The following is a 248,785-nucleotide window of genomic DNA, read 5'->3' as shown; positions in this document are numbered from 1 at the left end:
AATTACGACTTGTATTTTCAACCATAAAATGACGTGTTTGCTATTATTACACTGCCACTTTAAGAAAATTGCTTGGAAAAGACAATAAACAATACTAATGGCAAGATGAATTTGGTGTAAATTACTATTATTATGGTTATTTCTTAAAATATTGGTACTGTTTAAAGGAAAACACCACAGTTTTTCAATATTTTACCATGTTCTTACCTCAACTTAGACAAATTAATACATCTATCTGTTTTCAATGTGGCCTTTTTAATCTTTGTACAGTGCCTCGTGAAAGTGTTAGCATTTAGCCTAGCTCCATTCATTCCTATGGCTCCAAACAGGGATGAATTTAGAAGCCACCAAACACTTCAGAAGCGCTGTACAAAGATTAAAAGTACACACAAATTGAAAAAAAGAAATGTATTAATTTATCTAAGTTGAGGTAAGAACATAGTGAAATAAGGAAAACTGTGGTGTTTTCCTTTAAAAACATCAACATGGTTAAATCAAAGGCCAAAATGCTCGGTGGGCAAGAAAAATAATTTAGTTCAAGGGTAAGAAAAAAGAGAATTTCCATTTTGGTCGTTTGAAATAGAAACATCACAAAACTATTATATAAATGCTTTTATAAGTAAATATATCTTATAATTATATACATAAAAAAACAGACAAAATGAGAAAGACAATGACTGGTGTGGTTTTCTGGGGTCAGTTATGCTTACTAACTCTATTGCTTGCAGTCTGTTGCCTGAGAGCTGCCCAGGAATGAAAGTCAGTCCCCAAACCTCAGATATCCACCCTCCTCCCTAAAACCTCATTCTGCCCTCCCTTTACCCCTCTCTCACCCTTGAGCAGACGTTTGTATTTTACCCAGGGCTGTATGAAACGTATTGACTTGGTGTGGCCCCTAAAGAAGGTATATGTTGCTGTAAACAATTGTTTTCATTAGAAATGTATTTATTTTGATGCTTTCAATACAATAAATGATTTACAGTTTACAAATGAAACATAAGCATCAAGCAAGTGCATAAATAGCATTGAGGACAGATAATGCATTTAATTACGGTAACCAAAGTGTTAATTTTAATCAGTCTATGATGTTCATTTTTATGAGGAAAGGAAGGCTGTGTGTGTTTGTTTGGTGTGTGTGTGTTAGAGAAACTGAGTTGGCACCACTCGTATATGACTAAAAGGGCAAAAATGAAGTTTTCGGCCACAAATAGCAGGGTATGGATGAACCAAATGTCACTCAGAGGTAGCATGCTACTGCGCTGACATTTTCTTCGTCCAAAACAGAATCTGGCGAAGGGCTATATTAGACCGCTAGATTTTTAGATTTTGGGCCTGGTGTGAAAACAAAAAGTGGTGCAAAATAAGGTGGTGATTACACCGTGAAATAGAATCAGATGAATATGGGACAGGAAGTGCGTGGAAGTCCCCCCTAAAAAATTTGCAAAGGAATAACTACGCTTCTGGGAAATCTAGTGTGATTTTTAACGTAATAAAAATATGATGGATGCCTAACCATAATTCAAGATCCACCATTCAGAGAAGTCAAGTCACTAACACCATGGAAACTATAAATCACGGCAATGGGGCTTCCCAGCAACCACCCACTCCCATGAAGCATTGCATATGACGTAACCAAAAGTCTTTGTACGTTTTTGCTCAATCCATAGCAAACATTTGAAATTATATTAATCTCCGAGCTAATTTGCATATGGTTCTCTCAATGTTGTATTATCTATTGTCTCGTATATTGTATGTGTCAATCTTTTTCTCTTTATGGGTCTTTCTTTGTTACTTTTGTATCCTGTAACACTTAGATGACGTGACATTTCTTATGTATTTTTGATGATCTTTGTGTCTTAAACGTTCCCCTATTTGAGTAACAACAGGATTGTGTTTGCCCTCTCCATGCAGAGTTTGTGTAGTTTGTACCTACAGGGCATTGCAGCAGGAACGTTTCTGGCTCCCGACCAGGCCATTAAACCCTCTGTGGGGATGCCGGAAAGGAAAATGGGAGGGGAAAGACAGACTAGATTGGTGGGTTTGGTAATTGCTTGCCCTGGTTTTGCAAATATGCTTTCCTTTGCACTTTTTCTACACACAGAATAAAGCAGCCTGCCCCTAGAGAACAAACTTCCCTACAAAACTGTATACATACTTAGTCTTTGAGACCATCAGTTGCTGTATACAAACTTAATGTGGTTATTTTGCTCCCTAAGGATTTAGAAGTAGGCAGGAGCTAAATACGATTTAATCTGTCTGATCTCAAATATCTGAGTCGAATGCATACTAGTTTAAACCTTGTGGATTTCAGCTTATGTAAAGTACAGTCTCATGCAGTATTACATTCTGTCTCTGATTGTCTCCTATTTACAGTCTATACACTGTAAAACTCTTCATAAGAAAACCAATAAGGCATTTGAATAATAAAATATTATAAAACATAAAAATAATAAAAAATAGTAAAAAAAACATTGATGAAATCAGTGATCCATATGTATATACATTTGATAGAACTGCAAAGATTTTCTATTCAGAGACAAAGTAATAAAAACATTTGTACATATTTTAATAACTCAACTGCCATGTGCTTCTCTGCATCAGAGAAACTGTATTAAAATGACAATGATTTATGCTATATGCATTGCTATGATGCATTGGTAAATTAGATTTGGATGATATTTTGCATCTTTGCAAAGTAAGGGCCACAGCAGCCCAAATAAATGTGCAATTTAGCTAACAACATCTTATGCATAATTCAATAAGTATGTAAAGTGAACTCAATAGAAATGAATCTGAATATCTTATTAGTATCTCTCAGCACTTGACCGTTTTCTTTTCTGGCCCTAAATAGCTAGGAGTCAATTCACAGTTTGTCAGGAAGTAATAATGCTTGAGAGTTTCCTATTGCAAAGGCATTTGTGTTGCATTTACATTTTAAATGCAAGACACGCCCCCTAGTGGAAGTGTAGTGGTCTTGATTTACTTTATGCATTTTCCAGACAAATTTATTTAAAGTTTTAAGGTTTACATTTTATTAGTGTTTCTTGTGTTCCCTAAAAATTTAACCTATATCATATGAAGAAAACTTACTTTGCAATTTGCATTAATATTTTGCATGTCATATCATGGTCATTGTTTGTGCCAATTGATTATAATTTGCTTATTTTAAAATATAATCTGTGTATTTTTGGAAGATTCTTCTGTTTCACCACAATTAAAAAGGACACCCACATTCTCCAATAACCATGAAATATATGCATCTGCTTCTCTTTAAAAACACCAAAAGCCTTTTATGAGCCGCTTAAAGCTCTCACAGTGTGTAAAGCAAATCTGGAAGATAAAAATCAAACAGTGGGAGAAGTGCTGAAGTGAACACTGTTGTGTTTATGGATTCTTTCTATTTAACATCCCCTGCACAATATTGGCAATGTCTGCAGTTAAAATGATCAATAATTTCCATAATGATATTAAGTAAAGATTTTCTCAAGTGTGCTTGAGTTGCATAGTGGACCATAGCCATTCTCAAGCATGCTACAAAAGATGACAATACAGACTGTTGCAATATGTTGGGATGTCTGGTTTGCTAGAACTTTGTTAGTTGAGATACAAAAGTGAGGTATTTTTTATTTAATGTAACATTGCATGTGAAATACATATTTGATCATATTTACAAATACAATAGAGGAAGATAAACCTTTATATTCAGAAAGGGGTTGGGGTGTGAAAGTTTAGATGTTCAGAAAAGGTGTTTGAAAAAAAAAAGGTGAAGACATTGTGAAGCTTGTTGGATACAAGAAAAATGGTCAAAAAATGTGTGGTACCCATTAAAAAAGTCATAATAAGTACCATTTAGGTACAGATATGTATACATTTGGTACGGAATCGGATATACCTTTTAGGTACCAATTTTCAAAAAGGATTATTGTATTATATTGTTGTAAGTAGTCAAGCCCATTTTTAAATTGATGCACATCTGAAGCAGTGTGGAAGCCCAAGACTCTACAGAGATGTGTGTTTATTTTTGTTCTTCTGAATTGTGTTGTTCTAGGAAACCATTTGTTTAGTAAATATGAATATGAGTATTAGGCCTATTATTTGTGTTTAGGCAACCTCTATGGCCCAAATGCAGCGTTTATTAACCCGTTTACTTTCACAATCAGCAAAAACATAGATCATGATGTTTGAATGAATCATTGTTTTGAAGCGAGTCGTTTAAAATGATTCTATGAATCGATTCGCGCAGACATTCAAAATACTGCAAGAGCGAACTTTGTTGCTAAAACAACAAACAACAGTTCGACACAATATTTTTTTTTAATATTTAATTTTTTTGTTATAGTTAATTTATTTAATTTGATTGTTAGAGTCACAACCTCAATATGGAGGTTATGTTTAGATTAAGACATGAAGGTGGAACCTAGAAAGTAAGCATATAGTGAAAACAGCATCATCTAATACTGAATTACCAAATATCGATTTTGAAAACCAAGAGTGACGTCTAAACTAAGGAAAAGAATCAGTGACTCAAATGAATCGAATCTGGTTCATTGAAATTAAAGGCTTGTTCGACTTCATACGGCGCCACAAGAATCGACAGCCGGATGACGTCAAAGTACCGCGAGAGCGATTTGCGAAATCATACGGAGGAGTCTGCTTTCAAATCGTTCTCGCGGAACTTTGACGTCATCCGTCTGTCGGTTCTCAGCGATGCTGCCTGCCCCAAACGCCCATTTGTCGGTCATGTGAGAACGCCCACCAATCTACTCACGCGCTCTTCTAAAATCTCCTCACCCCTATGAGACTCCTCTTGGCTTTGACGTCATCACGCGCTCCCTCCGGTTGCCACGGCAACCCATCTCCTTCACCCCCCCTTATCATCCCTACGCTGGTAGGATCCATAATGGAACAAGCAGCATCCTGCAGCACAATGGTCGCAGGACGGTGAGCGCGCAGTGATTCAGCATCGCAAAACAGGCTTTAACCTTTCTCTTTTACTTCGTCTGCTTTATTTCTTTGCAACCGTTTGTTTCGTCCTTGACTTGATCTTTAAAATCGTCGCTTGCCGGAATGTTTTGAACAGGACTTGACTGTCACCGGACAGGGATCGGCGGGCATCTGGCACGGAATGGTAGGTCGCTCACTGGTAGATGTTGATGCGGGGAACCTGAAGGGTGGGGTGATGCATATTGATCGCTGCGAAGGTTAATGAAGTCGATGCCGTTGTGGCAAAGAAAAATAAGTGATCGGTCACGATTGTCGCTCGGCACGCGAACGTTCGGAGCCAAAACGCCGGAGACCGGCCGGATTTCTCCGGTGTTTACCCGATCCGAGCGCGCGAGCGCGTATCCATCCATGTTTTTCTCTTGCATCACTTGCAGACCTGCATCATACGGAATGTCCTGTTTGCAGGCCTTTGTTAGAATATGGACATATGTCATCTGTATTCATATGATCTGGCGTCAAACAGTATAAAAAAGAAAATACGCATTCGTATGTCAGTTTTGTATCCAGAAAAGGTGCTGTTGTAATTATAAAGATACTTATTTATTTTTTGCACTGTGGTTCAACACTACAAACTTTACATCTACAGTATGACTATGTCATATTGATATGTTTTGAACCCTCTCTTGGAGTCTGGGGTCTGAGATAAGGGGTAATGGTTGATGTTAGCCTATTTCATGTGAGTACCAAACATAAGGGACTGATATATCACTTTTTAATTTTATACATTTATGCATTTGGCAGACACTTTAAGTGACTTATCAATGCATTTAAGATATAATTTTTTATCAGAATGTTTGATCCCTTGGATTCAAATTCATGACCTTTGCAGTGCACGCTAATAGAGCTAGGAACACAGAATACACATTAATATTGATTTACTTGCTATTTTTATGCAGTTACATCATTCATTCTCACTAATCATTATTCAATTACAGTTAAGAATCTGTGGCATTGTTTGGATGCAGTGGTGCAATGTGGCTTCCAAGTGTCCTATTTAATTTTTAGAGTGTTTAAGGGAAAAATACACAGGCTAATTCGTGCAGTGTTTGGAGAAGAGTAATACATTATGCTGAGGTGCATCCATGCACCAATAACACACGTCCCCTCCATAGCTCCCCAAAAAGACCCATATGAGCAATTAAGCTTTTCCATTTTGCCTGTATATTATTTAATCACATACCAGTTGGTGCACTGGTTAGACTTGGCTCGACTCATGGTTCTGTGTCAAAGGTCCCGATTATCCGAGTCCTTATATTCTCAGCATGTGCTGACATTTTGAAAGATAAGAGAGGGAGAATGAATGAATTATTAAAGGACAGCCTTGAGAAATTGGCATTAGGCTGCATGTGACTTGGATGGTTCGGCAAACGTTTTCTCTCTGCAAATTGACCTCAGTCCTTGCGGACAGCCGCTGTTATTTCAAGGATCTGCCTCTTAGTAGTCATCAATTGACTGATCTTGTACTGTAGGCATAAGAGAAACATTTGTAGATTTGGATCTTTTAAAATGTCTGTAATTGTGATTAAGGCCTTGCAATTAGCTATTTCATGTACATTGCTTTGAATTATTATCAAGTTTGTTTGCTTATTTTGTAATGTAGCTTTTGTTTGCTAAATTTTGGATTAGTTGCTACCACATACTTATATAAAATTTATCGTAGTATGGCAATATAAGTTAGCGTATTTTATTAATGCACTTGGATGGTCATACTCTCTCAAAGCACATATTGTAAAGGTCATAGCTGTTGAAAAGCTTGTTGGGGTTGCAAAATCATAATTTTTATAACCATTTTCTCACTGTTATGCAGTTAGGGGCAGACTTACTTAATATTTTATGTGTTGGAGCTGGTTTGGTCTCTGGTTGATTGTGGTTGGGATTAGTGAGCAGAGGTTAAGCCATCTCAGTGTTGTAACGTGTTTCAATTTTAAAGAATCTGAGTTCTCAATTGGTTGTCCGTGAATCTTTGGGGCTTATTGTTAGCATGTGTCCAGACGTGTGATGGATGATGTCATTTGTTGGTGGCCATGTGGAGTGGTGGGATGCTCATTGGGCATGTAATTATGCAAGACGAGGGGCGTGGCTTGTGACGAAGCTCCACCTGCCTTCTATATTGAACACTTGAGTGACTATCTTCTATATGTCAGTATTCCTGTCTCTTTCTCATCCGCTTTTCATTATATGTTGTTATAATATGTCCTTGATTCCTTCATATTGTACATTAATAACTATCCCACGCAAGTTTAACATTTTTCATTCATACGACTGGCAAACAGGATGCATTGAATATATTTCTGTACATGGTTAATGTTATTATTTCAAGTGCTGTGATATTCAGCAATTTCAGCCCTTGAGGAAATTTTTCGAGCTAATGGTTTTGAGATACTTTAAACAAAGGCTAGTGGGATTGGGTTTGATATTACTGAACAGAGCAGCCAGTGGCGAGCATAAAATCTATTAGTCTATACCACCTGCTTTTCACTTTTATGTTTGACCTCCCTGGTCCGCTTCAAAGAGGAAATATCGGGACTTTTATCAACTAAGGCCTTGAGCAGTGATGAACTACAGTTCCCATAATCCTTTACTCCAGGTACTCTTTAGGCCTCCATATTTCAGGTATTGATTTGACAGATGGTGCTGTTATTGGTTTGGTTTTTGTTTATATAATTACAAAGTTGTGATCATCTAAGGAATCCTTATATAACCGTTTGTCTCTCAATTGTGGTAAATCCAACAGCACTGCACCATCAAAACAACCTGAACATGTTGTTCATTGTTTATCTGCGTTGTGTTGTCATAGATTTTTCAAGCACCGAGGACCCTATTGTTTTTAGGGAGTTATTATTATTATAAATAAAAATATTTCTGTACTAATAATAATAATAATATGACATACTTTGTAATGTATAGTCAGGGTTTCCCGCAGACAATTTGTTAGTTAAGGTGGTAGGGTTGGGCGGGTGGACGGGCAAAGGGCGTGGCAATCAAAGGGGCGGGGTGTATGCGTCATGATGAAAATTAAAATATTTTAATAAAATAAATTAATAAATATATAAAACTTATTTTGAAGAAACTATGACAAAAAATGAACATATACTATATTATTAATGAATTAAATGTTTTTACTTCTAACGGGAATAGCTGCGTGATGAAGTGAAACTAAAGGGTTAATAAACACAAACTAAAGCAGATGTTGTAGAACATCAGACGAACGATGATAGATGGCGCAAAGATTGTAAAAACTGATTATTTATCACTGTTAATTACATTAATTAATTACTGGCTAGTTATCCTCCAGACAGTGACGGTCCGGACCACGTCTTTCTCATTTCGGCCGTGCGGCACATGTCCCCGCATGCGGTGTGATGCGCGTATACGCGCAATTCTCCGAGATGAACTTGACGGCCTTTTGTGAAGCGTTTTGCTGATAGTATATTTTGATTTACTAAGTGACGCCTGGTCTTTGTGTTTTTTTATCTTATTGCATTGTGATCTACAATTTTATTTAAAGCCTATTTTAAAGTATTTTAAATCATATAGCGAATAGTGAATAGTGAATATAGCGTCAAATTTGCGTCTACCGTGTCTAGCTTGAAAATTTTTTATGCATTCGCTCGTATACAGCAAAATAGATGCGCGTGAAAAGCTAGCATTTAAAGCCAAATCGTCGCGAAATATTAGTTGTTCCTCCATGTTCAATGACTGACTCGGGGCGGGCCTGCCGCCACAGCAGCAAGCAGGCTCCTGATTGGTTAACGCGGCGTGAATTGACACCAAAGTTCTCGGATGTCAGACGGTAATTCGAGACCTCCAGACGCGTGTAAACGCGTTTTTACATTGACTTAACATTGTAATCATACGTGCCAGACACACTATTCACACTCTATGGTGTGAACGCAGCATTAAGCTGTCATCATAAATGAATTAATTTAAGTTAAAATCTCAAATAGATTTACAGTAAATTGGTTATTTAGTAATAGTGACATTGAGATTTGTGATTCTGCATATGTTTGCATGCGTATGTATGAAAGGATTTGTATGCATTTTCAAATACACACACATAAGTATTTGTGAATCCTCAGGTCTGAGTCTTTTAGGATAGAGTTCAGATTAAAGCCGGTAAAACTGTGACTGCCAGCATAGGATTTATCTGATAGTATTTGTAGATGAGAATTGTGAGATGTCAAACCAGACAGATCTGTTTTGTGTACCTCACTGTGTTCGTGAACATAATCATTAATCACTAGTATAGGTATACTAAAGATCCCATTATTGTTTCATGTTCTTACAAATGGAAATGCTTTTTCAGGGTTGACTTACTTTCATTTGGCGTGAGAGAGAGAGAAAATGAGATAGAATTTACATTTAAGCGTTTGACAGATGCTTTTTCCTAAAGCGACTTACGATGCAAGCAAGCTATACTGTAGATTTTATCAGTATGTGTGTTGAGTGAGAATGGTACCCATGACCTTTGCTCCCCCAACGCAGGGCTCTATAATCTACAGGAATGAGATTCAAGAGCACTGGTATGTTTCAGGAAAAATCAAGAAAGTGGTTTGGAACTGGAGATGTGGAAAACTGAAGATGTCAGGGTTGGAGGAGTGAGGTGGTCCCTGACGTCGATTGCGATTTCGCCTCTTGCTGATCAGGGAGGAGAGAGAAATGATTGAACAAGTGACGTACTGCCTGAGGGAAAACAATAGACTCAGCATACTGCCATCACGCCACACTGGAAAGAGATAGATGGTGTAAGATAGATACTGTAGATAGATAGATAGATAAGATAGATAGGTGACTGAATTATGTATCCATGTTTTTAGGGTCCACATCCGTTGGTCAGACTGTTTGCCGAAGGAATGTGAATAATTGAGATGTTTTCGCAGTGGCCCTTTGTGTGTCACAGAATGTTATGCAAGGGACGACTTTAATTGCTTAACCACACTAATGAGATGCTATTATCTCTCTGCTTTGTTTGTGCTCTTCTAAATACAAGTGTTTGGACAAATGTCATTTTTGTTGATGTGTGCACACTGCTTTCTGTCTGTTACGGTTACTGACTTTTAGTGCGCAGGATGTGTGTGTTTCAGGACTTTACATAGTGAGGAGAAACAGAGGAGAGAGATAAGTGGATTGGTAAAGAAAATATATGACCCAATCTGTAAAAACCCAGCCAAAGTCATCTTTTTTCCAGATTTATGGTTTTCTACATAAATCAGTTGGTCCAGATGGGTTGGATAGATCATATCCAGTACTCAAATCTAGTTGAGCCTCTCTTCAAATGTTTCTCAATGGTTATAAGGGCTGGTTTTAAAATTCAGATCTGGATTTACTGTTGTCATTCAAAATATTTCACAGAAGCGCATGCAAGTCATCTCATTTCATGCCATTGCGAGCTGTGATGTTAAGTTTTTGTTTTTTTTTTGAATGGAGAGTTTATGATTACAGGATTTTTTAGCTTCTTACAGAAACATGGACAGAAAAAGAGAGAGAGAGCGAAAGAGTGAGTAGGATGAGGAGAGGCATATTTATGTGATGCTTGTAAACCGACTTAAAGTTTGCCCCTGGTGCACTACAAAAACATAAATAAATATATAAACAACAAAAGTATAAACACAACAAGCACATAAACACACACCACACATACACAAAACAAAAACAGCTTTATATAATTTGTACATGTATGCCACTTTGCCTTTTTTTTCAAACAGTGGGGAGCTAAATGAGACAGATTTTGATCTTAAGTTTGACTATTAGTTTTGTTATACTTGAGGAACCAAACAATATATATATATATTTTAAATTAATATATATATATATATATATATATATATATATATATATATATATATATATATATATATATATATAGATATAGATATAGATATATATATATTAGGGCTGCACGGTTTGGGTAATTACATATATATATATATTAGTGCTGTATATATGTGTGCTGTATGTATATATGTGTGTATATATACGATTTCATATATATACGATTTCAGCAGTAACAACATAGACAAGCGGCTGCCGTGGTCATCACATAACTTCCCGTAAACTCCGCTAAGAAAAAAAAACAACAAAGTTCTTTAAACGTAGTTTATTTATGTAATAAGTAAAAAAAAACACATAGATTACCAAGGAAACCAAAACATTTGTTATTTTCGACGCATTTGTTCAAGAGATCAGTTTAGCAACTAGTCAGACCATAAAAAAACGAAATCGGAAGTAAAGTTCAGATCCAGACGTGTATCGCGTCACCGCACGTGCGTCCGATGAAACCGCCTATAAGCGCTTTAAAAATCATAACAATGTTTAAATGTTGTTAATGCAATGTAGCCAGAATATAAAACTAAATCTTGTGATTGTTTATTACTGTATTGAGGTTTTAACTAGGCTTCAATACTTCAATACTCTGAAGGGAAGGAACAGAAACGTATCTTTTCTGCAGAGTGACATACTATACAGAGGGGTCATTTAAAATAGCCTTCCCGAGAGAATATATAACACTGGCTAAAACAGATCTCACTAGTTCCCTCGCTTTCTGAGCATGTGCTCAGACTAAAAGCAGGATAGACAGACAGATACATAGATAGACAGACAGACACATGAATAGATGGATGGATTAAAAGATTGATAAATAGATAGACAGACACATAACTAGATAGTTGGATTGACAGACAGACAGACAGATACATATGGATGGATGGACTGATAAATTCATACATTGATAGGCTGAGAGACAAACAGACACAAAACTGGATGAATAGATAGATAGATAGATAAATAGATAGATAGATAGACAGGCAGATTTTTGAATGGATGGATGGATTGATAGATTCATAGACAGACAGACAGTCAGTCAGACAGACATATACATTAATGGATGGATGAATTGATGGATGAATTGATGAAAGAAAATTGATAAATGGATAGACAGACAGTCAAATGCATAAATTAATGGATGGATAGATTAATGAAATAATAGATTGGTAAATAGATAGACAGACAAACAGACACATAACTGGATAGATGGATGATTGATTGGAAGATAAAAACAAACAGACAGACACATAAATGGATGAATGGATTGATAGATTAATAAATTGGTAAATAGATAGACAGACACATAAATTAATGGATGGATGGATGGATTCATAGATTAATATATTGGTAGATAGATAAACAGACAAACAGACACATAACTGGATGAATGGATTTGTAGATAGATAGACAGAAAGGCAGATTTAAAAATGGATGGATAAATAAATTTATGGATAAATTAATAGATGGATGGATGGATGGATGGACGGACGGACAGATACATAAGTGGATTTATGGTTTTGTATAAAGACAGGCAGATTTATAAATGAATGGATAGATTAATAGATAGTCAGTCAGTCAGACACATACATTGGATGGATGGGTGGATAGATAGATATAAAATACACATAACTGGATGGATGGATGCATGGATTGGTAGATAGATAGACAGACAGACATACACAGAAATGGACTGATAGATTGATAGATAAACATACATATAACTGGATGGATAAATGGACCAATAGATTGGTAAATAGATAGACAGACACATAACTGGATAGATAGATGATGGATTGGTAAAGAGATAGACACATAAATGGTTGGATGGATTAATAGATTGGTAGACAGATAGACAGACAAACAGACACATAACTAGATGGATGGATTGGTAGATAATTAATTACCAGATAAACAGACATATAACTGGATGGATGGATGGACTAATAAATTGACAGACACGTAAATTAATGTATGGATGGATTGATAGATAGATAGATAGAGAGACAGACAGACAGATAGAAAAGTAGTAGGACACTGGCCAACCTTTGTGCTGTAACACAAAGTTGAAAGTTAAAGTTAACATTATGTGTAACGTTGGTACCGTATGGTAAAGTTATGTACCACATGTACACTCCTGATTGGCTGAGTGGCCTTCAGGGATGCTGTGCTGTGATTGCCAGAGTCTGGAAAGAACAAGCTGTTGCCACAGAAAGAGGATTTGATGTTCACAGAACAGCCAGTGACATTTACTTTAAACACTTAAGGCATCTGCCATTGTGAGCTAAATATGAGTTTTCAGTTTTTCTTCTATTGTCATTTGGATCAAGACAGTAGAGATAGACAGATGACTGACAAGATAATCTAAACATTAGTCATGGTGGCGGAGAACATGAAGCTGACTTCTTGAGCTTTTTGGTCGTTGCTAAGAAACTCGTTGAGTCACGGCTGATAGTTTCTGAAAGTGTTGAAGCTGGGATTGTGAGGGGAACTGTTTGGGTCGGCGTATGTTTATTTACTCTGCCCACCCAATGACGGAGGCACTCAGAAGTTTAGTGTTTGACTCAAAGAGAAAGACAAAAAGCATTTGTTTTATGTTTGTACCACATTAGCTTTGTTAAAAATGATAGGGAATAGCCTTCATAGACTGTAATTTTAGGAATAGTAAGCACACTCCTGATACGAAGGCCGCTTTAAACTATAGGACCTAATTTTAACCAAATTCAAGGATGCATTGCATGTATTTTTGTAAGGATTGCTGTCAATGAATGCCTCCTTTGAAAGTAGTGTTCAGCTCAGCAGATTTTGAAACCAACCCATTTTATTTTGTATTTAAGGTTTAGTCAAAATATTAAATCGATTTTAAGGCGACTGTTGGTTGACAGCACCATGTACTTGTAAATGAAAATGCAACGCTGTCCAAGTGTGCTCAGTCAAAAGTGCTTTATGAATAATGTAGTTAGTGGATTTCCATTTGTTCCAGGGATTAACGCTCCTTTCTTTGAAGAAAAAAAATCATGCTGTGATATTCATGAACCCTGTCTCATTATAGGAAAAAAGTAAATAAAAGTAATTTTATGTTAAATGTGCTGTAAATTCAAAACGAAAAAAATGATTGCTTATTGGATTGATTCTTAGTTGCGTTTCATTTATTTAGTCTCAGATTTCTCTAAAAATAGCTTAAAATGGTACCAATAAAATGTTGGTTGTAATTAGGAAAAAAAATATATAGTTTTGGATTAATTTGTTGAGAATTTAGTTCATACTGATATCTATCCTCCAACCCATACCATTCTCTAAAATACGACCCAGTGTTTACTAAATTAGCACTGGCATCTCTACTGGCATCAGTTGGAACTTAAAGGAATAGTCTACCCTTTTGCCATATTAAACTATGTTATTACCTCAACTTAGACGAATGAATACATATCTATCTTTTTTCAATGCGTGCACTGTACAGCACGTCGTGAATGTGTTAGCATTTAGCCTAGACCCATTCATTCCTATGGTACCAAACAGGGAAGCCACCAAACACTTCCGTGTTTTCCCTATTTAATGAGGAGTTATATCAGTAAGTATGGTGCCACAAAAGAAAACTTTTTTTGGTACCATAGGAATGAATGGGGCTAGGCTAAATGCTAACACATTCACAACGCGCTGTACTGTGCACGCATTGAAAAAAGATAGGTATGTATTCCTCTAGGTTGAGGTAATAACATAGTTTAATATGGCAAAAGGGTAGACTATTCCTTTAATATATTGCGGTATGAAATTGTATATTGGGCTATATTTTGCAATGATTACATGTATTGGGAGTGATTTTCAATTTAAACCACCAGGATTAATTGTATTTATAATAAACCTTACTATTTAAGCAATTAGGGCAAATAATGTACCCATTCATTTATTTTATAACATATATAACACAGCATACAAAACAGTCTATTGAAAGTTACAAGGGGGACTTTTTTGGGCGCAGCGTAATATCATTGCGCCTGCCACAGCCATGGTACTGCATGGCAGCAAAGTCCTTGATTATTACGCCAGAATAAGAGTATCGTTTCTATATCGGCCTAGAAAATCACAACTTTAAATTTTTCGTCGGTCTTAGTACACGATGTAACTACAAAAGAGTCAAGTTTTAAATCGAAAAATATCGAAAGTCTTTGGTCATTTTTGAGCGCGATGCTAATGGTCTAATCAGAGGCTGTTTCTCAATTCCAAGAACGTAAAGAACGGACTTGCGTTCTCGTGGAGATCGCTCTTGCCAGGCGACCTTGCTCATGGAAAATAAGCCTCATTTCAAAATAGTGGAATGTCACTTTTAAAAAAAAGTACAAATATTCCAAATATTTTATGCGCATTTTGAAGTATCACATCAAAAACGAGTGATGGAAATGCCAAATTTCGATAAAAATCCCTTTAATTCAAAAAAAGTTTTTATGCTCGCTTGGTTTTTGATTTACAGTATGCGAAAAAGAGTAAATGCGAATAATGGCAAATAGAAACGCATTTGCCGAATGAATTCTGATGTAGCTTACATTAAACCCACGGGAGTGCCCGTCTAGCTATTTCCGCTGTCGTTGTTTTTACCATTTATGGGGCTCGATGTCGTCGCAATGTCCTTGCTGCTAGTGCATTCATCAAAAATGCTGCACTCCTCCTTCTGTGCACAGCATTCAGTTTGGCAATTACAAGCTGCGCTGCTAATAAATTATTAACTTGCCCCATCGTGACTACATGCAGTCCTGTGTTCCGGTTATATTTGAATGAGATCTGACTGTGTGTTTTTCATATAAAGTGACTGTATTCCTTCAGATCACAAGGTTTGCAATGCAAGTTATTTGTAATAATTTTATACTGTTGTATATTGCTCAATTTATGCATAAAAACCTGTGACTGTACTTTTACTTGCGTCTTGAATAGTGTTTTATCTGGTTGATAACTGGTTGGGTTTAGGGTAGGGGTGGGGTTAGATGCTCTAAAATATCTTTAAAACCATAAATGATTATGAAACCATTTTTACTTTAAAAGCTATGGTCTACAATTTCAAAGATTGTTCATTATTAATAACCTCGTTTAGATGCTGGTTCTACAGTAAAATCCTAACAATATGAAGAGAAAAAAGAATGAAAAAAATCCATTCACTCTATTGCGTGTAAAGCGGCAGAGAAGTTGACCAATGTAAGCTGTCCGGCCGGACAGCTTACATTGGTCGACTGCTCTCATCCAATCCCCGCTCCACTTGAAACTCCACCTTGCGCTCGCGTCTCCACCCCATCGCACCCCGCCCCCCTCCTGCGACATGACATTTCTGAAAGTGTATGGTAGCTAGCGAAGTAGCAACAGCTCACAAATGAAGAAAAAACAAACCGACCGCAGCAAGCGGCCCCTGCTTGTCCCTACAGTCAAGGTTGGAAGAAAGAGAAAGTCTGTAGAGGAAAGAGCAGAGATAAAAACGGAGACTCAAACGCCGGACTCAAAATTGAATTAATATAAGGTCCGCCATTGACCGTTGGAGGAAGCTTCAGGGAGATATGGGACTGAAAACCGATGCTGACATGGCTGACTTTTTGTTGAGCAGGTTAGCATTTATTTATACGTTTATGGTGTGAGGTGTTACGTAAATATCTTTATATCAGTCTGACAACATGCTCTTGCTGCCGTCAGCATTGGAATGTTAGCCGTTTAGCATCGCGTATCACAGGTCAAAGTAGTTATATTTCTTGAAGTGCTTGAATTTCAATAGGCCTAGCGGGTTTCTGTTCGAGCTGATCGGAATTTGAACAAGATGCGCTGTGTGCTGCTATAATAATTACTCAAAACCTTAGCAATACTAACTAATAATTATTGTGCAATTAATATGCACTAGGTATCACTTTTGACCAGGGTAAACGAGGCTCAGGAGGGGAAACGTATGCCAAACATTGTTTTGAAAGTAAATAACGTCAATCAGTCATACTTGAAAGTGTTCATTCCTTCAAGGCTTCATGTGTTTAGTTTACTGCTCTGTAAATCTTTGTTCCGATGTTTACTACCGGTGATCACAGCTTGACTGAGTGACGTTGTTCAGGTCTTTCCCGGTGGGAGGGATCAGGTAGCACAGAGGGGCGGGATGAGTTTTTTAAAACTTTTTCCCTAAAAAAAAATCCCGTCCACACATGCTCGGTTTAAATTAAATATCCATCCACACGATAAAGCAAAAGCACGCTATCAAGCGCTGTCAAGAGCATGCAACACCAGCAGGCGGGGATATAACCCAAATCGTGTTCCGCAATATAGTGAGATAACTGAGCATCTGTCTGTATACATGTTAGAAGCCCTGTTGGCACAGTTATTATTAGCAAGATATGTCCGCCAGTGCACAGAATCATCAACAAAGCAGTCGCGGCGCACAATCTTGACGTCAAACACAGTGGATAACGGCGCACACTCTGACGTTGCAAGGCGAAACCCCCGGTTTTACTCTCTACACGACACCACTGTAACCGGGGTTTCTTAAAAAGTTCACCCTGGCCGGGGTTTTCAAATATGCTCGGTTTCAGTGCCCTGATACTGCGGTTTCGTGTGGACGAACGACCGAACTGCGTGAAAAAACTCACGGTTATAAAAATACCCGTGTCCGTGTGGACTGGCCTCAGGCTTTCTCGACCGATTTCCAACATCGTAGACTACCGCTTTAATTGATCTTATGCATGAACAACTTAAAATGTAACCGCAGGGTGTAATAAGCTGCTGGCCACTAGAGGGCGATTACCCCTAAAACGTAAATGTACGTCGTAATAAACTGTCGTTATTTTTGGAGGACAGCCTCAATCTTTTATAAAATTAACTTCATTGCAGACTCTACAAACCTGAGCTCAGTTTGTGATCTTTTCTGAAACTGTAGTGCATATAAATGTATTCCCTAAGCAGACACTTTTATCCAAAGCGACTTACAAATGAGGGAGAATTTAACATTGTTTTTGCTGGCTTTCGTAGTAGCCAGGCCGAGATGTTTCCATTTTCTCTCTATTGTATTGCAAGGAAAACAACTGAGATATATAACACATCATTAACGATGTTTTTGTCTTATCTGAACCTTACTAACATTGCTTTAATATGAATTAAATTGACCTGAACAACGAGAAAGAGAAAAGTAGAGCACCTTTCTGCAGCTGTGGGATAAGGATTTGTTTAGCCCTCTGGTATCTAGAGATGCACTCGATTCAGTCATATTAATAGCTTCTTTGTCTTTTGCCACATTCATTTAATTAATTTCTTTTTCTTTTATAACAGAATGTTGCTGCATTATTACCGATAGCCAATGTGAAATGACTAAAGGATATTAAAGATGATCACCCTGCCGGAATGCCAAAATAGAGAGAAATTACCAGACTACAAAAAACAAGACTATGCACCTTTATTCCTTTACAAGAAATGTGCTGCATTATGTTCATTATTATAATCTGATATGATCGGGCGGTCATATTTTCCATGCACAAATACGTTATCAGATTATTGTTGAAAGCCCAGGTCAAAATCCCAAGACTAATCCAGATCTAATCGGGATTGGCAATGGATTATACAGGCTGGGATTTTGATGTTTGAGGAGCACTAGGAAATATTTGGATTTGGGCACTGATACAGTTAAAATCCAGCTGATATATTAACAACCAGAGCTGCAGAAAGACAGCCCAGGAACTTTTTTGACTCAGCAAATAAAATTTCTAAATTTCTGCAGACAAATTTGAAAGATTTTAATGTAAGCGCAACAAATTCTTTTTCATTTATGTCTATTGTAAAAACATGCGCCCACACATACATACACATGCAAGCAAAGACAAAAATGGACACAGCTAAGAAAGCAAGTATACATAGGATGAGAAAGAGAGAGATAAACATTCCTGCAGCGTTTGCACTGATTTACTGCTCCAGTCAATGATGCGCCTCGACTCCTGCAATGCATTTGTGCAGCCAACTGCAAAATATTCAAGCACTCTGTAATTAGTGAGTGATGTCTGCCATTGATTTAACAGTAAACAAAGCACATGATGGCCAGTAAGAGCTCAGACTCCAGTGAATCCAGACTATGCATGCAGGCTAAATTTGAAAATAGCATACTAAAACTACATTTTTCTGTGGTGTTTAGTATGTATACGTTGCATTGTATGGTAATTTTCTTATGCAGGAATATTTCTCTTATACCTTTTTACTAATCAGCAGGTTTGGAAATTAATGTCAAGTAAAAATGTTTGTGTGGACTGTGAAGTTCGACTGCAGAACTGCTGAAAAATCCTTAGGCAGGTTGGAAGTCAGACGTGAGGTGTTTAATAACACTGTCAGCATTCGAATCTGACTCACTCGCAGTAGCAGCCCGAATTTTACTTCTTAACACAGTATATTTACAAATGTGACCCTGAACCACAGAACCAGCCATAAGGGTCAATTTTTATTGATGTAGGTTTGTTAGGATAGGACAATATTTGGTCGAGAGACAACTATTTGAAAACCTGGAATCTGAGGGTGCAAAAAATCTAAATATTAAAGAGCTCCTATGATCCGATTTACGATTTTACATTTGCTTTAGTGTGCAAAGTTTATTAGTACATGTTAACGATATGAAAAGGTACAAACCTCAAGGGAAGCGATGACGCGAGTTATCGTCTCCAACGTAATTTTCTTTTCTTCGACTACAACAAACACACAAATTGTAGGCAACAGTTTAATTTACTCATTGCAGCATTGCATTGTGAGTGAATCTTTTAAACATGGTAAGGAGCATCATGTTTCCGGCTGATGTCAGAGGCATTCAGGCCAATCACAACGTGACAACAGATTAGCTGCCCAATCAGGGACACAACGCTTTTCAAATCGATGAGTTTGGTACAAAATCAGTGCGTTTCAGCAAGAGAGGAAAATCTGGAGCTACAAAAATGTACAGTATGTGGAAAATAATTAGTTTTTTGAATCATAAACTGTGTATTTTACCAAATACACAAAATAACGTTGTGTTTTTTAGCAATTAAATAAGTTGTCCAGATGATGTCTTTATCATGTTCCATGAAGATATTTTGTAAATTTTCAACCATAAATATCAAAAATGTATTTATCATTAGTAATATGTGTCATATTACTAATGATAAATACATTTTTGATATTTATGGTAGGAAATTTACAAAATATCTTCATGGAACATGATCTTTACTTAATATCCTAATAATTTTTGGCAAAAAAATATATAAATTTGACCTATACAATATATTGTTGACTATTGCTACAAATATACTTGCGCGACTTATGACTGCTTTTGTGTTCCAGGGTCACAAATTAGAAAAACACACTTTTAAAAAAAATGCTGTAGTTATGCAGCTGTTTGCCAGTAACTTACTGTAGATTTAAATATATGTTATTTACTGGGAACCAGAAATCCTCATCAACCTTTTTTTCTGTTTTTTTTTTCCCTGTAGATTTTGCTTTCCAGAATGCTTTGCATGAGGCTTTTTTATTTTATAGTTTTATTCTGTAAAGATAAAGACTTGTTAAAGGAATAGTCTACTCATTTTCAATATTAAAATATGTTATTACCTTAACTAAGAACTGTTGATACATCCCTCTATCATCTGTGTGCGTGCACGTAAGCGATTGGAGCGCGCTGCGATGCTTCCATAGCATTTAGCTTAGCCCCATTCATTCAATGGTACCATTTAGAGATAAAGTTAGAAGTGACCAAACACATCAATGTTTTTCCTATTTAAGACAAGTAGTTATACGAGCAAGTTTGGTGGTACAAAATAAAACGTAGCGCTTTTCTAAGCTGATTTAAAAGAGGAACTATATTTTATGGCGTAATAGCACTTTTGGGAGTCTTCGACTCGCCTGAAAAGTCCGCTCCCCTTCTCACTCTCATAATGGGAGAGGGAGGGTGTTACTGCGCCCAGTCGAAGTACTCCCAAAAGTGCTATTACGCCATAAAATATAGTTCCTCTTTTAAATCCGCTTAGAAAAGTGCTACGTTTTATTTTGTACCACCAAACTTGCTCGTATAACTACTCGTCTTAAATAGGAAAAACGTTGATGTGTTTGGTCACTTCTAACTTTATCTCTAAATGGTACCATTGAATGAATGGGGCTAAGCTAAATGCTATCGAAGTGTCGCAGCGTGCTCCAGCGCTTACGTGCACACACACAGATGCAGATGATAGAGGGATGTATCAACAATTCTTAGTTAAGGTAATAACATATTTTAATATTGAAAATGAGTAGACTATTCCTTTAATGTTTATTGTTCATTTAAATTTGAACAAACTTTTGCCAGTAAATATCATAAAATGAAATCTACAGTAAGTTACTGGCAAACAGAAAATATAAACTTGATCTTTAAAGGCAGGGTAGGCAGGAATTATCCAAAAAACCTTTCTACAAATCTGTTCAAACTGTCCTTATATACAAATACATAATTCAAATGTAAGTACTCTGAAAAAGAGAGTATAAAACTCGAGTGTCTGCAGACCTCTCACGACTGTTTTAAACACAGTTAACTATTTCCATTCGGGATGAAACAAATGATTAGCTTGCGCGAATATCACTCTCTCTCTCGCGACCATGTCACCACCCGTTGCTATGGGATCTGCCCAGACATGCGCACACCCGATTGATTTGAATGTGAACGAGGCACTCTAGGAGGAGCAAAAGTACGGCAGAGAAAGTGCTTTCACAACTCACAGTACCTGCATATCCAGTCAGCGAAGGCAAACAAGGCAAAAAAAGGAATAAACAAAGCAATCAAACGAGAGTAAATATCATGTGGCTTTTCCTCGAGTCGATGATGCGGTAGCGATCTTGTCTCCGGAGTGTAGTCCTCATCAGAGTCAACAATGCTTTCATCACGGAAAATCTTCCATGCAAAACACTGGCTTAATAGTTAGTACTAAAAGCCATCCTATCTGTTTATATTCCTAGTGATGAAGTTAGGTGTATTATTACATGTGATTGTGACATGATGTTACTACATGCACCGTGCTCCTTCCTCTCCGCTCGTCTGAGGTAAATCCTTCTCCCAGCAAAGCTGTCGCTGTCCGCGCGTTCATGTGTTTTGGGGGCGTGGCTTTAGAAGAAACCCAGAAGGGAGGGGGTGGAGTAAATAGAAAAATTAGCTGTGTTTAAAACAGTCGCGAGAGGTCCACAGACACTCGATTTTTATACACTCTTTTTCAGAGTACTTACATTTTACTTATGTATTGATATATAAAGACAGTTAACAAATTTGTAAAAAAAAGTTTTTTTTTTAGATAATTCCTGCCTATCCTGACTTTAATATTGACTTAGTAAGGCCACGTCAAAGATTAAAATCAGTGATTGAAATCGAACTTTGATGCTCTTAATCTCATAGTTCGATTATGAGACTTTAACTTGGGATTTCATCGGATCACATTTTTGATTAAATATGCTACCAAATGTGGTTCAAATAGTTTATTAATGCAATTTCTCCTTTTAACAACTTCTAATGTTAGTCTGTTATTTTATTATTGTTTCTTGTTTAACAATAAAAAATAAAAAAAGTCCAAAATTGCTACCAAACAGTGGTATTTAATTTATAAATTTAATAGAAATGTAAGCCGCTACATAGAGATGGTTAATTTAAGCAGAAACCATGCATTTGCAACATGTTATGTAAGGAGTATATAAAAGTAGAAAAAAATATTTTAGGATACCATTATGCCCACCTATGCTTCAGTGTCAACATGGCCGCCATGTATCATTATGCAGATGTGTACACATCACATCCAGAGCACAGACACAGGCAGGTGAGCTGTTTTTCCTTTTCAAGCCGATCTTGTTTTACTGTATCCACCGCCTCCACTCGCTACACCTGCCAGCGGTGTCACAGTAAAGACGGCTCCCAGAACCACCAGCAGGGCTCAGATTGGCTCCCAGTGAGAGGAAATGTCGCATGACCTGCTGTTGTTCACCAGTAAACCAGCCATACTGTTGCTGACAGCGTCTCTGTCCTCAACACAAACACACGATGTAGGACAGAATTGGAAAAACATAAGCCACCCTGGTTTTTGTTATGAAACAGATTTGATTAGGGGTTGTGTGGGTCACAACAGTCAAATACACAACTGGTATTTTTGTGTTAGTAGTCGATAAACAAAAAGCAAGTAATTGGCAGTTTAGATTTATTCATTGTAAAACGAATGGCTATAATGAACCCAATTAAATTAGATCAGATTAGAAAGAAGTAATTTGCGATTCTCTCTTTTTTTGGGGGGTTGTAATATTTTCTCTATTTTGTTACATTTTCTGTTATATTTATGTCTAAATTTAGCTTCATCCAGACAAAGCTTCTGTAGATTGACAGATGAAATGAAGAACCATATTAAAGTCCCAGACGTGATGTGTGTGACAGCGGAGGGAAGAGGTTGAGTGTCTGTCTTTTTTCTTTGTTATGAACATATCCAGCTTTCAATTTCACGCATAATTTCTGTGCTCTGTCTACCTTTTTGCATTCGTTATTCGCATATCGTCATAATCTAAGAATTGGGGTATGAATGAGAGTCATTAACAGACTGTAGTGAGGAACTCTTGCGGTTTGAGGACGGCTGTAACCAATCAGACGTGGTGAAGATGTTGATGATGTAATTATGGCTGTTTTGTGTCTGGTTCTCTGTGTTTCATTGAACCATTAATGACCTGAGGTCTTTTGTTCTCATGGATTGTCTCAACATGAATCAGAAAGCTGAGGCATGTTTCTGAAAAATGAGGGCTGATGACTCGCCTTGAATTCTGTCTGTTGTTTCGGCAGACAGTAAATGTTTTAATTTTTTATTCATGCCTTTATCGTCACCAATGACTTTTAGTGGAATGTATTAAAGGAATATTCCATTTTCTTAAAAGAAAAATCCAGATAATTTACTCACCACAATGTCATCCAAAATGTTGATGTCTTTCTTTGTTCAGTCGAGAAGAAATTATGTTTTTTGAGGAAAACATTGCAGGATTTTTCTCATTTTAATGGATTTAATAGACACCAACAATTAATACTTAACTCAACACTTAACAGTTTTTTTCAACGGAGTTTCAAAGGACTATAAACAATCCCAAACGAGGCATAAGGGTCTTATCTAGCAAAACGATTGTCATTTTTGACAATAAAAATAACAAATAGCACAACTTCTCATTTAGATCCGGTCATCATGCGCTAGCGTGACCCGACGCAATACGTCATGACGTCAAGAGGTCACAGAGGACGAACGCGAAACTCTGGTGTTTACAAGTGTGTTGAAAGAGGACCGTTCCTGCGTTGTTGTATGTCAACTGATACTAATTAAAGCAACACCAAAGAGGTTTTTTTACCTTAAAATAACGTTTCCAAAAAAGTTTCAGTGGTTCATCCACACAAAACAGGGTGAATGGCACTTTCACATTCGCTTTGCAGCCCTCTATCGGCCAAAACCGCACTAAAGAAGTTTCCAACCGTCGGGTAGCGGTCCTGTAGTTCGAGTGAAAACTACAAAAACTTGCTTTACGGCAGACCTACAATCCAATCAGAGCCAGCTATGCTGCAGTATTTACGACAGTGGTAATGAACAATTACGCTTCTAACCTGTAGGGGGAGCAAAGAGCCAGAGTTCTTTAGTGTTGCTTTAGGGGGTTTTCACACCTGCCTTGTTTAGTTCGATTGAATCGTACCAGAGTTCGATTGCTCAGTTGGTGCAGTTCGTTTGGGCAGGTGAGAATGCAGCAATCGAACTCTGGTGCGCACCAAAAGTGGACCAAACAAGCGGACCGAGACCAGCTTGCAGAGGTGGTCTCGGTACGCTTTCAAACGAACTCTAGAGCGGTTCGTCTGTGGTGAGAACACGATCTGAGATCGAACCGACCTAACTGCAAAAGTACTGCGCATTTTGGACTAAACCAGCTGCCGTAGTCAACTGCGCAGTGCATTATCGGATGAGGAAGTGTTTGTTTAAGTGTTGTGTGTTGAGTTAAGTATTAAATGTTGGTGTCTATTAAAGTCCATTAAAATGAGAAAAATCCTGCAATGTTTTCCTCAAAAAACATAATTTCTTCTCGACTGAACAAAGAAAGACATCAACATTTTGGATGACATTGTGGTGAGTAAATTATCTGGATTTTTCTTTTAAGAAAATGGAATATTCCTTTAATTGGGAGACAAAGAGATATGCTGTAATTACAGAGATGCCCAAAATAATGAAGACATCATCCAATATTCAGTATGGAGAGCTTTATTTGATGGTGACAAAAAGTCATAATTTAAAAATATGTGTATAATGTATTGTATTGCAGATAATCTACTGAATATCTTTTTAAACAAGGATATATTACAACAGATGTTATGGTGCCCTGCTCCATATAAGCAGGACATTTTAGCATTTGATCCAATAGGAAAACTGTTTATTGGCTTAAAACCTGCAGACACATTAGACTAATGAACTGGAACATTCTCTTTTTACAGAACTAAGCTTTATGAGAGAGAGAGAGAGAGAGAGAGAGAGAGAGAGAGAGAGAGAGAGAGAGAGAGAGAGAGAGAGAGAGAGAGAGAGAGAGAGAGAGAGAGAGAGAGAGAGAGAGAGAGAGAGATGTGTGGTGCTCTATGGTGATGTATACTTCCCATCTGTCAGGTCTCAGGGGTGATGATTCATTGTAACTCTGGATTCACCTGTCTGTTCTTCAGTACAGGTCCCATGTGCCGAATGTTTCACCTACAGTCTAAACATATACACACATATCATGTCATGTAGCCAAATCCAAACATAGATAGAAAGAGCCATGGCAAAGTTTTTTTTTTTTGCTATTGTATGTGCTTTTTGTTATACGAAGCATACCACAGTAACAAACCTGTAAGAAAAATGTGTACATGGGAGCTCTGTCAATGTGTGCAGAGATTACACAATAAAATAACAAAAAATATGAAAACACTACAGTACACTTAAAACATGTGTTTTTTCTAACTGAGATGAAGAGAAATCCGCGAATCGACTGGTTAAGTCTGACATCACACTCCACAGCGTTCATGTCTATGCGCTCCATCAGATGATATAAAGCGATAGTTCGGCCAAAAATGAAAATTACCTCATGATTTACTTACCTTCAAGCCATCTGAGTTACACATGTCCATCCTTTGTCATACGAAACCATATTCAGATATTTTTGAAAATGTCCCTCAATCTTTATAACAGATGAATATAGCAGTGGCGGCAAATTCAAAATATGAGTGTCACGTGTTTTGCTTGTGTTTTCAAAATATGTATTTGTTGCATCATGTGAACCATGTGCATTACGTGTTTTGTCAAAATAAGTGCCTGCTGCACACGCGTCAAAACCGTTTATGATAAAAGAGACGCTCAAATTCACAAAATACACGCAAGACACTCCCTTAATAGTAAACTCTTGATTACGCATGAGATTATGCGAGTATCTGGCAAACACGAGCGTCTCTTTATCATAAACCCTTTAGACGCGTCTGCAGCAGGCACTTATTTTGACAAGACACGTGATGCACATAGGATCACTCGACACGCAGAACACATATTTTGAAAAAAGGAACCACACACATGACGGGCTACATACATGTTGTGACGAACTTCGCATCGAGCACCCTTGAAAAATAAGTAACCGGCCGCCACTGGAATATAGGGTTCAGCTTCTTCAATTTTACCACAGTTTACTACAGTAAATACTAAGTCATACTACAGTGTATTTTTATGTGGACATGTATTGCACATAATGTATTATAAAAACTTTCATAAAAAACACCCCCATGCCATCCAAGTTGTTTATGTGTTTCTTTATTTAGTCGAGAAGAAATTACGTTTTTTGAAGAAAACATTCCAGGATTTTTCTCTTTTAATAGACTTCATTGTACCACAACAGTTCAAAGTTTCAATGCAGTTTAAAATTGCAGTTTCAATGCAGCATCAAAGGACTCTAAATGATCCCAAACGAGGCATAAGTGTCTTAACTAGCGAAATGATTGTCATTTTCGTCAAAAATAAGCACTTATTAACCACAATGTCTTGTCTTACACTAGCCGTGTGGCGCGACGGTACAACCTTGCGTATTGCACGTGGAAAGGTCACGTGTAACATATGTGAAACGCACACTTGTGGACCATTTTAAACAATAAACGGACACAAATACATTAATTGGTATCATTCCACATACAACAACGTCAAAACGGTCCTCTTTCTCCACTCTTGTAAACACTGGGGTGGTAATTTCACATACGTCATACCTGACCTTTCGACGTACTAACGTAAGGTCGCTTTGGTGCATCAAATAACTAGTGCAAGACGAAAAGTTGTGGTTTGAAAATTTGCATATTTTTTATTTTTCTTCCAGAAAATTACAATCTAATAGACTTTATTTCACCCAAACAGTTTACAGTCTCAATGCAGTTTAAAATTGCAGTTTCAACGCAGTTTCAGAAGGCTCTTAAAGATGCAATTTGTATTTATGCGCCTCTAGATGGCACCAGATCAAATCAATAACAATGATGTTGTTTAATGACGCTCTGAAGCAGCGTGGAATTATGGGATTTGTAGTCTTTAACTCAACCCCTGATGGCCATCAATCAGACGCGAACGAGAAATCACGTTGACGGATAAGGTAATCAAGTCTTATAAATGTTGCTTTTGATGACATCGTTTATTTCATTATGTAAGTTTATATGTGATGTTCAAAACGAAATTTTAGTCATAGATGTTATACTATTAGTCCAAATTCGATGGTTAACACAGCACAGAATTAAGTTTTCAACTTAGAATCTACAATCATTTTTCACATAATGTATTGACAGTACAAATCTTATTTTTAAGTGTCTTAAAATGACCATTTATATTGCTGTACAATGCCTCTTGATGTGCATATCGTCCGCGGGAAGACGCGCTGATTCCAATCTACACAATAATGTTGTGATCAATATAATACCATACGTTTTTTGAAGGGTTATGAATCAAAACAACTCACCCATCGCGTAAAACACAAGCAGGATCAGAATCTCGGTCTAGTTAAATGTTGTCGTGAAGCTCTCTCCATCCAGATAATGCAACAACAAATTGATCCTCTCTCGTTTTGTTCCAAACTCTTCTTGGGTCGTTTGGTTGGCCCGTACGCTTACAGGAGCTGACACAACCAGCGGCAGACGGTAAAGAGTTATCCATAAGTTCATAAGCAAGCGCGTAGCCCGACAGGCGCTATCGCATAGTTCCGCATTTGTCCACGACACTGGCTGCGTCCGAAAACTCAAGGCAGTGATGACTTGTTGCCTCGCTGCCTCATGAGGAAATGACTTCGGATGCATGAAGGCAGCTCAGAGAAAGGCTTTCCAACGGACTTCAGAGGCAGCGTGTTTGAAATATAAACAGAGAGCGCCTTTGTGATAACTAATCACATATTTGAAAACAACAATACCAATTTCTCGCTAGAAATGCAATTAAAATGTGTAAAAAGTGAAAATATACGTTTATTTACACTAAATTTGTGCTCCAGTCGCTTCCTTGGCCGCCATTTTATTTTTTCGAACTCGACCACTGTTGTCATGTGGTTTTTACGTCAGTAAAGGCGGTGACAAAGGGTCACATGGATATTAACGTCATTGACAGGAGACTGCACTGCCCCGTGTCAATGCTTTGAATGGAAATTTTCTCACGATTTACAAGTAGTTGAAAACATTACAGATATTGATATATTGATATATTAATCAGCTGGACAAAATATATAACACTGGCCTAGTGGTTTTTGGACATTTTACTGCAAATATCTTACAAATTGCACCTTTAATGATCCCAAACGAGGCATATGAGTCTTATCTAGCAAAACGATTGTCATTGTTGTCAAGAAAAATAAAAAAATAAGCACTTATAAACCACAACGTCAACTAGCCGTGTGACTCACCGGCACAACCTTGCGTATTGCGGAAGCATGCGTCATGCGTTACATATGTAAAAAGCACACTTGTGGACCATTTTAAACAATTAACTGACACAAAGACAATAATTTGTATCAATCCAGATATAACAACGTCAAAACGGTCCTCTTTCTCCACTCTTGTGAACACTGGGGCAGTAGTTTCACATACGTCATGCGTGACCTTTCGACGTGCTTACGTCGAAAGGTCGATCTTGCGCATCAAACGGCTATTGCAAGACGAGAAGTTGTTGTTTAAAAGTGCATATTTTTTATTTTTCTTGCAGAAAATGACAATCGTTTTGTTAGAAAAGACCCTTATGCCTCGTTTGGGATCCCATTTGAAGCTGCGTTGAAACTGGTGTCCAAAAAAGTGTATTAAATTGAGAAAAATCCTGGAATGTTTTCCTCCAAAAAATGTATTTCTTCTCAACTTAACAAAGAAAGACATCAACATGTTGAATGACATGGGGTGAGTAAATTATCTGGATTTTAAGTAAAGTGCAATATTCCTTTAACAAGCAAATTAGACCTTTGGACACAAGACCAGCATTTATTTCAATTATATTATGTGCGCGCAGACAGTGATCTGGATGTCTACAGGCATGCAGTCAGAAACTGAGACTACCTAATGATGGGTGTGAAGGTCAAATTTATTAAATATCGTGTTCACCCTAGCTGCCTCTACAGTTTTGTCAATACCATACCACATAAAGCCTCTTTTCTTTCTCTTTAATTACCCACAATCCTCTTCTTCAGTATCACTAGATACACTGACGTGCATTATTTTTAAGTTGGATGTTTTACCCACAATCCCTATCTACATTTGTGCACCACTGCTTCTTATCTCCTGGGATCATTTTATTATTATAGCTGTGTTTTTTGAAACCTCTGTAAGTCAGAGTTCAGTTCCCTACTTGCGTCTTGTTGTCTGTTAATGGCCTTTTTTGCACTCAGTACTTCATCACTTCTTTATCGAGGTTCTTTATCTATTCTGGATTTCATTTATCAGTCTTGCCGCTGCTGACCTCGCTGCACACTCCTCTTTATTGATAATAATTCTGCACGGCTCGTCCGTAATGTCAAATATTTACTGAATATCAGGGCTCCAGGGTGTATGATGATGTTTATCTGAACAGTCATGATGTCTAATTTCAATATGATGAGGTACAATACTGTACTGTATGTTACTATGGAAACCAGTAACCTTGTTGATTGGACGCCTGCAAGCATCCCTACTATGATTTCTTCTTCATCTTTATAGTGTATATGGGTGATTCTCACGAAATCCAGATTTAGAAGGTCCAGCATCAGAATTTTTAAAAAGCCCTTGAAGCCAAATTTTTGTACATATGAGATTAAGGTCTGAACTTCCTATAACCATTTTTTAGAGGATTTAAAAAACATTTCCTATAGAATTATTTACATTTTTTAGAATATCATTATAAAAAATTATCATTACCGCAACATGATATTACATTAAATATATGCATTTACAAACTCATGTTTCGGCATGAGAACTAAAAAGTAACTTTTATCTGAAGAGAAAAAATAAGAACTGCTTATCTGATAGCCATTTGAGTGTCACAGTCAATAATGTCCCTTCCAACATTTTTTTAAAAATGTTAGTTTCTTGAGGGCTTAAACAATGATAGAAAATTGTTGCGGAGGATGAGAAAATTTTTCTTGGACACATTTATATTCCTTATTGTTCTCTCTACATTTACCAATGATCACCAAATACCACATCTTTCTTTACTGTAAATGTTTATAGTATAACATGCACTGAAGCTTTTTATTTTTTAGATTTTTTAATTATAAATATTTCCATGTCAAAGAACGCAAATCCAGTCATAGACACATTGCGGTAATGTTGAAAAAACAACAAAATTGGTTTGTATGATGTCATTTGAAATCATGTGCAAAATAGTACATGAAGAGATGTTTGTAACTGTATGCTTCTGATTTTGATACTCTTACTTTGCATTTATTTTATTTATCAAAATGTTTCATGACACCTCATAAGTCTAATTTCGCGAGAATCACACATACGTATTTAAACAATATTAGGCTACATTTTATGTTTATTTTTACTTCCATACACAAGTTGTCAATGAGGCAGTAACCTTTAAAAACGTCCTAATATGCACAATTTAGGTACATATATATACATTAGGTATCAATATGAGGTACTAATATGAACTCTTAGGTTCAAAGATGTACATTTTGAAAGGTGACAGCTAGAGACCATTTTTTCAGACAGTGTGAATTTACCAGAAAAGAAAGTCTCAGACTTTGTGTGATAATATGTGTGTGTTCAGAAACATGAAATCTGTTCAAGCTTATTCTCACAGAGAGCTGTCCTAAGGGATATTAGCGTCCCTGAGACCACTTCTGTTTGTGTTAAATGAGTTTTGAGACAGTGCTGTACAGGTATTGCGTTTGTTACCATGGTAACAGACGGTTAGAACATTGTGATCTCTTACATCTCAACATGAGCAACAAATGAGGGCACGATTCTTAAATCATGAGGTTATGAAATGTTTAGACACAACATCTCACACTGTATAAAATACACATTACATCTTTTGTAATGTATGATTAACTTAAAACTAAATCTCTAGCCAGAAGTTTTTTTTTAGTTTTTTTAAAACAAATGTAAATCTTGTGTAATGTCAGGCTGCTGTAAGGTTTTATTGTAATCAATCATTGAGACCCCACGTATATTGTACGTTTAGGTTGCGCATGCGCCTATAGTTTCAGCAGTAACAACATAAACGAACGGCTTTCGTGGTCAACACGTAACTTCCTGTAAACTCTGCTAAGAATAAATAACAACAAAGTACTTTAAACGTAGTTTATTCAACAAGCAAAATAAACATCACGTAGATTACCTAGGAAACCATTTTCGACAAGGTTTTTGTTCAAGAGTTCAGTTTAGCAACTAGTCAGACCATTAAAAAAAACCTGAAACCGGAAGTAAAGTTCGGACCAGACGCGTATCGTATCACCGCACTTGCGTCCGAAGAAACCATCTATAGGAGAATGTAGTATGTAGCCCGGTAGATGCATTGCATTTTGTCGCCATGCACATGCATTGAACGTTTATGTACAAGAATGAGTCAAATAAACTTTATAAGGCTGTGCGTTTGACTGTGTGCATACGTTTGTGTACACGTAAAAACCTAGACTTCACTATTACTATAAAAGACTATACTCTAGGAACTGTTCAATACGGACAAATAGGAATTTTAACTCATTCACCGCCATTGACGAGTTATCTCGTCATTTATGAGTTCATATTTAACTAATAAATATGCCTTTCTGGACGAATTTCAAAGTGAAAGTGTAATACCGCTTTTATCCAATAGATGGCGCCAAACCAAATTTATCAAAAACAGAAGTTAAAAAGATTTAATGATTAATTTTAACTGCCTTTATGTTTGATAGTCATTCTGAGTCTGATCTCTAACCTAAATTCCTTAACAAAAACGCAATTTTTTAAGCTATTTGCTCAAAATGTTGTTTTTTTGAAGAGAAATATCCATATTTCAGTGGTTAAATTAAGTAGAAAAAGTAAATATATAATGAAACTTTTTTCCCCATTTTGTTTGTTTGTTTATTGTTTGTTTGAAAGCAGAGGGTGTGTTCTTTAATTTGATATAATTTGTATGTTTATATATTTATAGAAGATAATTTTTCCTCCAAGGAATTTGGTGAAAATTTTGTTAAAATCACAAAAATGCAGGTGGGCAACTTTTCTCAAAAAGGCTGGCGGTGAATGAGTTAAAAGCTGCTTGCTATATACCGTATTTTCCAGACTATAAGTCGCACTTTTTTATAGTTTGGCGGGTCCTGGAACTTATAGTCAGGTGTGACTTATACGTCAAAATTATTTCATATGAACCAAAAGAAACCGTTATCGTCTACAGCCGCGAGAGTCGGCCCTATGCTGCTCCTGTATTTATGTAATTCAATTGATTCAGTGATGTGGAATGACTTCAGGACCTTTTTGAACTTGATTTGGCTTGTGGGGTTAATTTAGCCTATTCAGCCTCTCAGGTATGTTCTGTATGCGATTGTTTATCATGTAAATAACGGTTAATGTTACTTTTACATGTACAGACACCTATTCAGCCTGCTGTTCTGTGCTATTGTTTAGTTGAATAACTTGCCTTTACAGATTAAATGTCTGTTCTTCGGCTTGGATTTTATGAAATCATTTTCTAAATAAAAGCAACGTATAGCAACTTATATATGTTTTTTCCTCTTCAAAACGCATTTTTGACTCATGCGACTTATACTCCGGAGCGACTTAAGGGGGTTGCACCGCAGCGCCGCACCGTTCCAAAAAAACCGAACACATTGTTTCTATGAGTTTACGCACATGCCTGTCCGCGCCGCCCAGCTTTGACTCAGGAAGTTGCTCAAATCCCATCACGCAACACAGCGCCACTCACATAGTTTAACATTAAATAACATCATATTTGTTCCAAATCATTAACGATTAACATTGGCTGCTAACGTATATTTTGCCTTTTGAAGTGCACTTTCGGTTTACGATACCTCCAAATTGTCCTAGAAGCAACGCGGCACGACGCTGAGCTGCGGGGCCGGTGTGTGATCCCCTTTATAGTCCCGAAAATACGGTAAATAAAATTGTACTGAATCATTGTGAATCATTTGTAGCACACAATAAAAACAAGACTACAAATGACAAAGGAAATTAGTTATGTATCAAGACCCACACATAAGTGTACCAGGAGATACTTTGTGTTTCTCTCTTTCTCTCTCTAACATGAGGGATGTCATACATCTGCATCATTTCCCATAATGCTCTCTGTCTGATAGTGTTTTAGCAGTGGTGCACTGCTGGTCTCTCTGTCTCATGATTGTTGGAGAGGAAGTGTAGTAGCTCTGTTAATGTCATGCAGTTCACAAACAAACAAACTGTTGGCAGTGCTTATGCTGTTTACATGCACAGCTGTGAGCTTCCACTCAGACTTACCAAAATTTAAGATTTCATCATATCCATCATCTGCACACTTCTGTTGAAAGCATAACTAGTTACCATGGATGATATTTAGGTTAGTCAACCACTTTTGTTTTTTGTAATAATAACATACAGTATAAAAGGCAGAGTGGCTGTATTATATCACAACATACTAAAATATGATACATAATATGCAAAATACTAAAATAAATATTAGAAAATATTCCACACTTCTATTGAATCAACCATTCAAAAAAATTTTACTGTTTTACTGTATTTTTACAGTAAAAAGCAAATCCTGTGTATGATGATAAATGTGTATACTGGATGTATACATACAGTACTTTGTACATATTAACCAGGAATTTAAACAAAAATGTGTAAGTATAAACCTACAAAAAGTATATAAAGAATTATATTTAAAAAGTTTGTTTGTTTTGATTACTAATCTTAACGTATGCAACCTTACTGTAAAGCGTTTCTCGGTACTGTACATTAATACTGAGTACTGAGTGCCAATTGGTCCAGTTGGAAAGCTCTTTTTTACCGCTGGCTGAGATGAAGTCTGGGAAACACTAATGAATATTTAACGTTTATCCGCAGGATTTCGGTAGGCTAGCAGGGTGCACCAAAGTCCTCTCTTCTCAGGGGAAAAATACAGGAAACAGATCAGACCGAAGCATTAATCACAAATTAGCATACTGCCTTTGACTTTTCAATGTCACTGCATATTCTTAGACTGTCTGTCATATACAGACACATACACATAGTTGATGCATAGATTCTCAATGTGCCTGGAGCTGTTATGTGCTCAGATCTGGGCTTTAACACAGGCACGAAGATGATGACATGAAGAAAATATGTGTTGTTTATCCCAGGTTTCGGCACAGGGGACCATTATATGCCAAAATACTCAAGAAAGTGACATCTGGGCACATGGTTGTCTATAGAGATAAAATCATTTTTATGGGATACACAGCACCTTGCCTTACATACAGTATAATGATGTCTTAAAGGGGACATTTCACAAGACTTTTTTAAGATGTCAATTAAATCTTTGGTGTTCCCAGATAAATTACACGTGGATTAAGGGGTGGTATTATCCCCTTCTGACATCACAAAGGGAGCCAAATTTCAATGACCTATTTTTTACATGCTTGCAGAGAATGATTTAGTAAAACTAAGTTACTGGGTTGATCTTTTTTTACATTTTGTAGGTTGCTAGAAGCACTGGGGACCCAATTATAGCACTTAAACATGGAAAAAATCTGATTTTCATGATATGTCCCCTTCATTATATTAAAAGTGCATTATATCTAAGACTGTCATTACGAGTCACTGCTAGGGCTTTGCTGTGAGTTTGCTAAGAGTTTTTTTTGTAGTTTTCATGCAGTTACTGTCTGGTGAATGCTCACTGGCCTGTGCCTCCTTTATATTCTGGTGCTAAGATATGAGCTCCTTGTGTGATATTTTAATTTGTGTGTCTCTTAAAACGTCTACTTAAATTCTGGTTGTTCACCCTTTTTTATGTGCACATCATGGGTTATTTTATTCACCTACTTTGGATCGTCATTCGTAACCATTTCTTCTTTGTCTGTCACTGTGTTTCAGGTATTTATGAACAGACATTTCTTATATAACTGCAGTGCTCCAGTCCTGGATGTGAAGATAGCCTTTTGTCAGGTGTGTGTTCCATACAGGTAAATTAAAAGGTAGAGTATTCATTCACTTCCATTCTTCAGTCCATTCTTATGAATGTTACTGTCTGAAACAAATAATCTGGCGACTGCATGTCTGGACCTTTAAGGGAGATACAGGATGTCGGATTAATTCCTTCAGCATTCCAAACCATGCAGGGTCAAATTTCCTAAAATGCATTACGAGCACCTTAAGATCGCTTTAAATGTGTTTAAGAAAATCAATGCAATCTTTTAGTAAATTATTCAAATTCAAACATTTGGGAGCAAAGCCTGGTCTAGTCCCTAACTAGTTTTACCCTAAGTATTAATACATTTATTCATTTTAATTTATTTATTATTTATTGTGTACGATACTTCAGTAAACTCTATTTCAAATATTTTGTATTCCATAAAGGTTTTCCATTTATTTTATTCATAGTTAGTCTACATTTCCATCAATTTTATTCAACGGATAGCATTTCGTTATTTTAATTTATTGTAACATTATAGAAAATTACTTCATGGTGCAAAATAAAAACCTATATTTCAGTGTGATTTCATGCTGTCAAGTGTGTTACATGATGAAATTTTCACTATTCACTATTGTAGTGTGTACACCAGGGGTAGGCAGCGTTGGTCCTGGAGTGCCGATGTCCTGCAGATTTTAGCTCCAACCCTGATTAAACCTCGCCTACCTGTAGTTTTTAGGTGACTATTTGATTAGTTGTTCAGGTGTGCTTGATTAGAGCTGGAGCTAAACTCTGCAGGACATCGGCACTTGAGAATGACATTGCCTACACTGTAAAAAATTGCTGTAATTATGCATCTTGTTGTCAGTAACTCACTGTAGAAGATAAAGACTGAAAAGGTTTTATGTACATTTAACTTTGAACAAACTGTTGCCAGTAAATAACATAAATGTAAAATCTACAGTAAGTTACTGGCAACCAGCTGCCAGTAGTAACTTTTTACAGTGTACCTCTGGTGTACACTTTAAACTCTTCACTATATGAAGTAATTACACTAAATTCTGGGTTGTTCCAATCCATGGTTATGTAAAATATAGACAAACCCCATCATTGGTTTAAATTAACTTAGAAAATGTCAGCTGTCCATATTTGGCCCAACAATGGGTTGAAGCAACCCAGTAGACGTCAATAGGTGGTGTGACCTTTTGTAAAATCTGACTTGGTAACCTCAAGGTTGCAGGTTCAAATCCCAGAAGAGTTGATCTATTATCACTGAGCCCAAAACACTTAACGCTGGTTTATTTGAAGAGTGCTGACCTCTACTAATATTGTGTTGTGTTATTGGATAAATGTGCTGCTATTGCTTTCTTAAAACAGTAAGTTACTGGCAACCAGCTGCCTCTGTAATTATGCAGCTTGTTGCCAGTAACTTACTGTAGAAGATAAAGACTGATAATGTTTCATGTTCATTTAACTTTGAGCAAACGGTTGCCAGTAAATAACATAAATGTAAAATCTACAGTAAGTTACTGGGAACCAGCTGCCAGTAGTAAGTTTTTACAGTGTACCCCTGGTGTACACTTTATACTCTTCACTATTTAAATATGAAGTAATTACACTAAATTCTGGGTTGTTTCAATCCATGGTTATGTAAAATATAGATTACCCGACCATTGGATTAAATTAACCTAGTAGTATAGTAATGCAAAGTCGGCGACACCAAAGCTCCAAAAGTATCAAAAATATTTATTCTAGTATTTAATATTTTTGATACTTTTGATACTTATTTAATATTTTTGATACTTTTGGAGCTTTGGTGTCGCCGACTTTGCATTACTATACTACTACGTTTTTTTGGTCGAGCACCCAATTTAAATTGATGTGCATGCTTTAGTCTGCTTATTGTCTATTAAATTAACCTAGAAAATGTCAGGTGTCCATATTTGACCCAACAATGGGTTGAAGCAACCCAGTAGAGGTCAATAGGTGGTGTGACCTTTTGTAAAATCTGTTTTGGTAACGTCAATGTTGCAGGTTCAAATCCCAGAAGAGTTGATCTATTATCACTGAGCCCAAAACACTTAACGCTGGTTTATTTGAAGAGTGCTGACCTCTACTAATATTGTGTTGTGGGTCACTATAGATAAATGTGCTGCTATTGCTTTTGTAAAACACTCGATAAAAAGATATTGTAGTGGTTTCCCGAAACAGGACTTATCCTTGTCCCAGACTAAAATGCTCATTTGAGTTGCCTTAATTTAAAACAACTTACTCTAACACATCTTAACATATCAGTGCCATTGTTGTGTTTCAAGATGCCAACCTATTCTCCAACCCATCCGATTGCTTTGGTCATTTGTCCATTTTACCCAATATGACTAATAGATGCATTTACTGAATTAGGACATCTACCGGCAGCAGGTGAAACTTAATATATTAGGGTGTAAAATTATATTTTGGGGTATAATTTTGCAATGATGACATGTACTGGGATAAGATTTTCGATTTAAATTGAAAATGGATTAATTGTATTTTATTACACATTACACTATTCAGGCATTTACAGTGCCTTAAAAACCGTAATGTGATCCCAACCTTGAGTTTTGTGATTAGTCACAAATCGATTTATTTGAAGAAAAGATGCAAAAGTGATGACAATCCGCTGTAAATATCAGATCCGGTGTACACTGATTCACTGCCGCCAGAAGAAATGATGATACATCATATATGATTGCGAAAAGACATTGGCTCTCGTGTGTCTCGTGATCGATTGGATCATTAAGTTAGCTAAGAATGTGATGCGCTATTGGCTCTTGTGAGCGAATACATCAGCTGGTATATGTTTGAATGAGATCTGACTGTGCGTTTTGATCACAGAGTTCTTCATATAAAGTAATCGTATGGCTTCAGTTCGCAAGGTTTGCAACGCAAATGGTTTGTAATACTTTTATACTGTTTTATGCAATAAATACCTGTGACTGTACTTTTACTTGCGTGTTGTATTTTATATGGTGGTTGGGTTTAGGGTAAGGGTGGGTTTAGATGCTCCAAAATATCTTTAAAACCATAAATGTTTATGAAACCGTTTCTACATTTACAAATTCATAAAATTAAATGTTTCTAATCTGATGTATAAGACAAAAACCTTAAAAACAGGTTGTATAAGCTACTGCTGCTAGCAGACACTAATCATTACGTCACTTTATGTCATAATAAGGTGCTTGCACAAATGACCTATGAGGTCGTTATTTTTGGAGGAAAGTCTACAAGATGCACACCAGAAAGGTATGTTATTAAAAACTACTTAAGGGGGTTTTCACACCTGCCTTGTTTAGTTCGATTGAATCGTACCAGAGTTCGATTGCTCAGTTGGTGCAGTTCGTTTGGGCAGGTGAGAATGCAGCAATCGAACTCTGGTGCGCACCAAAAGCGGACCAAACAAGCAGACCGAGACCAGCTTGCAGAGGTGGTCTCGGTACGCTTTCAAACGAACTCTAGAGCGGTTCGTTTGTGGTGAGAACACGATCCGAGATCGAACCGATCTAACTGCAAAAGTACTGCGCATTTTGGACTAAACCAGCTGCCGTAGTCAACTGCGCAGTGCATTATCGGATGAGGAAGTGTTTGTTGACCGTTTCTATTAGCAATATTAGCACAATGACAAATCGCAGACATACCTGGAGTTGCGAGGAGGTGCGGACGGAGCCTCGGGAATTTTTTGTCTTTGCGGTTTGTAGTGCATTAAACCGTTGTTTTCAAGCCGCATCCGCGATTCATTCTGAAAATTAACAGTTTGTCTAGAGTGCTGTATACAAACTATGTATAACAACTACGAAGACATAATTACAGCACACAGCCGTCTGTCCATGGTGTCTGCTGTATTATCCTTCTTTTGTTTACTTCCAGGGGTTCCGTTGGAATTTCCCGCACGTTGATTCTGACCAATCGTGAAGCCGTTTAGGAAATACGTTCAAATACATGTGGCCAATGAGTGATGTTGATCTTATCACATGACAGAATTTTGGTTCGTTTCAATTGGTGCGGATCAGAGCAATCGGGTGATTCTCACGAAAACTTGGTTTTTAAAATGTCAAGCATGAAAATGTAAAAATTGCTTACATTTATATTTTTTCCCACCAGACATTGAAAAACAAAGTCTGGAGTAAATGGGAACATTAATTTAAAAACTTTTACTTATCATTTAACACTTTTTGTAACATAATTTAAAAAATTAGTCCTAAAAAATCTCATTACCGCAACAGTCAGAAAACATCAACACTGACATATTTTCAAAATGACATGACAAACCTGAAAGAACATAATTTGGAGATTCTGCACATGCATTTAAAATCAAAGTATTATGCTTCTATTAATTAAATTAACATTTAATAAGCATCTGGTGCGGTAATGATAATCAAAATGTCGTGTAAGCATTCTGACAAGACAATATTTCAAATTAACTGTAAAAAAATGATCTTACCTGGTAGCCATCTTGAAGTAACTGGTCCATGTGCTTGGTCACTCAAAATCAAACTTTATTAAAATTCTGTATGTGTGCTTAAACTGTTCTCAAAAAGTGTTGCGGAGGATGAGAACATCAGGCATGGACACATCATTTTCCTAATTTTTCTTCATTATTATTATACATGAATATTCAGTCAATATTTTTTCGGTCATCTAAAGTAGTCTAGCAAAACATCCATTAATTTTTTTTCCTAATATTTTTGTGTTAATTTGAGTAAATTACAACATAACGCATGTTCAAACACAGCCGGACACATTGCGGTAATGAGAATTTCAGCAGAAAATGAGATAAAATTTCCAATTATAAATTCTTATGTTGAAATCACACATTGTGCAAGGTAGAACACAGTATTGTGTTAATTCTGATGCTTTTTAATGTTACTATATTACACATTTTAAAGCTAAAATCATTAGTGCCGTGGTGTTTCAATGGTTTCGTGAGAATCACCCAATCAGTGTGGTGTGAAATGGAACCAAATCTGCTAAAAAAGTTACAATGTATAATTTTTTGCTTTTGGTCCAGACCAAATGAACCGAATTACAGATGTGAAAACGCCCTAAATGTCTTATTTAACTAAGACCTAGTCCTGGATTACTCCAATCCTGTCCGGAAAACTGGCCCTTTGTGATTCACTCTATTTCAAGTCCATAATTGATGTGAAATTATCCAAATTCAGATAGATGATCAATCAAGTTTTCTAATGGTTGATTTTTTGATCTTATACAATCCTTATGTGGTTACACCATTGGATTACGATACAGAAACGTGTATTGATAAATCTTAAAACAGAAACTTGAATGTACTCAGCCCTCTATTCCTCCTCAGAATAAAGGCAGCAATTACTGCAAATCTTAGTCCATTAGCTTCAAATTAACTCCGAGGGTTTAATTGAAGGGCACTGCAGTGAGCGGGGACTCCTCCCATCATAAAGACATTCTACAGCGCTCTCTCTCTCTCTCTCTCTCTCTCTCTCTCTCTCTCTCTCTCTCTCTCTCTCTCTCTCTCTAATAACTGTTTTAGTTTTGTGAAATTATATAGACAGCTTCCTCTCTTGATGAAGCTATAAATATATTCTCTATGTGGCAGCTTGTAAAATCTATTATACCCACACTGACATGAACTCTGAGACTTATAAACTTACTAGTGTAACTCACATACAGATTTTCAAGCATTGATGTATTTATTCCAGACCACCGAGTATTAAAGAGGCTGCTATTGTGGATAGTTGGACCAAAACATCTAACAAGACTTCTGAACTTTGAGGATGCAATTAAACAGGTTGCATAATGAAATTGAACAAGTGATTCATAACAACAAGTAATCTATTGTTTTTTTCCATACAGGGGTTTGGCAAACAAGTTGATGTTTCTTACATTGCCCAGCATTACAACATGAGTAAAAGCAAAGTGGACAACCAGTTCTACAGCGTGGAAGTAGGAGATTCCACCTTCACGGTTCTCAAACGATACCAAAATCTAAAGCCCATCGGTTCTGGGGCTCAGGGAATAGTGTGGTGAGCACTCATAATGCTTTGATCTTGTTTAAAAAATGTGAATCATGCTTGCACTTGGGATTTAAAAATGAATATTGACATGAATGATACATTATATTTTTTTACTTGAGTAGAGATATGCTACCATAATCATTTTTGCATTGCAAGTTTTTTTTATATATCACAAAGTTCTGGTGGATGGGTGAAAACATGTATAGATTTATTTTAATTTTAGGGCCTACTATATATATATATATATAAATGTGACCCTGGACCACAAAACCAGTCATGGGGGTCAATTTTTTGAAATTGAGCTTTCCACTGATGTATGGTTTGTTAGGATAAGACAATATTTGGCCGATATACAACTATTTGAAAATCTGGAATTTTAAGGGTGCAAATAAATAAAATATAAAAAAAGGGCTTTTAAGTCATTCCCCGCCAGCCTTTTTTTTCTGAAAAAAGTTGCCGCAAACATTTTTTGTATCTGTAAATATATAAACATACAAATATATCAAATGAAAGAACAGACCCTCTGCTTTCAAACAAACAATAAACAAACAAACAAAAAACATCTATTTTTTTTTCTCCTTATAAACTCTTAAATAGGCTATGGGTACTTTCTTAAAAAAAAAAAAAATTTAAGCAAAAAGCTTGCATTTATGTGAATGAATTTTGTTAGGGATCAGATTCAGAACTATTATCAAAACATACACAGAGTTTAAAATAAGTAAATAATTTCTTGTTTCAGTTTTTTTATAAATTGGGTATGTTCGCCATCTAGTGGATAATCGTGGTATAACAGATTAACATAAAACCATATCAGGAACACGTTTTTTTTTCATGGAAATGTTTTCTATTAATTGACGAGATAACCCGTCAATGGCGGGGAAAGAGTTAAATACGGGTAGGTTACAAAATTTTGAGCAAAAAACTGAAATTTTTGCAAAAATGTTTTGATAGAGATCAGATTTAGAACGATCATCAAAACGTACACGGAGCTTAAAATGTTGTTAAGTTAGTTTTTGCTTCAGTTTTTTTATAAATTGGGTAGTCGCCATCTAGTTGATAATAGTGGAATTACAGATAACCGAAAAAAATAGTCAGGAAAGCGTCATTGACAGGGAAATGTTTTCTCTTAAAGGATAATTCCGGTATTTAACACTTTGAGTCTCATTTCTGGTTTGTTTTGGATGAACTACAGTGATGGACACAGAAATTTTGACAATGGGTCGAGTCTTGACTTTTCGACTCATTTAGAAGCGTCTCTTGACTGCTTCAGAATGGAAGTCAATGGCCATGCACAAACATGTCATTAAAACAACACTTAAATACCGGAATTATCCTTTAATTGACCAGATAACTCCTCAATGGAAGGGAAAGGGTTAAGGTTCAAATGAAGTCTTCAGCAACACATAATACTAATGATAAACAATTTTTAGATCTAAAATGTTTAGAATTTTCAGAGAATGATTACATAATGGCTACCGTAGTTGCAACATGCATTTGGAAAAGTGAGGCGCTAGAGAGCACTATTCTTTTGAATGCAAAATACAATTTCACCACTAGATGGGGGTAAATCCTACTTATTGTCCCTTTAATATCCTAATAATTTATGGCTTAAATAAACAGCTAATTTTGACCCATACAATTCTTACCCAATATATTATTGTCTTTTGTTACAAATAAACCCGTGCCACCTATGACTGGATGGCACAAATGTATATTTTACATGTTTGTGTTTGCCTGAAATTTGCATGAAAATGATAGGAAGATATGCAAATGCAAAAGTCTCTCTTGACACTTCAGCCATAGACTGATCAGCCTTCTCCCATGGCATTATGGGAAATCTACATATCCCTTTGAAAATGTCCATCATGTGATGGTCTGGCACTCCACTGTCTTTTCCCTTTGCTTCCTCTTTTCCTGCATGTCGGTTTTAAAGCCAGTGACAGTGTTGCAGGCAGGGCCGCAGTATCAGGGGTGGGCTGCTAATAGTGTTGTTGATGTGCTCTGGCTGGTTTGCTGGCTGCAGTAACCGTGCCTGCTGGACAGACAGCGCTGATCTAATTTAGCTTCCGCTCCTCAGCAGTAGTCACATGATGAAGCATGGCAGCAGTATTAGACTGACAAACGCCACATCATCCATACAAAGAGAAAGAGAGAGAGAGTCTAAATGGATTGAAAAGTCCCAAGCCTTGATAAAACTGCAGACGAATGAAGAAAATGGTCTATATGATCTATGGCATCGCTGTGAAGAACCCTTTTCTAACCATTTTTTGAAGAGTGCTGGTTACAAGCAAGAGTTGGGTTTATAAAATATGGCAGCACTAACAACATTTAAACAACATTTATGCAACGTTTTAAAATGTAGGGTATTAATGTTACTAGAACCCTCTACGATATGAAAAGGTCATGCTAGCTAGGTTGGTGGAGCTGTTAAACTGATTCATCCTGTAATTCACAGTTCGCATCACATTGCTGAATATGTAAATGATACAGTGCTGCTTTCTGCAGAGTGATCAGAGTGCTAAGCATCTGGCGAGCTTTGGTTGTGCTAAAGGTTTGGTCACTAATAATTCATGTCACACACATCACTCCCCTGCTTGTGTGCACTTTGTGCACTTGCATAAAATGCGATACTTCGCCTCCCAGAATGCTTTCGTACGATGCACATTAGGTAAGATGTGTGGCAGGAAAATAAATGTAGAAGTAAATATATATGTGCAGGAAAACAAACAGCATGACAAACAACGTTGCAAACAAATGCCACGTGCCAGGCTATTACTTATTATGTAATCCATTATGCAACACAGATGCCCTTTTTACATGCAAAAGGATGCTGTCAGACTGTGCAGGACTTTCTCAAAGAGGAAAAGAAATATGTTATGTCACGTGTTTTAATGAGGATAACATATAGTGCTATTCATCTGCTGTTTCTGCAATGGCATATTGCCATGCTATGTATATTCTTTTTTGTATGCAGTATGTACTGTATACTGTAAGTACAAAATTGCAGAGTGACATGTTAAATTTGTCAAAAAAATTTTCATTCAGAATGTTTACCATGACTTATAAAATATCTTTTATTGCCAAAAGTCAAAACCAAAAAGTTAAATTAAAAATTAAAGTTAGTTAATAAGTGTGTGGGTTTTGGGCGGTACTGATCTAGGCCCCGATCAGACAGAATGCGTTATTTGCAGTGGGAGGTGCCTTTTTATAATTTCTATTGATAGTAAACGTTTTGCGTCCTGTTGCGTCTCGGGTGCCTCACATTTAGCTGCCTGCTGCCCTTGTGTTTTTGTTAGAGGTCTCTGAGCACCTGAAGTTAACTCTTTCGCCGCCAGCATTTTTAAAAAAAGTTGCCAGTCAGCGCCAGCGTTTCTCATAATTTTCACAAAAGTTTAATGCCTTCCAGAAAATGTTCTTCTTTAAATATGAAGAGTTTCGTTGCAAAACGAGATAAATCCATTTTTTTACATTTTTGTCAAAACATGTTTATTTTTATGTTATCATGTTATTATTTTGTTTTATGGTGCTACTTAGCTGTATTTTTTAAGTTATGAAGGTTTAAATCAAAACAAACCAACATGCAGTTGAATTGAAATTAATTGGAATGCACAACCAAAAAACGAGATTTCTGAACAATTAAAAAAATGGTGGTTATCTCGTTTTGCAACCAAACTCTTCATATATAAACATACAATATACCAAATGAAAGAACAGACCCTCTGCTTTCAGCTTTTGAACATGAGTAGGTTTCTGCAAAAACACCACATTTTGAGCAAAAAGCAGAGATAATTGAATTTTTGTGACGGACTTTTCATAGAGATCCCATTCAGAGCGATCTTTAAAACAGAGACGGACATGCAGCCGCTTGACATAGGGCAATACTTTCGGGTTTAAAAAGTTGGAAGACCTGGTGGATAATAGCTGTATTGCGGAAAGACGGAAATACTCGTCATTGGCAGGGAAGCGTTTTCTCTTGATTGACGAGATATCTCGTCAATGGCGGCGAAAGAGTTAAAACAAACTACTCTTGTCGGAGCCGATGGTGTAGTGGACGGTGCTCCGAAACATGGTGCAGACGCACTTCCGGCTCAAGGTCCCATACCCCTCTCTTCACCCTATACTTTCCTGTCGTCTCCTTAATTACTGTCTATCTAATAAAAGGCAAAAATGGCACAAAAAAATTACTTAAAAAAACAAAAAAAATACTCTGGGCAGAAAATCACCCAACATCATTTGCGCTTTTTTTTCAAAGTTTCAAGAGCGCTCATGCTATAATCCTTGATTGACAGGACAGATAATTTGGTGGTTGCCTAGCAACATGAAAATGCAACGCACTGCTTTTTTCTGAATTTAAAGAAACTCAGCCCTGAGACATTTATTGACATATTATTTTGTGGTTTCATTTAATAATTTAATATACTAAAATCTTTCCCAAAAAATAGTGCAAAGTACAAAAAAATGTTTATAGTCTGTTAATAAGCTTTTAGTCTGTCTATTAGCTGTCTATTAGCAAAAATAGGTCGTTGAAATTTGGCACTCTTTATGATGTCATAAGGAGCTCTTATTAGAATAATACCGCCCTGTTCACAGCACAACTGAGTTTCAATTGCAACAAACCACCATCATTGTGATCAGTGTTTGCACTTCATCAGCTCATTTGCATTTTAAAGAACACACCCAAAACGGTATTTTGAGCTAAAACGTCACATATGTGCTCCGGGGACACCAGAGATTTATTTTATATCTTAAAAAAGTCTTGTGCCATGGCCCCTTTAATATAAACAGTCAAGGTTCAAAACCAGAAAAGGTTAAAAAAGTATTATTTTTATTATTATTATTATTATTAAGTATTGTTAATAAATTTAGTTGAGCTGTCGGGTCATATTTCATGGAAATGTGAACAGTTTCTCAGCACACATGATAACATTTTTTTAAATAAACCTCCAATTTCATGTTTCAAACAGAGATGTCGATAGAAAGGCAAAAGTGACATTGCAGCTTTAACAAAAACCTTTAGCAGACATGTCTAGGGTGTTATCTGTGTAAATCAGGTTTTTGTAATGTTAAAGGGTTATGAAACCAGTCTCCCAGCCACAGTCTACCTCATTAAATGCAATTTAAATGGGCGTGAACACTGAAAAAAGAAGAGTTGGGCAGTGGGCGAAATGTGTCGCAACATAGACATTAAGTCCGAATTCCACCTGTCTCCAGTTCTCGAAGCTTTCTCTGGAAAAATGGTTGCCACAAACAGCAAGCTTTGACGTGTCGGCGGTTCAACGGCCTTGAACTCTTATGCTACGTACACACCAAACACGTGGCATTGCGTTACTCGCTCTAAATTACTCGCGGGATTTAACTTTGTGTTATGCGAATTTTTAGCTTGAGTTGAATATTTAAAATTTGCGTGAAGGCGCGTTTGAGGTGAATAGCGTGTGTTTTCACTGCAATCGCGCCACCCAATTCGCGTAATTCACATCGCCCCCCGTGAGGACGTGTCTTATCGCGTCTTTGCATTGACTTTGTATGTAATCTACTCGCTCAAATCGTTGAACTCGCGTTTGGTGTGTATGCCCTATTACACCACGAAAACAAACACTTGCAATTCATGCCTCTCCACAGTTTAAAACGTCAGTACATGTACACACCACGCAATGTTTTGAATAATTAAGAGAAATGTCTTCTTATTGGATAAGAACTCGCGATCTCATAAATAATAATAATAATAATGAGACACCCACGCACCATCTTGTACTATAGTGCTTTGCCACGTCATAGCCTGTGAGGTTGACACAATATGAAGTTTAAACCCTGAAGACAAAAATATCGCAAAAAAGCTAACTTGTTGTAAACTTGTTTTCTCTTAATGTTAAAATTAACCGATGCTAACATTGTCCTTTATGATGTGCAACGAAATGTTGGTTAGTGTTTCATGAAGCTTTAAAGTTTAAATAGTATCTTAGCTTGTCACAGCTTAAATAGCGATACTGCAATGCATTAACCATCCAGAAAGACAGTCATGATATCAGTTTTGACACAAATGGCCATATGGCTGCCATTTTTCTTAAAAAAGACAAATCGTTGTATTGTTTAACACCAAAATAATTTAACGGATCTGTAAGTGTTTATTTTTAAGTATTTAATATTGTTTTACTTGATAAAATTATTATTTTTTTTATTACTGTTTTTTTATTCTGTGAAAACATACAGTATATAAGGCTGGATGCATGCATATATAAGGCTGTGTATGCAGGGTTTAACCTCACCCCTCCTAAACAACCTGCTTCGTACCCCCACCCTCCCCTCTGCTGTGACCATCTGGTGTAATCATCCCACAGCTTTGACTGTCTGCTCATATCATCTATAGGTGAATCAAATATTCAAACAAGTCTGAATTATGGCACGCTTTCTCTATTTCACACTCTATATTCACAAGTAGATATTTACATCTTTGTAAATAAATACAATGTAAATAAGTCTATGATAAAAGCATCACATGACATTTCATGTTTTAGTGCTTGTATTAAATAATCTAATATGTAGATATATTTAGGGAAGAAAAAAAAACACTTTCTGTGACCCAAGTCCTACATTTTTTTGTAAGTAAGTAAGTAAGTAAGGTTTATTTATATAGCACCCATCACAGATACAGAATCACAAGGTGCTTTACAAGGTAAACGAATAAAAATACAGAGATTTAAAAAAAGCAGAAAAATTGAAAACAAAATTAAAAACAATATCAACATAAAATGCCTGATCAACTAAAAGCTTGTCTAAAAAGAAATGTCTTCAGTTTACACTTTTGTGTCTAAGATAGACAGATAGCTAGCAGTTTTTCAAATGTTGTTTTGTGGGCATAAAGGTTCTTTATTTGTCATGTTTTTTCTTTAGTTTCTCATTCCACAAACAAATAACAGAAATAAGACAACATAAAATTTAGTGTATCTACAGTAAAGGGGGCACTCGTAGGTACCCTTAAGAATCATAAAATGACACATGGGACATTCTCTGGTCTTGTGCACACATGGGCGAAGATCAAATCGGGTGTTTTCGCTAGATATGCTGTGTGTAGAACTAAATCAGAATAGTGCACACAAATAGACAAGCAAAAATGTTTTATTCACCCTAGTTGCATTTCATTAGATTTTATCTGGGATTAAAACAGTTCAGCTGATGTTTCCATCTGTACTTTCCATTGAGAGCTACAGAAAGAATTAATTTTTTACAAACTGCTGCAGTCATGGCGTGCTTAATTTTTTAACAACAACAATTTCACCTTTACCAGCACGTGTCAACATGTCAATAATTTGTCACATTTAGTCATACAATTATTTATTATTTTTGTTATATATTATTAAATATATTTTATTATATATTTGTTATTTTGTAAAATGCTTTGAAAAAATCAGGACCTGTAATGTGGTCAAAAGAGGACGAGCTAACACCCCGTTTACACCTGTATTTAGTGCCGTCCACTTGTGATCCGATCGACCAAAACACTTAATCTTAATACCAGGTATAAACAAGCCCTGTCTCTTGCATAGTTAAAGTCTGGGATGTTAAAGAAAGAAAAAAGTGCAAAAAGAGTAGGGAGAGGTCATGGTTCCCAATTGAACCATTTTGTGATTGCTACAGAATGAGGCAAACTCCACCTCCATCCACAGAATCTAAAAGACAGTTGTGACCAATTGTTACGGTTTCCTGATTTCCTAAATTTGGGAATTTATCATAGTAATGGACGGCACAAATCATCGGTGCATAAATTATTCAGATTTAGCACATATTGATGGTTTCACATGTGTGATGAATGTCACTGTAAGCCATGTTGCTCTCACGAACACATTTACACTAACACACAATAATATTGCTCTTTTTCTCTCTGTTTGTACAGTGCTGGATACGATGCAGTCCTGGACAGAAATGTGGCTATTAAGAAACTCAGTAGACCCTTTCAGAACCAGACTCATGCCAAAAGAGCATACAGGGAGCTGGTGCTTATGAAATGTGTCAATCACAAAAATGTGAGTACCAGATCTTATCTCATGCGCCTGTTGTCCCCATCGCGTGCAAATGTTGTTACATCATAACTACAGTAATACCTATTCTGTTGTCTGTGCTAAATTCTCTTAGAAGACCCATAAGAGACAGCGTCTATGTCGCAAAGTCCTGTTTCTATTTCTGTTTCTATTTCACTGGTTTGTTGTTATGTATTCGTGGTTAGCTTGCAAGGACAGTCTCCTTTTCAAATACCAGAAAATGAAGATGCAATGTTTTATATTTACTAAGTCTAATGTAGTTTGCCAGAATATAAATAGTGACAGGAAACATATGATATGAGGAAACAGATATGTTGCTTTGATGCATCACAGATGTGACAGATGACAACTTTCCTATTACAGAGGATGCAATGTTTGATGAGAGGCAGAGCTTGTAAACAAGAAAGATAGGGAGTAAAGCATGACCGACCATCAGTATAGTACAACGTACGGGCCTCTGGCAGAGAGAGAGAGAGAGAGAGAGAGAGAGAGAGAGAGAGAGAGAGAGATGGGTTTTATTAAATGATGAACAACATATGAAGAAAGAAGTTGTTCAAAATGAGAGCACTACTTTGTTGCTCTCTCTCTCTCTCTCTCTCTCTGTAAGATTCATGTAAAGGACAGCAGGGACGTGACAGAAATATAAATGCAGTTCTTCTGTCATCTCTTATCTTATATCGACTGAACAGTAAATGTCTGATATTTATCTCCAACAATATTTTGTTGAGGACAGTAACTGTGGGTCAGGGATTAATAATAAATCATATAACGCCGTCGCATCCCACTGTAATTTTGCTAAAGTTTCTCCATCTTCTCCTCCTCCAGATCATCAGCTTATTAAACGTCTTCACACCACAGAAGTCTTTAGAGGAATTTCAAGATGTGTGAGTAAATTTTCCAGATCATGTTTATTATATTATTATGAACACAATGAATATATGTTATATAAAATATTATCAGATTGTCGGCCTGTTATTATATTGTTTAGCACTTTAAGTTAAACTTATTGTCTTATAAGATTAAAATAACTTCAGACACAAAAGCAGACCTATTGTCGGCATTTAAATAGACATTATAAATAATATAAAATATTTAATACTTGTACAAAGTAGGGGTGTCCCCGACTACGGATTTACATATTCGAATCAGAATTGTCAAATCTTGCATATAGTTGACTAATAGTCGAATCATCTATTTGTGTGTGCATGGGTTGGGGGACCAGACCTGGTAGTCAACAAATGGTTAATTTTAATTTTCTTTCAAAAGCAGCATACAAAAGCAACTTTCTGATAAAGTGACCGAAACTGCCTTTCAAGTGATGAACGAAGACAAAACTGACGATGCATTTTTGTCTTTTTAAGTTAAAATGAAAACGATTTAGCGCATCAAAGTTGTCATGACCAAAAAAACCCAACAACTGACAATGAAATAATTTGTGATTGTTACTGTAAGTGATAAAAACTATTTAGATTTTTAGATACAATTTCTTAAATCATTAATTTGAGTGTTTTACTTGTTATAAACTAATGTTTAAGACACTACGCTTTATTATTTTGCACTAGTGATGCGCGGGTCGGCGTTTTTTCCAACCCGCGGGTCCCGCTTTTATGAAATTTTTGGCCCGCCCCAACCCGTCCCGCCACTCTCTATCTATTTTTACAACCCGCACCGCCCCACGCCCGCGACCATTAAAATAGACATACTAGGCATTTGTAATGTAAATAAAAAGAGGCTTTATTTCAGCCTAAGAGTGCTTGGAAACAGCCATTAGATTACATCACCCTGTAAACTGGCAACAACATACACAAATGAGCCATAGAAACCAGCATGGTCATATTAATATAGAGATAGGATAATGATAAACCAGGGGTGTCCAATACATCGATCGCAAAGGCAATGCCGGTATATCACACATAAGTTAACTGTGTATTCTCATGCTGCTCCATGCCTCCACGGGAAAATTGGCATTATGAGTAATTGTGAAACACTTAAGTCTTTTTGAGTTGCTGTGCCTTTCTTCTCATATGTGTTTATAAATCTTATGCCTGCCCGCTGCAGCTCAGTCGTGTAAACTTCCGAAATTTACAAGCATGCAATCGCATCGCATTCTTGCTTTCATGCACGAGATGAAGCACGCGAAAGCGAGCGAACGAGGGAGAGAGAGAGAGAGAGAGAGAGAGAGAGAGAGAGAGAGAGAGAGAGAGAGAGAGAGAGAGAGAGAGAGAGAGAGAGAGAGAGAGGGAGCGTTGCGCTGATATATGCTTCTGATACTATTGTAATTTTCTTTCAAGTTTGTTTCACTAAATCTCCGCTATTTTAAACAGTACTCGACATGTGCTCCAGGATTTTTTTAACTCCTCAAGAAAATAGAGTAATGGTGACATCCCTAAATCCAATGTAGATATGCAGTATAGTCCACGCATTTAAAGTGTTTTTAACATGTAGAACTTGTCGGCTTTATCATTTTAAAAGTAGATCACCACACAAAAAAAGCAGCATTTGTATTATCTATTCACAAATTCCCTACCTTAATTTCTCCTGCAGATCGTCTTTCATCTTTTAATTCTCCGTTTGTTTTGTTGTTGTGGCTGGCAGCCAGCGAGAGCTACTTGGCGCTTCCGTGACGTCAAAGGTTTGGGGATATCAAGTTACGTTGCGCAAGTTACGTTGCGGAAGTTACGTTACCACATAGGCCTACGTAATTTAACCTTATCAAAGAACGTTATTAAATGTAAAAATATATATTCCCAAATATTTAATATATATGCTACAGGGTATAAGACGCAACATATCAGTTTTTTAATTTTGTTTTTAATGACCCGCCCCAACCCGCCCCTCATTAAAGTTACAATTTCTTTACCCGCCCCAACCCGACCCGCGGGTTACGAGACGACCCGCGCATCACTATTTTGCACATAAATACCTGCTTGCTTACTTTGACCATCTCTGTATTCACTTTAGGTACAGAAACACCTGATAATTCTTATATCTTTGTTTTTAGAATGCTCTTTTCTATAATTTGAATGTGAACACCGACCATAAGCAGATATTTTTCGTGTCATCACCGAAATTTAAAGTTATGACTTACCTATTTTGTAGCTCAACTTTTGACAAGATAACCACCCTGTTTCAAATACATTTTAAAATGTATACCTGTTGAAAAAAATCATCAAAAAAAGATTTTTTAAAGTTTAGTTTGATGAACTCCTAAATATAATCTTCAATATGACATGCAGAGCACCTAGCGCGTTCAGCTAAATTGCATTTGCCAGCACGCAACAGCGCAACATTGTTACAACTAAAAGCAATCCAAAATTTACAGACTTAAATTAGATCAGAATTTACCTTCATAATAAATAAAAAAATTAATAAGTTCAGAAGTAACAAGGTGCAAAAAAAATCTGTGCAAAATGCCTGAAGTGCAGGGGAACAAATCACAAGCCACACAATAGTTAAAACCCGGAGTGATCTATAAATAAGATAAAAATAAAGAAAGTATTAAAATACCAGCTTTGTGTTTTTAACTGCAGAAACAAAGAGACAACTGCTTCGCAATGATTTATTAACCTGAAAACCGCTTCCCATATGGACGTTTAGCCCTGTCACGGGGGTTGTTGGATTTATTAACGCACTTTAAAAATATTTATTGAAAGCTCCTTTTTCACATATTATTTGCTTAGTATTATCATAATAATAAAAGGCTGTATATTAACTCATTCCCCGTCAGCCATTTTTTGAAAAGCATTTTTTGTGATTTTCACTAAAGTGTCACAAAATGCCTTCCAGGAAATTTTTCTTCTTAAAATATATAAACATACAAATATATCAAATGAAAGAACAGAGCTTTCTAACAAACAATAAAAACCAACAAAATGGGGGAAAAAAAAGTTTAATTCGATCTTTATTTTTTCTCTGCTTATAAACTCTTAAATTTGGGTATTTCTTTTTTTTTTATTTTATTTTTTAAGCAAAAAGCTGAAATAATTGCATTTTTGTGAAGGTATTTTGTTAAAGATCAGAATCAGAACGATTATAAAAACATACACAGAGTTTAAAATTAGTAAATAATTTTTTTGCTTCACTTTTTTTATAAACTGGGTAAGTGCACCATCATACATACAACATAAAACCTCATCAGGAACATGTTTTTAATGCAAATGTTTTTTCTTAAAGGAGCATTTCACCCATGGAAACCTTAATCTTTATTAAAAGTGGATCATATTTGTAGTTGTAATGTAACATAATTTTCGAATTTGGTGCCTATTTGACCGAGAGTGTTTGTAGTCTCACCCCCTCTACAAAGATATAGGACTTTCTTCTTTTAATGATGCAAAATGATGATTTTTACATCTTTGAAAGAAGGAAGTGCAACACTGAAATCCATATTCCTCCTGTCTCAGGGGAAACAGAGGGAATGATGCATTACCATTCAAAAACATGACTGGGTTTCTAACTATACAAAGATTAATGCAAATGGGTGCAGTGTCCCTTTAATTGACAAGATAACTCGTCAATGGCAGGGAAAGAGTTAATATATTAGGACAAAGCGGTTATATGTGAAATCAGATAATGTGCACCCTTATATAGCCAAAATTGAATGATCCTCATTCATAACACATCTCTTACTGAGAGATTGGTAGTCGAATCAGGCTTCTCCTATCGAAGCATTGAATTTTCAACTATTCGGGGTCACCCCCTAGTACAAACATTGAAATAGGATGATTTTTCATATACATACAGTAGTTTATTACTTCAAGTCCTTTTGGGATTTTACTCAGTATGGGCGTTGAAGTGTTGCAGACCTGGGGCGATCCATCACCTCCTATCATTTATGTACGTGCTCTGTGGTTGGTCCCCAGCGCTTGAATCCTAAATTTATTCTTCACGCTGTGTGGACTTAATCTAGAGCTCGATCAATATGTTTAGTATGAAGCGTCTGTTTGCCCAAAGCCAGGTCATTAGCAGTTATGTGTGGATGGACTTCATGTTGACTAAATTATTTAAAATCAACACTACCTTCACATTTTGTCCAGTTATGACGGCAGGGTCAAATAGCCTTTTCATTTGTATATACATTCATCAGTGTGTACACTTTTTATTGAGGTTCGATGTCATTAAAGAAGAAATTAAGATGTGACATTTTATCTATAAAATGTGTGGTGCTGCTTCAAGCACTATCATTGACATTGCTAGCAGTCACATTCAACGACCTGTTGTCTGCCGTCAATCGCCAACAATTGTCTGAGCACAAGGGGTCGTAAAGATCCACATTGATCCACAGTGGGCTCTATTGCACATGAAGAGTCCATGAATGAACCCGTGCCGATGAAAATAAAAGGAATCAAAAGGACAGAGATAGTGAAAGTCAACAATCTTTCAGGCACAATGGTGAATAATGAGCTTTCTCCGACAGATATCTGGTTATGGAGTTGATGGATGCAAACCTTTGCCAGGTGATTCAAATGGAGTTGGACCATGAACGAATGTCCTATCTTCTCTATCAGATGCTTTGTGGAATCAAACACCTGCATTCAGCTGGTATCATACACAGGGTAAGACACACACACCATAAATGTGTTCACACTTAAAGTGAGTTTGTGCTAAAAGAGTTGTCATGCTTATGCAAAGTAGTTGTTTATAATCTTAAGCTGTATTGTTCAACTAAAACGTGACCTCCTTTATCTTTAATAAAACTTTAATATTAGAAATGGTTGCTTTTCTTCTGTTAAAAGTCGATCTCATGCTTATATGACACATCTATTTATTTAAATAATAAAGAAGTTGAGTATTTGTCATTTCACCATGTCTCTGGTTTCTCTTCAAGGATCTGAAACCTAGCAATATTGTGGTGAAATCTGATTGTACACTGAAGATCTTGGACTTTGGGCTGGCGAGGACTGCGGGCACTAGCTTTATGATGACACCTTACGTGGTGACGCGATACTACAGGGCTCCAGAAGTCATTCTGGGCATGGGCTATAAGGAAAACGGTAAACCAAACACAGTCGTATTTTACTATATGCATATTTACTATAGTATACTGTAGTATATTATAGCATTTCCAAGTGGCGGCCAGTGACTTCTCTTCTGAGGGGCGCAAATTCAAAATATGTGTTCGTTGCATCATGTAAACCATGTGCATCATGAGTCTTAATAAGTGTCTGCTGCATACGCGTCAAATGGGTTTATGTTAAAAGAGACGCTCACATTCACAAAATGCTCGTAAGACACTCAATTAATAAACTGAAGTAGCCTATACTTCAGCATTTACTATGGTAGGGTTGAATAGAATAGAATAATCTAGAAAATGTACTACAGTTTACTCTTGTAAATGGGTCAGTGACAAAAACGGTTTGGCAAGATGAGAAATTTAGTAAAAAACGTGTCTTAAAAGCACGCATTAGGTTTATTTCAATGCACAGTGTATTTATGTTAATTTTATGCAATAAAAAATGACATTTGCACCATTTTCATGAAAGTTAAGATTGAATGGACCTGAAAATATCAAATGATGTAAGCACCAATTGCGCCAAAGAATGAGAAATAATAAATATTTAATCTGCCTTGATGGCATGTAAGCTTAATCATCATAAAAAACTTTTTAAAATATAATTTTATTAGTTATTTCTAAATGTAAATTTTAATGCGCTTTTGTAATATTTACCCTGACATATGCTTAAAACAGTTCTGTTTTTAAATAATCTTTGACAAATGTTGTAAAAATGTATGTAAAAAAAAACATATTACACTAAACTAGATGATTATATTTTATTGAATATGAATATATTTATATTTTAATTAAAAAAAAAATACTAGTTACACCAATTGACACAGACCGGTTACACCACATTGACATTTTTGCAATTATCCCCCAAATATTCTTTTAAAATGTAATAAACACAGAAATTTTAGACTTGGTCCTCAAAAAGGAGAATGTATGCAAGTAATCTGCAAATTTATTTTGAAATTTTAACCAGAAAAAAATAGTTACACGAATTGACACAGACCGGTTACACCACATTGACATTTTTCCAATTATCCCCCAAATATTCTTTCAAAATGCAAAAAAAAAAAACAGAAATTTTAGACTTGGTTTTAAAAAAGAGAATGTATGCAACTAATCTGCAAATTTATTTTGAATTTTTAACCAGAAAAAAACTGAAAAAATACTAGTTACACCAATTGACACAGACCGGTTACACCACATTGATATTTTTCCAATTATCCCCCAAATTTTCTTTCAAAATGTAATAAAACCAGACATTTTAGACTTGGTTTTAGAAAAGAGAATGTATGCAAGTAATCTGCAAATTTATTTGGATTTTTTTTAACCAGAAAAAATACTAGTTACACCAGTTGACAAAGACCGGTTACACCACATTGACATTTTTGTAATTATTCCCCAAATATTCTTTCAAAATGTAATAAAACCAGAAATTTTAGCCTTGTTCCTCAAAAAAGAGAATGTATGCAACTAATCTGCAAATTTATTTTGAAATTTTAACCAGAAAAAACAAAAAATATATAGTTACACGAATTGACACAGACCGGTTACACCACATTGACATTTTTCCAATTATCCCCCAAATATTCCTTCAAAATGTAATAAAACCAGAAATTTTAGACTTGGTTTTAAAAAAGAGAATTTATGCAAGTAATCTGCAAATTTATTTTGAATTTTTAACCAGAAAAAACAGAAAAAATACTAGTTACACCAATTGACACAGACCGGTTACACCACATTGATATTTTTCCAATAATCCCCCAAATTTTCTTTCAAAATGTAATAAAACCAGAAATTTTAGACTTGGTCCTCAAAAAGGAGAATGTATGCAAGTAATCTGCAAATTTATTTTGAAATTTTAACCAGAAAAAAATAGTTACACGAATTGACACAGACCGGTTACACCACATTGACATTTTTCCAATTATCCCCCAAATATTCTTTCAAAATGCAAAAAAAAAAAACAGAAATTTTAGACTTGGTTTTAAAAAAGAGAATGTATGCAACTAATCTGCAAATTTATTTTGAATTTTTAACCAGAAAAAAACTGAAAAAATACTAGTTACACCAATTGACACAGACCGGTTACACCACATTGATATTTTTCCAATTATCCCCCAAATTTTCTTTCAAAATGTAATAAAACCAGACATTTTAGACTTGGTTTTAGAAAAGAGAATGTATGCAAGTAATCTGCAAATTTATTTGGATTTTTTTTAACCAGAAAAAATACTAGTTACACCAGTTGACAAAGACCGGTTACACCACATTGACATTTTTGTAATTATTCCCCAAATATTCTTTCAAAATGTAATAAAACCAGAAATTTTAGCCTTGTTCCTCAAAAAAGAGAATGTATGCAACTAATCTGCAAATTTATTTTGAAATTTTAACCAGAAAAAACAAAAAATATATAGTTACACGAATTGACACAGACCGGTTACACCACATTGACATTTTTCCAATTATCCCCCAAATATTCCTTCAAAATGTAATAAAACCAGAAATTTTAGACTTGGTTTTAAAAAAGAGAATTTATGCAAGTAATCTGCAAATTTATTTTGAATTTTTAACCAGAAAAAACAGAAAAAATACTAGTTACACCAATTGACACAGACCGGTTACACCACATTGATATTTTTCCAATAATCCCCCAAATTTTCTTTCAAAATGTAATAAAACCAGACATTTTAGACTTGGTTTTAGAAAAGAGAATGTATGCAAGTAATCTGCAAATTTATTTGGATTTTTTTAACCAGGAAAAAATACTAGTTACACCAGTTGATAAAGACCGGTTACACCACATTGACATTTTTGCAATTATCCCCCAAATATTCTTTCAAAATGTAATAAAACCAGAAATTTTAGCCTTGGTCCTCAAAAAAGAGAATGTATGCAACTAATCTGCAAATTTATTTTAACATTTTAACCCTTTTACATTTAATTTACGTCACGACATTGACCCAAATGCTAAAGTATATCACAGTACTTTTGTTGTATATGGGACTTCTTGCATATGTAATGCAGCATTGAAAAACTCAGGTAAAGTAAACGTTGTCTTTTCAGCTTTGAAGTTGAGAAGATTAACAATGCCATCACTATTTAGATTTCCTGCTAACCTGCACTTAATTTGTTGAAACACTAACAGCTTCTACTGCTTAACAATACAAATGACTTTCATTAATACATCAAGGGGCAGAGTCCTGCGGTTTATATAAGAGTATAAGAGAGATAGAGAGAGAGGTCAGGCTATGGATTTTCTGTCAGATATGTCCTCCCCGAGGTCTGCCACCAACTCTAAACTCTGAACAGTTGTGAAATAATAATTTGTCCAATTGTATGCATGGCAGATACCACAGATATCATTAGTAAGAGTTAACATATTTGGATTGATGCAATGCAACTTTACGGCAAATACATCACAGCAGTATAGACATAATATAGACTCTTATGAAATATATTGAGTACAATACTTACGGTACATCTCTCTTCTCCCTCTCTCTCTCTCTCTCTCTCTCTCTCTCTCTCTCTCTATGTATCTTTCTCTCTCTCTCTCTCCATGACTGATGATGTATGTGTACTAATGCTAACCTCTGCTTTTCTTTCGCTTTCATTTCTGCTTCTGTGCCTGCAGTGGATATTTGGTCAGTTGGTTGCATCATGGGAGAAATGGTGCGCCACAAAATCCTCTTTCCCGGCAGGGACTGTATCCTTCATAAATTATTTTTCAAGCCAATAAGAAGTTTCACTTATAAAGTGATCGTGGACAATAAAACCAGTCATAAGGGTAAATTTTTTTAAATTGAGATTTATGAGTCATTCAAAACCTCAATAAAGCTTAACTCATTCCCCGCCAGCCATTTTTTGAAAAGTTGCCCGCCAGCATTTTTGTGATTTTCCCAAAAGTTTACAAAATGCCTTCCAGGAATTTTTTCCAGGAAATTTTTCTCCATATTTTTTTCTCTGCTTATAAACTCTTAAATATGGGTATTTTTCTTAAATTTTATTTTTTTGCAAAAAGCTGAAATAATGCATTTTTGTAAATGTTGTTAGAGATCAGATTCAGAACGAAGAGTTTAAAATTAGTAAATAACGTTTTGGCTTCAGTTTTTCATAAATTGGGTAAGTGGATCATCTAGTGGATAATCGTGGTATTGCAGATTAAAATAAAAAATCTTCAGAAACACATTTTTTATGCAAATGTTTTCTCTTAAAGGGACATTCCATTTTTCTTGAAAATATGCTCATTTTCCAGCTCCCCTAGAGTTAAACATTTAATTCTTACCGTTTTGGAATCCATGCAGCTGATCTCTAGGTCTGGCGCTAGCACTTTTAGCATAGCTTAACATAATCCATTGAATCTGATTAGACCATTAGCATTGCGCTAAAAAATGCGGCAAGAGTTTTGATATTTTTTTATTTAAAACTTGACTCTTCTGTAGTTACATCGTGTACTAAGACTGACGGAAAATTAAAAGCTAAGATTAAACGCACTGCCCGAAAATAGTCCCCTTGTTTACTTTCAATAGCAGGGGACAATTTTCGGGCAGTGCGTAATATCACTACGCCTGCTGGAGCCATGTTACAGCAGCAAAGTCCTTGATTATTACGCCAGTTTGAGAGTATACTTCCTAGCCATATCTGCCTAGAAAATTACAACTTTTAAGTTTTCGTCCGTCTTAGTACACGATGTAACTACAGAAGAGTCAAGTTTTAAATAGGATAAATATCAAAACTCTTTGGTTAGTTTTGAGCGCGATGCTGGTGGTCTGGTCAGAGTCAATGGATTATGCTAAGCTATGCTAAAAGTGCTAGCTCCAGACCCAGAGATCAGCTGTATGGATTCCAAAACGGTTAGAATTAAATGTGTAACTGTAGGGGAACTAGAAAATGAGCATATTTTCAAAAAAATAGAATGTCCCTTTAATTGACGAGATAACTTGTCAATGGTGTGGAAAGAGTTAAGCTTGTTAGGATAGGACAATATTTGGCTGAGATACAACTATTTAAAAATCTGAAACAGTAGGGTGCAAAAATTTTTTATATTTATGATGCTAAGTTTACAAAATATCTTCATGGAACAAGATCTTTGATCATTTTGACCCATACAATGTATTGTTGGCTAATGCTACAAATATACCCGTGCAACTTATGACTGGTTTTGTTGTCCAGGGTCACATATCAGTGATCACTAGATAACATTTTAAAAACTTAGTCCTTTTACATTTATGTTATTGGGTGAACTAGTCTTTTAAGGATAATGGAGAATACATTCTACATAATATTTCATTAAGCTTATAAGTGGGCTAATAGATTGATGTCATGATTTTGTGGTCCACATGAGTCTTGACCAGACCAGACCAGTATTCATCTGCTCAGGCATATCTAAGTAACAAAGACTGTAGTTTCTTTAACCCATAGGTTTTTATATCTAATATAACCACCGGTCTCCACCTAATTCACACACATTTTTCTCTTAGTGCAAACTTCTAACAGATGTGCACATGGTATAGCCGGTTTCAGCAGTAACAACATAAACAAATGGATTGGCTGCAAACCTCCCTTCACAAAGCGGTGATCCATGATCGCCATCTCCCCTTTGTCTTTCGGAAACCTATTTTTTTGACTAAGTATTTGTTCCAGAGTTCAGTTAAAGGTGCTCTAAGCGAATTCACGCGTTTTAGACCATAAAACCTTTTTTGTTACATACAGCAAACATCTCCTCACTATCTGCTTGCTGCTTGTCCGCTGATCAAAATGTAAAAAACGCGATCTCTGTAGACAGCCTAGGCTTCAAAAACTGCAATAAAAACAAATTGGCCAAACCTACCACCAGAAACGATAACAAAGTGTTCCACCAAATAGACGACAAGAAGGATTTGGGGGTGGGGGTTAGGCGCATTCATGAAAGCACGGAAGGGAGGGGGACGGGTAGGAGTTAGCTATGCTCCGTTTGTTTGAAAACAGTTCAAACATCAACAAAAAGTAACGTCACAGATTCGCTTAGAGCGCCTTTAAGCAACTAGCCAGAACATCCGAGACTGGAAGTTTAGTTTCTTCAAGACGCGTAACCGCGACTAGCTCTTGCTCCGTCCAATGAAACCGTCTATATAAACAGTTAATTGCAGTCCTTGATTCTAATTGGTCAATGGCTGTGCTTTATTTTTGATAAAACACAGCTACGACTGTTGCACCAGACAATTCGCTGTATCACAGCACCCTTAGCGTAAACATATTAACATATTAACACCCTTGCCATAAACATTATGTGCATCATTCTGTTGCTGTCGGTTAGGGACTATTTTTTCCAGTGAAAGGTGATTACTTCATTAAAGTTGCATTGATTCATATTTTTGCTTTATTATTTGTATTGTGTGGTAACTGTTACTGTTACATTTTATATCTGAAAGTGTAAAGTTTGTTTTATGACTTCTAGACTATCCTGGGGATGAAACCAAGGATGTTTCTTTTCATTTAGCCATGTTTTTTTGGGACTTTTGAACTTCTAAAGAGCACAAAACCGAGCCTGTTTCAAACGTTTTGTCGATTAAAACATCAGAGAGTTTAGGATTATCGGAGCTCACACAGTCTTGTATCACATGATCTTAATAGAAAGTTATTTTTGCTGTGGTGCAAGCCTGAGGTGCACAAAACCAACATTCATCTTCCTTTTCAGTTAGAAGGCAAAGATAGATTTGTGCTGGAGCCTCACAGTTCAGACTGATAAAATATCACTCCCAAGATTTTTGGCAATCGACCTTTTCGATTCCCATTTCTTCTGAACATAAACCAACAGCTTATTATAAGTCCTGGCATCAAAAAATATTGACTTTTCTTCTGAATTCTGGTTTGATTCAAAAGGGAACAGTATTATTACCCAGCGCTCGTTGCTCAGCTCAACCTTTTCTCCGATTTAAATCTGCACTTTAGATATCGATGCTGAAGACCGAGTCGGCTTATTTGGGATTTAGAGTTATTAAAAAGTCATTAACACATGGCTGAATGAACTTTACTGCGCTGTCTCATCAATACCTAATACATACTTAACATTTAAAAGAATTTACCAAAGCCAGACACAAACAATTGAGCTGTTGAATAAAGTGTTTTTGTTTGTGGTTGCATCTTTTGGCGATGGTCTGAAAGTTTTCGGCTTTGACACAGTCTGCCCTTGATTCTCTTTGTTCACGATCACGTTCTGCTCACCTGTTTTAGATTCCTAACAGAGAGATGACTGTAAGGATCACCCTGTTTAATAATAAATGAGAATATATTTAATACATGAAGGTGAAGGATTGTATTTTTCTGGGTACCAAAGTGATTTCACAAGTGATGTGAGATTTAAAATTGTGCAGAATTAGGAATTGAGGAATAATGTTTTTTTAAGCGGAGAAACAGTCTTTAGACATACAATCACCTAAAGGATTATTAGGAACACCATACGTGGCTACAAGGTGCTAAAAACATTCTTTAGAAAAGTTATCTCAGCTTTTTGCTCAAAATTTGGTATTTTTGAGAAAAACTACCCATATTTGAGAGGTGATAAAAAGAGAACAAATGTAGGTAGGATAAAACATTTTTATTAATCATTTATTTTTTTTAAAGCAGAGGGTCTGTTCTTTCATTTCATATTGTAAGTTTATACATTTGACTCTTTCCCTGCCATTGATGAGTTGTCTTGTAAATTAAGAGAAAACATTTGCATGAAAAAAACTTGTTCCTGATGAGTTTTTATGTTAATCTGTAATACAGCGAGTATCCACTAGATGGCACACTTACACAATTTATAAAAAATGAAGCACATTTTTTTTTACTAATAATAATTCCTTCACAAAAATTCAATTATTTCAGCTTTTTGTTAAAAAAATATTTTTTAAGAAAAAAAAACATATTTAAGCAGAGAAAAAGTATAGATAAGATTAAAAGTTTTTTTCCCATTTTGTTTGTTTGTTTATATTTTGTTTGAAAGCAGAAAGTCTGTTCTTTCATTTTATATATTTGTATTTTTATATAATTTTTAGAAGAAATTTTCCTTGAAGGCATTTTGTGAAACTTTGCTGGCTGGCAACTATTCAAAAATCAATAAAAAATGCTGGCGCTGGCTGGCAATTAAAAAAAAAAAAACTCTGGCGGAAAAAGAGTTAAAAGCGACTCACATAAGATATCTGCATTTACACTAAACACCCGGTAAACAAAGGTAAATGACCCGAAACAGATTAAATCCCAAAGGGAGTAAAATGTCGCGATATGCAAAGGACACAGACAAAATAATTATACACGATTATATAGCTCTATTTCTGTAACAAGACATAAAACTTCAACATAACTCCACTAAGTAAAGCGTTGCCCTCCATTGCACTGCTAAGGAGAGTCATGTGAGGATCACGGGTGGTGTCCATCTGAGTTGACATCATTTGCTAGCATCGCATTTTCAATGACGCACAACACGTCTTGACATGGGGATATCCTATCTGTCTGTTTACATAGTGGACGCGAATGCTAATCCAAATCATTTCCAATTTATTTCCACATAAACCGATCGGAGAATATTGGAATCTATGCACTTTTTTCCTGCTTAAAACTTTTGTTGGTCTTATCCGATCTGTGCCACATGACATAAGCGAAAAAAAATCGTAATTGAGTCACTTGCAATGTAAATGCAGCCCTTATAGAGCTTTAATATTAAGATGTAGAGTAGCGTGTACTTTAATAGGATATAGTGTATATGTCTGACTCGTGTTTTGTATACTGTATGTGTGTTGTGTAGTGGACATGTGGTCTGTAGGCTGTATCTTTGGAGAAGTTATAAGAGGAGCAGTGCTATTTCCAGGCACCGATCGTATCCTGCCCTGCTGTCTGTTATTTCTTCACACTTCTCTCGGGGTTGAATTAAAATCCTGCCATTGTTTCCGATACTGCAGAAACCTTTTAAAAATGTGCCATGATAATTAAAATTTCTGCCAAAGTATCATAGTTACATGTATTGTGGATCCAATAAATCAGAGGACAGTAAATTAATGAATCACCAAATAAATAAAAATAAGTACAAGTGCGGCTTTTAGTACCACTTTTGTAACTTTTATTCTGAGGGTGTAAAAAAGTTTCATATTTGACCGAACAATGGGTTGAAACAACCCAAAAGGAAACTACTTGTAGTGAGTTTTGTTTAGGAATATTTAGAGTTGTGATAGCATTTAATCACAAAAATTAAAACCTGTTTTATTTTAAACCCCCAAGCAGTCCTTATAGTATATTTGGCTTCTTTAACTGTAAAATCGCATGAGAGGTACACGAGGGTGGTTTTGTGTTTTTTTGGGAGGCGGGTCGTTTCTCCAGGATGATGTAATGTGTCTGTGATGGCCCTTTGAACCAAAGACCCCCCTTTTGTGGGAATGTTGGGAAGCCTGGGGAGCAAAACCAGTCATGTGATTCCCCAAGGCCAACTGGGCTACCATGACAACATTCATCCCTCCCCCTGTTGCTAGGCACCCAGAGAGACATCTATTACATCTTCAGGATCCATTCACCCTCGCCAGCCCATCACAGACCGTTCTGCTATAAACCATTTGCTTAAACACTAACAATGAAGAGCCGTATCTCTCTCCAACCCATTTCTTCGGAAGCCTACCCAGTTTCCTATCGCTACACTTTGGTGATAACCAGAGTGAAGACCATGAGTCTCCCATATTATATCAAAATTGAATATTTAATGTAAAGTACTGAAATACTTTTTTAAATAACTGGGATATTTGAATACTCATATCTGAACCTCAGAGTATGTGATGGGTTGTGATGGTAAATGTGTTGGGTTGGGCAGTGGTCTGTATATTTGTATGTGATGTTGTGTATCCCTTCTATGGTCTGATAATTGCTGGTTTGTTTGAATGACCTTGTCTGCAATCTTTGGAAACACAACAGAGCAGTCAGTAAATGGAGGCATGTTTGTATTATCAATCTGACTCAGAGGAAGAGGAAACGTTTTTGTTTGTTTTGTGTGATTGCTTGTTTACAACAAGGGGCAATTTTGCAGACGTGTGAATTTTGTGTGAAATTCGCAGCATGGGAGGGGTCTGTCAACAGTATTAGACATACAACAATATCACCTGTGGACACGAGCACTAAGAGGGTTTTGCAGCGAAAGAGAGTCAAATGTGTTTAATACTAATGTAATGAGTAAAGTGCATGCAAAAAAAGATTTTCTTACTTAGTATTTTTTTACTTGTTTTCAGTAGAAATATCTAAAAATTCTTAAAAAAAGATGTATTTTCTTGATGAGCAAATTACCTAAAAAAATAACTCTAGTTTTTAGACAAAACATATCAAATTTAAGAGAATTTGTACTTAAAACAAGTAAAACAATCTGCCAATGGAATAAGAATTTTTTTTCTTGAATTTACTTAATACAAGAAAAATTCAGCAAAAAATGTGTTGTTCCATTGGCAGATTTTTTTGATTGTTTTAGGCACAAATTGGACCATCACATTAAACTTATGATTAGTCTTTTTCATTTTTTTTTAATTATAATTAATAATTAATATTTAAATTGTTTAATTCTTTCAAAGCAGCTTTACATTAATAAGAATGCAATGGGATGATAAAGCTGGCAAGTCCAGTGATGCGCAGGTCAATGTATAAACAACCCGCCCTCGACCAACGTTTTCAACTTACCCCCCGCAACTCCGACCGCAAAAAAAATTGTACCCGACCCACTTCCTGGCCTGCATTTTTTAAAAGTAGTAATTGTTTAAAATATTCAATTGCCATCTTTATTTCAAATGACCCGACCAACCGCGACCCGCATATAATTACAAATATTTTTGGATGACTCGTAACCGTGGGTGACCGCAGGCATCCGCTCATTTTGGATCAACACGTGCATCACTGATAGCTACTGTAAAAATACATATGAGCATGACAGCAAACACGACTCAAATTAATCTCAGAAACAATTGATGGACAGTTATATTGAGATTCACATACTGTATGTGAAATTATGTTATGAAATTTCTAATTTTAGTAATGGCTATTCTGGTATTCTGGAATTATGTTCTACCATTTGGTTTCTTTCCCATTCAGTTTTATTGGGCAACAAAATCACTTTTTCTATTTAGGGGTTTATTAAGACCCCTCTGAGTGCTTTAATTTTTACTGCTCCGGCCCTTATTACTGAAGCGCAGGTATAATCAAATTGTGTTTCATTACCGATGGCATTTGTTGAATCACACTGCTAATTGAAAATTAATTTGGTTTATTTGGTGTAATTGTGTAAGACTAACAACAAATCTTCATTTTATACTTCATTGGCGGCTTAGTCACTATCTACAATTGTAATTGAAAAATCCTACTTTATTTATTTATTTAATTTCGCCTGCCAGATAAAATTTTCCCTTATACAGTATGTAGGCATTTTTCCTTGACTCCACGCCCATCCAGATATCGACCAATGGAATAAGGTTATAGAGCAGCTTGGCACACCCTCTCCTGAGTTCATGAAGAAACTGCAGCCGACTGTGCGTAACTACGTGGAAAATAGGCCAAAATACGCTGGCTTGACTTTTCCGAAACTCTTTCCTGATTGCCTCTTCCCTGCAGACTCAGAGCACAACAAACTCAAAGGTAAGATAAAGGGTTAATGCTAATGTAAATAATTAAGTTCATTTACATAACTGCACAAAATAAAGCACATAATAAATCATATCCTAGTTTTTATACCAAATACCATTACTATGACTGGAAAAGCTGTGTGATATACATTGTCAGAAAAAATGGGCCCTAGTTGTCACTGTGGCAGTACCCTTTCAAAAAGTACATATCTGGACCTAAAGAGTTCATATTAGTACCTTAAAGGTACATAATGGCACCAAATATATCCATATCTGTACCTGAATGGTACATATTAGGACATTTTTTAAGAGGTGACAGCTAGGGATGACTTTTTGACAATCTTTTTCTGACAGTGAAGATCTATTAATATTAATCATTTATTAGTATTATTTTGATTTATTGCATGTTACGCCCAAAACACCCCCATTACTCATTACAAGAATATGAACAACCCTTTTAGACTGTGTGCTAGGCGCACAAACCATTTTCCAGGAAGTTAAATTAACAAAAGTGGATTCGGACACGTCCTTTTAGACTGTGCATGTGCGCTTTGGACCATGCGCTTAGATCCTAAAAATAGGGCCCATGATGTTTTAAATGTAAGATACATTTGTGTTAATGATATTTAAAATATTCTCATTTTAATAATAACAAAATGATTAAGAATTCAGTTACATTTTTGAAAGGAAGCTTCACTGTTTTGTGAGATTCACTCTAAAATTACAGAATAATGAATTACCAGCAGGATAATGAATAAATTACTACGAATGAAGTAAATCAAGCCACCAGAGTACACATTTCAGTTCATGTATTTGTGCTATTTTCATGATTGTTTGCCTGCAAGAATCAGGCAGCAATTCCCATCCCATTTGCAAAATTGAGAGACATTTCATGAATTATGCTCAAACCTGAAGTCATTCTTCAGGGGTCGGTGAAGGAGAATTATGAGCTTTTGACATGAAAATTGCCGGTGGAGTTTATTCCCAGTGAACACACATCACAGACAGATGCTGAAGTATGTATTTTAATGCTGCTTGTGGAAACAAAGGGAAGTGAGACAATCAGAACGCTGCCGTGTGACTGAGGATACATCGGTTGGATATGAGAAGAAAAAATGAGCGTTAAACCTCCTGCTGTCAGGTACAGCAGGTATGAGCCCTGTCTATCACAGTAATGCAAATGCAAATCAGTTACCACAAATTACCATGTTAAGTAAAGAGAGAGAAAGAGATCATTGGCATATGCAGTACATTATATACTAAAAAAAAATGCTTTGTTATTTTCAATCCAGCATTGGGTCAAAAAGGGATGAACCCAATTGTTGTAATTTAATCTATGCTCGGTTGTTTTAACCCATTGTTGGGTCAAATAAAAATATTTTCTGGGTTAATTTAACCCAACACTCCAAACACAGACTTGACGTGTAGTCATGTTTTCAGTTTGATATTATCCAATGTTTATTACTCTTATCTGATATGATGTTATAAAAAAAAATACATTCCATATCTACTCATTCGTGTGTTTAAAAAAAGATTCCTTTCACAATAATCCTTTCATTTATTTCTTTTATTTATTTATTTATTTTAATTCAACTCAAATTTATTTCTATAGCTTTTTCAGTTTTGCATTAATTCAAAGCAGCTTTACAGTAAATATATAATAATACAGTTTTAATTTTAGTATCAGTTTTAGTATTGGTATTGTGGACTATTGTTGTTGTACTTTTTTGTATATAACATTATATATTTTGCATGTTATTATATTTTATATACATTTTGGCTTACATTTGGTACTGTACACATAAACTGTCGGGCCAGTAAATCAAATTATAATGATAAATTACATTGACTCAAATTAAGTCAATGTAACCCACCTTTCCCCTTATAACTGTTTTCTATTGTTTACCTTTTGTTGCTTGCTTCTTTTTTATATTCAATTCAATTTTATTTATATAGCGGTTTTCACAATTGTTAATTGTTTCAAAGAAGCTCACTGTAAAAAAAAAATCCGTAGAAATTGAAGCTGGGTTGCCGGTAACTTACCGTATATTTAAATTTATGTTATTTACTGGCAACATTTTGTTCAAAGTTAAATGAACATTTAACATTTACAAGTCTTTGTCTTTACAGAGTAAAACTAAAAAAACAGCATCAAGCAAAACATTCTGGGAAACAAAATCTGAAGCAAAAAACAGAAAAAGGTTGATGATGATTTCTGGTTCCCAGAATGCTTTGCATGAGGCTGTTATTGTATAGTTTTATTCTGTAAAGATAAAGACTTGGTAATATTTAAAATTTATTAAACTTTAAACCAACTCTTGCCAGTAAATAACATAAATTTAAATATACTGTAAATTACCGCCAACCCAGCTGCAATTACATTGTAATTTCTACGGAATTTTTTTACAGTGTAGATGCAAGACAAAACACAGAAAAATGTATGGACAAAATAAGCAGCAGAATACAGCGGCAAGATTAAACTGTACTAGCGAGCGTAGTAATAATGTAACGTATAGAAGAGGTAAGTCAATGTCAGATGACTCCCCAGGGGTTGAAAAAACCTGCTAGGAGAAAAACCTTCCTGGCTTTTTTAGTCAGGAGGGGAAAAATCATAGGAGGGAAAAAACCTTGAGAGAAAGCCAGACTGATATATATATATATGTTTGTCTCATTGTCCTTGGGATTGAGGATGAGACAGGGAGAGAGAGAAACAAAATCCTATTAACATATAGGGCCGTTCACATGTTATATAAGACAGGCTAACTATTGCGGCATAAGTATATTACCCAGACAAATTATGTAAATGCTTTGTTTTGGACAAGCTAACCATTGGGTGATAAGTACATTTACTAGACAAATGAATGCTTTGTTAAATAGAAATGTCTTTAGTTTAGACTTAAATTGATTGACTGTGTCAGATTCTCGAAAGTTTTTTGGTAAATCATTCCATAGCTTAGGGACTAAGTAGAAAAAGGATCGACCACCTTTAGACATTTGACATTTAGATATCAGTTTTATTTATTAATTATTATTATATATAATCCATATTTAATGCTTTGGCAAAATTGTACCATTTACAGTTATGCCAATAAAGCTCATTTGAATTGAAAATAGATTTGAGAGAGAGAGAGGGAAACTTGGTGGTCAGCAGAAATCAGCATCGGCCATTTTAAAGTAGTCCAGTGAGTGGCATAGAAGAGAGATAAGATATTGAAAGCAAGACAGAGTCTGACTATCTGACACTATTTATAGAGCAAGAAAGTGTGGGAATGTGATGTGTGTATGGATTTTTAGAGGAAGAGACGATGGAAAGATGAGAACGTGAGTAGGAAAAGCATGGGATGTTTTCAGTGCCCTTGCAAAAGAACAAACAAGAAGATGAAATATATCGATTGTGACAATCATTTGTGAGAAGTGTGCACTGTATTCCTCAAACACGTGCAACATAAACATCAAACATGATGATTTACCTTTACATGGCTTTTTAAATGCACTTGGGCTGTGCATAGGCATTTGATTTTGTTTGTTTGACCGGTCAAACCTCTTGTCTCCTTATGTCAAACAGCAAGTCAGGCTAGAGATCTGTTGTCTAAGATGCTGATCATTGATCCGGCCAAGCGGATATCAGTGGACGAGGCCCTGCAGCATCCTTACATCAATGTGTGGTACGACCCGGCAGAAGTGGAGGCAGTGAGTGTTGCTCTCTCATTCTTTTAGTTATATTCGTTACTGTGTGCTGGCTAAAGCTGGTTAACAAAAACTAGCTACTACATATCATTTATATACTGAAAACCACAATGATAGTTTGGTCACGTTAGACACTTCAGTTAATCTCTCTTGCTTGACTTCATGTTTGGACCGTGTGACCAAAAACTGCATTAGTATTAGATTGCGTGTAACATTACATATAGTTTTATATGAAAGAATCAGCCTTATTACATTACTTAAACCTTAAAAGAATTAGCTAAAGTATATCACACTACACTACAAAAAGTGTAAAAGCTTTCACTGGGGTGGTACCCTTTTAAAAAGTACACCTTTGTATCTAAAGGATGCATACAGTATTAGTACATCAAAGGAACCTATATGGTACCGTCTCAGTGACAGCTTTACAATAATACATAATTTTTTAATATGCAGTAAGGGCAAACGTTTAAAAAAATGGTTTGCAAAAATTTGATATGTCCACGTTGTTTATTTGCATGGGACTTGGCCATACACGGACACATTAAGATTGTATTTATTGATTTTATTGACTTTGCTATATTGCATTCGTTCAGTTTATTATATAGTGAATGATTGAGGTTGATTCTTAAGACCTTCATCAGTTTAAGAGTAAACAGACAAGGAGTAAAAACAACAGAAGGTTTTTCCGATTTTTCATGCAAGTCTTTGTGCGTCTGTTTGCGTTTGACAGCATGTGCTTGTCTAAAGAGCCCATCTTTAATGTTTCAAAGAGGTTTCAAGGACATAACTAATTACTCTTTTTAACTACTGTACAAAATGTGACTATAGAGGCAAACACACTGCAAAAAAATTATTTTCAAGAAAAAAAATCTTTGTATTTTTGTCTAGTTTGGTTTTCAGTAAAAATATTTAAAAATTCTTAAATTAAGATGCTTTTTCTTGATGAGCAAAACGACCCAAGAAAATAAGTGTGAAAATTTAAATGATTTTGTGCATAAAACAAGCAAAAAAATCAGCCAATGGGGTAAGCAAAAATATCTTGAACATTTTTCGTAAACACTAAATTCAAGAAAATTCCACAAAAAATGCTTAACCTATTGGCAGATTTTTTTTTGCTTGTTTTATGCACAAAATAACTTAAATTAGATTTTTTGGGTCTAAAAACTAGAATTATTTTCTTGGTTCGTTTTGCTCATCAAGAAAAAGCATCTTAATTTAAGAATTTTTAGATACTTTTACTGAAAACAAGACAAAAATACTAAGAATTTTTTTCTTGAAAATCATTTTTTTGCAGTGCATGTACTGAAATACAAACTCGCATTTTATTGTCTTTAAAGTATGTTTAGATCCCATTGATTTCATGTGAACGTTTACATTTCTGTTTATCAAAATATGACATAATTATGCACTATGACAAAAAACTGACATTCAGAAATAGTTTGTTTTAATGAATCTATCAACATCTTCATTATTGTCTTCTTTTCTCTGATATTTCTCTTTCTCTGATGAAGGCCAGGAATCAGCACATATCTATGGTAAATAAAGATCATTTTACACACAGGAACGCTCATTTCAAAACACTCACATTCAGATCTCTATGTGACAAACATTGATGTAATAAGCAGGTGGTTATATTAAAGATTTGCCAGAAAATTTCTGAATCTGTATCTGTGTGTAATTGTGTGTGTCTGTATTGTGTACTAATCTCACAGAATGTGCCAAGGGTTCATTCAACCCACACCATCAGAAAAGGTACAAAAGTGTCACTGGGATGGTACCCTTTCAAAAGGTGCTTATATGCATAATGTCGGTAAAAATATATACCTATGATGTACCAAAATATGTGCTAAAATGCACGCTTTACAAATGTGTACTTTTTGAAAGGGAACCCTCCCGATTGGCTTTTGTACATTTTTTCTGAGAGTGCATAAGAAAAATATCAGGTATTTAGACATGAGAAAAAAAATTTCTTAAGTCTTCTGCATCTGAGAAAATAACCCAGAAATTTCCTTTAGACATTCAGAAGATATTTCAATGTTACAAACAAAGCTCAGATTTATAAGATCAATAATCGATGTCAATATGATTGAGGATTTTAAATACAAACTTTTCACATTTACCAGTAACACTACAATAAGGTTGTATTTGTTACTTAGCTAACATTAACTAACAAATGAATAATATTTATACAGTATTTTATTAATCTTAGTTCATGTTAATTTTGGCATTTACTAAATAAATTTTTAAAAAATCAAACATTTTACATTAGTTAATGCATCATAAACTAACTTGAATTGACATTAACTAACATTAATAAGAACTAATAAATGTTGAAAAACTTTATTGTTCATGTTAGTTAATGCATTTACTAATGTTTACTAACACAACCTTATTGTAATGAGTTACCCATTTAACCAAATCCAAATTGTTTTTATATTTATCTACATACATTTTACAGATTTATTTAACTTAATGCATTGTAACAGTTGTCGCATTTGTTTCTATTTTAGTTGTCATAAGCCAGTGGTTCTCAAAGTTTTTCAGTGTGCGGCCCCCCTTGTGTACAGCACATTTTTTGCACCCCCCAAATATATTTTTTGACAAAAAACAGTTCTAAAACTTAAAATTTAATTAAACAAAACAAAACATATTAAATTATACAAAGTGGTGCTGTTGGTTAGTATCCTTATATTTTTTTTAGGTTTAATTACACAGATTTCATGATAAATTTATATATTTTATAAAATGTCATAAAAATTGAGTCCCCCTGGCACCATCTCACAGCCCCCAGTTTGAGAACCACTGTCCTAATAAATTGCCAACAAAGTCAACATAAAATGTTAGGACGCTCTGTAGTGTTTATGTGAAGTGTTAAGGAAATAGAATATAAAGAACAGTTTATTTTATAATATTACTTTACATTATGACATCATTATTCATTGTGTTATCAATAAACTATTGTAGCGGAACTAACCTGCTGAATTTTCCAAAGGCATAAAATAAACTAACCATTGTCAGTCTATTAAATAAAGGCCGCTCATTTACACAGAAGTCGGTCACTCGCTGTTAGTTACACTGTAAAAAATACTTTGCTGCCTTAATTTTTTTGTTGTTGTATTAACTCGGATTTACAAGTCATTTCAACTTACTATTATTTATCTTTCTAGAGATGAGTTGTTATAACTACAGGTGAGTTGTTATAACTTATAAAATTAAGTTGAATTTTCTCAACTATTTTTTATAAGTTGTGACAACTCATCTCTGTTGACATGACTTGTAAATCTGAGTTGATTTAACAAAAAATGTTAAGGCAGCAATTTTTTTTTTACAGTGTGTGAATAGATTTAAGCAGTGGATGAAAATGAAAATGTTTTAATGCTCAAAAATCATGTCAGGTTTGATTTGACCTTTCAGATATGGCCACAATGACCAAAAATGCACAGCATCTCTTAAAAAATATTAATAATAACTCATGTCTCTGTCTTAACTTGTCCTTTCTGCACTCCTGTCTAACTAATAGTGATGTTTAGTGTCTATCTAAAGTCTATTGTTCTTATTATTGATGTGTGACAGCATGTTTAGAAGGAAGCAACATTTTACATTACAGTGTCCTAGATATGTAAAGTTTCTAAAACAAAAAATTATAGTTATGATAAAATGTAAATAAATTTGAACACTGTAAAGTAAAATATGGCCCAGATTTTAGCATTACAAAAATCTGGTCCTCTTATGTACAGTGCTATTTTTGATGTCAATGAGATTAGATATCATAGATTTAGATCATATTTCATGTAAATATTGTACACCTCATCCCCAGATTCATTGTTCAATGAATGCAGCATGAGTTTTTTTTATTTCTGTAAAAAGAGTTATCTTTGATTATCAGTGATTTAGGACAAACATTAATGAAACTGATGAAACAATAAATTTAGTGTTAATCACACTTTATAAGAGGGTAACGAATAAATGCCTTTGTCTTTCTCGTTCTCTCTCTCTCTCTCTCTCTCTCTCTCTCTCAGCCTCCTCCACAGATCTATGATAAACAGCTAGATGAGAGGGAACATTCGATTGATGAATGGAAAGGTAGGCCTTCATACGAACCTCTCTTCATGTACACTTGACATATTTCCCTGCCCACAGACATCTAAAGAGAAACAGCAGTATATCATTCACACATACACACAGTACAGGGGTGTTTGTGAGTATCTGAAAATACAAATGCATTTCTGTTTTTGGAGTCGTGGCCTAGACGAAGGCACATTCGTATACTGCAAAAAGTGAATTTCTTACTTAGTATTTTTGTCTTGTTTTCGGTACAAATATCTAAAAAGTCTTTATTAAAATGCATTTTTTTGATGAGCAAAATGACCTAAGAAAACAAGTCTAGTTTTTAGACCAAAAAAGTGAATATGTGCTTGAAACAAGCAAAAATTTGGGTAATCTGCCAATAAGGTAAGAAAGAAAATCTTTACTTTTTTCTTAAACATTTAATTCAATAATAACTTTTTCACCCCATTTGCAGATATTTTTGCTTGTTTTAAGCACAAATTTATATTTTTGTCTAAAAACTACACTTATTTTCTTAGGTCATTTTGCTCATCAACTCATTTGCTCATCAAGAAAATAAATTTTGATTTAAGAGTTTTTCTACTGAAAACAAGACAAAAATATTAAGTAAGAAAGTCATTTTTTGCAGTGTATAGACAAAATATAAATATATTTTAGTTTTGTAAATATGTAATATGTGTGCTTGTATGTTTGTCTCAAAACATAATTGCCAACATTTAAACATACACTGCAAAAAAAATTCAAGAAAAAAAATTCTTAGTATTTTGTCTTGTTTTCAGTAAAAATCTCTAAAAATGCTTAAATTAAGATGCTTTTTCTTGATGAGCAAAACGACCCAAGAAAAAAAGTGTAGTTTTTAGACCACAAATATTAAATGTAAGTAATTTTGTGCATAAAACAAGCAAAAAAAATCTGCTAATGGGGTTAGCGTTTTTTTCTTGAATTTTTCTTGAATTTAGTGTTTAAGAAAAATGTTCACAAAATCACTTAAATGTAATATTTTTGGTCTAAAAACTAGACTTATTTTCTTGGGTCGTTTTGCTCTCCTCATCAAGAAAAAGCATCTTAATTTAATAATTTTTTGAATTTTTTTTGAAAACAAGACAAAAACTCTAAGACATTTCTTTCTTGAAAATCATTTTTTGCCGTGTACACCTGTAAATTAAAAAAAAGATTTTTAAGTTCAAGTGTTTCAAAACCAACATGATCTCACATATTTCCATGGGATAGTCACAGAATTTTTGCTCATTTACCATTCTCAACGATCTCCGCATTTTTCCGTGTCCCGGCCATGGACTTTCTTTTCCGTGGCATTCTCACGGATAGGTAACTCAATTGCTTTTTCCTATTTTCAAACCATTGTCGCTTCGGTTTAGGGTTAGATTTGGTGTTTGCCTTAGTATGTCAATTTAAGTATTGGTTTATACAATTTTTTTCTGATTTATTCTTTTATATTTTCTAAACTTCAAACAATTGTTGCCTTGCGTTGGGGTTAGAGTTTGGTTTAGGTATGTCATTTTATGTAAATCTAACCCTAAACCAAAGCGACAATGGCAAGAAAATAGGACAAAACAGTTGAGTAACCAATCCGTGAGAATGCCACGGAAAAATGAGCAAAAAACTCCGTGACTATCCCACAGAAATTCGTGAGATCAGGTTGTTCAAAACTGTAGAATTTGTTTTTATAAAAAAATATTTTTATCCTAATCAGAATTTGTTTAGTTATTTACTTATCACAAAGGGTATCCGTGTTGATTCTAACATCATACACGTTTCTCTCCATCTGTTTTCCCCCCATCTCCATGTCAGAGCTCATCTATAAAGAGGTGATGAACTTTGAAGAGAGAACTAAGAATGGTGTTGTGAAGGGACAGCCCTCTCCCTCAGGTACTCTCTGTGCATAAGATATGCTTCTGTAAGTGAATTTAAAGTGATTTCAGCTGTTATTAAGAAACCCCCTCGTTGTGACTGCTCCATTTGTCCCTGTTCCCCATCCATCCCGTTCTGTGTGTATTAATGTTTAATCTATGAAGTAGTCCTTATGAAAATCACCATGGTAACCAAGTGAACACAGGTGCAGTAGCTACCATGAAATCAAAAATTTCTGATTTTCTTTGGTTACATCTAAAAAAAGGAAAGACAGTTAGCAGCAAAAGCTAATTTTATTTTATTTTATTATATTTTAAATTTTATTAGAAGTTGTGGTTACCATGGTGATTTTTGAAAATGATGTGCTGAATTTACTGGGAATGTATTTTCTTAATGTCAATAACACAACAAGATTGTAAAAATATCAGTATGTGCTACTGCATGTATGTGTTCTGTACTGACATGTATGTTGTTTATCACTAAAACTAATGTGCTAAGTGTATAAAACTGTCCTTAAAGGGATGGTTCTACCCAAGATCACAATTAGCTCATATTTTATTAATCCTTAAGACAGGTACGTTTTTGTTTTAGCCAAACACAGTCAGAGTTTTAATAAATAACATACTAGCTCTTTTCAGCTTTATAATGGCATTGGGTGGTGCTTTTAATGAAGAATATTTAACTAAGTTCATGTAATCCAACCAGTCAGCACCAAGAAGTCTCTATGGGACCGTACACACTGCAAACTTTCGGAAGTGACAACCACATTTAAATGCGGGAGTGAATCCCCTAAATGTTCATTATGTGTCTCACTCACGAAAATGTGATGATTGACACAGAGATAACCATAGCAACGTTCTGCCGTCTCGTGTGCTTATCACTCAAAGCTTTGACCAAAATAATTTAACAGCATTGTGTTTTGCAATAAACCTTTGGCTTTTGGTTCATGAAGCGATCAAGTTTTTGGTGTTAATAAAGTGTGAAGGTGCCGGTCCCAATATTTTGATCTTTGAGATAAAGCATTTGGATTCATTTCGGTTTATTATTGGATTTTTCCTGTTGGCTGTTTTTTTAGTGCAAGATCTGGCAACACTAGTCAGCAAACGCTCGTGCCTCTGTTACTTTCTGCACCGCGCATACAGAATATTTTTCCCCTTCTAGGCATTTCTTTTTTTCACAAGAGAGACATGTCATGTCCATGATGCACATTTAAACACTTTATTAACTACTAGTTGTTCAGTTCGGTTATGTACACACTATGCAGAGTTTCTGTAAATGTGGTTGTCACTACCTGCATTTTGCGGGAGTTAATTCGGTTGTAGAATGCGGTTGTCAGTCCCGTAAATTACTAAACTGTTTGTATACAGAACAGGATTAAGCATTTAATGGTGAAGTGACAAACCAAAATAATATGCAGTGTGTACGGGACCTATATGTCCCTCTCATCTGTCCCATGGGAGCTTTTACAGCATCCCTCCACCACCCCATCAGCTCACTTTCAGCTGATATATCTGTTAAGGAAGGGGGGAATACTTTGGATCCGGGCTAAAATTTTTAACATGGAGCCATCCCCTCGGACAGCACGCCAAATATGCTTTTAATCATATTTGATTACGTTAATGCAAACTCATTAAAAGTTACAAAAAAGTTACTAAATGTCTTCCAAGGTGAAATGTTGGGTTTTTGTTGCATTTATATTTCAAACTTCATAAACTTCTACCGGATGCATTTTCACAAGGGAGTTGATGTCAAGCGGAAGGCTGATCTCTGACCCATCCTTACGAAAACCCATCGTTTCAGCTCAGAGGATATTTAATAACTGTATGTTTAAAGTATGGATCACATATGTGTTGATTTTCATTTTGGAGTGAACTATCCCTTTATGTGTTATTTTTATATAACTTGTGTACTAATGTTTTAAGATGTGCATAGTGCAACACATAATATCTATTACGTATCGTGACTGTTTATATTTCACAAGTAAGGATGGAGTTCATGGTATATTTAATATTCATTATTACACTAAAAGACTCACTATAATAACATTATTTATTTGTTATTATTCATTAAAACTCATCATTATGGTCTTCACGCTTGAAATATTTATTAGTGATACAATTCCACTCTTAAAGGGATAGTTCGGCCAAAAACTATATTAAACCCATGATTTACTCACCCCCAAGCTGTCCGAGTTGCATATGTCCATCGTTTCTCAAACAAACACATTTTCGGATATTTTAGAAAATATTTTAGATCTTTCTGTTGATTAAATGTAATGTTACGGGGTCCAGCCATAGTCCACGACCTTCAAGTCCAAAAAAAGTGCGTCCATCCTTCACAAATTAAATCCAAACGGCTCCAGGATGATAAACAAAGGTCTTCTGAGGGTAAAACGTGCGGTGTTGTTGTAGAAATATCCATATTTAAAATTTTATGAACGTAATTAACTACCTTCCGGTAGCGCCACCATCTTAGTATCATACGCATTCAGGATGAGCGCTTACGCATCGTAAAGAGGTTTCTCTGATGCTCTGTCCCCCCGCCCTCCGAATTTGTCATACGTCACTAAGAAAAGTGCGTACACTACGCTAATACTCTCTCCTGAGTCTAAGATGGTGGCGCCACCGGAAGGTAGTAAATTACGTTAATAAAATTTTAAATATGGATATTTCTACAACAACACCGCACGGATTACCCTCAGAAGACCTTTGTTTATCATCCTGGAGCCGTTTGGATTTAATTTGTGAAGGATGGACACACTTTTTTTGGACTTGAAGGTAGTGGACTATGGCTGGACCCCGTAACATTACATTTAATCAACAGAAAGATCTAAAATATTTTCTAAAATATCCGAAAATGTGTTTGTCTGAAAAACGATGGACATATGCAACTCGGACAGCTTGGGGGTGAGTAAATCATGGGTTTAATATCGGTTTGGCCGAACTATCCCTTTAACTTTTAGCATGGTTGCATGAATGTAAATGAAAGGTTTTGCTTTGAGGTGGTGGGGGACATTAAGTGCATTGAGTTCAGTTTGTCACGTTGACCTGTAGAGGGCAGTGTGTGTATGTTTGTATTGCATGTCTGCAGTAGGAATCCTGCAGCATTGAAAGGTGACAGACAGGAGCGGCTGCATTTCTTTCTGTTTAGTAAAGTCTTACCTTGAAAGTACACAATTAGGGATATTTTGGATTTTTTACATGCCATGTACATACTTTTGCGATAAACTTACAAATATACAATACAACATACAGTGCACTTCTTATACACATGCAATAGCATACAGTTAACAGAAATTCACACAATTACAAATAGAAAAAGTGACTCTTGAATAAAGAGTAAGTACTGAAGAAGCACTTGAAAACAATGAAAATAGACACAATTATTGCACATGTTAAGTTGCAAAGATATTTTATTTGCAGGACAGAGTTATTATTGCACATATTAAGTGCATGAATTGGAAAAGAAGGAGTGGAGTGTTTATCCCTTTAGGTAAAGTTAGATGATGGATGCATGCTCTCTCTCTCTCTCTCTCTCTCTCTCTCTCTCTCTCTCGGTTTGTAATTAAGTGCTGTGCTGAAGAAAGCAGTCGCAATGCAGCTCTGTTTTTCACAGATGTGTGTGACTGCGTGTGTGTGCATTATAAGGATAAGTGGACACTACAAAAAAATAATTTCATTATTAGTCCTAAATGTAATTATTTCCAAAATTTGTTGTTAACCAGTAAATCTAACATCTAATGAGGGTAATGATATGCCAATAAGAACAGTTTATGCAAGAGTAAAAAAAAAATCAACGCATAAGTGTTATTCTTCAACTTTGCTTCTCGTGTAAATATGGCTTGTTCCTGGAAAACAACACAGTAATACAGATTAAATATTATCGGTGGCAGTTCTTTATAAGATGTCCCTTGTTGAACAGCAATTCCCTGTGTGCTTGGTTAAACCTGCTGAACTGTACTGGGGTAAAAAAAAATCAATGGTCCCTATAAATCCTCATTCTCCTTCAGTTATTAAGGGTTTGGAGAAGTTGTCCTTTAGACGCTTTGCCCTGCGGTAGAAACTAGAGATTTATGATGGTCTTTCAGATGCTGGAGGGCTTCTTTATGAAGATGACTGGTGGGTTAAGTGATGTAGCTTCTGCTCGGATGGTCATCGAAATTGCATGCATGTAACATATATGATTCCATTACTGTGACAGCTAAGCACTGCACAAAAACCAGAACAATCCAGAAAAGAAATACCATCAGGATGTTAGTTTAACCAGATAATGAAAGAAACAGAGAAGAGGAAAGGGTCATTAGATGCTGAAAAAATACCAACCTCGAAACTCATTCATGGCAAAGTTTAATGCTTGCGGTTTGAGTTTTGTAAAAAATGCGTACCTTCAATATACAGTAAAGAGAAAAAGCAATAGTACTTTAACATACACACCACATTATATACAAGAATATTTATTGTTGTAAAGGAAAGCAAAGCTAATGCACACTTTGCTGATAAGGCAATACTTTGTAGAAAAGCCAAAGAGTATCCCAGCTTTACCTGACAGCAACAGAGAATTATGGGTAACATTAAGAGGTCATAGAGATGTCTTTAAAGGAATAGTCTACTCATTTTCAATATTAAAATATGTTATTACCTTAACTAAGAATTGTAGATACATCCCTCTATCATCTGTGTGCGTGCACGTAAGCGCTGGAACGCGCTGCGACGCCCCGACAGCACCCAGCCCAGCCCCATCCACTCAACGGCACCACCCAGAGACAAAGCCAGAAGTGACCAAACACATCAACGTTTTTCCTATTTAAGACGAGTAGTTATACGAGCAAGTTTGGTGGTACAAAATAAAACGTAGCGCTTTTCTAAGCGGATTTAAAAGAGGAGCTATGTTTTGTGGCGTGGTGGCACTTTTGGGAGTACTTCGACTCGGCGCAGTAACACCCTCCCTCTCCCATTATGAGAGTGAGAAGGGGAGCGGACTTTTCAGGCGAGTCGAAGTGCTCCCAGGGGTGCTGTTGCGCCATGGAGTGTAGTTCCTCTTTTGAATCCGCTTGGAGGGGCGCTGCGTTTTGTTTTGTGCCACCAAGCTTGCTCGTGTAGCTGCTCGTCTTGAGTGGGAAGAGCGTTGATGTGTTTGGTCGCTTCTGGCTTTGTCTCTGGATGGTGCCATTGAATGAATGGGGCTAAGCTAAGTGCTGTCGAGGCGTCGCAGCGCGCTCCAGCACTTATATGCACCCACACAGATGATAGAGGGATGTATCAACAATTCTTAGTTAAGGTAATAACATATTTTAATATTGAAAATGAGTAGACTATTCCTTTAATGCTTGTGGTAATATGGCTTTTCTACAGCTGTGTGAGGCTCAGTGTGATGTGATGTGTAACTAGCTGCTATATTTTGTGAGAGAGAAAGAGAGAGAGAGCGAGAGATGCTGACAGACAGTGAACATAAAGCTGACCGCAGTAGAACACTTGCCAATGTCACCCACCTATCATTGTTAATACTTTTATCATTTATCACATTGTCTTTTGGTTTTGGCTCTTAGTCGTTCCAAAAATGCATATTAAATCTAAACATGGGCAATGTAGTAGGAAGTTTTTATAAGTTATGTTATTAAACTGAATGGCCATTAAAGCACTGCTTTCTATTAAAATGAGAGATGTAGTCTGTCACTCAAGTATATTAGCATTTAGTGTTACCATAGAAAGCTGTTTTAGGAGGGTGTTTGAGTTTGATTTTAATCAAAAGCAATTGCCTGCATTGGCCCCAAGCTGACACGTTGCACAGAACCCTTTTAAAAGACCTAACATGTACTATTTGGCTACAGATATATATATATTCATTTTGTAGCAATATGCACTCCTTGAGGTACTAATATGCACTTATAGAGGTACTAATATGCGCTCTTTAAAGATAGAGGATGGGGGGTTCAATGGTATTTCATGCATTCTGACTTATTGACACAGTTTAAGAGTTGTTTCCTCATGCTAAACATATAGGCAAAGTGGCAAAAAAGCAGTTGGACGTGTCTGTGCCGAATGCACTTCGCCAGGGTTCGTACAAGTTTCCGTACGTATTTTTCGAATATGGGTCTAGCTGACGTATCGGGGTAAGCCATACGTATCGTTTATTTTTACGGGCACTTCCCCCAGAAAAGCATGCCCACACGTCAAAAAGCGGGAGAGGGAGAACCGAGGAGGCTAAGTCACAGGCATTACTTCACGCGACAGCTTTTGTTTTATATCAAGACCCAACAATGGCACGAAAGAAGAAGTGTGTTTTTGGATGTAGGGAGAAGTAAGTCAGCATTATGACAACAATAAATATAGTTTGTTTATCCAGGGTAGCAGCGGAGTTTTGCATGTGTGTTTGTTTAACACTGGATATAATTGAAAAGTCCCAAACGGGTCATGAGTTGCATGCGGTTAGTGACTTCCTTCTGTGTTATTCTGGAAATAGGCACGTAAGTGCATATTATATAAACAACACGAAAATGTAGTGAATCGTAAGTTATCCAGTGTTGTATGAACTGTTGAATGACTTGCTCTTCCCGCAGCTCGTAACTCCTTCCAAATTTTTTTGTAGGTTATCGGATAAGATACTAAGATGCACTCTTTAAGATACTACTGTAAGATGTACTCTTTGAGATACTAATATGCACTCCTTGAGTTACTAATATGCACTCTTTGAGTTACTAATATGCACTCTTTGAGATACTAATATGCACTCTTTGAGATACTAATATGCGCTCTTTGAGATACTAATATGCACTCTTTGAGATACTAATATGCACTTATTAAGATACTGATATGCACTCTTTGAGATACTAATATGCACTCTTTGAGATACTAATATGCACTTATTAAGATACTAATATGCACTCTTTGAGATACTAATATGCGCTCTTTGAGATACTAATATGCACTCTTTGAGATACTAATATGCACTCTTTGAGATACTAATATGCACTCTTTGAGATACTAATATGCACTCTTTAAGATACTAATATGCACTCTTTGAGATACTAAGATGCACTCTTTGAGATACTAATATGCAGTCTTTGAGATACTAATATGCACTCTTTGATATACTAATTTGCACTCTTTGAGATACTAATATGCACTTATTAAGATACTAATATGCACTCTTTGAGGTACTTATATGCACTCTTTGAGATACTAATATGCACTCTTTGAGATACTAATATGCACTCTTTGAGATACTAATATGCACTCTTTGAGATACTAATATGCACTTATTAAGATACTAATATGCACTCTTTGAGATACTAATATGCACTCTTTGAGATACTAATATGCACTTATTAAGATACTAAGATGCACTCTTTGAGATACTAATATGCACTCTTTGAGATACTAAGATGCACTCTTTGAGATACTTATATGCAGTCTTTGAGATACTAATATGCATTCTTTGAGATACTAATATGCACTGTTTGAGATACTAATATGCACTCTTTAAAGGGCCATTTCACCGATAGGAACATTAATCTTCATGGAAAGTGAGTCATATTTGTAGTCAAAATGTAACATAAATGTAGAATTTTGTGCCTATTTGACAGAGAAAAGACAAAATGTGACTTTAGAGCACATTTGTATGAAAAACTACAACTGCCACTATGCACCACAATGCACAGCTCTGCAAGCCACTCCCATTACTCGGAACACGGCTCAGACATGCTATTATGTACATAAATGCCACGTTAGTAAAACAAAGAAAATAGCCACCACCACTGTGTCTGACTGACACCAATCATGATTTACTTTTAAAAGTGATGTTACATTGTGGTACACACAATAACACTCTGGCCTGGTGTGTAGCAAAGTCTTATTCAAACAGTAACGTGCGGTTTCAGATGCGCAGTACAAATGTCTTTCCAAGTACTTAAAAAAGTGTATGCATTTTAAATGTTTATTTAGTTTTACCAATTTTCTTTTTGTCTCTTGTTTACTGTAATTACATTTGTGTTATTATTTGCCTCACTGCTCTCACAATATAGACATATAAAACACCGCTCAGATATGCTATTGTGTACATAAATGCCACGTTAGTATAACAAAGAAAATATAAACACTCACTTTAGTCAGACATCCGTTTATCACTCCATCCTCCTCCACACAAACGCGTCCCCTGCACAAGTATCTCCACAGACGCGCTGCCTCAGCTCTTTGAGCTTGTGCTCGTAAACCGAAACACGTCTTTGAAATAAGCACGCGACCAGAAACATTCACAAAACAAACGTCCATATCCTTATCTGATCCAGAAATGTTAAACCGAAAGCAAACGGCGCGAGTCCGTCCAAGCTTATATACTCCGCAGCGTGTCTGCTCGTAAACCGAAACATGTCCGTGAAATAAACGTTCCAAACGCGTGCAAAGTTCCTCTCTTGCATAGAAACCTTCACCAAACAAACGTCCATATCCTTATCTGATGCAGAAATGTTATAAAGAAGCCACACAGCGAGAGAACAGGCAAGCTTCTCTACGCAGCAGAGGCCGATGGTTGCTGCTTCTTCACCGGGCTCCTCTACCCAGCCGACGCCCAGGCTCCGGCCTACTCCTCGGGCTTCTGTTCCTACATCTGCCTCAGCTCTTTGCAGTATTGTGGCTCATAAAGGTGCAATGAACAGCGGATTAGAGCATCACGCTTGTAAAATCACCCTCTTCCATGTAATATTGATTAACTTCCACTGTTATTGTAACATGAATTCTGGCTCGCTCCACAACTTCTGTTTAGCTTAGCTTAGCATAAAGATGGCGGCTGGTCGTTTTTTTTCGGTCTGTGTTCGTATATTTTCGTAAGTCCCACCCACTTATCTGTAATTGGTCTGAAGCGTGAGTGGGTCCCACCCATAGCCCCCACCTTGGAAAAATGAGGAATGAGTGTCTGTAGTCTTTCACACTCAATAGAGATACAGGATTTCCTTCTTTCAATGACGCAAAATGACGATTTTTACATCATTGAAAGAAGGAAGTGCCTCACTGAAATCAGTATTTCTCCCCTCTCAGGGGAAACTGAGGGAATGGTGCACGACCATTCAAAAACATGACTGGGGTTCTAACGGTACAAAGCTTAATGCAAATGGGTGAAGTTTCCCTTTAAGATACTAATATGCACTCTTCAAGATACTAAGAGGCACTCTTTGAGATACTAATATGCAGTCTTTGAGATACTAATATGCACTCTTTGAGATGCTAAGATGCACTCTTTAAGATACTAATCTGCACTCTTTAAGATACTAATGTGCACTCTTTAAGATACTAAGATGCACTCTTTGATATACTAATTTGCACTCTTTAAGATACTAATATGCACTCTTTAAGATACTAAGAGGCACTCTTTAAGATACTAAGAGGCACTCTTTGATATACTTATATGCACTCTTTGATATACTAATATGCACTCTTTAAGATAGTAAGATGCACTCTTTGAGATACTTATAGGCAGTCTTTGAGATACTAATATGCAGTCTTTGAGATACTAATATGCACTCTTTGAGATACTAATATGCACTCTTTAAGATACTAATATGCACTCTTTGAGAAACTAATATGCACTCTTTGAGATACTAATATGCACTCTTTGAGATACTAATATGCACTCTTTGAGATACTAATATGCACTCTTTGATATACTAATTTGCACTCTTTGAGATACTAATATGCACTCTTTGAGATACTAATATGCACTCTTTGAGATACTAATATGCACTCTTTGATATACTAATTTGCACTCTTTGAGATACTAATATGCACTCTTTGAGATACTAATATGCACTCTTTGAGATACTAACATGCACGCTTTGAGATACTAATATGCACTCTTTGATATACTAATTTGCACTCTTTTAGATACTAATATGCACTCTTTAAGATACTAAGATGCACTCTTTGAGATACCAATATGCACTCTTTGAGATACTAATATGCACTTATTAAGATACTAATATGCACTCTTTGAGATACTAATATGCACTCTTTGAGATACTAATATGCACTCTTTGAGATACTAAGATGCAGTCTTTGAGATACTAATATGCACTCTTTGAGATACTAATATGCACTCTTTAAGATACTAATCTGCGTTCTTTAAGATACTAATATGCACTCTTTAAGATACTAATATGCACTCTTTGAGATACTAATATGCACTCTTTGATATACTAATTTGCACTCTTTAAGATACTAATATGCACTCTTTGAGATACTAAGATTCAGTCTTTGAGATACTAATATGCACTCTTTGAGATACTAATATGCACTCTTTAAGATACTAATATGCACTCTTTGAGATACTAATATGCACTCTTTGAGATACTAATATGCACTCTTTAAGATACTAATATGCACTCTTTGAGATACTAATATGCACTCTTTGAGATACTAAGATGCACTCTTTTAGATACTAATATGCACTCTTTTAGATACTAATTTGCACTCTTTATGATACTAATTTGCACTCTTTAAGATACTAATATGCACTCTTTGAGATACTAATATGCACTATTTGAGATACTATTATGCACTCTTTAGATACTTATATGCACTCTTTGAGATACTAATATGCACTCTTTGAGATACTAATATGCACTCTTTAAGATACTAATATGCACTCTTTGAGATACTAATATGCACTCTTTGAGATACTAATATGCACTCTTTAAGATACTAATATGCACTCTTTGAGATACTAATATGCACTCTTTGAGATACTAAGATGCACTCTTTTAGATACTAATATGCACTCTTTTAGATACTAATACGCACTCTTTATGATACTAATTTGCACTCTTTAAGATACTAATATGCACTCTTTGAGATACTAATATGCACTATTTGAGATACTAATATGCACTCTTTGAGATACTAATATGCACTCTTTAAGATACTAATATGCACTCTTTGAGATACTAATATGCACTCTTTGAGATACTAATATGCACTCTTTAAGATACTAATATGCACTCTTTGAGATACTAATATGCACTCTTTGAGATACTAAGATGCACTCTTTTAGATACTAATATGCACTCTTTTAGATACTAATACGCACTCTTTATGATACTAATTTGCACTCTTTAAGATACTAATATGCACTCTTTGAGATACTAATATGCACTATTTGAGATACTATTATGCACTCTTTAGATACTTATATGCACTCTTTGAGATACTAATATGCACACTTTGATATAATAATATGCACTCTTTAGATACTAATATGCACACTTTTAGATTCTAATATGCACTAATTGAGATAATATTATGCACTCTTTAGATACTAATATGCACTCTTTGAGATAATGGTATGCACTCTTTGAGATAATAATATGCACTCTTTAAGATACTAATATGCAGTCTTTAGATACTAATATGCACTCTTTGGTACCAATATGTATCTCTTATGTACTTATATAAATTCTTTAGGTGTAGAAGTGTCATTTTTGTGTACTGCCCCTGTGATAGCTAGGGTCCATTTTTTCTGACAGTGTGGCTATTATTGGATTTGGCAGGAATCATTTGTTGATACAGAATGGCTAGGAAATGTAATATTTTTGCATTGTTGATTTAGGGAGAATTCAGAGCTCTCAAAGCAGATGCCCTGAAAAAAGATGGAGGAATCTGTTTGTTCATGTGAAGTATCAGATGTGGTCATTGATGTTCTTTTGTGGAGCGTTAGCTCTACCTAGTGGTGAAAAACATTTTTGGAGACAGAGCATTTTTCATCACAGACAGCTAGAAACAATTCAGGTTAAGTACAAGGTTGCAGTTGTAAAGGTCATCTGTGTTTGAATTTGTGTTGCCTTCAAGCATTAACATTAGTGTTAATATATAGTTCAATGGGTAGAGCTTTGTGTTAGCAGAGCAAAGGCCATGGGTTTGATTCTAAGAAAACACACATACTGATAAAATGTATGATTTTAAATGCACTTTGAATCACATTGGATAAAAGCAACTGCTAAATGTTTAAATGTAAGTACTCCTACTGCATACGCATTGGTTTAAGGATTTTTAGACCAGCATATCCAGAAGATTTGGACGGGGGATCATAATCTTATTTCAAAAGGAGACACATACAGTAGCTAATGCACAACAACACCCTAGCAACTGGACGGCTATCGATTCCTATCCATGGACTTCATCCTTAAAATTTCCTCTTTAATTGCTGTGTGGTATTTGTATGTATTTTTTGTTACTGTGCATTTAATCCCTTTGCCTGTCGTGCTTTTTTAGCTCTGCAGAGGGTGCTGCGGCTGCGTAGCTTACCTGCGGCAATTTTTTCGTTGTAACCGTTTTTTCGTTGCTTCCCTCAGCGCAGGTGCAGCCGTGAATAGCAGCGAGAGCCTCCCTCCCTCCTCATCCGTCAACGATATCTCCTCCATGTCCACCGACCAGACCTTGGCCTCCGACACCGACAGCAGCCTGGAGACCTCCGCAGGACCGCTGGGGTGCTGCAGGTGACTAACCGCCTGTCTGCGCAACCCCATGTTCTTCAGAAGATGAACCTGACCGAAATCCACAAATGTCTCTCAAAGAATCTCATTATGAAAAAATGTGGGTTGAAAAAATAAATAAATAAATATACGCGTAAAATATCTATCATCGAATTACGAAAGTATGCATTTTCATTCAAAGAAAACGACGTCTGAATAGGTATATTTACCAATTTTAACTAGTTGCTTTGAATCCCCCTCATGTGGCATCCAAAAAGCGAAAGAATAAAAAAACAGGACTTAATCAGGCATCTCTAAAGTGTACATTGACTGCCTCGTAATATCTAATACCTTGCGATTTTCTGTGCTTTAGTGGATGTGGCAGGGTGGGCTTTTATTTTAATGAGCACTGTATAATATCGATCACTTGTATTCTCCTTTAATGTGATGGTTTTTTGCTCACACTTAATTTTTGGGCGGTTTTGGATAGGCTGGTGTGTCTGTGTGCGACTCCTATTAGAGTTAACTACTTTATGTAATATGGCGCCCCCTATCTTTTGTATATATGTAATTGTGTACAGCAGCGAGGTGATGGGACTGTCGGCCAGTAGAGAAAGTATTGCGCACCTTGCCACATCACAGCTGTCACCTGTTCCCTTTTGCCTGTAGTCTTGCATGGTCAGCGAAAAATACAAAATTAAGCTAATTATAACATATACAAATATAAAGAATCCTTGTTTATATAACATTTAATGAGCCATTGGAAGCAGAGTGCGTGAAGTTAGTGTGTGATTTTACACAAAGCCATTAGGGGGTTCGCTCTCATTCTCTAAGCGTTGTATTTTAGGGATTATTTTCAACAGTCCTTCCTTTGTATTTGTGTACACGTACTCTATCTACGCCTTGGCTTATAGGCGACGGCCTTGCATGCTATAACTCCGCAACAGATGGGTACTTAAGACGTCTCAGCGTTGTTGGGCAGGCGTTTCATCACCATAGTGTTTCGGAGATGAACGCAGATTTAAAGCATGTACCTCCTCATCCTCACACCTGTAACATTATTTTCTTCGTTGCATCCACACAACCTAATCTCATTCCGAAACTCATTTTTGTGTTGTCTGAAATGAACTTGCTTACTACCTAAACATGGAGGATATAGTTAATTATTTCACAGCAGGAGTTTATTTAGTGTTGGAACCTGAATTTGGGAAGTGCCTTTGTAATAATGCAGTTTCCTCTTATAAAATACAAATCAGTTTTGAAAGTGAATCTATAGAGGTATTGCCCAGGTGGTGACTGTGTCACTGATGTAACAGGCCTGTTTACCCAACCCCACAAAATCCAATTCATTGAAGAATTTGTAGATCTGTACCTTCATTTAGTTCAAATTTAAAGTCACAATGAAACGGAAGTAGCGATTTTCCCCCTTGTGACGTATTTTCAAGTAAAATGGCTTCTGAAATAAAAAAAGGTTGAGATGGACTTGAATTCGTCCATTGAGAATTGATTGGATCGTTGGAGATTGGGTCATGTTGCTATTTGCAATCTTTTCCTGGGCCTCGCCCACTTGCCATACCCTGTAACCGGAAGTAAAGAGAGGTCAGTTCAAGGAGGGAAGGAGATTTGCGTTTTTGATTAAAGATTATGAGGGCACATGTTTTTTTTTTAAATAATGAAGCTCCCAGATAAGTAATTTGTAAAAAAAAAGTAATGTTTAAATGTTTAAAAAGTTTTTAATTTTAATTTCATTGTGACTTTAAACCTGAAGTTTCAGGACCAAGAAATTAAATTTGCAATGCCTCTAAAAAGTATTTACACACATCAGCCACAGTTAGAAATGTGTTCATGTCATTTGCATTTGTACCGAGCCCCTAGGGTGACATTGGAGTAAAAAAATCTAAAGTTTAGTTTCATGTGCTCACGCGAAATAGCGCATGCGATTCACATGCGCACGCGAAAGTTTCACGTGAGCACACAAAACTAAACTTTAAAAAAAAACTTTCACATGCGCACACGATACATTCACGTGCGCACACTATAGATTCACGTGTGCACGCGAAACTAAACTGAAAAAAATACTTTTGATAGATTCACATGTGCACGCGATACATTCACGTGCACACGCGATAGTTTTACGTGCACACGCAAAACTAAACTTTATTTAATTTTTGCTCCATGTCCCCTTGGGGCCTCCGTACATTTGAAACATCAAGACAAGTAAAAAATGAAGCTTCAAATTCATGTCATGATATTTTATCTCATTTTAAAGTGAGGTTAAAGTGTTCAAATACTTTTTTGGGGCTATTGTATTTTATCATTAATGTACAGAAACCTACACATTTATTCTAGGGCTGTCAAGAGATTAATTGCGATTGATCGCATACGAAATAAAGGTTTGTGTTTGCATGATGTGTTTGCGTGTGTATTGTGTGTGGTTGTTATGTGTATATAAACACACGCGTACATTTAAGAAATTTAAGAAACATTTTATATATGCATATATTTTTACATTTATAAATAAAATACAATATAAAAATATAAATAAATATATATATATATATAAATATAAATGTTTCTTGAATACATGGATGCATGTGTGTGTATTTGTGTATGCAAAATAATTACACACAGTGCGCACACATATATTATGCAAAAACAAACTTTTATTTTGTATGCAATTTATCGTGATTAATCTCTTGACAGCCCTAATTTATTCATTATTTTCAAAAGACCAAGTAATGTCATTTTAACTTTCAAACACACATGGCTGATGTTTTTAGTTTTAGAGAACGATTAGCTTCCTTGAATAAACATTATGAAATACACAGTAAATTAAACGTATTATATTTAAGTTGTATAGTTTTGTTTTGTACCTTGTATTTGTTCAGTATGATCCGTGTAATAAAACGTTTTAATAAAGGGGTGAAATTAAAATTTTTTTGTTTATGTAACTTTCATCATTTGACCTTTTATTACCAAACTTTCAATTCCTAACCCAATTTTAGCAAAAAACTGAATCATTGTTCATTATATCAACTAAATAAGCTAAGGCACATGCAGTTTGCTTGTGTTTTTTTGAACAACCTAAAAGAAATGACTTTGTATCATCTCTGACAACATTTATTGACACTTATTTGTGAAGTTTGTGTGATTACCACAAATGATTTTACTATCCGATACTTTCATATAATTGGGTGTGTAAACAAAATTTTAACTACGCTCCTTTTGAAAGCAGTTAAATCCCCCAAAAACATATACTTAAAAAAAATAGAAATTTGTTTTTGACAATATTTCAGCATCAAATTTCCATTCATGCAAAATGCAATCACATACAATATAAAGTAACACACATCTTCAGAGGACAGAGAGGGATTCTGAGAGGTCTCCAGGCTTTGCAAACTATTTTATGGCTGCTGACGATTTTACGACAGGGTGGACATATACACGTAAACACCGTAGCTTTTGTATTTCAATTGTTAGAATGAATACTAATTGTAAATTGTTGCGTTGTGTATCCAATTTGTTGATTACATTTCATTTTAGAATAGACAATGTGATGTGTCATCTTGCATTTTATACTGGTTATTTTTCAAATGAATGGACCCGTTTATCACACACAGGGTTCATTTCTGATCCACTTTCATCGTAAAAAAATGTCACCATTTAACCAGTCATTACAATATGTGAAAAATCACAACTGGATAAATTACTCTGACCATAAGGTCTTCTTGCACTGTAAAAAGTAAAAGTCGGATTAACTTAAAAAATTACTTAAATTGGTAACACCTAAAACTTATATTTTTTAGGGCTGTCAAGGGATTGATTATGATTAATTGCATACAAAATATCGCATAATATATTTGCATGTGTATTTTGTGTGGTTATTATGTATATATAAACACACGCGTACATTTAAGAAATTTAAGAAACATGTTATTTATGTATATATTTTTTAATTTATATATAAAATAAAATATTATATATATATATATATATATATATATATATATATATATATATATATATATATATATATATATAAATATAAATGTTTCTTAAATACATAGATACATGTATGTGTATTTATACAGTATATACAAAATAATTACACAAAGTGCACACACATATAAACGTTTGTTTTGTATGTGATTAATCGCGATTAATCTTTTGACAGCAATATTTTTTTTACTAAAATTTTCTCACTTTAAGTGAAAATGTTAAGTTGAAAAAGCTTTTTTTAGATGTTACCATTTTTTATTTCACCTTAAATTTTCTCACTTTAATTGAAAAGGTTTACAAAACTAAATTTTTAAGTGTTACCAGTTAAAGTAATTTGTTTAAGTAGATCTAACTTGTAAAAGTCAGAAAGAGTTTTGAAGTCTGAATTTCAGTCAGGAATACAGTATGCATTTCTCCCATGGTGCTTTAAGTAAAACGGTTGAAACTTTTTTCTCCGAATGATTTTTAGCGACAGCTTCGATTAATGTGGGTGTCAACACTGAATGTTCAACGTACTTTTCACACTGTTATAATGCTGCTTTGTTTGTCACAGGCGACTTTAATGAAACCAGCATCCATTATATTTACGACTTAAAATCTAAAATCTGATGTGATGTCACTTTTTTGGCATTATGGTAAAAGTACTGAATTATAGAGATGATAGCGTGTGGCAGGCATTTGCAAGTGCTGTATTGTAAAGTTTGACTTTGTCTTGTAACAGTGACGGTGCAGTTTGTGAGCAGGAACAATGAAAATGACAATGTTTATTAACAATGTGCTGTTATGATGTCATAATTGAAATGAATTGGTCAAGATGGTGGCCTTATGAGAACCATTAACAGAATTGTAACGTATTCCCAGTTATTTTGGTTTTCTATAAGATGAACGCAAACACGTCATATTAGTTTAATTTTGAATCCTCATAATAAATGCATGTTCATTAGACAAAACTATTCAATCATATGTCATTGGGAAAACAAACAGTTCCCTGTGAACACATCTGTCATGTTTAAAATGAAATGATACTTATATTGAAAACAAACTGCACAACATACAATTGTCAAAACTGTTTCAGTTGCAAAGGTTTTACACAAAGCAATACAAACAGCACTATTCATTGCATCATGTATCATCCTTCTTTCTTTCTTTCCCTTTCTTTTGTTTGGTTTCTTTCTTTTTATCTCTGTTTCATTCTTTATTCTTTCCCAGACAGCAGACGACTCCGGGCCGAATCTGCTGACTCCGGCGTGGATCCGGCACAGAGTCATGTGCTGTCTGAGTTTTTGTTTTTTCCGTTTCTTTTTTCCTTTATTTCCATTTTATTCTTGATTTCCCTTGCTTTTTTTCTCTGTTTTCTTTCTGTCATTCATTCATTTCTTTCAGAAAGGTGATTGTTTATCAAGTGTCACAGTAGTGCAATAACACTTCTTAAAGTATGGATGGTTTTCCTCATCATGAATTCACACCATGTGCTTCAGTTAATGTGACGAGTCTCATGGTGACGTTTAACTCATTCAGCCCGAGTCTGTATGATTTTATTTAGACTCGAATGATATTTTAAAACCTCTCTTTCTCTCTTTCTGTGCTGTCAGTGAGCTGTTGTGTTGAGAGTCTGAGATGGAGAGGTTCTTTATGAAGTGCTTTTTGAAATATAACCCTATGTTCACACACGTTCTGCTCCAGGCTGTTGTTCAAATCAAATTATTCTCAAAATGCAAGATTGTTGGAAAAAAGTTAAAATTAAAGATTTAAACAGCACTAATGGATTGCTGTTAGCACCCAACATTTTAAAAGTACTGTGTATGTAATATAAATATCTGTATGTGACTGAAAATAAACAACCTTTGACCTTGAAACTGTGTCCATTTTTTCTTAAATTAGCAAATTTGCATGGGGTAAAACTATGGATAAATTGCACTATGATCCAACAGCAAGTTTTGTTATAGTCACGAAAATATTTATTAATTTATTCATGTCCATGGCACGAAATTCAGCTTTTTCGTGCCTGGAGCACGAATGTCTTTTTCTTGTCACTCGCATGAATTTCTAGAAATTGTTTTTTGTGTCTGTGGCACAACTTTCTTTTTCGTGTGTATTGTTCTCTATTTTTTCTCCCTATTTTTAAATCATTGTTGCCTGGAGTTGGGGTTAGAGTTGGGGTTTGGGTTAGGATGTCTAAAATTGTAACAGAAAATGATTCTAACCCCAACCCCAAGAGACAATGGTAAGAAAATAGGAAAAAACTATGAGAAAACACGAAAAACTATTTAGAGAAATTGACATGAAAAAGACATTTTGTTCTCAAGGCATGAAAAAAGCTGAATTTAATGCCATGGACAAAAATAAATAAATCAAATTTTTCGTTACTATAACACGACTTTTAGTGAGATCAGTGTGATAAATTACCACGATTTATATAAAAAAAATTGTCTCTACTAATCCACAATATACATGACCATGACCAGAAATGGATGTTTACAATATATAGATAGATATTAATAATTAAGGGTGAGCGGGGCACAAACTAACGCGGAGTTAATTGTAACATGGCTACTTTACATATTTATACAGAGTTGAGCAATCTGTGCTTTTGTCTTACTGTCAGAAGATGATCTGTGAATTTAGTTTAAAGGGGCAGTGTGTAAATTTTAGTGGCGTCTAGTGGTGAGGTTGCAAACTGCAACCAACGGCTCGTCCACAGCTGACCCCACGCTTTTGAAATGCATAGAGAAGCTACGGTAGATACCACAGGACAAATATGTCTACATCATCAGAGGCAACTTATCAAACAAAGTTTGTCCGTTAAGGGCTTCTGTAGAAACATGGTGACACAAAATGGTGGCTTCCATGTAAGGGGACCCGCAGTGTATGTAAATAAAATTGTATTACGCTAAGGTAATTAAAACATAATTGTTCATGATATTGCATTTCTGTCAAGAGATTCTTCTAAAAGTTACACACTGCACCTTTAAGATATTAAACAAAGAGTGTTTTGGAGGCATTAAAATTAGTCATTTTTTTTTCAATTTCTGAGTTGGGTGTTTAAGTCACCAAATCCAACCTTATATTATTTAAATCACTGTCTTGTAACCTAAAACATAACAGCATTTTGAAAACATGTCAGCAACTTCTAGTAACTGATAGCTGGGATTGAAAACATTGTTACACAGCGAGGTTAGTTGTCACACAGTGTTACAGTTAAGCCTCAGGTATACAATGATAATAAATTAAAACTTTTGTAAATACTATTAATCAAAATGATAACTGTTAATACAATATCATGGGAAATAACTCACTCACAATTATGATTTTTTTTGTCTTAATTGTGCAGCCCTTTCAAAAAAAAAAACTATTATATGCATTGATGCTTAATACAGAGGAATGGTTAGATGAAGGATCATGGATGGATGAATGTGTGGATATCTATCTATTATAGGCAAATATATAAACAATATCCACCTTTATAGACAGAATTTTATTGAATATTTGTGTTTAAACAAAATTTTAGCAAATGTTACAACAACCCCTCTGTTACAATTAACCCTATCTATGGGGTAAGTAACGTTTGCACTCCTGTCACTTTCAGTGCAATTGTACGATAAAGGAAGATCCCACAAACAAACTTTAAGTGTTCATATGTAGGAAAGATGTGTGGGTTGATTGTGTAAAAAAATATTAATCTAAATATTTTTTGAATTATGATGTCAAAGCCAAAAAGCATTAGTGAGCGTGCCCCGCTCTCCCCTACTACTGTACAGGCTACCCCACAAAAGATTATACTAAAAGCAGGGTTCCCAAGGGTCCTTGAAATCCTTGAAAGTTTGTGAATCTGGGGGAAAACATTCAAGGCCCTGGGAAGTTTTTGAAAATAAACATACATAGATACAGGTCATTGAAAGTGCTTGAATCTATTTAATGCAAGAAGTTTTCTGAAAAAAAAATCCATATAAAAATTCTAGACTTTTTAAGCACACGTGCTAAACTGTTCGCTTTAAATGCTTATATCTTATGTATGTGAATATTGTTTCATACCAAAATGTTTTTTTGCATAGTTGTGTTTTGACATAAAAACGTCTTGGGTTACATATGTAACTCTTGTTCCCTGAGAAGGGAATGTGACGCTGCGTCTCTTTTGCTATACTTCCTGCCTCCCTGTAAAGCCGTCTTTGGCAATATTTCAGATAGCGATATACTTCCTGACTCCTGCGTCACCCTGTTTTTGTCGTTAAGCCTCACCATTGGTTGAATCTGATATACACATTCTGCACTTACCCAAATTGTCACAGCACTGATGCAGCACGAGTTTCCTCGAGAGGGAACTGTTACAATGTATCTTTAAAGGTAACATGATGTAACCTTGCTCTCACTTGAAATGTGTCCCCACATTTAGTCCTTGAATTTGAGGGTTTTGGACCTGGAAAGTCCTTAAAGGTCCTTGAATTTGACGTTAACTAAGGTGTGGGAACCCTATAAAAGACAATCTGCTTTATTTATGAAGCTCAGTTTGAGATTATCCTTAATCTCCTAAAAAGCAGGTTTTGTCAGATTCAGCATGTGCATATAGTCCCTAAACTAAAGATGAATATGTACACACACACACACACACACACACACACACACACACACACACACACACACACACACACACACACACATTGTGTGTGCTTGACATTTTCATCTCAATAGCTCCGTTACTGTATAGTAACTTCCATCTGCTAACGTTTTGTTTTATAAAATAGGAAATCTGCTCAATGAATGAACACCAAAGCCTGATGTCTGCATAAGGAGAACTCTATTATCCTTGCTTAGAGGTTTGTATTATTCAAATCAAGCCTGGCGTGAAAATATTCCTGGATCACATTCCTTTCCGTCGTCAGAATCGGGAGCTTGCGTTTACTTTGTCAGGCTTTTCTTATTAGCTTATTATCCAGTGAAGAATGGTACAGGGCTCACCAAGATGCCTGCTACAGGGATGGAAAACGCTAAAGGGTTCAGATAGTTTCAGTACACCATTATGCTAGAGGATGAAACAGGGATTTAAATTCCGACAGTTCACTAGGGCATATGTGGAGGTCTGTACATTTTTGTAGCTCCACATACACTGCTTTCTTCAAACACATTGATTTTGTACAAATCTCATCGATCTGAAAAGCGCTGGGTCCCTGATTGGCCAGTTAATCTGTACGTTGTGATTGGCCTGAATATCTTTGACGTCAGCCAGAAATATGACGCTCCTTACAATGTTTGAAAGATTCGCTCACAATGCAATGCTGACAGGAGTTACTTTTTTACAGGATGTGAGTCAAAGCCGAAGGAATTATGATAATGTCGACTTGTCTACATCACCAATCACAGGAAGTAAATTGTTTCCTACAATCCATGTGGTTGTTGTAGTCCAAGAAAAGAGATTTACGTTGGAGACGATAACTCGCGTCATTGTTTACTTTAGGGTTTGTATATCGTTAACATGTACTAATACACACTTACACACCAAAGGAAATGTAAAATTGTGAATCGGACCACTTTAAAGGTTAAATAGTTCACACAAAATGATTTAGACAACATTATGTTGTTCAGTGAGAAAAGATATAAGGACCACCCATGGTTCGACTCACAAACAAGATAAAACATCAAGCCCAAAGTCAACACTGGGTCAATATCTCATTTGTTTATTTCATTCTGCGTGTTTCATGACTAGGCTACATATTTTATAAGGTTAATAACCACTAGGCTCAGCGCTATATAACATTCTCAGCTATTTTCAAAAGAAGTTATTGACTGTAATGTTTTTCCCCTTGCTAAATATCAGACCACCCAGTGATCACAATGTAACCAATATCCCTCTAAAAACAAACGGTGCTAAATAGCACTAGAAGTGTTTCTTGGCTCGTTATCATAGAGGAACCATTTTTAGTGCTATATAGCACCTATGAAGCACCCATGAAGAACCATACGGGGGTCATATAGCAACACCTACCCAGTCTCATGTAGATGCGTATAAATAGCACGAAGTGTGAAATCGGGCAATACATATGTACTTCCACTTTGGCGTGCATATGATATGCCAGTCCTTCCCATTCGTCTTTTTTGTCGTTTTATTTATTGGTTTCTCAATTTTTTACTGTTTAGGGATAGATTTGAGATTTGCTTAAGGAGGTTATTTAAAGCAACACCAAAGAGTTTTTTACCTTCCAAAAAAGTTTCAGTCGTTCATCCACTCGAAACAGGGTGAACGGCACTTTCACATTCGCTTTGCAGCCCTCTATCGGCCAAAACGCACTAAAGAAGTTTCCAACTGTCGAGTCGCGGTCCTGTAGTTAGAGTAAAAACTCCTAAAACGTGCTTTACGGCAGACCTACAATCCAATCAGAGCCAGCTTTGCTGCAGTAGGCTAAAGGAATAAGCCCCAAGAAGCAGTGGGGTTACCAGTGCATTTTATAACAGCTAAGGGGCGTTGTTAGGCACGACGTGAAGCTGTTATAAAATGCACTGTAACCCCACTGCTTCGCGGGACTTATTGCTTTTATAAAACGGTTACTTCATATACATAGCAGGATTTCATAAAATAAAACACAAATAAGTTGTAATTATATTAGTACAAATATTATTCTTCCGCCAAACAAAGTAGTTCCTCAGAATCAAGTGTGACTGAAACAGAGCGCAGTTCCCAACCAACACAGACGTAGCAAAGACACAATGAAAATATGATTTTAGACTGTGGTGTTTATTTTATAAATCAACATTCATCTAATTTAATTTATACATTAACATTTGTATCGTGCAACTGTTGAAGTGATGATCAAATATGCTTGGAAGCATGTTGAACTCTTTCCCCGTCAGTGTTTTTTTTTTTTTTTAAGTTGCCACCCAGTTTTAGTTTAATGAAAGAACAGACCATCCGATTTCAACAACAAAAACAACAACAACAAAAAAACATTTCATCCTACCTTCATTTGTTCTCTTATCAGTTATCACCTCTCACATTTTCAGCTTAAAGCGGAGATAATTCCATTTTTGTGAAGAACTTTTGTAAGAGATCAGATTCAGAGCCATCAAAACGTACACGTCACGCTAAATCCACCACAACGCTGTTGTGTCGAGTGAATGCGTCAGTGTTTAAGTTGGGTAAGATTGCCATCTAGTGGATAATAGCGGAAATATCAATTTAAGACAAAAACAACTCAGAGGACGTTTTCTCTTTATTGACGAAATGACTCAACAATATTTATTGACATTTATCTGGATATCGCCATAATTGTGCAAATGTATAAAATAAAAAAAAGATTAAAGACTGTGGTGTTTATTTTCTATAAATCAGTATGTAGCAACATTGGCGCAGTGATACTTCTGCAAACCGTGGGCTGGGGTATTATCACGGCTTAGAACGTGTTTCAACCAATCAGAATGAAGAACCAGAACGAGCCGTTTTATAATAAATTATTTACGACAGTGGTAATGGACAATTCCGCTTCCAACCTGTAGGGGGAGCAAAGAGCAAAAACTCTTTAGTGTTGCTTTAACATACAGTTTTATCCATGTTTTTGACTATATTTAAGCCATGGTCACTTGGAGTTGGGGTTAGAATTGGGGTTTGGGTTAGGATGTCATCTTTATAAAAAAAAGAGTTGTTCTAACCCTAAACCCAAGTGAAAATGAAAAAAAAATTGAGAAACCAATAAATAAAAATAAATAAAATAAAAAGATGTGCTGTTTAAGTGAATGGGAAGGACTGGCATATCATATGCACGCCAAAGTGGAATTTGGCGTATGTAATGCACGATTTTCACACTTCGTAGTATTTATACGCAACTCCGTGAGATTGGGTTGAGCACCACATATGGTTTTACACCAGTGGTTAATATTAAGGAGTTTACTGAGTAAATCTAACTCAATTTTTATTTGTTGAATGTAATTAATGATATTGCTTGTAATCTGTTGCCACAATTTTATTGAGTAGATAGGGCATATTATTTTTAACAGTGTATGGTTTTACACCAGTGCTACACAGAAACTTAATCTGCGCTATATGGTTAAAATGGTTCCTCTGTGATTGCGGGCCAGGAACCACTTGTAGTGCCGTTTAGCATCGTTTGTTTTTATTATGACAATAAAAGAAGACATAAAGGCACAGAAGTCACATAATTTAATTTAATTCGCATTTCACTGAATGCATGAGGTTACAGTAGAAGCATGGACAGCTGTGAGTATCCATTACAAACAGACAAAGAACAGTCAACACAGATGATGTGACGTGAGAGCTGGCGAACACACCTCATGTATCACCTGTGTCACTTCATTTGATCAGACGTGCCTTTCTAGCACAGCGTAAAGCAAATGATGTGCAGCACAAAAATAAGCATTTGCATGTTTTACTAAAGTATTTACAGGTCTCCTTCAGTGGCGTACCAGACATTTTGGGGTCTCCGTCAATCATGCAGAAGCGCTCACTGTGTACCAGGACAGGCAGACGTTATATATTTTTTGTGCTGAAATATATTCTGGTTCATCCTTGTATTTCTGTCAAGTGTAAATCAGTTTCAATTTTAGCTACAGAAAGTCTACTACAGCACCGGAGATTTCAGTTTTATATGACTTTACACAAACGTTTTTGATGTAAAAATGAAGTATATTTGCCACACTGTAGTATAGTAAAATTATTTTAGATAGGCACAATTTAACACAATTTGACAATGTTATGAAAGTCTCCATTACGCCATTGGTCTACTTTTTGGTGATGTAATGATGAATTCAAAAGGGATACTTTTTATCAAGGAATCTCATATTCGTACCACAATTTATAGTAAGTGCAAGGAACAGCCTTGATATAAAATGTATATGTAACACAAATAATTCTTTAAATATCCGTACATACATTAACATATTTAGTTTGCATTTATACAGACATTGTTTTTCATCTTGGAATTTTTGCCTTATATACACAAAGTGAATACATGACACAGTGACAGTTCAAGGACACATTTGGTTGGATCACAAAAAGAATGCGAGTGACATTCGTGCTTTTGTTGTCCTTCAGGCGTTTCTATTCAAAAGCAGAACAGTCAGGATTTCCTCTTCATCATCACTCTTAAAAAGCAGACTCTCTTTCCTTTATCTGAAGTTAACATGCTTTGTCTTTCCAAAAATGCCCTCTCATTTTGTCCTTGAGATCTAAGTTGCATCATCCAATAACCTCCAAACTCAATCTTACGGCTGGTCCAAGTTCAGTACTAAAATTTGGCTCAATAGACTTCGCACTGCTGTCTTGAACATTTGCACCACGTGAAAGTGACTGAGATGGAGTAAAGGTTCATTTACACACATTTTGTCTGAGCACAGCCCAGACGATGTAACCAAAAATGGTCATAAATGTCAATGGTATAGGTCGCATAGACTTGCATCATCTCATTGGATCCAGATGGTGTTGGCTCTATCAGGTTGCCGTGGATCTGCGGTCAGGTCTCCGAAGGTGGAGAAGAACTGTTCCATTTCTTTCTGAAGCATTTCATTTCTCTTCTCAGCGTCTTCCTTGGCTCGCTCGGCGTTCCTCAGCTTGATCTCCACCATGGTGTATTTCTTCTTCTCCTGGTCCAGCTCTTCGTGTAGGTTAGCCATCACCGTCTCCAACTCTAGGTTTCGAAGTTCAATGCTACACAAATGTAAAGAAAAAGTGTGGGGGGTTACAACTTCACCAAAACTTAAACTTTAACTAAAACCTTTGAATCTTTATTTGTAAGTTTGGCTTCAAGTAATTTCAAGCACTAAAAAAGTAAAGCTAGAAGTATAGTGCCGGTTTTACGGATACGCGAGGGTCCGCATACAGTGTACGCGCACCACTGGATTTTTTCTTTGTACACGTAGGTCACGCATATGCGGACAGGACAATATAGTATGTACTGTAGCCCAGGAGATGCTTTGCATTTTGTCAAACATGTGTACATGTATGAATTGAATAAACTATGCTTTGCAAGGCTGTGCATAGGACTCTATGCGTACATTTGCGTATACATAAAAAACAAACTATACTCAGAGCTTAAAAGGGACGTATCATGAAAATCTGACTTTTTCCACATTTAAGTGCTGTAATTGGATCCCCAGTGCTTCTATAAACCTAGAAAAAGTTAAAAAGATCAACCCAGTAACTTAGTTTTGGTAAACCATTCTTTGAAAGCAAGTGAAAAATAGGTAATTGAAATTTGGCTCCCCTTGTGATGTCAGAAGGGGGTAATACCGCCCCTTACTCTGCACTATCCAACCACAGCACTGCCATTTAGTGTAGAGATCAGCTCATTTGCATGTTAAAGGACACACCCAAAAATGGCACATTTTCGCTCACACATACAAAGTGGCAATTTTAACATGCTATAATAAATTATCTATATGGTATTTTGAAATAAAACTCCACATATGTACTCTAGGCACACCAAAGATTTATTTTACATCTTAAAAAAATGAAATGTCCCCTTTAATGGTTAAACACAATTCTCACCTTTTTATTCTGGCCTCATATTCGTTCTTCTGTTTGATCATTTCTTGTTTGAGACTGGCCACTAGGCTGTGTAGTGCACTGTGATTGGTCGGTCCATTAGCGACTACGAACGCTGTTTCGCTGTTATCGCTGCTGCTGGTTCCTCTGCTTCCCCGCCCGCCCCCGTTACTGGTCCGCTGTTCCCTGTCGTCCACCGGCAGTCCGTTGTCCTCCTGCACCGGCCCATCCAACAACGTGTCGTCAAAGTTATTGCCAAAGAAGTCCTGCTCTGGACAAGTGGTAGTCGATGAGCGACAAGAGGTGGAGTTCTCCGGAAGTGAGATCTCGCAAGATGAAGTGGACCAGGTGGCGCTGTCCACGCTCTGCTTGTCCTCACAGCTGCTGCTCAGGTTGGGTTGCATGTGCTGCGTCTGGTGCTGAACGTGGACGTTGTCGTACGTGGACAGGCGATTTTGCTGGTTTTCAGAGTCCCGGGCTTTACCCTCACGCAACGTGACGTGACCGTTGGGCATCCACAGCCCGTTACGCCCATTAAGAGTCCCGCTCATCACGTCCGCGCTGGACACGCCCATTCGCACGATACCGTTTTGAACGCCCATCTTGGTGCCCGGGCCTTTTATCGCACCTGTCCGTCGGGTCTGCAGGGTTCCCATGTTGGGTAGAGTCTGACTCTTCTCCTGATTGGTCTCGCCGGAGGACGACGAGGACGAGCTGAAGGAACCGTTGGTGACGATACCGCTGCCTTTGATGAATGCTGGATTCTTCTTTACAGTAAGGGGCGGGCTGCGGGTCACTTCAAAACGTTGTCCGGTAAAACTGTTACGAGGGCTGCCTGACCGGGGGGAACCATTGTCCAGGGGTGCCCGGCTCGGAGATTCGGGCGTGTCCCAAGTACACTGTCGTACACTGCTGGTGTTATTATTCTCTGTGTTTTGTATCTGACCATTTGACGGCCGTTTCTGTGGCTCGTTGTTGTTGTTATTGATCAGTTCCAGAGTTTGATCCTCTTCAGGTGGAAACAGAACATCATGCCGACTGATAAGAACCGCCATTAGCTGCTGGACCAGTACTGTGCCTGCATACGTGAAACAGACATTGATGTTTGTCATTCAAACAATTTTTATTAGGATATCAATTTAGTTATCTTCTTTTTATTAAGGTATTGATTCTTTTACAGACAATTCTTTTTACAATTAGTATCACTCTTTTCCACCTTATGAAAAAATATTATTTGCATATTTGCTTAAATTTGGTAATAGCAATATTAATATAATATTCAAATATTAATTTGTTACGTCCCTAGGGACGTGTAAATGTTTTTGGATATGTGTATCTTTTTGGTGTGTGTTCTCTCTCTCTCTCTTTGCCTCTCTCTTGCTTTCACTTTCGCAGGGCGACGTGCTGATTGGCTTTTTCATCTGTCAATCATTAATGAATAGTCGATTGGACATCCACTGTGAGGGTCGGGTTCCTTTAATTATTAGGATACGATACACCTGGAGAGCGCACTATTTAAGCGAGACGCTGCAGCCGGTCCGGGAGAGACACTTTTTGCTTTATTTGATTGTGACCTGTTTGTTTCTGTTTTATGATTAACTTTAAAGATGTGTGACCTATGTTACGACTCAGAGGGGTTAGGTAAGCCCACCACGTGGTTTACATTTGCACACATGTAGTATACTTTTGTCATTGACATTAGGTTAGGGATTTGTGCCGCTCTGTATGTTTTTGTTTGGTTAGTTCAGAATAGTTTAGTTTACGACGTCACAGACGTTGAAGATTTTCTTTTATTATTTTCTTTTTAGTTTAGGATTAGACGGGTTTCGGTTTAGTCAGCTCTTTTTGGTTTTTGTTATTTTTTGTTTGGCACAATCCTGCTGTTCCCTCTGTTAGTCTTCATTTGGGTATTTATAAATTCTTACTTTTTGTATCCAATGTATTCCCTTAAATACATTAAATTACTTTTATTTTTGAATTCTCGCTTTTTGTGTCTCTTGTTAATTTTCAACCTTTAATAGTGATTATTGGTGACGTGTCTGAACTGTTTTAAAATGTTCCCCTTCAATAATTTCTTAGACATTAAAGAGTCAAAAGAAGGGTCGTAACATAATTCATGAAATATTTCTAAACATTTCTAAACAAGTCGAAATCCCGGAGGGTGGGGTGACAAGGGTTGTGGGACTGGTCCCACCCACCATCATTAATTTTTCAGTTAATAAATGCAAATAAAACCATTATTTTTATAAATAATTTGGCAGAAATGTTTTGAATGAATGAAACAAAAATTATAAATACTAAAAAACTAAATATTTTTCTGTAGCTGTTTATGAAAAAATGTCATGCACATGTTTGTTTGATGGTATTGCTAACATGCATTTTGCAATAATACCATGTATTTTGTATATTTCATGAGACTTTGTTTATATGTTTTATGCCTATTATTTTTTATATGTTGTATGACCCTGGACCACATTTTTTTAAATTGAGATTTATAGATAATCCGAAATAATCAATAACTAATAAATAAGCCTTCCATTGAAAAACAATCTATTATTTAAATCTAATATTTAAATCTAAATATTGAAAAAATGCCTTTAAAGTTGTCCAAATGAAGTCCTTAGCAACACATTAATATTAATGAATATTTTTTTATATAATTACGGTAGGAAATGTACAAAATATCTTTATGGAACATGATCTTTACTTATTATCCTAATGATTTTAGGCATTAAAAAATCAATAATTTTGACCCATACAGTGTATTGTTGGCTATTGGTACAAATATACCTGTGCAACTTATGACCATGGTCACACAGTATTTGTATTTGGATAAATAGACTCACCTTCCATTATAGTAACTGGATCCTCCACCTTTGGCCTCAGAATATTTGGCCCAAACACTGTTGCGAGATTCTGGACACTCATTTTGTTCACACCCGAGTAGGACTGCACCTCATCTAGAAACCTGGCCAAGACAGAAGGTCTTAATGTGTGCCAAACGAAAATGTATTTAGACATCACTCCAAAAACCTCAATTCCCTTGTCAGGTTTCTACACTTCCTAAACAAAACATTTTTATAAATTGCTGAAAGTCTACTCAAATGATGTACAGTATTCATGACTAAAGGATAAAGATTTTCAGGAATAATTTTCAATTAGGTAAATTAGGTACACCGTAAAAAAATGTCTTTAATTGGTAACAACTAAAAAAAGTTTTTTCATCTTAAATGTTCTCACGTTAAGTGAAAAACGTGAGTTGAAAAAGTTACCAACTGAAGTAATTAAGTAGATTCAACTTTCACTTTTACAGTGTAGAATTTCCAATTGTATGTCAACTATTGTAAAATAAATATACATTTTTACAGTGTAATCAATTTGGATTTACAAGTCATTTCGACTTACTATTTTTATCTTGACTATTGAGTTGCTGTAACTTAAATAATAAAGTTGAATTAATATAACTTCAGCTCTGTTTCATAAGTAACAGCAAGTCATCACTAGCCATGGTAAAAAATACAAATTATATATATATATAGACTTTTCTTCACTGCACAGTTAAATATATATATATATATATATATATATATATATATATATATATATATATATATATATATATATATTTTTAAATTAAGTCTAAACAGCAAATTAACTCTTTCCCCGCCGTTGACGAGTTATCTGGTCAATTAAGAGAAAACATTTGCATGAAAAAACCTGTTTCTGATTAGTTTTTATGGTTATCTGTAATACCGCGATTATCCACTAAATGGCACACTTCTTACCCAATTTATAAAAAACTGAAGCAAAAAATGATTTATTAATTTTACCATCAGTGTATGTTTTGATAATCGTTGTGAATCTGATTTCTAACAAAATGCCTTCACAAAAATGCAATTATTTCAGCTTGTTGCTAAAAAAATATATTTTTGAAGAAAAATTACCCATATTTAAAAGGTTATAAGCAAAGGAAAAAATATAGATAGGATGAATCCCCCCCCCTGTTTTCTTTTTATTTTTTGTTTGAAAGCAGAGGGTCTGTTCTTTCATTTGATATATTTATATATTTTTAGCAGACAGTTTTCCTGGAAGGCATTTTGTGAAACTTTTCACTAAAAATGCTGTCAGGCAACTTTCCAAAAAAAGGCTGGCGGGGAATGAGTTAATCATGATTACACAAAGATGGTTTATTGCATGCCAGTGAAAACAGGCAAAAACAATGCAAAGTATTTTAAATTCAATAACACCGAATGCACTTACTTGCAAATGTATTTTAACAGATTGTAGTTCACAAGAGGCAGACCGTCCACTTGTCCTCGTAATTCCTTCATTCCCTTTAGAAAGACAGAAAAATCAATAAAGTAAATGCATGGCCTGAATAAAAAACACATTCATGCATTTATTTCATGTGATTACCATAATCCAATTTTAAACTCTGTAATATTAAACAGAACATGATCATAGAGCGTATGAATCCAAAGACAATTTAACCTCCCCCCATTTAGTCAATCTAAAATATTCCTAATTGATTTTAAATATGCATTTTGCAGTTTATTTAATTAAAGTATGTGATTCGTCTTGGGTCAGTGGGTTTAACAATTGATGATGATCTGGATTTAATGATGCTCTTTAACCAAGAACTGTTTTTGGAGCGTATGGTCGATATGTCTCGCCTACACGAGAAGCCTGTTATTCACAATACAAGCCTTGTCCTTCATTGACAATGAGCGCCAGGGAAAATGTATTTCACTTGCAAAGCATCATGGTACAGTGACTCTCATAGATATATGAACCTTGTTTAAAACCAGTTGGGCAATAATTTAAATTCAGTGCAAGGTAAAAGTTTACTTTGAAAGTCAGATTGAAAGTGGTCAAGCCAAACTTGAATGAAAATAAACGGATGAAAGAAAAGACGACTAATTATACTGCTGAATTATAACGCAATATTTCTGCCTATAGTGGAAATGAAATTTAATTTGAATAAAACAAGAATAGTTAGAGGCGGAGTTTAAAAAAGTTAAAAGTACTGTAAACTTAATTTTGTTCTGTTAACTAAGAGGGCCGTGTAGTAAGGGTGAAGTTTAGTGGTTACAAATCTGCTGATCTATAGGTTGTAAGTTTAAACCTCTACTTAAAGTCAGTTTAAAAGAATAAAGCCACCTTAATAATAAAGCACTCAGCCTTTTGCAGTGTTCCTGTAGCTCAGTTGCATTGCGTTAGCAGCCCAAATGTCATAGGTTTGATTCCCAGGCAACAGTCTTGTACTAATAAAATGCATGCACTGTAAATCACTTTGAATAAAAGTAAATGTGGATATTTGAAGGCAACTCTCCATCGCCCCCTAGAGAACTGAGGTTGCACAACAAGCAATACATTATTGGCCAAACATCTTATAAAAGGACTCACAGCCTCCTGGTCTTTGCTGAATAATTTGGTGCAGGCCAGAAACTCGTCGTATTTACAAAAAGGGATGACGGGCTCGGGTAGCTCCCTTAAATACAGCTTCAGCAGGGACGCCACGGTGTGTACATCTGTGTTACTGCATGGAGAGATGGAGGAGTCATATAAATATAATAACCTAAAAATATGTCAAAAGTGGACAGATGAACAACAAGAAACAGCAAGTAAAAGGTAAGACTTAAACAAAGATGGACCACTTTAAATGACAATGCAATCTAGCCAGGGGGAATGAAGGCAGTTAAAGGATTAGTCCATTTTATTCAAAAAAATCCAGATAATTTACTCACCACCATGCCATCCAAAATGTTGATGTCTTTACTTTGTTCAGTCGAGAAGAAATTATGTTTTTTGAGGAAAACATTCCAGGATTTTTATAGACTTGAATGGACTCCAACACAATTGCAGTTTCAAAGGACTCTAAACAATCCCAAACGAGGCATAAGGGTCGTATCTAGTTAAACAATTGTCATTTTTGGCAAGAAAAATAAAAAATATGCACTTTTCAACCACAACTTTTCTTCCTCTGGCTGTGTGACGAGCCAGCGCGACCTCAGCTACTTGCGTAATGCCGTGGAAAGGTCACGTGTTTTATATATATATGAAACGCACATTTGCGGACTATTTAAAACAATAAACTGACACAAAGACATTAATTAGTATCATTCCACATACAAAAACCTCAGAACGGTCCTCTTTCTCCATACTTGTAAACACTGGGGCGTAGTTTTGCATACGTCATCCGTGACCTCTTGACGCACTGGCGCATCACAGGACCGGAGGAAGACGAGAAGTTGTGGTTTAAAAGTGCACATTCTTTATTTCTCCTGCCACAAATGACAAACGTTCCGCTAGATAAGACCCCCATGCCTCGCTTGAGATCGCCTAGAGTCCCTTGAAACCGCAATTTTAAACTGCATTAAAACTGTTAAGTGTTGGGGTCCATTAAAGTCCATTAAAATGAGAAAAATCCTCAAAAAACATTCTTTTCTCTCGACTGAACAAAGAAAGACATCAACATTTTGGATTACATGGTGGTGAGTAAATTATCTGGATTTGTTTTTAAGAAAATGGACTAATCCTTTAATGGGATGTACAGTAGATGTCCCTGTGCATTATCCTAAAAGATCAAGTAATCAAAACAGAAATTAAATCGGTATTAAATCAGAGCAAGTAGAAGGATGGCACTGCGCAACCATGCGGTAAAAGACCCGGGGTCATGAAAACACCATGACAAGCTGAATTTATAGACTCCTCCTAAATCTTACAGTGTCATACACACTAAACATTAGTACTGCAGGCAAGCATCTGTACCCACAGTCTCACACATGCATGACTATACTTTAAAATTATCACCTTTGCGTCAGACACCATAATGTTCTATATATGAACTGTGTTAAATAAGCAGCGTGCCATCCCTGCCATATCTTGGAGCTCTCACTAAAACTGCAGACTGAAAATAAATTTGGAGACAGCTGTTGGTGGTATCTGCAGTGTCATTGAATAAAAAAGCTTTGACAACAGTCTACAAATTTTAAAACAATGTGCTAGGGGTTACTTTACTCTCAAAGTATAGAGTGATACAAATAGCCCATTTACGCTTTACTAACTCATTTAGCTTCACTTTTAAATACAAAACGTTTTGTCAAATAATAAAACAATAAATAATCATCTTGGGTTAAGTTCGTAGTGCAAAAGTATACTCATGCATTCGAGCCTGAATATTTTTGAGAAAGTACCAGTCAAAAGATGGCTTCTCCCCACAATCGAAAGCATCCTGAAGCTCTTTGACCAGGTTGGCTTGTCCGGGTAGTCGAAAGAGTCCTTCCTCACGCAGTCCCCAACGCCGGATGAAGTCTGCACACTGCTCCACCAGCATGGGTGCCATTTTGTTGCCATAGCGACGCTCGTATCGAACAGTCTCTTCTAATTTCTGACCGAAGATTCCTAAAATGAGAAAGATGTCTTTCAGGATAAGCTAATGTAGTATTAGGGAGCATTCTGATGATAGTTGGTGTAATATGATTTCTAGCAGATTTCAAGAATTCAAGTTTTTAATCAGGTTGGTCATCAGATAAGTCTTGGTCATCAGTTGGTCATGTGCTTAATTTAATTATCAACCACCTGGCGAACCAAATTGGATAGTCAACAACAGCTTGACCACCTTTAGCTGATATAATCTGGTTCCCAGCAGAAAGCATTGTGTTTATATTTATTTATTTTATTTTACCCTTTATTTTACCAGGAAGTCTCATTGAGATCAGAAATCTCTTTACAAGAGAGACCTGGCCAAGGTAGCAGCCATACATAAACAACATATTAAAATGCTACATACAGGGTAGCAGCCATACATAACATAGTAAAAACATACATATACAGTCATGCAAAAATCCTTTAAATACAAGGACCTCTCAAGAAAAACAACTACATGTCTCCTTTACCACATTTTTTATGATGGTCTTAAACTAGAAATGTGTATATCAATAAATACATTTAAGATCTTTTTGGACATTATTCCATGCCCATGGTGCATAGTATGAAAATGCAGTTTCCCCAAATCTGTCCAAACCCTGGGTACATTAAAGAGCAACCACTTGGACGAGTGTAGTTGATAACTAGCAGAATTGAGACAGATGAGGGAACAGAGATATGCTGAAAGTTTACCTAACATGACTTTATATATACAAATATACCAATGCTGTTTTCTGCAGGTGGTCACTGATGTCCAACCCACCAGATCATAAAGAATGCAATGGTAAGTAAGCGACTTTTATAAAAATACAGAAAATAATAGAATAGGTCCTAAAATAGACCCCTGGGGGACCCCTTTAGATATCCCAAGAACGAGAATATTTACAGTATATGTAATTTTTATATCATTGCGGTCCTTCCGAAATCTTGTATGTCCAAATTCAATCTTTTTCAAGAAACTGAAAAAACACTGTACTTTTAAATGATTACACACTGTGTTGTCTAATACTTTTTTAATGCTTTGTTTGGTTAAATAAGGACAGCAATGATATTCAACTTTGCCTGTTGGATAAGATAATAGTCCAAATAAATTAAAACGTTTATAAGTCACGTTGTATAGTCACCTTTTAGTGCACTGTTCTTTATCACATGCTTTATGAATCATAAATTATTTTAAAATATTTTAAATAAATATTTTTCTCAATGAAATGGTTTTATATTTTAAATGTGTGCAGATTCCCTATTTTTTGTCATATTCACATGTACTGAAATTACACATCTACATAACATTTCTTATTATATAATTTAAGACAGAACCTTTTTTATACAAACAGAATAAGCAGGTGAGGTTAGTGCGATCACAGCTCATTAAAAAGTGAAACAGAATGAAGGTAACTGAGCATTGCATTAGCAACACAAAGGTCATGGTTCAATCCCAATACACATACTGATAAAATGGGTACCTAGACTTCACTGAAAGCCTTCATATAAAAGTGTCTGCCAAACGCATTAATATAAATGTAAAAAGTTATAAAAATAAATTTATATCCATTTGACCGTTTCTCAAAAGAAGATCCAGTTGGATCAAATTGTATATATATACTTTTGGTATTATGTTAATTCTTAATTGACAATTTGTGAATTATACATTATAAATAAGTCTGTGTATTTACACTTGGTGCGCTATTTTAATATCAGTCTGAGAAGTCTTCTAATAAATCATGTTAAAACTTTAAGATTAGTTAACTTAAGCCATAATGACAACACACCTATCACTCATAATTTATCAACAACAAGAGAGCTTGATTTCCGATCTAATCCAGCAAACTAAACGCTTTTCCTTTACATTTCACACACTTAAAGCAGAAAATCGTATGCTTCCTCTCCTTCCCCTGTTCTTTTGTCTGCATTCGGGTTGAAAACAAACGTGATTCACATGTGGCATGCGTATGAGAGGATTAGCTCTTCCTGGAAGCTTTGGATCAGCTGAGCTTTCCGGATCTCCGGACACAGACGCCATGGTACAAATTCATCTAAATCTATAGGACAGCAACGACTTTAACACTCATCCCTGTCTGAACTGATGAAAATAGGTCAGATTTCTTTGGGTAACAGAGAAAGACGGCATTAATATCTAAAAGGTGTCACTCACCACGTTTGGAGCCGATGCAAATTTTAATTTTACTGAAGATGTTTCTGTGCATGACACTGTAACAAAAAGTATGCAATCTTAAACAGAGTTGAGGACAATATGAGCAACCAGTCACAACCACGAGAAATCCAAAACCTACTAATGTGCTAGACAGTCATTTTTGAGTTTTAACTTGAGGAAAGTTTTGAGAATATCTGAAAATGATTGAATCTTCTCACGGAAACCTTGTTTTTATATTAAATAACGTGTAGTTACGAGTCACTTTCCAGAATATTCCCATATGAAGTGGTTTGCATGTTTCCAAGCAGCTACTTTTTGGCGTCCCATTTCCGGAGTAGGAATGTTGAGTGGTCCTGTGTGTGCATAAACATATTAATCCCATAATACATCTGGACAGGCGATGTCTGTTATGAATGGTGACCACACAGGTAAAAGACTTGGCTGTGTTTTGGCTAAAACATTGAAACAAGACCAGAAAGCATTAAATAGAGATGTTGCTCAGATGATGATTTATGCAGCAGCTTACATTAGTTTCTCTGTTTCCTATTCCTTGGAAAAAACTGAGAGAATCAGAGAAACATACGAAGAGTAAGTCTTGTGTTTCTAGCCAAACACAATCTCCTGATGGATGTCCTTTTCTTACAGCAAGTTGCTCTGGTGTGAACTTCCTGAACCTTGAGTTCTTGTAAGTATTTAGTGTGAATGATTGTGAAATAATCCTTAGGGCTTTGACATCATCAGGTCCTCTGGGTTGACTACAGAATGAACAGCATCACACAGAAACTCACTATACTATACTCCACACAGTTATGCAGGTGCTGTCCGGCCTGTCCAAGGCTTTTCTGTCAACCACGTGTATTCACACACAGTGTGCTGCTGTGAGACTTATCCTAAAAAAATAAACCAGCTCTACAAAAAATTCTCTGCTCTTCCTCAGAGGTCTATTTGGCTCTTTTCCTCATATCATACATTCACACTCATTTCTTTTAGTTTTGTCTTTCTTGTCTTCTCGTCTCTTTTCATTGTCTTGCACCCCTAAGGTATATTTCACTCTTTTCCCTATCTTACATATACCTTGGAGCTCCTCTCATTTGGTTAGTATCTCAATTCTTCTTGTCTCGTCTCTTCTCATTGTTGTCTTGTCTCATAGCTCTGCACTGCTCTCTTCTAGTTTTGTTTCTGTTTTCCTCTGTCTGGTTTTATCCTTCTGTTCTTCTCATACTGTCTCTTCTCGTGGCTTGTTGTGTCTTCTGTTCTTACTTTCTGAAACCTTTATGGTGTAGCCTTTTTCCTCATCTTATAGTTCTGGGCTATTCCGTTCTAGTTTTGTTTTTATCTTCTTGTTTTGTCCAATCTCTTCTCGCCTCCTCACCTCATCTAGCCTCTTCTCTTCTAGTCCCTTCTCTCGTCTCCTCTCCTCTTGTCCTCCCTCTTCTCCTCTTGTCTCGCCTCCTCCCGTCTTTCCTCCTCTTGTCTCTCCTCCTCTCCTCTTGTCTCGCCTTCTCTCTTCTAGCCTCTTCTCTTGCCCCCTCTCCTCTTGCCTCCTCTCATCTCAGCTCCTCTCCTCTTGTCTCGCCTCCCCTCCTCTCTTCTAGTCCCTTCTCTCTTCTCTCCTCCTCTCTTCTTGCCTCCTCTTGTCTCCCCTCCTCTTGTCTCACCTCCTCTCGTTTAGCCTCCTCTCGTCTAGCCTCCTCTCGTCTCTTCTAGCATCTTCTCTCGTCTTCCCTCCTCTCATCTAGCCTCCTCTCCTCTCTTCTAGCCTTTTCTCTCGTCTACTCTCCTCTTGTCTCTCCTCTCGCCTCCTCTCTTCTTGTCTCGCCTCCTCTCCTCTCCTCTTGTCTCGCCTTCTCTTGTCTCACCTCCTCTCGTCTTGCCTTCTCTTGTCTCTCCTCCTCACCACCTCTCCTCTTGTCGCGTCTCCTCTCCTCTTGTCTTGCCTCCTCTCCTCTGGTCTCCTCTCATCTCTCCTCCTCTCTTCTTAGCTCCTCTCCTCTTGTCTCACCTCCTCTCCTCTTGTCTCACCTCCTCCCCTTTTGTCTCGCCGCCTCTTCTCTTGTCTCCCCTCCTCTCCTCTTGTCTTGCTTCCTTTCCTTTTGTCTTGCCTCCTTTCCTCTTGTCTTGCCTCCTTTCCTCTTGTCTCGCCTCCTTTCCTCTTGTCTCGCCTCCTCTCGTCTTGTCTCACCTCCTCTCTTCTCGACTCCTCTCCTCTCACCTTCTCTCTTCTAGCCTCCTCTTGTCTTGCCTCCTCTTGTCTCTCCTCCTGCCTCTTCACCTCTTCTCATCTTGCCTCCTCTCACCTATCTTCCTTTCCTCTAACCTTGCCCCCTCTCGCTTCCTCTCTCCTCTCCTTTGTCCTTGCCTCCTCTCTTCTCCTTTCCTCCAGTCTCTTCTCACCACTTTTGTACCTCCAAGATCTATTTTTCCTCGTTTCATTTTATAGCTTGGAGCTCTTCTCATTTGGTCTTGTCTTTTCTTGCATCTTCTCGCTGGCTTTTACACCTTCACAATCTATTTGGCTATCATACCTTTGCTTCTGTCTCTCTCTAATCACTTACATTAAAAAGTCTTCAAGTAAACACTCCAGTCAGAAATGAACTCTGGAGTCACAGTCTTTAAGGAGCAGGAGGGTGGTATCCAAGGGGAGGAGAAACACGGCTCCATCCATCTTTAGCTCAGACTTGACCTATACTCCAGCAGAAACTATATCAGGGCCAAAACAATTCCCCAAGGTTAGCTTAAAAAAACTGCTAAGCTCTTAGCTGTGTAATCATCTGTTGTGTTGGTTCCCAGCCCTCTGCCCTCATTCTTGCACTCCACACCAGTGTGTTGTGCGGAAACTCCATCAACAACAGTTCACACACAACTCCACAATAGCTCCAGGCTAGTGACTCTCCCTCTCAGAGTTCATCCGATTCAATGGCAAATAAAAGATTAAAGGCAAATTGTTTAAATCTTCCTGAATGAAACATAAAAGCCCTTTTAAATATTGAATGATTATTCCTTGCGTGATTAAGCCTGTAGGCAAGGATTAACAAGTGAAACAGATCCATTCAAATTTACACCGGAACAGTAAGCTTGGTATTTTATGAACTCTAGGAGTTTCTAATTTAGAAGAAAATACGCCTTACAGTAAAACATGATAGAGTTAGCCTTCGCCCCAAGACAGAGGGGAGATTAGACATGTCAACAGCTGCAAATATGTGACTTCATTAAAGTTCAGCACAGTCAAGACCCCTTTAGGGGCCACAACTTCAGGCACTGGTTTACTCATTCGTGTCAGGAAAATCTCAGTTTCACTCGCTCGGAATGCCCAGAGTTCCTTTACAAACTCTCTAATGCATTTTACACGCTATACCGTTAAGTGTTATTTCAATCTAGCATGCTCTAATCTAATTGGATCTAAGTGTACAGGTTTTTCTTAGAGTTATGCCAGTCAAATACTCTCTACTAAAATATTTTCATTTTAAACAGCTCAAATGCAAAAACCCACAAACAAGTGTGTTTGACATGATTTTTGTTAATTAATTTTTTTATCAGACTCATCATGGATTTTGCCTAAAATTTTTATTTTTGAATGGTCTGAGGGCAGGATTAAGCGTATTTGTTGCGAAAGTATCTGATAAGTGTATAGTATGTGTCGAAAGCATTTGGTTACTATCATTATCTTTATTATCAAAATTTTTGATAGAGGTGACGTTAAGCGGCTTTTGCATCTGAACTTTTCATATATTATGACACAGCGTACACTGTCAGAAAAAATGGTCTGTAGCCGTCACTGGGACAGTAGCCCCTAAAAAGGATATAAATGTATATGATGTATATATAAAAAAATACAGGCATCAAGGCACGGTCGAATCCAATGTTTCCTCAACGCATGGATTTGTATTAATTAGCCACCTTGTAAAAATAGTTATTAATTGCCATGAGATTGTTTTGGTCTAGATAGGACGAAACGTAGAGCCCTGTCTGTGAAATTTTATATTGGACATGTTTGTGCTGAGATTTGGGACCCACAGGTCACAATAAAGTTGATGGAACGTGAACTTTTAAACTGTTATGCAGTCTTGGATATATCGTTGTTCTGTTCTTGGCTCTGAAACAAAGGCACATTCAATACTGCATTAACTACAAAGCAGTCACCTAAATGTCACAGTTTAAAACCCAAAAGAGCTCATTGCACAATGCAAAGCGATCCAGAATCTGATTTCACCTGATATGATTATGAAACACAAATAAGATCCGCTTGCATCTGAACACACACATCCAATACTGAGAGCTCAATGGCCAACAAGAAACAAGAGTCTGTGTGCTGCAACTGGGTGGCCATGACACAGAATCCCTACATGACTTTGGATATTGTACACTGTCTGACCTCAGTGACCTTTCACCTATAGGATAAATCAGGTGACTGTGGGAGGAAATTCCAGTTTTGCAACTATAAACGATTTTCCCGAGATTCCTGAGGAATCTTAATCCTACACTTCACAAATTGAGGAATGAATTGGTTTTGTCTCTGTATAAGTGTGTGGTGGTCCAGTGTGGCCACAAAAAAAAAACAGAAAATTTTTGTCAAAATGCAGTAAACCAGTTGACTTCCCACAATATTAAATCCTTAAAACCATGATTTAAACCCTAAATTATGTGCCAGTTTTAATGCTCCACCATCTAAACCAGAACTAATATGAGTCAGTCTGATTCTCATGTGCAAAAAACCATCATGGACACCACAGAAACATTTAGTTATTATTTAAATATATATGTTTTTTTAATAAAAAATGATTTTCTTATTTCTTATTTAGATTTCAATTCCGCTAAACATCAAAACCAATATTGTGTATTTATAACCAAAAAGCAATTTCTCAAGCACAAAGGTCAAACTGATGCAACTTTATGTAGGACAATTATAGAATTGGCAACAATGGATGCCTGTCTAAGTCTAATGCTGTGTTCCTTCAATGCTGACGTACGGTTACACATCCACCTCATTACTGCGGATGAATGGATCTTGGACCTCACTGCCCACACAAAGTGAATGATTCAGATGGCCATGAGAGGATGAGCCATACTGACACACCAGAGAAAAAGCTTTTAAGCTAAAACACAGTATCCTAAATCACGATTCAATATGTGATCAATCTAATGAGGTTAGTGTGCGCATGCATTTAAAACACACATACACAGCAATGAACGAGACGAGACGAGACCACTCATTTATACAGATAACAGTATTTGCACCATTAAACATGAAACACAGATTTTATCCAGAACTGTCAAGGTTCTGCTCTGAAAAGTAACATCTAATCTATAACACAGGTTTTATAGTTAAACTCCTGTGACGGTTGTCATAACCACCGCGCAAACGCAAACGGCCAGCAAACTCGGAGTTAGGGCGCTATTTGTAAGGGAAGCCAACTGATATCATATTGGCCTATTTACCATTGCGGTAGTAAAAACCTACCACCGTCACAGCCCCTAAACCCCTTATTAATACACAAAGTAATAACAGCAGAGTCTTCTCTAGCCTTAGTCATGTACTGTAGTTCATTTGGGATTTATTGTTTAGCGCCACTAACATTGGAAGAGGTTCAAATATGTGACCCAGTCTGTTTTCTTTATACAATTACATGATGTAAAGAACATTCTGTGAAAATATAACCTTGATATATTTGATATTGACTAAGTAAGGTCATGTCTAAGATCCCAATGCATAATTCGAATATAATTCAACTTGTGTAAACACTTCAAAGGGATAGTTCATCCAAAAATGAAAAATCTGTCTTTTTTACTGACTCTCATGTTGTTACAAACCTGTATACATTTCTTTGTTCTGATAAACACGAAGGAAGATATTTTGAGCAATGTTTGTAACCAAACCGATCAGAAGCCCCATGAGTAAATGATGACAGAATTTTCATTTTGGGGAGAACTATCCCTTTAAAGTGTGGTCCTTATAGAGAACGGCAACCTATAGCAATTATGAGTTCAAAGCACAGTTAAACAGTGACCGGTGTGTTTCAAACCATTAACCAAAGTTAGCTTGTTCAGACAGCCAGCGGTTGGCAGGTGACATTAAACTCACCTCCTCCAAACGGAGCCCATATGACCCTACGAATGCTTTTCACCCAATCCTCCATGTCATTCTGTGTACTGGCCATAAGAAGGTACGTCTCATGATTGGATGTCATTCGCTCCCTGTCGCCCCCTGAAGAGAAAGCGATGAAATTAGTTAATGTAACTGCATACTGCCAATTCAAATGACATTATACTGTAAATTTAAAACTGTAATTGTAATATCAACCATTAACTCTTTCCCTGCCATTGACAAGTTATCTCGTCAATGAAGAGAAAATATTTGCATAAAAAATGTGTTCTTGATGAATTTTTATGGTAATCTGCAACACAGTACTTACCCAATTTATAAAAAAAACTGAAGCCAAAATGTTATTTACTAATTTTAAATTATGTGTATGTTTTGATAATCGTTCTGATTCTGATCTCTAACAAAATTCCTTCACAAAAATGCAATTATTTCAGCTTTTTGCAAAAAAAAAAATGTATTTTTAAAGAAAAATACCCATATTTAAGAGTTTATAAGTAGAGAAAAAATATAGATATGTTACACATGATGTTTTCTTCCAGTTTTGTTTGTTTGTTTGAAAGCAGAGGGTCTGTTCTTTCATTTGATATATTTGTATGTTTATATATTTTTAGAATAAATTTTTCCTGGAAGGCATTTTGTGAAACTTTTGTGAAAAATCACAAAAAAATGGCTGGCGGGAAATGAGTTAAAAATGATCATTAATCGACAAAACTTGCAACCTTTTAAAGACCCAGATAAAACCACGTGTTTTCAGAAGTCTCTTATGTCTGATCTTAACGTTATTATTATTCCTTGAGTGAGTAATGCTAATATACATTTTCTTTACATTTTATTATTGCAAATTTTTCATGTACAGTATATTATAATGTTCCTGTTTTACATTGTTTCCTCTTTATTTGGCCCTGTCCGAAAAAAAGACCCCTAGCTGTCACTGGGGCGGTACTGTATCCTTTGAAAAAATACACCTTTGCACATATTAACCAGTTTTCCAGACAGGACTTATGGTATTCCCAGACTAAAATGCTTATTTAAGATGTCTTAACTTTAAACAGCTTGCACTAACATATCTTAAAATATATCAGTGCCCATTGTTTGGTCTCAAGATTCACATCAGTAATGTTTTTTTTTTTGTAAGGTATGTTTGTCCTCATATAACTGGGGCCTATTCATTGCTTAATCTAAACTCTGTCCAGGAAACAAAAGAGTTCATATTAGTACCTCAAAAGGTACATATTGGTAGCAATTGTATACATATCTATAAATAAATGCATATTAGGACCTTTTAAAGGGTAAGTAACAGCTTGGGATTTTTTTACCATTTTTTTCTGACCATGTAGGTACAAGCATTCAGATCGAGTGGCAGTGAGTCAATTCTGACACACATCCAGGTCTTTAAATTGTTTAGTTTTATAGTTGCCATCACTTCAGTCAAATTTCTATTTATAAACCAATTACAATCTTACAGACAATCACTTTTATAGGATTACAGCAGCAACATTGCACAACTGTGAAAACCTCTTAAGAAATCAATTAGAATTGAACTGAAACATAAAGAGTCAATGCACTGCAAAAAAAAAGACGCTCTTACTTAGTATTTTTGGCTTGTTTTCAGTAAGAATATCTAAAAATTCTTAAATTAAGATGTATTTTCTTGATGAGCAAAACGACCTAGGAAGATAAGTCTGGGTTTTAAACAAAAATATACAATTTAGGAGAATTTGTGCTTAAAACAAGCAAAAAAAAATCTGCCAATGGAACAAGAAAACATTTTTTGAATTAGGTGTTTATGAAAAAAAAGTAAACTTATTTTAAGATTTTTTTTCTTATTCCATTAGCAGTTTTTTTTTTTTTGCTTGTAATAAGCACCAACTTACTTAAAGTTTAACTTTTTTGTCTAAAAAACTTATTTTCCAAGGTAATTTTGCTCATCAAGAAAATAGATCTTAATTTAAGAATTTTTAGATATTTTTACTGAAAACAAGACAGAAATACTATGTAAGTATTTTTTTGCAGTGTGGTTTCTTAAACAACAAGGGAATATAAAGACATTTCTAATGCTTAAAATGGTTATTAGGCTGTACAAAATGCATTTGGTATTATTTTTAGATTTGTTGAGAGCATTCATAAAACACACAAACACAAAGTGGGAGCAGGAGAAAGAGATCTGATCAATACAGGATGCATCTCATCATCTGCTCTTGACCGTATGAAGAGAGATGATTACCAGTTTTTAAAAGCTCAGTCTGACATGTCCACAGTGAGGTGGAGTTTTAACGGAGATATGATTAGTCTGAAAGATTCAATTATTCATTGCTTTAATTCGTACAGTTCTGCCTTGCGGTTCTCCAGGAGTTTGCCACGGTCTTGGTCATTGATTTCGTCTGCAATGAGATCACCTAGCAGCCATTAAAAATGTATTTATAGACTGTCGAGAAGTGAAGCAGATGGAAATCGTTGAAGGAGCAACAACGGGAGACTGACCGCTCTAAAGCTTCACACTATAGAGATTGACAGATCCACTTAACAGTGTGCATGTACAAACAAGAGTTGACCAGATTATTACGACTCAGAGGTTAGCCCAATAAACTTTAGTTCCAGACAAATATAAAAACTGTTTATGCATGACTAAATTCATTCAAGTATCTAGAATTAAGAAGATTGCATATCACACAAATCAATGAAAATTGTTTACAAAAACATGTTTGCGCAAATTCAACCATCTGGAGGAAACAGTCCAACAAAAGTCAAATGTAAAAATGGCGGAGATTAATTATTTTGTTCTCAACACAAATAAAGTGCAAACCTTAAAATTCAATAAGCTTTTGTTTATAGAAGTTGCTTCAAAAAATATAGACATTTTATTGTAAACTTTGTAATTTATCATAAAATACAAGCATGATTATAAATTCATAAGTTTTCAAGATATGAAGTCAGTTACCGTAAACTACCACTAGTGTTGTCCACCACATTATAATACAATTTAACAACCAGAAAGTGTCCATCTATTGTTTTACATAATAAACAAATGCAAAGACATGTTTAAGAAAAAGGACAAAATAACATTGTGCTTTAAGTATCCAAATACATTTAGTGCCACTGTATATTAGGGCTGTCACAATGATTAAATAATCGTCTCATCGCGATGATTTCAGATCACCAAAATGATTGCACATCTCTTTAAAACACACAAGGGGGAGCTGCAGCGCCTGTGTAAATGAGACGTCATCAGATTACTTTTAAATGTGTGTTGTGTATTAATATTTACTGCCATTTAAACCTTGCAAAATATTTAATTTAAACAATCACAACAATGTGTAAAAATTATTTCATAAATAAACAAAAAAAATTATGAGAATTAAATGTCAAAGCAATAAAACAGACAATTAATTGTCATAATAATTGTCAAAGCACTAATACAGCCAATTAATTGTCATAATAGTCACAATTTATTAGTCAATTAACCGTCAGCCAAATTTCATAACCGTGACAGCCCTACTGTGTATGTATCATATCACCTGTAATATTTCATTTACTAAAACACCAACATCTGTGGCAAAAAGACCCCCATTTACATCCTAGAAGCATGCTTTTGTTTGCTGGTATCCACACCTGTTTTACAAATGGAAATGTGGGAAACAAAGGCAGGAATGTTGAGCTGCAGACCACCGCCTGAGGCTGGAGATAAACGGGGGGTAAAATGACAGCAAACCAAGCCAAAACTAAAATGTGATGGCACATGCACTCCCCTGCGCACATAGGATGCAAACATGCGACAAAAGAAATGCCCTTTGGCTGCAGGGGTCTGTATTAAACACACTTTAAACACCATCTGCTACACACTATTAAGCACAAATACAAACATGTGCAGAGGTCACACCGGATCAAGAGAAGGAAAGTCTCTCTCGTTCTCTGTCAGCAAGACCTGTACACCTATTAACCCTGGAGCTTTGTTAAAGAAAATACAAGTAAAAATTTTTACTCTCACCATGTCAGCATTGCTATTAACCCCATCAATTTTAACAGTAACTAAAGAGTCACGTGATTTCACTCTTACTATTTTAATAGATTACTGGGTGATTCTCATGAAACCATTAAAACACCACGGCACTAATGATTTTAGCTTTAAAATGTGTAATATAGTAACATTAAAAAGCATCAGAATTAACACAATACTGTGTTCTACCTTGCACAATGTGTGATTTCAACATAAGAATTTATAATTGTAAATTTTATCTCATTTTCTGCTGAAATTCTCATTACCGCAATGTGTCCGGCTGTGTTTGAACATGCGTTGTGTTGTCAATTAATCAAATTAACACAAAAATATTAAGAAAAAAAATAAATGGATGTTTTGCTAGACTACTTTAGATGACAGAAAAAATATTTACTGAATATTCATGTATAATAATAATGAAGAAAAATTAGGAAAATGATGTGTCCATGCCTGATGTTCTCATCCTCCGCAACACTTTTTGAGAACAGTTTAAGCACACATACAGAATTTTAATAAAGTTTGATTTTGAGTGACCAAGCACATGGACCAGTTACTTCAAGATGGCTACCAGGTAAGATAATTTTTTTACAGTTAATTTGAAATATTGTCTTGTCAGAATGCTTACATGACATTTTGATTATCATTACCGCAACAGATGCTTATTAAATGTTAATTTAATTAATAGAATCATAATACTTTGTTTCAGGTTTGTCATGTCATTTTGAAAATATGTCAGTGTTGATGTTTTCTGACTGTTGCGGTAATGAGAATTTTTTTTAATTATGTTACAAAAAGTGTTAAATGATAAGTAAAAGTTTTTAAATTAATGTTCCCATTTACTCCAGACTTTGTTTTTCAATGTCTGGTGGGAAAAAAAGTAAATTTAAGCAATTTTTACATTTTCATTTTTAAAACCAAGTTTTCGAGAGAATCACCCTAGTATACTCCGTAAAAGATGACCTTACTTACCTTCAAACACATACACCCCCCCACCATTCACCTGGCTGTACATTAACATTAAGCCGCACTGATAGGTCCTCTCTAAATCTCTTTCCATGACATAAGTGACATAAGGATCAGTGCACCTGGCACAACTATTATTTTAACCACAACAACAAGGAGAGCTTTGCAGGTCTCAGATCAGTGTTAGCAGGTAATAATCAGGCAGACCCCACACATACAGTACAGTGTCCGTCTTCCCGAGCTTTGGATTGCCTCTCTATCTCCCAGCTAGTGACTCATTGGCCCTCAGGGATTCATTATGAACCGGCTTTTCACAAGCCCTTCGCCACTGATCCTGGTGCCAGATCACACACACACACAGCTAGCGAGATCCCATTGTGCCCAGTATTCAACAACCACAAATCTTACGACCAGGGCACAGTTAAGCCAGTTAGAACATAGCAGGCCAAGGACAATGTCAGTGCTAATGGTGATATACAGATCTCCTACAATTAAGGTTAATATGTTAATGTTAACATTATATTGCTAAATATTGCATCATAATATGCTTTACAATGTTCATGCTTTCCACAAGTTTCCAAATATAGCAAGCATTCAATACTTATTCAAAAATTGATTTATTTATATACTGTAGTGCTCCTGGAGCTCATTTGCATCGCACAGGTCATGGGTTCGACTCACAGTTAACACAAATATTGATAAAAATGTGTACCTGGAATGCACTGCAAGTTGCTTTGGAAAAAATACATGTTGCCAAATACATGTTACACACACATAAGGTGAGTCTTTATTCCAATTAAAGCTTAAACCAGCATTAAAAGGCTTAGTGACAAGATGCATTAAATCAAGATGTCAAGGCAGTGTTAACTTGGACATCTCACACAGCTATAACGCAAAATAAACACACCACACTGTAAGGAGTACATTTCTGTAAAGCAGGTTTCTGATAGCGTATTTAAATTCTTGCAACGGGGTTTGCACAGTGTAATGAGTGTATAGCCTGGACGTGAATCATCAGTGCATATGTCTGCAATAAACAACATATGAATGAGCAGGAGACGCGCGCGCACACACATTCCTCTCGTGCTCGGTGTATTTATCAACGCGCGTCAGACGCTATGGCTCCCCGGTCTACTAAAAACAATCCTTCACATACACAAACACTAAAGCATTTTAAAAATAAACATGATAAAGATTAATAATGTTTCTCTGTAAAGTTTAAGCTGTCAAGATACAACTGAATTGACACAATAAATCAAGAGTCTTCGTCTGGACATTTTACATTGTTCTCATGCATATTTAATGTCCAAATTGCTACATAAACCTACTGAAATGAGACCATAAATCCTCATCCACAAAACAGCAAGTCGATGAGAACCGAAAGCAAACATCCGTCCAGCAGCAGCAGCAGCACATATATAAATTCTGTAGCATACAAACCTTTTGGGATCCAGTTGCATGTGGTTGTTACATTCGTAGAAACTCAAAGTAGTGCAGAAATAAATCCCACAGAAAAGAGTCTCCTCGCGCACTAGCACCTCGAGCACCGGCTGCGCGAGACACAATAGGATTTGCGGGTGGGTGCGTGTGTGCGCGCGCGCGTGCGACCCTCCCCTCACGGGCGGTCGGTGCCAAAATGTTTTTAATGTATTCCAAAAAGTTTATGTATTCTTTACAAATCATTTATTACATTGATTTGCAAAGAGCTGTTTTCTTTTCATGTTTATGGTATTTTCCTAATAAAATAATACATATACAATAAAAATAAAAAGCACAACAAATACACAAATTCCTATCATACACCCCAGCTTTTTGCTACTATTTTTATTAAATTAATTTACATATGACCAAGGTAGACATAGTCAAAATAACACAATAATACAATGAACACGTAAAGCCAGGGGCTTGCACTTTAATTTGTGTGGCGTCACATAGACCACGCATGCGTCATGTGCACATATTAACCTGTTTGGCTTTCAGTGTGCAACTGCTATAAATCTCCAGCTAGATTAGATATTTTATAAATTATGTGAGCGTTTGTGTATTTTAGGTGATATCAAAAACAAACAAACAGGGCTTTATTTTAAAATCTGGATATGGCATGATACACATGCTTAAGAAGAGGTATACAGGACTAAATAAGCCAATGTTTATTAAAAGGAAATCAATACTGACATTAAAATATACATAAATAAATGATACAATTGCTCTTTTTTCTGGTTATTAATTTAGGGCAGTGGTTCCCAAACTTTTTCAGCGTGCGGCCCCCCTTGTGTACGGTGCATTCCTTCGCGGCCCCCAAAAGAAAATTTGTGACAAAAAACTGTTGTAAAACTCAACATTTTAATAAAAAAAAAACATTAAATTATACAAAAAAGTATTGCTTTTGGTTAGTAGTCTTATTTTTTTAGGTTTAACTACACAGAATTCATGATAAATTAATGTATTTCATAAAATGTCATAAAACTGGGGCCCCCCTGGCACCATCTCGCGGCCCCCAGTTTGAAAACCACTGATTTAGGGAATAAGGCAGAATTGTTACATCCAAACAAAGTATTTAATAACCTCCCTTAATGTTGCATACTTTAGATTGCATTATTAAAAACCATATTAGTCATTCTGTACACACACACTCCCAGTTTTGCCATCTCTACATCATTCTCAACATTTTTCCCGTTGACTTCATTCAGAAACACACACCCTTCAGCATACCCCGAACAACTGCTTCAGTGTTTTTAGGATTAGTCATCTTTAAAATCAACATGAGTAAACCGATTAGCAATATTTTCCTCAGCAGTTGCTCACGGAGGAGCGCGTCTGTGTGCGCCATGTGTCTTTCCTGTTCTGTAAGTCAGTTAGACAAACCCTCATTCATCTCATTCATTTTAATGGGACACTCAAGATGTTGGTATGAGTAAATCTGAGATCTTACGTCTGTGGCACATGCTTGAGGCATTGAGCTGATTTAACCAACTGCACTGACATAATCAACCGAAGGTCTTTATTCACACTGCAATGTCACTGGTTGCAGGAAGCATGCTTGCTGCAGCTGTCTCCAGGCATTTCCAGGCTGCGCTGTGTGAACAGATTGTTATGCAAACACGCTGCGACTCCCAAAAGAGTCTTCTGTGCTCTCACTGCATCACAAACAGGCAGAGCTGTAACCAATTCGCTCCGTCTGTTTCTTTTAAGAGCGGGTCACCACACTTTGTAGCCATGAGTAAGAGGAAGGTAAAGCTTGGCTTCCTAATGTAACAACAGAAGTAGCAAACAAAGTGACCTTATTTCCTCCAACACTTCCTGTTTTTTCCTTCACAATGTCCAGGATGGACCAGACGTGCGGTGTGGGTGTTGTGCTACCACCAAAAGGCAAATCATTCACTTCCTGAATATACTTGGCACATAAATGGGTGATTCTCACAAAAACTTGGTTTTAAAAATGTCAAGCATGAAAATGTAAAAATTGCTTAAATTTACTTTTTTCCCACCAGACATTGAAAAACAAAGTCTGGAGTAAATGGGAACATTAATTTAAAAACTTTTACTTATCATTTAACACTTTTTGTAACATAATTTAAAAAATTAGTCTTAAAAAATCTCATTACCGCAACAGTCAGAAAACATCAACACTGACATATTTTCAAAATGACATGACAAACCTGAAAGAACATAATTTGGAGATTCTGCACATGCATTTAAAATCAAAGTATTATGCTTCTATTAATTAAATTAACATTTAATAAGCATCTGTTGCGGTAATGATAATCAAAATGTTGTGTAAGCATTCTGACAAGACAATATTTCAAATTAACTGTAAAAAATGATCTTATCTGGTAGCCATCTTGAAGTAACTAGTCCATGTGCTTGGTCACTCAAAATCAAACTTTATTAAAATTCTGTATGTGTGCTTAAACTGTTCTCAAAAAGTGTTTTGCGGAGGATGAGAACATCAGGCATGGACACATCATTTTCCTAATTTTTCTTCATTATTATTATACATGAATATTCAGTAAATATTTTTTCTGTCATCTAAAGTAGTCTAGCAAAACATCCATTTTTTTCTTAATATTTTTGTGTTAATTTGATTAAATTACAACATAACGCATGTTCAAACACAGCCGGACACATTGCGGTCATGAGAATTTCAGCAGAAAATGAGATAACATTTACAATTATAAATTCTTATGTTGAAATCACACATTATGCAAGGTAGAACACAGTATTGTGTTAATTCTGATGCTTTTTAATGTTACTATATTACACATTTTAAAGCTAAAATCATTAGTGCCGTGGTGTTTCAATGGTTTCGTGAGAATCACCCAAATGGGGCATCGGTTGATCTTCCAACAACTTTTGATGTTTAAAAACATCACTGGAACTTATGCTAATCTCATAAAGGCTAAACAACAACATTAATATAGAAAGAAGCACAGCTAAATAATGTCAAAAATAACACACAGCATTGCCAAGCATAGCACATTGTTAATTTTGGACCCTGCTAATGGTGCTTTTGGCAATGCATTTAATTTGCTGGTACATTTTGTCTATTGACAGAGACTGTTGGTGTGGCAAATGAATGAGATGCCTTGTTTTAAGCCAAGTATGTCGCTGGACAACTAGCAGTTACACAACTCCTGCAAACAAACAGATATTGTCATGCTCATGTCACATCGTCCATCTTTTACGATTTTTCAATTCCTGTCTTCTTATGTATCTCATCTCTTTCTCTCCAAGTCTCAGTCACACATCAATGCATAAGAGCTCGAAGGGACGAACTCCAGCATCTCCTACTGCTAATGTGCCATGAAAGATTGATGTTGTTGTAAAGAAAGTAACTCCGGTGACATACTGAATCAATTCTTGTTGCTTTCATACAGCTATCGTTTCGCTCTAGTGCACACTGCAGCAGATAATTCAGAATTATGCCAATATAATAAAGCTACTGCAATCGCAAATTGCAACATTTGTAAAAACAGAGACATCTTGGTAGGAATAAAGGCATGAGGATATTCAATTACTCACAGTTTAATGTTAGATTTACAAACCAATTCAAATCAAGTGGCCTTACACGGCAAAACACAGCTACATTCCCTGAAGCACGTAAAACATGGATGCCCAATAATAAATATGTTTAATGTATATGCATTAGGATATGAAAGCTTTATCATTGGGGACCACCCTCTTTTTTCACTAGCTTACAAAACCAAAGGCAGAACGTTTTGGAATCAGTAATGATAAATATATAATGTACTTGATGGGAAATTGATGGATTTCCTGTCCAATGTAGCTGTTTGAAGATGACATTCCTGTTTTGAAACTAGATCTCAGAAAGCCATGAAGAACTGGAAGACTTATGGATGAATATAAAGAGCTCAGACGCAAAACCCTCTAAGGGGGCGTGTACATCAAAGTGTTTAAACGTGACTAAAAAAATGCCAGCAGGACGCCAACTGTACGCTAAAAAATACTTTGCTGCCTTAAAATTTTTTGTTAAATCAACTCAGATTTACAAGTCATGTCAACAGAGATGAGTTGTTACAACTTATAAAATATAAAATTAAAATTAAGTTGACTTTTCTCAACTATAAGTTATAACAACTCACCTGTAGTTATAACAGCTCATCTCTAGTCAAGATAAATAATAGTAAGTTGAAATGACTTGTAAATCCGAGTTGATTCAACAAAACATTTTAAGGCAACAAAGTATTTTTTACAGTGTAGGCGCTTGCCAGCTTTTTTCAGCTGAGCGCTTTGGTTGCTATAATACTTCTGCTTTGATTATCAGTCATTAAATGATGTGCCGGTTGGTTGTTGTGATATTTGTCCCGCCCCTCCTTCATTGTGATTGGACGGCTGAGAGAAAAGTGACAATCGACGAGCTAAGCGTTTCACCCAAAGTTGCTAAGCTAAGCGTTTCACCGCCGAGTGTCGAGGCTCAGCGTGGACAAAACCCTCCAGCCGCTTCCATTGGAAACAATTGAAAACACTTGTTTTATGAACAAACCAGTGTGCAAGCATTTTAACATGGAATACATACATTATCCTTCCAGAAAAACGCAGATTTTTTTTGTGATTGTTGCAGGAAAAAATCCTTGATCTTGCGGCACATTTGGAATATGCAGAATATTTATGCAATTGTATGCGATGAAATTGCGTGAACTTGCAAAAATTGCAGGAACTTTCAAAAACTGTGGGAAAAACTGTTTGCAGCTTTTCAATGATGTTCATGTCACATAATCACGTCACTTCATAACGTTCCCACGGCAACAGGGGACATGGCTGTGCTTGTGTGAAGTAAATGCAACATTTTTCAACTTTCTGCTAAGATATATGTGACTTTTTGCTACAAAAAATACAAGGATTATGTAATCATGCAAGCGGAAATCTGTAATTTATGCAGCAAAAAGTTTGGCGTATTTGATAAATGCGACCCCCCCATAAATATGAAGACTTATCTTGCATTGAATCATGTCATCGCATAATCACGTTTTTGGAGGGACTGATTATATAGACAACTATGCAACTAATATTTTTGTTGCAATTTAAATTAATATTATTATTAAATGATTATCATTATTTAAATAATTATTATTTATTTAAATTGCAACATCAAATGACTCTATTATTTACTGCTGGTGAAAGTGAATGAACTGATTTGCACAACAACAGATAAGAACAGATAAGGTGAATTGTTGAGTTTGGGTGCTTGGCTAAAACCAGTCAATACTTTCCACCAATCAGATACTTAGATAACATGATCATTGTTTTTCATCAGTAAATCCAATCAACTGCACTATGTCAATCTCAAACTACTCTCTGTGAATACACTGTATGAGATAAGCAAAACAAACATTGAAAACGAGAGTGAAAACAGCAAGAAAGCAAGAAGACTGTATGCTTGTCAGAACTTAAGATTTGATCAACAAACAAGATTATATCTCCAAAGGTGGCCATCTTCACTAATCCAAACTGAATGCCAGTATTCTCCATAGACACTATCGTCGTGACTATGCAAATACAATCTAAAAAAATAGTGTTGCCATTAAAATTCATTTTGATGGATTGGACATGCCATAGTAATCAAGTTAAATTTTATATGGTTTTATAGCCAGTAAGGGCACAATGCCTAACATTTGTCAGGTTGGCATGGCCAGTTAACCCCTGCCAACACAATTTCACGGCACTTCGTATTCATCTATTAAATTTGTACATTTCGATCCAAACTGCTTTTGTCCCAGTGATATTTAGGGGTGGGACATCATCACTGTTTTTATTCATATAATCGTACATTTTTGTATGATTCATAAGCCAACTCATAAAATACGTACAAATTCCCATATGATGAGGTTGCCCCTGCTGGTAGATGCTGAAATTACACCATTATGCAGCCAAAAACCTATTCAAAAAGCAGCAATGCATTCTAACAAAAAGTATATTTTGTAGATAGTGAGAGGTGGAAACGGATATCTCACCCAGGTATCACACACATCTTAGATCCCACAATTGTTCACAATATTAAGGACAAAGGTAATAGATGTTTTAAGCTAATATAAGATCAAAGGATAAGGGAAGTCTTCCTCGACAGTCCTCTAATTAAAGTCTTTAAGTGTCTGTCTCAGACTACAGTGAAATTGAAGGGTCATAACTGCAGTCAGACACATCTGTGTAGATTACAGACTCTACGGGGCATAGCATCACATGAAGGATACGACATCAATGCAAAATGCATGCTTATAGGTTGAGGTATGCATTGTCTTGTATATATCTTCCTATGTTTTATGTGTCCGTACTCAGATCACCTGTTAGATATGAGCTATAACTACTTTAATGAGTGACCACAGCCATAAGACGGCCCAAACCAGGTGGAACCAAACAAAGGGTTATAGTGTTCAGTAATTACTGTCACATACCTTCTTTAGCCACGCCCCTCACCCTTAAACGCTCCATTATACTAAAATGTCTTACTAATTCCAAGATTTAATAAAAAATCCACCCCGATTTCTTCTGTAAATAACAGCTTATCATTACTTGAGAATAACTTGAACAATGCAGGACGAAGACAGATTTTTTAAACATTAAAACTGTTGTTGTAACCACAAACATTTGATTTAAATGCTCACTCCAAACTAAGGAAGCTCCAGAGGTTGGCAGGAAAAGGGACAATTGGCGCATAGCATTGTTTACCCAGACATAACATAATTCATACATCCTGGTCAAGCTTCAACTCTCCGCTACTGTGAGACTGTTTTTTAAGGTCTGAAGGGAACCACTAAAAAACATCTGGAACCACAAAGAGATCTCATGCAAATATTAATGGGTTTGAACGATTTAAACAGACACTTCAATGCGAGTTGCACAATGCATGCTGCTAAGAGAGTATCTGACGTCGCCTATCAAAACATCTGAAGATGTCATGATGAAACATTGAAAGTAGGACTGTGTATGTCAGAATGTTTTGATAAAGAAACGCAGAAATGGAGCAAGAGAACGGCAAGGTAATTCACTGTGACTAATTGTTCATGAAATTGTCTGAGAAACTATAAACTCATAACTAATATCCGTTTCAGTAATACACAAAGGGCCCAGAAGTGTATTACAAATAACCCAAACCAGCATCTGTGAACACTAGCGTTTATTTTGAGTTGACACAGATGGGATGCAGAAAATGATGGCTTTGAAATATTAAATTGCCACATTTAATATGAATTATGACACATAACTCCAGGAGCTGAATGTAAAATGACACTCAGTGTGTCTATAAACACCCGTATAAAACTATAGGCTAATAAAACAAATGACAAGAACCCGAAACTATAAATCGTCAAATCAGTTACTAGACAATACTGAAAGTTTTAAGAGCGATATATTACCTGCAGACAGACGTTCTGATATCCCAAATGGAGACAACTGATGTACCACCTCCATGATCAGAAAGCTTTCTGATCTACCTATCCCAGTAAAAATCCCTCTGAATTGAGGAAGAGCTGGAAGGAGGCTTGGTCTTTTGGGAGACTATGGGCCTGTGATCTTGGTTGACATGGTCCAAAGTAAGAGAAAGGGGAGGGGGTGAGGTACACCCATCCACCCTCTTTCTGCACAGTGAACAATATGGAGTCTCAGCTCTTTAAAGTGAAAAGAAAAATGGCCCTTTCTTTAGAGGGTCTGTCAGTCAAACATTTGAATAAATCATTTCATGGGGAAAGTCACTCATTTCATGAGGCCTGCTATCATGTAGTGACTATTTATAGCATTTTTTCACTTAGTCCCTATGTCATTTATGCCCTGGTCATTTATGCACTAATATAAGTACATTACATAAAGCAGAAAATGGCAAAGATTGCTTTGTTTCTAACAATAGAAATGAAAGCCCTTTAACCCAGCTTGGAAAATGAGCGGTAGAGATGCATTTTGCAATTTGCAGTCTATGCAGGTGGGACATGAACCGGCAACTTTTGCATAAGCGCAGCACAAAGTACACTGTAAAAATTATTTGAATCAGCTCAGATTTACAAGTCACTATTTTATAATTTACTATTATTTTTCTTGACTAGAGATGAGTTGTTATAACTTATAAAATGAAGTTGACTTCTTTCAACAATATTTTATTTTATAAGATGTAGCAACTAATCTCTTATAATAGTAACTTGACATGACTAAAAAATGTAAGGAAGCAAAGAGTTTTTTAAAGGGATAGTTCACCTTAAAATGAAAATTCGGTCATAATTTTCTTATCCTCATGTTGTTCTAAACCTGTATGAATTTCTTTTTTCTGATGAACAATAAAATTAAGATAGTTTGGGAAATGATGGTAAATACACAGCAGATAGTGACCATTGACTTAGTAGGAATAAAAAATATATATGAAGAGTTTGGTTCCAAAACGCAATAAATCAATTTTGACAAATTTCGGTAAAAAAGTGTTTTCTATACCAAGAAAGTGACAAGATGAAAACCACTATTTTCTGTTACAAACTATCACATAGCATCTTTAGGTTATAAAAACATAAAAAATTCAAATCCATAACTTGATTTTCAAAGATTTATTATAAAAACTAATTCTTTTTTCCACAAAATGCAATAAATCCATGACAGTTTTTTATTCCAAAATGCTATAAATCTATTACATCAATGTATAAATGTGCATTCATCTTTACCATTTTATATTTATTTAGTTGACTAGTGGTATACAATAATTAAAAAATAAACATTAATGGCATTAACCAAAACACTTACTTTGTTATATTAAGAACACATTGCTGCGGTTATACTTGACGTTGTCTCTTTACATTTTTCACAGCGATCAGCTGTAAAATGTTTTGGTCCCGCTCGATTTTCGTTGACTTTGAGTAAAATAATGTAAAGTTTTCATAAGATCCTCTGGGGTCAATGTTTTAGCATGAGAAGCTTGATGCTGTCTGGAGAACAAGCAACCGAGTGCCTCTCGCGGAAATTATTAGATGTTGATGGCTTACGTTTCTTTCCCGTCACAGAAAACCATCACAGGTTTAGCAATGCAATTAAAGTATTATTTTGTTTTGTTTGTTGATCACGAAGTACAAAGTAGATGAGGAAAACTAGGACTCCGTGTACTCAGCGCGCCGCCATTGTTTGTTTAAATTGCGTGACTGGTGGGCTGTAATATCAGGAATAGATTTATTGCAATCTGTAAAAAAGGAGGAGTGGCGTTTGTTGCATTTTGGGAAAAAAGGGAGAAAAGATGACAGAATATCACGGCGGGTATTGGATTTTGCGTAAAATTTAGAATTTACTTTTAACTACTGATCTGATATAATACTGATTTTGGCAGTAACTCATTTTTTTCAAAAATGGCGTTTATCGCGTTTTGGAACCAAACTCTTCATACAGTATATACACTGTAAAAAAAATTCGTAGAAATTGCAATGGTATTGCAGCTGGGTTGCCGGTAATTTACCGTAGATTTAAATTTATGTTATTTACTTTGCAAGCGTTTGTTCAAAGTAAAATAAATGTTAAATATTAACAAGTCTTTAACTTTACAGAATAAAACTATACAATAACAGCCTTTTTTAACCATTTTTGATAATGCTTATGTCTCTCATAACAATTCATGGTCAATGAGTGCGTTTACATGCACAGTCTTATGCCGATTATGCGTAATAAACTGATGACGTGTGGGGTCATGTAAATGTGTAAAACGATTTTCTTTTATCGGGTAAAGCCCATTAACACGGCGTAAGCAAAAATCGATCGGCACAGGTACTTTTTTGCTCATTACCCCGATTTCGCATGGCATGTAAACACCTTAACCGGCTTTCTCACTCTTTTGTTCATGTGTGCGGAAGTAAGCACAAAGTAACAAATAAAAGTCTCCTCTCAACTGAAACAGTTGACAGAGAAACTACAGACACGAGAAGAGACACAACAGTATAGCTTAATGCTGTGTTCACACCAGCCGCGGTAGAGGTGATTTCAATGTTAAGTCAATGTGAAGACGCGTTGACGCGCGTCTGGAGGTCTCGCGGAGCGAATGAGACACTTAGCGCGGCACGGTAGACGCGATTCTGCCTCATTCGCACGTCTAGTTCACGCGAATGGCGCGAATTGCAAATTGATGGGTTAACCAATCAGGAGCTTGCTCTAGTAGTGAGTGATTACAGGATGCGAGTGGAGTCGCAGAAGAACCTTCCTCTCTATGACTAGAATTTCACGTGTGAATGAAGCGAGTAAACTCAAAATGTTCAAGCAGCAAACTAGACGCGGTAGAAGTGAATTTGACACCTCAAACGCGGCTGGTAAGACACATATGTCTTCGGCTTTTTGAACGACTATTGTGTACTATAGGCGGTGACGTCACTGCCTGTGAGAAACCTGACAAAAACGCAGTTTTTTCCATAGACGGTTTATTGATTTGTATGTAAAAGCAGATTTTTGATAGTTATCCGTTTATTCTGTCTATGTAAATGCACTCTATTTCTGTTTATATAATAAAATAATTTCAACTCTAACCCACTTGCGGCTGGTGACTTCTCTTCCGAGGGGCGCGAAATCTAAATATGTGTTCGGAGTGTCATGCGTGTTGCTCATCATTATCAAAATATGTGTTCAGGGCTTCAGGTGGACCGTGACCCATGTGCATCATGCGCCAAAATACGTACCTGCTGCACACGTGTCGAAAGGATTTATTATAAAAGAGACGCTCACGTTCACAAAATACTCGCAAGACACTCACTTCCCAGCCAACATTGCAAGGTGGGGCCCATGTGGGCCCCATATGGGCTTCCTATGTGGGCCCTATATGGGTTTGTCCATGGGTTCCACTATGGCCCCACGTGGGTTGCCCACATGAATTTGATATAGAAACTGAGTGGGGCTTATGTGGGGCCCAGCTGGGCTTCCAATGTGGGCTGTACATGGGTTTGTCCATGGGTTCCACTGTGGCCCCACCTGGGTTGCCCACATGAATTTGATATAGAAACTGAGTGGGGCCTATGTGGGGCCCATGTGGGCAACACACATAGGGCCCATATTGCACCCACGTAATGAAGCCCACGTTACATATCAGGGCCCAGAATGGATTTTTAATGGGTACTGGACTGGTCCGTTATTATGAAATAATTATACTTTTAATGCTTAATTGTAATTTACTTAAATAATATATTTGTTTTAAATTGAAAACCGATAAAAGCAAATCATTTCAGTTCGGTAAATATCAGATTTCAGCATAAATATTCAACAGTTCATTCATCTGTAACATCACAAAACATTAAGGAGGTGCAATATGAGAAATCAAATTAAAAAACTGTAAAGGTTCAATATATCAAAATACTTTATTGTCCATTTATAACAATACAATGCTAAAATAATCATGAACATTTCAAAACTGCTAAGGCAGGTAATGACTAACAATTTAACATAACACTTAAAATAAGCATTGAAAGAAGTCAAACTCTTAAAATACTTCGAACTCAAAAACAACACAAACATTGCTCACTCTTCTGGAGGTCTTAATTCTGATCATCAATTAATCTTTGCTCAAACGTTTTATGAAGAACTTCCAAAGCATCCACAGCCAAACTCATTAAATGTCCTTGCACGTTTGCTTTGATTCATCCCTGTGCAGTCCGTGAACTTGTACCGTAGTATTACATTTTCTAAAAACACAACTCAGGATAAATTACAAGTGTAACAGTTGTGAGAGACTCCTGCTGCTCTGATAGAAACCGTATCCTTGCGCCTGAGCGGAAATTCTTGTAGTTTAAATGTTTATCATCTTTGTAGTTGTAATTTTAAAAGTCTGCCTATTTTAGCAAAGATTATTTAAAATATTATATTATATTATGTGATAAAAATCACAATTAAAAACATTTGAAGCAGGACTACTTTGTCAAGCGTAATGTGTCGTTGCAGTGAGCAGATCGTAATGAGGTCTCCTTATATGAAACACCTGACTCCAATAATCAGACTCCTTTCAGAATGTTTGAAACATTTCTTTAATTAACACAACAAACTGATGAACTTTCGGACATTTATTATTTTCACTCATGCTCAGCTGTGCAAATTAAAATTAATAATTGGCAGGTAAACATTACAAATATCACAAATAAATGTTAACAATAATGCATTTTTATTTAAAATGTTTTATACTGATCATATCCTATCTGTGATATTATTTGCTCTTTGTATAAAAGTGACTATAAACCAAAAGTAATAATAAATGTATATAAAATGTATTTTAAGCATAAAATGTTTTGCCCACATAGGTGCCATGAGGGCCCCACATTATTATCCCACATGGGCAAACCTATATGGGGCCCACATAGGGAAACCCACATGGGACCCACATAGTCAACCCACATGGGACCCATTTATATTGCCCATGTTAAGCCCATGGCCACATGAAACCCATGTTGCCCATATGGGACCCATGTGGGGCCCACATATCAATGTTAATTAAATGTAAAAAATAATGCATTTTTATTTAAAATGTTTTATACTGATCAAATCATATCTGTTATATTATTTGCTATTTGTTTAAAAGTCACAATCAACCAAAAGTTATTATTTTAAGATTGTAAATGTATAAAGATATATTTCAAGCATAAAAATGTTTTGCCCACATAGGTGCCATGAGGGCCCCACATTATTATCCCACATGGGCAAACCTATATGGGGCCCACATAGGGAAACCCACATGGGACCCACATTGTCAACCCACATGGGACCCATATATATTGCCCATGTTAAGCCCATGGCCACATGAAACCCATGTTGCCCATATGGGACCCATGTGGGGCCCACATATCAATGTTAATTAAATGTAAAAAGTAATGCATTTTTATTTAAAATGTTTTATACTGATCAAATCATATCTGTTATATTATTTGCTATTTGTTTAAAAGTCACAATCAACCAAAAGTTATTATTTTAAGATTGTAAATGTATAAATATGTATTTCAAGCATAAAAATGTTTTGCCCACATAGGTGCCATGAGGGGCCCACATTATTATCCCACATGGGCAAACCCATATGGGGCCCACATAGGAAACCCACATGGGACCCACATATATTGCCCATGTGAAGCCCATGCCCACATGTAACCCATGCTGCCCAGATGGGACCCACGTGGGGCCCACATGTCAATGTTGGCTGGGTTAACAGTAAACTCTGATACACATGAGATTAAGTGAGTATCTGGCAAACGCAAGATGACAAGATGCATGATGCACATGGTTCACATGACATGCCGAACACAGAGTTTGACATGATGAGCCACACACATGACGGGCAAAATACTTTTTGTGACGAGCTTCGCATTGTGCACCCTCGAAAAAGAAGTCACCGCTCACCACTCCTCAAACTAAAATATTAATATACATAGGATAATATGCCAATCCAGTCAACACCAATAATCAAACCACCTTGTTAATGTGGGATTTTTGCTGAATATAACCCGAATTAATGGTTTCCATCACAAGTCAGAAGGTCAGAGCACACTACACAATTTTGGCTGATATCATCATTAACCAAGAGAAGATCAATGGAGAACTTTCAAAAGTTTGCTTAAGATAACATGAGTTTAAAGCTGAGGTCACTGATGAAGACCTACAGTATCTTCAGGTTGATGATACCTGGGTTTGAACTGGGGTGGTTGCAGATAAACATTTCAACTCTCTTTGAACAATGAGCCACATATCTCCAACTCTACTGTTGCAGGTCTCAGGTCTGGTTTCAAAACCCCCCACAGAGGTATGTGGAGTAATAGAGAAGGAGAAAGTGGGAGTTATCTGCTCCACCATCGACTCATGGACTCCGCCTATATCTCTAAACCACCCATCAGCCATTGTGTGAAGCTGTGCTTGTCTCCAGTAGCAAAGGAGCCTCATCTAGATTTGATATCCACTGAGACTGAGGTTGAAAAGACCAGGTCAGAGCAAAGGTGAAAGGTTACTCTATACATTTCTTAAAAAACTACCATGATGTGAAGGTTTTTTAGACACTGACATTACAACATGACACCACTTAGTGCACCTCAATGTTAATTACGGGGGGAGTACGGTGTGCAGTGTATGGTTACGTGGCCACAAGGTTCATGACTGTAACTTAGTAAGTATGTGAAAGCAATCTTGCCCTGCACACAGCGCACAGTTAAGTGCACTGGAGAGCAGACGTACAAACTCACCTGTACAGACAGACGCCAATCTCGATTGTAATGGAGCTGAACTAGAGGTCCTGTTTATTCAGATGTTACTTCATGGGATAAACTGAGTCAGCAGCTATAGTATGTTTATAATCAGGTTAAAATACTTTCTCATATACCCTGTCAGAAAAAATGTGTACTTTTGGTGAGGGAACCCTTGTAAAGCCAACTTTCAGGTTGGCCACAAAATTACATTAGGCTATCCCTTCAGCTTTCTATTCATCTCCTGAACTAGTTAAAGCAAAAATCATACAGCTGCACTTTTAAAATATTGAAAACCCAGTTTCATACTCAATGTAAAATAAGTTTTGTGTACTTTCTACAACTCCTGATAACTTCAAGGGGATGGTCTATGGCAGGGGTGTCCACTCCTGCTCCTGGAGGGCCGGTGTCTCTGCAGAGTTTTATTCCAACCCTAATCAAACACACCTGATCCAGCTAATCAAGGTCTTACTAGGCAGACTAGATACTTTGAGGCAGGTGTGTTGAGGGAAGTTTTAGCTAAACTCTGCAGGACACAGGCCCTCCAGGACCGACTTTGGACACCCCTGGTCTATGGGCTGGTCAATCCTAGCTATGTCCCCATTATCTTGATGGTTCTCCAGATTGGTTCTATCAGATTTTCTTTCGGTGTGAGGTGTGTTAAGACTGTCCGAACCTGATCGGAAGAATGTCGGAGCCACCTCAATCACAAATCGTAAAATATTAACATGTTGATGTGTGTGGGGAACCCCGAGGACAAATGCGTGCACGCTCTTGAGACTATCACGTGAAACAAAACAATATCCAACCAGAAAGCGAGATGATGGAAGACGGAAGCAGTAATGCCGCAGGGTGAACGTGATTTCACCAAGTAAGATGTGATCCTGGATCAACACCATTGTCGGTCCTGGATCAACATTTTCATTAACCAATAAGATTGCAGGATTAGGATTAGTGTGTATGTTAGATTTAGGATTGGGTTAGGGGCTTTTAAGACATACTCCTCAAACTATTATTTCACACTAATTTGAGGGTTTAAAAAGGGTTAGGGTTTGAGGTAGGTTGGGGTATCTTTGATTAAAACGTTGATCTAGGATCAACAAAAGATGTTGATCCAGGATCACATCTTACTTCCTGAAATCACGGCGACCCAAAGTGAAGTTGATGCAAAGTGAACTTCTACAGACCATGTTCCTGCTGTCTTCACGACTTTACCCAAACCCTTTTCTTTATTTTCCTTGAATTTTTTTTGAAAATCATTCCAAACTCTATCATTGAAATTTCTTCCTGCATATCGTCAGCCGTACTTATTCTGGAGTCTTGCGAGATTTCCTGTGTTAACAGTCGAGACTCTGGTTGAAAATCTGTTTGTGTGTGCTGTGCTGTATTTGACCCATCATGGCACACCACACACTATAGGTGCAAAACGTTTTTTTATCCTCGTGTTTGTGATCTATCACATTTTAAAAATCTTATAAGATGTAAAAAATCTTTTTATGTGTACCCAGCATTAGTTTTATAATGATAGTCTAAACATTACGCCGAAGACTGTGGGTTTGCGCTAGAAGTCAAGACCGATGTAAAAACATTGTGCTTGGTACATCACACATTTAATAGGCAAATAGCAGGCGGTCTTTTGTGGCATTCGACCACATGAACGTCCACATGACAATGGTAATCTGTTTGAATGTGAGAACTCGCATGAGAACTCCGGTCTTGCACGCGTGACCTCGTGTTGTTTCCTTCACGTAACTTCTCGCGTGCGTGTGGTTGTGAGATGTAGTTTGCCGCAGTTGTCTGCGATTCTTCCTATGGTAAAGTCATGCAGTGTGAAACCCCCTGTCACCAATCCATTATGCAGTCTGAAAACAGCAGCGACTGAACGCTACACCAGATGTGAAAAGATCTGTGACCAGACTAGTTTGGAAATCATGCAGTTTGAACTCGGCATTACACTATAGACAATTGTAATACTGATGCCCAAGTGAGCAACTTTAATATGAACATAGATTTTAAGTTCTAGTGTGACGCTAACAGCTCGTACTAATGAGATTTAGACAAACAACCGAAGCTAGAGTTTATTCATCTAAGCCCACTGAGCCTGGGAAGTTAATAAAACTCAGCGGTTTTAATTTTCCCTCCAGCGCGTCGCTTTATTTCCAAGCTGTTAGACGGATGACACTCCGCTCGATGCTGCAGGGGAACAAGGTTGAAATGGAGGTTTGGGTATCAGAGTGATTCATCTCCATGTGTCACTGCAAATCACCAAGGTTACAGAGCACAGGTAATTGAACAATCTGTAAACCAAATAATAAATTCACTCTATTTGACACATCCACCCATGACAGTAAATTAAACTAAAACATCATCTCCCCCAGGCCTGTTTGTCTGACCGCCGGAGGTTGGGGTGAATCACATCTTCTCCACTATATGTTTTTTAGCCCAAAGACAGAGTTAATGTATATGTCAGGAGCACATTTATATTGTACTCTAGGGGAATCGAAAATTGGTGCTACCGATATAAAAGCACAATATAAAATCAATAGCGGTTTCTAATATAACACAGCACACGTGTCATAACCCGAGGACTCACAATTGGAAAACAGTTTGTGAGTATTTGCTAGGAAAAGGTGTTTATTTGTCAGCAATAACTTTACAACCCACTCTCCAACTCATAAATCATTCATAAATCTTTCAAAAACTTATTTTAGCTTCTTCAAAGTCATCTTAAAAGCATTTCATCACCCAGTTTCATGAGGTGCATCTTGAGATTAAAAAAGATTCATAAACCGTCAGAAAAATGATCAAGAAAAAAAATGATCCTGTCACATGGGTGGTACCCCTTCAAAAAGTACACATTTGCACCAAAAATTATACATAAGAAAAATCAATGAATTATTCAGTACAATGTCCGAAAAAATGGCCAAAATTGTCCCAAGGGCAGTACCCTTCAAAAAGTTCCTAATATATTTAGATTCAGTCATAGATTGTAAAAAAAAAATGGACGACACAATGTTGCTTCCTTCCACAATGAGTTAAAGCCAAAAATGTCCAACCATGGGCGCCGCCATGTTACAAAAAATGTCAGTTTGGAGCCAGGGCATGCGCAGAAGAAATCGTCCGTGAAGCTAGAGATGGATCCGTGGTATCAAACTTCCGCCCAAACGCTCTTGCGCCCAATTCAACAACGCCAATCATAAAGACACGCCCCATTTCTACAGCATCAAAATACTAGCTAAAATGAAACTTATCACAAAAATAAACAATTTAACATATATCAGCGTGATAACAACTACCTTAAAGAACCAAAACCATCTTTCGGAAAGTTTTATTGAAAGTGTAAATTTTGCATGGAGAGAGCGGGGTTTATAACTTGTACTGCAGCCAGCCACCAGGGGGCGATCAAAGAGCCATCGGGTTCACTTTTAAAGATGTATGAGGCACACCTGGGTACAGTCAACTCACCCATTCACAAAAACTTTATAAATAATCATAATTATTTCTCATAGACAGTGAAATAAATTAAATCAGTGTAAACTGAATCATTGACTTACATCGCCAACTAAAAAGAGACAGAAATCTCATTTGTATGCAGAAGAGTTTAAGAGGAGATTTCGGTGTCACAAACTGAGCTCAGATTTGCCACATCTAAAATTAAAAGTCAAAAGTAAATATGTATCTAAAAATGTATCTAAAATTTTTATTTTATTCAAGCAATTTTAGAAGAATGAAAAATGAAACAAACTGAACTCCAAATCTCCTGGGCTATAAAAAAGCAATAAAATGTTCCTCTGGGTGATTATGCATGCACAATTTATTGTCCACAAAACTCATTTGAACCCTTCATGCATTGTTTGCTTGAAAGGATTTTAATATCACTGCAGTTAAATGTATTCAACACATATTTATATAGTGCATTTATGTGTAGAGAACTGTTTAAGTCATCGGAAGAGACTCATTTCCCAGGGTCAGGAAGACAGATGATAATTCCTGTGTAACAGACGGGACTTTCTAAAGGAAACCCAGAGCAGAATTCAACAGATAACATATTAAACACCTGTTACAGCACATGGTGTGTCAGTAACCGCAGTATCTCCTGAGATGATATATAATGTATAAGACAGAAATCTGAGATTTTGTGTCAAACAGAAATGACAGAGGACCATCTTAATCTAATATCAAGGAATAAAACAGATATCAAGTAGTTTGACATTTTATGTACAGTATGTTTAAATAAGAAATGGAAATGTAATGTATGCTCATAATCCGACAATATACATCTTATACATTTTTACACCTTATGAAAACAATGTGCTTTCTCTTCATGCCAAACTTAAACTTAAAATTGTTTTTGATTTCTCACTAGAACCAAAGTGTTTATTGAGCCAATAATATTCAAGTATTTCCATATATGGTGGCTGTCATCCTTTCAGCGTGGTTGGTTCTTGGCCTAAATCAAAAGCGATCATTATTCAGACAATCATAAACATTTCATTTTGCATTGATTTTCAACGTTCCCATTTCCTCTGTACGCCCTCGAGCAACAATCTGACTACGAACATCAATCTATCAGACAGTTTCCGATGCGATTCAGCCCCAAATACAACGGCAAATCGATATGAGACAAATATCTTTGAAATGACTGAAAAGACAGCCGTGTATAGTGTGTGTGTGTGTGTGAGTGTGGATGTTACATGAGCATCTGTAATTTGTGATTTATCAATGTCAAAACGACACCTGTAGGCAGTAAACTGAATTTTAATACACAACTGATGCTGATAACCAAATTCTCTGAGTTATGGCCCTGGATGTTTCCAAAATGTTTTTTTTTTTCAAATCAATAGGGCCCTTGAAATAAAAAAATGTGGAGAATATTAAATATTGTATCTCAGACAACAGAGGCAGGTTAAGTTGAATTTCAAATCAATTGCCGCTGTAACTTTTCACCATTAAAGGTGCACTGTGTAACTTTTAGGAGGATCTATGTAATATAACACATCATTTTCAGTGGTATATAAAGACCTTACAAAATAAACTGTATTGTTTTGTTATCTTAGAATGAGCCGTTTTTATCTACATACAACATGGGTCCCCTTAAATGGAAATCCACATTTCGTGCCGCCATGTTTCTAACACTAACCCAACATGTTTGTCCTGTGGTAGCTACTGTAGCTTTTCTTCGCATTTTTTTTTTTTAAAGGGAGGGGTGAGCTGTGGACTGAGCTGTTTGTTGCAATTTACAACACCACCATTAGATGATGCTTAAATCTACAGAGTGGACCTTTATCCACCAAGATGCAGAATAAAGAGTGCCATAAATAATATTTGCATAAAAAATATATGTAACATGTTTGTTTTGATAAATTAGTAGAAAATAATCAGTGTTGGGGAAAGTTACTTTTAAAAGTAATGCATTACAATATTAAGTTACTCCCAAAAAAGTAACTAATTGCGTTACTTAGTTACTTTTCGTGGAAAGTAATGCTTACGTCATTTTTAGTTACTTTTGCGTTACTTTTTCTTGGCTGAGGCTTGATCTCTTCCAGCCCTTGCAGGTGTTTTTTATGACTGAAAAGTTCGGCATTCAGAAATTACATACTGTATTTTATCACAAAAATGTTGAGCTTTGGCCTGCCATCTCCGTTTCTGACAGTGTTCTCTCAGTGTTCCCACACAGGTGTGTGTACGGATAGAGTGCATAATGCATAGTGCAAACTTTTTTCTTATCGAATTAATTAAACAAAAAAGTAACTTGCATTACTTTTTGAAAAAAGTAACTCAAATATTGTGTACATTTAAAACGTAATGCATTACTTTACTTGTTACTTCAGAAAAGTAATATTATTACGTAATGCACATTAATGCGTTACCCCATCACTGACAATAATATTGTTAAATCTTACTTCTGTATGGTGTGTTATGTTAAAACCTCATTCTAAAAGGTTGCAGCGACTGCCATGAAACACACACACACACACACGCACACACGCACGCACGCACAGGCAGCTGGCTCAGATCAGATTATTATGACAGTTCTTATGCTCCGTCCGGCCCAAAAGCGATCAGACAGCGCAGATAAGAATGTCTGTATTGAGAGCCCAAAGTGCTTCTGTTCGCTTTACCGTCCCAGATATAGCTTGTTTGCTCTGGCAAAGCTGCTGGCCCATACAAGCTGCCAGAACGCAGAGCCTGATGTGAACAAAGGGGATTGTGGGATTGAGAACTGAAGTGAGATAGAGCTGGTGAGAAAATGCTGACAATTGTAGATTTGGGCTTTAGAAAACACCCTGTAATGTCATTACCTCATTCTGTCTCAGGTGCTATGAGGGTTCTTTGCAGTAATAACAAAGCTGAATGCAATTCCCCAAAGAACCTTTTATAGTCTGTAAGACAGCAGAAAGAACCATACAGCATGACAAATAAACTTTAAAGTCTCCCTGTAGTTGATCATTTTATCACTTTGAACTCATCTTTGAGCATCATAATTGGATATGTATAAGTTTTTCCAGTGACAGTAATTTCTACATGCTTTAAAACAGCTTGAATGTAATTCCCTCATTTAGTATATAAATATGATTATGCAAATGAATGCCCACCTCTACTTAACCGCACAGCGATTAAGCTCCACTTTAATTTCCACATGGGTTGTCTTGAAAACACCACATAGACATTCAAACAACAATAAAAACGTGATTTTCAATACAGTGGGACTTTACAAATTTTTTTTACAAATTTTTACAAAAAAGTTGGGACAAAATGTTTTTCAAAGCGATGTCACAGAAGAACCATTTTTAGTTCCCAAAGACCTATTCAGACAAAGTTTCTTACCTTTTAATCATCTAAATAACCTTCTTCTATACAAAGAAACTTTGAAAGATGTTAAAGGTTCTTTAAGGGCCATACAGCCAAAAGGTTCTTCTTTGGCATTGTGTAAAACCTTTATTTTCAGGAGTGTACACTAGTACTGTAGGGGTGACCCCGAATAGTCGAAGATTCGATGCATCGATAGGAGAAGCCTGATTCGACTACCAATCTCACAGTCGAATCGTCGCAGATGTGTTATGAAATGAGGATCCTTCAATTTTGGCCATATGGGTGCACACATTATCTGATTTCACATATAACAGCTTTCTACCAATATATTAATATACAGCATATTATTATAATCCTGAAAATAATGTGTGAAGTAGCAGCTTTCTATAGATATTTTTAAAAATGCGTTAATAAATCCAACAATCCCTGTGACAGGACTATAGGTCCAAAAAGAGCTTCCTATGTTAATACACCATTGCCTTTTTGTTTCTACATTTAAAAGACAAAGCTGGCAATTCTGGCTATACTTTCGTTCTTTTAATAATTTCTTTATTTTATTTTATTTATAAATCACTCTGCTTTATCTGATTTATCTATTTGGCTTGTGTTTTGTTTTCGTGCACTTGAGGCATTTTGCACATTTGTTCTGCACTTGTTCCTTCTGACCTTATTTTATAAAAAAAAAAAAAGTATTTATTACAAACGTAAATTCTGATCTAATTTAAGTCTGTACATTTTGGATTGCTTTTCGTTGTATCGATGTTGTGCTATTGCGTGCTGGCCATGCTTGCGCATGCAATTTAGCCGAACGTGCTAGGTGATCTGCGTCTCATATTTAGGAGTTCATCAAACTAAACATTAAAAAACGGATGTTTTTCGACGGGTATAAGTTTTTAAAATGTATTTAGAACATAGTGGTTATCTTGTCAAAAGTTAAACTACAAAACAGGTAAGCCGTTTCTTTAAATTTCGGTGATGAAACGGAAAATATCTGCACCTGACCGAACCTATATTTATGCCTGACACGACTGTCTTTCTTGTGATTTAATATTCGGTGTTCACTTTCAAATGATAGCAAAGAGATTCCTGAAATAAATAATATCATCAGGTCTTTTTTGTATCTAAAGTGAATAAAGAGATGATCAAAGTCAAAGCAAGCAAGCAGGTATTTCAAATAATACGCGTAGGGTCTATAATCATTAATTTCAGTGTTTTTCTTGTTATAAATTAACGTTTAATGAATTGTATATTTAAGCTTCGTTTTTATCATTTGCAGTAACAATCACAAATTATTTGTCATCTCTCATTTGTCGTTTTTTTTTTGGGGGGGGGGGGGTCATGACTGCTTTGATGCGCTAAATCTCCAAATTAAATAAAAACACTGAATTGTAGCCGGGGTTTCCAAGACAGGATCACCTTTGCGGTATATTTTTAGGTTTAGTTATCAAAAAGTTTTTTTTGTGTGATGTTCTGTAGATCGTGGCTTTAAAATGTTATGAATAATTAAACAAATGTTGCCTTACATTTTACCTTAAAAATATATAAATGCATCGTCAGTTTTGTCTCCGTTCATAACTTGAAATACAGTTTTGGTCACTTTATCAGAAAGTTGTTTATGTGTGCTGCTTGTGTAAGAAAATAAAAGTTACCAATTTGTACCTGGTCTGACCCCCTCCCAACCCATGCACACACACACATAGATGATTCGACTATCGGTCGACTATGGAAAGATTCGACAATTCTGATTCGAATATGTAAATCCTTAGTCGAGGTCACCCCTATAGTACTGTAGTCTTTTCATGCAAATACAGTTTTGCTGATAAAATCATTTGTTCCAGAACAGAAACGTTTATTTAAAACAATGGTAAACGGTTAATACCGTTATTTTTTTCATTCTTTGACAAGATTTCTGTCTAATATGACTCGGTGAAGTTCACTTCCAGTCGTCGTGACTCGTTGACTCATCGGAGAAATGAGAAGCTTGCCACCAGCAAGTAGCATACTCAAGCCCAAGTCTCTAATATATAATATTGTAGGCTACCAAGTATCTCAAGATGTTTGTTTTTTTAATACTTAATAGTGGTGTAACGGATCGCAGTTGATGATCCGTACAGATCACAAACCACGGTTCGGCTCGCATGCGATTTCGCTGATTAATACGCAACTTTAAATAGGGTGAAAGTTGATCATTTGCACGTGTTTCAATGGCTTGCAAATGTTAACACTTAAGTGATTTTAAAAAATTTAACTGCAAAAAGGCACTAAAGTGAGCAATTTTCTGTACGCACAGATGCACATGCGTTAAATGTGTCCTGTCCAACTCCAATCAAACGTGATTATCCATATGCCCTTCAAAGATCAGAACTCTTGATGTATAAACTTGAGAGAGAGTTGCGCTACTGTTTATGCTGCATCTTCTTACCGAAGAGCCATTTGGAATTCGTCCTCCGTCTGTGTGTGTGCGCGCGCATGTTTAAGTGCACTCAACAAATGTAGGCATGTCAGAATTAAAGTTATGTCGCTTACATACTGTAGCCTTTATTAATGTTTGAGGACAAGATAGAGACCTAAGGAAAATTATGTAGACTAATAATTTAAGTTTTATGCCCTAATGATCAGCCGGTTCAGGAACGTCAATTTTAGGGTTTCTGTTCAGAACAAACCAATTGGGAAAAAAACCTGGTTCAAAGCCCTGCTTTAAGCAATGTTGTAAAATCTGGTATGTTTTTAAACCAAGAAAAATTGACTCATTTAGTGTTGCAAACAAAAAAATTAATAGAAAAACACCACGCATTTTATTTACTGTATTACATCTTTCATCATGCTGGGCCACAGGCCAACCAGCTGTGTGATGGCGAATGACACCAACTTTGGATGAAGCCAAGGGCTCCATGTGACTTTTGGCTTGGTCTCAGAATGTGAATTTAGAGGAGTAATGTTACAAATGCTGTAACTTGACTTCATGAACTATAAGAGAAAAAAGAAAAACTATAAAGAAGATTCAAAGAGACAGTGAGAGAGAGAACAGAAGATCACATCGCCTTGATCAAAGTTTGACACTTACTGACGGTACCCTCGTCCTGCTACAGGACATGAAGTAGATTTGATAGATGATAGATAGATAGATAGATCTACAGAGCGTGTTTCATCACTACATTGTCTGAGGCAATGACATTTGTCCTGTGGCGGCTACCGTAGCTTCTCTATGCGTTTCGAAAAAAAGGGGTGAGCTGACTATAAAGTGAGTGTTTGGTGGCATTTATGTACACAACAGCATATCTGAGCGGTGTTTCGATTAATGGGAGTGGCTTGCAAAGCTGTGCATTGTGGTGCATTGTGGGAGTTGTAGTTTTCCATATAAATGCGCTCTCAAGTCACGTCCTGTCTTTTCTCTGTCAAATAGGCACAAAATTCTAAATTTATATTACATTTCGACTACAAATATTACCCACTTTCAATAAAGATTAATGTTTCTACCGGTGAAATGGCCCTTTAAACGTCAAAAACATATTCATAAGAATAAAAATTCATTAAGCTGTTCTTTTATGTAACAACGAAGTCTCACATTTTAGTTGCTTCCTGAAACCCTCATGAAGGGTCCTTGACAGGGAAAGTGCTTAAGCTTTATTTGAACCAATCACAGCCACCGATTTGACATTACGACCGTTCCCACCAAATCTCTCTTTCTCTCTCTCTCTCTCTCTGGATCCGAGACATATGTCTTGTAAGAATAGCTTTCTCTCTCTTTCCATCTATCTGACTTTGACAGTTAAAATGGAGGGTAAATCTCTGCAGGACAATGTAAGTGCCAAGTGGCATTGACAGTTCTCATTATGAGATAAAATCTTGACATCTGCTAATCTAATATAGACTACAGGTTCTCTGGTGAACAGGATATATAGAGTAAGACATGTCTGTATACTCTCCTGTCTTGCCCAGCCATTAAACCATGAGAAAGACATGGTAACTGCATGCCCATTTTGATAATATGAAACTGCTTTACGTTCTTGACCGGTGGACATACTGTCTGCATATATCCTCTCAGGAGCCAGATGTTTTGGCCACGAGTTGTGAAATAAAATCTGGAAGGGCTCCATTATGTGGGCTGAAATGCACCATTACCAAGACACATGACCGGGGAAGTCATTTGTACTGATTTATATTCCTGTTATGCACAACTGATATACAAGAAAGTGCAAAAAGGCATTTATGAATGACGTGCATGACCAGAAGTGTTAGAATGATAGATTGAACATTGTTCTGCATTTTAAAGAGTCTTACACAAGAAACCATTAGAGAACATTAAAACACTGACAGCTTAAAAATGCAACGTCAGTTCTACCGATCAAACAAACTGTGCAAAAACGTCTGAACTGGCTTGAAATCGCTCCAAGAATGCAAAACAGACAGAAGACATCTCACTAAAGCTTGGACTGATTCACACAAGCAGATAAAATCCAATAAAGCAATACAATAAATGCAATAAAGACGATACATCTAAAGTTATCAATAATGAGCACAAGTTATAGCCAGTACTGAAAGTTATGCGCTAATTTACCTCTTTGAAAACCCAAACCAAATATAAACATTAGTAATAACCATCCGATTTACTCTCCTCACGCTCTCTCTGTTTGGTCCAATCAAACATTTCCCCTGAGCCATCTGATTGACTCATTTTCATGCCACCCACCTGGGTTGTAGTTTAAGTCCATAATGGTGTTCGAGCTCTACCCAACAATAACACAAAAACTTGATCCACTCATCTCATCTGTGCATTACAAGAGGTCTCTTATCTCACACCATGCTTGGTGGTTACGGAGTCAAACCATCAGGAAAGAGATGGTTTACACCAGCAGGTTATTTCTTTATTTTGTTCCTCCCCAGGGTAACCCGAAGAGATCCTGCTGTTCCGAATCAGAGCAGCATTCAATCGTGCAATGTGGCGATCTAGCGAAAGAGTGTGTCTCGTAAATCATGATCACTGAGGCTTTAAGGGGTCTTGCCCCGTCCTTTAAATTTGCCGATCGAAAAGCGGGCACCCCGCCAAACAGCCTGGCTCCTTTCGGAGCTCTATAAATATACAGTAAGAGCTGCTGAGGCTGGTACGGCTAGGAAAGCCGTTGCTTAGTGTTATCTCTTTGTTTAACTTCGATAAATCCATCTAGATCTTTTAAAACCTGTTCGGCTCACTTTATTCTTGGGAACAGAAATGAAGATGATAGGAAGAATATAATTATGATGTTGTTTTTGATAAAGTAAAAAGTAAATGAAAATGCTGCAGAACTTTGCCATTGTCAGAAAAAGGTACCAAAGCTGTTACTGGGATCATGGTACCCTCCTAATATGTACTAACAGATATAGCCTATACGCAAAAAAATATTTGGATTTTCAATCCAACATTGTGTCAAAAAGGGATGAGCCCAGCTGGCTGGGTTGTAATTTAACCCATGTTGGTTTGTTTCAACCCAAAATGCTGGGTTGTTTTAATCCAAAAATGCTGAGTTGTTTTAACCCAATGTTGGGTCAAATATAAACATTTTATGGGTTCATTTCAACCCAGCATTGTTTTATGTACCTTTGAGATACCAATGTGTATCTTTTAGGTACTAATATGAACCCTTTAGTTTTTGATGGGTGCCACCTTTCGTACCTTCTATCTAAGAGTGTATTTTGAATTCAAATAGTCTTCGTGCAAGGACCATACTTTACTTTGTTAATGCCTGAAAATCTTTACAGCACATAGCTCTCAAACCTTTTGTTCATACAACCTGAGATTTATTGCATTATTGTTTTCCTCACTTTTGGATTAAAGAGCACCAATGGTCTGATTCATGATTTTAAATTTCCTTTACAGTGGTTTTCAAACTGGGGGCCACGAGATGGTGCCAGGGGGGTTTTATGACATTTTATGAAATACATTAATTTATCATGAATTCTGTGTAATTAAATCTAAAAAAATAAGGCTACTAACCAAAAGCACTACTTTTTGTATAATTTAATGTTTTTTTTAATTAAAATTTTGAGTTTTAGAAAGTTTTTTGTCACAAATTTTCTTTGGGGGGCCGTGAAGGAATGTACCTTACACAAGGGGGGCCGCACGCTGAAAAAGTTTGGGAACCACTGTATTAGTACATGTTCAGGATATGCAAAAGGTACCTCAAAATAAACAATGACGCGAGTTTTCCAGAGTTTTACGTCTCCAGCGTAAATTTCTTTTCTTGGACTACAAACACACGGATTAGGCAACTGTACTTCATAAAATTGGTGATGTAGACAAGACCGACATTATCATAATTCCTCCCGGACCCATAGCCTATAAATTAACCCCTGTTAGCATTGCATTTTGCTCAAATCTTTCAAACATGGTAAGGAGAATCACATTTCCGGCTGACGTCAGAGATATTCAGACCAATCACAACGTACAGATTAGCTAGCCAATCAGGGATGCAGAGCTTTTCAAAACCCTGGGTTCAGTAAAAGAGGGAAATCTGGAGCTACAAAAATGTACAGTATGTGGGAAATAATGTGTTTTTTAACCATAAACCACGCAAACACATTTTATTATACCAAATACACAAAATAACGTTGTTGTTTTTTAGCAATGAAATAGGTGCTCTTTAAAGCATCTGTTAAATGCAAATGAATCATTGTTTCACAGAGTATTTAAAAAGAAATGCGAATATAAAACCTAGCATTTCTATTGTGTACAACAGAAGAAAGTCATATTGGTTTGAATGGCAAAACTATAATTGTTTGTTTAGTTAACCCTTTAAATGAAGGTTCCTCCAATAGTTTTATAGCACACGGTGTCTGAAGACATACTTGTAACATTTGCTGACACTGTGAGAACGTGAAACTGCCATGTATTCTCGTTATATCTGCTGTATAGGATATGTCAGGGGTGTAAATGGGTCAACACAGTGTTCACTTACACAGACCGTAGACGTCAAAGGTTCAATGTAAATCTTAACCTGATCTGTGCTGCCAGTATGTGCAAGTATTTAGGGAGACTGGAAGTTTGCTATGACAGCCAGACCACCCAACCGTTACCATGTTATGTAAGTGTCTGTATCCTGTTTTGTCTTTAGTAGCTGCACCTCACACAGTTACTTGCTTATCTAAATAGATACCTAATGTCCTCTATGGAAAAATCATCATATGTAGGTAATATACGGGCAGCAGAAATTAGTTTTTTTAAAGGATTTAGTACACACACACACACACACACACACACACACACACACACACACACACGCACGCACGCGCACACACTCTTTTAGATGGCTGCTTTAAATCTCTCATATATAATCCGAGCTCAAGTGTTATGTGGTGACGTCTGACCTAAGTTTATCTCTTGACAGCAATGACAAAACTTTGTGGACAAACGCCAGACATGTGCCGCATTATTCTCACTGGGAAACACAAACATTTCATCGTGCGGAATGCATGACTGAAAATGTACGTGCCAAGACTGCATTTATAGCCATGCAAACATTTAAATACAAATTCTGTATTCTGCATTCGTATTTCATAAATAAAAATACTATAGCTATTAAAATGGGAGAAACTTGAACTTTACAAAACAGTACCACAAATTAAAATTAAAGCACCTGCTAAAGGACTAAAGGTATATGAAGCACAAAAACACTGTATATGGCACATTCATAATCATGTTATTGTATTTATCACAATTTTACCATCTGATACTCACACTGCTTTCCTTTTTTTCCTGTGTGCGCATGTGTACATGTGGCAAACTCTCATATGACTTCTCTCTGTCATTTCAATCACACTGAGCACACTAGACATAACCCACACCCAAAGCATTATGGGATATCAGCTCTTCCCTCATGTTATAGTGGCTGCTGTTTTCAATCTCAGGTGCCATCAATTACTTTTCTGTGCTTAGGTCAGCTCAGTATCACTAGATCACAGTCCAGGTTGAGGAAAGATATATATTAGTCTTTATATTGTAAGTGAGATTAGAATAAACTTAACTCCTATAAAACATTCCCAAATTGATAGATAAATGACTAAATGTACAATAGTAATAGTAAATAAAGTACCATTGTACTACTATAGTATTTTGGATATTGTTTCATACCAGCATGAATATCATGACACATTCATTTCAGTATCGTTGTATTTCCAAAATGATCAGTCATGTGATAGTCACGAAAATTTGTATTATTTTATTTGTGTCCATGGCACGAAATTCACCTTTTTTCGTGCGTTGAGCATGAATGTCTGTTTCGTGCCACCGATAAATAGTTTTTCATGTCCGTGGCACAACTTTCTTTTTCGTGTCATTTTATGTATTGTTTTCTCACCCCCCCCCCTATTTTTAAATCATTGTCACTTGTGGTTAGATTTGGGGTTTGGGTTAGGATGTACTTTTATGTATTGGTTTCTACATGTTTTTCTTCCGCTTTAACCTGATAAGGCACACTGTGCCGTACACGGTACACCCCCTCTCTTGCACGTGAGGCTGCATTACGTCATTGTAACTTTGAAGCATTAAATCTTCAAAATATACGGTCATGCGGCACATCGTTTTAAAGCTTAGACTTTCGGGTTTTCCATTAAGCGCACACACAAAGCATAATATGATTTTTAGCAGTCATAAAACTGTAATCTGGTTGTTAGTTACCTGAACCGGGCAGCGCTGATTTAGGATATTTACTTACCTTCAAAATCTTCCCTTTATCCGCTTCAGTGAAATTGTCCAAAACAAATTGTTCATAAATCCCCAAAAGTCCCAGGAAATGGAATATCCAAGCCTTTTTTAATCCAAAACGATTTGTTCATCTCACAATCTTGACGTTTCTGATCGAATTACGATAGTGTATAAAATTAGTTCACTAACGGACATTCGTTTCGAATCTCACTTTTCATTCACGATTTATAATGAATATATTTGGATGTCACGTTTATTGTGGAACATCTGAGGAACAAATATGCCCCCATTTCAGCCGTTCCATAAGAGGCTACAACTATTCTCGCCTAGAGTTGGGGTTAAAGTTGGGGTTTGGATGTCTAAAAATTTAACAAAGTGATTCTAACCCCAACCCCAAGGGACAATGGTAAGAAAAAAAAAAAAACTGAGAAACATGAAAGTGAGAGTGACATGAAAAAGACATTTGTGCTCAAGACACAAAAAAGCTGAATTTCATGCCATGGACACGAATAAAATTAAATCAAATTTTGGGTTACTATAACATGACTTTCCAAGAGATCAGTCTTTGTATTTCTCACTGTTTTACTGTATCACAGTACACTGTAAAAAAACTTTGCTGCCTTAAAATTTTTTTGTCAAATGAACTCAGATTTAAAGGTCATGTCAACAGAGATGGTTTGTCACAACTTATAAAATATAGTTGAGAAAAGTCAACTTAATTTTAAAAGTTATAACAACTTACCAGTAGTTATAACAACTCATCTCTAGTCAAGATAAATAATATTAAGTTAAAATGACTTGTTAATCCGAGTTGATTCAACAAAAAAAAAAAATTAAGCCAGCAAAGTATTTTTACAGTGAACTAAAAAATGGTATACAAATACATTTCCCTGAGCTTTAATAGATCGCTTTCCTTGACCTAAACCTAACTCTCAAAATGCCTGAATGATGATAAATGATGTGTTTAAATAAATTAATAAATGTTTAGAATAATGAACACTGATGGTTATTAGCAAACATTCAGTGTTTCTATGTGTATATCAAGTATACAAGTAACCCAGAGGAGTGTTTTCTCATGAATATTCATCTGGCTGAAGGCAACACCTTTGTAGATAAAAAAACATTTATTACAAAACATAATCCTGTTCTCTAAAGATCGTTTGCTGATGTAGCAGCTAAAAATGTAAAACATTTTGATGTCCTTCAGCTTATTTGCATAAAGAATTACGAGCTGAGGCGTTAAAACAGCATTGCATTTAAAATTGGACATAAACACAATATTGCACGGGCCAAGTTCAGTCCATTTACGAGTGGTTGTGACATCTGGAAACCATAAAGATGGTTGACGTGCAGATGGGAAGAAAATAAACTTGTATCTTCACTACCTCTCGCAATATAAGTCTGGTGAACCTAAACACCCATCAGAGGAGTATTTACACCGTCAGCGCTGACTGAAGCCTTAACGTTTAAAAAGGACTTAACCTCATAACTTCACCTCATTTTCAAGGTACCTAATTTTTTCTCAACTCAAAAAAGGGAATTTTAACAAGATTAACATTTTCCCTTTAAAAAAGGTTTTCTAACTCATCTCATATAAGATGATGTCAGTCCATCCGTCTCCCTGTCAAACTGCACCTATTACAAAACCACATCAACACAAACTGGGATTTTGTTTTTGTCTATGAGTTCTTGCAAGGAATATTACCATAGTGTTGCGATTTTATAAGCATTTGGCTTTTAATTGGTAATTCTTATGTATGCTGTCTGCACGTCTATGCATACATTGATTATCAATGCAAACCCAAGCTGTGCTCATTTTCCAAGAGAAGCACAATCATATCAACTGGTTCGTTTTCATTTGATATACATTTAGTTATAACCTAACCAAATAAACAATACATTTTCCATCATTTAACATCATTTAATATTCATTAATAAAACTGGATGCAGACCTTTCGAATGCATTTCTTTCAGTGGCGTAGCAAGTCAGTCCCGGGCCCATATGCAAAAAAAAAAATGACGGGTTCCCTTAAGCCAAAGCCCCCCCAACCTTGCCCGTTGGCACTGTTAACTGTGGGGAGCAGGTCTGTTAACAACATATACTTTTAATAAGGTAGTCAAATAGTTTTACTTTACTTTTTTACTTTAAAGGGTAGATTTAAATAAAAAAAACGAAATGGTTTTGGTAGTTTTTGACTCGTGACTAACTTCTCCACCTTCTCTTTTCTCTTTAAAGCAACACTAAAGACATATTGCTCTTTGCTCCCCCTACAGGTTAGAAGCGTAATTGTCCATTACCACTGTCATAAATACTGCAGCATAGCTGGCTCTGATTGGATTGTAGGTATGCCGTAAAGCAAGTTTTTGTAGTTTTCACTCGAACTACAGAACCACTACCCGACGGTTGGAAACTTCTTTAGTGCGGTTTTGACCGATAGAGGGCTGCAAAGCGAATGTGAAAGTGCAATTCACCCTGTTTTGAGTGGATGAACTACTGAAACTTTTTTGGAAACGTTATTTTAAGGTAAAAAAACCTCTTTGGTGTTGCTTTAAGGCCCCACCTTTATGTTTATATTTGTCCATCTTTAATGTTCATGTAGATAGCCGCTATAGTAACCAGTCACACTGTGTTTTCTTTTTCTTTTGCCCGGCGATGCGTCATGTAAAAAAATGATGGCGTAGTAGTCTACGGCAGCCGCGGAGTGCAAAAAAAAAAATAAACGCAAACAAGAAATGACGGAGAAATTAGACATTACGGAGAAATAAGAAATTACTACACAATTTTTTTTTTATTAAAAGCTGGGGCAGGCCCAGGGCCGGGCCCCCTATTGGCCCGGGCCCATTTGCACGTGCATACCCTGCATGCCCAGACGCTACGCCACTGATTTCTTTTCAGAACCTCCTGAAATGTCACTCTTTTCATCCGTAAACTGCACTGCTCTCAATCAGGTCCAGTAGACTTGGGTTCCTGATTCTGCTATCAGCAACCTTGCAGGCACTTTCGATTTAAGAATTATAACTTCCTGGAGCCATGACCACTGCCACACGAGATCGGTGGCTTATGAGAGTCCAGTATAAGTGGAGAGAGACGGGGATTAATGGCACATAAATGAAGCGAACGATAAAAACTCTTCCTCTCCTCCCTCAGGCTACAAATATAAGAAATGAGAGGATGAGGGACACGCACTGTATGAAAACACGATTACCAACATACATTTTTTTGGTATTTTTCAACACTACACATTTTGAATATGTGATGAATTAAGATGCTCAATTATATTAACGCATATTCAATGCATAAATGTTAAAAGCACATTCTCTTATAAATCATGAGACTCAGGATACGATAATCTTCAGAAAAGACTGGCATAAAAAATGACAGCTGACTAAAACCTAGAGCGATTTCTCTCTTCTCTCCCTTTCTCTCTGTGGAAAGAGATTCATAAACCTGAGGTTATTTTTATTCAAAAGCAAACACATTCTCTATAACTTACAGGAAGATCTCACTACTGTTAATGAAATGCAAACATCACTCCAGCCTGCCATAAAGGTGCGTCCATATATTTAAGCATAATCTGCTCACTGCTTCACTTCATACTAACGGCCATATCTCACTTCGGGCAAAGCATCTGAGCTCTATTTTTATTAAACACACACTGATAAATATAAATCATGCTGACACGAAGATGAACCCATAAATAAAGGCACCAGGACAGAGCCAACTCATCATATTACAAAACGTACAAAAACAATGTGATGCATTCTTAACCCTGAACTGAAATCAGTGTTGTTATATCACTAATAATATAGCGGAGATAAGCAAGGGCCTACAATGGCATCACATGAAAACTTCAACCAGAAGCAGTGAAGCAAAAGGAATGGATTTGTACGCTGCTCTTAAATTATGTATAACAGGCAGATTGAAAGAAATGCCCGCAGCCAGCCAGGTTCAGTAACTACTCGATGAAATTGAACCACAAAGTGCAGTGTAATTCATGTTTTAAGGTGCTTAAGGGTGACTTGTGTGAGATTAAATAAAAGTCTTTAAACCCCATGATGAAAAACGCACACAGATGCTCATTCAATGCATTCTGTGAAGGTCAAATAAAACATAACTGCTCAATGCATGATAACTGCACGTGCATCTTTTTTGGTAGCGGCATATTATCTAAGAGATGTAAAGTTTGTATGGTAATACGGTGAAGACTGCCAGTGAGACAATATCATTGGGTATAATTTGATATTATAATTGTCCACAGCTATACAATATTTTAGGTCTCAAATCTTATAAGTCTCAGTGGATAAAGGAAAATATGAAATTAGAGACAAAAAAAAAAACAATTTTCCAAATAAATTGTGACCTCCACTTGATGTTGGTTCCCTGGACAAAATGTTAAACGCTATCTCTTGTCTAAGTCACTTTGAATAAAACTGTCTGCTAAATGAATAAATGTAAATGAATTATCATATATTGCCATCTTTATTGCAAGTTTTAAAAACATAATATAACAGGTGTCACAGATCAAAAGTCAGTAACACCATGACACCCACAAAAGGGGGCAAAATGGACAAAAAAGGTAGTAAAATTATAATATCAAATTACTAGAGGTTAGAAATGACAATAAGGGGAAAACATGACTCTGTGTTGAACTATTTGGAGTGTGGCCGGACATCCAATAACAAACCAATATTAACATTTCCTGCACGGTTAAAGAAATGGTAAAAAAAATCATGGGGGCGGTACTCTTTCAAAAAGTACACCTTTGCACCTAAAGAGTTAATATTGTTACCTCAGAGGTACATATTGGTACCACATACCTTTACCTAAATGGTACATATTAGGACCTTTTAAAGGTGCAGTGTGTAAATTTTAGCGGCATCTAGTGGTGAGGTTGCGAATTGCAACCAACGGCTTAGTCCACGGCTTACCCCTCGCTTTTGAAACACATAGAAAAGCTACGGTAGCCGCCACCGGAAAAACATGCCATCGTTGGAGACAACTTAGTAAAAAAATTATCCTTTAAGAGCTTCTGTAGAAAAATGGCAGCACAAAATGGTGACTTCCAATGGGGGCCCTCGGTGTATGTAGATAAAAAGGTCTCGTTCTAAGGTAATAAACACATAACGGTTCATTATGAAAGGTTTTTATACACCCCAGATTATAAAGTTTTGTATATTATTTTGCATTTGTGTAAAAAGATCATTTTAAAAATTACACACTGCACCTTTAAACAAATAAATATGCTACCAGAACCCATAATCTTAATTCATGCTTTTTTCTTTCTATAATGCTTACATTTCATACTTATCAGACACACATTTTCCTCCCAGTTTCATCATGATGCTCATCTATTACTAAAGACTTATTTAACTTACAAGAGTCCTATAGGGTTTACTACCCTGATTGGTGTGGGGGGCGTGTTAAGATTTATTAGTGGTTAATCTACTGCCAGTCAAACTGATCTAAAATCAGGTGTGTAACGACCGAATAGAATAAGACCAGTATTTCTTCAGTATCAATATTATTATATTAAAACAATTTTATTAACTTTATTATATCTACAAGAGGCAAGGTATTTTTTCTTGATCATTTTAATTTATGCCTCACCACAAGGTGGCAGACTTTAAAAAGATTTCTTACTCTTGGTTTGTCTTCATGGTTTTACAGTAGTTTGGATCATGATTCACAGATATTATAATGACGGATTTGTCCCATTTTCTGAAGTTTGGGCTGCTGATTCTGACCTTTGGGTTGGGACGATTAACAAGCTAGACAATACAGTTGTGTTCAAAATTATTCAACCCCAACTGAAATTGATTGTTTTGGCCGGTTTGACATTGATTTTGATCATTCAGTCATCCTGCTTACAATTACATCAAAGAGGCATGTGTAGGTCAGACAAATATAACATAACATTTATAATGAAATAACCACAAATGTCTTTTCTGTGCTCACATCATTATCAGTTTTATTCAACCCCCAAGTGACATTCAATCTTAGTACTTAGTACAACATCCTTTTACAGTTAAAACAGCTTTTAAACGTGAAGCATAGCTTGACACAAGTGTCTTGCAGCGATCTACGGGTATCTTCGCCCATTCATCATGGGCAAAAGCCTCCAGTTCAGTCACATTCTTAGGCTTGCGCACTGCAACTGCTTTCTTTAAGTCCCACCAGAGGTTCTCAATCGGATTTAAGTCTGGTGACTGCGATGGCCACTTCAAAATGTTCCAGCCTTTTTTCTGCAACCATGCTCTAGTGGATTTGGAGGTATGCTTGGGATCATTGTCCTGTTGAAAGGTCCAACGTCTCCCAAGCCTCAGGTTTGTGACGGACTGCAACACATTGTCATCCAATATCTCCTGGTACTGAAGAGAATTCATGGTACCTTGCACACGCTGAAGTTTCCCTGTACCTGCAGAAGCAAAACAGCCCCAAAGCATGATTGACCCCCCACCATGCTTCACAGTAGGCAAGGTGTTCTTTTCTTCATAGGCCTTGTTTTTCCTCCTCCAAACATAGCGTTGATCCATGGGCCCAAACAGTTCTAATTTTGTTTCATCAGTCCACAGAACACTATCCCAAAACTTCTGTGGTTTGTCCACATGACTTTTGGCATACTGCAGTCGACTCTTCTTATTCTTTGGAAACAGCAAGGGGGTGCGCCTGGGAGTTCTGGCATGGAGGCCTTCAGTACGCAGGGTGCGCCGTATTGTCTGAGCAGAAACTTCAGTACCCACATCTGACAAATCTTTTCTCAGTTCCTCAGCAGTCACACGGGGACTTTTTTCCACTCTACGCTTCAGATAGCGCACAGCAGTCGCAGTTAGCATCTTTTTTCTGCCACGACCAGGAAGCGTTTCAACAGTGCCCTTTGCCTTGAATTTGCGAATGATGCTTCCTATGGTGTCTCTTGGTATGTTTAACATCTTTGCAATCTTTTTATAGCCATTGCCCTTCCTGTGAAGATTAATCACCTCTTCTCTTGTCTTCCTGGACCATTCTTTTGACTTCACCATGTTTGTAACCACACCAGTAAATGTTTAGAAGGAGTTGAGTATCACAGTCATTTTAAAGCTGCCTAATTGGTGCTTATTAGGCTTTATTGCTGTTCCCTGATATCCACAGGTGTTTTCAATACCTGATTGAAAACACTTCAATGAACCTCTGTTCTTCAGAGTGGTAGTTCTTTAAGGGGTTGAATAATTGTGTCAATGAAGAATTCACAAAAGAAACATTTACTACTATATTACAAAACCAATTGATGTCATTTTAGTTGCATATGGTTCTTTAAGAAGTCATTGTAGGATTTCATTCTGAATACAATTACAAATGTACACTAAATTCCCTAAAACCCTTAACAGCATTGGGGGGTTGAATAATTTTGAACACAACTGTATGACACTATGCTTTAAGCAATTTAAAAGACTTATGACTATGAGGCAAAATGTTACTTTATTTTTGTTTACACCGTTGTTTTAACCTGGTGGCTATAAATACTAGTTATAAACAAACCTATGCTGAATTGTTGTTGCCCAACCACAGTTTGAAACAACCCAACATAGGTTTATTCATAACCCAACAGCTGTTTCTGTTCAATATTTACAATGTTCAATATTTTCTGTTTATATTTAAAACAACAAAAGGGTAGACACTTAAATATGCTGGGTTATTTTTTACCCAGTGTTGGGTCAAAAAGGGACAAGCCCAGCACCTCCGTTGTTTCAACTTAAAATGTTTAGTTGTTATAACCCATTGTTGGGTCAAATATCATTTTTTTCTAGATTAATTTAACCCAACAGTTGAGCTCATCCCTTTTAGATCAACTGGGTTGAAAATAACCCAGCATTTTTTTTTAGAGTGTTAAACATTTTTATGGCAGAGGTAAAATTACATATTTGAATCAAATTACTATGCAAATAAGATGTAGTCTGAAAGACCGTTTAATGTAAATTGCATGCACACTCAGATACACACAGCAGGAATGCTGATTGGAAAGCATTCAGGAATGTTTGGAGGTACAGTGACCCATGGAGGTACAGACTAATAAGAAATATTACCAAAATGTGTCAGAAAGACAACAAATCTTGCAAACATGATTGTTTTCTGATCTACTTCGGTTGCCAGACTGTTGCACATAAGGTGCAAAGTTGCTTTATTTTGAATCAACATGAAAACATAAAAACATTTGCACTCTATTCATCCAGTCATACACAATAATACACACATTTTCAAAAACCAGTTTCCAAACGTATCACAAAATGGCCAAACTGACATGTTTCTATTATACATTTAAGACATTTATCTGACAGTCTGTACTAATCCTAATCCAGATAAGATGATGCAATTGAAGTAAATATTGACATTTCTTATCTAAAGCAATCAGTGCCACTGTAATAGCTGTCCATTCATAATTTCCTTTCCTTTCTAATCATATTATGCATTTTTTTTCCCTTGCCTTTACAAATAATAAACCATAAAAAGTTACCAATTACACTTTAATCACTTCAAGGAGTCATGATGACTAAAACCTGTTGTGTAGTCCCTTGAAGGATTATCCATGGCAATTTATTCCTTATAGTACATATGAATAGTTATTGATCTATGACAATGATGCTCTTGAATTGATGTAAGTGTATGACTAATAAAAATTCACAAGTGACCACTTGGGGGCACCAGACTCATCTATTTGAGACACTATATGTAAAATCATATAAAAAATATGCCATTAAGATTTGACACTGTCACAAAACTGACAATGTGTTGTCAGGTTTACCTGATGTGAGACACTTTGGAAAAACTTTAAGATGGAAAGTTTCAGAATGTTCTGTATAAGAAAGCTATTCTTGTTCTGTATAAGAGATATTATGAGTTGTAAGACCTCAATGTTGCTGCTGTTTGAGGTCCACCCATTTTCATTGATTTACTAATTTGCATTAAAACAAAGAAAACAAGCCTATACTATTTCATCATCATAATATAGTCCACTCTTTCAATATAATTCACATGCTCCTGAGTCGTACAATCATTTTGAAGTGAACAGAACTGATTAGAAAAAGCCTTCAGAAACGAATATATCATTTCTTCACCTATTTAACAAATCAAAAGTGTTGTTTTGCTCTCCGTGGGCTCTGTGTCGGGTTCGGATTATTCACAGCTAATGAATGAGTCAGTGAAATGGGTTGCAGTCAATTTATGTTCATTTAAACAAAATCCACTTTACGAGAGAGCGAGCGAGAGAGAGCGAGAGAAAGAGATTCATACACCTTGGCGTAGATCTGCGGTTTTGAAAGAAAGGAAGAAAACGTGTTCTTGAAGCAAAAGCTAAAAACAGTTTGGGTTATAAGAGCTAATGAAATGGTCTGCTGTAATGTAAGTCTATATGGCAGTGCACTCCAGAGGGTTTCAAAACAAAAATGCTTTACACCTCTTTCTATAAAAGTGTGTGTTATGGGCTGTGATGTTGTGTAAATCATAGTTTTATTACTTATCATTTCTAATTCATGTTTAAACACTCCATTGCAAAACATACAGTGTTCCTGTAGCTTAGTTAGTATTACCAGTGCAAAGGTGAAGGGTTTGATCCCAGGAATACTAAAAATATGTGCACTATAAGTTGCTTTGGGTAAAAGTGTAAATGAAATGCATTATGCTTCCTCCAATGAATGTACTGTTCAGTAGCACCAACCTTTAATGATAAAAGGCAAATTAAAACGTTTCCTGATTTCATTCACTTTAATTATTGTAACATCCTTTCATGCGTGTATACACAATATCCAAAACACAGAAAGAATGTTGCCTAAAGGAAAACCAAGGCTACATCCCGTGCACATGTTTCAGCATGAGCTGCACATGCGAACCCATCAAAACAAACCAAACATCTACAGTAGGCTACGTCACGCCGCATTCGCTCCATCTGGAGAGACGGATAATAATGCCAACCTTTAAGCAACTAACTTCATCAATGCAATTTTCTTTGTAAATAAACAATACTTAATATAACTAAATCACACTGAAACAAAGTTGCATATAGATAAAATGATGTATTCTGGTGAGATAGCTTTGTTGTAGGGTTTGTATTTATGAGGCTGTAAAATGTTTAATACGGTAATATATTGTGTGGACAGTTTCATTGAACTTTTTAATTTGTTTTTAACAGTTTAAATGTTTTATCTATAGCAGCAAACGGCACACGTCTAGAGACTGTTTAACTTGGTTAAGTGCTACAGAGTTTATGGATCGCTCCTTGCTGGATCTGAACCTGTTATTTAACAATCACTAACAATCTTTAAAATCGCAATGAAATTGAAATGAAAAATGTTTATATTTGGGTATTTTGTTTACAAATGACTTCACCTAAAGGACTATTAGGAACACCTGTTCAGTTTCTCATTAACGCAATTATCGAATCAACCAATCATATGGCAGTTGCTTCAATGCACTGAGGGTGTGTGGTCCTGGTTAAGACAATATTCTGAACTCCAAACTGAATGTCAGAATGGGAAAGAAAGGTGATTTAAAGGTGCAGTGTGTAATTTTTAGAAGGATATTTTGACAGAAATGCAAATATACAAAACTATATTATCAGGGGTGTATAAAAACCTTTCATAATGAACTGTTATGTGTTTATTACCTTAGAATGAGAACTTTTTATCATGTAAAAATCCCCTTACATGGAAGTCGCCATTTTGTGCTGCCATTTTTCTACAGAAGCCCTTAACAGACAATTTTTTTTATTAAAGTTGTCTCTGACGATGACATGTTTGTCCGGTTGCGGCTACTATAGCTTCTCTGTGTGTTTCAAAAGCGAGGGGTGAGCAGTGGACTACGCCGTTATTTGCAGTTCGCAACCTCACCACTAGATGCCGCTAAAATGTACACACTGCACCTTTAAGCAATTTTGAGCGTGGCATGGTTATTGGTGCCAGACGGGCCGGTCTTAGTATTTCACAATCTGCTCAGTTACTGAGATTTTTTTTACGCACAACCATTTCTAGAGTTTACAAAGCATGGTGTGAAAAGTGAGCAAAGTGCGGGCAAAATGCCTTGTTGATGCTAGAGGTCAGAGGAAAATGGGCCGACTGATTCAAGCTAATGGAAGAGCAACTTTGACTGAAATAACCACTCTTTACAACCGAGGTATGCAGCAAAGCATTTGTGAAGCCACAACACACACAACCTTGAGGCGGATGGGCTACAACAGCAGAAGACCGCACCGGGTGCCAATCATCTCTTTTCATTTGAAAAATCTGGTCACCTTATGATACAAACCATCATGCCACAAATCAAATATACAGAAGAACCAGTTAAAAACTGCAAAAATGATTATGTGCCTTAATAGAATTAACAAAATAAAATGAGTTAACTCTCTATTAAAGAAATGTATTCCAGTGTTTAAATCAAAATTTCAGTTAATAATAACATAAAATGTGAGTAATTTTAAATGAACACATTATTAATCAATTCAACTTAACTTTTTCATGTATAATCCACTTCAATTTGTAAGAAGGAAATTAACTTAAAATGTCATGAATGGTTTTGGTAGACCTAACTAACTAGGCAGTGGACTTCCAGTTCCAGACTGATCTCACAAAAAGTCTCACGAAAAATGTTATTAATTTATTTGTGTGCATGGCACAAAATTAAGCTTTTTTCATGCCTTGAGCACGAATGTCTTTTTTGTGTCACTTTTTTGTATCATGTCCGTGGCACAACTTTCTTTTTTGTGTCATTTTACGTATTGTTTTCTCATTGATTATCCTATTTTCTTACCATTGTCGCTTGCGGTTGGGGTTAGAATCACTTTCTGTTACATTTTTAGACATCCTAACCCAAACCCCAACTCTAACCCCAACTCCAGGTGAGATTAGTTTTAAAAGCAGAAGAAAGACATTTCGAAACCAATACATAAAAGTACATCCAAACCCCAAATCTAACCCCAGGCGACAATAATTTAAAAATAGGAAAAAAATGAGAAAACAATACATAAACTGACACAAAAAAAGAAAGTCGTGCCACAGACACGAAAAACCACCTATAGAAATTCGTGCTGAGCGACACGAAAAAGACAATTTCGTGCCATGGACACAAATAAATTAATCACATTTTTTGTGACACAACTTGCCATGAGATCATGTTGTGCAGTTCCTAGTTGCACAAAAAATGGTCCAATATAGAGGAGCAGTTAGCAAGTAGCTTTATTGGGGACACATGGACCAAGATCATTCAATATGAATATGCTTTGCATTGTTTTACACCCAAAATGAACTCCCTCACACAATCTTTGGCTGTCCGCGCACACACCTGGACACAGGCCAGTCTGCTTATTCACAACAATAGAGAGCTTTGTTCTGACTTGAGCCATATTGGAGTGTCTGCTTCATGGTGTACTGCAGGACAGATTTAGCTTTCGGGAAATTGTTTGATTTTCTTGCTGGTTCTCTTTGGGGTCTTTTATAACTTTGATTCTTATTTTGCATCAGCTTGAAAGGGACAAAATGTCATGAAAGACCATGCAATCATTTTTGACTTCAGAAATATGCCGAGACATTCTCTCTCTAACAGCCGTGAGATATCCAGATGGCCATTTTTTCATCAAACACCAAGGTCATTGAAATCTTCAGCATGTAACTCTGTTTGGCACGTAGAGGGTTTGAAACATATATGTGTACACATAGTTTGTCCTACATGAACATGAACTTTTAATCTATATAAAAATAGCCCAGTGTACCTGACAGCTAGATGACTTATCTCTGAATATGACTACTGTGAATTTTCCAGAGTAAAGCATATCACTGATAAGATTAGGTTTTGTATAAATAATACATATGAAAATCCTATATAGAGGTAGATTAGCATATTTCTTTATGAGTTTGCTGTGTATCTTGAAGATCCATTTCTGTATTTTTAAAAATAGAAACATTCATTCAAATACGGTGGCTCGAATTGTGGCACACTGCTCATTTATCTGTTTTATTTTTTATTACAGCACCTAGTTGCCTGTATTAAACTGCATTAAAAAGTTACAAAATCTTTTATTCAATCATGTACATACTCAACACTTTTCTGCAGACTTCATCCAGTGGAGTATCTATTGAATAAAGCCAAGAAACAAAAGTATAATAGGTGGCCTTAACATTTTTGTTACAGGCATTGTTTAACAAAGTGACACAATGATCTGTGCTGTCTGCCGATAATATGTACACTGGCTGGGTGTTACTTTGACCCATAATGGGTAAATATTGGACAGAACACATGCTGGGTTAAAATCCAGATAATTTACTCACCACCATGTCATCCAAAATGTTGATGTCTTTCTTTGTTCAGTCGAGAAGAAATTATGTTTTTTGAGGAAAACATTCTAAGAACTTTAATGGACCTAATGAACTGTTATAATGCAGTTTAAAATTGCAGTTTCAAAGGACTCTAAATGATCTCAAACGAGGCATAAGGGTCTTATCTAGCTAAACGATTGTAATTTTTGGCAAGAAAATTAAAAATATGCACTGTTAAACCACAACTTCTCGTCTATCTCCGATACTGTGACGAGCCAGCGCGACCTCACGTAATTGCGTAATGACGTCGAAAGGTCACGTGTTACATATATGAAACACACATTTGCTGACCATTTTAAACAATAAACTGACACAAAGACATTAATTAGCATCATTCCACATACAACAACGTCGAAACGGTCCTCTTTTTCCACACTTGTAAACACTAGGGTCGTAGTTTCGATAAGCCATCCGCGACCTCTTGACATGTTGACGTATGATGTGAGGTCGCCCTGGCGCATCACAGGATAAGAGGAAGATGAGAAGTTGTGGTTTAAAAGTGCATATTTTTTCCTTTGAGTCCTTTGAAACTGCAATTTTAAACTGCATTATCACTGTTAAGTATTGAGGTCCATTACAGTCCATTAAAATGAGAAAAATCATGGAATGTTTTCCTGTAATTTCTTCTCGACTGAACAAAGAAAGACATCAACATTTTGGATGACATGGTGGTGAGTAAGTTATCTGGATTTTTTAAGAAAATGGACTAATCCTTTAACAGAGGCCCCAAAACAATTTAGCATTAAACCTGAACACTTAACAAATGTAAAAAATGTCATTGCATTATATAGGAAAACACTAACACACAACTCAAGTGTCATATGCAAATGAATATTTCTGAGCAATTTTTGTGAATTAACTTTTTTGGTCTCAAGGTCATTTTAGGTGGACATAAAGACAAACGTGTATTAAAATTCATACTGTACAGGTGTAATGCATTAAATTAACTATGGACTTAATAACCTTAGATTTCAAAATATTTTAAATTAAACATCTTTTGTTGTTTATTTTTGTAAAACATCCCAGCAAGCAATAGTCATCATTTCACCATCTAGGTTAACTATAGACCTGATATAGCCTAGTCCAGTGGTTTTCAAACTCACAGGGGGGCTGCGACATGGTGCCAGGGGGGCCCCAGTTTTACGACATTTTATGAAATACATTCATTTATCATGAATTATGTGTAATTAACCCTAAAAAAATAAGGCTACTAACCAAAAGCACTACTTTTTGTATAATTTAATGTTTTCTTTTATTAAAATGTTGAGTTTTAGAACAGTCTTGTGTCACAAATTTTCTTTGGGGGGCCGCGAAGGAATGCACCGTACACAAGGGGGCCGCACGCTGAATAAGTTTGGGAACCACTGGCCTAGTCCATCTGTGAGTAACCCTCTTCTAGCCGAAATAAACTTGAATTTGCTTACATGCCAAAATAACTTGTGAGATATCAGACATATTTCATCATGTAAGCAGAGTCGACAGTGATTGAAAGGTGTTTGGTTTCATTCATTTATTTTATTTCATTTATTTTTGGGCAATGATTAAACGTCTATACTAACAGCACAAATTTTGCCTTATTTTAGCATAGATGTCTGGGCTGTTTGGACAGTTATTGGACATCTTTTAAATGCAAAATTGCTTGCTTGGACATTGGTTATAAAGTCTCCCTGTGCTATCTTTGGCTATAATAAAACAACATTCCTCAAACCACCGTACACTTTATGAACAAACATATTTGTATCTTTCGCAAACATTTTCCACATGTCAGCTATGCCGTGATCGCGCTGACTGCAGACTAACCTTTCACCCCCTCTATGATTATATATGTAAGCCTGTTGCGAGATGCCCATGTGGATCATGTTTCTTAAAGCATGCAAGACATGCGAGGAGCGGTCAGAGTGACATTGCATGATAACAGAGTAGATTTAAATCTATAGCTCTTTCTCTCCCTCACCTGCCAGAGCAAAAGGGTTAGGTTACCCCTAAGAGGCATGACAGATTAAGAGTAAAAAAGTTTGAGTCGAGTAAGCCCCTAGCTTTTATCGTGTGCTTTACACACCCTGTCAAAAAAACTACACTTTTAAAAATAAAGGTGCCATAGAAGAACCACTTTTGCTACTTAAATAATTTGAGCTGGTGACTCAGATCTGACGCAGAGAGCATTCATTTAATTGGGCTTGTTTGTTATTCTCTTTTCATAAGGACCTTCCTGGTGGGAAGATGAATCTAAATGTTAAATAAATTGCAAATTGCCGGCGATCAAGCGCAAGAAAACATCTGAACAGTTGGAGGTAAATGAAAGGACAAAACATAAAGCGAATCAAACAGCAGCAACAGCGTAAATAAACATCACGAACAGAAGAGCGATGACCTTCAGACAAAAGCCCCTGGATTTCTCACTAAACCTCAGGCCTCCTGATGAGCGCCGTCCAATTAAAACCCTGATTAACTGCGCATGTAATTCTACACGGGTTCATGTCAAATGAGACCCAGAAAGAGAGAGGATGACAACAAAACTCTTTTGGAAGAACTTCAAAGACCTACCAATGACATTTTGAAGAACTTTAATAAACATAATGATCCACTGTGATGTCTTTGAATGTGAGAATATAAATGCAAGTCAAACTGATGTTTACGGTTTAATCTGCAAGACATTTTTTATTGCTTCCTCCAGCTTTCCACCTTGATATATTTGGTTGTTCATTCGCCCTGGTGCTGCAGTAATGACCCGGTGTCCTGTGGTCTCAGTGGGCTGCCTGTGTGAGCCTGTGTTTGTGAATGGATATACAGCCGAGGAGAGATGAAAGAGAGGGAGTGAGAGAGGGAGAAAGAACGAAAAGAGGGAGACATGATTTGTGCTGTAATTAAGTCACAGTAAAAGTGAGAATAATGGCCTGCCGCAGGAGATTCGGCAGTTAGCTCCATTATTCACTCACTGATATCATCCAGATAAATGCAGAGAGAGAGAACGAGAAAAAGAAAGAATGAATGACCAAAAGAATGTCCCAATGAAAAGAAGAATAGACATGAAATGAAAAACAAACGAATAAACAACGAAACAAGTGGACAAACGAAAGAAAGCAATAAATAATGACAGGAATAAAGAAATACAAAAAGAAAGAAAGACAGAAAAATAAAACATCAGAAAAATGACAGAAATAATATAGAAAAATTACAGAATGAATGAATGAATGAATGAATGAATGAATGAATGAATGACAGACAGACAGACAGACAGACAGACAGACAGACAGACAGACAGACAGACACACAGACAGACAGAAAGACAGACAGACAGACAGACAGACAGACAGACAGACAGACAGAAAGAAAGAAAGAAAGAAAGAAAGAAAGAAAGAAAGAAAGAACGACATATATAATGACAAAAGAAACGTCAGAAAGAATGAGTGACCAAAAGGAAGACGGGAAAGAACGATGGAAAGAATTAAAAAAATAATGAAAAAACTAAGGGAAGAAGAAACAAGAGAAAGAAAGAGCGACAAAAAATGACGAAACGAACGACAGAAAGAAGAAATGAAAGAAGAAATAACAACATGGTAAAAAGATGGAAGGAATGACAAAGAACAAACAACAGAAAAGAGAAAGAAAGAAATAATTAATGAATTACGGAAAGAATGACAAAGAGCAAATGACAGAATGAATAAAAAATAAATGAAAGAAAGAAAAAAGAGATTTTTTTCATTATTTTGTTCTTTCTGTCTTCTTACTGTCATTCCTTCCTGTCAATCTTTCTTTGTCATTTTTTCCATTGTTCTTTCCTGTCTTTCTTAAGGAAAGAAAGAAAGAAAGAAAGAAAGAAAGAAAGAAAGAAAGAAAGAAAGAAAGAAAGAAAGAAAGAAAGAAAGACAGAACGAACGAACGAACGAACGAACGAAAGAAAGAAAGAAAGAAAGAAAGAAAGAAAGAAAGAAAGAAAGAAAGAAAGAAAGAAAGAAAGAAAGAAAGAACGAACAAAACAAATAACGAATGAACGAACGAACGAACGAACGAACGAAAGAAAGAAAGAACAACGGCAAAAAAGATGGAAGGAATGATAAAAACAAACAACAGAAAGATAGAAAGTAAGAAAGAATTAATGAATGACGGAAAGAATGATAAAGAGACAGAATGAATAAAAAACGAACAAAAGTAAAACGAAAGAAAGAAAGAAAGAAAGAAAGAAAGAAAGAAAGAAAGAAAGAAAGAAAGAAAGAAAGAAAGAAAGAAAGAAAGAACAACAACGGCGAAGAAAGATGGAAGAAATGACAGAGAACAAATGTCAGAAAGAATAAAAATCGTCATACTGTCTTTCCTTCCTGTCAATCTTTCTTTGTCATTTTCCCCAATTCCCATTGTTCTTTCCCGTCCTTCTTTAGGAAAGAAAAGATTGAAAGTAAGGAAGAATTAATGAATGACGGAAAGAATGACAAAAAAGCAAATGACAGAATAAAAAACTAACAAACGAACGAAAAGAGATGTTTCATTACTTTGTTATTTTTGTTTTTCTTACTGTCATTTCTTCCTGTCAGTCTTTCTTTGTCATTTTTCCAGTTGTTCTTTACTGTCTTTCTTTAGGAAAGAAAAAAAAGAAAAGAAAGAAAGAAAGAAAGAAAGAAAGAAAGAAAGAAAGAAAGAACAACGGCCAAAAAGATCGAAGGAATGACCGAGAACAAACAACAGAAAGATAGAAAGTAAAAATAATGAATGAATTAATGAATGACAAAAATAATAAAAAATGAACGAACGATCAAACGAACAATCGAAAGAGATGTTTATTCATTATTTCTGTCTTTTTTCTGTCATTCCTTCCTGTCATTATTTTTTGCATTTGTCTTATTATTCTTTCCTGCCTTAAGAATGACAAAAAAAAACAATGAACAGAAAGAATGAGGAAAAAACTAAAGAAAGTGTGCAGAGTACTCTTATGGTTTTTGTGGGTGTTTTTTGTTTTTTTTTATTCTGCAGGTGTTGTTCTCTGCACATTAAAACCACACACATACACTGTAGAGTTAGTTCCTTAAATCTGCAGGTTTTTAAGACTGCAGACTCTTAACTGGACTCCCACTCATGTCAATACAACAAAAGCATCTTTCTTTCATGGCCTCAAAATATTCACAGATACAAACTAAACCCCAACAATTTCAGAGTTAACAACCCACAAACTTTTGAAGCATGAACTGTAGCATCTACAGTATTACACAACCTCACAGGCCTCTTCTCATCTAAAACCATCATTATTATAAGAATTTATTGTGATGCCATGAATAAATTAAACATTGATAAACAAATGATACTGTAAGTGAATAAATAGCGGTCCATTTATTTGAGTTCATGTCAGCCTTTAGTCTGTTTTAACTTGCTTACGATTCTGCTCATAATGCTGGTACCATCACACCCCCTGAAACCAGAACTGATGTTTAATTCTGCTGTTCAGGGTCATTTTTCACTTTATTATGACATAAGGTTTATCTGCACGATACAGACATATTATGAACAGTTGGGTCGCAGCAACAGATGGAGTGAATATAAAATAACACACATTAAAGGTTTAAAGATTAAAAATGAATTCCAATTCCTATTATCCATTTATAAAAAAGCTAAATCAATAATTACATTTACTGTATGCATTTGGCAGACGCTTTTATCCAAATGGACTGTATACTTTTTAAAACTAGTGTGTTTCCTGGGAATTGAACTTTCAACCTTTGCCCTGCTCGTGCAATGCTCCACCAACAGACTAGCTACAGGAACAGCTCCAAGTTAATGACAGATTTCATTTACGTTGATAAATGCTTCTGTAATGGTAAAAAATGAGGCCAAGAATGCATAATAAATTTGAGAATGAATTATTTCTCTGCCTCATATCTTCCAGAAAGAAGGTGTTGGACGACTTTATTTTGCTGGCTCTTCTCTCACTAAAGTACTAACAGATGGAGGGATTTAAAGGATACCTTTACTGGGGAGATACCACATAAAAAATATAAAAAGGTTTTTTATGCAGCTTTAAAAAAACTGTGAGCGATGCTTGCTTGTGCTTGGCTTGTTCCTATGCAGCAGCAAAACTGCGTGTTGCTATGCAGTTGCTATCAGTCCCTTGGTACAGTATTTACAATATACTCCGAAGTCTAAAATGTCTGAAAGATGTTCAAAAAAACACAAAAATTTCATCGATGAGACTGAATGCAGAGTTAATAGTGCTTTTCTCACTTATCCACTCAAAAACAGACCATAGCAATCTTATACAGTATGTGTTTCTCACAATCTGTACTTCATTTCTTTTAAAGGTGCAGTGTGTAAATTTTTGCGGCATCTAGTGGTGAGGTTGCAAATTGCAACCAACGGCTCGTCCACAGCTGACCCCACGCTTTTGAAACGTATAGAGAAGCTACGGTAGATGCCACAGGACAACATGTCTACATCAGAGGCAACTTATTAAACAAAGTTTGTCCGTTAAGGGCTTCTGTAGAAACATAGTGACACAAAATGGTGGATTTTATGTAAGTGGACCCGCAAAGTATGTACTGTATATAAAAACGTATTATGCTAATAAGGTAATTAAAACATAATTGTTCATTATTTGAGGCCTTTATACACCCCTGATAATATAGTTATGTAAATGATATTGCATTTCTGTCAAGAGATTCTTCTAAAAGTTACACACTGCACCTTTAGAAACCAAATGAGTGAAAACTTTTCCTCTAGTGATCAATTGAAATTCAGTGCATGTTATGCCTAAACTAAACACCCCCTTTGAAATTTACGTAAGACGAGATAAAATTAAATGCAATTTTACGACCCCATTTTTATGAACATGAGTTTTACAGCATTACCTCCAAAAGCCTTTTTCAAGGACAAGTGACTTCGTAGCGTCTGTAGCAATGTGAAAAAGCCATGCTCAAAATATTGCTGAGACTCACAATGAAATAAATAGCATAAAGATGATAAAACTCTAGAAAAGTGCACGTAAGGACTGAATCACTCGTGAATGCCATCACGTAAGACTAATGAGACTGATGTGTTAAACAATGGTGATGGGTTTTTCACAGTCCACTAGCAGAACACTTGGAGCCGTTCTGTTTCCAAACAGCTAAAAATTTGCAATAAATCAGTTTTTTTTGCATGCATGGAGATGACACTTCTGTTGATATATGCAGGAGGAAACAGAAAAATATGTATACGCACTCCCCAGGTGCATTATGGGAACTCATTTGTGGTAGTGATGATATTGGTGACGTGGCATTTACAGGCTATATTTCACCTGCGTCAGTAAAAGTAGATACAGATGACAGCGTCAACAGCCCATGATGTGTGTTATATTAATCTACTCTGTGAAAAGCCCCTATTCATGTAAATGCCAAATACCTCACAAGATTTTTAAGACCTTATACAAAGTCACAAAATCTGTGAAACAAAGATGCAGTGTGCTCACTTTTCCTCTCCAGACACCACTGGGTATATTCAAGTTAAGATAACATGAATGTCAAGGTTGACATCATAGGCACTCACTGTGCCCACTACTGCGAACAACCACAAATAAGACATTTGAAGAGCTCAGATGCAAAACCTTCGAGTCTGACATGTTTTCTTGTAAGTGACCATTTTTTATATCAGACCTTTAATGGATTCTGCAAACAAATGGCCTGGGGTTAAGCGCATTTAAGCAAAAGTATTTGATGAACGTATAATACGTGTTGTCGTTTAATATCATTATCTAATTTTTGACAGAGGTGGCGTTTAGAGACTTTAGCATCTTAATTGTTGATATATATTAAGGGGCCGTTTACACATCATCATTTTCAACTAACCATTTTGGGCCCTGAAAATGCAAACTTGGAAACTGTTTTGCATGTTTTTAAAAATTTTAATTATTGACCTTCTGTAATGACAAAAAAGCTAATTTGTGAAAACGATGACATCATTCGCATGCGTACACTTTTGTAGAAATTACAGTATTACCGGCAGAAGTTTGCAAATAACTTACTGTAGATTGAAAAATATGTTATCTACTGGCAGTTTGTGAAAAAAATAACATTAAATAGCCCTTTTCTTTACAAAATAAAATTATAAAATAACAGCATCATGCAAAGCGTTTCTGGGAACCAAAATCAGAAAAAAGCTTGATTAGGATTTCTGGTTTCAGAATGCTTTGCATGAGTCTTCAGACTGATCTGAACTTGGTTGCTCTATTTTTTCTAAGGGATCGGACTTCCCACGGACAAACTGCCAATATTCCCACGGACTTTGCCGAATCTGAGGATTTCACAGAAACGTGTGGGTTACCATATTTGAGAAGGTTGAAAGCTCTGTAAGAACATACCTCGAAATTAGGTGTAACTTGTTTCCCGGGGGTGCAAATGCTGCCCAAAATCGCCATATAGAGATACTATGGTGAAGGGAATGACCATTAAACAATGTGTTTATCCTACTAAATTGTATATAATTTTATAATTCATACTGGCAAGCAGCCTATGGAGTATCATCATTGGCAAGAGATCACACACTTTAACCTCTAGTTACTATTGCGATCTAGCTCCTGTTCTGTCTATGATTTTGAAGCTTTGATTGTGTTTATAGTGGGCAATATAACATGTGTTCATGTTTCACGTGTAAAAAAACGTGGTATTTTTTCACACAATTTACTTATCTGTATAGCGCTGTTTTCACTGTGCTCAAAACAGGCTGATGTCTTCCTTGTTATGTGAAGTCCCTCCTTCAGAAATACGTATCTAGTTCTGATTGTGTAGTTTGTTTAGTGTGCTGTGACTCGATAGCAGCTTAGTTTAGCAGAGCCGTTTGAGCCAAAGCTGGTGACTGACATATTCCTGTGGGCGGAGTTTAGTCAACGAACTGTTTTACTGACGTCATTAAACCAGGAAATACAGGGCTGTAGTCCAAACCGGCCGTTCGTTGTAGGCTTTTAAAGAGGAATTCTATTGAAGAAAATATATTGCCTGGCAGTGAAATTTGAGCTTTATCATTTTACAGGAATTATTTATGCTATTATAGCAACATTACACACTAACTAGGGTTTAAAAAATGGTATCAGGAAGAACGTGACCTTTAAATAAACAATTGAGATATTAAAGAGCTTTTCTTTTCCTACAACTATTTTCTCGCCAAAAGAGAAAACGCTTCCCTGCCAATGGCGAGTTTTTCCGGCAATCCATATTTCCGCTATTATCCACCAGATGGCGCTCTTAATCAACCTATAAAACCTGAGGCAACCCCTCAGGTCAAACAGTTCAAACTTAGTGTATGTTTTGTGAAAATGATAAAAAATGCTTTCCATTGGCAGGCAACTTTTTTTTTTTTAAATGCGGGTGGGAAAGAGTTATGCAAAGCCTTTGCTAAACATGAGCCAACTGCCACCAAACACCACAAGAAGAAGATCGCTTAAGATGTCAACATTACTTTTGTATTGCATATATCTGCTTTTTAAACTCAAGAAACTCCTTTGCACACACAGATTACAAAATAAAAAATGGAAAATGCTCCAGGATTTGATTTTAGTTCATTTACACTGATAACGTTTTTCTGGAATCTTTAGATAAACAGCAAATTTTCAATTTTGGGTAAAATATCCCTTTAACTTTTTCCCACCATTGACGAATTATCTGAATTAAATTGTGCTCCTGGTGAGGTTTTATGTTAATCTGTAATGCCGTGATTATCCACTAGATGGCGCACTTACTTCATTTATAAAAAACTGAAAGAAAAAATGATTTACTAATTTTAAACTCTATGTATGTTTTGATAATCATTGTGAATCTGATCTCTAAGAAAATTCCTTCACAAAAATGCAATTATTTCAGCTTTTTGCAAAAAAAAAAAAAAAAACGTATTTAAGAGTTTATAAGCAGAGAAAAATATATAGATAAAATGAAACATTTTTTCCTGTTTTATTTGTTTGTTTGATTGATTATTGTTTGTTTGAAGGCAGAGGGTCTGTTTTTTCATTAGATATATTTGTATGTTTATATATTTTTAGAAGAAAATGTCCCGGTATTTTGTGAAACTTTAGTGAAATTCACAAAAAATGCTGGCGGGCAACTTAAAAAAAAAATGGCTGACGGGGAATGAGTTAAAGGAACAGTATGTAGGATTGTGGCCAAAACTGGTATTTCAATCATACAACTTGTGGCTAAAACTGGTACTGCAATCACACAACTGGTGGCCAATACACAAAATGACAACATGAACATCAGTTGAGGGCTGCAACTCCACTTTTTAAATGACAATATCCTGGCCAGACCACTGTTGTCAGTGATATAAGTATTTGAAATGAATGTCTAGTGACATATCAGGGCCATTTTATCATTAATTTATATACATCTCTTACATACTGTTCCTTCTAAGAGCATTTGACTGAAATGTTTTTTGGGGAAACAAAACTGATCTTTCTATGGCATTCACTGTAAAGAAACTTTTTAGCAATTTTATTTTTAGGGGTGCCAATATGCAAGTGCGAAACTGTTAACTTCAACAGACATTTAAAAGAATGTATGATGGAGAGCTGAGGGAGGTGGATAAAGAACAAAGTCGCATACAATGTTGTCAAGATAATTGTTATCATCCTGTCTGCTGTCATGCTAGAACAAGCAGATCAGACCGGAGTCGTGTGCTCTTGTAGGCCCACCTGAAAGTCTCTGTGTTACAGAGGTCTGCCTCTGATAAGATGTTCTCTACTGCTCTTTGTTTTCTCAGCAACAGTCTGGAAAAATGACCCTAAACTACACCTACTTAGGATCTAAAGCTCTGCTCAGTAATTCAAACACTATACTGCAAATGAAAAAGAAAATTAAATCAATATTTCAGACAACTATGCCCCGAGTCATGATGTGTTTATGACCACTGGAATAAAACTATGAAATGCTGGCAGCGGTAAGGACAATACTGTTTCAAAGCACATTAAACAGGAAAAAACACCTTGTTTTCACAGTCAATTATAGACATTTTATTAACCACTGTAAAGGTAACTTTGCACCTTCTTGTCAACTACCAGTCATTACAGTATTATTGGACTGTCTGCTTATATCTGCTATCATTTTATTGTGATGACCCATCAACAGACAACTTTATCCCAAACGTGAAGTTTTTAAGTATACCTGTGCCAGAGCCAGCCTGTAAAGGCCTTCATTCCCCTAACCCAGTGGTTTTCAATTCCAGTCCTCGGGCCCCCCCTCCCAGAACATTTTAGATGTCTCCTTATATAAAAACACCTGATTCAGATCATCAGCTCGTTAGTGTGTTAATTAAGGAGCCGATGAGTGAAATCAGGTGTTTTATATAAGGAGACATCTAAAACATTCTGGGAGGGGGGGCCCGAGGACTGGAATTGAAAACCACTGCCCTAACCCTACCATTGACTGTCTACCGACCGTTTACACGACAATGATTTCAACCATGAACAGCAAAGTTTTATTTGTCTTGGCTTTTCATTTACACAAGAAAGGCATTTTGAGGTCATGAAAATGAAAACTTTTTGAAAACGAAGCCTTGTCGAAAACTACGTAAACGTGAATCTGATAATATTGACAGCAGTGCCGGCCTATAGGAGATTATTAATGCTTCTCAAACAAAGTTTCCAAAATTTTGTTGCTTTATAGTCCACATGGTCAAATGTAATAATTAACTTACCTCGTTGTCTGTCTAAATAAAACTGTTTAATTCTTTTACCGTCTTGTATTATATATATCCCTTAAAGCGTAATTTATACTTTTGTGTAGGACCTACGCCGTAGCCTGTAGGCCAGGGCTAGTCAACTGGCAGCCGATGGGCCAAATATGGCCCTCCAATCATCTATATTAGGCCCGCCGGTCATCTTTGTCTCATTTAAAATCAGCATGGTTACTTTTACATTTCCACTGTTCATGACAAATGACGGCCGAAAAAATGGAAAGAGAGTCGGAAAAGGGCTGCTTGGAGTGCCAACCATCTGCGGGTGCATAATTATTGAATCCAATTTGAGCTTTGGATGCATTTAAAAAAAGAAACTTGTGCCACTACATTGCATGTGACACGCCGACCGGAAGTGATGTATGTCGGTGTGTTCCAGTCAAAACACTGTGTGCAAGGTGAAAATTGTCCAGATGTAGTGTACAATGGAAAGGCGGTTATATATAGCTATAATATATATATTTTATGCAAAATACAATAACCGCCGTGTTATTCTGTCATCTTTTCTACCTTTTTTCCCAAATTGCGATAAACGCCACTCCTCCTTTTTTACAGAAGGCAATAAATCCACTCCACAAATTACAGTCCACCAGTCACGCAATGTAAACAAACAATGGCGGCGCGCTGAGTACACAGAATCTAGTTTTCCTCATCTACTTTGTACTTCGTGATCAACAAACAAAACAAAAATATACTTTAATTGCATTGATAAACCTGTGATGGTTTTCTGTGACGGGAAAGAAACGTAAGCCATCAACATCTAATAATTTCCGCGAGAGGCACTCGGGCGACGACCGCTTGTTCTCCCGACAGCATCAAGCTTCTCATGCTACAACATTGACCCCAGAGGATCTTATGAAAACTTTACATTATTTTACTCAAAGTCAACGAAAATCGAGCAGGACCAAAACATTTTACAGCTGATCGCTGTGAAAATGTAAAGAGACGACATCAAGTATAACCGCTGCAATGACAGTGTTCTTAATATAACAAACTAAGTGTTTTGGTTAATGCCATTAATGTATATTTTTTAATCATTGTATACCACTAGTCAACTAAATAAATATAAAATGGTAAAGATGAATGCACATTTATACATTGATTTAATAGATTATAATAGCATTTTGAAATAAAAAACTGTCATGGATTTATTGCATTTTGTGTAAAAAATAATTTGTTTTTATAATAAATCTTTGAAAATCAAGTTATGGATTTGAATTTTTTATGTTTTTTAATAACCTAAAGATGCTATGTGAAAGTTTGTAACAGAAAATAGTGGTTTTCATCTCGTCACTTTCTTGGTATAGAAAACACGTTTTTACCGAAATTTGTCAAAATGTATTTATTGCATTTTGGAACCAAACTCTTCATATATATATATAATAGTAGGTAAAAGTAAAAAAATATATAAAAGGTAAAAATAGGGGTAGAAGCCTGTATCATATTTACGATTTTAAAAATCTGGCCTTCAAAGAAGAATAGTTGAAGACCCCACGTCAGTTTTCATTTACACATCCAGCAACGTCATTTTTCACCGATCATTGTCCCTCTTGCCATACAATCGACAAAAAAGTATAAAGCCAACTTTAGACAAATGTGTCTGTGCGCAGGCTTGCAGTGTATCTTTACAAGGTAACATCGCCATCTACTGACCTGGCATACTTAATACAGCGATTTAGTCGTATTTGTGTATCCGTGCAAACATAGATCTCTTTGACAGCGTTGTCACATGTTAGTGAAATTTGTCATAAACGCAATAGAAAAAACTTTTAGCTTTTCATTACACTGTTGTCGCGCAAACAAAGCTAATACTCTAATGAGAGTTAGATGACATGCAGTTGCAAAGTTACTTATAGTTAGTAGAAAGTCTAATGTGTATTATCGGAATAAAGTGTAACCAGACAGTTTGGACGACATGTGACCAAATTTTAATTTCTGAATAAACAGTTCTTTTTACGGTTGTATGGTGACATTTGCAAATACTGTTCTTTCCTTCTGTGGTTTACTTAATTTGTATATAGTGTCAGAGTCGTGCCCAGAGCTAAACAGGAAGCAGCAATCCAGTTTTGTTGCACCTCTTAAACACCCACATGTCCTTAGTGAATCATAGAGCGAGAGCGAGACATCTGTGTTTATCTCAACCATATCTTAACACACCCAAAACCTAAAAAAGAGGCAAGATGCAAATCTGCGATGACAGCAGGTAGCGAATCTAACACCAACATTCAACACTAATCTACATTAACAAAAACTAATCACCCACAAATTTTGAAAGACATCCATTAAAAAAAAACACATGGCAGTGTTTATAATAACAATATGTTCAACAGCAGGGTTTTCAAACAGGAGTTTGTAGACCCCTGGAGCATCTCTACAGAAAATATTTATAAAAGATAGAACTGTTTTACATTTTCATAAAATATTTTCTAACTATTCATTTTAACTTTAAAACCTACGATAGACCAAAGCTGCAATCCATAACTTTTTTGGTTAAAATGAAACATAAATCTGTTATTAACAAGTACAAGTAAGTAATCAAAAATGCTATATAATGCGTTATTATATAATGATTTATAATTTGAGCTGTCAGATCCAATTTTGGATGTTAGTTTGACTTCGTGTGACTTTAACCCATGTAATGCAGTAACCTGCAATTTTAGCTTCAGACAGAGATGGCGATAGAGAAGCAAAAGATACAAATTGAAGCTTTATGCTTTAAAATAAGTGCCTGCTGCACACGCGTCAAAACCGTTTACGGTAAAAGAAATGCTCACGTTAACAAAATACATGCAAGACACTCACTAAACAGTAAACTCATGAGATTATGCGAGTATCTGGCAAACGCAAGCATCTCTTTTATCATAAACCCTTTAAACTCATCCGCAGCACGCACTTATTTTGACTAAGACACGTGATGCACACAGGATCTCTCGATGCGCAAAACACATATTTTGAAATTACGAACCAAACACATGATGGGCTACATACGTGTGATTCTCACGAAACCATTGAAACACCACGGCACTAATGATTTTAGCTTTAAAATGTGTAATATAGTAACATTAAAAAGCATCAGAATTAACACAATACTGTGTTCTACCTTGCACAATGTGTGATTTCAACATAAGAATTTATAATTGTAAATTTTATCTCATTTTCTGCTGAAATTCTCATTACCGCAATGTGTCCGGCTGTGTTTGAACATGCATTATGTTGTAATTTAATCAAATTAACATATAAATATTAAGAAAAAAATAAATGGATGTTTTGCTAGACTACTTTAGATGACAGAAAAAATATTTACTGAATATTCATGTATAATAATAATGAAGAAAAATTAGGAAAATGATGTGTCCATGCCTGATGTTCTCATCCTCCGCAACACTTTTTGAGAACAGTTTAAGCACACATACAGAATTTTAATAAAGTTTGATTTTGAGTGACCAAGCACATGGACCAGTTACTTCAAGATGGCTACCAGGTAAGATCATTTTTTTAAAGTTAATTTGAAATATTGTCTTGTCAGAATGCTTACACGACATTTTGATTATCATTACCGCAACAGATGCTTATTAAATGTTAATTTAATTAATAGAAGCATAATACTTTGATTTTAAATGCATGTTCAGAATCTCCAAATTATTTTCTTTCATGTTTGTCATGTCATTTTGAAAATATGTCAGTGTTGATGTTTTCTGACTGTTGCGGTAATGAGATTTTTTAGGACTAATTTTTTAAATTATGTTACAAAAAGTGTTAAATGATAAGTAAAAGTTTTTAAATTAATGTTCCCATTTACTCAAGACTTTGTTTTTCAATATCTGGTGGGAAAAAAAGTAAATTTAAGCGATTTTTACATTTTCATGCTTTACATTTTTAAAACCAAGTTTTCGTGAGAATCACCCATACATGTTGTGATGAACTTCGCATCGTGCGTCCTTGAAAAAATAAGTCACTGGCCGCCACTGCTGTAAAGATCGGTAAAGGTTGAAAACCCCAAATCCTGAGCTGATGTTTTCAAGTTTCTAAATTAAAAATTTTCATAAAAGAGAACTTTCTACAAATACTCATGTAAATTCACTTTGTCCACCTTTGTTCTGTGACATGTTGTCAATCAAAATTGATCTGCATTCCAGAAAAGGCTAAATTTAGCTGCATTTGTCAGCGAGATGCCTACAGATCTTCTTATTATCTCTGATGGATGTCTTTGAAGACCTTTCCTCCATGAATGAATTCACCACAGTCCCCTCATGAACGCTAAGGGATGGGGTTTATTGTAAAAACAGACATTTTCTCTTACCTGGGATGACTTCAAACAGGAACTTTCCACCTTCATCTCCACTGCTGGGATGTTCAGCGACTCTGTTGCCAGGTAGAAAAATGGCTCCCTGGAGCAGGCAAAAAATAAGACAGAAACAAAATGCTAAGACACAAACCGCTGAGGAATGCAAGAATAAATCACAGTAAGAAAGGAGCCCAGGTGCATTAAAGTGCAAAACAGATTTTGGGACCAAAGGAAAATATATTAAAGCAAATATATTTGGCGACTTAAGATATGAGAATAAACTTTGGAAAGTTGTACTTCGGAAATAAAATGCAAAACTATTCACACAATCTGTAATCTATACGCAAATGATGTTTTGTAGCCAAAATCACAAGGGTACGAAAAGGGTTCAGGGGATTTCCCACCGTATGCACCAGGTGTACATCCTGGTATTTATATTTTAAAACCTGCATAACTGACAGTCACACATGGTCTATGGCTAGCATAACACATTCAATGCCTTTAATAAAACATGGCTTAGCAATGTTTGCACAGGTCTTTACAGTAGCAGTATTGTACTGTATTCACCAGCAGACTCATTTACGGTATGCGGAGGAACAACTGCTGAGGTCTAAACTAGTCACCTTTGCGGTGGAGTGTCTCATATCTGTGATACACAGGAGCCTAAAATGGCACGTTTTCATTGGGGGTGTGGAGGAGAGAAAGCTTAGTTACATCCTTATCAAATATCTGCGCATGTGCTCGGTATCTGGTGTCCGGCACATGACGTCCCTTGATACAGTGAGAACTTTTATGATTCAGAGTACATAGTAACTGATATAATAAAATCATTACACTGAAGATTTGGTTACATGGCAATATTAGAATGAGGCCTGGAGTTGCAATGTAAGTCTATCATATTATATTTTCATCATGCATTCACATGCATTTGGCAGGCAATATATATTGGATAAACATTTATCAGTATGTGCGTTCACTGGGAAGAAACCCACAACCTTTGTGCTGCTGATGCAATTTTTCCACCAACTGAGCTACTGAAACCAGGTCGAGTTTAATATATGCTTGTTTATTTCAATCCCTAACCCTTAGTATACAACCTAAGCAAGCACCACTAATAACTAGGCAGCAAGTCTGAAGTTGTGCGACTTTGGAGAAGTCATAAACATACTACAGCATCTGTAAATGCCACAAACAAGTTGTCTTTTTCTAGACTTCACGGAGTCTTTAAACCATTAGGGTATGTTTACTATGATATAACCTGGGCTAAACAAGACCTTATAAAAATACTTGGTCTGGATTGTAGGGTTCCTGCACATAAGTGGTGCCTGTAATATAATCATTGTGAAAGTAAGTATAAAGCAGCTACACATGACGATCATTACACAACGTCTGTCTCCTCAGGGTTTTAAAATCACTGCATGTGGTGCAATGACTTACCTCTGTCGAAACATAATAAACCTTTACTAGAGCTTCCTGCTGACAGCACATTTCTGATAAAGTTAAATTCAAGCTTCTTAACCTTTACCTGCTACACAGTGCTCATGAAAATAGCGACAACTTCAACCCACAATGAGGCATGTCACTGGTTTGATGTGGGCAGAAGTTTGGGACTGCTTTTAGAAACGGTGTGTTGCTTGAGATGTAAAGCTTTCATTTAAAGCCCCCAGAGGCTATCCATGAGGAAAACATAGAAAGACACAGCATCAAAAGGCAATTTTTTTTTTATTTGTGTTGAACGATTCACCGATTGGTTGTTATGATATGTGTCCCACTCCTCTTCCGTTGTGATTGGAAAGTCAAGTAAAAAATGACTTTGACAAGCTGAGCATTACCCAAAGTTAAACATTTTTTAACTCTCAGCGATGTACACAAAAAAATCCCAGAGTGCCACCAGCTGTTGGCGTTTTTAAAAAGCGCGGCACTTCCATTTGAAACAATTAACTCATTTCCCGCTGGTCTTTTTTGAAAAATTTCCCACCAGCATTTTTTGTGATTTTCACAAAAGTTTCACAAAATTCCTTCCAGGAAAATTTTTGGTTACACTTTCTATGAAGCCCATGCTTATAATGAATTATATAAATGATAAATAATTATTTATAGGCCGGTTTTACTATTCTATAAATATATTTATAAAGACACAACAACACGTATACCCCATTATAAGAACAGTATAGTTACGTTTATAATATGTTTATCCAAGTATAGTTTTTTTATGATGTGAGAGTTTTTTATAATTCCTGTAAATCATGATATGAAGATTAATGTTCCCTGTGCATTGTCCCTGATTAAGTATGTAAAAAATAAACTCATTCATTCATTCATTACTTATAAATGATGCATTTGCATTTCAATGGGTATGCTCAGGGGCGAAAATTTCATCTAAATGTTGGGGGGGGACAATAAACATAACATTTTTCAAGAACAATTTTTGAAGGGGACACCAATAATACAGGCAAAATTGTACTTGCAAGGAAATGTGTACAGATAGAAAACGTTTCTCTTTCTCTATGAACGGATGCAAATTTAATTGTAATACACATGAATGCAGAGGTGAAAAGAGTAATAAAATATTCTACTTAAGTAAGAGTAAAGTTACTTTAATAATATTTTACTTAAGTAAAAGTAAAGTTACTGGTCTAAAAATCTACTCAAGTAAAAAGTAAGTCATTTTAAAGTTACTTTTTTACAGCGGGGAGAGGTTTCTAGTATAGTTCAAAAAGGAAGGATATATACATCTCAAACTATGTTTTTAATTGTTAACATCTTTACAATTAAAGTGCAATAACAAAAAGTTAATAAAATAAAAAGCTTTTTTATAACTAAGAAACATTTATGGAATTATTTAATGATTTTTACAGGTGAGTTATGCACTTTTGAAGCAAAAATAATATGAGGTCAGCAGTAAATACAATCATTATAGTAAGGTTGTAATTGATGTATTGCTGGTAACATACATTATGTTATTAAACTATATACATAAATGAGCATATAATGAGATGAGTGCCATGGCTATACACTATACAGCCTTTACACGTTTATTGTATTCTTGTTTCCCAGACCTGTGTACCCAGAGCCGGCCCAGCCACTAAACAGCCCTTGCGATTGCAAAGGGCCCCGTGGCCAGCAGAGGGCCCCATAGAGTCACTGCCAGCTAGTGGTTGAAAAAAAATTATACATCAAAAGTAACATAAAATAAATAAAAAGAAATGGATCTACAGCGCTCTTTATCGGGCATCATAATAAGCACAGTTGTTTTTATTTAGTTCTTTATTATGGCGAGTTCCCCGCTAATCTTGACCCTGACTGACCCTATGATGTCACTCATCACCTGATCATTGTCTGTCAGACGCTTGTTTGAGATGCAGCTTGCCTTGCCTGGAATTTAGACGAGCGCAGACGGCTGCAGTAAGGTGAGGAGTGAAAAAACTGTAGGCAAGCCGGACGCTTCATGAATCTCGCTTTGTTGTGGACTGCAAACTTCAGCAATGGAAGAGATCGCGTTCGCGTATTTTATCGCGGATTAAATAGATGCAACTGAAATACCAACAAATGCATTTACATTAAGATGTTTATAAGGAGAATCAACAAAGATAAGTCTAAATTCGTTTTTGTGTAAAATATAAACAGCTCACAGTACAACTAATCCAACACCAATACAAAAGTTTAAAGGAATTAATAAAAAAATATGAATGTCATAAGTCAAGAAAAACGCATCTCGCGCTGATCACCGGTGATCGGTTATGCGCAGATTTAGCTCATATCAAACAAGCCTATTAACTTTTGTTATGCTATTTACGTAAGAGATAATATATAGTTAGGCGGTTGTTATATCGAATGTTAGCAACTTTTAATCTTGTTTGTGGTGTTTTAGATATTATGGTTAATGTTGTTTATTTGAAAAATGTAAACATTTAAGTGTTCTATTTATTATTTTATATAATATTTTATTTAAATGTTATTTTATTTACTCTATTTCATTCAAATTATATGTAGGCTGTTGTTTGTGCCTCTTAAACTCTGGTGTCAATTAAAGATGTTTCTTTGATGGTCAGTGAAAATAACTTTATGCGTCTTTTTATTCAGCAAGTTCATCAGGGTGTGTTCGTTGCACTGCACTGCTATTCAGTTCAGTCAGTGGTATTATATTTTTCCTGTTAGACATCAAACATGGAACTCAAATCAAGATCTCAAGGGGGCAGTTTTCCTGACAAAAATTTAACTAGTCATGGACTAAAATATAAGTAGGCTAAGAGCTGTCCAAATTGAAAAAAGCTTGCACTGACATATCTTAAAATACACCAGTGCCCTTTGTTTTGCCTCAAAATGCACACAAATAATGTTTTTAGTAAGGCATGTTTGTAAAAATTGGTTATGTTTTCTAATTAAACTAAGGCAGAGTCCTGGCTTAAGATAATCCCTGTCCGGAACCACCCCAAGGTCTTTTTTGTAGGCTACATGTTGCCACATAAGAACGTACTCAGGACCAGCAGCGTAAAAAAGATCATTAACATACAGTATACATAGAATAATTAAAAAACATAATTTAAAAACAAAATAAAAAAAACATAGTAGATATAATATGTACAGTATAGCTATAAGGTACTCATTTCTTTTCTTTAGGCCTTACTGCGGTCAAATGGGCCCCCGACCAAATTGTGCTTAGGGCCCCCGAAGGTCTAGGGCCGGCTCTGTGTGTACCTGATGTCTTTCAATCTCTCGCTCTCGCTCTCTCTCTCTCTCTCTCTCGCTCTCTCTCTCTCTCTCTGCAATGTCTAATGACATGCGCATTCTCGAGGACGTTCTTAAGTTGTTTGACTTTACGCGAAGCTGCTAGACCTCGGAAGATAATGCGCATGTATTAAAAACGCGTCGTGCAAATTAGCGGTTAAAACCCGGTCGGCAATTCTCAAACTCTGTACTCAAGAGCATGAACCCTACCTGAATGAAACAATCGCTTTGCGTCAATGGCCAGGGGTTTCTTTCATAAGAATTGAATTGAGGGTCTGTATTAGCCCGCGCCTGTCTCGTCCCTCTCCATGGTTCTTTTTGCGCGTTCCCCCGCCCATCAATCAATCATCCGTGGCGCGTCTTTATCAGAGGCGATTCTAGGGTCTATGGGGGCCCCAAGCAGAAAATTCACTGTGTGCAAGAAGTCTGCAAAACTTCTATACAATGTCCTTTGCTTAACCCACTATTCTACAGTGCAACAGTTACTGCGAAAGATACATATATACAAGTGTAATCATCATCATACCCAACATTATTAACATGTTTGGATGCATAAATAGCATAACGTGTTTGGAAATAATATTGACAGCAGAGAAATATTTTCTACATTATACAATGATAGCAATGATTCATAACTTATTTTTACAAGAATATTTTTACAAGAATATTTTAAGAAACCAGTCATTTTATGAAGCTATACTAAATATTCTTAGTCATAGTTACTGCTAACTGGTATGTAAGTTAGTGTCCTAGAGTTAAATATTAGTAAACTAAATATTAATTTCATATATCTGAAAATACAGAACAGTATAACACATAAGTTACATCTGTTGATTTTCTCAGCAACAATGCAATTCTATAGACTTGACAAAAGGTTTTCCCGAGATTTGTTTGATAATGTTTGAGACCTGACAGGGTGAGGATGTAGTTTGTCTTACCTCCCTTATTAATCTCATCATCTCTCCGTTCTTCTTCCCTTTCCCTGCTTTGCACAAAACATTTCTGATGTACATCTTCAGAAGCCAATAATGATCAGATCGAGTCAAAATAAGATAAGCATTGTTATTTAGAAACTTCCTTTAGTCTCGTCATGTTTTCATAAGCTAACTCACTCGCGTGGTGTTTTTTGATTGCGGTTGTGCGCGAATGAACGCAAAGACGCGCGCGGACATGAATACGTGCGTGCACGCGTGATTGCGACTGCTTTGTCGCTTTTACAAACGTAAAATTGGGTAACTACGTTGCATATAGATCCGTTTTTGCCGCGATTGTCTTTGTAAAGGATTGCAATAGTTAACTGCTAAAATTTAAACTTGAGATTTACACTGGGGCACAAAAGATTTACACGTGGGCAAGTGCCTGACTGGAGCTGGACCGGACACATTAAACTACATGTGCATACAGAAAGCTGCTCACTTTAGCGCCTTTTTGTAGTTAAATTGTTTTAGCATTTGCAAGCCTTTGAAACACGTGCAAATGATAAACCTTTCCTATTTAAATTTGCGTATTAATCTGGGAATCACATGCGAGCCGAACCATGGGTCGTGATCCGTACGGATCAACTGCGACAGCACTACTGAACGATACATGAGCCGTTTCTCAATGTCAAGGAAGGATCCTCGGAAGCTAAAATTTCGAGGATGCTACGTCATCGACGTCCGTCTAAGGACTGTTCCAATGTCGAGGATCCTTGAAATTTCAGCCAAGGACTGAGTCCTTCGTTCGAGAAATATCCCATGTACAGGAAAGGATGCAAATTTGTATCCTTCGCGCTCTTCACCCGCGGAAATCACCCACAATCCTATGCGCGCAGCACCGAAAGCACACCTTTCAATCACGCAATGACGTAATGACGTGCACTTGCTAGCCTGTTCCATTTATCGTGTTCTCCTAATGCTTAAAAGGAGCCTCGCATAGAATCTGAAGGAAGTGACTTGTATGGACTAGTCCTGCCAAGGAAGTATCCTTGACATTGAGAAACGGCTACCGTCACCCATTCGCTACGTTCATTTTCGAAACTGGCAAGTTATCCACCTGGGTTGGATTTTGACTGGGCTAAGCCATGTCAATCAACATTCCATCCAATCGGAATTTTGATATGCAGTCATGTTGAGTATCTACTTTCATCTACTGGGTGTAGCTGGCCATCCGAGAAACAAACTTGGGGGCCCTCTAGTGGCTCGGGGCTCCAAGCAGTTGCCTGCCTTGCCTGTTGACAAGGTGCGCCTCTGTGTACAGGAAAGGATGCAAATTTGTATCCTTCGCGCTCTTCACGCGCGGAAATCACCCACAATCCTATGCGCGCAGCACCGAAAGCACACCTTTCAATCACGCAATGACGTAATGACGTGCACTTGCTAGCCTGTTCCATTTAACGTGTTCTCCGAATGCTTAAAAGGAGCCTCGCCTAGAATCTGAAGGAAGTGACTTGTAAGGACTAGTCCTGCCAAGGAAGTATCCTTGACATTGAGAAACGGCTACCGTCACCCATTCGCTACGTTCATTTTCGAAACTGGCAAGTTATCCACCTGGGTTGGATTTTGACTGGGCTAAGCCATGTCAATCAACATTCCATCCAATCAGAATTTTGATATGCAGTCATGTTGAGTATCTATTTTCATCTACTGGGTGTAGCTGGCCATCCGAGAAACAAACTTGGGGGCCCTCTAGTGGCTCGGGGCTCCAAGCAGTTGCCTGCCTTGCCTGTTGACAAGGTGCGCCTCTGGTCTTTATCACCTTACTTTTTTATTTATTTTTACTCAGTAACGGATATGATTTAACATGTTGCAAAGTAGTCTTCAATACTTTAAACATACTTAAGTAAAAGTAAAGTACAGATTTTAAAAACTACTCAAAGTAAAAGTACACAAAAAAAACTCAGTTACACCAAGGTGAGTAAATGTGATTTGTTACTTTCACCTCTGCATGAATGCATAAAATTTTTTTCTTGATCGTTTATCTGCTTCTGTTCTCAGAAAACGAAATATGTTCATGTTTATATGTCAAAATAGTCCAGTTTTAAAACATATGAGGATAAACTGATAAGTGATGATGGGAAACGTTGTATTCGCGTCGGCTCCGTACACTTCTCTACCACCGGCCTGTGTGTCAGTAGTGAGGTAAAAGGGGCGCGGGCAGTGGACCAAACCACTGTGAGGCAAGGGAGGGGGAATCAAAATGTTTAAAACGTTTTTGTTGCTCCGTTTGCATTTGTATTGTTTCACTTCTTACACAACTATTTTAAGTGTTATAAATCATTACATTATTTTCAATACACATATTTTAATGATATTTTAGGGGGGACAACCCTCAGATAGGGGGGGTCCTGTCCCCCCCGACCCCCCCGGGATTTCCGCCCATGGGTATGCTAGTAATACACTGATTTATAAAAATGCAGCCTGCATTCCTATAATGTCATTATATTATAGTTACTAGTTACTTAATCATGCAGATTCACTTCTAAAGTATTTAAAAAATAACAACAAATAACTGATTTGATTTATATTGTTTTAACTATGTTATAAGTTACTTATTATGAGTCATAATGCAGTTATTAACCTCTATAAATGCATTACTGATGGCTTTAAGTAAAGTGAAAGCATAGAATACAGTTTTCCTATAACATTTGAGTTCACTTTACTTAAAGCCATCAATTATGCATTTATAGAGGTTAATAACTGTATTATGACTTATAATAAGTAACTTATAACATGGTTATAACAATATAAATCAAATCAGTTATTTGAAATAGAACTAAATCTGCATGATTAATTATGTCGTAACTATAATAATGACATTATAGCAATGCAGGCTGCACCTTTATAAATACCCTCATGGATGTATATGACTGAGTAGTTATTACTTATAAGTGTAAAGTGGATTATGAGCATGCGCATTGAAATGCTTATAATGGGGTATACATGTTGTTGTGTCTTTATAAATATATTTATAGAATAATTCATTATAAGCATGGGCTTCATAGAAAGTGTTACCAAATTTACCAAATATATAAACATACAAATATATAAAATGAAAGAACAGACCATCTGCTTTCAAACAAACAACAAACAAACAAACAAAACGGGAAAAACTTTCATATTATCTATATTTTTTTCTCTGCTTATAACCTCTTAAATATGGGTATTTTTACATTTTTTAGCAAAAAGCTGAAATAATTGCATTTTTTTGTGAAGGAATTTTGATAGAGATCAGATTCAGAACAATTATCAAAACATACACAGAGTTTAAAATTAGTAAATAACGTTTTTATGCCAATGTTTTTCGCTTAAAGGATTAGTCAATTTTTAGTCAAAAAAAATTCCAGATAATTTACTTACCACCATGTCATCCAAAATGTTGATGTCTTTCTTTGTTCAGTCGAGAAGAAATTATGTTTTTTGAGAAAAAAATTCCAGGATTTTTCTCATTTTAATGGACCCAAACACGTAACAGATTTAATGCAGTTTAAACTTGCAGTTTCAAGGGAATTTCAAAGCACTCTAATCGATCCCAAACGAGGCATAAGGGTCTTATCTAGCGAAACGATTGTCATTTTTGACAATAAAAATATGCACTTTTAAACCACAACTTCTCGTTTATCTCCGGTCCTGTGACGAGCCAGCGTGACCTCACGTAATACGTCATCACATCAAGAGGTCACGAATGACGAATGCGAAACTCCGCCCCAGTGTTTACAAGTGTGGAGAAAGAGGACCGTTCTGACGTTGTATGTGGAATGATACTAATTCATGTCTTTGTGTCAGTTTATTGTTTAAAATGGTCCGTAAATGTGTGTTTCATATATGTAACACGTGACCTTTCCACGGCATTACGCAATTACATGAGGTCGTACTGGCGCATCACAGGACCAGAGATAGACGAGAAGTTGTGGTTTAAAAGTGCATTTTTTTATTTTTCTTGTCAAAAATGACAATGGTTTCGCTAGATAAGACCCTTATGCAACGTTTGGGATCGATTAGAGTCCTTTGAAACTCCAATGAAACTGCAAGTTTAAACTGCATTAAATCTGTTTTGTGTTGGGGTCCATTAAAATGAAAAAAAAAAAATCCTAAATTGTTTTCCTCAAAAAACATTTTTTTCATATGAGAAAGACATCAAAATTGTGTAAATTATCTGGATTTTTTTTAAGAAAATGGACTAATCCTTTAATTGACGAGGTAACTCATCAATGGTGGGGAAAGAGTTAAAAACATATGCCGGCTGCTGCCGTAAACGTCTTTGTGTGTCAATTCCCTAAGTGAAAAAATGTACTTAAAAAAGAACTAAAATTGATAACACCTAAAATATTTCCAACTTTATTTTTTACTTAAAGTGAATGACAGCATCACTTTTTTAGGCGTTACTAACTGAAGTTATGAAAAGGGTGAAAAGAGACAAACCCAACCCGGTGGGTTGCAATTTAACTCATGTTAGGTTATTTCAAGCAATAATGGTTCTTCTTTGGCATCACTGTGAAAAACCTTTAAAGCACTTTAATTTTCAAGAGTGTAGGATTGGAAATGACATTCTGCCTTAATATGGTATATGAGAAGACATTTTGAGATAACATGGGAAAACACAAGATGCATTAAAGACATGACACAAGTCCTTGTGGGTGATCTGGACAGCATAAAAATAGAAACCGTGGAGGAGGAAATGTATCAAATCCATCACCTCAGACTGCTACGGTACATTCAGCTAAAGCACAGGTTAACTTAATATAACATAATCTCAGGAATTTCCCTCCCTGCATGAAGGAAAAATGCAGAGGCAGAACAAAGGTAAAAAGTGATTTGTTATGTCACTGGTATTTATCTTTAATTAGATTTCAGTCCCCACGGTGCCAAAATGAAGTTAGTTTTTCAGGACCTTGCATAGACAGAGCTGGCGGGTATGTGGAAATCCCCCATAGAGAAGCAAAATCTAGTTCAAGATGGGATCAAAGAGGCTCTTTGCTTCTGTTTATCAACCTCAGGAGATTGATAGTGGACGACTCAAGCGAACAGGAGGAGTAAAACAACCAGAGGGCGGCCCAGTACTTGGGTTTTTAAGTCTTTACTGCTCCCATGGTATTAATTAGGAAAGCCATTCGCTATGTAATGGACACATTTGGTGAATGTTTGAACATTTAACCTTGACGTCCCTCAGGGGCCTGTGGTTTTGGTCTATAGTGGCTCCTATCTGTCCTGCAGCACTTTTCACACTTGGAGGCCCTTCTGCCATTCTTCGGGTTTTTAATATGCAGTATTTGTCTGCATGCACTGTGAGTACAAGGAGTGCGCTCATATTCAGGTGAAAAATGCTATTTTTAATCATAGCTTTTTCTCAGGCAGATCTGAGAAGAAGGTCAAAAGAGCTTTAGAAATGAACAGGCTTTTGATTTTAATGACATTTAGCAAGAAAAACATAAAGTATGTAAACACTGTAAAAAAACATGTGATTAATAAGTCTGTAACACTTTACTTTACTTATGACACCTTCATAATCCTGACATGACATGTGCTATGAACATGAAGGAGATTTTATGCACGTTTATGACAACTGTCATTAAGTGTCATTTGTTCAGTTATGTCATTTTTAATGCAAATATGACATTGTTTTTGATGTCTTTGTTATGTTAACTTGACATTAACCAATACATCATAACTTGTCATGATAACTTGACATTACCAAGACAACATAACTGACCACTTTTTACAAGTGATACAAATTGAACTTGTCATTAAAATGTCATTAAGTGTTAATACTCTGTCAAATAGTTTTAAAACAGCGTTATAAATATTTTTCTTGACCTCAACTACAGTGGTACAAATATAATTTGTCACTTAAATGTCATTAAGTATTAATACTCTGTCAAATAGCTTTATAACAGCGTCATTAATATTTTTCTTGACCTCAACTACAGTGGTACAAATATAATTTGTCATTGAAATGTCATTAAGTGTTAATACTCTGTCAAATGGTTTTATAACGGCGTCATGAATATTTTTCTTGACCTCAACTACAGTGGTACAAATATAATTTGTCATTGAAATGTCATTAAGTGTTAATACGCTGTCAAATGGTTTTATAACGGCGTCATGAATATTTTTCTTGACCTCAACTACAGTGGTACAAATATAATTTGTCATTGAAAAGTCATTAAGTGTTAATACTCTGTCAAATAGTTTTATAACAGCGTCATGAATATTTTTCTTGACCTCAACTACAGTGGTACAAATATAATTTGTCATTAAAATGTCATTAAGTGTTAATTCTCTGTCAAATAGCTTCATAACAGCATCATGAATATTTTTCTTGACCTCAACTACAGTGGTACAAATATAATTTGTCATCAAAATGTCATTAATTGTTAATACTCTGTCAAATAGCTTTATAACTGCGTCGTGAATATTTTTCTTGACCTCAACTACAGTGGTACAAATATCATTTGTCACTTAAATGTCATTAAGTATTAATACTCTGTCAAATAGTTTTAAAACAGCGTCATGAATATTTTTCTTGACCTCAACTACAGTGGTACAAATATAATTTGTCATTAAAATGTCAAATAGTTTTATAACAATATCATGAATATTCTTCAACATGTTTTTTTACATTTCTTCCAGGTGTTAGAGAAATAAAAACAATCAACCAATAAAAATAATTAAAATTGATACAATTATATTTTATTACACTTGGACACTGATTCACCTAAAATTCAATGAAAACAGTACAATGATGGGTTAAGCCATTCAGCGTTGGGGCCATATGAAAACATATCAGGCTAAAACAGTTAATTACATTAAATTAATGAAATGTTTTGTTCGCTTTTTCTTCTATGTCAGTAAATTTCAAAACCCTCTGTGTGAGGAAGAACAAGTTCTGTTAGTTGTCAGTTTTTTGTATTGTGCATAATCAAAAAAGTTAAGTATAATCTTTTGACATATCTGTTGCATTTTTTTTAAGGTATTTAAATTATTTGACATAGTATTAACACTTATTGACATTTTAATGACAAGTTAATTTTTTCCACTGTAGTTGAGAAGAAAAATATTCATGATGCTGTTATAAAACTATTTGATACTATTAGTATTAACACTTAATGATATTTTAATGACAGATTAATATAATGTTAACCCATAAAGCTAGTTTCTTAAGTTTGATAATTATTCTGCTATATCATATTTATGACAAGTTATGATGTATTGGTTTATGTCAAGACATCTCAAACAATGTAATTTTTGCATTAAAAATGACATAATTGAACAAATGACACTTAATGACAGTTGTCATAAACATGCATAAAATCACGTCATGTCATGATTATGAAGGTGTCATGTCAGTCTTATGAACACCACTTCAAGTAAAATGTTCCCAAAAAGGAATATCAACATATTTTTACATTAACTTTACAAATCAAGTAAAGTAATTTCAACTTGTTTTAATAAGTGGACACTCGCTGCAGAGCGGAGAAACCCGCCTGGAAAACCATTGGAAACCATTGAAAACATACGCCGGCTGCAGGCGTAAAAGTCAGATTTTATAAGGTGTAAATTAAAATGTAGAATATTTGCTAATCCATTGCATTGTACTGGCCTTTGTCATGTTTTTGAAAAATGATGCATGCTGAATCCTGCACACTTGCAAACTTTATAAAAAAATCAACATGGTCAGTTTTGATTTGATTTTGTGTTGACTTTAAATAATTAGAAAAGCAACATGCTTATTGGAAAGGGAAATTGGTTAAATGGGCAATCAACAAGTACACTGTCAGAAAAAAATGGTTCTAGCTGTCACTAGAGCAGTACCCTTTAAAAAGGTCCTTATATGCAAAATTAAATAGTGTATGCGAAATTAAACAGTTGTCACCTGGCGTTGGGGTTAGAGTTAGTTGTCACCTGGCGTTGGGGTTAGAGTTAGGTTTGGGTAGGGATGTCATTATGTAAATCTAACCCTAAACCGACGCGAAAATGGCAAGAAAATAGGAAAGAGAATGCAACGGACGCAACAGTATCCAAGTCCCCAGTTCGTCAAAAAATGACGCGAAAGGCACACCCCCCGCGCAACACACTGACGCATGGCCAAGCGCGTCAAATATTGACGCCATGGGGGTGAGGATGTGTAGAGTACAATTTAGGTACAGATTATGTATACATTTGGTACCAATATGTACCTCTGAGATACTAAAAATCAACTCTTTGGGTGCAAATGTGTACTTTTGTAAAAGATACCATCCCAGTGACCATTTTTTTCTGTCAGTGAATCTGTTACTTTGAAAATGAAATCTGCTTATGTAACAGGTAACTTTATCCCCAAACCCTGGGCTAGTAACCATGCCGTTATAGATCCAAACTCAATCTGTCACCACTGTGACTTTTTTCAACACAGTTTGCTTATGGGAAATATGTTGCTTGAACAGTTAATTATCGGTGAAACTCATAGTGTAGAAGTCAATAAAAAACTCCATCTGGCAAATGCAGATACCTGCCACTATTTTGCAGGGTCTCTACAAAAAATAATTATATTCACTGAATTTAATTTAGTATAACACAGGTGGGAAATGAGCTAGACTGCCAAGAGTTTAAATCAAAATCTAATTCTGAAATGGACATCTATCAACATCTATCCACTCGTTCTGAGAGGTCAAGATTTACTTCCATGCCAAACGTGTTTCTCTGTTTGCTGAAATTTGTTCGTGCCACTCAAGCCGAGACGACTAAACCTACTGTAATTACTGGCAGTAATATTATAAATGCTGCTATAGCAGACATTTGGGAAATGGATTCGGGTTTAGCGTCTGGCATACAGTACCTGGAGAGATCGCAGCCAGACTGCAGCAGGTCAACAATGTGATTAACTTCAACTTTCCATTACTTATGTTCAGAACAATGTATTATTTTCCCAAAAGAGATGCCCTGGAATATCTGGGAGCAGAGATATTGACTGCATACTTTGTGTGTGTTCTGTATGTGCAACACAGTCTCACGGCAAGTTGTGTTATAGTAACAGAAATTTTGATTAATTTATTCGTATTTGATGACACGAATTTTCACTGTTTTTCATGTGTCTGGAGACTAATGTCTTTTTCGTCCTTCCCAGCACGAATTTCTATCAATGGCTGTTCGTGCCTGTGGCATGGCTTTCTTTATCGTGTAATTTTTCCCTCATTGTTCTTTCCTAATCATTGTAGCTTGGGGTTAGGGTTACATTCGGGGATTGCGTTAGGATGTAATTTTATGTTTTTCGTCCGCTTTTAAAACTATTCTCACCTGGAGTTGGGGTTTGGGTTCGGAAGTCGCAGAAATTGATTCTAACCCAAACCCCAAGCGACAATGGTCAAAAAATAGAAAACAACGATGAGAAAACAAAATATAAAATTACACGATTGATAGATACACTGACTTGCACTGACATATCTTAAAATACATCAGTTCCCTTTCTTTTGCCTCAAAATGCACACAAAAAGCATGTTTGTTAAAACTAGTAATATCCCTAATTAAACTAAGGCCAAGTCCTTGCTTAAGCTAATCCCTGTCTGGGAAACCACCCCTTAAGGTTTTCCTAACAAGGCCAAGGTTTATATATTGTCTTCCAGCAGAGAGTTAATAGAGAGTACATTAAATCTACTACATTAGTACAACCTTCGGACTATTAACTAAAAGCTCGCACTGGCAGAAAATATATGTTTTGCAATATTTCGAATAAACAGACCAGCATAAAAAAGTTTATTGTCAGGCACTGACTGCAGTCTGTTATGTAATAAAACCAAATCCAGTATAAACTGGAAGCTTCTATTATAATGTAGGTTTGATTTATCATTTGAGGTTTTGGAAAACTTTATAGTAACTAATAAGTAGTAAACGTTATTACAGTTAGGCTTACATTTCAATTAAAATCTGATATATATAATCGCCGTCATTTATAAAGAAGATCGCATTTATGTATGAATCAAGGTTGTGAGTTTATATTAAAAAATTGCCTTAAAGGGGATTCAAACCCGGGTCGCCTGTGTCATAGGTCCGTGACACTAACACAGTGCCACAGAATCACATAATAGAAGTTGCTCTCTACTGTCCTTAAGTAGCCTCCAGCAAAATTCACGTAAAAAAAAAATGTGTTGAGGAAGATAAGGAAGTGAGGTATGCCTATTTAAAATCGATGTACTATCACAAGGGTCTTGAAAATGTATTATGAAGGTTGAAAAACTACATGGTGTCGCTTTAACAGTAAACTTTTATTTTACTATGCGAGTATCTGGCAGTGGCGGTTCTACACGGAGGCCAAGGGTGGCCCGTGCCTCTGTAGACATGTCCCTGGCCACCCCTGTGGCCACCCCGTGCTGACCAAATAAAAAAGTATAAATTATTTAGATTTTACATGCGAGCGCCAAAAGCGGAACTAATGCGACGCAACGTCTACACGGGCAAATTAGAGCGGCGCTCCCAATCACTGTAGGTGGCTGCGGGTGATGCTCGGCGAATTTGTCCCCAATCTCCCGATGTTGTGAATGTGTATGCAGGTTTGCGCACTGGTAAGGACTCTAGCTGACTTGACATTGGGACACTGTTCACTTTTTCTCCTGTGACGTGGCTGCTTAAATGCGGTGATCATTCACAGCTGTTACTCATCAACAACCGGTAAAACCAACATCTCGCTAACTTTTTAAAGTTTACACATTGTAAAAAGCGCTGTAATTATGCTCTTACATATACGTCCATACAATTGGAGGAATTTAATTAAATGTTACATATAAAAATGTTTACAATTTAAAATACTGATTAGATTGTGGTCCCTAACTGTCTAGCAATGTGTGTTTATATGTAAACTAAAACAAACGTTTGTCTTTATAAAAGTTTGCATTTCATAAAGTTTATTGAGTAGGCTCGCATGATTATCGGTTGGGGGGCTTTAGAAAAGAGCCAAGCTCCCCTTTTGCACCTGCACTCACTCTTGTATTAAATACATATTTATATGATTGTAAAGTAAAATAAAGTTTACGGGGCAGTTTCCCGGAAAGGGATTAGACTAGTCCTAGACTAAAATAAATGTAAGAGCTGTCCAATCTGAAAACAACTTGCAATGCCATATCTTAAAATACACCAGTGCTTTTTGTTTTGCTTCAAAATGCACACAAGTAATGTATTTAGTAAGGCATGATTGTTAAACTAGTTATATTTCCTAATTAAACTATAAGGCCTAGTCCTGTCTTAAACTAATTCCTGTAAGCACCCCTATTATCTTTAAAAATAATTTCTTGCCATTTTTTGTGTGCCCCTCTGGTAAAACACTGGCCCCTCCTTGGCCCCCCTAGTGAAATTTGTCTAGAACTGCTACGGCAAACGTGAGATAAGCCCTTTGGACGCATCTGCAGCAGGCACTTATTTTGACAAGACACGTGATGCACACAGGATCACTCGACGCGCAAAACACACATTTTGGAAAAAGGAACCACACACATGGCGAACTACATACATGTTGTGACGAACTTTGCATCGAGAGCCCTCGAAAAAAGAAGTCACCGGCCGCCACTGCATGGTACAAATTAAAACAAAAACTACATTGACTATTAATTTGAACATTTAACATTGATGATCTTTTTTTAACTAAAGATTGAAAATCACTTATCACAGGCTATAAAAATGATTCATTGAATTTAATCAATTTTTTAAGGTAAGTGGTTGCAATCAATGTATTTAAGCTACATTTAAACAAAAAGATTAGTGAAGTCAAATAAAATATAAAACTTTTGTTTAAATGTAGCTTAAATAAATTGATTGCAACCACTTACCTTAAAAAAATTATTAAATTACATGAATATTTTTTTTCAGTGTATTTCACTTCTTTATTCAGGAAAAAGAGACGGCTCATTGTGAATTCAGTTCTCTTACAGAGCTTTGAGGATGAAAACATACTGCATCTAAACACAAGGGAACTGTGCTACACAATATCTCTGATCTCTGGCATTGTTTTTGTTCTGTTCAGTGAGGTACAAATTCAATCTAAACATGAATTTGTTTCGGTTGAATCTTATCTTTTCAGAGCTCAGGGCCAAAAACAGCAGCGATGCCCAACAATATACAGCAACATCTCAGAGGGTTAAATGGGTTGGCTATACCTTTCATACAGTATATTGCAACTTTTGGATGTTAAATAACAGTGTTTGAGAAATTCTGACAAGTGCTTGACATGTTTTTGCACCTCTGCTTCCTAAAGCACAGGCTATTTAAAGTCTACAGCTTTGCTCTGAAACTTGCTGTCTACTTGTTGTGAAACTGCCTCGCTGTCTTAAAGCTTCATAGCTTCTCCAAGCTGCATCATAAGTGAACCGAAACCTCAGTTAAAACACAACAGAGACCAACATTAGCATTTTGCTGATGTTATGACTAATGATGACTCAACAGTCAATGCTAATACAATGCAAAAATACACAAATCTTCAAAATACTGAAATACTTATATTTACTACACTGAAAAAAAATTATTCATTGAATTTAATCAATTTTTTTAAGGTAAGTGGTTGCAATCAATTTATTTAAGCTACATGTAAACAAAAAAGATTAGTAAAGTAAAATAAAATATAAAACTTTTGTTTAAATGTAGCTTCAATAAATTGATTGCAACCACTTACCTTAAAAAAATTGATTAAATTCAATTAATCATTTTTTTCAGTATAAATAGCAGAGATGAATTCTTTAGACCCAGACGTCAAACAGAAACATATCTTAAAGACTTGGGGTTTCATTTCGACTCGTGAGCAAAGACATGAGACTTGGACTTTACCTCAGTAAACATATAATGTACTGTATATTTCCTGAAAATTAAACTCATGACATTTGCATTGCTAATGCAAGACTACAGGAGCACATTGTTCCACACCAATTCCACATGACCTTATCTTGTGAGCGATGCACAATATACAAAATAAACAGTGTATTGAAGACAGTGTAATAGACACTGTGCATTTACGTAATAGGTTACTTTATACATCCAAGAAGGAATGTTACCAAACATTTTAGATTGCTTTTGCTGACGATTTTGACACATTTGCCGTTTCATAACATAGGCTGTATTTTTTTTTCAAAATTTGAGTTTTAACGCTTGACTCAGGTCGACTGTGCCACAAACAAGCCTATGTTATGTATGCAATAAGAGTATTGCAACATGCATTACCTGAATATTCATTGAAAACACACGGTGCATCCACAGTAGAACGATGAACACGACGACACAACAAACGTTTATTTATATGGCCAACAGCTGTTTGTCTGTGCAACCTATACTTATATATTGCTTTTTAACAGAGAATTATCTTTGTCCTTTTATGATGTGTGAGAAACAGTACAGTAAAGTTATAGTGTCACACATTGGAGGATGGATAAAGAACAAAAGATTTAAGGGGAGATTACAGACATAAGGCGTAAAAGTTATAGCGGTGGCATAATGACACAACCTTCTTGCTGCTTGGAATACTAAATATCTTCTTGTCACATACCAGACTCGAGAGAGAGCGAGTAAGAGAAAGAAAGGGGGATATTCAGATGTTCATTATACATCTGTTTCAAATCTGTGGACTGATGAACCGGAGAGAACTATGATGAAAGAGAGATTAAGAAAGCGGTTACTTTTGTATCTTGCATCTGGATGTTAGTTTTGGTCTTGATCCATCTGTATTCAAGGACAACCGCATGATTAAAGAGTAAACCTGTCAGACTACAAGTGCAGATCAACTACGTCATTCATTCTTATAAATGCGGGTTCTTAAAGGAAAACACCACAGTTTTTCAATATTTTACTATGTTCTTACCTCAACTTAGACGAATTAATACATACCTATCTTTTTTCAATGCGTCCACTTAATCTTTGTACAGCGCCTCGTGAATGTGTTAGCATTTAGCCTAGCCCCATTCAATCCTATGGCTCCAAACAGGGATGAATTTAGAAGCCACCAACCACTTTCATGTTTTTCCTTTTTATAGACAATTACATGAGTAGTTACACGAGTAAGTATGGTGGCACAAAAGAAAACTTTTGTTTGGAGCCATAGGAATGAATGGGGCTAGGCTAAATGCTAGCACATTCATGAAGCGCTGTACAAAGAAAGGTATGTATTAATTCATCTAAGTTGAGGTAAGAACATAGTAAAATACTGAAAAACGGTGATGTTTTCCTTTAAAAGGCTTTTAATGGCCTGAATGACTTGCTTATGCTGCGCTTACACCAACCGCGTGTCAGGCATCAAAATCGAGGAAGTGTTGGTGGCTTCTAAATTCATCCCTGTTTGGATCCTAAGGAATGAATGGGGCTAGGCTAAATGCTAACACATTCACGACGCGCTGTACAAAGATTAAGTGCATGCATTGAAAAGGATAGGAATGTATTAATTTGTCTAAGTTGAGGTAAGAACATAGTAAAATATTGAAAAACTGTGATGTTTTCCTTTAAGTAAACTAGTGTCCTATGAAACATTGTTCAATTTCACATTTAGATGAAATAAGGCTTCAAACTTACAGTCTCTTACTTCTACAAATACAGATCAATTATTTTTATGACATCATTCTGCACTTCAGCTTCTAATCAGATTCCAGGCTGTGAGGTAAAAATAAACCATATTGGCTGTTTTAAAAGAGGGAGGGGCCACTTAGTATGTCCCACCCTATCTTCCTGTTTCAATTTAAATTATGTTGATGCATCAAACAAAGCTGCACATTTCAAGACATTTCAGTGGGTCTTTTAAGATTTAGATTATACGTTTTATAGTTGCATTGTAATGCAAATAAATCTCCCATTGAAAGTTATTCAACAATACATTAAAATGTATTAAGTGTCATGTCGTATTTTTTAACTCAACAGTGTTGATCAAATACCAGTTCAAAAGCTATATAATAAACAAAGGGGTTCACTGTCTCCAAACAGCATTTTGAATTACAATTATTCTGCAAATCACACAGCTAAACAAAATTCTTTCTTTTGCATACGAGAGCGTAAAAACTTCTGAATGTCTTACATTCAGAATGTCTTCTGAATGTCCCGCAGCTGCCCCCTGACCCTTTCAGCGGCCGCTCTGTGCATTCCCAACATGACAAACGCACACAACATCAAGCCCTGCACGCGTAACGTCACCCTGTTGACGCCAGCTCACAAAGAGCCTCTATATTTCAAGTTAAATAAATTCATCTCTATGCGGCCAAAAGGTTTCTTTCTCCGTGAATATGACCCGGTCTGTGTCTCCCTGGGTAACATTAGGGGGCAGATGCTCATGCACCAGAATGAGACACAGCAATTAAGCTAATGAGGCAGGTAAGTAATGAAGCTATCACTTTGAATGAAGATGCTAATTAATAGTCACATTAATGATAGAGTCTCATCACCTCTCTGTGTGGGAAGTCATAATTACAGTTTACTCCTTAACCTCAAATTGGCGAATTTCTAGATTTATTCTGACAGCATTCTTGGTCATGCATGTAAAAATAATATACTAACTAACATTATGATGATTTATTTTAACCTTTTCAGAAGATTTTGCAAGCCATCCGTGTATGCATCTTATTTGGTGCATGACCAAAACATTATGGGCCCTGTACAAATATTACAAATTGAAGTCCTATGCCGATACTCTCTAGTGAATACGCATTGGCCGTTTACCAGAAGCTAGTTATTAAAGTTTAAGAAGTTTTAAATAAAGATATTTTTCTTACATTATCACATCAACCTGTGTGGATTATGTTGATGTGTGATTATGAAGAATGGATGCACCTCGTCCGTTATATTAGACATTTTCTAATATAACTTTGATTGTGTTCATCTGATAAATGATCATGTACATCAGTGTTTTTCAAAGTGTGGGGCGGGCCCCACTGGTGGGGAATAGAAACATTATAAGTGGGGCGTGACAAATGGGAGCAAATTTGGTAATTTTTGTGCCCATATTAATTTCTTTATTTATTGACCATACACTCAAAACAACACATTAAAATATAATTGTAACTTAAAACAACATCAGACTGTGAAGAAAATGTCACACGAAACGAGCCTACAAGAATAAATTAATGTCTGAATGTTAATTAAAGCAGAACAAAACGTTAACGTTGAGAGGCGTTATAGGCGGTAGCGTTATAAAAGTTAACAATAAATAAGTTTGTGACACATAATGAAAAGGAAACTGAAGATTCGGCACCAGCAAAGAAAACCAAGACAGACAGCATTGCATTGTTATTATTAACTTTTCAACAAAGTCTTATTCCTTGCAAAGTGATAATAAATTTGCATGTTTTTTTTCTCTATTGTAAGTGTTTAATGTAATATAAATTTCAAGAGTTAAACTAAAAGCCTACTTGATTAAAATTGTGTTGGGGCGATTGGGGCCAGGTGGGGCTCGAAATCCTTCCCTACCTCCAAAGTGGGGAATTGGATAAAAAATTTGAGAAACATTTACATCAAGAATGGCTTGAGGGTGAGTAAATTATGGGGTGATTTTCATTATACCACGGACCTGTTGAATGCTTTATTTCTGGTTGAGAAATGTTCAAAGAATTGTTGATTATTTTTCAATAAACGCACACCTGACCTGTCAAATGTCTTAAAATAATCACCAGAGCAATGTTTGTGGTAACCGTGATATAAGAGGAAAAATTGACTCCAGTCCTTTGAATTATTTGAAAATAATGCACACCCGAGGTGTAACGGCGCATTACCACCTTGGGTGTGCATTATTTTCAAATAATTCAACGGCCCGTCAGTATTCTGGAGTATCTCTTTAAGCATCTACAGTATGTGGCATCAGGTGAAGATTCATAGTTAGGATTAGTACAAGCAGGGTTTCCCGGAGCACTTTGCAGTTCGGGCGGCCCGCCTAAACTGGGAAACCCTACCGCCTTAACTAGGTCGTCAAAAAAAAGGTGCACAAAAGGCTGTCAAGTGCATCTCAGAGAATAGCGCGGACACGCTTCACACTGCGAGCATGAGCGCGAGCGTTAATTGTGGGAAATAATCAGTTTTTACAATCTTCACGCTATCTATCATTGTTCGCCAGACGTTCTACAAATCTGCTTCAGTTTCATCTGTTTACTAACCCTTTAGTTTCACTTCATCACGCAGCTAAGGTATCTGTTAAAAACATTTTAATTCATTAATAATCTTTTTTATTAATAATCTTATTCATTTTCTGTCATAGTTTCTTCAAAATTAAGTTCTATTTAAGTGTTTTAAATAAAAATATTTTAACTTTCATCATGACGCGTACGCCCACCTTAACTAACAAAATTTCTGCGGGAAACCCTGACAAGCCACTGCAACTAGACCATTTATAAAAACTATGCTAGAAAAAAACAGAAATTCATGATTATGATTAAGGGTGGTTATGATGAAAGCAGACCAGTCTGTTTAAATTTACCACCACAACAAGTAGTTTCCAGTAACAAGCAATGTGTGTGTCCAAACCACAACTTCTGCTTATTTGATTTAATATGCAGTAATGTGGTGACCGATGATATTTCACAGTGGTATTATTTTTGTATTTAGACTTACAGTAATAGTATGGAACATTAAAAAACACAAAATTCACACCATGTCTTCTTTTATTTCCTCCCCTGAATAAGAAATTTTCTGGCTGCATTCAGAATACTCCATGACTTGGGAGTCTATAAGGGATCTCATTCATGAAACAGTCAAGCAGAACAACAGATGAATTGTGGGTCTTTCTTTCTTTCTACTCGTGTCCTAGCTTCCTTTTACTCGACGCCTAACCTATGGGCTGTGAGACTAGAACTGAAACTACAGACACACACAAAGATTTATTTTAGTTTATTAGTGCATAGATGTCTTCACTAGATTTGTATTATTTTTTATTTTCAAAGCCTTGCTCAAACTTGTGCAGATTTATAGTAACGTGTGCAATTTATGACTATTTTACCTTTACATTACATTACAGTTATTTATTTAGGAAATCAGAAAACATTTAACAGCTACGTTTCCATTACCCTTCAAAATTGAATCAGCGAATTGAAAATGCATCCAATGAAAACACACCAATTTACTAAACTCCCATATACAGCAAAAACGTATTTACATGTAGGTAGATTTTTAGGCGAAAAAGGTATATATTGCGAAAATGGCAATGATGTTTTTCGCATTTACAGGTCACCTGACATGCGTTAAAGCAACACCAAATAGTTTTTTTTACCTTAAAATAACGTTTCCAAAAAGTTTCAGTGGTTCATCCACACAAAACAGGGTGAATGGCACTTTCACATTCGCTTTGCAGCCCTCTATCGGCCAAAACCGCACTACCGTCGGGTAGCGGTCCTGTAGTTCGAGTGAAAACTACAAAAACTTGCTTTACAGCAGACCTACAATCCAATCAGAGCCAGCTATGCTGCAGTATTTACGACAGTGGTAATGAACAATTTCGCTTCTAACCTGTAGGGGGAGCAAAGAGCCAGAGTTCTTTAGTGTTGCTTTAAAGTCACATGATTCTTTATAAATATGGTGGGGTTAGATGACAAGACAGAAGAGGTGTGTTCGACTTAACGTTGCGTCACAAGAACCGACAAGCGCATGACATCAAATCCATTAGAGCCACACTGATAAGTCAGAGTCAATAGGAGAGCAGCATGTACCGCAAAGTATCAAAAGTAATCCAAAAGTAATCCAATCATAAAAAGCATGTCTGCTTATCATTCTGTCAATCTGTGAATGCAAGAAATTTGAGGGCAAATCATTCTTTATCATTTGTAATGAGACAAGATGATTTCCCTTAATGACAAAAACAGGATTTTAATGCATAGCATTCTTACTGTGCTTTCATACCTCCACCGGCGAGAGCGTCAAAGTGGCCGGAAGTCATTTATTTTCAATAAAAGCCGGCGCGAGCTCCGTCAGGCAGCGGTGCGTCATGTACGGCGTGAGCGTCGAGAAGATTTGAAATCAGCTCAACTTTATGGTAATGAGCTATGATGTGGTTAGGCGGCAACCAATCGGAAGGTGGAAACGTTCGCTGGCAACCAATCAGAAGGCAGAAACCTCCGCTTTAGAGGATTCCAGAGAATGCATTACAGTGTCAGAGCATCCACTACACCTTTTCTATAGCGTCGTTAGCAGGGCAGCCAGAGCTTTTATTGACGCTCTTGCTGGTGGCAGTGTGAAAGCACAGTTATAATATGCATATACAGTGTAACTCCGAACCACTAGGGGGCCATCTTTGTCTTAATTTTATGCATCTCTGCAAAGAACGGTTGGCAAGTGGCATTACCGTGCCGTGAGAGCAATTTGAAAGCATAACAAGCAGTCTGATCTCACGGTACTTTGATGTCATATGTGCATACGATTGAACAGGCTTATCAATGTGCGTCTTGATATAACGGGTATGGTTTTCTAACAAAGTTAACGTCCAGAGCAGAAAATACAGAAAAAGCGCATGCCTGCGTGATCATATAACTGTATTATTTACCGTCATGCTAGCCACAAATTAAAGCTTGCCGAGCCGCATGTGGCTCGCGAGCTGCGCAATGAGTAACACTGGTCTGCGCAGTACTGTATGAAGTCGAATTCAGCCGGCACCATGCTTTCTGGAATGACAACAAACTTACATTTTAGTCACATGACATCGGTTAATGGAAAGGCTGTCATTTCGCAATAGTTTTTTGTCAACATTTAGAAAATAATGCTAACGTTTTGTGCAATTTTTTAATTGAAACACAGCTGTCCCTAACACTTAGGCCTTCACACGTATAGCCAATCTTGAACACACAAACTTAGACACAGAAAACACAGAGAGCAGCATTGGAAAAGCTGAATGACTGACAAGGCTGAACTTGACATGTGACCTCCTCTGTGATTCTCATCAATATTTCAAATGTTAAATGGTATTTCTGCAGATGTGCTGCTTAAATATATGTCAAAATTCACCCAAAAAGCATTTCTGGTACATTTTCTTTGTGTCTGCATGTCAAACAGAGGTGCATCGTGGGAAGGAAGATTAATCTAAGAAACTTTCAGCTCCTGTCATTTTGGTGTTATATTTTCTAGTAGAGATTTGCTCTTGGCTTGTGTATTTGTTGAAGATGCTGGTGGGGTGATATAAGGCAAACCTGTAGGACTTTTACAAACTTTTTTTAGAGACTTGAACAAAATGACAGCATGTTCAAATGACTCAGAGGCATTGAACTTTTCAGGAACGTTTCGCTCACAGTGTCTGGCTGAGTCAATAGGCCATACAGAAGTGAAAATGGTTGTTGTGCAAGCTACCAGGAGACCAGATATCAAAGTTTAATAATACACTGTTGGAAAAAATTGTCAAAAAACGGTCTCACACTGCACTGGGGCAGTAGCCTTTAAAAAGTCCTTATACTGATGTGTATACATTTGGTATATAAATGTACCTCTGAGGTACTAATATGACATCTTTAGGTGCAAATGTGTACTTTTTGAAAGGGTGATTTTTTTATAAATACATAACGAAACCCATCAATTCATATTTACATGCATTATATTCAACATTTATAGGAAGTCTCTTTGCAAGAGCTCGGAAAGACAAAAAGTCTTAAATAATTAATTTAATATATATTTAATATAATAATGCATCTTTGAAATACTGTATTTACGCAATGTGCCAAGCTGAAAGACCGATATGGGATGAACTAACCATGTCTTCTTAAGCTGTTTTTCGTGTGCAGGCATGCTAAATTTAGTTTTTTAGATAGATAAAAATCATGCAGGACAAGTTCATACAGTAGAAACAATATCAATATCACATCATGCTAAGAACTGAGATCATTCCCATTAAAGCCATTTGATCGTTACTGTTGGAAAGTAGCTGCACTACAGCTAGAAATGCTGGATGGTTGTCTTTCAACACAGCCAGTCAAAACATGATCTGAATCTTCACATCACATGCTGTGTCATTGGCTTTCCCTTCAGCTTTTTTTTGCGACACGGCAAGCGGTTGCCATGGAGATGAGAGATGAGGTCAGCGCACTAGCTATTTTGACTAGTGCCGCTCATATGGAAGAGTTTATGCTGATGATATACAATACAAACAGAGAAAAACCAAAGCCGCACTTTTATGTTGAAACGTCTGGTTATTGTGTCAACAACAGTCATAGCAGTCGTGACTCACGTTTGCCTTTCCAGTAGTCTTGAGACACTACGGAAAAATACATCTTAAACAAGAGTTTGTTTTTTGATGTTACTGGGTCATCGGAGGTCTTTAGTTTTGCATGCCATCTGTTTTTGGGAACTCAGATTTGGATTTGCTTTATTGTGTAAAACATGTCTGACTTCATTCAATCTCTCATATTATGTGCATGTAAACATTTGCACACAATGCTCTCTCTAAATGTCTCGGTTCAAACACAGCAGGAGATTAAAGTCAAACATGAAAATCAATCATCAATTCAACATGTTTGGGGGAAATCTTTGTACTCTTGATTCACAACCTGTGCCGACCGGGCGACTTTGAATGGCAGAATATGTTAAAGAAACGGTTGTACAAATAGAGGCTGTAACCACACCCTGACCATTGGGGAGACCAAAACATTTTGTGCTATTATGTATGTTTAACCCTTGTGGGTTGTTCAAATTCACTACACTTTCGGGTTGTTCATGTACAAAAAAGCCACTAAATTAAAAGGCTGTAAAAGGCCTACTAAAGGGTTAATTGTGCCACATGGTGTTCAACAGTAAAAATGACAAATTTTACCTCTTAGCAAAATGAAAATCCGGCAAAAGTCAACAATGCATGATAATTAGGTGTCATGGCTTTGCAATCAAAAAATGTCGTTATAATGGAAGTCAATGGACAAAAAAAGCCACGAACAATAAATGGGGAGAAAAAACTAAGAATGCATCAAAACCAATGTTTTTTCCAATCTTTGGCAAGCCCAGGACTGTGAAAAAGTAAAAAAATCCACAATCACTTTTTATATTAAAAATCTGTTATTTTGTGTATTTTTCTTCAAATCAGTGACATCACTTATGAACTTGGCAATTAAAGAGTTAAAATCATGGACATTTTGTAAACATTTGGTTGTTTTGATCAGTACTGAGGGTGATTAACAGATTTATGCAAAAAAAAAAAAAAAAAAATTGATACATTTTTACAGCCATTTCATTTAGTGGCTTTTTTGTACACAAACAACCCGAAAGGGTAGTAAATTTATATTATTGAGTTTTTGAAAAAAAAGTCACCAAAATCATTACATTTGCTGAAACACGGAGAAAGTTGTGACCAAATTAAGACAAAAAAGGACAAAAATGGCCTTAACAACCCATAAGGGTTAAAAACATCAAAAATGTGTGTGTGTGTGGGGGGGGTGATTTGGCCATTTCTGATTAATGGGGGGAGTACATTTCCCCTTTTGCAAACAGTTACAAAGTGTTACCAACAAGTCAATTCATTAGTTCAATGTTTTTTCAGCATTTCCTTTAGTGCCCTGGGGTCAAGGCTTGTCTGTTTAGTTAAGACATCTCTCATGTCTCTCTAAGTATTTAACAACCAAAAAATGTGTCTCCGTCATCTTTTGAAAAACATCAAAGTCTTTTCATTCTTTAATGGGGGTATTCAGTGTCTTTTGAAAGCTCTGTGACTCCAAACGGAGATGCTGTCTTCCCTTGATATTTGATATTTCACTGCTGACAACCCATGGCAAGCTTGAGCAGTACATTAAACATGAAAATTAAAGTTAAAAAGGGAGATGAACCCTAGAACCTGAACATAAAGATATAAATGTAACATTCCTTTAGGCTGAAATGATAATGTAGCTTTGATTTTAAAATGGGTTTTAAAGATTGATGGAATTGGAAAGTTCTCAAATTCCTGCCGGATTCCATAGTAAACACTTCTGCCCGTTCTCTTAAGACCACCTGTGCTACCCTGAGGATAAAACCTTAATAGTTGAATAGTGACAGGTCATCATTCAGTCAATATTGTGTAGAGGTGGGAAACAGGTCATTCTCTTCTCACCTGTCTTGTTTGTGTTTTGGTGTGAGAGGTGAACTTAGAGAATTGGAATGCGTGTGTGTGTGTGTTTGTGTGGTCTCTGATGTCTTGTTGAAGGCTAAGCAGCGGCTTATGACTTATACAATGTGAAGCGTGTAAACAATATGAACATCTGCGGGCGTGTTTGCGTGTAAAGACGCAAAACTTCCGTTAAAGAAAAAAAACTTCAGTTAAAGGAATAGTACATCCAAATAGACCCGAGTCATTTTTTGTGATTTACTGTTTTTTATAATTTAAAGAATTTATGTAAAGAATTTGCATGTAAAGAATATTCTATGGAAATATAAACTTGATTACTTTAATAATGATAAAGCAAGGTCATGTCAAAGATTAAAATCAATGATTGAAATGAGTGATAGGATAATATATTGCAGATGCCGATATTTTGAATTTTTATTATCGGCATCAGCCAATAAATCATTTCAATCGGCCAGCAAATTTCTCTATTACTTAAAGGAATAGTCTACCCATTTTCAATATTAAAATATGTTATTACCTTAACTAAGAATTGTTGTTACATCCCTCTATCATCTGTGTGCGTGCACGTAAGCGCTGGAGCGCGCTGCGACGCTTCGATAGCATTTAGCTTAGCCCCATTCATTCAATGGTACCATTTAGAGATAAAGTAAGAAGTGACCAAACACATCAACGTTTTTCCTATTTAAGACGAGTAGTTATACGAGCAAGTTTGGTGGTACAAAATAAAACGTAGCTTTTCTAAGCGGATTTAAAAGAGGAACTATATTTTATGGCGTAATAGCACTTTTGGGAGTACTTTGACTCGGCGCAGTAACACCCTCCCTCTCCCATTATGAGAGTGGGAAGGGGAGCGGACTTTTCAGGCGAGTGGATAATAGCGGTATTGCGGAAAGACGGAAAATCTCGTCATTGGCGGGGAAGCGTTTTCTCTTAATTGACGAAATATCTCGTCAATGGCGGTGAAAGAGTTAAAGGGGGTGTCTAATGCTATTTCTGACTTATTAACACTGTTAAAGACTGTCTGTGCTGAAAGCACTTTGCCAGAGCCACTTTGTCATACAAATTTCTAAAAGATTCATACATAACAATCTTGCTTTATTTCATTTATGGGCAGTTTCAGTGCAGGAAGTACAGTGGAAGTCCTTATATGGGCACTTAACCCAGAATAGTGCATGCACACCAACCAAGAGCTGACATGAAATCAACATTACCAAAGAGTAGGGGTGGAACGGTACACAGAAGTCCCGGTTCGGTTCGTACCTCGGTTCAGGCGCCACGGTTCGATTCACTTTCGGTACAATTGAGGGAAAAGCAAAACAAAAATGAAGAAGGCATTTTTTTTAGTACTTAAGCTAATCTTAAAAACATAGGTGTCCTTATCAGTGTTATTTTCAGATGTCATGAATATGAACTGAAATGCATTTAACATACTATCTCGTATTTCAAAAATGTATACCTCTTTAAGTAATCTTGTACTCATCTTTCATACAAATATGGGTTCAAATGTATTACAAGTGTTACCTAAATACATTTTAAAATTACATTTTGGCCTTATTTCATATTAATGTACTAAAGAACAAAAAAATAGGCTTGTAGGATGAATTAATAGGTGTGTACGACTTCACGAGGGGCTGCAAGAAACCACAAGTGGATGACGTCAGAGTAACGCGAGAGCGATTTGAAATCAGCCTCCTCCGCAAGATTTCTCGCGGTACTCTGACGCTGATGGCGCTGCGTAAAGTATAGCACACTTAAAAAACTGAAAGCAGCTGAACTCGACAGAACTGCCCTGCGTATGCCTGTTGTATATAGCAGGACAATTTATCTCCTACTTCTCGGCGTGAGAAATACAAAGTGTGCCGTTTGAACTGACTGAAATGCGTGTTTGTCAAGGTGAATGCGTGAGACTTGAGAGCCCTGATTAGATGTGTTTCCACTCACATACCTAACGACTGCTGAACAACGCCGATGCAAAGTCCTCGTCTTTTCCACCACTCTCTCGCCTGTACTATTGTAACTGACTGGAAAACTGAAGTTTTGCCAAACTTGCGATCTTAAAGAGGCTGGCGGAAAGAGACTCTGGTGGAACACCACTTGCCATACTCGCTGTCGGCTGCTCATTCACTGACTGAACCGACGTCGACGTGACAAAAAAATGCAGAGTGCCAGAGAATGTAGACGGGCTCTGATAGAGCGCATACATAGGCGGAGCTCGGCTGCCAATCAGAGCTTCAGAGCTAAAGCGGGGCAACAGATTAGCTGTCCATAAATAACCCGCGTATCTAACAGTAGTTCCGCATTACATTAATTATTTTGCACGCAAGTTTTTTTATTTTCATACCGTGTATTCTCCGTTTAAATTCATGCACCGAACCGTGACCCCCGTACCGATTCGGTTCGAAACGAATACATGTATTGTTCCACCCCTACCAAAGAGTGTGTTTTTGTTTGTGAGGGAAATTTAAGATTTTTCAGCTTCCTAATGAAGCCAGCATCAGTGTTGGGGGTAACGCATTACAAGTAACTTGCATTACGTAATAATATTAATTTTCTGAAGTAATGAGTGTGACCTTTAATATAACAGTGGAAGTCTCTTACCAATGGACAAATATACTTCTTTAACTCCCAGTGCCTTGGTCTCATCTTCATCCTTGTAATAGTGTAGCTGATCTCCTCGAAGGACAAACCAACGCGTGTGCCAGGTCTTCACGAAGCCTCCTTGCTTCCGGAGCCAACCGCAGCGGAGGACGTCCTGTCTGCCCGCCCCGCGACTGTGCTGCGGACTGCTGCCCGCACTTCCAGCCTGCTCTTCCATGACCAAACCAGCAGACCTTCCTGGAAAGAAGATGAATAACAAAAAAATTTAATTTGCATTATTCCGTATTAGCAATAGAGTGAAACATAAATCTTCTTGTGTGTGGAAGGAAACAAGAAGGCGAATTGTGGAAAAATTAGAAAATGGGAAAAGTCTGTCACGCACGCTTACTTTTAGGATTGTACTGTTACATTCTGTACGAAGTTGCTGCCTTATTTATTTATTTATTTATTTTTAAATTAATACAATTTATCAGCACATACTGTAAAGGTCACAAAACGGTAATACCTCTATACTGTGTATTAAACTCATTTTAAGACAATAACACCCACAATGAGCACAATGGTGTTTTTATTAAGCTCTCTTTGGGAGTTCAGGCTGAGGTGTAAATAAACAACTCAGCACATCTGTGGTCATCGAGGATGAAGAACCTGCAGTAAACATTTCCCTGAATATTCATTGACTTTCTCTCTTTCACCCCCTTTAAAGAAAAAGCAGATGCTGTTTGCAGTCGGAATAAAATCAGATTTTTTTTTCGACGAGTCTATGGGGACTTTGACAATAACACACTGTTAAAAAGATTAAATTCAGTGCAACACATACAGTCAGGGGACAGGGTCCATGACAAACTATTTTAAAAAGTAAATACATTAAAAGTTGCGAAATCATAAAAGTGTTTTATGCAAACATATTTTCATTCATTTTAGAGAAAGATGGGCAAAATTGCTGCCAGGCCGGATGAAGCTGGTCCAGAATGTTCGTGTTAATGCTCATGGAGATATCAATAACAGGAGATATCAATTACATGCCTGTCAGTGCACATCTGCTTCTCGCTGCTTCAGCACATCACCATTCACTGTTTGTGTGTAAGTTTTCATTTCTGTAAGTTATCTTTGTTTTTCTCATTTGTCTTTTAAATCCTGTGTACTTGGCACACCTGGGGCCTGCTGGCACACTTCTTGCTCCTGTCACAGCAAGTAAGATTTTGTAAGTAAAATCCATCTCTCTTGTGAACAAGAGATCAGTTTTAAATGCCAGTTAGCTTCCTTCCTAAACAACATTTTGGCTTGTGTGTTCCTGCCATCAAAAACTGTGCAAAAAACAATATCTAGTTTTGGCCTAAATTTATGACAGTACTGCAATCCCAGAATGCACTGTGACAAGCAATAAAATGATGTCAATCTACTGTCTACGGTCACCGCCTTTGTAGAGGGTTTATGATGACTACTTTATAAAGAAGTTTGTGATGCCATAAACTCTTATTTATGATAAAGAGAGTATTATTGACAACCACTATGAGGAATAAATATATTAAACCAGTCTAAGATTGTCTGCTGGTTATCTGACATATCTAGCCCAGGGGTTTTGAAAGCTACTTTTATACTTTATAAGCAACCATAAGATTTTAAAGGCAGGGTCCATGATCTCCGAAAGCCAATGTTGACATTTGAATCTGGACCTTCTGTTGATAGACCCGCTCCACGCAACCCAGACAACGGTGTCGGTAGACACGCCCCTTACTGCTAAAGGATTATTAAGAACACCTGTTCAATTTCTCATTAATGCAATTATCTAATCAAACAATCACATGGCACTTGCTTCAATGCATTTAGGGGTGTGGTCTCGGTCAAGACAATCTCCTGAACTCCAAACTGAATGTCAGAATGGGAAAGAAATATGATTTAAGCAATTTTGATCGTGGCATGGTTGTTGGTGCCAGACGGGCCGCTCTGTGTATTTCACAATCTGCTCAGTTACTGGGATTTTCAAGCACAACCATTTCTAGGGTTTACAAAGAATGGTGTGAAAAAGGGAAAAACATCCAGTATGCGGCAGTGATGTGGGCGAAAATGCCTTGTTGATGCTAGACATCAGAGGAGAATGGGCCGATTCAAGCTGATAGAAGAGCAACTTTGACTGAAATAACCACTCGTTGCAACCGAGGTATGCAGCAAAGCATTTGTGAAGCACAACCCTGAGGCGGATGGGCTACAACAGCAGAAGACCCTACCGGGTACCACTCATCTCCACTACAAATAGGAAAAAGAGGCTGCAATTTGCATGAGCTCACCAAAATTGGAAAGTTGAAGACTGGAAAAATGTTGCCTGGTCTGATAAGTCTTGATTTCTGTTGAGACATTCAGATGGTAGAGTCAGAATTGGGCGTAAACAGAATGAGAACATGGATCCATCATGCCTTGTTACCACTGTGCATGCTAGTGGTGGTGGTGTAATGGTGTGGAGGATGTTTTCTTGGCACACTTTAGGCCCCTTAGTGCCAATTGGGCATCGTTTAAATGCCACGGCCTACCTGAGCATTGTTTCTGACCATGTCCATCTCTTTATGACCACCATGTACCCATCCTCTAATGTCTATTTCCAGCAGGATAATGCACCATGTCACAAAGCTTGAATCATTTCAAATTGGTTTCTTGAACATGACAATGAGTTCACTCTACTAAAATTGCCCTCACAGTCACCAGATCTCAACCCAATAGAGCATCTTTAGGATGTAGTGGAACGGGAGCTTCGTGCCCTCCCACAAATCTCCATTGTGGTTACCATGGTTTTACTACTAACCATGTTATTTTGGTTTTAACTGTAGTAAAACCATGGTTTATTTTCATAAGGGTAAACAGTGAATTTTAATTGCTTTGTATCTCCAAATTGTGTTTCAGAGTAAATTTCCCTTTAAAAATCACTGTGTGGATAGTATACAGCAAGGCACCTCAACGGGGTTTCGAACAGAGCCGAAAAATTCTCACCATGAACCCCTAAACATCTCTCTTCATCTCCATTGTCATTCATGGCCCTGAGTACATTGCTTGAGGATTTACAATGTGACAGTGAGCTACAAGCTCGCATACAGAAGAAAAAGTTAACATGCAAATGAAAGAGTTACAGCGGTAATCTTCTTGTTCCTGTTATATTTATAGGTCATATAGCTTATTTTTCTCCTCCTTTGTTTTACCACGGTCTCATTAATGATTCAGACGGGCTACAAAAATACCGCCTCTGCATTTCATTTCATCCCCAGGCTTCGGAAAAGAACACAGATGATGTTTTTTTACAATGGCTGCCAGCACCGGAGACCTGAAAAACGGTTCAAACAGGGACACGCAGAAACTTTCCTCTCCTGGTTGACTTTTTTGAGCATTTTTTTTTTCTTTTGACTTGTGCACAATAAACCAGTATTATGCATTAATAATGCAAATGTAAAACATTTTTAATTCATGGTTTAGACAATAACACAGCACAACTTGTGCAGGTGATGTGCAGTGATTATCAGTCTTCTTTGAAGAAAGCAATTTAAAAGCAGTTCTTGTTCTGTGACCAGCTGTACTTCAGTATCTTATAGTGTTATTGTCTAGAAAAGTAATTTCACAGCGAGAAAGCAGCACTGCCACGCTGTCATAGGCATTGAAATGACAGGATGTGTGTGCATGGGCTCCAATAAACTCCAGATGTGTTGCTTTAGCATTCTGTCCAACAATTGTCATCTGCTTAGCAAGTGCATGACTGCGGAGCGGAGAGACCCTGCCAATCGCTCTGATGTACTGCCATTGCACACAAATCTGCCAATAGTTACAGCCTTAACCAATACCAGAGCAGATCTGCATATGATACTACCATATAACATAGCTAATTAACACCTTAGCTGTATACTGTACACAGTATGTGAATCTTGAATGAAAACCTACCTAGATGACCTAATCCAGTTGCCAAAGTATGCAGCACACAAACTATGCATTACTGCATGGAAACTCCCACAATGCAATACATGCTCCATTTCCACTGTGATGAATGCCCCAGAATATCAGATAAGTGATTTTTTGACTCATTGTCTGATCAGATGCCAACACTTACTATATCTAACTGGACAGCATTTAGTCATTGATACAGTACATGCAATACTACTAATGTTCCTCTGGCTCAGTTGGGAGTGCATTGAATTAGAAAGGCAAACTAGGTCATGGGTTCGATCCCAGGGAACACACATATGGTACAGTAATGTATAAATGATAAATTGATGGTAAGAACACAGTTGACGGTACCATAGTAGGAGAAACATTAACAAATACTATGGAAGTCAGTCGGTGCCGTCAACTGTGTGCTTACCATCATTTATCAAAATATCTTCTTTTGTGTTTAACAGAATAAAGGTTTAAAACAACTTAAGGGTGAGTAAATGATGACAGAATTTTCATTTTTGGGCAGCGTCTGGGCATGCACGTGCAAATGGGCCCGTGCCGATAGGGGGCCCGCCTCAGCTTTTAATAAAAAAAAAATTTCAATTTAATTTTTATTTGTGGCGGCAATAAATATATTTTTGTATGCATATCATTTGTAGTGATTCCTTATTTCTCCGTAATGTCTAATTTCTCCGTCATTTCTTGTTTGCGTTTATTTTTTGCACTCTTTTTGCATGGCTGCCGTAGACTACTACGTCATAATTTTTTTACATGACGCATCGCCGTGCCAAAAAAAAAACACAGTGTGAGAGGTTACTATAGCGGCTATCTACATGAACATTAAGGATGGACAAATATAAACATAAAAGTGGGGCCTAAAAGAGAAAAGAGAAGGCAGAGAAGTTAGTCACTAGTCAAAAACGACCCAAAACATTTTGTTTTTCTTTATTTAAATCTACCCTTTAAAGTAAAAAGTAAAGTAAAAATATTTGACTACCTTATTAGTATATGTTGTTAACAGACCTGCACAGTTAACAATGCCAACGGGCAAGGTTGAGGGGGCTTTGGGTTAAGGGGGCCCGTACATTTTTTTTGCATATGGGCCCGGGACTGATTAGATAATGTTTTGTGTTAGATCAAACTCACATAGGCTGCATGAGACCCTTGCGTGTGTCTTTCACCAGAAGAGTGTATTTTTCCTTGTGAAAGGACCCTGTGCCAAGTTTATAGCCGTGTGATATATTAATGCTGTCTGCGGGTGCCGCAATGTGAGGCGTCGCACAAGTTTCCATCTATAACCTCAAGAACAGCTGTGAAGGAGACACTGATGCCCAAAACATCAAAGACAGACCTACACCACAACAATCCCCATTAAAGAATCACAGAAATACTGTTGCTCAAATTAGTGTTAGGGATTTAAACACCCCCCATCCCCAAGTGTTAAACTTGTAACATCTTTGTTTGCAGTAACTTTGGATAAATGGATCTTCAAAAATGAATAACTGCAAATGTAAATGCTACAGACATTAAATCTCATTATCATGCAGCATATTGAGTTCAATAACTTTTTTAAAGCAGTTAGATAAACGGGTATAAACAAAGGAAGGAGTGGATCTACAGTGCAAAATAGCGTAGAGACTTGGGGTGGGCGGCTCCACCCAGAGTAACACCCTTGCAACCACAAATATACACTCTGGTAACCACCCGCCACACATTGTGGTGGCGAGATTCATTGGAAAGGAACTGTTACACACTCCAGAAACTGCTTTTTTGGTACAATCTATTTTCATCAAAAAGGGACAAACCCAACTCGTTGGGTTGTAATTTAACCTATGCTGGATTGTTTTAACCCATTGTTCGGTCAAATATAAAAAAAATTAACCCAACGCTTGGTTGAAAATATCCCAGCTTTTTTTCTTTTCTTTTTTTTTGAGTGAGACTCAACTCAGTTTAGCTGTGTTGTTTAAATTAGATATTGGAGCCCAGGGCTCCAAAAGAGATCCCCAGACAAAAAGGGGCTTTTAAGTCCTCTGATGATGAGACACATGCGTCCTCAACAGTCACTTTGTCTGGCATGAAGGAGTTTATTGATGAGGTTTATGAATTATGCACTGCAGCTGAATTGAAATGTATTATTAATCCTCATTTTAATAATACCAGCATTTTGTAGTTTGAAAATTACTGTAAGCAAAATATTACACAAAAGGAATAAATTAGAAATAGGTAAATAAGAAAATAATAATGCTGATGAATTTGGGATGAAATTGTGTTTGGTCTATTAGTACATTAATATGCTTTAAATGCATGTGTTTATTTGCTTATTTACTGAATTCCAATGCTGAATGTCTCACACTCTTTGACCTTGGGAGCATCTGCTTGTGTGTGTGTGTGTTGTGGGAATATGAGAACAATGTCTGATAACAGAAACATGCATAAGATAGAGAATCTGGGGAGGATATAAAAATTTTGAGCAGGGTTGCATGAGCTCTGACTGGAAAACAATCATCTTTTCTCTTCTCTAACATGTGAAGAAGTATCTCACAGAGCCATATTTGTAGTAAAGACCAGATTAAAACCATGAATGACTCCTTAGTCCACAATGCAACTTTGCACTCTTTAAAATAAACATCTTTCTTTCCTTTTAATAATCGGAATAATTTTTTTCACCACAAAAACATTTTGTGAAAAAGAAAGGTTCTTCGGGTGTAAAAGGGGACATTTTGTGAAAATCTGACATTTCCATGTTTAAAGAGCAAATACAGTCCGATTCACGATTTTACATTTCCTTTGATGTGTATGTGTGTATTAGTACATGTTAACGATATGCAAAAGGTACAAACCGGAAGGTAAATGATGATGCAAGTTATCAAGTAAATCTCTTTTCTTGAACTACAACAAACACACGGATTGTAGGCAACAGTTTACTTCCTGGGCCTGTTGACGTGGACACGACGATCGTTATCATAATTCCTTCCGCTTTGACTCACAGCCTGTGACTGTGGGTTCACACCAGACATGGGGTCAACGATTTGCGCAAGTAGATTACATACAAAGTCAATGAAAAGACGTGATCAGATGCGTCCTCGTGTGGATCGATGCGAATTATGCAATTTGGCCGGCGCATTTGTCGCAAAAACATGCGCTATTCGCCTCAAACGCGTCTTTCCCCAAGTTGAAAATTTGCATGACACGAAGTTAAGTCCCGCGAGTAATCTAAAGCGAGTAACGCGATCCCTCGCGTTTGGTGTCTACGTAGCATATAACTCCTGTCAGCATTGCATTGTGAGCGAATATATCAAACATGGTAAGGAGCGTCACATTTCCGGCTGACATCAGAGGTATTTAGGCCAATCACAATGTACAAATTAGCCAATCAGGGACACAGAGCTTTTCAAATCCATGAGTTTTGTACAAAATCAACGCGTTTGAGGAAGGCAGGATATCTGGAGCAACAAAAATGCATAGTATGTGGAAAAAAATTTGTTTTTAACCATAAATCACGCAAACACATTGTATTACACCAAATACACAAAGTAATGTTGTTTTTAGCAATGAAATAGGTATAATTTGGTCCCCAGCGCTTCTGTAAACCATTCTCTGCAAGCATGTAAAAATATAGGCCATTAAAATGTGTGACATCACAAGGGGATCTTATTATAAAAATACCACCCCTTAATCTGCAATATCCAACCTCGGCACTGCAATTTAGTGCAGAGAGAAAGAGAAAGAGAGAGAGAGAGAGAGAAAGAAAATAATTGACAGCACAATTAAGTTTTGATTTCAACAAACCACCATTATGGCGATTAGTGTTAACATTTCATCAGCTCAAACTTTTTTCACTCATTTTCGCTCACCTACAAAGTGGCAATTTTAACATGCTATAATTAATTATCTGTGGGGTATTTTGAGCAAAAACTACACATACGTACTCTGGGGACACCAAAGAATAATTTTACATCTATACTTTCACAAGTATTGTCAAATATCCCCTTTAAAGGTTTTTTATGAAACCATACAGCCAAAAATGGTTAGATACCTATATGGCACCTTTATTTTTTAAAGTTCATGTTCTTTCTGGTCTCATTTTTAAACCCTAGTTAGTGTGTAATGTTGCTATAATGGAATAAATAATACCTGTAAAATGATAAAGCTCAAAGTTCACTGCCAGGCGATATATTTTCTTTAACAGAATTCACCTTTCAAAGCAGCAAATGGCTGGTTTGGACTACAGCCCTCTACTTTCTGCTTTAATGACAGTTTATTGACTAAACTCTGCCCACAGGAATACGTCAGTCACCAGCTAAGCTAAGCTGCTATCGAATCACAACACACTAAACAAACTACACAATCAGAACTCATTACGTATTTCTGAAGGAGGGACTTAGGAAGACATCAGCCTGTTTTGAGGACAGTGAAAACAGCAGTATACACCCTTACGAAAATTAACCATGATTCTATTATTATGGTAAAAGTGTAGTAACCATGGTTTTTTGGTGTATTGATTACTATCAGCAAAACCATGGTTTTACTACACTAACCATGGTTTAACTATGGTTTTTGAAAACCATGGTTGTCAAAACCATGGTAATTTTGTAGTTAGGCTACTATAATTTTACTACAGTAACCATGGTTTTTTGGTTTTAACTGTAGTAAAACCATGGTTAATTTTCGTAAGGGCAGATAAGTCAGTTGTGTGAAAAACACTGTGCTATATCACACAACTCCGAGAGCGATATTGCTTTTATACAACAGTTCGACGGCACACGCTTGAAAAACGAAACTAGAAAACAACAACGGAGTAATTTTAAAAGCCTCTTTGTTTGAGAACTACTTCTTCCGCCACGGATTTGAGGGCGGCCAGAATGACAGGTAACACTTTCGGCTGCTTTGAATCTCATATTAACTCAATGGACAGATTTGCCGTTTTTAAATATTACAATTTTTTGGTCACAAAGTGTAGTTTTAAGATTAGTTCAATCGTAAAGATAGCGCCTGTTTGAACGTTTGCTTAGTGAGATTCGGTACGTATGAGAACCAAAGCATGAGCGGACGTCAGTGTTCACTCGCCCCGCTGACCACCGCCCTCTCTGGGCTACATCTCTGACAGGGATTCCCTGGCTCTCATGTTGGCCTAATGGTCAAAAATTTGATAAAATCACCAGTATTTGGTGTCATGATGAAACTATTACTTGTTTTCTTATTCATATTTAGTGTCTTTTGTGTTGTTATTGTTTTGGCGCAAGGTAAAAGTTAATAAAACTATACTTCTATAATGTTACTATTGGTTTACCATTTCATTTTAACGCGATACGAGCACACGATTATTATTAGACTTTGTTCTTGTCAGTACTATATAAAACAGTTTTTTTATAAGTGTCAGAGAGATGTTTTTGCATGCTGCTTATAAATATACCAGTGGCCATATCTCATAACATGTTTTAATAGTCACGTCGCGATTAAATAAATTATCAATGTCCACATTTAAAAGCTGCGGTGCTTACCTGCAGTTCCACGGTGTTTTCGCGTTTTGATAAGAGATATAGCTCCAGAAAAAAATGAGTGTTTACATTCCTCTTTCCAAGTGTAAATCGTCCACACGATGTGACAAGACATTACTCCCATTAACCTTAACGTAACATCCAAGAGCGCTGATCTTTGACGGAATAATAACTTCCGATTGGGGATTCACAGACTGATTTACGAGCTAGTGAACTAATGAGACACACGGAGAGTGATTCAAAACAGGGCGTCTGTGTTTTTCCATTCAGAGATGAGCCTGTTTAGGACCTCCATTCACTAGGTGGCGGAATGATACGAAAGGTGAAGCGGTTACTGTGCCGTTATCAGTACAATATCGCATAGCTCTTAGCCAATCAGATTCGAGAACCAGAAATAACTGTTGTATAAATATATATATTGCCTGACACATCCCTGAATGATAAAACCATGGTATTTATGGCAAAACCATAGTTGAGATATTTCAGAATCTCAGATGAAACATTAAAACATTTCAATGCCCTTTTGTGACAATTTTTGGCTTATAATGTATGAATGCTACATTTTTTCTAAAGGTCAATTTTCCTACATTTATGATCCTTCTCTAAAGTTTCATATCTTCAAGCCCTTCGGGTATTCCAAGATTAACGTGCACATTCTCCAAAACAGTTGCAGATAATTCAAAAGCCTGCTAGTAATCCAGGACCGTGGTTCCTGTTTTTATCAGAAAAACATAGTTCCTTCTTACTTTTTTAAGCAGTTGGATAAACAAGTGAAGAAATTACAGACTTACAGTTCATTTGAGAGTCAAATCTACAGATAATGTTTATTCCTTATGGGATAATTTACACAAAATGAAAATTTGCTTATAATTTTCTCATTCACACTCTTAGAAATAAAGCTACAAAATCTGTATATCTGACTATATATTTTTCTATTTTTAGCTGAAACCGTGTTACTTGGTTATTCGTAATATTCAAGTCCAGAGGTGTGAGTTCTTTGAGTCATAAAAAGCAGATCAGCCAACACAAAACTAATCCCTACGGCTCCTGACCTCCTATTTTATAAAGTAAAATGATCAGCCTGTGCAAGAAACTAAACATTATTTGCAACATTATAACCTGGAGCCACAGGGATTCATTTTGTGCTGCTTGTATCTGCATTTTTTTTACTTTTTATGAATTTTATGAATCATCGGGGATCATGGGTTTCAGCTAAAAATCATTTTTACTATATATACTAAAAAGAAAATGTCACATACAGTATATCTCAGGCAGCCTGCGGGTTGAGTAAATAACGTTCATTATTTCTATGAACTATATGTCCATTTTCAAGCAGAGATCCAGCGTTTTGATAAATCATGTATAAAATAACTCCTTATATTCACAGATCATCTGAAATGTATGACCTGGACACCTGTGTTGTCTTTGCTGCTATATGTGTTAAAGCCGTCTGTTCCTCTGCGTTCCCTACAGAAACTGCAGCAGGACTAAGAAAGCAATAAAGTTTCTCTAACTCTGACATTAAAATGCAGATCCAGTCACCACCGCAGACTTCAGCCAATGACACACACTTCATTAATCATTCCCGATCAATCTCGGAGAGGAAATAAGCCTTTCTAGATGAGAACAAGTAAACAATGGCATTTATTCTGTTGGTCGATGTAAAGATCGACTTGGCAGATGCTTCTAGTCACTGGCTTTCATCAAAACGGACAGAAATGTTCTTGCTTAAACATGGATGTATGCCAGTATCGATCATGCACTGAAACACGATTTGAACATTCTGCTCAGGTCTGCTTTCATGTCTAATTGAAATCGGGATGTTTATGACAATGTTTGGCTGGTAGTGCTTGCTGGCACTAAACTGAGGAATACATCACAGTAGTTTTCTGTAACAGGCACTTCAATCACATTTATAAAGTTTTTCCTTGGGCACCAAAGCCATAAAAGAAGCAAAAAATGAGCGGTCCTTTCAAAAATGACATTTCTGCCATCACTACCATCATTCTTCCATAGGATGCAAACGAAGACAATGCATGGTTACTTTAATTCACATCCACTGTTTAAATAAGAAGCCTTAACTTTCTTTAAAGTTGCATTTTGCGCTGACATGAATGATGAGCTTTTGTTAAGCTAGACAAAAAGAGTAACTGAGCATTCCTCTGCCCTCCATTGTGAGCGTTCCTCTACCTGTTAGCTTAATTTAGCATCTAGTCAGCTCCAGGTCTTTTTGCTTGCATTGTGTGTTTACTCTCTACATGGGAATGCGATGGGGCTGGGCACACAGATCAGGCCTCCGTGTTTGACATGGCTTTGTTTGCCCCTTTTACAGCTTTAAAGGGTTTGTGTTCCCACCACTTTCCCCAATTCATCTATACATAAAGCAGAGAGCTGCCCACCTTAGCAATGTTTTAGGGATTATGGGTGTGTTCCTAATACAAAGACTGTTACAAACATGATGGTAGGCCATGTTTTGCAGATTTGTCTCACAACGCTTAGGTTGCTTAGCAACGGCAGACGCTACGGGAGCACCCAAGCATTTTGGAAAGAAGGAGGAAAGCGGCGTGGTCGCGTTTTAGACGTGAAATGTGAAGTGCACCTTATACTCTTTATAAAGGTCCTAATATGTGGGTCAGTGACAAAAATGGTTTGGCAAAATGAGAATTCAAAAATCTTCTTAAAATCACGCATCAGGGTTATTTGAATGCACATGGTGTATTTATGTTAATTTTATGCAATAAAAAATTACATTTGCACCATTTTTATGAAAGTTAAGACTGAATGGACCTGAAAATGTTAAATGGTGTAACCACCAATTGTGCCAAAGAATAATAATTATTAAAGGTGGAATTTGTAGAATTTCGTAGGCGCCAAAACACAATAACATCAAATGACGTTGTTTAATGATGCTCTGAAGCAGCGTGGAATTATGGGATTTGAAGTCTTTAACTCAACCGCTGATGGCCATCAATCAGACGCGAACGAGAAATCACGTTGACGGATAAGGTAATCAAGTCTTATAAATGTTGATTTTTTATAAATGTTTGATGACATTGTTTATTTCATTATGTAAGTTTATATGTGATGTTCAGAACGAAATTGTTAGTCATAGATGTTAAAGTATTAGTCCAAATTCGATGGTTAACATAGAACAGAATTAGGTATTCAACTTACAATCTACAATGATTTTTCACATAATGTATTGACAGTACAAATCTTATTGTGAAGTGTCTTAAAATTACCATTTATATTGCTGTACAATACCTTTGATGTGCATATCGTCCGCGGGAAGACGCGCTGATTACAGTCTACACGCTAATGTTGTGATCAATATATAGCATACGTTTTTTGAAGGGTTACGAATCAAAACCACTCACCCATCGCGTAAAAACACAAGCAGGATCAGAATCTCTGTCTAGTTAAATGTTGTCGCGAAGCTCTCTCCATCCAGATAATGCAACACCAAATTGATCCTCGTTCTTTTTCTCGTTTTGTTCCAAACTCTTCTTGGGTCGTTTGGTTGGCCCGCTTACGGGAGCTGTCTTTGCTGACACAACCAGCGGCAGACGGTAAAGAGTAATCCATAAGTCCATAAGCAAGCGCGTAGCCCGACAGGCGCTAACGCATAGTTCCGCATTTGTCCACGACACTGGCTGCGTCCGAAAACTCAAGCCAGTGACTTGTTGCCTCACTGCCTCATGAGAAAATGACTTCCGAGGCATGAAGGCAGCTCAGAGAAAGGCTTTCGGACGCACTTCAAAGGCAGCGTGTTTGAAATATAAACAGAGAGCGCCTTTGTGATAACTAATCACATATTTGAAAACTACAATACTAATTTCTTCCTAGAAATGCAAATAAAATGTGTAAAAAGTGAAAATATACCTTTATTTACACAAAATTTGTTCTCCAGTCGCTTCCTTGGCCGCCATTTTATTTTTTCGAACTCGACCACTGTTGTCATGTGGTTTTTACGTCAGTAAAGTCGGTGACAAAGGGTAACGTGGATATTAACGTCATCATTGACAGGAGACTGCACTGCCCCGTGTCAATAGTGGTTTTTGGACATTTTACTGCAAATATCTTACAAATAGCACCTTTAAATATTTTTCAACCTTGATGGCATGTAAGCGTAATCATAAAAAATAATACTAATATATATATATATATATATATATATATATATATATATATATATATATATATATATATATATATATATATATATATATATATATATATATATAAAATAAATAAATAAATCAATATATATATATATATCAATATATATATATATATATATATATATATATATATATATATATCAATATATATATATATCAATATATATATATATATATATATATATATATATATATATATATATATATATATATATATATATATATTTATTTATATATATATTTATTTATTTATTTATTTATTTATTTATTTTTAAATAAATTGTTATAATATTTTATAATGTAATAAAATATTTTTTATAATGTAAAGTTTTGTAATATTTGTCCTGACATATGCTGAAAACAACTCTTTGAAAAATCTTTGAAAAATTATGTAAAAATGTAGGTAAAAAAATCATACACTAAACTAGATAGATCCAAAAAAATTTATGAATATATGTATATTTTAATAAAAAAAAAATAGTTAAACCAGACCGGTTACACCACATTGACATTTTTGCAATTATCCCCCAAATATTCTTTCAAAACGAAATAAAACCAGAAATTTTAGATTTGGTCCTCCAAAAAGAGAATGTATGCAAGTTTTAAATTTAATTGAACAATACGGACACAAAATAATTAGCGTCACGTCATAAAACCATGTATCATTTAGGTACAGATATGCATGCGGTATCAATATGCAAATATGCATCCCTGAATGATAAAACCATGGTATTTATGGCAAAACCATAGTTGAGATATTTCAGAATCTCAGATGAAACATTAAAACATTTCAATGCCCTTTTGTGACAATTTTTGGCTTATAATGTATGAATGCTACATTTTTTCTAAAGGTCAATTTTCCTACATTTATGATCCTTCTCTAAAGTTTCATATCTTCAAGCCCTTCGGGTATTCCAAGATTAACGTGCACATTCTCCAAAACAGTTGCAGATAATTCAAAAGCCTGCTAGTAATCCAGGACCGTGGTTCCTGTTTTTATCAGAAAAACATAGTTCCTTCTTACTTTTTTAAGCAGTTGGATAAACAAGTGAAGAAATTACAGACTTACAGTTCATTTGAGAGTCAAATCTACAGATAATGTTTATTCCTTATGGGATAATTTACACAAAATGAAAATTTGCTTATAATTTTCTCATTCACACTCTTAGAAATAAAGCTACAAAATCTGTATATCTGACTATATATTTTTCTATTTTTAGCTGAAACCGTGTTACTTGGTTATTCGTAATATTCAAGTCCAGAGGTGTGAGTTCTTTGAGTCATAAAAAGCAGATCAGCCAACACAAAACTAATCCCTACGGCTCCTGACCTCCTATTTTATAAAGTAAAATGATCAGCCTGTGCAAGAAACTAAACATTATTTGCAACATTATAACCTGGAGCCACAGGGATTCATTTTGTGCTGCTTGTATCTGCATTTTTTTTACTTTTTATGAATTTTATGAATCATCGGGGATCATGGGTTTCAGCTAAAAATCATTTTTACTATATATACTAAAAAGAAAATGTCACATACAGTATATCTCAGGCAGCCTGCGGGTTGAGTAAATAACGTTCATTATTTCTATGAACTATATGTCCATTTTCAAGCAGAGATCCAGCGTTTTGATAAATCATGTATAAAATAACTCCTTATATTCACAGATCATCTGAAATGTATGACCTGGACACCTGTGTTGTCTTTGCTGCTATATGTGTTAAAGCCGTCTGTTCCTCTGCGTTCCCTACAGAAACTGCAGCAGGACTAAGAAAGCAATAAAGTTTCTCTAACTCTGACATTAAAATGCAGATCCAGTCACCACCGCAGACTTCAGCCAATGACACACACTTCATTAATCATTCCCGATCAATCTCGGAGAGGAAATAAGCCTTTCTAGATGAGAACAAGTAAACAATGGCATTTATTCTGTTGGTCGATGTAAAGATCGACTTGGCAGATGCTTCTAGTCACTGGCTTTCATCAAAACGGACAGAAATGTTCTTGCTTAAACATGGATGTATGCCAGTATCGATCATGCACTGAAACACGATTTGAACATTCTGCTCAGGTCTGCTTTCATGTCTAATTGAAATCGGGATGTTTATGACAATGTTTGGCTGGTAGTGCTTGCTGGCACTAAACTGAGGAATACATCACAGTAGTTTTCTGTAACAGGCACTTCAATCACATTTATAAAGTTTTTCCTTGGGCACCAAAGCCATAAAAGAAGCAAAAAATGAGCGGTCCTTTCAAAAATGACATTTCTGCCATCACTACCATCATTCTTCCATAGGATGCAAACGAAGACAATGCATGGTTACTTTAATTCACATCCACTGTTTAAATAAGAAGCCTTAACTTTCTTTAAAGTTGCATTTTGCGCTGACATGAATGATGAGCTTTTGTTAAGCTAGACAAAAAGAGTAACTGAGCATTCCTCTGCCCTCCATTGTGAGCGTTCCTCTACCTGTTAGCTTAATTTAGCATCTAGTCAGCTCCAGGTCTTTTTGCTTGCATTGTGTGTTTACTCTCTACATGGGAATGCGATGGGGCTGGGCACACAGATCAGGCCTCCGTGTTTGACATGGCTTTGTTTGCCCCTTTTACAGCTTTAAAGGGTTTGTGTTCCCACCACTTTCCCCAATTCATCTATACATAAAGCAGAGAGCTGCCCACCTTAGCAATGTTTTAGGGATTATGGGTGTGTTCCTAATACAAAGACTGTTACAAACATGATGGTAGGCCATGTTTTGCAGATTTGTCTCACAACGCTTAGGTTGCTTAGCAACGGCAGACGCTACGGGAGCACCCAAGCATTTTGGAAAGAAGGAGGAAAGCGGCGTGGTCGCGTTTTAGACGTGAAATGTGAAGTGCACCTTATACTCTTTATAAAGGTCCTAATATGTGGGTCAGTGACAAAAATGGTTTGGCAAAATGAGAATTCAAAAATCTTCTTAAAATCACGCATCAGGGTTATTTGAATGCACATGGTGTATTTATGTTAATTTTATGCAATAAAAAATTACATTTGCACCATTTTTATGAAAGTTAAGACTGAATGGACCTGAAAATGTTAAATGGTGTAACCACCAATTGTGCCAAAGAATAATAATTATTAAAGGTGGAATTTGTAGAATTTCGTAGGCGCCAAAACACAATAACATCAAATGACGTTGTTTAATGATGCTCTGAAGCAGCGTGGAATTATGGGATTTGAAGTCTTTAACTCAACCGCTGATGGCCATCAATCAGACGCGAACGAGAAATCACGTTGACGGATAAGGTAATCAAGTCTTATAAATGTTGATTTTTTATAAATGTTTGATGACATTGTTTATTTCATTATGTAAGTTTATATGTGATGTTCAGAACGAAATTGTTAGTCATAGATGTTAAAGTATTAGTCCAAATTCGATGGTTAACATAGAACAGAATTAGGTATTCAACTTACAATCTACAATGATTTTTCACATAATGTATTGACAGTACAAATCTTATTGTGAAGTGTCTTAAAATTACCATTTATATTGCTGTACAATACCTTTGATGTGCATATCGTCCGCGGGAAGACGCGCTGATTACAGTCTACACGCTAATGTTGTGATCAATATATAGCATACGTTTTTTGAAGGGTTACGAATCAAAACCACTCACCCATCGCGTAAAAACACAAGCAGGATCAGAATCTCTGTCTAGTTAAATGTTGTCGCGAAGCTCTCTCCATCCAGATAATGCAACACCAAATTGATCCTCGTTCTTTTTCTCGTTTTGTTCCAAACTCTTCTTGGGTCGTTTGGTTGGCCCGCTTACGTGAGCTGTCTTTGCTGACACAACCAGCGGCAGACGGTAAAGAGTAATCCATAAGTCCATAAGCAAGCGCGTAGCCCGACAGGCGATAACGCATAGTTCCGCATTTGTCCACGACACTGGCTGCGTCCGAAAACTCAAGCCAGTGACTTGTTGCCTCACTGCCTCATGAGAAAATGACTTCCGAGGCATGAAGGCAGCTCAGAGAAAGGCTTTCGGACGCACTTCAAAGGCAGCGTGTTTGAAATATAAACAGAGAGCGCCTTTGTGATAACTAATCACATATTTGAAAACTACAATACTAATTTCTTCCTAGAAATGCAAATAAAATGTGTAAAAAGTGAAAATATACCTTTATTTACACAAAATTTGTTCTCCAGTCGCTTCCTTGGCCGCCATTTTATTTTTTCGAACTCGACCACTGTTGTCATGTGGTTTTTACGTCAGTAAAGTCGGTGACAAAGGGTAACGTGGATATTAACGTCATCATTGACAGGAGACTGCACTGCCCCGTGTCAATAGTGGTTTTTGGACATTTTACTGCAAATATCTTACAAATAGCACCTTTAAATATTTTTCAACCTTGATGGCATGTAAGCGTAATCATAAAAAATAATACTAATATATATATATATATATATATATATATATATATATATATATATATATATATATATATATATATATATATATATATATATATATATATATATATATATATATATATATATATAAAATAAATAAATAAATCAATATATATATATATATCAATATATATATATATATATATATATATATATCAATATATATATATATCAATATATATATATATATATATATATATATATATATATATATATATATATATATATATATATTTATTTATATATATATTTATTTATTTATTTATTTATTTATTTATTTTTAAATAAATTGTTATAATATTTTATAATGTAATAAAATATTTTTTATAATGTAAAGTTTTGTAATATTTGTCCTGACATATGCTGAAAACAACTCTTTGAAAAATCTTTGAAAAATTATGTAAAAATGTAGGTAAAAAAATCATACACTAAACTAGATAGATCCAAAAAAATTTATGAATATATGTATATTTTAATAAAAAAAAAATAGTTAAACCAGACCGGTTACACCACATTGACATTTTTGCAATTATCCCCCAAATATTCTTTCAAAACGAAATAAAACCAGAAATTTTAGATTTGGTCCTCCAAAAAGAGAATGTATGCAAGTTTTAAATTTAATTGAACAATACGGACACAAAATAATTAGCGTCACGTCATAAAACCATGTATCATTTAGGTACAGATATGCATGCGGTATCAATATGCAATTTTGAGGTATAATATGAACTCTTTTGGCGCAAATGTGTAGTTTTTGAAAGGGTACTGACCCAGTGACAGCTAGGGACCATTTTTCTGACTCTCATTTATTTATCAAACAAGTGTTAAGATCAGTGCATCATTAATCAGCAGTTTTCAGTAGGTTTATGTGTGTGTGTCCATATGTGTGATCTAAAACAAGCACGTCTGAGGCATTACTCCTGCCATCTGTCTGTCTGTATGTCTGACAGCTGTTGGTCTGCGACTCCTGACTGCTACCGGCGTCTGTAATGCTGAGGGCAGCAGTCAACCAAACTGAGCGTGAAACACACCGCCCTGTCATGTGATTGTGATGTCATAATAACACACACTGTCCAATCAGCTCGCGATGACATCAGGGAGCCCGTTTCAAAACAAATACTTCCATTTCCAAAGTCTTTGCATTCATTTTGTTTCACTACAGCAGCTATTTAGAGAGATGTATATTTAGATGGTGTTTTATCATGTACTACCCGCAATCTTAAAAAAAAATGCTGGGCTGTGGTTGTTTCAACCCATGGCTGGGTAAAATACAGTATGGATGTGGACAAACCCAACTGTTGGCCTATAAAATGTCTTTTTTTGACCCAACCATGGGTTGAACCAAACCAGCATTTTTAGAATTTGTTTTTTGTTGGGAAGATCTAAAAAAACAACAACAGTAAAGTATTATTTTGGATAAACTATGTATAGAAATGAATGAGTTGTTTTCTTTGTAAGACCTGTTGACAACACATTTTTTATATAAAATCCCCTCGTATGATCCAACATCTGTGCAAAACCACATGTGGGCATATGATTTTCTGACTCATTCAGGGAAATTTCAACAGAAGTGCCTGCTACTGTAATCCACAGGGGCATCTCATGGAGAGACAACGGTCGATATAAATAGAAAACCTACTGTAGTGGCAACCTGTAATGAATAGAATTTCTGATTGGGTTTATATATTCACTGCTGGGTTTGACCTTGACTATAAAAAGCACTTAAAAGTAAAATCAGAAAGTCTCCAATAGTTAATAGACAGCAAGATACTGTATCACAGTATTTACACATATATTTAAAATGAAGATTCTTCATGCCAAATAAGAACCATTTTTGGCTGCATAGTTCCATAAATAAACATTTAACATCTAAAGAACCTTTCTGTTTCAAAAAATAGTAAAAAAAGTTCCTTAAATTATTCAAAGGTAAGTAAGAAATGGTTCTTCTATGACCTTTGACTGGATGGTTTTTATATGATATTGCTGTGAGGAACCTTTTAAGCACCTTTCTTTTTAAAAGTGCCTTACTTTCCGGACTATAAGCTGCACCAAAGTCATTCAAAAATGCGTCATTAAAATAAGACAAAATAACATATATAAGTCACAGTGGACCATACGTTGCATTTATTTAGGAAATTATTTCACAAAATCCAAGCCGAAGAACAGACATTTAATCTGGAAAGACAAGTTATTCAACTAAACAATAGCAGACAGAACAGCAGGCTGAATAGATGTCTGTACGTTAAAGTAATATTATCAGTTTTTTAAACGATAAATCATAGCATACAGAACTTACCTGGAAGGTTGAATAGGCTAAATTAACCGAACAAGCCAACTAGCGTGAAGTTCGCAGACTCGTCATTCCACAATTCAGAATCCATTGAATTACAAAAATACAGGCGCAGCATATGGCGGACTCTTGCGGCTGTAGACAGTAATGTTGTCTCTTGCCTCATAAATGTCAAAATTAATTTATACTGACTTAAAAGGCACACCTGACTATAAGACGCAGCACCAGCCAAGTTATGAAAAAAACGCGGCTTATAGAGCGAAAAATACGGTGTATGCAAATTGAAACCCAATTTAGTAACCATATTAATCGGAAATGTATGAGTTTTATTACAAAACCTTATCTTTAAAGTATTATAGGAGAAACCTCTGGGGTTAATTCTAAGTTTGATAATTAAATAATTAAAGGCGCTCTAAGCGAATCTGTGAGACGTCACTTTTTGTTGATGTTTGAACTGTTTTCAAACAAACGGAGCGTAGCTAACTTCTCCCCCTCCCTTCCGTGCTTTCATGAACGCGCCCAAACCCAACCTTAAATCATTCTTGTCGTTAATTGGATGGAACACTTTGTTACAGTTTCTGTTTGGTTTGGTCACTTTGTTTTTATTGCAGTTTGTGGAGCCTGGGCTGGTTACAGAGATTGCGTTTTATTACAGTTTGATCAGCGGACAGGCAGCAAGCAGATAGTGAGATGATGTTTGTTGTATGTAACAAAAAATGTTTTATGGTCTAAAATGCGTGAATTCACTTAGAGCACCTGGGGGTCTATAGTAAAGTCCCCCAAAAGTAAAACTGATACAGTCACAGACATACAGAACATAGGATACATCATCATCCAATGGCTTTCTGAACTGTGTGTTCCTGACCTCAATCCTATTGAGATGCTATGGCATGACCTTAAAAAGGCGGTTCATGCTCGAAAACCCTCCAATGTGGCTGAATTACAATAATGTAACAAACTCATTTCAAGTTATCGTATACACTTGTTTGCAGTTGTTGCTGCAAATGGTGACCCAACCAATTATTAGATTTAGGGAGCAAGCACTTTTTCACACATGGCCATGTGGGTTTGGATATTGTTTTTCCTTCAAAATAAAAACCTTCATTTAAAAACTACATGTTGTGTTATCTTTGATTAATATTTAAATTTGTTTGATGATCTGAAACTTTAAAATGTGACAAACATGCAAAAAATAACTAAATAAAAAAATAAGGAAGGGGGCCAACACTTTTTCACACCCCTGTACTGTATATGCATCTCAAAGTCTATAATCTCATCATCTCTCCTCTCTCTCTCTCTCTCTCTCTCTCTCTCTCTCCTCAGATAACACATTAGATTCAAAAGCAATGAACTGAATCAGTATAAGAAGGATATATTTATACACAGACAAGAACTTTCACGAATAAACTTTACTTAAAGATATAGTTCACTGAAATATTAAAACTCATTCTCATGTTGTTTGAACCCCCAATGCATTTCTTTGTTCTTCATAACCCAAATGAACCCAAATTTAGTGTCCATTTTCTAGTGCTGGGGTTTTCTGGTTATTATGGGAGTGGTGACCCATATTGGTGACCGAGGTGGACCCATAGTTGCCAGAAAAATGTTCAAGCTTTAAAATGACCCAAATGTGTTAAAGGAACAGTATGTAAGAAATTTATATCAATGAATCATAAAATGGCCCTGATATGTCACTAGACATTAAGAAATCATTTTCATTTCAAATACTTATACCACTGACAACAGTGTTATGGCCAGGATATTGTCATTTAAAAAGTGGAGTTGCAGCCCTCAACTGATGTTTATGTTGTCATGTTGTGTATTGGCCACTAGTTGTGTGATTGCAGAACCAGTTTTAGCCACAAGTTTTGTGATTGCAATACCAGTTTTGGCTACAATCCTACATTCTGTTCCTTTAAATAAATAACTCTACTTGACTTGTGTCATATATTTTGATTGTCCTGAGGACATTTATACCCTTCTACTTTTACGTTGTGAAAGAGAGACAACACTTAAAAAAACTGCATTTGGTTTCTGAAGAAAAAGAAAGAGGTTGTAAACGATGTAAGGGTGAGTAAATAGTGTGATGACTATGCAGAAACTAAATATACTTAAAAAAGTTCCTTAAATTATTTAAAGGTAAGAAAGAAATGGTTCGTCTATGACCTTTGACTGAATGGTTCTTTGAGGAACCAAAAAAATGGTTCTTCTATGAAATTGCTGTGAAGAACCTTTTCTTGAAGTGAAATGAACCCCCAATGCATTTCTTTGTTCTTCATAACCCAAATGCACATTTTTAGTGTTGGGGTTTTCTGGTTATTATGGGAGTGGTGACCTATAATGGTGACCCAAGCTTTAAAATTACCCGAATGTGTTAAATAAATAACTCCACTCGACTTGTGTCATATATTTTGATTGTCCTGAGGACATTTACTCTTCTGCTTTCAACACTTTTTAAAAAATACTGCATTTGGTTTTTATTAAGAAAAAGAAAGAGGTTTCAAACGACATAATAAATAGTCTGATGACTATGCAGAAACTAAATATACTTGTAATCTCATGTGCCTTTTTGAAAATTGTTAAAGGGAGCTCAAGAAATTAACTTGTGCTCAGATTTGCCAAGACACCCAATTAAATTGTTGCCTTGGTGCCTTTTTATTTCTCCTAAAGAGGAACTAGAGACAAATTTGGCACTGAAAACATAACCGAGAACTCCATTAAATCACCTGAGATAACATCTGATAAACATTTTCCTCCGGATGCCCACAAGTGTTTTAACAAAAAGACGCTCTGCGCTTGAATGCAAAAGAGGAACATCTGTGCTATTTTAACAGTTCTCCGAGAAACCAGCAACACTTCTGCAAATTTCTTCATCCTATTAAGAACAGCTGTAGAAATGTGACCCTTGTTTTGTCGGCCAGTGAAGTCTATGGCATTTGGGCAAGCATTTGGATTTACACAAATACATTAGCTGACGAATACCATGCCCTAATTATTAAGTTAAATAAATGAGGGAATACTAATACTTAAATTTCTTTTAATTATTAGTAATTTTTCCTTGCTTTGTAATCACATATACAGGTACGATCATAAAAAGCACATCTACAACATACAATATGATATACAAATACAGTATAATATTTCGAATGTTGCAATGATTGATATTTTCTGTACATAAATGATAATTCATGGTTTATATTGGGTGGCTTAAATGGCAACCAGCGTGTTTACAACAGAAATAGAAAAAGTGACTGATAAAACAAAAATAAGATTTAACTACAGCACACACACAATGATTATATTTAATTATGTGTTTAGTGGCTATGGCAGACATGAACACATACATACGCAAGATCTCTGGATCCACATCAGTTACAAATGATGAGAAACATGTTCTTTAAAGCAAACTAATCTTTACATGATGACAGCCTGACAAAACACGCGCACACAGAAACACAGACACATTAATTATGGGAAACACTTGCATACAAACAGCCAACTTTATATCAACATAAACATTACACAAAATACTGAAAACATGACCTTACTCTTACCCTTAAAAATGAGATCCAAGACAGATCCGGCAAAAGGAAGAAAATCCAAGATTCACACTGTGACTCCAAGATTCAATCCAGTCCAACACCAGTGCATTACTGAATCAAAGAAAAACAGCCCGATAAAAAGTCTGCCGCTGTATCCATAAAATCACTGAGATCCATGGGGCAGTCGTGAACAGAATACAGAACTGTCATAAACTTTTCCCCTGACTGCTCACACCATCTGCATGCAGGGGTCTCTGGGGGAAACCACAGCCTCCCTTCGTTCTCAGGACATCCACGGGGGCTCTGAGCTCAACCCCTAAACATACACAAAACACACACACGACTGCCGAATGCTAACAAGAGAGTCTTTACATACACATACTACATGAGCCCTGCCGATAATGCTGTCTCTCTCTCTCTCACACACCGCAGACTACTGCGAGCGACCTCTGAGAGAGAAAGAGAGAGAGAGATTGGGTGAGAGAGAGAGAGAGATTGGGTGAGAGAGATTGGTTCAAGAAGTGTGAGAGGAGCTTAGTTTCAGATTCCACACGCATATGCATGCTCTCTCTCTCTCTCTCTCTCTGTCTATATACAGTCCACACATGCTCTATCTACAAACCACAAAAACACAGTGTGCTTCCTCACATGCAGATATAGATAAACACTCACATGCAAAATAAAGTATAGCAACTTATATGACGCAAAAACCACACATAACATGTCCGATACTATCATGTCAATCCAAAGCCTTATGACTGTCCAATGTTGACATTGTAATTCACAATAATATTAAATAGTTTTAAACACAGACAAATGTCAATGTGTGATGTGATAACACCCGTCAACTTACAAACAAACATCAACAAACACGCAACACATACAATTGTGCAAACCTATGCTGTTAGTCAGGCACTAAAAACAGATGAAGAAAGAGTCAGGTGTAGATAAAACTCAAGCATGCTTCGTAGATTTCATCAAAAGGGGACAAATATTATCATGAGCAGTAAGAAGAGCAGATACTAACCGCCAGCAACATACTTATCTATCAATATCAGCAGAGAACCTGACGAAAACAACACGACGAAAGACATCCTTACTGATCAGATAAAACTGACACATACAGCTATACAGGATGAAAAGTAAGGATGTCTTAATAAAACAAGCACATTTTAAAATCTTTATGATTCATGTCAACAGTTTAATTCCATTAGATTACCAAGTGTGACTTTTTCCATGTTTAAGTGCTATAATTGGGTCCCCAGTGCTTACCTAAAATGTGAATAAGATCAACCCAGCAGTGGCGTCGGACTGGGGGTAAAACCAGTACTGATTACCAGGGCCCCAAGGAAAGAGGGGCCCTTGAAAAGTCTGAAATATGTTTTATTTTACCTGAACATTTTCATTTGCTAATTAAATTTCATAATGAATGTCAAATGAAATGTAAAGTGGGTGTATTGGCTGAATAATTGTTTGACTGACTACATTTTGTACAAAAAAACCTAAAAAATCTAAAGTCTCACAGTCCCACCCCTTGCTAATGCGCCAAATGGTTTAGTCCATCTGCATGCGCATTTTGTTTATGTTAGTTGAGCGACTGGTGTTAGTATAAGCTATACATTTGAGGAAGCTATAGCATGTAAGCAATAGCATTTGTTTCGTTTTGCCTTTTGTCTCCAAATAAAAATGACTAGTGACAAGTTTTGTTTGTCTTTTATTATGAATGGAGCTTTTTGTTAATGTACAAAACTAAAATGGCATATTTAAGATTTAATTTATGCCTCAAAGTAATAACGCATAATACAAATAAATGTTCTAAGTAATGTAAAAATGTAATGTCTTGTTCATTCAGCAAAATAAAATATCTTGCTTGGTTATCATACAGTTTGTTTATGTAGTGATTAGAAAACTAAAATGGGGGGCCCATCAGGACTGCCTATGCATAGGGCCCGGGACCTTGTGCTACGACCCTGCAACCCAGTAGATTAGTTTTGGTAAACCATTCTCTGCATGTAAAAAAATAGGTAATTGAAATTTGGCTCCCCTTGTGATGTCAGAAGGGATTAATGCTGCCTCTTAACTCTTTCCCAGACAGTGTTTTTTTAAAAAAAGTTGCCAGCCAGCACCAGCATTTTTCATGATTTTCACAAAAGTTTAATCCCTTCCAGAAAATCTTTCCAGAGAGTTCTTTCTCTTTCACATGAGGTGCTACTTCCGGGTTGTATAAGTTGCGGAAGTTACTTACCAGATAAAAGCGGTATTGCGGAAAGCCGAGAAGCGTTTTCTCTTAATTGACGAGTTATCTCGTCAATGGCGGCGAAAGAGTTAATCTGCACTATCCAACCACGGCACTGCCATTTAGTGCAGAGATCAGCTCATTTGCATTTTAAAGAACCCCCTAAAAATGGCACATTTTTTGCTCACACTTACAAAGTGGCAATTTTAATGTAATAAATTATCTATATGATGTTTTGATCTAGAACTTCACATACGTACTCTGGAGACACTTAAAAAAGTCTTGTGAAATGTCCCCTTTAAAATGTGAACTGGACAGCTTTTCCTGAGACCGTTTACTGGCTCGCCAAACCATGTATTTGAATAAATATAATTTTGGCTGAATCAGTTAAATGTATTTTATCAGACTTTAGATATCAGACTTTGTTGTCAATATATTTGACCAAAAACTCCCTACAGTATTTTGACTAAATGATACTCTTTAGTATTCTATCTGAATTGGGGTTTGATTTCGAGATCTATGCGTCATCATCAAACAAAGACCTTGCTGGATTCCCTGAATATCCTGGGATAATTTATGGAAAAGGCACTATAATCCAAGGTATCCAAGGTTGGAAAACAATATCAGCACTGGAAATGAGAAAATGTCAAAGTAAAATAAATCAAGTGTCGTTTAGGGAAGAAGATTTTCTTGAAATGAATGAAGCTGGCCAGAAAATGTGTGGGCAAAGTGCGTACATAAGATTGAATGTGGTTGGATTTTCAAGGGTTAAAGGAATACTCCTCATTTTTAAAGTAACTCGCCCCCATGTCATCAAATATGTTTATGTCCTTCTTTCTTCAGTCGAAAAGAAATTACGTTTTTTTTTAGGAAAACATTTTTTAATGAAAGTGGAATCTTCCGTTAATGTGTTTGTCCCATTCCGTTTCCTGTATTTCATACACCAAAGTTTACTTTTCCAAAAACACAAACCTGTAAATGAGCTTCTTTATATCAGGATAGGCTACTTTCTGTTGACTGTGATGGTTTTTATAAATCTTATTGGAGCCTCTGCGGTACTTTCAACAGGATTCAGTGTTAAGTTGATGGAGTTGGGCAGTATGAAGTACGGCTGGTGTGAGTTATTGAGATCTTCCAAAGCTTTCAGGTACTAAACTCAATGTTTATTTAAAATCATAAAAAAGAGCCATGTTTACATTTTTGAATGTCTAATACTTTTGTTTCAGAGCAAGTGCATCATGAACTACAGGTATGGCCAAATCAAGAGTAACATATCAGCTTTATCATATTTTGATTGTAATCTTAGGATGTGTTCACACGTAATTTGATTAAAATTCGTTGATGTGGTTGTTTAGCTGGTGTAGATCATTTGAGTAAGTGTGAGCGCTGCCACCCGAACCTTTATACGCTCCAAAGAAGCGTATTGGTTTTGTGAAGCGGACCGAGACCCACGTACCTTTTCAGCGGTTTCTGTCCGCTTCACAAAACCAAAGACATCTTAACCAGCTGGAAACAGGAAGTGATAAGATGTGACCCCAAAAATCACACAATTTTGCATTTAGAAGAGCGTTGTCTGGAGGAATTTCTGGCACTTTTTTTTTACTGGTAAAATACAATTGTGTTTTGTTTTTGATTTTATTTCCATTTAAAAAAATACTCTCATAGCACACAGCATTGATTTTGGATGGTCTGCAAAATCTGTCGCTAAATACATGTCATAAAAGCCAACCAAAAAGGTTGTTACCTTATATGCCTTTAGGTTCAAAAAAAATTAGTAGAAATTACAATGGTATTGCAGCTGGGTTGCTGGTAAACTACCGCACACCTAAATCCATGCTATTTACTGGCAAGAGTTTGTTCAAAGTTGAATAAATTCCAAACATCAACAAGTCTTTATACATATTAACTATACAATAACAGCCTCATACAAAGCATTCTGGGAACCAGAAATCATCATCAACCTTTTTTTGTTTTTTCTTCAGATTTTGTTTCCCAGAATGTTTTGCTTGATGTTGTTTTTCTAGTTTTATTCTGTAAAGACAAAGACTTGTAAATGTTTAATGTTCATTTAACTTTGAACAAAATGTTGCCAGTAATAACATAAATTTAAATCTACGGTAGTTACCGGCAACCCAGCAGCAAATTTCTACGAAATGTTTTTACAGTGTTCGGTTTGCTGTAAATAGTGGCAGTGTCAACACTAAAAACAGGATTTTTTTTTTTTTCATTTTTAGTCTGGACCAAAAGAACAAAGAGAACCAAACTGAACACGCCTTAATACAAATCTGACTAAAACAAGGGATTTAAATTTATATAAATCTTTACCCAGACTGCAATTTACGCAGATGTCTGCTAAAACATTGATAAATAAGACATCTGCCCTGTCTCCACAAGACGTCTATACTTGCACATTCCCCACTTTTTTAATAGTCAGTTTTTAACGTATGGTATAAGACTACACTGTAAAAAAATTCCAAGAAATTACAATGTTATTGCAGCTGGGTTGCCGGTAAATTGCCGTGGATTTGAATTTATGTTATTTACTGGCAAGAGTTTGTTCAAAGTTGAATACATTTTAAATATTAACAAGTACATATTAACTATACAATAACAGCCTCATACAAAGCATTCTGGGAACCAGAAATCATCATCAACCTTTTTTTGGTTTTTGCTTCAGATTTTGTTTCCCAGAATGTTTTGCTTGATGCTGTTTTTCTAGTTTCTATCTGTAAAGACAAAGACTTGTAAATGTTTAATGTTCATTTAACTTTGAACAAAATGTTGCCAATAATAACATAAATTTAAATCTACGGTAAGTTACCGGCAACCCAGCAGCAAATTTCTATGAAATGTTTTTACAGTGTTCGGTTTGCTGTAAATAGTGGCAGTGTCAACACTAAAAACAGGATTTTTTTTTTCATTTTTAGTCCAGACCAAAAGAACAAAGAGGACCAAACTGAACATCCCTTAATACAAATCTGACTAAAACAAGGGATTTAAATTTATATAAATCTTTACCCAGACTGCAATTTACGGAGACGTCTGCTAAAACATTGATAAATAAGACATCTGCCCTGTCTCTACAAGACGTCTATACTTGCACATTCCCCACTTTTTTAATAGTCAGTTTTTAACGTAACGGTATAAGACTACACTGTAAAAAATTCCAAGAAATTACAATGTTATTGCAGCTGGGTTGCCGGTAAATTACCGTAGATTTCAATTTATGTTATTTACTGGCAAGAGTTTGTTCAAAGTTGAATAAATTTTAAATATTAACAAGTCTTTATCTTTACAGAATAAAACTATACAATAAAAGCCTCATGCAAAGCATTCTGGGAACCAGAAATCATCATCAACCTTTTTTTGGTTTTTCTTCAGATTTTGTTTCCCAGAATGTTTTGCTTGATGCTGTTTTTCTAGTTTTATTCTGTAAAGACAAAGACTTGTAAATGTTTAATGTTCATTTAACTTTGAACAAAATGTTGCCAGTAATAACATAAATTTAAATCTACGGTAAGTTACCGGCAACCCAGCAGCAAATTTCTACGGATTTTTTTTACAGTGTTCGGTTTGCTGTAAAAAGTGGCAGTGTCAACACTAAAAACAGGATATTTTTTTTTCATTTTTAGTCCAGACCAAAAGAACAAAGAGAACCGAACTAAACGCCTTAATACAAATCTGACTAAAACAAGGGATTTAAATTTATATAATTCTTTACCCAGACTGCACTTTACGGAGACGTCTGCTAAAACATTGATAAATAAGACATCTGCCCTGTCTCTACAAGACGTTTATACTTGCACATTCCCCACTTTTTTAATAGTCAGTTTTTAACGTAACGGTATAAGACTATACACTGTAAAAAATTCCAAGAAATTGCAATGTTATTGCAGCTGGGTTGCCGGTAATTTACAGTAGATTTAAATTTATGTTATTTACTGGCAAGTTTTTGTTCAAAGTTAAATAAATTTTAAATATTAACAAGTCTTTATCTTTACAGGATAAAACTATACAATAACAGCCTCATGCAAAGCATTCTGGGAACCAGATATCATCATCAACCTTTTTCTGTTTTTTTGCTTCAGATTTTGTTTCCCAGAATGTTTTGCTTGATGCTGTTTTTTTAGTTTTACTCTGTAAAGACAAAGACTTGTAAATGTTTAATGTTCATTTAACTTTGAACAAAATGTTGCCAGTAAATAACATAAATATAAATCTACGGAAAGTTACCGGCAACCCAGCTGCAATTTCTACGGATTTTTTTAACAGTGCAAAATATATACAAAATTTTAAGGTTTCTATGTCTAGCATGTTTTATTTACAGCATGCAAATATGTTTGATATATATTCAGCTTTTGTAACGAGCTAAGCAGTCTTCTCTATCCAACCAAACGTCTGGTTACAATTATTAGTTGCTTTTATGGCCCATTTGCTATAGCCCTAAATGTTATCAACATATTAAACACAGACGCTCCAGAATTAAAATGTATTTTACAGCTCTCATGACAGAGGATTCTGATTCAGTTCAATTAAGTTTTATTGACTTTAACTGTGTGTGTAATAAATAGCATAAACAGTCTTATCATGATGGTTGCTGTTAGCAATAGGAGCTTTTCTCGCTGTACCAAAATGAAAATATACTCCATTATATCCGAAAGGATCCAGAACCCTGTGTCATAATGAATCACTATGGTTACGTCGGCCAGTCATGCTGGATGCGGTGCACGGGTCACACACTGTGCAACAGCTGCCGATACTTTATTTCCCACAATGCACAAGGAGAGACAGAGGTCACTAAACATACTGGGAACATCAAACTGTTGCCGTGGTGACCCCTCCCTTTTAATCCGGCAACTGGAAAGTTTGACTTGTGATGGAGGTTTAACATTTTTGCGCTACAAAGATTCATTGTATTTTCAACCTATTTTGTATGCATCTATAAATACACTCATGCACTATGCAATGGACTCTCTATGGTGCCATCTAGTGTTAGGATGAAAATGCATCGTGTGTAAACAACAATTCTTGACTATTTGAGACTTTGGCAATATTTTAAGATTCTGGATATAGTAAGGGTTAAAATGCATGAATGTTTCATCAATCATTACATATTTGGGTGTTTATCATCCCGGAATGTATAATGCCAATTTCTACACTGCAAAAAATGACTTTCTTACTTAGTATTTTTGCCTTGTTTTCAATAGAAATATCTAAAAATTCTTAAATTAAGATGTTTTTTTATTGATAAGCAAAATGACCTAAGAAAATAAGTCTAGTTTTTAGCCAAAAATATACAATTTAAGTGAAATTGTCCTTAAAAATCTGCCAATGGGGTGAGAAAAAAAGTTATGAAATAAGATTTATTTTTTCTTAAACACTTAATTTAAGCGAAATTTTCTCACCCCATTGGCAGATAATTTTGCTTGTATTAAGCACAAATTGACTTAAATTGTATATTTTTGTCTAAAAACTAGACTCATTCTCTTAGGTCATTTTGCTCATCAAGAAAATACATAATATTTCTACTGAAAATAAGCCAAAAATACTAAGTAAGAAAGCTATTTTTTTGCAGTGTATTAGTATAAAATGACCTATACTCCATTAACAATTACAGAATGAAAAAATAAATCATATGTCAATACATTTTGACATTTTATTTGTCATCAAATAGATTCTAAAAATATACAATGTTAAAATTATGCACTACTGACATCCTGGGTCTCTAAAGACCTGAGGTACTGCACTGTTTATGCATTAAAGGGTTAAAATATAATTTCCACCTGCTGGAAAATGTTTTGTTGTATAGCTCACTTGCAGAGTAAGTCACTTTTTAAAAAATCACAGAAATTGCATATCTATAGATATCATTTTTTAACCAATACCAGGTAACATTCACCCTGGCAACACCCTAGCAACCAATCTAGAAAATGTATGGCACATATTGATCTTGATGAAGAGTAAGTGGACCAATAAGCTTAGATCTTCTCATCTATCAAGCTTAACAAGTTTGTTCTCCCTTCAAGCTCATAATGATGCCCCACAGGCCTCTTCTGTCCACTACAGTGAAAGAGCAGTAAATTTATACAGCACACCAGCCCTATAAACTGAAGCGCATGTACAGCCGAGAGAGAGAGACTGATTTAATCGAGGAGGATGAGGTGTCCAGAACAGTTGGTCAGGTTTAATAACCTCCCTGTGTTTGTGACAGGATGGCGGGTGGGCAGGCAAACCCATGGCATGTTTATTCAGGGCATGTCTCTTTGTAATTGAATGCTGAAATAACATGCATCCGTGCAACCCAATCAGTCAAGCATGGCAGCTGGACTGGTGTCTCTAGCAGGGTTATGCACATTTAAAATTAAACTTTCGTGTTTTGGCTACTCAATACAATTCAATATCCTGTGGACCAATCCTATTCGAAATACAATCCAATGATTACATTATGATTTTTGTACAGCACTGGTGTTAAGAAACAGATTTTTTTCTGGAAAAACATGTTGCATGATGTCCATCCAACCAGTAAGAGTGTGATTTTTGGAAGACAGTCTTTCCATATACTGACAAACCCGGGGCCTTGCCGGTTTGACGTAAAACCATAAACATCTGTTCCATCTGTAAACATTACTAATACTGTCACTATTCCCATGTGCAAATGTTTTCCTGCATGTACATGTCTGTCTGTAGATGTTTCTCACAAACTTAAAAGT

At 36.2% G+C, this 248,785-nt stretch overlaps 2 protein-coding genes across 16 annotated transcripts; one reads left to right on the top strand and one right to left on the bottom strand.

The window, feature by feature from the left end:
• The first annotated feature begins 4,790 nt into the window (after positions 1 to 4,790).
• Positions 4,791 to 89,282, top strand: mapk10 (mitogen-activated protein kinase 10). 12 transcript variants are annotated; one of them, XM_055180138.2, is made up of 14 exons: positions 4,794 to 4,941; positions 35,342 to 35,413; positions 41,247 to 41,416; positions 49,296 to 49,425; positions 50,266 to 50,324; positions 54,854 to 54,992; positions 55,265 to 55,430; positions 59,079 to 59,150; positions 66,875 to 67,057; positions 70,610 to 70,734; positions 72,243 to 72,266; positions 74,751 to 74,814; positions 76,609 to 76,686; positions 89,008 to 89,282. In XM_055180138.2, exons 2-14 carry the CDS (start codon positions 35,348 to 35,350, stop codon positions 89,148 to 89,150), a joined length of 1,419 nt encoding a protein of 472 aa, XP_055036113.1. In that variant the 5' UTR covers positions 4,794 to 4,941; positions 35,342 to 35,347; the 3' UTR covers positions 89,151 to 89,282. The 12 variants fall into 12 exon arrangements, with proteins under 12 accessions (XP_055036112.1, XP_055036113.1, XP_055036105.1 ...); XM_055180128.2 differs by lacking the exon at positions 59,079 to 59,150 and adding an exon at positions 64,209 to 64,280 and having other exon boundaries at positions 4,797 to 5,128; XM_055180135.2 differs by having other exon boundaries at positions 4,802 to 5,128; positions 76,609 to 76,714; positions 89,008 to 89,144.
• An 11,964-nt stretch (positions 89,283 to 101,246) lies between these two features.
• On the bottom strand, positions 101,247 to 240,293 carry arhgap24 (Rho GTPase activating protein 24). Of its 4 annotated transcripts, XM_073871466.1 has the most exons (11): positions 240,216 to 240,234; positions 239,852 to 239,950; positions 215,997 to 216,204; positions 184,705 to 184,793; positions 119,264 to 119,386; positions 110,801 to 111,008; positions 109,011 to 109,143; positions 107,865 to 107,938; positions 106,451 to 106,572; positions 103,608 to 104,682; positions 101,247 to 102,767 (listed from the first exon to the last, which is right to left on the bottom strand). In XM_073871466.1, exons 3-11 carry the CDS (start codon positions 216,182 to 216,184, stop codon positions 102,524 to 102,526), a joined length of 2,256 nt encoding a protein of 751 aa, XP_073727567.1. In that variant the 5' UTR covers positions 216,185 to 216,204; positions 239,852 to 239,950; positions 240,216 to 240,234; the 3' UTR covers positions 101,247 to 102,523. The 4 variants fall into 4 exon arrangements, with proteins under 4 accessions (XP_073727567.1, XP_073727566.1, XP_073727565.1 ...); XM_073871465.1 differs by having other exon boundaries at positions 184,705 to 184,787; positions 215,991 to 216,204; positions 239,852 to 240,293; XM_073871464.1 differs by having other exon boundaries at positions 239,852 to 240,293.
• Positions 240,294 to 248,785: the final 8,492 nt, after the last annotated feature.

Source organism: Misgurnus anguillicaudatus, chromosome 9 (assembly GCF_027580225.2).
Source record: "Misgurnus anguillicaudatus chromosome 9, ASM2758022v2, whole genome shotgun sequence".
Lineage (NCBI taxonomy): Eukaryota > Metazoa > Chordata > Actinopteri > Cypriniformes > Cobitidae > Misgurnus > Misgurnus anguillicaudatus.
The sequence above is the reverse complement of the archived record's forward strand: the minus strand, read 5'-3'. Positions and strand labels throughout refer to the sequence as shown.

Bases quoted from the DNA above. Each gene is read 5' to 3' on its own strand.
- mapk10 (XM_055180128.2), top strand. The intron at 41,417-49,295 runs GTGAGCACTCAT...CTGTTTGTACAG, and splicing joins GGGGCTCAGGGAATAGTGTG to TGCTGGATACGATGCAGTCC. The intron at 49,426-50,265 runs GTGAGTACCAGA...CTCCTCCTCCAG, and splicing joins AATGTGTCAATCACAAAAAT to ATCATCAGCTTATTAAACGT.
- arhgap24 (XM_073871465.1), bottom strand. From the start codon at position 216,184: ATGGAAGAGCAGGCTGGAAGTGCGGGCAGCAGTCCGCAGCACAGTCGC. The intron at 184,788-215,990 runs TAAAGAAGTATA...GCTCCAGGGAGC, and splicing joins GAGACCAAGGCACTGGGAGT to CATTTTTCTACCTGGCAACA. The intron at 111,009-119,263 runs GTGAGTTTAATG...TTCTCATTTTAG, and splicing joins ATGGGCTCCGTTTGGAGGAG to GAATCTTCGGTCAGAAATTA.